The sequence below is a fragment of the Pseudopipra pipra genome, chromosome 4, assembly GCF_036250125.1.
Source record: "Pseudopipra pipra isolate bDixPip1 chromosome 4, bDixPip1.hap1, whole genome shotgun sequence".
Classification (NCBI taxonomy): domain Eukaryota; kingdom Metazoa; phylum Chordata; class Aves; order Passeriformes; family Pipridae; genus Pseudopipra; species Pseudopipra pipra.
This window is the reverse complement of record NC_087552.1, coordinates 53,525,142-53,813,499: the sequence shown is the minus strand read 5'-3', so window position 1 is coordinate 53,813,499 and position 288,358 is coordinate 53,525,142. Positions and strand designations below refer to the sequence as shown.

The 288,358-nt window shown below is 35.5% G+C and overlaps 2 protein-coding genes across 2 annotated transcripts; one reads left to right on the top strand and one right to left on the bottom strand.

The window, feature by feature from the left end:
• Window positions 1–108,356: 108,356 nt before the first annotated feature.
• Window positions 108,357–227,992, bottom strand: ARAP2 (ArfGAP with RhoGAP domain, ankyrin repeat and PH domain 2). Its single transcript, XM_064653048.1, has 34 exons — window positions 227,817–227,992; window positions 226,728–226,811; window positions 220,863–221,902; window positions 215,443–215,513; window positions 214,478–214,557; window positions 209,174–209,256; window positions 208,025–208,381; window positions 204,906–204,975; window positions 198,975–199,095; window positions 196,173–196,354; window positions 171,314–171,429; window positions 169,975–170,174; window positions 169,155–169,240; window positions 168,272–168,454; window positions 166,527–166,701; window positions 164,858–164,992; window positions 162,280–162,424; window positions 159,985–160,087; window positions 159,142–159,340; window positions 157,066–157,129; window positions 149,245–149,408; window positions 147,028–147,240; window positions 144,887–144,992; window positions 142,664–142,811; window positions 141,885–141,953; window positions 135,159–135,233; window positions 134,061–134,178; window positions 129,410–129,538; window positions 125,117–125,256; window positions 121,720–121,802; window positions 120,265–120,300; window positions 119,733–119,796; window positions 115,432–115,563; window positions 108,357–111,815 (listed from the first exon to the last, which is right to left on the bottom strand). The coding sequence occupies exons 3-34, from the start codon at window positions 221,726–221,728 to the stop codon at window positions 111,456–111,458; spliced, it is 5,073 nt and encodes a 1,690-aa protein (XP_064509118.1). The 5' UTR covers window positions 221,729–221,902; window positions 226,728–226,811; window positions 227,817–227,992; the 3' UTR covers window positions 108,357–111,455.
• Window positions 227,993–240,273: 12,281 nt separating this feature from the next.
• Window positions 240,274–259,165, top strand: DTHD1 (death domain containing 1). The gene is given in 11 exon segments (XM_064653911.1): window positions 240,274–240,554; window positions 244,505–244,540; window positions 244,542–245,354; window positions 245,843–246,170; window positions 246,855–247,034; window positions 247,855–248,099; window positions 248,610–248,774; window positions 249,359–249,648; window positions 250,920–251,164; window positions 257,802–257,859; window positions 258,439–259,165. Coding segments are annotated over 11 exon segments (2,931 nt in total). The 3' UTR covers window positions 258,729–259,165.
• Window positions 259,166–288,358: the final 29,193 nt, after the last annotated feature.

Here is a 288,358-nt window from a genome sequence, read left to right as displayed (position 1 = left end):
CCATGTGTCACCCTTTCACCCATTGTATCACTTGATGATGAGGGTGGGTGAAACTAAGGCTCTAATCACAACATGCTGTTGTTTTGGTTGGGTAAGGGCTAAAATACTTCTAGGTAGAAACCATCTCCTTTCAGACATCGAATTGTGGTGCAAAGTGTCTGGTTACTGATACTTTAATAATTTCCTCTCTTGGGTATTCTCATATGGCAGTTGGTATCTAGAAATACAGACTATACACACACACACACACATATATATATACATATATATATATAGGTTGCACAGTGTATTTCCTAATAACTGGTTAGAAACACTCCAGACTCTTTCAGTGCTGTCTGGATTCTATCAATGTTTCTCAATGCTTCATAGTCATATTTTTTTTAATAGGTTTACCCAAGTAGTTTAGTGCTAATACTTTTGAAGTATTTGGTCTTCAAACTCTGGCCTGTTATTAAAGACAGGAGTCATTACTAACCATAGAAAATATTTTATAAATTACATAATGTGCAAAAACCTCTAATGTTTTTGTACAGTGGTATGAAAATACTCTTAGCATTTTCCAGTAGTGTCAAGAATTTAGTTATATGTGATAGTATCTTTGTTCCTCTCACAGATACCTTTACTCAGCATATCTGGCAACTTCTGAAAGAATTCCGTACTACAAACATGTATTCATATCCTCAATGTTCACTTGATGTTTAATTCCACACTGAATTCAGTCAAGTTAACTGTAAATTTAGCTATGTGCTGGAATTAAATATGGCATCATATAATTTTATAAATTCGCTTAATGTGTAATTCTTATTTTTCATAACTTTCTGTCTTTGTGTTTCAAGAAAACAGGAAATAATTTTATACTTTGATATTTATTGACTGGTTTCCCTGTTTAAATGTGCACATATATAGCTGTTTGTGTCCATTAATTCTGTGAGTGCTGCACTAGAGGCACCTGACCAAGTAATAAACTTTTATTGTTTATGTGATAGACAAGGAACTACCATCTACACATCATGTACAGCCAGATGTCAAGCATATAGTTATATTTACAGCACAATAGTTATACTGAATGCACATATTAACAATCAGAAAAATAGTTCAAATTATTGTAATGTATGCACATTATTTCTGTGTCATAACTATCTCATTACCTTCTTTTTCAAAAATCTGGAATTATAAGTCATCATTAAGCTGTAAAATTCTTAGTTTCTTAAGTTATAATGAACTACATTAGACTAAATTTTTTAAGGGATGAAAAGTAGTTTCTCACTTCTAACATAAATAATAGTAGAAGGACTTTGTCTCCTATCTATTGAAGGCTTTCAATGAAATTAGATCTTAAACAGGTCTATCTCCATATGTTTTAGTGAAGTTTTTCAAAGAGAAGTTAACCTAACTGAATTCAATGTGGGATTAAACATCACGTGAAAATTAAAGATGTGACTACATGCTCTGTGGGATGAAATTCAAACAGGGAATGATTAAGGTCCCACCTGACTGAGCACTTTTTTCTTAAAAACAAGTAGGAAGAGAAAGTGTCAGTAACCCCATCCATGCAGAATTTTCTAACCAAATGTGAAATTTTCAGTTCTGACCTTACAGTAAGGTTACTTTTCATTTGACAAAAATACAACTTGCAGAAGCCCAAAGTCATTTTTTTTTCATGTTTAACATACGTGGCCTTTTCAAAAGACTCTACAGAAGTATCACTGTAATGCCCCAAGTGAATTTACCCAACACTTTTTATGAATCCTCAGGGCACAAGGTAGGTCCTAAAGCATGAAATATTATAATTAAATTAAAGTATTAAAAGTATGACATATTATAATTAAAATATATTGAAATCAGCCTAATCATTAAAAAGCTAAACTTATTTTTGTGGAAGACACGGATTATATGAGTTATGTCATCATTTTTCATACAGCAGATAGCTAAGTAAGAATTTTCAGCAATAGACAGCAGATATATTGCACATTGCTCCTGCTTTGCAGTAAGACGGAAGAACCTCAGAAACAAGATTCCTGAAATATAACACAGAGCTTTGTCATTATATCCATCAGAGGAAAATTAATTCCCCAGACGAGTCTGCCAAGATTCTTAACAAAAATATCCATACAATTTATGCTTCAATCATGGCCAAATTCTTTCAATTACAAGAGGACTGACTGGAACATCAGCAACGTCTCCAGTCGGCTTTTCCAGTTTCATTCCTTTTATGCCAGTAGATGACAGGTCGTTGTTGAAATTCATCTCTTTTATGAGGTTCATAACATACTCTTCAAATTACTGTGCATCTTCAGATTTTCTTCTTTTCTCGAAGGTCTTAAGAAAGGTTAATAACATCAACAATACAGTCTTGGTTAAAATACCTCTACTTAAATGAATAGCTTTCACTAAATTTTTTTTGGATCTGGCAAGGCCAGATTCTGTCAGCCCTACTTTTCTGCTTATTTTCCTGCATGAGCAGTGATTCCAATTATTTTTTAGAAATAACTCAAGAAATGAGATGCTCCTTCACTGTAAATAAGCCCGGAAAAATCTGACCTCCAAAAGTCTGAACGGCATATCTGTATGGTCAGAACATCTCAAGACCTACCCATTAAAAGAGTATATTCTGTCCTACCGCCCCAGTAAAACAGTCTGAAGAGAACAGTTCTGATTCAGTTCTTCAGTTAAATTTTTTATACTTTCCTACCAGGTTACCCTTTCTTTCATTTAGGCATTTTAAATAAATACTGATATATTTGGTAAATTATCTGGCGCTATCCTTGGACTGCTGCTGGTCCTTCAGCTTCAGCTTCAGTTAACAATTCCTTCTGCTAATATACTTTGAATCTAGTTTGGATTTTCCTACACTATAGCTGCAGTCACTACACATGTACTTCACACATTTTAAAGTTCTTTAAAACACGCATAGATATACACATGCTCACACTTTTAAATAAAACCTGTTGGTTTATAAAACCTTGCTTAATGCCTTTAAAGGTAGAATGAATACATTTTCTTAAATGGCAATAAAGTTTCTGAAAAGCAGAATCTGCATCAGTACTAGCTGGAAGCAAGCTAGTAATAAAATCTATTTAGAACTCTTAAAGCTGCTTCAAATGTTGCAAACTTTTAGCACTTGTGCTGGATTATTTCATGACTGGTGTTGGACTAGGGTGAGTGTTTTGGGAAAGCTTCAGTGAAAATTGTTTAACTATCTTTGACACGTGAGTCAAGGAAAAAGGCATCATTTGGCCAATGTAATAAAGTTGGCAACCTTTTCTTTGTACAACTGCAATGCCTCCAAGCTTTGGAGCAGAAACTTGACATTTGGCATGGTAGCTTCTATATTATCTATCTTTCTTCTTTCACCTTCATGCACTTGACCAAAATATGGCCAAATTATAAGAACTCAAGACATCTTAGAATATATGGTTATAAGTTTTTTCAATGATTTTTTTTCTACTGATGTGTCTACCAAATCATTTAGCATATCCAAGCTTCTTACAGATCATGACACTTACTAAAATGTCATTCACTAAACTGTGCCTCAACTTTCTTCAAAAAGAAATTAGGCATGCTCCAGTCCTAAGCTGAAAGTTCTAAGAATCTGATTTTGTTTAAGAGGAATGTTTAAATGTGCTGGGTTGGAAAAGGGCACAAGGACTGAGCCTGTGACACCCAATTAGCGTCTCTTCTTAAAGGTGCAAAGCAAACTTCATAGTGATACAAACAAGTCAGATAGACATGTAGAAGACAAAATTTTGTATGTGAATCAGCTAAGAGAGAATGTGAGAATGAGCAACAAGATCTGTTAAAGCAAGAAGATAGGATTAGGAAAAAGGGGGGACATGCTGAACAACAAAACTAAATCATGAGCTGCTGGGAGAAAGAGCATGAACTAAGGAAAGCACAAAGTCAAGACACAGATCAGCACAGGACGTATTCTAAGAATGGCTTGAAGAGCTGAAAGAAACTATGAATACACTATGAAGGCACTCATGATAACACTTAAATTTTCAACTAAGATGTAGAAAGTGATCTTGTATTAGTTCATAGAAGTCATAGTATCTTGACGTATGCCTTTAAAGCCACAAATTGCTATTTATCATTCTATTGTCTCTTTAATGATTTTTTTTCATATTTTGAGGAATGGTAGTAGCCCTTTACAACAGGTTATCAAATACATCAGAGGTTTCCAATCACACTAGCTTGGAATAAGTTAACACAGAATGGCTTCCCTCATAATTGGATCCTCTGCTTTCCAGATCATGGGGTTATCCTTTAGCTAATTGGAGAATTTCTTTGGTGCTTTGCACTTTCCTATATTTGTTACCCAGCAGATGTCCAGTTCATTGTAATCACCCTTGAGCAAATTATTTTGTTGTCCTGAGATCTTTAATACTTGCCCAGTATTTTTTTTCATTTGTTTTCCTATTGCTTTCTTCAGTCCTCAGGGTCTGCAGCAGATGCTTATTATAGTTTCTCTTTTGTCTTCACTATTGTTCTGCCGGCATGTGGAATATTTTGCTGACATTTCACACTTTTGAAACTTTTGAAGAATGGTGGATGAAAAACATTACGAAGAGAGATCTGGGAAAAAGTAGTCATTAGCATCTGCACAGTTAGTGGAGATTAGAAAAGATACACAAACTGCCCCGAAGAGAAACAAAGTGCTGTTTCCTTCAGCTCAGAATGCACCACTGACATATTTTCCTCCCTACCCATTTTCTCTTTATTTCTGAAAAATAGCCTATTCTTTGAAGTATATAGGAAATGTGATTTTTTTGCATCTATTCTTATCAACTACTTAACAATAGAGCATGCCCATAGTGACTATTATGCTCTGAGAATTGTGTCTGTAAAACTACATACCTGCTGATCAATAAATGAAAAGGTCTCACAAGTAATTCTCTTAAATATACCAAAATTCACCTAGAGTTTGAATACCTATAATGATAAGATCTTTCCTCCTGGGTCATCTTCAGTCTTTGGAAACCAGTTTGCTTTAATCTAGTCCCTAAAAAAATGTCGTATTATAACAATTTTATTGACAAACTTAATCAAGTAATGTGATGCTTAATTCTCCTAATGCTTAATGTAACACATTTCCTAAAAGACACCTCAGTCTGCAATAGATCTTATAACAAAAAAAGAACTAATCACAGCAGTATTCTCCTTTTCTCCCCATTTTTATGGGCATCCACCACTGAAAGCTTATACAGTCTTACTGCAGTTTTCTAGGGTTTGTATGATAAAGCACAGATTGACCTTAAGATGTAAGTTATAGAGAGTATGTATACAATATTCTTGAGTGGGTCTTCTAGCACAGTTCAAACGAAAACTCAAAAGGGATTTTCAAAATAATGTCATGATGTTGAGCAGAGATATTGAAATAAATACTTTTGCTCCTTTCTCAGTTCATATATCCCTTTCCTTAAAGATATGAAGACAATATTCTAAATCTTGCAATTAAGTGAGAATAGAGATTGACAACCTTTTAATTTGACTTTCAGCTTTTCATAATGCAAAATTTTTCTTGTATTACAAATGGAAAACTTGTGCATTTACTTCGTCAGTGTAGATATACAGCATTAAATGATACAAATTCAAAATGCAATCCTCATTTCAGAATTATACATATAGACTTCAGAATGTCTTAGACATTTTATAATAGTGAAGAAGAGTGCAATATATTCTTTACATATCCGGGTAGCTATGCTGGTTAGAAAATTTTTCTTAACCTCTCAGGACTGCTGTACTTCTTCAAAGAAGGAAAAGAAGCATACCTGATAAAATCATTTATTATTCTGCCTTATCTTCAGAGGGGACATAGGTTCAGTAGTGAAAACTTAATCCTTAGTACATCATCTTGATGTACCATTAAAAAACTGACAGTCTATTTATACAGTGACTCTCTCTTCAGTATTTTGTCTTATTTTTTTCTAATTTTTAAAGGAAAGTTAAATCATGCCTTCAAGAATGGTGCAACACAGCACAACAGAACAAGGTCCAGAGTTTGCCAAAAAAGTATGCAACTGAACTGGCAAGATTGCCCAGCAGTGTATGGTGTTATTACCTTGACAGTATAGCCAAGTTTGTGCAACCTTACTATCTCATACAGAGGAGTTCTAGCTGGTCCTGCACCCACAGCTTGTACAAACCGCAGAACATTTAGTGACATCTAGGCTCTTCAGTACACAGCTCAGCTATGAGAACATGGTTTTGGTTTCTGAATCACTAATGGGTGATTTATCTCATGTAACTTTAGCTATTTAAAAGTTAGACCTTTCACTTAGAGATACAGCAGCAGGGAGATTGGCATGTCACAAGGGAAATTAATTCCATTTATCAATCTTTTTCAAGATAGGTGATTATATACCTGTCTGATTCTCTTGACTTGCCAGTAGATGACAATTTACTCTAGTCATCTACCTTCTAAATGGCTGGTTAGGTTAAATGCATCATCCCACCATCATAATCCATCTGAAAACCTAAAATGTAGCATACAGACTGTAGTTAACAATAGTTAACCATGATGTTATCTACACTTATTTTTTTTCCTAAATTGGTCTTTTTTAATGATATCTCTTTTTGCTCTCCTAGGAAAAACTATGCAAAGAACATACTGTAAATACTGGGTTTGATGAACAAGCTTTTCCACTACAAAGACAAAAAAAAAAAAAAAAAAAAAAAAAAGAAAAAAAAAGTAGGAGCATATTTCACTCCTTGAAAAGGTTAGCAAACTATTTTGTAAAGTGGTTTCCTTGGGGCTCTCCAAAACAACTGGGCCAGTTCTATGCAGAAACAATGCACAGAAGATATAAGGGGACTGAAATCTTTTGAACCAGCAGCTGTGCTACCTGCGGCTCTCCATAACAAGCCGACCAATTCCATGTGGAAACAGAATGAGCACAAGATATAAAAAGATCAAAATTGTTTGAACCAGCAGCTGTGCTACCTGCAGCAGTTAATCTTTTCTGGCAATCTGTTAGAGACACAAATTCCTCAGGCTAAGAGGACTAAGAGGCTTTTGCTGACTGCTGTTCCTCAGAGAGAAGCCAAGTCCAATTCTCCCTTCATATTACTGGAACAGTTAAATAGTGGACTCCTATATATATTGGAAGAAAAAAGCTACTTTCTTTTGCTTTGTTGAAAAGGGCATTTTTGATCGGTTGCTTTGAATAAGAGCAATTGGCAGCTCATTTCTTAAACCAATTTTACTTTAACTAAATGCTAAAATCTTTTACTATGATGTCATGTCAAGCTAAAATCATGTAAGTTAAAATGTATTTAATAATAATAATGTCAGGCATGAGAAAAAAAGTAAGTTCACATTTGGACTCAATGTCTGTAGTGAAAGTGAAATACACTTTCGTACTGTTACATATAAATTAAACATGAAGTTTATCTGCCCTTTAAAATACTGATTTTTTTTCTCTTTAAAGTACTGCCTCTCTTTTACTCTCATTGGACAAGTAATTTAAATAAAACCATATAAATACCTACTCTCTTTTTTGCTAAGACTTGTATTGCTCAGTATATTCTCTCTCACATTTTAAGGAGTATCTTTTACATTATGGATAATGATCTAATACCTCGGAATAGTTTCCTTTTCTAGCTTTGCTTTTTCAAAGTTGCACTATATGATCAAATATTTTGTTAATTAGGAGAGAAATATTTTGTATTTGATTTACATTCCAGACATTATTTGTTCAGTCAAAGTACAAAGTAGTTGTTTGGCCACACTTCTTTCAACAACTTTTGAGAAATAGAATAGGGAGAAAGGGACCAGTTCCTTGCCATGTTAAAAGAAAGATAAACTAAATTTGTATACAAAATTATAGAAACACAAACACACACCCCCCCTCAATCCCAGGGCCTTGGTAGCAAACTTAACTTTAAGATCTATAGCCAGGCTTTCAATCTTCAGTCAGCCCCCAGCTGCACTGGGAAGCTCTGCTGCTGCTGCTTGCCTCCCAAGAAAAGGGGCATAAATGAGTCACAAAATAGCGTAAAACTCAGTAGCACACTTGTGTGCCAATGAAACATCCTATCTTTATGCCTGATTCTGAAAAACAGGAAGAATGTACAGATGTCTGCAGGCATCAGGGAGGCCATGTATACTGTATGTTCAACTGCCTGAGCAGGTTTCCTGTAGTGTGGGCAGGCAGGAAGGTTAAAAAAAAAAAAAAAAAAGATAATTTTTTTTGGTTTTGTATTAAAATATGTGAAATTTGTTCTAGTAAAGTAATGCTCAAGAAGACTGAAAAGGAAGAGCACACTCCATTCCAATTATGGCATATTAATTTGCTTTCAAGATCAAAAACAGTTTCTTAAGAAGAATGCCCTGAACTTACTACATAAGGATGCTGTCATCTAAACTTTGATGACATAATGGCTCCTTCTGTAGTTCCTAAATAACGATTTTGAGTAGTCTCAAAATCAAATGAAAGTCTAGCAATAACAATCTCTTTATTTCTAATTACCTCTGTATCCCATATTTCACTTTCTTTACATACTGATCTAAAAGGTTTTCCCAGTGCTACAAAACCAAATAGCTTTACTGACATAACATCAAAAAAACCCTCTTGTCCTAGGTTCCCTTTTCATAACTTTGTAAATGTACATCTTCCACAATTATTCAGTCTTCAAAGAGTACAGTTGTAGTAGATAGTATCTATAAACAAGAGCTGCCACAATATTAATTTAATATCTATATATAAAATAGTCCTTATTATATGCATATATCTGTCATTTTCTAAATACAGGTGAAGAAAATTCAGAAGTTATAAGCCGAAAGCCTGTCAGCTTTGTTCAAGGAAGAAACTTCTTTAACGAAGACAAAACTTTCAATCCTTTCAACCTGATGAAATCTGTGCTCATTTTGGTCTTAATAGGGTTCTAAATTATTCTAGCCTAAATTAAACTATTACACAGCCTGTATTTGCTGGAGCATGAGGTTCAGACATGCTCTATATACTGAAAAAAGCCAGAAGAAATACTAAAGGTTTTGTGCCATATGGAAGTGTACCAAAGGCTGTTTCAGGTCATTTTTCTCTCTTGTGTTGAAAATGAAGATCTATACTTGGTATTTAGAAGCTAAGTTCTAGATAGATAATAACTTTATTACTGAAGGACTTTTGGGATATTGTCACTGAGGTGGATTAAGGATAAAAATGGAAGAAAGTTATTAATAGGATTTGAAGAAAAAACATATTTTCAGAACACCATCTAATTCTCAAAAATTCAGATGAATCCTCACATCCTGTGAGAGATCTTCTTATGATTCATAGCATGACTATCTCAGATCGTGTATTTTCTTTCAGAAGATCGCATCTCCCATTTCTCATGATTAAGGAACTGTAGAATCTGTCATATGAGAAGAGGCTGAGAGTGTTGGGAATGTTTAATGTGGAAAAGAGAAAGCACAGAAAGATCTTACTAATGCCTAAACACATGATGGGAGGTAGCAAAGAAGATGGACCTAGACTTTTCTCAGTGGTAACTGCTAACAGAACAAGAGGAAATGGTTTCTGAACACAGAAGAACACTGTTTTTACTGTAAGCATGGTCAAATTTTCGAAGAGATTCTTTAGAGAGGTTGTAGAGTCTCAACCCCCATACATACTCAGAACCCAAGCAGACACAGACCTGAGCAGCCTGTTCTACATGATCTTTTTTTGAGCAGGGATGTTGGACTAAACGATCTTCAGAGTTGCCTTCCAGACTCACCCATCCTCTGAATCTATGACTACAACCAATTAGTAAAAACAAATCAGTGCTTAAGACATTCCATTAAAATTACACAAAAAAATTAATCTAAAGATCAAGAAAAAAATATTAACAAACTTTTGATCAGCAGAATTCTTTCTGCTTTAATGATTGGATATGTACCACCAGTTAGAAACTATTTGGGTTCCTGTAGAACGGAAATCACAAATTAAGCCATCTGAGACCAGATAATAAATCCGGAAAGAAAGTAAACAACATGTGGGATGAACTGAGACAATTATACTGAAATATTTTTTTTCCTCAGGGAAAGGAAATTACACAAGATTTACCTATGCAAACAAAAGGACAGTGAGAGAAATGAGAAAAATATAGAGATTTATTTTTGAGACATTAGTTTATCTACAGCTTATGGGTGTCAGGCTGCTATATCTTGTATTTAATAAAAATGCACAGCATTACAATGAAAAATATCTTAATGTTTGCAATTTTTCATGGAAGTCTGATTGAAATTATAATTCAAAATTAACAGATCTAATCAAGTCCCTCATTTCATAGGATCAAAACAATTCTGTCCTCAGACAGCAAAAGGACTGTACTCACTCTGACAGCTTTTTCCAGTCATACATTTTTTCTGTTCTCCAAAAGCTGAGAATGCTCAATATGTTCAGAACATGATATTTTGTTAATTTACAAAGATCTGATCTTTATGTTTTGGATCAGACATCAAACCAGCATCTAGATGAAACATTAGACATTTTCTTAAGAAATCATAAGTATTTGTTGTGTTTACTCACTGTCCTGGGAATGAAGAGTGGTCTGGTTTCGAGTCAATTTGTGTTTTACATCTTCAATAAATAAATGTTATAAATGTAGCTTGGCAAGCTTAGCATGCTAAAAGAAAAGTTACTTTCTTTACAACAAAGTAAGCACCAATACTCCAGAGGAAGACCAAACTGAGAGTGTTTACTGAGCACAGTGTTTTGGGGTTTTTTGGGTTTTTTTGGTTTTTTTCATAGAGTCACAGAATCACAGAATTGTTGAGGTAGGTACCTCCATAGGTCACCTTGCCCAACTCCCCTGCACAAGCAGAACCATGTAGAGCTGGTCATTCCAGGCCACATCCAGAGGGGTTTTGAGTATCTTCAAAAATCGAGACTCCATAACCTTCCTGGACAATCTGTTTCAGTGTTTGACTACCAGAGCAATATTTTTTTTTTTTAATTTGAATTTCCTGTAATTTACTGGAATTTCTTTACTACCTCCCATCAGGTGTTTGCATACATTGAAAAGATTCCCCTGAGCCTTTCTAATTTCTTTGAAGTAAGAAATAGAGTCATCTACTCTGAGAAGATAATTTCAGGACATTTATCTCAGGCTCACCAGACAATTTCACCTAGACAAGAATTAGGTATCTAAGCTGTAATGAGGCTTGAAATTTTAGGCAGACTTCTTTTTCAGGGTTTCCAGTGTTTAGTTCTATGCAGTTTTCTGCTCTGCTTGCTAGAAGAGCTAAATACCATTGCTCTTAATCCTCTACTAACTGTCCTCACACACTGCAAGGAATACAATTTCTGCCATGAGAATCTGAATTCTTGCTTTAGGGATGAGACATCGGGAAGTTAAATGCTACATTAGCCAACTAATAGATAATTAAATTTTGGCTGAGGCTACTAAAACCCTTAGAGTATAAAATATCTGAAGAAAAAAGTGAAGTGACAATTTCGTTGAAAAGATGAACAATTCATCAATAGGTGAATTTGTGGACAACAAACAAATACTTTTACAATATTGCATGTTGAAAAAAAAAGGCAATACAACCCCCCACACACACCACCAAAAAGTTAAATGACATGTTACCACCTAGAAATATTGACTAAGACAATCAATTCCATTTTTATTTGTGATAAATATGATTTAATTTTATTTAAAGCTCATATTCAATATTGTCAGAGAAAAAAAATGCATTTTATACAAGTTCTTTATCAATCAATATTCTTATATATTAGGCATTTATTTTATTAATCTGTTTGCAAAAGTCTTCCTATTTCAATAGGAAAAATATATTAAGTTCAAAAGAACAAGTTTTCTTCAGCAAGAGAACAAAGCCTTCATCTTAACAGACTTAGAGATATTTCACTAGAGATACACGCGTTTGCCTCAGCATTTTATTTGACAAAAGTATACTTCCTCATTTGCATTAGGTTCACTTAAAACTTTCAACACATATTTCCTTTATCTTTCACCTACTTTTATGTTTCCATTAGCTTTATATGTTCTTATTTGAGGTGGGGAGTGGAAAGCAAAACACAGTTATGGGATGAGACCCAACAATCAGCTAAGCTGGGTCTTCTGTTTTCAGATAATCTCTTTATCTCTCACATACAGCAGCTTCACTACTCTCTGCTGCAGATTTTACCTTGTGCTGAACAAGATACTTAAAGTTTTCAGACACAGTGGAACTTGCTGTGCAAGGAGCATCAGCTTTTTACAGAAAATTTTCAAGGTATAAAATGGACAACTACTTTGAGGCATAACTGAACCACTAGAATATTTAGGAAAAGCTATTCAAAATATTTGTTTCAAAAAAATGAACTCTAACTTTACCTTCTCCTTATTTCTTGCTTCTACCTGTGATTAAAGATCAGAAAGCAGAATTATGAACAATAGGCAAGCAATATGATTTTTACGATTTGTATAAAATAACAATGCACTAAAGTTATTATGATATTAGACTTAATTTTGTAAATATTTAAGGCTGAATTCTGGAACAATGATTCCTACATAATGTTTTTCAAAATCTGACATTATATCCAGTAATGGTTAGATGTATAATTCACATATTTATTGAAGATTATTTGTGATTGCTGTGATTAGGAATGGGCACAAAGCAAAAAAATCCATACAGAAGAATATATGTTTGGTTCTTCAAGAGCATTGACATCCCCAAAATTATAACCTGACTTGGAGAAAAAAAAATGCTAGGAAAGTCATAATAAACATTGGGATCTTTTTTATCCACAGGATCACTGGTTGCTGGAATAAAATATTAACTCAGATGAACAGTGCAGATCTTTCCAAAAGATTTATCTCAGCCAAAGTGTAAGTTATTGAGTTGAGTAGAGTGAAATGCAAGAAAAAAAGCAATGATATGATAAGTAAGGACATAAAAAGGGAACATTTATAGGCTATTTCTGTATTTCTGGCCTTTTAAATTATAAAGTTATTTTATCATACAGTTACGGAAGAGTATATTTAAAAAAAAAAAAAGCCCACACCAAATGGAAATATTTCCAAAGTCATTCAAAGCATTTGGAAATCTCTATTGATTTTGATAGTGGAACAGATAAAACCAGAAGTGTTAGGTACTCCATGGAAAAAATTTTTGGATGTTTAAAATATTAATGTAATCAAAACCTTACTTTAATGGTGTATGATTCAGTAAAGCCATTTATTACTAAGAATTAATAATTATGTGATTAGTTTGAATAAATCTATATGGCTTTTTCTTAATTATAAAAATCTAAAGGCCACCAGCACAATGGTAGATTTACTTGATATTCATATCTATGGCGATAAGCTATTTTCTATTCATGAGAGAAGACCCTAGTAAGGCTTCTCAGAAACAGTGTAGGCACTGACAATGTTTGAGTAGTATCCAAACACAATGATATAGATGTTTATGACAGCAAAAGTATCAATCATGAGAACTCAGTGAGAAGGCCTGTTAGTTCTTTGTGCTTATGAGGAGTAAAATTTAGATCTAGTTAGTCAAGTATAAAAACGATTTTTAAAAATAACACCAAAAAACCCCACTAAAAAAAGAAAGAAGTTATGACAAAATACTGTGTTCAAAGGGAGGAGTCATTATTACAATATGAAATACAATAATGTATTGATATATATTCCTGTCAATAATCTAAATCCACCAAAACAAACCATATTCTATGAATCTGTATGAATAATTGAACTCTTTCAGTACCTTAGTTTATTGCTACCTTGCTTTCCCATTCTTAATAGCAGATACTCTCTTGTACATGAGACATGATATAACTTTTGGAAAAATGTTGACACTTTAGTAAAAGAGAGGAATCAAACTGAAATTCACTGAAAATAGGACACCATGGTGAAGAAAAAGGCATAGAGCGATGGATAGTAAAAGCTTCAATTATCACTTTGAGTAATTTAATTTCTGAAAGGTACTGCTGTGTTTTAAGAATCCCTTAAAAACATTTTAAAAGGGATTTAAGAATTCCTCTATCATATACTTTAATACTCATTACTCCTTTAATTACTAATACTGAAGTACTACCATTACTATTGAACTAAAGCCTGGATTAGCATATCACACTTTATTATAATAAAATCATAATATACACTATTTCAAGAAATGGAGGCATTTTAATTCAGTCTCTTTAAAAATACTGAATTGGTTATGCTCATGCTGATTAAAAAAAATTGATGTATTTAATTTATACATCATTTCATTTAAAAAAACCCACACGCACACCCCAAACCCCACAGTTACTTCTGTCTTACTAAACATCTTTATTAATCGACAGTTCTACAAGATGAAGTTGGAAAATATGCTAGGCTCTTTCAAATTTTTAGATATATGCCTATCTTATTTATATTAGTGAAATCAGACATTTAAGTCATCTTCAGTTTTGGAATTCATAATGCCACAAAATCTATTTCTCAGGTTTTACATAATTTTTATCATAAGCAAATCTCCCACAGAGATGGGTGGTTTTCATTGTAGAAGCTCTCAAACTTGGCCTATGCTAGAAACCCAGTAAATGTGTATATGGCCTGAAGTTGTGGCCTGCAGTTGTTGAGTTAGACAAAGCAGAAATATTCATTAGGGTAAGGAGCTATTTTTACATCATAATTCAGAGTCATTTATCTTGAATGAAAGTATGCCCTACCATTATCTTATCAGTAAAACCATGCTTAGACTAATAACTTATAACTTTGCAGAGTTTTGGAATCGTATCCACGCCTGATGTTATGTGCTACAAAAAAGTATCGTCAGATATTTTCATAATAATAGTGCAAGTGATAAATAGATTTTCAGTGTTCTTTGTGTACTAATTGACATCAAAAAAAGCCATTAACCATGCTTTACTTGGCATTATCCAAGTTTGGACTGAAACACTGAAAATCTAATGCAATAAAAACTCTAGGCAATAATTTAAAGTACATATAAAACAGATTAAGCAAATAATAATAAAAAAAAACTTAACATGATTCCTGTAGATCTTAGATACAAGGCAGCACTCCTCTGCTTTGAGATATAGTTATCCATACACAGATTTTAAGAAAGAAAAGCATTTAGACCATAACTTTAGTAGCCTCTCTTCTAGGTGTAAAATGCGCATTCTTTCATTTGCTCCTGTTTTGCCTTTCTTTTGCTGACAGCATGTATAAATGGAACACATCTGCAGTGACAAAAGCCCATTAGCCAAAAGAAATAACAGATGGGAGAGATAGAATTATTATTAATAATTATATAAATGCCATCTAGCTTTTCTAAGCATTATTTGTTTTTTAAATGAAAGTTTTGAATTAATCTACAACTTATAAATATATTGAGTTTTACTCTGAGATGTCAATACATCCTCGATTTTTCAATTCACCATGCTAATATGTGGCTTTCTCTAGAATTCTAAAAAAAAAAAAAAGGGGAAGGGGAAGAGATCTGAGACTTCCAAAAAGAGTTCTCAGTTGTCTGGTTGATGCTAATATAACAATATTCCTTTTTACTTTTGGATTATTTTTTCTATGCCATTTAATGTCAACAAGAGGCTTCTAGGGGTGGAGTAAAACTATACTCATACTCATGTGAAAAAATACCCCAGTACGTACTTTTTTTTTCTACAAGGTGAGACACAAAGTAGTTGAGAGCATTATTAACCTCAGCAATAATAAGGCAAAGTAGAATAAACCAGAGGACAACTGTGCAAAAAATGTCCAAGGAAACAACAAAGGAAATGAAGGCATCTGTGCAAAGAAAAGAACATATATCCTATGAATGAAAGGTTTATTTTTGAAGGTAATTATTTAAAATAAGGCACATGGCAGAAGTTTAAAGCTGAGCATAAAGGAGCATAAAGTGTTATGATGTTGTCACTGCCCATTATGCGAATTGAAACAACATGTATACCATTCAATATATGTTAAAGAAAGGTCCATATGGTAAAACCATTTTGGTGTGAGCCACTGCTTTTCTCCCCAGATAAAAACATTAAAGTTTTTTCTTGTCATTTTGACCACCAGTAATTTTCCTTATGATTGAGGGTAATGTGCTCCATATGTTGTTTATTACAATTATCAGCCCAGAATAATCCGAAGGTGAGTAAAATAATTACCTTGATGTCTCTCCTATTACAGTCGATGTCTTATTGCTATTGACATAGTAACTGTTTAAAATTGAACTGCAATAGAAGCAGAGAACAATGGCCAAAGTTCGGAAAAACAGATGGCTTGTATGAATTTTGCCCATAAGAGACACAGCAACAGGAATCCATCATATGGCCAAATAAAGTGCCATTCAAATTACCCCTAGAACAGCAACATTGACGATTCCTTTTCTTTTTTTAACAATTTCCACATTTATCAAAATCACTAACAGCCACTTTGCCACAAACACATTAGTAAAAATAATGGCATCTAATCTGGTTCTTAGCACAATGATTTAGGCCTATTAACTTTCTTTACTGTGCAAACTATTATCCTTCCAAATAATTTCTCCCAACTGGCAATGACTGATTTGTAAGATATTATTTAAACTGGAATAATATATTCTTGTCATATTCTGAAATATTTATTAACAAACTTATAAAACATGCAGTAGCTCGGCATCAGTAGCTTTCTGTTTTGAAAGAAACTATGTTACTATGTAAACCTAGAGGAGAGAATTTAATAGCAGGATTTGTTCATAAAATGTACATTCCCATGTTCTAATACTAAATGAACATATCATCTCCAAATACCTATAAAAACTAAACAGATTCTTCAGATCTGACTCACCTGTTACAGAACAGTTTCTTAAAAATTCAATATGTAAATAGACATTTTACATGAAACTTTTTATAGATTTAGTGCTATGTACAAAAGAAGAAGGTGAGTGCAGCAACAAGCAGGTGATTTCAATTATTGAACCTTATAAGAAAAACAAGATGAAATGTATGATAGCTATCTTACTGTTAAGCTCATTTTTCAGGCTGGCAGTCATCCTGTTCTGTTAAGACAAATTTTATTGTCATTGTTCTAGATTATGCCTAACAAATATGATAACTGTTCTTGCTTCCTTGAATTGTCTGAGGCTCTGAAATCTCTTTTAGGTTCTCTTATATTACATACCTTGGTATTTGCCTACTTTTTTTTACTGCTGAAATATCTAAATAACCCAAATATTGCAAGGTCCATTTTTGCAGGTGCTGCACAAAGATAATAAAAGCAGCCTTCCAAATTTCTGACACAGGAAAAATACATTAGAAGTCCCGAATATGCGTGTTAGGACAAAGGAGATATGACAACAGACAAGGAGATAAACCAGAGTCAGAAACTAGTGTAGATTGTTTACCAAACATTTTTACATCAAAACATGTTGATTCATTAAACCTGGAACTGCTGTCAGAACAAGACAGTTATAGACCAGTACAGAAACTCAATAATTTTTATTTGGCAACAACTGAATTGAAATTATGGTAATGGAACACTTTGATAATATTTTGATGTACAAGACATATAAAGAAAAGAAAATATTTTTCCACCCAGTACTGTTCAGTACCAAAGACCACAGTGCATTGTGTGCTTGTGAATTATTGGGCTGAATTTTGTGCACATCCTAAGGAAGAGTTGTGTCTTGAAAAGCTACATGAAGCAGAAGAAGGTTGTCACAAAAGGATAAGACATTAAAGTTAAATAAGCCTGGGATAAGATCAAGGTCAGCATCATTTGCCAGAGTGGTTCTCAGAAATGTCCTTTCCATATGATCAGATGGAAAGGGTACAGGTCAAATGTGTATGCCTCTGAAAGTAAAAAGAAATAGTCATGGAATGGAATGTGTCAGTTGTCTATTTGTCACCATGTAAATACACAGGCAGCACAGTTCAATATGGAAGTTGATTCTAATACAGGTTTTTTTAACACAATATTTTGTACATTGTAGATGGTTTTACATGAGACATTAAGAAAAGACATACTGTCTGTTACTACCGCCATTGTATTGCAAAGTCACTGTGGTAATCTGAAAATTAAAAAAGTAGAGACCAACTCCTTCCTTTAGTATTCTTTAAAAATTTCATTAAGAGATCATATAACTAAAAGTTGTGCGATACTTTGAAATTCTTGCTGGGTTTTTAATGCTTTGTTATAAAGCATGTGACTTTATCATAAAAGTCATGACCTTGTTATAAGGTATGTGACTTAAATAATGGGATATAACCAATTCTATCTTAAAGGATCATATAAATTTCCAATGAAAAATATCCAGTGGAAAAATGAGATAAAAGATTAAAGCAAATTTTAGCATGTGAGGAGCGGCTAAGGGAGCTGGGGTTGTTTGGCCTGGGAGAAAATGAGGTTCAGGGGAGACTTAATCACTCTCTACAACTACCTGAAAGGAGGTTGTAGCCCGGTGGGAGTCAGCATCTTCTCCCAGGCAATTATCAACAGGAGAAGACATAGCCTCAAGCTGTGCCAGGGAAGGTTTAGGATGGACATCAGGAAGAATTTCTTCATGGAAGGGGGTGGATTTGACATTGGATTTGACTGTCCAATGCAGTCACCATCCCTGTAAGGGGTTCAAGAAATGACTGGATGTGGCACTTAGTGTCATGGTCTAATTGACAAGGTGGTGATCAGTCAAATGTTGGACTCAATGATCTCAGAGATCTTTTCCAACCTAAATGATTCTTTGATTCTTCTTGGTAGCTACAGATGGAAAAAATAGAGAGTATCTTCAAATAGAGAGTATCCAGAACAGCAAACAAAAAGTTACTTAAAAACAACAAAAAAACTCCAGAACAAAAACAAACAAACCCAAACCAAAATAAAAACCACACCAACAAACAAAAAACACAAAAAACCCCACCATCACCAAAAACCCAAACCCATCCAAAGTCAATCCTAAACAAGCTGCTAAAGTCAAATTGTTCCTTATTTAAAAGTAGCTTAATATCATCATCTGACTCCTTATTAACTGTAATATAGACATAATACCTATGAAGCCATAAAACTATACCAGTTCAAAAAGCAGAGAAATTGCCTTCATTTCATTCCATTTGCAAAGAACAGGTATATCTCCCAGCTGCTAGTCATGATTCATATTTAGGAAAGTCCTAGCAAGTTATCACTACTTCCCTGCACTATAAATGAAATCAAGGTTCATATTAAAGCTTATAGAAGGTGATATCAAGGAAGATACTGATTTAAAACATTTCAAGAACTTGGTAAAAATTAACTAAGAGGAGTTGGAATACTGATAGTGTCCAACTGGCAGAGTCTGACAGAGAGGACCATAACTGCTGCACTATCTGTTGTCTATACAATGTCTTTCCACAATTCAACACAGAATCTTTCTTATTCCTGTCTCCGACTATTATCCAAAGAAACTGAGTATCATGAAAAATTCTAGTACAATATTAGTGTCCCAAGAAAGCAATCTATCAGTAGTAGGTCTCTCAAAGAATTTCCAAAAAACCATTCTAGTCCAGAAACAATAAATTTTTTCAGAGTATCATACATGAAATGCAGTTATTCTTAGATCTTCAGAAGATGAGGAAAACAATCCACTTGGATACTAGAAGTTTTCCTTACAAATCAGTAGTTATGATGTTTAACTGGCATTAATTCAGGTTTGTACCTGGCCAATTCTAAGTGCTTTCAGCCACCAAAAAAACTCAACCCAAAGCCTGGCCTCAATGGACAGTCATAAAAATTTTTATAAACTTTTAATGTCTTCAACATTTAAGACTGAAAGAACATGAATCAGGGCACCTGAAGGCAAAAATTGTCAGATAATAGAATTTGGTTTATGCATTCATCAAGTTTCCTACTAAAACAATTAAGGATCTTTTTCCCTACTGTATGACTGTTCCAGAGTCTGACATCTCTGACTTGGGATAAAATACTTTCCCTGAATTATAAGAAAACTTATTTTAATATTCAATTTCAGTATTCACAACCATCTTATATCCATTTCTTCATGTGTCAGCATAGCACTTTGAGTCATCCATATTAATGAAAACTGAAATTATATTGATACATGAATATTCTCTTTTTATTATTTCTGGGCATTTTGTAGTAGATTTGATCTGTCTTTATTCTGAATGCTAAAAGCCTCCCAAAACCTTGAATCCTATGATCTGTCATACTACCAAACTAGCTTTCTCTTACTAAAACATTCTATTTTCCTGACTGTATGATCAAAAGCCTTGAGGTGTGTCTCGCACACCATCTTTCATTCAGAGGCTTTCTCTTTAAATGAAATGTAGGGTTCTTAGTTTCACCTGTAGTGTAATTTTTTCATAAATCGTATAACATAAATTTATACTGGGTTTCTTTTTGCAATCAGTCAATCAGTCATGAGGACAGTAGCAAATTCTGTTTTAGCAAAGTCTCTTTGAAGTTCAGATATATTTTATTTTTTTATAAAGGTACCTAATTAGTAGGATAAAGAAAAGAAATCCATAGAAGATTTTTTTGCTCAATGTCCTCATTGTAGAAAGTATCAAATACTGACATTTATCCATCTATGTTTTTAAATGCAGACAAAAGGACTTCTGAGGGAAATATAGCACATGAGAAAAATGAATGAAGCATTTTCAAAACTCTTTCTCCTCATTCATAATTTCTAAAATATTGGCAAGTTTGAATGTAAGGACTGTAAAAATAGATATGCAACATTATCCAACTGGATTATAAAACATGATCCAACATTCAGTTTGAACTGTTATGTTAGAACTTCTCTAACATAGAAGAGTACTGGAAACACACAAAACAGAACACTTGTAAATATATTTAAAGTAATGATATATGTATTGGAAACTCAAAGTTTAACTAAAAAGGCATTAAAGAAAATCTTCCATTGACTTCAGCATTTTTTTCTCAGCCCAATAAATTCTATGGAACAAGTGAGAATTGCTTAAGTTATTGACTTGTGACATAAATTTCAGAGTTCTTTAGGAAGAAAGAAATCATTCAGAAATCATCCTTGCTTTAGGATGGTTTGCTTTATGTCAACCCTATTCTTTAATAGAATAGAATAGACTCATGAATAAAATGAATATAAATTAATTTAAAACATGGAATACAATCCTACTTGCTTTATTAATGGCAACAATTATTTACATAATATCATTTGCATTATGAAATGTATATAATGAAATGAAATACCATTCATTACAAAGTGAAAAGGTACTAAAATTATTCCATTGTCCAATCTTTAGTTTGCAAATCTCACCATTACTAATTTAATTTTTAGGGCAATTCTTAGTCTCAAATACAAAATTAACTTAGTACTTACACACCTTATCAAAATAAAAGTGGAAAAGTAATGAGATTTTTTAAAAGCAGGAAATTATATTGATGAAGAATACTATACTCATGAACATTTAAATGCTCAGAAAAAGATTTTTTTTACTAAATGCATAATTTAGTAAATGCTTTCATAAGCATTATGAAAGAGATTACATCATGGAATGGTATGGGTTCCAAGGGACCTTAAAGATAGTCTAGTTCCAACCCACCTGCCATGGGCAGGAACTTCTTCCACTAGATTGGGTTGCTCAGACAGCTCATCTAGCCTGGCCTTGAATACTTTCAGGAATGGGGCATCTGAGCATTACCCAGCTTCTCTGGGCAACTTGTTCCAGTGCCTTACCACACTCATGGTAAAGAATTTCTTCCTAATATCTAGCCTAAATTTCCCCTCTTTCAGTTCAAACCCATTACTCCTTGTCTTATCACTATAGTTATCTTATGTGTCTTATCACTACACAAAGAGTCCCACTCCGGCATCCTTGTAGGCTCCCTTCAGATACTGGAAGGCTGCTATAAGTTGTCCATGCAACCTTCTCTTCTCCAGGCTGAACAGCCCCAACTTTCTCAGCCTGTCTTCACATGGGAGGTCCCCTCACCAACTTCATGGCCCTCCTCTGGACTTGCTCCAATAGTTCCATGTCCTTCTATGTTTGAGGGCACCAGAACTGTATGCAGTACTCCAGGTGGGATCTCACAAAAACAGAGTAAAGAGGGAGAATCACCTCCCTCATCCTGCAGGTCCCTCTGGATGGCATAAATTCTTATAATGCTTTCACAATATCAAAATCACTTCTTTTGACAATAGATCATATACAAAGTTAATTATTTCTTTTAAAATAAATCAATCATAGGATGGTTTGAGTTCCAACATCCCTTCCATAGGCAGGGACACCTTTTACTAGACCAGGTTTCTCAAAGCCCCATCCAGCTTGGCCTTGAACACTCTCAGTGATGGGGCATCCACAGTGTCTCCAGGCAGTAAGAATTTCTTCATAATATCCAATCTAAACCTAGACCATTTCAGTTGGAAACCATGCCTCCTTGTCCTATCACTACATGCCCTTGTAAAAAGTCCCTCTTCAGCCTTCTTGTAAGCCCACTTTAGGTATTGAAAAGCTACAGTAAGGTCACCCAGGAGTGTTCTCCAGGCTGAACAACCCCAGCTCTTTTTGCTTGTTCTCATAGAAGAGGTGTTCCATCCCTACAGTCATCTTCATGGACCTCCTCTAAACACCCTACTGAAAATCCTTATCAAAATCATAAGTTTGGTAACTCTTCATGAATGCTCCTGATTGATAAGGGTTTTTTTTTTTAATATTGTTTTACAACAGTAAAGTAATTTCATTTTTGAAAACTAACACTGTGAAAAGTTTAATTTCCTGAAAAATGCAAATATTATTCTTAAAACCAATCTCTTAGGATAGGAAACTTTACCAGGCTTGGCTAGGATGGAGCTACTTTTCTTCATGACAGACCTCATACGTTTTGTGTTATAGATTTTTAACCAAAACAGCACTGACAACACACATTTTAGCTGTTGTCAAACAAGGTTTGCACAAGACCAAGGTCTTCTCTGTTGTTCACTTTGGTGCCACAGGGAATAGACAGCAGGGGCACAAAATAGGTTGGCAGGGGATAAACCATACAGATGACTTAAACTAATCAAAGTGATATTCTACACCTTATCATGTCATGATCAGAGCGAAAACGGGAGAACAGGATTTTAGGAACATTAGCCACCTTTTGCTTGGGAACTGTCTGGACATCAATATGTCCATGGGAGGTGATGAGTGATCTCTCCCCTCCCCTCTCCTCCCCTCCTCTCCCCTCCCTTTGTCTCTTCTTTCGCTTATCCTTCACTTGTTAAAAACCCCAAAGTTATCTTGCTTTTGTTCTTTCTTACCTATTCACCCATCCCACTGGGAGGGAGAGGAGTGAGCTAGCACTGCAGGTTGTGTAGCTGCCCACTGGCAGGGGTTAACCCACAACAGAAACAAAAGTTATATGTTAAACCTATCTTAGAGGCAAAGGAAGAATATCTATTAAATCCAATATATTTTAAAATTAAGTCTATAGCATTCATGCCATAAGAAAGTGATTTTGAGGTTGTTCTCACTTTTTGTGATTATTCTCGTAGAAATACAGATGATAGAAGTTGTATATCCTTTTGGCTGTATTCTACAGCACTACTCCATTAGGAGTTAAATGCAATATAACAGTTTGTTACGAAATTTCACAGGAAAAACTTCTCTGACTGTATATTTCATTTTCTTTCCCTATGCACTCGCTGTCTTCTTTAGTTCACATCACTTCTTTTGACATTTAAAGCTTAAATGGTGAAAGTTAAAGAGCATGAGAACTAGAGAAACAGGTTTGAAACCTCAACCATTGCTTCCTGCTTTCAAAGATCCCCATAGGTACAATTCTTGAAACCCCAATGGAGAAAAGCACCCCCGCCTAGAATTTTTCTACTAACAGAAATTATCTGAAATGTTATTATTCTCTTCTTGAGGTTACAGAGGAAAGTCAAACTACTTCAAAGGAAGAAAAAAGAGAAAGATCTACACAGGCCATTTTTAGGGAAAATAAAGTATAAAGAGTTGTCATCTGTCTATTGAGGTGCTGTAAAAGAAAGATATATTTACAGACATGAGTGTTCAGAAGAATTATGTCTTTCTATATGTTTTATGTCTTTTGACAAAGTTTAATTTTAAAAAAGCATGAAAATAAAATTCCTATTAAAACATTTAAGGAAAATGTAAATCTAACAAAATTTTTTTTCTTTTTTTTTTTTTTAAGTGCAAGTAGATGAAAGTTGAGCTGAAACATTGAGTGAACCTGTGATGGATGGAGAGCTGGTGTGTAACTTCATGAGATGTTTGCTGTGAAAATAAAAAATGTGCAGATGTGTGCTCAGGGAAATGGTTTAGTGGTGGACTTGGCAGTGCTGGGTGAACAGATCGACTTGATGATCTTAAAGGTCTTTTCCAGCCTAAGTGATTCCACAATTCTATGATCTTAGAACCTCTATAATGGGCTAGACATACTGTGGTGAAGGCACATGTGCTGTTGTATGCACAAAAAACTAAAGAAAAAACCCTCAGTCTTGGTGATGTTAGGAAAAAATTGAAAGTAACATGAACTGGTGATGTGTAATAGAGAAAAAAAATGTAATTGCAGTGGTCAGAATGACAAAACTACCATAGTATGTCAGTTGACAATTTTACTTTAGAATAAAAGACTGGACTAGATGCCAACCTGAAGTTCCTTTCATTGCTGTTAAAAGACTGATCAAAGCCAGAAGTTGCCTTCCTGATACTGAATTTCAGTAGTGAGGGGGGCAATAAGGCCCTTAACAGCTTATGCATGTGAGGAGAGGGTGGATATTTTGGACACAGCAGAAGAAGATGGGATAGCAAGACTTTACAAGATTATTGCAAAAGTAAAGCATATTTTCATCCTAAGATATCTGGGGTTTACTCTATACTAGCTACTAAGGAATCCTGGTAAGAGGAATCATAGAATCATAGAATCAGCTGGGTTGGAAGGGACCTCTGAGATCATCAAGTCCAACCCATGATCCAACACTGCTGTGGTTACTAGACCATGGCACTAAGTGCCACATTCAGTCTCATCTTAAAAACCTCCAGGGATGGTGTATCCACCACTTCTCTGGGCAGCCCATTCCAATGTCTGATTACTCTTTCTGTAAAGAATTTCTTCCTAAATATTTGAACTCAGGTAAATACAGTGAGCAAGAGTGAGAGAACTACAATCATGCAAATGCCCACAGCCTAGCAGCTAGGCGAGATAACATAAGAGATTATAAAAAAAGCAGTAGTACGGGGATACAACTGAAAAAATGAAGATCAGACTATAAAATATAGCTGGAATTCTATTCCAGATGGTATAGAAAAGGAGCTCTGTGGCTGAGACAGGAGAATGACAGCTATGTAGAGAAGTGAATGATGGGAAGATCTGGAAACGTGAAGGACAACGTGGGACAAAGAGATAGAAAGGAGCTTGGATTTGATGGTCAAGAAAAGTAATGCTTCCTAAAACTGAAAGATAAATGAGAAAAAGGACAATTTACTAATATTGTATATGTTAATTTTAGAGGTTAGATTTTATATTGGTTGGAGGGCAGATTATGCTACCAGAAAGCTGTCAAGGAGACCCAGAGCTACACTTATAGCAGAACATAAACAGAACATGTTTGCCAATGTGGGGAAGAAAAAAAGAATCTTCTGAAGTGCTATACAGGAATAATCCACACATTTTTTTACCAGTGAAGATGTAAAAAAACCAGAGACTTGCAAATAAAGAGAACTTGAAAAAAAAAGATAATAAGAAAGAGGAGACCTAAACACAATAACTGGGATTGTAATAAAAAAATTGCATACAACCCTATCTTTGAACTATGGAATCACACTTGCTTTCTCTCTGGTTCAGTGAATCTAGTGGCACATTTTTATTTATCTGAATAAGAGTTGAAATTCCCAAGGTGATTTCAAATGCCTTTTATTACAGTGATGGCGTAGAATCAAATTTTGTACCTTAAAGTATCACTGCTTCAGGGTATGATTCTAAGTTCTATTTGTCCTCTAAAGGAAAGCAGTGAGACCCATGCCTCACCTAAACTAAGAAATGAAATTCCAGATTTGAATTTTAACTTGAAAAGGCACTTAAGTCAAAGCTGATGTCCTAGTGTAAGAAAGGAGTGCAATTTAAGACTTCCTGCACTCTTCTACTGAACTTGAAAACACAAACACTGTACTCACCATTAAGTATTCTCTACCAAGTGACAGCCACCCACACATGAGGCATGGCAGTGTCAGGTGTTGAGATGATGTCTCTGCAAATGTTATGCTGTGCCACAATGTTTGAATGAAAGGAAATTTTTGTATTGCTATTTGCTCTGAACGGGAGACAGAAAAAAGGCAGAGCAGCAAAAAGATAAGAAAAAATTAAAAGAAATATCAAAAGATCATGTACTTTCATTTAATTATAATTATGCCTGTCTCAATTTTCTAAAAGAATTTTATAAAAGAAAATTGAGAGGTAAAAGTACAGAGAAAAAAAAGAATATCAAAAGACTAGGAATGGGCTACACTCTAGGTAGCAGGATATAATTAAAAATTTTGATTCCATAGAATTCTGTAAAAGAAATATGGATATGCAGTTTAATGAAAGATTGTGAGCTAACCTGGAAACATGTGTCCGAACATTTTGTTTCTACATGTCAAAGGAAATTTAAATGAAAGGTACTTGCAATTAACATTGCCTAATGAAGGTGGGGATAAACCACTTTCACCTACAATAGATTTTGATGAATATTTTTAAATACATTTTTAAAAGAACTGAGCTTATCTTGCCTTACAAAATACACACACATACAAATACACACACATAAATCCATATGTATTTTGTGATAATATCCACATGTCTTTGATCAACTATCTTAAAATTATAATTTTGTTCAACTTCCCATCCTAAACACACATAATAGGTCTCATGTGTACACCTGATTATTTTCTGTCAGAGACCACAGAGACACAATACATATTTTCTATTATTTTGAAATGAAGCCAACCTAAAGATCACTTCTCCACTGCTTGGAGCCTGTTCAGGTCCAAGTCTTGGACCACTCTAGGGTCATCAGAAGGTTATATTCAATAACATCCATGAAAAGACCTATGGTTTTGGTTCTGCCTTTTATCTTACTCATTTTAGCATTCGTCTTTTGAATCAAATATTTATTATTTACAGTAATGGTGAGTCCAAACTGTTGAATTACACTTTTTATTTTAATGTGAAATAGATAAACCAGGTTGACTGAAATTCTGTGAAAATCATTTCTCCCTAACACAGGCCAGGTTTCAAGCTGAAGCACAATTTTATAGATTGGTAATGAACCTCTATTAAAGAGGTTTTTAACATGGAAATCTTGGCATACTTAAGGCTAGCAGAGCTGGTTGGACCTACTATATTATGGTTTTAAATTAAAATGATGTTACTAGAGATGAATCCACTGGACACACACTACCACATAGGCACATTTGGGGTATTAGTCAGAAATACAGGAGTTCTAAACTGATCATATTTATTGAGCATTGAATTATGAGAAATGGGAATACTGCTGTTTCCTTAAAGTCCAATAGCAATTTATACGGTAATTATTAAGCAATTAATGTCACTTAATATAAAGTGCTGCTGCAGGGATACAGCACAATAACCTTTTTTTCATTAATATTTCTCATTGTGTGCTTTAAAAGTAACTCCTGTGAGAAATTCTGGCTGCTAAATTAAGTAAATCATTTAAGATATTATAATATATGACATCCTAAAACTTTTGGGAAAGAATTATTCTATTAGAAGCCTTTAACACATGAAACAATTTCAAATTATTTCTTTCTGATTTGTTTTAGTATTTAGAATTTACAATAAATGAGTCATCTAGCGATTAACTGGAATTGTTTTTTCTATTCATTGAAATGCATACAGTGAGGTGGATTTTCAAGGATTTATAGATCAAGTTTGTAACCCTCTGAAAATACGCTTCAGCTTTGCCATAGTTCTACAGTTTACTCTTGATTTACAAATTTTAGACCTTCTTAAATTCCCAAACCAATTCCACAATTCCAGAAACCTAGGCCAGGCCTAAGGGTACAGTTCTCTGTGTATTCTTTAGGCTGATCAAATAAAACCGACTGCCTCTGGAGGTATTATTTGGTCAGTTTGTGACCAGATGAAACAATCTTCTTAAGGTAATTTTAAGAGTAAGAACACCATACTTGGAGCTACGGGTTTTAAAACTATAAAGCAGTCAATATATCTCTATCTTACCTCAAGGCTTACTTGCTGCTGATATTGATGTCGAAACAGCAGGCATCTCAGTCTGTTTCTCTTCAACAATTACACTCTTTTCACTTTCGATACTCTTCTTCTGAATGGTTCTTTAACTTCTTATGTTCAAGAACATTCTTCTACCTTTACTTACTGTTAAATCTTAAATGTTTGCTGAAGGGTTATTTATCCTAGACCATTTCTTTCTGTCAGTTTCCTATTAAACGTAAGGAATTTATTCACACGGTAAAACATCTCAGTCAATAGACTAACAGTATTTATAAATAACAGTTGCAAATCCATTACAGATTACTTGATAGACATTAAAACAAAATAAACATTAAAATAAATTAAAAGTGCAATGTGTCAATGCTGCATTAGTACTAAAAGTTTTGTGCAGTCAATTCTACCACTCAAACAATAAATGTGCAATCTTGAAATAAGAAAGACAAGGACACAGAACATCACTCAGACACTCTGGGATTCTGGATGTTTAGTCCTCTTTGTCCTGTTTTTTGCCTTTTTATTTGGAAACAATCTTACCCAAGCCACTACCTTTGTGGCTATAATAGACTTTCCCTTGATAAATATTTGAACTAACCACATTAGCTCTTTTTTGTTGCCAATATTTCTGGAATTATATTCCACAAGGTAAAAAGCTTCAATAGATGACACTGAATATAACCCACCAAACCAGTCTTCAATCATACTTTAATGCCAAGAATACTTTACTATCTTCCCTATTCACTCACAAGTTCAGGGCTATAGCTTTGAACTCGCTTTGGGAGAGCAGGGAACTAAAATTCAGTATAGGGAAAGTTATATATTGTAGGCTATTGTATCAGAAATGTTGAAAGACAATTCCAATTTTTTAAGAATAAAAGGCCTTTACAGAATTTTTGCCAGATAGAAATCAGGTACTTCTTGACCAAGATGGTTTCCAAATTACAAAAAAGAGAAAGGGACAGTAGCAGTAGTGTATAGTGCTCACTAAAGTACCTAGGTAGCTTAGAAATATAAAAAATTAAGATAGAGCTCATTCTCACTTTAGTTATTTAATCCAACAAAATGAATCGTGGTGGCACTGTCAGCATCAAAACCAGCTATAGAAGTTTCACATTTATGCTAAAGTCCACTATTTCCTTAGCTACTGGCACAACAAATATTACTGTAACTGTGAGAAATATTTTCTTCCCTTCAATTAGCTATGCTATTCCATGTCTGAAAACCAACTGGTCAACATCTTTCTTGTATTAGGGCACCCAAAACTGGTTACAGGCCTCTGGAAGTGATCTGACAGGTACAGTGGAAAGAGAACAATCAGTCTCCTGGACCTTCTGGAGGCGCTCAGGTTAGTACTGACCTGGTTGCTCTTGGTCTTTGTTGCCAGGGCACCCTGCAGGTCCAACCTTCCACCTTCCAGCACCTCACCAGGTCCTTCTCAACAGCACTGCTCGGTAGAGAGCCAAGCCCCAACCTGTAACATTGTAGGAGCCCCTTCCTTCCCAGGTGCAAGATTTGGTATTTATTCTTGCTGAATTTCAGGAGGTTCCTGTTGGCCCATTTGCCCAGCCTCCTATACCATTCTGAATGGCAGTTATCAAGTGGACCTTCCACTTTGATGTTACCCACAAACTTGATGAGGATGCACTCTGTAAGCTGCTCCAGTTCACCTTGCTTCAGTCTGAGTTGAGGTGCCTTATTCCTTTTCCTGACCAAGCCATAAGGATGATATAACAAACTTAAATATTTACAATGACTAAACATTTGTTTATTTGTTGCTTACATCACCTTTTGGAAGATGTTGCTTTGTTTTTTATCTTCTTAAAAAACAGCTGAAAAAAAAAAGCAAACTAAAATAAAATCCGAGAGTGACATTTCAATCAAGTACAAAAGCTCAGTTTCTTATTTTTCTTTTCCTAGTTTCTACTGGCAGCATCAATATTCCTACTATCACTTTAAATACCAAGAAAGCCATCTGCTCTCCAAATACACACAAGCAAATTGTCTGTTTTTTGAAAAAATATAAATGAAACAACAAAGATAATAATTGCTCTGTATGTTTACAGTAGTAATGAGCAGAATCCATCAGATTTTAGGACACCTCTCTTATACAAGACAGAAAAAAATATTATTATGGAGGGATTGTCCTTGTATTACATTCCTGTAAATGTAAAATGAGATCCTAGGAGACTTTATTCATCCATTAAATCCACATTTTTCAAAGTTTAAAGTGATCTTGAAAAGTCATGGCATCTTGTTCCTATTTAATAATACCAAATGCTTTTAAAATATACTAATATGCTGATATTTTAAAAAATATACTAAGGTGGACAATAATTTGAGGATCCTCTTAATAAAGTGTTTGCCAGGTCCTAGTTGTGGTTCTGAATATGGCTGACTGATCTATTGAGGGCATGGTAAATGCATAGATTTCCATCCACTATTTAACTTTATTCAATCTACAATAATTCCAATTCAGTTCCAATGGCAGTAGCTACTGTTCACATGACACACAAGCAACCCCATGACCTTGAAGTTTTAATCCACATTTGATTAACTGTTGTAACTCTACTTAATTTTAATGACACCATTTTTTGCCAGACATACACCATAATTTACATAAACCCAGTGTTGTTGCATGAAACATAGACAGTGTCTTTCTCTGACCTGATTCTTCTATCCTTAAAAGCTTTGTCAAAATCTTAACTTAAATGAGAGCGTAAGAGGACTCTCAGTCCTTGGTTATGAGTCGGAGTATGATTCCAGTTTAATACATTCCTCGAGATGTAGATCTACTATATCTATCCCAGTTGCTCTATTCCCTCAGACTAGCTACGTGAGTAACTAAGCAGATAGTGTATCTCCAGCAGCACAAGCAAACAGAGTGTATCTCTGCGTCACTGTTATAAAGTATTGCTATGGTCAGAGAGCTTAGAACTGTTAGTCACACAAAAAAAAGTGTGATAATTTTCAGTCTGCCTAATAAATTTTGACTCGGCAGCCTTTGCTTGTGAATCTTAGTGTTCCTGAAGTAGTCTTACCAGACTTAAAAAAAAAAAAAAAAAACCAAAAAACAAACAAAAAACCAAACCAAACAAAAACAAAAACAAACAAACAAAACCAAAACAACAAAACAAACAAAAAAAACAACAAAAACACACACAAAAAAACCCCAAACCAAAACCAAACCAAACCAAAACAACAAAAAAACACACACCCAAACAAAACAAAACAACACAACAAAAAACACATACACAAAACCAAACCAAAACAAAACAAAAACAAACAAACAAAAACCCAAACCAAAACAAAACAAAAAACCAAACCAAAACAAAAAAAACAATGTGGAGAAAACCTTAACCAACCAATCAAAACTTCTCGGAAAATTAGCAGAGGTTTATAAGACATAATTTCCACAGAGGGAACAATATCCATTAGAGAAAATGCATTCAGTGGAATTTCTATAATTTCCCAAAGAATTCTTAGTCTTTAGTCTTCCTTGAGTTCAGCTGTGCCCTTGATCTACTTTTAAAAGTGTTTGTGATTTTCCTGGAGTAGAGCTTGCTATGTCAATTTACTGGAACAAATGGTCCTTCTGTTTCCCTGTGAGAATTCTATACCTCAAAGCAATTTGTCCCCCAACTTATTTTGAACTCTTTCATATTTTTCTACCACATTGTCACTGATTGGTGTTTTAAGTTTCATGAATTTGCTTTTTCTTGTAGAAACTTAGTTCTTTAGAGTCCTTTTGTAGTTTTGCTCTCCTGCTGTGTATTTTTAAGTGTTTTCTTCTTCTAAAATAAGAAGAGTAGAAAAATTTTGGTCTTCAGTTGATAAGCTTTGCTCTATCATCACACAACTTCTATAATTTTTTTATCTTCTAACTGTGTATTGGTGGCATTCTGCCAAGTCAATATTTTACCTTATCACTTACATCATCCTGAAATGTATTTATTTCAGAATTCGAAACCATGCTGTTTCTACTATTTTACTTAAAGTGCTCATTAGATTTTTTATTAGAACATATTTTCAAAATTAATTTTTATACACCAAAAATTGAGATGATAGGTACATTAATTGATGGCGCATGAAGACAAATGACCATGCACTTAACAAACTCAAATATATTTCATTTGCATAGTCTGAATTTTGTAAAAGCTGTCAGTCATGGACAGCAATAAAAAAAATATAATTTCTCTCCTTAGTTAATTATCTTAAAAAAGCATTTCAAATCAATTGAACAATGGGAAATGCTTTCAGTTGCTCCCACTGCATCAGCTGTATATTTTTTCTGATTTTTTTGTTTCCCTTACTAAAAATGCAAGTTTCATGTCAGTTGTGAGCCACTCTCAAGTGGCATTCAACACCTTTATTTCCACAAGTGACCCACGTGCTTTCTTTAGCTAAGATCAGGAAGAAGTTGTAATTATGGCTTATGACATTGAAAGGTCAATTGTGATTAGTAAACAGGCAACCAATCAACTTTCAGACCCCAGTCAGAATACAAGAAACTGAGGGAAGTAGACAAGCAGTTGTGAGAAAGGGAACAGAAAAGGAGGGGATCCTGGGCAGTCTCACTCACCAATCAAAAGAAATTGAGGTTAGATTCTCATCCCAGGTGCACATCCCAGCTTGAAAACAGCATCCCCCATCCAACCATTTCCAGCCACTTTCAGATTCTGTAAACCTAGTTTAGACAGAAGAAGATTGAAGATGGACACTCCTCTGATCCCATCATCATGTAAGTTAAAAATTTTTAGAAGGAAAGAATCATGAAAGCCAAAGGCCAGAGTCACAAAGGAGCGAATAGTATTTCAGACTTGGAGGAAAACAGTGAATGACTTTCTAAAAATTACACCTTGTAAGTGCAATATACCACTCAGGTAAAGTCAGTGACAATACCACAGCCAAGAGAAATTTTTAATGGGATAAAGTGGCAGAAGAGGATGGATGAACTGTTAGCCTAAATGCAAATGGCACACAGCTTAATTTTCAGCAGCGTTTGTGAACAATCAGGAGTAATGCTACGTGTCGTAATATTACTACTAAATAATATAAAATAATACAAGGCCAGGGGTTGGGAGGTAAACAAGTAAAACACGGATCTGATTTCAGTCACTGAGTCTTTGTTTAAAGACAGTGCTTGTCTGGATTTGCTTAAGCTAGTGTTAGATGCTCTACTGAGGCTCTTAAGTTAGATATACAGCTGCCCCAAGCATTCTCTGTGGCTGCTGAGGAGATGCAAACGTGTTTAGAGGGCATTTAAAAACTCTTGAGATCTGACTTTGCTTTCAGAACACCCATTTCTCTGCAAAGGAAAAAGAAACAGCCTCGGGCAAGCGAGCTCCTAATTTCATCATCATGATTGTCTGCCTAAAATAGGGAGATATAAAATCAGTCAAGGACTGTATTTGTTAAATAACTGTTGATGTAACCTGGGGGAGAAAAAAAGCAATTTATAACTAGATGGTGTTATGCACAGTCTTCTATTCCTGAGTGGTCTTTTGAGGAGAAAGTAATGAAAATAATTGAGGAAGGAAACCAAAATGTTTTCTGTGTGATGAAGTAATTCTTACCAGCATGATGATGAACTGTGGTGAAAGAGTAAGCTAAATAGTTTATATCAATTTGAGGAAACAACAGGATGCCTACATTACTTGGTCTAAAATGGGAAAAACTGATTTTCAACTAATATGAAAAGACTCCAAATTTGCCAAGTATGTCAATAAAAAGAACTTTTTCTAAGCAGTTAAAAGGAAACATTTTTGTCTAGTTGAAAGACAAAAATTTTAAAAAAAAATGTGTTATATATATTTGTAAATATTAAAATTCTTAGAAAAACAGAGCAGATTTTTTGCATGTTTGTAACATCAGACTGCTTATTGAGATGTGTTCAGTAACCCCAATAAAAACAGAAGAATATAACTTTGTTTGATGCTGTGCAGAAAAAATTTTAAAACTTCTCAAAAGATAAATAACACTCCTCACATTTATTTAGTCATTAGATTTACCTTATGGAATTGGAGAACTGGTAAATTTTACTCCCTGTAATGGTTCCCCTCAGAACAATTTGCAAAAAACTCATAAGTTGGAAGGCATCCCTAGAGGTCATCAAGTCCAACCCCACACTGCTCAGGCAGGCTCCAGCTTCTGAGGACCATATACAGATGGCTTTTGAATAACTCTAAGGATGGAGACTCCAAAAATTCCCTGGGCAGCCTGTATCAGTGCTTGGTCACCCTGAGAGTTAAAAGGTGTTTTCTGATGTTCAGATGGAACCTTCAAAGTTTCAGTTTGTACCTGTTACCTATTGTTGCAGTTACAATCCCTTGAACATTAAACAAAAATCAGCAAGGTGAAGTCCAGAACACAATTATGTATATATTAATTATTATTTCCCAAAGTCTGCCTGGAGAGGAAATAGAGGCTATGATTAGCAGAAGTATTTCTCAGGAAAAGGCAAGTTATTAGTAGGATAGGGAAAAGTAAAATTAGATAAGGCTGTCAGTACCACAGTAGAACTGTTCCCATGCAATATTTTGACTTACAGAAATATATTTTAAAAGTAAAATTTAATTTATGGTACTACAATAAAAAGAACAGGACCAAGATTTTAAATCCTCACCCAAAGTGGACAGTATCACTTTGGAGTCTGCAACATAGTTTATTGCACATGTCAGAAATGCAGACCAAATGAAGCATATAAAACACATATGGAAGAGAGAACATTGTACCTTAGAGAACAGACCTTAGAGACAGAGAATTGTTCCTCTTGTCTGGGAAAAAAGCAATTGATTAAGCCTAGACTAGAATTTTCACATCCTTAAACTACCCTTCCTATAAAATAGTAAGATTTGCAGGTAATGAGAGCTGTCAAATCCATTTTCACCAGGCATGGTATAATAATTTGAGAGTGGAATATAATTTCTTGAACATTAATTGTAAGAGTTGTGTTTTAAACACAACACAGTGGCAGAACACCAGTAATGCCAGAGAACATTGTGCCAGAATGCAATGTCAGAGCAGATTTGAAAAGAAGCAGAGCGTAACTCTGATACATATTTGACATTACAACACCGTGAAAGAGCTCTGATAAGAATGCGTTGCCACCTTCTGAAAGTGTGTTCACTGTAAATTAAACAATTTAGAAATTATGAACAGAAATGTAGACCTCTGCTTCACTGATTGGAGCATGTGGAAATTACCACCAACTCTTGAAATGATGTAAATGTTTACAATGGAAAGCCACAGATCCAGACATGACACTAGAACCATAAAATGGTTTCGGTTGGAAGACATTTTTGAATGTCATCCAGTCCAATCCACCTGCCATGAACAGAAACATCTTTCACTAGACAAGGTTCCTGTAAGCTCTGTCCATCTTGACCTTGAAAACTGTCCATCTTGAACACTTCCAGGGATGTGTATCCACAGATTCTCTGAGCAATCTGCTCCTGTGTCTTACCATGCTCATCATAGTGAATATGTTCCTATATGCAATCTAAATTTACCCTCTTTTTATTTAAAACCATTACCTCTTGTCCTATCACTACAGGCCACAGGAAAAAGTCTTAATCTTTCCTGAAAGTCTCCTGTATATGGAAAGGCTGCTATAAGATCTCTCATCCATAATCACCTCCCCATCTTCCATATGTCTCAACATGTCTTTCAGAAGAATCTGTTCCATGATCTTACCATGCACTGAGATGAGGCTGCCTGGTCAGTAGATTCCAGGGTCCTCCTTTTTACACTTTTTTAAATTGGTGCAATGTTTCTTTTTTCAGTCCCTATTGACTTTACCTGACTGCCATTACTTTTCAGATATGATGGAGTTTATAGTATGTTTTATATTGTGGAGTTTATATTATGTTTATATTCTATTATTTTCAGTTTCAAATATTATGCTGTTTATAGAAGAGCACTTTGTTCTCATGCACAACAGCACCTAGTGTAAATAATTGAGAGGAACCATACAAGTTCTACATTGGAAGACAAAATAGAAACCTCTGAAAATTTGAAGGAATTCCACTGACAGATATATGCTTCATCTATTTCTTTGTAATATTAATTTGTAGTTTTACCTGGATGCTATATTCTGTGACAGTATAGTCATTTTCTATTCATAGAAGACTAAAGTCTTGTACTATCTGGGTGTAAAAGAAATTCAACAAAAAGTTGCTACAGTGAAGTATTAATTTGGAATGGATGATCTTTTTTGGTAGCTTCAGAAAGGCTCTAAAAGGTTATTTATTCCATATGATTGGGAGTCTTGAGTGATGGCTTCTGTTTTTTTGCTTCGTCAATGCTTGGGTGAACTTAAAAGTTTCAGGATGTTCAGTGAAACATTCAAAACTAGCTTTGATGTAGTTTTGTATCAGAAGCTTTGATGCTTGACTGTCAGCAGAAGATTCTTTCAAAGTTATTATCATAAAACTTCACTAGATAACCTTTTACAAAAAAAACCACCTTTAAAACTTTACATATATGTTTAAACTTCATAAATATAATAAACTTTCCTATATGTTTATGCATACATTCCAGTGAATGAAAGGTGTTTCCTGATATTAGGAAATACATAACAAATAACTATGAATACGAATATGAACATACACACACACACACATATATATATGAATGTGTGAATCAGAATTTGGGTCTATATGGCTAATCTTTCACACGCTGACTGCTTTGTAATATGAAAGTGTTCATCAGCATTAAAAAATGTGATACATTTTCTTGCATGTACAACTTAGATCTGAAAATTATCCATAAAATAAAATTTTTTGGTCAAAATCTTACTCTTCACTGGGAGAAAATGGTACATGCAACAGTCATTGTCATAGAGATTTTTAAGTAACATAATATTAACAAAACAAACTCTAATAATAATTTGGTTTAAATAATTTTGATGATTTTATTAACAAAAATACCATTCCAAATAATGCAATATCTCTATCATTGAGATTATTCCAGAATTCTCTTTAAAATAGTGATGACAGGACCAGGTAGCATTCCTGCAAAAATAAAAAGCATATTTGTAGAATATACAGAGTTGGAAATTGTAGTTGTACTCAAAATATAGACCAAGAAACTGAGTATGGATTTCCTGAATGAACTGTTACAGTATGGTAGTTTTCATTTCCTAGCCAACATCCTCTTAGCAATCAAATTCCATTATAGCTTATTGAGCTCCAGTTAATGTCTGTACATTTTTAAAGTGGATCTGGGATGGGCAGATTAAAGTATACATGCAGCAGATGTTTTGGGGCAGAATCCATTAAAAAAAAGTATGCATGTTTAAAACAGCTCTAATTACTGTAACAACATAGAGCATAGAATAAAGCATAGTATTGCAAAGGGAAATTATTCCTGGCAAAAACCATGGTATCAACCCTTGTTTAATTCTGGTCAAGGCCTTATGAAAAGAGTTGTTCTGATTAAATGAGCAGGAGAAAAAGAGGCAATGAAGAAATCATATTTTAGAATTAATATGGCATTTAGTCTGTGATTATCAAGTATAAAAAATGCATTTAATGAAGGCTAGTCTATCTACTAAAACAAAAATGTACATTTGGTGCAAATTGTGACTGCAAATGTAATAAAAGAAATCAAATTCTAACCACTGCAATTATTAAAAAAAATAATTTAAAAGGTAATTTAGTTTCTATTTAAAGTCACTAATTTTTGTAAATGCACACCTCAACTATCCCTTGTGCCATCAGAGTAACTCCAAATCCAGCCATCATATGTGTCTTTTTACTAAGTGCTTCTACAAAACTTAAATAAATAAATGCAATTTGATTTGTAAAATAGTATCTGCTCATTTTTAAATATCTCTGTTTTCTGACATTAGTAAATTAATCAGGTCATTTTACTTTGTGAGGGAGGATTGTTGAACTGTTCTTTATGATTAGCTAACATTTTTCAGTGCCTATGTCATTCATTATGCATAAATTGGTTTGTTAGCTCTTACTTCATCAGCTCTAAGATGAATCTTCATTACGCTGCATTTAGGTCTTTCAGGATCATCTTAGGATAATACTGCTCCTGACAGTGTCCTTTAATGGTTCTTCCCTTAATCCTGTATCTTCACAAGTGTTTTGTTTGTTTTCCAACAAGGGACTAAGTCTGTATACACATCTTCTGTCTTACCTATCTGAAAGTATTGAAAAGTCTCACTGCTGATGTTTTTCTGAAAGAATTATTATGTGTCTCTACTTACAAAGACTGTCTTCATAATACTTGTGCCCTCCCTGTCATCCCTTGCACATCTTTGTTCTTGCAGCCCATGACAACTTCCTCGGTCACATTGAAGGCACCTATTCACAACGCTGACCAACACTTTGTTACATTTTGTGTTTTTTCATCAAAAGTTAAAAACGCAGTTTTAAAATACAAACAAATACTGCCAAGCATTTGTAACTATGTCCCATTGATAAGACCAAAAGCTTGTGCTGAAGCCTGAGTTTTCAACATATTTCTCAGCATAGGCCTTCTAAAATGAGAGGCTTTTTATGCTAATTACTGGTTAATATTTATTTGCTCATCTGAGAATTTCTAATCCAGTAAACTTTGGTATAACTTCTGATTAACAAATTCATCCCTAGTTGTGGCTGACACATACATAGGTTTTATGCTTTGCCAGAATGGTGGTGAATTCTGACAATTTCTAAGAAAAATCTGGCTGATGATTCTTCACTTGAGTCAGAAAAACAAAAGCACATTAAAAAATCCACAATATATCTATTTCTTTTAGGTAGTTATATAGCTGGATCTGCTTTTTGCCTTTCAATGAGTATTTTAGGGAAAGAACAAATTATAATTGAGTTTGAAGAAAAATATGGTTGAGAAACACACTGCCACAAGTTGTCTTTGAGGGATATCACCTTATATCTTTAAACACTTTGAATATTTTTGTGTACGTGAGGCTTGTATGTTATTTCAGATACTGATTCTGTGTCATTATCTGACCTAGTAGATGATAGGAAGCAGATTGTGTATCCTGGATTAAAGACTGGAGTTTATCAGGGACTGACTTTTATATTGGTCTAGGACACACAAAGTAAAACCTACTATTATTTTGAGACGTCTTAAGCTATTAGAATATCCAAGTTATTTACATAGTGTCTAATGCAAAGCTTTTAATATTTTGTCTTTTTCTAATGTATTTATTGACATTTATGGATTATTTTTAGACATTATGAACATGTTTATAAAATTCTTAAGAGCACCTAAAACAATGTTACTATGGATACTATTTAAGTGTTAATTTTCATAGATTTTGCCTAAACACATTTCCCTAAAATTATGCACCAGTTTATAAATGAGCATTAACAGTAGTTTATTTTTCATATACTGTATAAAAATGGAATTTTACATTGGAGAGGTTCATTAATTTGCTAAATTGGACTATAGTAAGATTTATTCAAAGCATATGTGAGTTTCACAACCAATACTTTAAAAAAAAAATCTATGTGCATCAAAATACAACAGTTTTTCCTGTTGTCTATAGAGAAAATATTTCTTGCCAAAATTACAGCTTTTTATAAATGAAGAGTGTGGGATTCTGCCAAAAATGAAACAACTTTAGTTCCCCCAGCTTTCAATAGTAGAAGCAAACTGACCTGTCTAACTCGAAGTTGGAAGATATTGGAATTAGGACCATAAAACATAAGGATTTAACCTGACTGTTGTCCTTATCATGGTCTAGTCGTTGATAATGACAAAGAAGTTTCATTACAGGACAATTCCCAGCAACTTTTAATGAGCTAAAGACCAGTGTTTAATAATGCCTCTGAAGGAGATTGGGTAAGATCATGGAGACCTGTTCTTTTAAATACCTGCATCACGTCTTGCCAAGACTGCCATTTCTGTAACATTCAGAAGATGGTCCAAATGGAGTGGTGCAGGGAAAAGCAAACAAACTGAAATTCTAGAAGAAACAAGGAAGTAAAATATATTTGTGACTCAGAAGCAATATCAGAAGCCCTATTGCATGCTTGCACAATGTTTATTTTTAATCCATGTTATTACTTTCATTTAGCATTTTAAAGAAACAAGAAATCCAGAAGATTCAATATAGCCAAAACCAGAGAAAAGCTCTATTAGCTTAAAAGAAAGAACGACAGAGTTTTGTAATTTTTGTAATACAACAAATATTACTTCACAGGAAAACAGAGATGAGATTCTTTCAAGAAAATTTGGAATGTAGATGTGGTTAAATACAACTCACGTCTCCAGAGGAAACAGTTTCCAAAATAGACAAGGTGAGAGTCTTAAAGTTTCATGATGTTCCTGAGAACACTATTGTTGCTTTTGGCCAGATATATTTTTCTTATTCAAAATCATAAGTGTTTATAAAACAGCTGTAAAGTGCAGGTTCCTCAAATTAGAGAAACCAATCAGAATGCAGAAAAAGTTGATGTTGCCCTCTGCAGACACACAGGCTTAAAAGATTCACAAAATTTTTTTCTTTGTTTTTGGCGTTTTTTTGCCCTGCTGACAGCTCTGAAATAACAACACAAACAAGTAGCAGTATTAAAATTACGCTGGAAACATAAAACCCAGAAATATATTGCCTTGAATGCACTGAACTGAAAAGAACTTGTTGAAACCCATGAAAAACAATTCACGCTCAGATAACAAATGCAGACAAAATTTAATTTTCAGTGAAGACCAATGGTCAAAAATTACAAACAGTAGGGGAACTACAATTACACTCCAATGACATTTAGTCCTCATCAAGGATATTTCAGTACATGGACAAGGACGATGACCCAAAGCATGCACACAGTCACCTCTCACTCAAGGGTACAAAGAAGACAGTTTCAGTCCACCCAAATGGTCAAAGGATCGCTCACAGATATCCAGCAGGAAACAGTCACTCATCCAGGGAGGGAGAGGGCATTCAGTCTCAGGGAGTCCCTGTGTGTGCCATCCCAGACCCAAGCAGAGTCTTCCCAGACCCACTTCTCAGAGGAAGACCACACCAAGGCGAGAGGGGACAGGGGGTGCTCCTGCCACACCCAATTCCATGTCTATTCTGGTAACACTTAACTATATCCTTAACTCCAATTACATATTTAAGACCCACAGAGTACAACTGTAATTCTTTTGGAGTTAAGGATATTATCAAATGTTTTGCTGAACTGAGGCCTAAAGAAGCAGAAAACTTTATTTTTTGTATAAATTCATATAACTAAAGGGAGATGACACCAGCTGGGTGGAATTAATAACAGTAAATCCAACTCTATTTTTCCTTTGATGTCCTTGTGTCCATAGTTTATTGTTCTGGGCAGATGTGTCATTTCAGGAAGACAATTATACGTTTTAACCAACCCATCTTGCAGTATTACATTCCTGTCTGTTCCACTTTCTGTCCCCAATCACTCCTTCCAGGCAGTGATTCTTTCATGCTGCCAATAGTCCTGATTCGCTCAAGTCTACTACTGTCCCAGTAAATCAATGCCTCAGTCAATTTCTCAAGACTGTGTGGCAATGAGAAGTAGCTTTTAATTCTCATTCAACTAACTGTTCTTCTCCTAGTCATCCTTCCTATCTACCACTGAATGGAGAGACTCTGGAGCCAGTGTGTGTCAAGACTTAGTAGGACTGTGCTGAAAAGCACCATGTAGGAGTCAAAGGCTAGTTTTCAATTCAACAGCCATATTAAAAAGAGTGTAATGAAAGCAACATCCTGGAATCAATAAAGAAGAACTGAAGTAACAGAGATATATGAAACTAAGAGCTATTAGATAAGTCAAGAAGCATCCCAGGATTGGTAGAAAAAAGAAACCATCACAGAGAACATTAAAAGGACTTTTTCAGCCAGCTGAGGTTGAAGGACAGAGAAAATGGAGAAAGCATAATTAGAGAGAGTTTGATAGGAAAAGCAAATGAAGACAGGAATGAAAGAAGGAAACTACATTTCCAAATGGTGTTTGGCTTAGGTTTGTGGGTTTGGGATGGTTTTTTTTTGCTTTGAAGGACCACTGAAATCTTTTATATGCTTATAGGTGAATTTTAGATTATTTGTCTGTGACCTTTACCTTGATCTTCTCTGGAAGCATAAAATATATATATATATATAACCTAAAGTCCATCAGGCTGTGTATGTGAATCCTTTGTAGCAAGAAGCAGAGGAAAAGGTAACCTCTTTTGAATAGACACTGGCATACAAGCCTCGTTAAAGCATTTGAACTCATACCTCAACCAGAACCTCAGGAAGCCTCTTCTCTTGGATGAGAAGGTTCTCTGTTCTTTAGGGAAATTTAACTGCTCTCTCAGAAAAGATTAACATTTCCCAGGTCCAGTCAGTTGCTAGTCTGCAGAATGATTTAACTTCTATAGCGTGGGCAGCTGTTGGTCCGAAATATCTTTTCAAAATAAGGAAAGCAGTATGCTGGCATTGAGGAGGTGATTTTCTCATAGAAAACAGGTGGAAAGATATAGTAAAAGATTCTTAATCTAAACCTATAGAATTAAATTCTAATTTCTTACTTTTGCCACTTCTACATGTAAAAAAATTAGAAATAAACTTTTAAGCAAATTCAAGGTAATTGAGAGTATATTGTCAGCATGTATAATTTCTATTTGCTGTTCATACTGCATCTAAAGTCTAACAGATACACATTTCTGCAGAGTTCCTGCAAATTCATACATTCATTCATACATTGGCTAATATTTTTTAAATAAAAAATCATATGATTTGAAGGATGTCATAGATAGTTCAACCATGAAAATTACATACTTTAAACTATTTTAGAACCTCATGTTTTAAACTTTTAAAAACCAAGCTGTTAAGCAGAACTTGAGTCAGAGAACAAACAATATCAGTCAGATTTACTGTGGATGGTAATTAATAGTGGCTATGCTGCATTTTATACAGTAAATAAATTCTATGCCCTACACATCACTTAGGGACTTAATTTATTGTGTTCCAAAGTAAAAAAAAAAAAAAAAAAAAGACAGAAGCATAAAAACCTAGAATAACTTACATGGCATTTGTCTAAAGTATTGTAGAAATTACTTCTGGCTTTATATTTTCATTTAAACACATTAACTACATGCAATTTAAAATTTTAACTCTTGTATGAATGTTGCAGAACAAGCACAAATATTTATTAGAAACCTCAGATTTTTCTGTGGCACTATCGGAAAAATCTTGGCAATGAAACAATGCTTATAAGCAATTCATAGGTGCTACCTGCTGGATCCTACTAGTGCTTTTGAGGACAGTCATTGCAATGAATAAACATGGTAGAGCCCAGCTACTAGAAGAGTTAGCTGTTTCTTATCTTCAGACAGTGTATGTTGACACCCTCATGTGAGCATTAGAAAGGAGAAAAACTTGACAAGGAATTGTAAATTCTTGGTTTTCAGTACCACAGTTGCTGTGCTGAACTTAAAACTCTGACACGAGGAATATTGAAGACCTATAACTACTAATAATAGTGTCTAGTAGTGTCATGCCTTCTATGAGAGGAGGTCATTCAAGATTCTCAAGTTTTCATGTATTCCTTGTTGAAAGTCCAAATAGTGGGATCCAAAATAGTTGAAAAACTTATCTATGTTCTTTCAAAATCCAATAAATTTGTAAAGGGTTTTTTAGTTTATAAAATGTTTTCTAATATTTTTTTTCTTCTACCACCTAATAGGAATACTATAAACAACACCAATGTTCCACTTGCTAGATCAGCTTAATTCACCTGATGGTAAACAATTACATTCAGTTAAAATTCACATTCTTTTTAAGAATTTAGATTATATTAACATGGAATAAGGCATTTCAGATTAAATGACAATTTTAATCAATCTTGATGGCAGATTTCTCTTAGTGTCTTCCTGCTTGGAATCTGATCTATTGCTTTTTAATTCACAGACTTCTGAGAAGAAGCCAGTATATTTACATAGTAAATCCACTGCAGTCTTGAACCTGCCAATATTTCAAGTATCAAAGATAAATTAGGTATTGTAGTGATTAGAAGCCTACATTGGAGATAAACACTCTTTGCTAGAGATACAATTATAAAAGAAAGAGTTCACACTCCCTGTGGATTTCTAATCTTGTATTATGAGAGACCACCGATCAACATTTAGAAATATATAAAGTGGCTTCATATGGGAAAACAGCAGTAATGTATAACTTACTGAAAATATCTCCCAATGGAAAATCCATTCTGGTAGGTTTATTTGTTCATCTGCACTTCCCACTCTCTTACTCTTTTGTATTACAGAAGGAGAGATAAATGAAATGTTAGTAGCTATTGTTACCTAGAAGAACAAATGGCTTTTAAAGCTTAAGTTAATGATAGATCTTCCAGACTCAGAGCAGACATAGGATTCTTAGATTCAGAAAGTCATGTCATTTTTTTAGCCATTTGTAGTCAATACTTTACTTATCCCAGGATCAGGCCTGGCCTCTGTTGATTTCTGCCAATGAGGTACCCTCCCCTTACCTAACCTTTGCTTTATCTGAGAAACAATGCTAAAAATACTGCTTTGCAACCAAAAGGACCTTAATCTAACTTGTATTTCCTAAAGTGAGTCCAAGAAACAGCTTGACTGTAATAGCATGCTTCATCACTTTCTTCTTGTTATGGAGTGTGTGTGACATTTAGATCCCTTTGTTTTAGCAATATATTCTGAAGACTGTTAACTAGTCAAGCTAAATTAATTAATCCAAATACATAATATTTACTACACACAATCATGTTATGCCTATCAGAATCTTCCAAAACCACCCAACAATAACAAAAAAATTTGAAATACTTTCTTAATGGTGCACAAGATCCTCTAAGGGGAGTCCACAGCTCTAAATACCAAATTTGGATGACCAACTTCAACCTTTGGGTAACATTTAAAGCAGGCTCAATAGTAATAGGGAAGACTTGACCATTTGTATTCAATGCCATGAAAAAAATTCATCATCTCATTAGTATTGGATAAGCATTAAGGAACAACAATGAAACAATTTACTTTACCTGTGTTTACCTGACCTAACATTAAGGTTGTCAAAAAGGAGAAACTCCCCAAGATGGAGAGATCCTGAAAAAAATAAAGATGGCGAGATAGTGGGTAATATTTTCTCTGATAGTCAGGGAAATAATAGGATTTATAACCTTGACAAAAAATTTCAGATCAGAATCATGATCCATTTCTCACTGATTGATATCTAACTGAGCTGCAGCTTAACAGCACATACTCCTCAACTTCTTTCTTGAAGCTGTTCTGGTGCCTGAAACTGCATCTGTACATATATATGTAGAATCATTTCATTATTGACAGAACAAAACACTGCATCCTGAAATTAAACAATCTTCCAGCTGAATCCTGAGGAAAATAACCTAGTAAAGGTTCTCAAAGTACGCCTGCCAGTCTCTGATACCTTGAAAAGAAATTCTTAAAAAGTGAAAAAAAAGTTATTTTCTGTGAAAGCAGTATGACAGTATGGTGTATGTCCCTTCTTCCATAGCCCTATGCTTTGTAGAATCATGTGTGTTGTGAGAGACCCAAATCTAATTGCTTTCACAAGGAAGATCAAATCCCAAACTCCCCTCACATGCCTTATCAACAAATCAATAAGTTACTTCTGGAAAGGAAGGAAAGATAGTCTCAATCTCTTCTACTACACATAAAAGAATTCTGAATTAATTGATGAAGAAGAGATTGAGAAGAAGCATAACTGAATGTCTAGAGCAGTTTCTTGGAACTGCAAGGACATTAAAATGTACAAACTGATTCTAGAAATCCACTCCTATTTCCTACCAGGTAAGGTAGCCAAGTATTATCAATAAACTTAAAAGAGTGATTTACTGCCTAGGTTTTGGAATTTTGTTTGTTTGCTTGGCCAGGTCAAATCCTGACTCTACAGAATATCTGAACATTGGAGAAGATAGACCCAGCTCTATTCTCAGTATTTTCTATTGGTCACCATTAGACAACCTACTTTTTCTTCTACCTTATGAAGACTGCCTGGTTTGATCCTAACCTTAGTCGTTACCTCTCTCTTCAGGCATTCCATGGGAGACTCAAAGTATTTTATTTTTGAGATTTCATCTGAAATAGTATCATTGCAATTAGACCACTTTATGAATCTAGTCAAAAATATTCTACTGGTTTTGGTTTTGTCTTCCTTTCCTTTTTTCTAAGCCAATTTCAAAACAATGAGATAAAAGTAATCTGGATGCACAATGAGATATCACTAGGCTACATAGTCATCATCATGGCTGGGCTTCGCGAACGAAGATTTGGGAAAGCTCTACCCACGCTTGTTGCAAGCACGTTGGTGGCTAAAAAGGCCAATACGAGATAGGCATGTCCGGTTGCAAGGCTACATAGAAAGTTGTAAAAAAAAAGACTGTACTATCAGTGTATTGATTATATTTAGGTTTCTGTACATACTTGCAGCCTATAAGTAAAAAAAAACACAAACAAACAAGCAAACAAAACAAAAACAAAAACAAAACAAAACAAAAAAACCATAAGCCCTTTATTCTGTCCTTCCCAACCAGATTTAGCAGTGTTTTACTGTGCTCAATAGCCCATGTAGCCCTGAAGCATTCAGACTGACCCAGTTCAGACTATCACTAGTTATAGTGAGGAGCAATTCCTCTGCTGTACTTCAGCTGTAGACAGCAACCAAACAGTAAAAATATCTGAGAAAAACAGTTCCATTTTTGTATTCATGCCTTTAATATGTCACAGCTGACAGAACAGCAACACAATCAAATGGCGTCCAAATTCCTACTCTGCTTTAAGAAGGAGAAAATAATAATGAAAATCCACTTAGTAGCCTCCTAATCAGCAGCTTTACAATGTGATCATGTCAACAAAGGCATGAGAAAAGTCATGACATTCCTCCTTCCCTTTCCTCAAATCTACTTTCTTAATGCATCCTGTAGAGATAAAAGGTACTTATCAGAATTCTTCTTTAGCGTCAAAGAGACTGCTGATACCACAAGAAAAGCCTCTGCGCAGCAAGAGAAATATTCTTAGTTCACTGTTAGAAATCCAATATAACAGTGATTTTGGAAATAAACAATGCTTAATAAGCCTGTACTCTGTCTAGGTTAAGCTGCCCTATTACCATCCTATGTGCAACATACTCATCTTCTTTGAATGTATTACCTAAAGTAAACTGCCTGTCTCCTAACCATGTTTCTCTACATTTCCTAGTATGCATATTTCCTAAACTTCTCCTTCCTCTACTTTACCTCAGTTTTTTCAGGCTTTTGTCATTTTATAAGACCAGCTTCCATCCTATACTGTTTTTAATAACTTCTAAACCTAAAATCCATACAAGGCTCAAAGAATTCTTGCCTGAATTGGAGACCTGGCTACTGCTGACTGTAAGTTGTTTAGTTTCTCAGTGGATACTCTCTAGATGTATCAAGCAACTATAGTAAATATTTGCAGGCATGAAAGCTAAATATGCCTGCAAGTGTCTGTCAAACTATCCCCCTACCCTTCATGCACTTCTTCTAGTGCTCAATAAATGTCTTCCCTTATCACAGAAAAGAAATTCAATACCAATACATGACCTTGCCATAGGCAGAATACCCTTGACTGCTTTTGTGCTAAAAACAGCCCTGTAAGAGTAGGCTGCCACGTACTCACAGAAGCCTTCTTCCTAGCTAGCTGGGTCCCTGTTTATAGTTGTTATCCAGTGCAAGTTGAACTACCCCCAAAAATCACTGCTAGCAAAAGTGCATATAAGAACTTGATACGAGTCAAGCAACTTATTTTGGTCATGTTACAAATAGCTTGGAAGGGGAAAGGAAATAATTTTAAGGGCATATATTTCTTATAGCAAGCTAGCAAATTCTACAAGAAAATCAGGAAAAAGCAAAACCTGCAAATGTCACACCTTTCTTTTCAAGCTATAAAACAGATAAAACTTGTTACCAAAAAATTCTTTCAACCTGGTGAAGCCATATTTCATCTTGATCATTCTTGTGGGACATAAACAGCCAAACTCTGCACAAGTTTTTATCCTTTAATCCTGTTTATCCCAGGTAAGCAGTCTTTGTTGTGTTGCTTTCACCAATAATGGCAGCGCTAGTTCCTACCTAAGAGTCTCTAATAGAGTTGGAATTGCCAGAAATCTTAGTCTCAGAAAAAAAAATCCATGTTAGATTACGTAATTTCATGTGGTTATGTAGTGAAATCCTCGCTCTGGGACTGCTTTCACCTGTGAGGTCACATCACCAAGCCAGTACAAGCACTATAAAATAGAGACATTCTCACTGCAGTCTACTATCATAACTACATCCCACCACCTCTGCAGGCACCCTGACTGTGGTCTTCTTTCTTTGCACATACTGAAGATCTCTGCAACTGAACGAGACACCTAAATATAAGCTTCCAAAACTGCAGGTAGCTGACCATCTTGGTGAGTTGCTGTGCTCAGTTCTGTCAAGTTACTGTCCAAGACCAGTAAAACAAATATAAACAAAGCTATTAGTGACTCAAGTGGAACCTCACCTTGCTATTTATCAGAAAAAAAAATTGCTTAATGCATTGAAACTGCCACATTCTTCTAGTTGTACTTCTGGTTTTGCTGCCATGAACAGGTTTTTGATTGCTTCCCAATGAGTCAGACTCTCTTCAAACCTTTCCCCTCTACATGTATCACTCACTTCTCTATATATTACTCATGTACTCTATTAATTTTTGTGCACCCTATGCATAGTGGTTGCCAGATATGACTCAAGTGCATCAACTACTCTATGGATTTTTAAAGTAACAAGATCTTATATTCTGTCTCTCTATAGACTCTCATTTTTTACTGATTTCGTTTAGATGGAAGGGCAATTTATTTTGGCATCAAATTTAAATAGTAAAGTCACAGTTCAGAAGAGGTGCAAAATATAGCAAATGTTGCACTAACCCTCATGGCTAAATCTGCATGTAAATGAGGCATTTGCAGAAATTGAACTCAAATTCAAGGGAGTGCTATTTGTTCTAACTTCCATGTTTAGGAACTGGCAAAGGATATATGAGGTTGCTGCTTTTAAGTCAGACCACTAAAGACAGCCTAAGAGCTTCTTTCACCATTTCTGCGTTTGACCTGAGTCTCCTGTTTCATAAGATCACTGCCGAAATGTGAGCAATATGAAGAGAAACATTCGTTCACAGCAGGAAGATGAATTTAGGTTTCTCTAGTTAAACAAAACACTATGAAAAAGAGCAAGGACTGGAAACTCATTGCTGTGGGACCCATTCACTATCCACCAGTGATAATTGTTTTCAAATATTTACATGTGGGAGAAAAAAAGACAAATAAAAAAAATGCCCGGAAACAAATAAATTATTGGTAAGAAACTAAAATAGTCCTGCCTCTGAGGATTTAAATGAGAGGTGATAAGGACATCAGCTGTTCCTATTCCGAGTTTCCCAAATATGGTTATGTTTATTTATTTTAGCATTCTGAATGCCTTTCAAGCATATAACAGTGAGCTTCAATGAGTTGGAACCTACTGTTTCACCATGTTGTACTTCTTTTTTTCTTGTCTTCTACTGCAGGGCCAGTAATTTCTGGCTTTAACAAAATATACAGTGTCCACTCATTTTCTGTGACAAAGGCAACATTTCCATTACTTTGCTATTATGCCAAAAAGCCACTTGTGAAAAAGTACTGTATGTACAGGTGCAGCATTAGAGAAAAAAAAATAAACTCAAGCAGTGTGCAGATGAATTCTAAATCCTAATGAATGGAATTGGTTGTGTATGTCAAGACATCCATACAACCATTACTGTTATGCAAACTGGCAACTACAGGACAGAGAAAAGTCACTCCTGGTTTTGATTATGCATGTCTTTATATGGGTCCACATGCAAGAAAAAGATTGTTTTGCTTCAACATAAGGTTTTTTAAAGTCTAAAAAAAAAGTTTCCATTAAAAAAAAAAGTTAAAAAACAATTATCACATATTGCAGATGTGTTCTACGCAGTTCTCCACAGCCTGCAGCTTTCTTCTGCAAGCGATAAATGGAGACAGAGCAGAATATGAGGCACATGATATAAGTATGGTGCTATTTGCTTATACTTTGGGGTTTAGACAAGAACAATTTGGATTTGTTAACTTTCCCTTACTCCATGACTGGTCTCATATTATTTTTCTACCTCATCTCTTTCTTCCATCTCTATGGTAGGAAATTATGTTTTACCACTTTCTACAGGGATGCTTTGGTAAAAGAAGGAATATACTCCTTATAAAGCGTGACTGAGATGGGATTGCAGCAAACAAACACCAAGCACAACATGCACTGTTACAAAGGAGCAGCCTCAGGACCTACTGAGAGTTGGGATTTCTAGAAATTATCATCATTGTTTAAATACAGTATTTATTATCAGAATGTTTCAGGATCTAATCTTTAAGTGTAAAAACAGTATCATTAGGAGACTTTAAAAAAATTTCCCAAGCCAAGCTTAATTTTATGTTAAGAGAATGGGATTTATCTCACCTTGTATTAGGTATCTGTAGAAAGGATCCCATGCAGCCTCAGATTCCCTGGTTTGCTAGACTCAGTTATCAGTAGTCCAGCCTTACTGTTGGTATGAATCACATAGTATGTGATTCCAGCAGCCTCCATTCATGGTGTGGAGTCAGTTCTAGGGGAAGGAGACGGGGAAGGTGAGTTCCATGGGTAATCTGAAAGTTGCTCTCCTAAATTTCAGGGTCAGTTCTCTGTTACTTTTTTTCTTCATTCACCTCAGGATTTTTAACTCCATTATTTCATGATCACTATAGCCAATACTGATATTATTTACTTCTCTCTTATCATTTCTTCCTTATCCATGAACAGCAGATCAACCTGTGTGTCACCCCTTAGACTATGCAATACCTGTGTCGAGAACCTGACATTCCCCAGAAATCTTCTGGGTTCCTTATGTCTTGCTCTGTTGCCCTTCTATAAGACATCAGGATGAGCAGTTGTCCCCTTTGCACCCCGACTCCCACTCCCCATTCCCCAATAGCAAGCAATTTCTGAGTTGTTTAAAGAAGACTTCATCTGATTTTTCATCCCGATCAAGTGGCCTGAAACAAACTTTCAGTACAATGTCAACATTCACATCTTGACTCAAAAGAGAAGTATATTTTATTAGGGAAAAGGTACAGTACTAATAATTCCAAACTAATGAGCTCAGCTTTGGGAAAAGGTTTGCTGCGATTTATTAGATGATATACAAGGCTGCATAACAGAAAACCTGGACTCTGTGCCCCATTAGCAATTCACTTGCTGTTTGACCTTGAAAAGTTATTTTGTGTACCTGTCTTTAACTTCATAATAAGAAAAACAACCTTTCCTCTTTGCTTTCAATTTAAAACAGCACTCAGAAAATCTGACTTATTGTATTTGTATGAATATTATATTGAAACAGCAGCCTTGTCGAAAATTTAAAGGAGTTGTGTTCAGTGATCATTTTAAAAGCTTTATTTGTTCGAGTACATTTTTTCTTTCTAAGCTTAAGTGAGTACAAAATGTTGCAAATTTGTGTTCCTGAAGTCTGTCTAGTAAATATGCTTACCTCTTTTCAGACCATAAAACTCCTTTTGATTGCTAAATTAGCAGGATCCTAGAAGAGTACAAGAAAAATATTTTCTTTCAAAGACTTACTTGAAGACAATCAAATATATGTTTTATTTCTCTGTAGGTGGCAAATTTAACAAATGTCAGTTTATTAAAGGGTAGAATAATACGTATGGAAAGCAGATGTTTCCTTGCGCTATTTTCTCATTAAATTCTGCATTAGAAACCAAACACAGGCATTTTCTATGTATCATCTTGTATATTCATATAGCCATTCGCATCTGCATCGTGAGTCAAGGTAAACAACAAAGGCTATGTTAATGAAAGATGCTGCAATCTCAGTTCAACAATGTAGCAACAAGCAACAGCAAAACTATACTTAGTACTTGAAAAAGGTAACAAATAAAGATTAGCCAATTTATGAATTACAAGAAATTACAATGATTATTTAAATACAAAAGAAAATAATAAACTATTCTACATGCCCTAGTATTGAAAAACAGTATTTGAAATAGTTCTCGATAACCAAATGCCAGAAACTGTCACTTCATTTTACTTTATTGTTCCTGTGTACCTTGCACTGTTGTATATCCGCTAGGTTTTTCTGGTTTCTAATGAGTTTAAAGTGGATACCTGATCAAAAAGCAAATATTATAATCTCTGATTATCTTCATATATGGAACACATGAGAGAGATCTATAAAAGTTATATGTTTAAGTAGCATGTTATTTGCAGAAGATTGTGAACATATTTTGAATAATTCCTCTTTCACTTATTCAATAGTTACAATCACGGAGACATTAAATTACTCTCAAAGAAAGCCTCTCCTGAAACGCTGTCAGTTTTATAAAGTCTATGTAAAGTCTCCACAAAGTACATAAGGACAAAATTAAGTTTAAACACATAAATACATATAGGGTCTGAAAGGTTGCACCTATAAGTGCTGAGGGAGCTGGCTGATGGCATTGTGGAGTCACCCTTGATTGTATTTGAACAGTTATGGTGACTAGAAGAGGATCTGGAAGAGGACAAATCTCACTCCTATCTTCAAGAAGGGCAAGGAGGAAGAAATGGAGAACTACAGACTGGCAAGCCTCACCTCAGTAGCCAGAAAGGTGATGGACATAATCCTTCTGAGCAGCATTTCCAAACACATGAAGGACAAAGTGAGCAGCAGGAGTCCTCATAGAATTATGAAGGGGAAATCATGCTTGACCAAGCCATCAACCTTCCACAATGCAGTGACTAACTTCGTGAATGAGAGGAGAGTAGTGGATGTTATTTACTTTGACTTAAGCAAGGCTTTTAACACTGTGTCACATAACATTCTCTTAGACAAGGTGATGAAGGTTACATGAGTAACATGGAGTGATTGAAATCTGGCTAAATGGCTGAGCCTATTGGGTTTTAACCAATGGAAGAAGACTACTAGCAGTGTACCCCAGGGGTTGTTATTGGGGCCAGTAATGTTCAACTTCATTAATGACCTGGACCATGGGACACTATATACCCTCAGTGAGTTTGCAGGTGGTATGAAAGGGGGAGTAATGAGATGATTGTGGTGGGTAAACCTTGGCTAGTGGTCAAACACACCCCTCCCCCTTCACTGTCCGCTTTCCCCAGCCCCAGCCCCCACAGCAGAGAGAGAAAACAGAAAAAAGACAAACAAGAATCATGATTCAAGATAAAGACAGAGATTACTTCCCACCTGGAATATCGCGTTCAGGTCTGGGGTCCTCAGCACAAGAAAGACATGGACCTGTTGGAACAAGTCCAGAGGAGGGTAAAAAAGATGATTAGAGATGAGGCACCTCTCCTACAAAGACAGGCTGGGAGAGCTGGGGTTGTTCAACATGGAGAAGAGAAGGCTCTGGGATGACCCCATTGCGGCCTTCCAGTTCTTGAAGTGGTCTAATAAAAAAGAAGGGAGAGGGACTCTTTACATGGACATAGGAGAAGGGGGAATGGTTTTAGACTGAAAGAGAAAAAATTTACATTAGATGTTAGAAGGAAATTCTTTACTCAAATGATAGTGAGGAACGAGAATGGTTGCCCAGAGAAGTTGTGGATGCCCCATCCCTAGAAGTGTTCAAGGCCAGGTTGGATGGGGCCTCAAGCAACTTAATCTAGTAGACAGAATCTCTGCCCATGGCAGGGAGGTTGAAACTAGATGATCCTTCCAACCCAAACCTTTCTATGATTTGTAGTGTAAAGATAACAACTAACACGTATCAGATCTTTTTGTGCTACTACATAAGGATGCTTTTGTGCTTTTTTGTGTATCTCCCATAAACACTTTGAAATTGTACTTCAGTATGAAAGCTCCTGTAAAATGGGTCAAAATAATTTCTATTTACTGACGTGTATTTCGAAGTAGGACCAAGTTGATCCAAAGTAAGGATCCATAAGGACAGACTCATTCTGGAGCTTCTCTTCACACACACAAAAAAAATCAATTGTATGAGGTCAGTTTATTCTATTTAATATAAATAAGACTAGTATGTAAATCCTTCCATTAGACTATTTGCATAGTATCAAGAGTTCTGAGCATAATAAGGCTGTCATCCCCTAAAATATAAAACTGTATTGGTTTGTTTTTTTAGACCTTCCTGGTAATCAGCTTGAAACTAGGAAGTGGCCATGTTCATGGACAGAATTAATATTCTCCTTCTTTTATAGACATGCTGTACACCTATTGAGCTACATTTATAAAACTAGTGTTTCAGGGATAGTATGTTTAACCTTCATCTCATTCATATAATAGGCATTGTCAAAGAAGCAATTTTCAAACTAATTACTTTATTAGTCTTTTCTGCTAGGTCTGCATTTATGGTCTTATATATTAAAAAAAGAAAAATTGTAATAACATGGCAGCACTGGTAAACTCTTCCCTAGATCTACAGTGATTTAATTCTACAGGGAGCATTGTATTCATCTGGATAAATTGCATAAAAATGTAATTTATCTTCCTAGGATATTGAGAAATCATATTTTCAGATTCCTTTCAGATTCAGATTCCAGTGTAATATTTTAGTTTCTTGATGATCTGAATTTCATTAATCATTTTCTTAAATTCTGTAGGAATTGTTGACTCGGTTTCTACTCAGCCACATCCTTTAAGTTTGTTTGTTCACGCTACAAGGACTTTGCCCTGTTCTGAAGCAATAATAGGTAAAATCAGGGGACACTCATTCAGCTGGTAAGTTGTCAGTCCATCATAACTTGAATATTGATTTTGGGGGGGTTGTGACATTCCCTAGATGTACGTGTCAAGTTTGTTGACAGAGAGCTCTACACTTAATTGAATGTGATGGCTGTATGAGAAGAGATGAAGTATGTCAGTGATGTATATGCTCTTCCTCCCCTCTCCTCCAGCCCCTTCCAATATACTCAATGGAGTGTTATGAAATTCCACACTGTTCTTACAAAGCTTTCCTTAACTGCATAAGTTGAAAAGCTGGGTCTGCTGCTACATAATTTCCTCACAGGCATGTCTTCACTGGATTTGAGACAACAAACAAGTCCTGCCCTTTTAAACACTCATTCAGTTCCCCTGAATGTTTACATGAAAGATGAAGGTGAATCTCAGGTGGCATAAAACTTATAAGAAATATATATTTTCCACAGTTTTCCTAAATCACAGATAATCATCTTACAATCCATTCCATACCTCGCCGATTTGAAGTGTGAGAAAAGAATGAGAAATCAGGGGATTTCCTGTCTTGAGGTATCATCATATTTGATCCTGTAGAGTAACTCAGGGGTCTTTCAACAGTACTTTTTTCTGTCAATTATCTTGACTCCTACTCATCTAAATGGACTGTTGTTCTTAACCATGAAACGCAGAAAGAAAAGAGTATCTCATAGAGATTCTGGGATATTCCTGCCTTGTGGCTAGTCTTCCTTGCCTCAAGTAACAAATAAATGCATATGTTTTTAAAACCTGGTTTTCAGGTTTCACTTCATCTTCCTGTTTATCCGAGTTGCCTCTCACCGGTTTCAGAGATTAGATTTTTTGCAAAAGGAACTCGATGTTATATTTTAAAAAGCATAAATGTACATTTATAGACATATGAAAGGGGAAAATAGTGATGCTATATAAGAGATTATATATACATGGATAATACATATCTGTCTGGAAACTCAGAGTAGGCTCAGCAGGCAGGTGTAAGGCATTGGTTAGGACAGCAATTAACATCCTTTCCCCAGCCAGGAAAATATATTCACGTTCCAACTAAGACGTGGCAGAATTGAGGACAAAGGGAACTGACTGACTAACAGAAAGCAATGAAGGTAAGAAAAAGACACATATTCCCACTAGACAAAGGAAGACAGTGATTGTGGTCTGCTCAAACAGAACAGGTATCAGCACAAGCCATAAGCAGTGAACAGCTCAATGAGTGGGGTTAGGAAATGGAAGGGAATAAGAGAATACCTCTAAACTAACAATGAAATTGTACAAGGTAATGGAGGCACCCGCCTAGCAGAATGAATTTGCATTTTAAGAGTTCGTACAGTTGTAACAGCAAATCAATATATCCATCAGAGTATTTTTATTTTGTTGATAAATTCAAATGGGGAAGGAATCTTCCCCAAAATAGGAAGAAGTCACAATGTGTCTGGTGCTAGCCAAAATATAGTACAAAAACCCCCACAATAGCTCTTTAATTCTCTAATATATATCTGATTTCTGAAACTATGTTTCAACAACTTCAAATGTAAATATCATCCTCTTGCTCAAAATCTTTATTAGAATTTAGATTTTTTCGGCAAAGGAAGTTTGAGTCAGACATTTTATACTAATGTTAATGTGCTTATCTGTCTCTACACAAAAATATCAGAATCCACACATACATGAGAATTTTTAACTGAGCATTAATAAATGTGAATTGAACTTTCTGTGGGAAAAAATATTTAGCATAGTGAATAGGAAAAAAAGCTTCGAGAATTCTTTGTCTGATGAGAGTTTGAAAAATAAAAACTTACCTTATTATATCTTTGCTGGGATTACAACTGACAGGCAATAACACTGGCTTCAAATTTCTGTGATGGAGGCTGCACCAACTTTTCTTCAGGAAAATAAACTGTTTAAGGAAAAAGATAGTGATTGTATTAGGAATCCAAATAGGCTTTCTAAAGAAAAGATTTTGCTTTAAAGAAAGTTTGACATTTAAAAATTGAAGTCCTTTACAAAGTCACATATTTTCTGATGTGTTTAAGTACTTTTTGTGCTCAGTAAATGTCATAATGTCATTAACTCTCTTTGCAGTTATGCATTTTTTTTCCATTTATCAAGGGGAATTGCACTGTTGTACAACCAGTGGAGTGTTTTGCTGAACACTGGAAATCTGGAGTGGATTGGCCTGTAAAAATTCAAAACTAATTGGTTGGAATTTTGGATTCAGGGAATGTTTACAACTCAAGTAATACAGTAAAAATAAATTTTCAGGTTAGACAAATCTATTTTTCTTTTTACGTAGTCAGTCATTTTAAAAAACATACCTCAACTTTTTAAATAATTTTAATGTGAACTTTTTTGTCATCCTAGTATTTTTATCACATGACTAAACCAAGCAGGTTGCTAAGCAACCTTCTGCAGCCAGAGGAAAGCACAGCCAATTTGAACAGAAGATTTATGTTGGTGATTGTAATACTAAGAAAATAGTAAGAAAATACTAAGAAAAAAATTAACAGAATATCTAAAATCCTCCATTGCTTTTTAAACCCTTTTAGCCAAACATCAGTAATTTACTGTTCCTAAATCAAGAGTCATTTGAGAAACTGCTGCAGCCACACAGCTTTTTCACATAAACTTCCTGGGAAAATAAATGGGTAAATAACAATTTGATATCGCACTACTGCAGCATTGAAGTATTGCTGTTAATGGTTGTTATGGTATTTACAGAAGTTTTTGAACAAAACAATCCTCCTCGGTTAAATAAGGAAGTAGGTACATACCTACTTGCTCCTTCTTGCAATGATAACTGAAAAAAACAAGAATGTGCCAGGGATCAGCCAGCGCTGATCTGGAGACAATCAGCACCATGCACACAGTCCTGCTGCAGTACCCATGGCCTCAGCCCTGCGGATATCCTCAGAGCTGCCTGGATAAGGAGGGAGCATCTGCAGGCACCACAGCTCTGACCAGCTCCCAGAGAACAAGGTAACCTGGCACAAGTCCCCTTCTGCTGACAAACAGCCTCCCTGAACACACATAATTTCTTTGCTGCAGCACTAGCATCCAAGCAATGGGATCTGTGACAGGACAAGGTTAGCTTAAATTCTCATTTAAAGAGCTGTCCAGATCCATTTTTGAGTGCAAATTTACCCGTCATAAACACTGTTAATGCACCACCACAATGACCATGTATGTCATCCATGGGTTGGAGCACGCTGGAGTGGGATCCCTCATTCATGGAGGCTGAATGCGTTAAACAAGTACATGTGAGAGTATACCATCCACCGTCCGACCAGGAGGCAGGCTTTACCCAGGGACTGGCCTGTGCTTTGAATTAGGGCAGCCTACAAGAAGTATATATGGATCCTTTCATACTGCAGCATGCACTAGCAGGCCACAGTGAGGACAACCAGTCTAGATCCTGTGCAGACTTGGGTGGTGGGTTTTGTAGCACTCTAATAATGCCGTAATAGTTAGATATTAATAATAAGCCCTAGGTGGGTAGTTAACTGGATTGCAATTTTACAACAATAGTGCGAAAAACAATAGAACACAAAAAGTTGGCATTCAGTGAGTGGCAGAGACAGAAAAACCAAGCTTATGAAACAGTGGCCTGAAAATTGAAATTTTAAACAAAACACATTTCTGCTCTTGTTTTCTGATTCCCGCAGTCTACAGAAGATCAAAAATATGTATGCTTTCATTGTATATGTACAAGTTTGCAACGTGATTTTATCCTCTAGAATTACATAACTAATAAACCAAAAATCTTGGTAATGACTCAAAAATATAATTACATCTTGTAAACATATTAGCTCCATAGTTAATCTTTGAGATCCATTATTTATACATTCCTATGATAATTTCATAGAATCATATCATAGAATAGTTGCATTGTAAGGACTTTAAATATCATCTAGTTCCAATCCCCCTGACATGGGCAGGGACACCTTTCCCTAGACCAGGTTTCTCAGAGCCCTATCCAGCCTGGCCTTGAACACCTCCAGGCATAGGGCATCCACAACTTTTCCGGGCAACTTGTTCCAGTGCCTCATCACACTCACATTAAAGAATGTCTTCCTAATCTAAACCTACCTTCTTTCAGTTTCAAGCCATTTCCCCTTGCCCTGTAAAAAGACCCTCTCAATATTTCTGACTTGCTGTCCATTGAAATATGCTTTTATTTTCCATAAATATTTTCCATAATTTCAATTTTTAAAGTTACTAAATTGCTGCAGATTTCTCATATAAAACAGATGTTCATGCAATTCATGCCTGCTTTAAAAACAAAGCCCAGATTCTCAGAAAGAGAGGTTAGCTTCATGTTTACTGGGGCAGTTCATTTCCAGCTATAACTTCTGAAGGAACTTTAGCGTGTTGTGGAAGACTCTGTAAAAATGTGATGAGGACAAGAGAACCCTTACCCTGCTTCTGATTTGTACAGCACCTTACTTCATAGGCCAGATTCTCCCATGAAGTATCTCTGCTTTGTGAAAGTGAAAGAAAAATCTACTTTCAATTTCAAGTAGATGAATGTTTCAAAAAAGTTAATTAATTTGACCTGAGAACACCATTCTTTAGCAGAGGAATGCTCCTGGAAACTGCCAGACAAAGAGACTGTGTAACCTTCTCAAGGTTGTTTCCAGAGTCAGTGACAAGGACAAGAACCGCTACCTCTACATCTCCTGTTACCCTGTCTCCAAGAACTGTCACCTCTCCTATATACCTCAGTGTTTCAGCCAGAACATGTTCTGTCACAGCTCTACCTGAGGTAACCTAGGAACCAGCAGTTATTTATATAAAGAAGTATTATTCCCCTTCTACATGTTGGAGAAATTATTGAGGTGAACTAATTTGCCCAAGTTCACAAAGGAGCTCAGTGACAGAAGAGGAAAAACAACTTTTCTCTCCCCTTCTGGGTCCAAATCCAATACCCCACTCTCACAGCCAGAAAGCATAACTTGTTATAATGGTATCAGCCCTGTTCAAGGAAAAATCACCTTGAGGCATACACAGAACCTTGTTTATAATCATCAGGGACTAGGAGGTAGATCACTAAACCAGCTCTGTACACAGAAGCCTGAAAGAAAGAGCACAGACATACTTCATATCTATTCTCAAGGCCATTTGGTTCTTCAGAGGTTTAATTTTGCAGACTGCTAAGAGGACGTCTTGTAAGCTGGGGTCACTTCAACTCAGCTCCCAGTAGTGTGGTAAATCAGATCCTGTCTATGTACCACAGTATAAGCTCTCTTTTGGAAGAAAAATGTACACTTAAGAATCTATCATGATGAAGAAAACACTGCAAAGAGAAACGCACACCGTGATGCCTGAGAGAGCTGACAGTTCAGCTGGCAACAAAAGTGGATCTGGGAGTGAAGTACACAAGTCCTGCCTTCACCTCCCTGAGTGATAATTCTAAAACCTATTTTGCCACCAGTGAGTTATTTCTCTGCTGAGCAGAGAATGAAATAAAAAAGGATGATAACACTATAATAATCCGCAACTCTTTTCTTCCCATAAGAGGCAGAGAGTGAACTTTAAGCAGAGTTTTTAATAATGTTTCCGTTTGGCTGGGTGAAATCCTGAATTCACTGAAATCATAAGTATTTGTGCTGTGAATTCAGTGGGGCTAAGATTTCATCCATGATTGTCGATGTTTAATCTGGACAATGAGCACTAGTATGCTGCTTTTCCTTAAAATATAGCATTTTATTGCAGTGGCTAAGGAGAAATTAGCCCTTTAGAAAACATAGCTAAAATAAACTACAAAGTTCAAATAGATAAAAGCTTTCTGACATTTGGATTTGCGCATGTTAGATTAGATTGCAAACTACAGGGATCTGAAGCTAAAAATGCCAGTGACAGTATGTTGTAGCTAGGCTTTTGATACTTAAGTATCTGTAAGTGGTAATGAAGTATTAGAGTTTCTTGCTTAACAGAGTTTTACATCTACAGGTCAGTGTCAGGATGTTTAATTCCCTGCAGATCTGAAGGGAAGCTGATCTTTGCTGATCATCAAGTGAATTGAATAAGCATCAGGATTTCTGGAATGCAAAGCAGATGCTACAATTAGAAAAAGCAGCAGCATCAACAAATAATCATAAGTAATGTTCACAAACCTTTTAGGGAAGTTCTGTTATACAAAGAATAACTGGTATTAGAAACAGACCCCTTATCTCTAGAAAACACATTTGTTAGGCTTATAAACAAGATATAAATTATGTATACCCTTGCTGCTGTGACAAAATACAACAAATACATTAAAAAAACATTTCATTAAATTTTAAATAAATTGCAGTTTTAACTCATGAGGAGATTGTTTATTTCAAGAGGATTTTTTTATAACTTTGTTTTATCCTTATATGGCAAAAGTTTCTGCCAACTCCTAAAAAAAAAATACCATTAATGCTGTGAAAAAGAAAAAATAATGACTCATAAAGCTACCAGGAAAAATATTTTTTTTCAGTGCACAAGATTAATGGTCCTATCCCCTAACACCATTCCATGGTGTTAGAACAGTGAATTACAATGGCAGTCACTAAAAATTTTTCCTATAATTTTGGAAAGATAAAAAGTACTTCTCAATAGGCCTCAAAGACATTTCAGTCTTCATGATTTTACCAAATGGTTGAGAGTCTTTTTTCCCCAGAGCACTTGAGCTTTTCTGATTGCTACTGTAGATCTGCTAGCATAAACAAGTTTCTTTCTATATCATTTCAGGCTTATATTACAATGATATTCAGGTAGCATAAATGTTTATGATTATTTTTTTCTTTTAGCTGATCTTTCAGTGCTTTTCCTTTTCTTCTCATGTTTATTATTTCTTTTCATCCTCCATATTCTGTACCACTCCCTCCATATCTGATGAAATTCTCCTCTCTGCTTGTATCTCCTATATAGCCTGTGTTTTTAGGTAAACAAAGACTTAAGAGGAACATTACAAAAAATTGGCAGTGGCAGAATTTGCTCTCTAGTGACATATTTTTTTGCAAAGAAAACCCAGATAGTGTAGCTACCTAGCTACAATATTGCTGCTCATATATCCCACCTACAAAATCTCTTTAATTTAGGAGGAAATAAGGCGGTGAGTGGATTTTGAATGTTGCATCAGTTAACGCATCATTCTACTGATCAATTAGGTGCATTTGGGGAAGGCTGAAGTTTCTGGGGTAGCAGATGAGTGGATTGCAGCAAACTGAAGCCCTTTGAATCTTTTGTTCTGACAGATACTCAAAAAAATTCTATAGTAGCTGAAGCAAAGTAAGGTAACTAGTTTTGTTAGAAGTACAGCTGATTCAAACCATGCTTTCAAATATACAGGAGCTTTATCCATTTAATCTTATTCACTCCAAAACAGAACCTTTTAAAGCAAGAAAAAAATATAGGTCCATTCAATTGAATCAAACACTTCCTCTACATCAAAGTATAATAGAAGTTTAACACTTGTTGTTTTAGTGGTCATGTGTACAATTGAAGAAGGCTAAATACAGTGTTTGAAGCTGCTCCTTTGTCATAAAGCTGGATCGATCAGGTGGAATGAAATTCCCTTCAAAAGGCATTTTCAAAGCCACTAAGCATTGGCCTAACACTTCTTTAACTGAAGCTAATAAACACTGCAGGCAGAACAAAGGTGTATGGTCTCTCGGAGGGTTTAGGCTGATAGGCTGAAAAGAAGCCCATGGGAGAATGAAGCACTTAGATTGCAGAAAAAAAGGAGTTTAATCTCAAGAGTAATATTGAAATAAGGTTCCAGCGATTAAATTATAAATACTTATTTCACAGAAGCATATCTAAGCACTGTTTATATAGGTCAGAAGGAAAATGTCACTGGTCAGTGAGTGTTCCTATGTGTTCCTATCTGAATAACACAAGATGTTCCCACAGTGATTGCAGAAATCTCTGCTGAGTACTACAGGGTAGGGAGACTGAGATGCATTTTCTAGGATGAGACCATTACCATGTTTCAGAAATTGGGAAAAAAAAGTGGTTCATTTTTATTTCCCCAATTAAACTTAAATTTTGGGTTGAGGTAATTTGATACTTTATGCATTTGCTTGGTTTTGTTAAGAAAGACAGACTGCAATATGTCAATAGTTAAGTCCTGGATAGTTCAGTTCAACAGATATTTTACGCTAATATTCTGAATAGCTACTTTGAGAGTTTCACTGTCTAAGATAAGTGAAGGTTTTCTGACACTTTTCTTGAAAGTAGAATTATATTTTAGACAAAGAAATTATTAATTAGATGATTTTGAAGAAAGGGTGATTTCAGCACAACCTATCTTGTGGAATAATAATTCCAACTTTTAGTTTGACCAGTGGTCTAAGAACCCTCATGTGCTGAGCATTCATTCATTTTGCCTGGAGTCAAAGAAAAATCTTTATATAAGACTGACAATCTGGAATTCATACCAGTGTTCACTCTCTAATAAACTGTAATCCTGTGGAAGACTGAATGTACCTCTTAATATGAAGCTTACATAAAAAATGTACTTTTTCTCCTGGCCCAAAAAAAAAATCTTATAGAGCAATTCTAATTTTACAGAGCTCTTGAATTTCTACCTGTGACAGCATTCAGAATGACCTCCCATCCCTCCTACATCCTCCAGGCATTAACAACTCTAACTAGCAAATCTATTTTGAAATGACATTGTGCAGTTCTTCTACACTAAAATGCAATGCACTGGTTTTCACTGAAGCATTCTTGACTTAAGAGTCACAACATGGAACAATGAATATTGCTTAAATTATTTATTTAGGACAAAAACATAGGGAAAAAATAGACATTATACCAACAGAACAGAAAGAAGCAGTCAGCCAAGTACACAACCAAATCCATGAAACAAGCCTAATATGCCTGAAGTGGATGGATGGATCTCCTGCAAGATCTCATGTAATTTTCCTTGATTTAGAAACTTATAAATTTATTTTAGCATTGATGAGAGAGAGGGAGAGCTCTTTGAAAACCACCTTTTTGCCCATCCAACATCTTCAAGGATCAAACAGTCTTAAAACTTTTATTGACATATCAACATTTATAGTTAACAAAGATTTTAACATCATTGGGGGGAAAAAAACCGAACAAACAACAAAAACCCCAAAAACATTGCAAGCTTATAGGTTCTTATCTGCAACCACCATTATCTCTGTACCATGGAAATTTAGTGGCATAGGTTTTAAACCATCTCAGTTTACAAACTTGGATCAATATATTGGTAATGTATTCATTATGTTTAAAAATGTGGAATTTGCAAAATTCTAAGGTGACAACACAGTTAAATAGCAACTTCATGTAATTCACAGGGTCAAATAAAAGATTCCTACAAATTTTAAGTTGCTATATATCAATTTTTTTACTAATACTGCCACGTTTTAAAAAGGCTTGCAGAAAAATTCTCAAGTTGGCTTATTACTAATAGCAAAGCAGATAAGAGCAGAATGTTTACTTTTATTTGGAGTGGATTTGAAAGAGAATATCAAGAGAGCAGGAGTCCTTCAATTGTCCACCTCTTTGTTCCATGTGCATCTCTACTTTTCAATCAGAAAATCCATATCTGTTCATAATAAACAGTAAAAGCACAAAGAATAGAGTTTTTTCAAAGTTATTTTCAATCCAGAGAAAGAGAATATTGAAAATTTTATTACCTAGTTATTAATTTGACAATTGTTACGGTTTTAACTTGCAGAAACATAGTAATTTTTATTCTGTAATGGTGAGGAAAAAAAATGTTTCCAGCCTGTGTTTCCATGTGTTATTTTTTTCACATTCTATAAAATCTCCTTTCCTTCACATCGGGGGATGTATAGATCTTATTTTTCATTAACAGATAGCTTCTGGGACTACAGATTGAAACTGTAGCATTTACTTATCCCAAAGCCTTCCCCTTTCCCCAGTATTGATCTAGGTGCAGTGGCAAAAATACTAAAATCTCACATCATTTTAAATCTAATTTCTTCCACCACCCAAATAATCTGTAGGTATTCAGACAGATCATATTTCCAGTTACCAGTTTCAAGGGTTTTAAAGCTTATATCTTTTTTTTGTCTGCTTAATATATTTTCCTGTATTTTAGACCTTATCCTGCAATGCAAGTAGAGAGTGAACTAGTAGACAAATAGAAGAGTATTATTTATTATTTAAAAAGAAGATAACCAAATAATATATTTAAACAGGATAGTCTGTTGGAAATTTTGGTAAATTTTTTGCATTAATATTTGATTTTTTCTATTTCCAATATTTTTCCTATTTCCTTATCAATTTAATATCTCCCCGAGGTCAAAACAGTTCGGCTTGGAAGGGAAATTTAAGGGAACTTTAAAGATCATCTAGTTCCAATCCACCTGCCATGGGCAGGGACACCTTCCCCTAAACCAGGCTGCTCAAAGCCCCATCCAACCTGGACTTGAACATGTCCAGGGATGAGGCATCCACTACTCTTCTGGGTAAACTGTTCCAGTGCTTCAAGACAATCACAGCAAAGAATTTCCTCCTAAAATCTAATCTAAACCTACCCTCTTTCAGTTTCAAACTGTTGCCCTTAATCCTACCTGACAAAAATCCCTCTGTTTTTTTCCAGTAGGCCCCCTTTAGGTACCGTAAGGCTGCTATAAAATCTCCCCAGAGCCTTCCCTTCTTGAGGCTGAACAACCGCAACTCTCTCAGGTTGTTCTCATGGAAGATGTGCTCCTGCCCTCTGATCATCTTCATGACCGTTCTCTGGACCTGCTAGAACAGGTCCATGTGCTTCTTATGCTGGGTGCCCCAGATACAGTATTCCATGTGGAATTACACAAGAGTTGAGTAGAGCAGAAGAATCACCTCACTTGAACTGCTGGCCACACGTCTGATGCAGTCCAGAATGGGACTGGCTTTCTGGGCTGTGAGTACCTATTGCGAGTGCACATTGACACTCAACTAGTCTGCACTGGGACCAGTATTATTTAACATCTTTGTCAGGGACATGGACAGTGGGATTGAGTGCACCATCTGGTTTGTGGAGATGAGATGCAATCCAAAGGGACTTTGACAGGCAAGAGAGGTGAGCCCATGCAAACGTCATGAGTGCAGACCTCTGAGGGAGATACTCATCACTGGTCTCCTCCTGGACACTGAGCCTCTGACCACAACTCTTTGAGTGTGACCATGCAGCCAATTCTTTATCCATCGAGTGGTCCATCCATCAAATCCTTGTCTTTCCAATTTAGAGACAAGGATGTCATGCAGGACAGTGACAAATGCTGGGACAGTGTCAAATGCACTGCACAAGTTCTATTATCCACCAATGTTGTAACCCCATTGTAGAAGGCCACCAAATTTGTCAGGCACCTTTGCCCTTACTGAAGCCATGTCGGCTGTCACCAGTCACCTCTCACTTTTCAATGTGCCTTAGCATAGTTTCCAGGAGGATCTACTCTATGATCTTGCCACGAAGAGAGGTGAGAGTACCAGCCTGTACTTCTCTGAATGTTCCTTTATTCCCTTTTTAAAAATGCAGGTTATGTTTTCCTTTTTCTGGTCACTGAGAATTTCACCAGTCTGTCATGACTTTTCAAGTATGATGGATAGTGGCTTAGCAACTTCATCTGTCATAAAAAAAATGACAGGTTGTCGTTTGGAGTTCATGGCCTGGATGAATCAATCCACTCCTTTGGTTTCTGTCCTGTCCTGTCACTATACAGGAATTGCCATTGCAGCCCTTATTAACTTTTTCTGGCAGATGCCAAGACAAGTTATTTAGAACAGAACATAAAATCTATGATACACAATCTAAAATACAATCATAACATTCAAGAAGATTTTTCTCCGATCTCATATTTTAAGATAGAAGAATATTATTTTACACTTAAATCTCATGCATCTTCTGTGTTTTTAATAGTCAGTGACAATGTTTCTGTTATCCTCACAGTTATAAATGTATATGAATTGCCACAAGCTAAGAGCGAGCCATTGATACTCAGTAATTTGTTCATCAAAAGAATTTGATATTAAAGTTCAGAATTATTTTTTTAAATGACTTTAAAAAAGTAAGTTTACCTCTCTCTGGTGATTTTTCCCGGTCTATAGTGGGTTAAATCTACTTTTTGTCTTCTCTCTAGTAATATTGAATAACTGAGTACAAACTATGAATTATTATAGCCTGCAGGAAAATAATTGTATATGTCATACATTTTACTTTGTTGATATTGTATAACATATAACCAAAAGATAAAATTACATCTTAATTGTTCTGTGTTATTCATTATTCCACAAAGCTTCTTCTTATCTGAAAAGACACACCTGTGTGCATATTACCATCAGCATGGAAGTATCTTATTAATTTTGCAGCTGGAGACACTGAAACATACAAGATGAGAACTGTTCCAGTTCTCTCACAAAGATGCAGCAGAGAACTTGGAATTCCAGAAATAACAAATTCACTCTATAATAAACTTTTCTTTTTTAAAAAATATTCTTTCCCAAGTCTGTTTGGTCTCCCCTTTTTCAAAACAAAATGACAAACCAAATTTAAAAACTGAGGTAGTAATGAGAAAAACTGAGATATTATATGGTTTTTACGATCTGTAACTTCAGAAATATCTCTCATATTCCTTCAGGTCTCACCAGCAGCACTAACTTCTGTTAAATCTTAAATAAGTCAGACATCATCACCTCTTTTCCTGGAAATGTGAACTCTTTTTTTTTTTTTTTTTGAGCATTATATTATCATAAATACAATGTCTCTTTGACTTATCATCAGTAACAAAATAATGTAGCTTTATTATTTCTTTCTAATATTTCCCAAGAATCTCCTTATATAAAAGATAGTTTCAGTAAAAGTTATCAGTTCATATTTACCTTTTTTTTAGCCCATTGGTACTGATTTCTAATCCCTGTATTATTTCAGGCTTTTTCTGTAATTAAAATTCATTCACACCTTCCCAGACTAGCTGTAGAATTTTTTCTTTTTCATATTCTTACCTCTTTGAACTTTCTCACCAATAAATTAGTCTTCTTTTGAAACACTGTTAAACAAATATGCTGCTTGAAAAATACTTTTTTATTTACCGCTTCTGCTGTTTACTGTTAACCCTAACATTATACAGTGCATTTTCAAAGAGTGCATATATTATTTGTCCAAACACAGCAAACTATGCTGTGTACATAAAAATAAGTACATTTCGGTTTGACACTTCACAAATACCTCTACATTTTTCAAGACATTCCAAAGACACAAAAAAGATCAATGAAAGGAAAACAAAACATTGAAGGCAAGTTTTGAATTGAAAGAACACTTGGACTACACCATAGTTATACCTTAGAAATTCTACTTGAAAATACTCTACCCACTAACATTACTGAAACAGAAAAACCTTCAGCAAAAGCACAAGGAAAAGGTGATGTTTGCATGGACATGGTTCTTTGTTGGAATATTTCTCTGAAAATTCACTCACATAATCGTGGACCACATAGAAATGGTCAGTCATAGCTTCATAACAGCCCATATTCTCTTGTAAATTTCTGTTATTGTTAAATTCTGTTATTCATTTTAAGAAAGTTGCTTTGTATTTGTAGAGATTATACAGTGCTCCAGTCCTCTGGCGCTTCAAAAATTAATTAAAAAGAAAGACAGAGATAGAAAGATAATGAATGAAAGAAAAAGACCAAAGCAAAGAAATACTTTTGTTTTTAAAATCACATTTTGAATTGTATTGCCTTCCATGTCTTTGAAAATGACACAATGTAAAGCAATAATCTGGCATGCAGATCAAGAATAGCAAAAGGAGAAGGGAAAAGAATTCTGTTAGACTGGGAAAAAGTGATTTGTATCATTATTTCTTCTTAGCAATATGTATGCTGCAAAAGAAATGTAAGAGTTCATAAACCAGCCCCAATGCCTTGTCCAGTTTACTGCACATTGTAGTGCTGAAAGGAACAGGAAATATATAAACAAATTGCTTGTTCAAACAGTCGATGTATACAGGTTTCTGAGATATGTCCTTTAGCATTCCTAAAGTATTTAACAATTATTTCATAAAAATCAGTCCTCTCTTCCCATATGGTTTTAGTGCCTTTTTGATCTGATCCAGCTAGCAGATAACTAGGTGCAAGAGAGAATATAATTTTCTTTAATTGTTCCTAAATGTCAAATTTGTTGACTATTTATAGCATTGGTTTATTGACCTTCTGAACATTCATCTTTTTTCTTCTTGACATGAATTCTGAACTCATCTGGAAAAGATTGTATTACACATTGATAAGGATTTTAAATGGAAAGCCCTAAATAAACTGAATGCCACTTAATATTGAGTTGCTTGCTGTGTGTTTCTTTATGAACTGATGAAATTTGAATTTTATAACAGAACCCTGAAAAATCAACCTTCCAATTTGCAGGAATATAAAAATCATTAACTTTTTGAGTTATCCTGAGGACACAAACAGAAAACTTTGACTTGGAGAAAAATATCATACTCAAACAAGAAAAATTTCCCAGAGGTCTGAGTAAGGAGAAAATGTCAAAGTCATTGACAAATGTCAAAATAGGAAGTATATCTGACATCTTTCACTAAAGTAACTTCACAGTATTCATTCTGCTATTTCTTTTGTTTTCAGTCTTACAAGGGAACAACTATAAATAATGGCTCATTCTGTTAAAAAAACCAGGCAAAAAGCAAGAGTATGTTCTTCCATTTTCACATGGACTTTAGAGAAGCAATATTATTTCATATATGGGCACCTTCACTGTTCGCCGTTCCCTCGATGTTTCTGTACACCACACTCCAAAGAGCAGGAAAAAAAGAAAAAAAAGCCTAGTAAAATTAGGGCATGTTTTTACAATACCACAGAACACTGTTATCATAGAAATCTCTTTCCTTTTCAGCTTTGACTCTACCAGATTTTAAATTCAGCAGATCACCATCCATGCAACCTTTACACAAAGCACCAAGCAACCCCATTTTTAAATTCAGCTCCAGTTTTACATTCTTGTACATGTCTTTGGTGAGCCTAACTAACAAGAAAGGTGGGGGATAGAGTCCTCTATCTATAGAGAAATAAGAAAAAAAAAAAAAAAGAAAGAAAGAAGAAAGTATTTTTCCTTAATCAGACACTCTTCTTCTCTGTAGGGATGTTCACACAGTTAAGAGAGCACCTGCTGTTCATGGGACGAGAAACATTTATTCTGCCAAAGTCAGTATTTTGCATAATACCGCGTGGATCAACAGTGACACCCAGCGGCCAATGCGTTTGCCACAGCGATTCGATTACTAAAAGCTGCATTTCCCTGCTCCTCAGTCTAATGTGCTTTCTGCATGGAAGTAATAACACTTAAGCAAGTCTGGCTTGGTAGAATTAAGCCAAATATTGTCTTGTGAGGTTTTTTTATTTTGCTAACATCTCTGAAAGCCTCTAAGTTTAAGCAGTACTTACATGTAACACATTATACTAACGTTAATTAACAATACATTGATTTTATAATATTAATAATGCAGTAAAATACCCTTACCTAAAAGCAAGCACGTTATTTCTGTAAGGAATTACCTATATGGTTGCACTCAAATTTCTTCTTTTTAAGCCCTGACCTTGCCAGGGAATCAACACAAAGGACTGCAAATTCTTCCAGGCTCAACCGGTGTTTTAAGATTTGTAGGCAGGATTAACTGAAACAGAAGGAAAATAAAAAGGATCTATATTTAAATTTTGTGCTTTTCTTTCAAAGCGCTGAAGTATCATTAAGTAAAGGGCGTCCCCATATGGTATGTGAGGGAAGGAATAATATATAAATTATGCTACCTGTTCTTCAGGCTAATCATTACCAGGATTTTTTTCCTGGTTGATGTTGTGGATAGGAATATTACTCACTATATGACAACACAGTCTATTTATTTCATTGAACACAGCTGATCACTTCTTTGCTACAGGACTAGTGAGATATATATATGTGTACAAATCACTTTATAAGTATATGTATATACAAGTCTTACTCTCCCTGGATTGTTCATTATCCAAATAATATAAACACTATTCTGCTCAGACTGATGAACAGTATTTGTAGAATTACTGCTTTCATATGCAATTAGGTAGTGTAGCACTGATGGTAAAGCATAAAAATTGTAACTGAAAATCTGTAGTGTTGAAAATCAGGACCCAAACTTAGAACTTAAAGTGAAAAAAACATGTAAGACTATTACTGGAGGGTAAAAACTGCAGAGCAGGTGGCCTAGTCTTCAGATAAATTATGTTTTCTAAAAGATACAGGTGTGTTTGAAAACTAAAAGAAAAAAAAACCAAACACAACAACCCCACCTTGTTTTCTTCTAACTGCAGTTTTGTTAATAAACTGATGCTAAGAAGAGCTTTCTGATAGGTTTTCTAACATTTTCCTGCAAATACTGTTGGCCAGTATTTTAAATTCAGCCACTTAATATTTTTTTTTTTTTTTTTAAGACAACAGTATAGTATCCTTACCTAAATGAAGTATTATCTACTCAAAGACAACAGTTTTGAAATATCAAAAAAAAATGCTCTCTGCCTCTAGCTCTCTACTACAGTCAGTTTTGGAGGTACCACTACTTTCTATGAAACAGATTCTACTATTCTGGCTGAGAATCAGAAAAAGTAGAGTTGCCTGTGTAGTTTGTATTCCTTCTTTTCAGAAATAAGAACATAAATACAGCAACGCAACCTAAAAAAACATCCAGATTCTTCCAACCAAAATGTAATTGCAAGAGCTCAAACTCTATTACTGATCAACAGATGATATGAACAGAATTCTATGGCATGGATATAAGATCAAATTCCACATGGTTTGTTAATAAAAACTTCTAATAGTCTACAAATCTCTATTTTATATATATATTCCAAAATAGTTTCTACTAAAAGGCTGGTTGTTTTCATACTGAAAACTTGAAAAAACAAAAGGTTTTATGATGTTACCATTACCAAGGAGACATTCTCCTCCAAGCATTCTCTCCACTGCCCTTCTACCTGCCAAGGATAGTCTGATTAACACTTCCCTCTGGGAAGCATTTCTGCTAGACCAACACTCTGCTTTATCAGCTCCTTTGTAGCTTAGTGAAACAGCATCCATAACCTTTTGAAACCTCCTTGACCTTATATTAGAGTTTTCCATGGCTGAGAAATGTGATTGCTTCTTCCAAAAGAATATTTGACAGCTATAGTCGGTCACCCCAGAAACACTGTTGTCCCAGTTATTACTGGTGAATAAAAATCTAGCAGAAGCTGGAATTTGATATAAACAAAGCATTCACCCACGGCAAATTGCCTCTGCAGACCAGAAAGGAGAAGTTTACATTTCAGCTCATAGCCACTTACACTACAAAAATGACGCTTTATACAAATATAACTGGAGAACAACTAATGGGTTCATTATTAGCTCTTAAAAGAAAGAAAGATGTAAAAGCAATAAAACAACCTAAATGGGTTAGTTCAGGATGAGTGGACCTTATATCTTGCATGTCATGTTTTCAGCAAATGAAGGCCATCAGTAAATGTTTGGAGACGAGGAGAAAATATTTTATTTTCTTTGGAAAAGAGGTTTTATAACAAGAACATGGTCATTTTCATATACATTGTTATTTGTGCTATATCTATTACAGGCAAGATTTTCATAAACTGACATACTTATTGCAATTAATACTGTTCCATACCAGTTACAGGGTAGGAACATTCCGGACCAAGGAATTGCACTTCACAGTCTCATTTTACAATAACTATCCCTTAATGCAATCTTTAGGGAGCATACACAGATATCTTGGATTTGTCATCCCCCACTTGACAAGTCTCATTATCTACAAGTCGTGACATTGTACCACTGATATTTAATATTTTTTGATACAACAGAACAAATTTTATACCACAATTTATCTCAGAATGACATGCTGTAAGTAAAAACATGCTGTTTTTTCAATTAAAGACTATTTTGCTTTCAGTAACTCAATACAACTAATTTACATGATTTATAGTGAAGTCTTAGTTTCTGGGCATAAATACACAACCAACTAAAATCTGTATTATAATATTCCAACAAAATCTACTCTTTATAGCCATTTACTTGTGCCACTGGGAAGAAAAGGGATGTGCTTTTTTCTCCAGATAATTTTCTTCTTTCTCAGACACCACAGAAGATATTTACTTTGAGAAGGGAGGATCTGTGAGAGGGGAATGGGAAATGTCTTGTCTTATTTCATAACTCTGCAGTGGTCTCTCCTCCATTGTCATGCATAGAGAAAATTTTAGAAAATGCTATTGTAGTGATCATTGTCTTCATACACCTTTTGAAGAGCTTCTAAATACTGTTTGCAGTTCTTTTATCTCATCCTACTCTGTTACATGGATCTCAGCCTCAGGTCCTCTATTACAGGCACATAATGTAAGTTTCAACTTATATTCAAAGGTTCTTTGTCCACGACCATTGCACACGATAAGATTAGGAATCTACAGTTCTCACCAAGAAGTAACAGATCCTGCTGACTGTTTGCCAGATAACTGAGTCCTTTATAAAACATTATTTGATGTCTCTTCCTTTCAGGTGGTACCCCTTAGAAGCAGACACATTGCTATTATCTGATGGGGCGCACCTTTCACTGTGGCCATTTCTCCCTTTGCCTGTCAGCCATTTAGTGGACCCTGCTGTTTTGGTACTTGCTTCACTATGAATAAGTGTTGTACATTAAACTATCCTTCTGCAACAAGGGAAGCAAGCATCAAAAAGGTGGCTACAGAGAACACTTCGCAAGTTCCACAATAACAAGTACTTCCTCTCCTGGTGGAGATCTCTTGGTGATTCATAATCTTTCTGCAGCCCAGTTAATCCACGTCCTATAAATTAGTCTATTTAAAAAAAAAAAGTGGCTTTATGGCTGGAAAAAAAGACTTAAATATTGTTATGACATGCACGTTTTTAAGGAACTAGTCAAATCTTGGAATGTGCTGTAATCATCACTAAATGATGGGGGAAAGAGAAAAGCAAGCACACACAGAATAATGAATTGTTTCTCAAACATAGTAGTCCTCTGCCCTGATCCCAAGACACAAACTCAGGAGACTAAATGACCACCTGGCAAATCAATTATAGTGCAGAGAAAGAACTCCAGTAGTTTACAATTGCATTCTTTTAGTCTTATCCCAGAAAAACAGTAGGCTCAATACTTTTTTCAGCTTTCATTAAATTTCAGAATAAATTGGAAGAGGGAAATATGATATTCTTCATGGAACAATAACTTATTCAAGCATTCCAACATTTTGTTTCTACATAGGGCAAACTTTCTGTGATGCCTTCTGCTCTGATTTTTTTATTTATATTTTTAATTCCGTTTTCTGTAGGCTGCTTCGCATTGTCACATTGTGATTCAGCTGAGCTCAAGTTCACAGTGTTGAATAAGCCTTCCAAGCAAGCTGAAGAATTTTTATGTCTTAGATCCAGTTGAAAAGGTTGCTGCATTAAAACCATTGATGTGTGTGAACTAAACCTTCCTCAGTGTTAACGTTGGAATAAAATATTCAAGACCATAAAAGCTAGTCTCAAAAACACTGGAACCTGCTTTAGCATTAAAAGTAGTATCAATACATACCATAAGATGAATGATGCTTGTCTAGTTTTATTATTACTATATATAAGTATACACATATATTTAATAAAAATTCTTTACCAAAATATTGTATCTGACAGTCTATATAAGCAACATAAAGGTAAAATCTTTATATCACACTAGATGAATATTTTACCTGGTACATTGGTATAAAAAAATAATGCGTTTAGAAAAATTAGAGTATATATGAAATATCTAGAGTATATCACAGCTGCTACACAATGTCATACTTTTGTTTACTTACTCTTCAGTAGAAAGAATAACTTTGCTTTGCCAGTAGCAAAGTTTTTGCTCTAGTTAAAGGCCAGTATTCAGAAGGAAGACAACAAAATAGAAATACTTGAGCTCCTATAATATCACCTCCAGAAAAGTTATTTTGTATGCTCTGTATTTTCACTTACACATTCTACTTTAGTTTCTTTTCTGAAAGAAATCATTCCACCCAAACTAATGCTAAATAAAGTAAATGCCCTGGAACTCCAAAACCAAAGCAGAGAGAATTTTTGTACATAGCCTTCTTCATTTTTTGAGTCTAACGAAGTCAAAAAAAGCATCTTCTGTTTTCATTTACAAGGATGAAATCTGACCTAGACTACACTCTCAGAAACAGAACAGCTGTTGATTTCAGTGGGGACAGAATTTTATCCGTCCCTGAGTATTCCAGGTTGCAAGGAGCTTTTTTCTGCATTTACAAGAATTATCAATGAGCATTGTGTTTCAGACTTTCAAAGCAAGTCATAACTTACAGACAACTCCCTTGAAGCCACAGGAAATTTCAGAAGATAAAATCAAGAAGCCTGAGAGAGATGAACATTTTTAGAAACAGCACAGTCCTTGTTGGGCTGTTACCACAAAGGTTGGAGAGCACTGAGTTAAGGAAGTTCAATATGTTACTGATAGCACCTGCTCTTTCCACATAAGTATGCAGTTTAATCAGCCCAGGTTTATATTTAAATCTTCAGTTACATCATGTTCGTTCAGTCAGTGGTATAATTTGTAGCAGTTGAAATAACACCGCACTTAAAAAAGAGAAAAAAAAAGAGATAGAAGTATTTGCATGATTAGTTTTCCTGCTCTAAGCCTTAGGATTCTGCCCTCTGGAATCTTAACAGAAGTCTTAGATTCTTTTTCTGACACGATGAATTTAAGATGCAAAACGAATTTTAATTTTCATTCTCAGGTATTCTGAAACCTATTCAGCACTGGTCACAGAGAGGTGGAAAGATGTACATTTAAGTGTATGCTTCCCAATTCCCATCTGAGCTTTGTCACCTTCATCCTTCTTCTCCTACATATCAGAGATCTTCATCTGCTTTTTGATGTCAATCAAGAGAGTCATGACTCCAAGGATCATTTTAGAAGACAAATAGAATGCCCAGGTAGGCAATGAATGTTCCAGCTTATTCTCTTTCCTTCAGACAGCCAAGGGGAAAACTTTGAGAGAGACAGCTGGCTTTTCTTTTCCAAATATTTCCTTTAAAAGGTTTCGATTGCTGGGCCTGCTGATGCTGCAGGTTTTTTTACAGCACAACAGCCACTGAAAGGAACAGAAAATTGTCAATATTGTGTTTTTCCACCAAGGTGTAAACAGCTGAGTCAAACGGAAATTCTATTATTTGCAGATAAAGTGAAAACTCTGACTTGACCGGGATGCACCTTTAATATGCTTGGGTTTTTTATTTTCCAATATATTTTGAGTTAAATAATAATTTCAGGGAAAAGGTAATATGCACCATAAAGTAGAGCTTAAAAACAAAACAAAAACACCAAACTAACCAACCAACCAAACAAACAACAAAAAAAGAAACCGTTATCAACTGTGACTGAGTAAAGCTAAAGATCAGGCCAGAGAGCTTAATACCAGTGCAGTGGTCACAGAAGCTTGCTGTTTAAAAATTAATTTCTAGTTTCAAGCTGTTAGTGGCAGTGCCAAGAGCATACAAAGTACATTTGTTCATCACCAGAGCTAGTTTCAGATAGAAAATTCAAGAGGAAGACAATGAGGTCTGTCCAGTTTCCAAAATAGATCTGGGAAATATTTAAAATCTCCAAGTAGTGAAAAATAGATTTCCACAAAAGAATAGCTAAAAGGCAAATTAGAGAAATGCCTTGTCACATTTTATATGCCTAGAAACTGGTCTATTTCACAAACGATGGCCTCCTATTAATTTGATAAAAAGCTAATCAGATGCAATTTAGTTTTATATAAAATAGATGTTTAGGGAGCATATTCTGCTCCCTGTGTTCCCACTTGAAAGAAAAGATGTTTATTAGGCCACTGACTTCTTAAAACAGAAACAAATATTACACCACTTTTCATGCTGTAAATGGAAATAGAAACAGATTTGCAAATTCAGTCACTGAGCTGTAAATGTATTCCTGCAGCTACTCACAAGTGTAGCAGAAAGACTTTATTGTACCCATCAAAGATGTCACTATGTGCTGATATCAAAGTTTGTACTTTCATCTATGAACCGAAAACTCCTGAACAAGTCTGAGCACTCCTGACCAGCAGTCCTAATTTTTTAACAGAGGTACTGAGAATGTGCTTTATCTATCCAAGCACTATTACCTGCTCTACTTCCAACACCTCAGTGAATGAAGGCAGTGACCTAAAGAGATAAGATTTCACAGTGCAGGAGCAGTAAAAGCAAGCAAGCACCAGCATCTGAAAGCCAAGAACTGTTCTAAATACCATATTTTGATGGTTAATAGCATTCTTTCAGTATCAGAAGTGGATGAAAATAATTTTGTCTTTTGAAAAACAGGAAATTATTCATAGTAAACAAATTCTCTACTTTGATCTGTTCAGTAAACAAAGACTTATTTCTGTAAAAATGCTTATTATTTAGACTGACTTGACAGAGAGACAAAAAATCCTAAAACATTTTGTGGATTCAGTTGCTTGCAACTCTCTATTCAGGTCATGTCAATGGTCATCTAATACTTAGAGTTTGTTTCTCTTTCTTGATTGGTTGGTTGAAGTGTTTTAAAATGGAAAAATGTATTAATATGTTTTATTACAGAAATACTTATTTGCATGCAAATACATGTCTCTATACATAGAGTCTCCAAAAATCTTCTGGAACAATAATACGTTCACATGAATATTTGTAAATAGCAAATAAAAAGAGGGAAGGAATATGTTCAAACATGACAGCTGCTCAGGATTTACATTTATTCTTTCCAGCATTTAGACAGAAAAAATTCAGTGGATCTGATTTTCCACTGCATGTACTTCACTTAGCCATTTACACTTGTGCAAAGCATGAACAGTGTAGGAGTTACTCACTAGCAGACCTGCCTCATCCATTCTCAGTCTAGTTGCACTTTTTGTACACCCACTTTTCCAAGTAAATGTTGAGGGAGAGCCATGCACCAAATGACTGGCTGCAGTGAGTAATGTTTCACATGACTTTACAGCATAGTTAGAAATACCACTTAAGAGCTTCATCTTAAAGCAGCAGCAAAAGATCAATTAAATTTATAATGGTATTGATAATGAGCTTTCAGCCTAGCAGCTGGCAATATTACAAGATCCTATAGCTGGCAGCTGAAGTTAGACAAACACAGCCTTTTAATCAGGTTCACATTTTTAACTGTGAGGGGAAGTAATTAGAACAGGTTACACAGGTTCCTGTTGGCAATTTAAAAATCAAGACTGAGTATTTTCTTTCATTTCAGGTGGAAAGTTGAGGATGACCTATGGCCTATACTCTGAAAGGGAGAAACTAAATGATCACAGTGTGAATACATCTGATCACTTATTCAGAAAGTCCTTCAAACTCCTACTGGTTTTGCCATCCACTAACTACCACAGCTATTGAGGTTGTAGTGCTGCTAGAGTTGTGACAGTCTAAAATTCAAGAGAAAGCGAGACATAAAAGGAGATGAGATTTTTCTGAAAAGGTTAAATGAAAAGGGGAAATGGAAAGAAGGAGACAAGATTAGGGTCACATAAACGATTATACAGGTTGAAACAGAAGTAACAAATGCTGAGATTGAAGTTAGCAATAGTTATTCTGAGTTTAATTTATTGTGTTATGCATTTATACAGTTTGAAAGCAAAAAGGAGGTCAATACCTGTAGGACAGACAAAATTTTGCCACAGATCAGAAGAACAGAAAAAAAAAATTAGGCCCGAGGTTATATTTCCACTACTATGCATGACTATTAGATGAGCACTCTGCAAAACACAAAATCTGTTCCTGATGGGTCCTGTACACAATAATGCCACAAATAAATAAAATAGCATGTTTCTCTTCATTAGTTAGAAAACAGTATCTCTATCTCAATTTTAGCTGTACAACTTTAACAGAAAGGACAAAGTGGGACAAAGAAATGTCAATTTTATTCTATACTGATGGCATCAAGGTTTAGTACACATACTGAGGAGAGCACAGATACTTATTAAAGATGCTGACAGTGGCATAAAAAGTAATTACAGTATTGTGCCTCCCTTTATAACAAATAACTCTACTTCCCTACCTTAGAGGTGACTCAAAGCCTTAAATTAGAATTCTCAGGGTGTCTCACATAGGCAAACACTGCAGGATTTGAACAAGTGGATATGCTTACTGCTCATATTGCTTACTGCTAACTATAATTATAGTATTTATCAATTTAAACCTTAATGACAAACACAGTAGCTCCACTGCTCTTGTACTAGAGATGTTACTTTCAGTTTTTTCCATAAGCACTATAATAAAAATGGGAGAACATTCGGAGTGTATAAGAGAGTATTTTTTTTTCTTTTCCCTCCCTCCTTTTTTCCCTTCTCAACTCAGATATTGGGGTGCTTGGAGAGACTTCCATGCAACACATGGAAACACTGATGCAAACCCTTAAATATTTGTTAAATCTTTCATATTAAAAAAAAAAAAAGTAAATGAAAAGGAATGGTTTGCAGCAATTTTTCCTGTCTCAAGGTGTTAAAGGGGTTTCTGGAAACTGGTGACTATGACTACGTTCTGTGGTAAAAGGGAAGAACCTACAATCAAGAAGAGCTCTGGAGTCAGTATGGATTTCACGAAGAACAACGCTGTCTCACTAAGCTCTTAGCAGTTTTTTAGCATGTAAATAGATGCATGGATAAAGAGGATTCAGTGTACATAAGGTATTTGGATCTTTCAGAAGCACTTGAGAAGATTCCACACTAAAAGGCTTCGCAGGAACAAAGCTGACATCCACACAGACTTTCAGTGCAGGAAACATTTTTTTATGATTTGAAAACTGGCTGAAAGAAAACAAAGGGTTAAGAGTTAATAATTTCTGTCTAGGATAGAGAAGAACTGGAAGAGAAGTCCCACGGGGATAACTTTGGGTACTGCCTTTGTTCTCTAAATTGCATAATTTTTTTCACTCTGAAATGGCCAGCCTTCAGAGGTCATTGGTCTACCTTAATAGGTTGGTGTCCTGTACAGCTATCCTCTTATAGCTTATTATCTCTTTCCAATACTTTGATTTTATTCATATACTGAAGGAAAAAAAACACCTGAGATAAAAATTAAAAAAGAATTTTATTAAGTGTTACAAAAAATTAAAGTCCAGATCTGATCAGCAACAGCCCCCTGTCTAAGCACAGGCATATGCAAGAGGGCATCCTATGGTTGGGATAGCTCAGCCTACCTCCATTAGCATATCTCTAAGCAGTTTACAGCATTCTTTATAATATCTGTTATTTTAAGTTGTCTAGTCTTTTGCTTTATTCCTAATATCGCATCTATGAGAGAGGAATACCCATTTTCTGTTTGCTTTATTTGGGTCTGGTTTTTAAGCATCATCTCTTATCACCAGCAGCAGTTTAGTAAGGTCTATTACATTTTGACAGTCTGAAACATCTAGCTGTGAAGATAAGGTGCCACTGTAGTGAAAATAGCCATTTCTAGCAAAAGAACAGCAATATATTCGAATGGTGAAAGGGGAAACATAGTACAATCCATTTTCCCTCCTCTCTTTTGTTACTGTGATTCTTATCTCCTTTCTAATTATTTCATCTCTTCTTTATCTTTTCATATTTTCACACTTCTGTAGATTCCATTGAGCAAAGTAGCTTAAAAGCATGTGCATTAACTCTGAGAACAGCCCCACACAGCACTAATGTCAACAAGGGGTGATTGGATGTGCTGTGGTACTACCTGAGGTAGTCCTCATAGAGGCAGCCTCAGTACTGGGAGATGCAGATTCTGTATGTTTTAGTTAACTAGATACCTTACCGAAAGGATCACTTGACCAGACAAATTTCCAATTTTTTTGAGAGTACTCCAAGTTCACACATTTAAGAGTATTCATAATTCTCAGATATCTGTAGGTCACAAATTTCCTTTATCTCCTATTCTGCAGCATTACTTAGTTATTTTTGGTGGACAGAGAGGTTTCTTTACTCCTCTTTTTTTTTCTTTTTTTTTCTTTTTAATTGCCAAATGAACACATAATGGTATTAGCATGAAGCAGAATTTCAAAAAGTACTGTGAACACTTCCATTCCTGCTTCTTGACAGTTTCTCTGACGTTTGTTTTCACCTTTCCTTGCTCCATGTTTGCCCAGGTATCACGGGCGGCTGTGGTCAGACACCTACAGCAGAGGGGACATACATTGAGATGCCCTCCCTGCACTGCTGTGCAATGAGGGCCCCTCAGAAGACCTTTCGCTATCAAGATCAGTGAATCCAGGACTGTAGTCACAGCCTGAAGCCTACAATGGATCTGAAGCACTTCCTTACTGTGAAGGTTGTCTGCTCAGTGGTGTTATCATCCTTACATGAAATGAATCCAGGAGCTTGTTAGTGCTTTCATGGTTATCCCAGGAATTCATCATCTGGTATATTTTCCAGTTGGAATGAGCCTTTTCAATTAAAAGAAAATCTAAATTCCTGGAGATCTGAGATATACATTCTATAGCACTAAACAGGAGCATCTTCTATTCCTAAAAGCTCCAAGAAATAGAAAAGTTATACACAGGGCATGAAAAATAAATAGAAACCCAGAATATTTTTGAATGTTTGTTATATATCATTTGTATAGACAATAGCATTTGAAAGCAAAAAAATCAAGTATATGATTTATAAAGATAATTTTCCTGCAATTCTTTAGGAGTTTTATAATTCCTTGACTTTATTTTGCAGTTCAATGGATTACTTTGGTTTGTCATGACTATCAATGCATAAAAACTTTCTATTAAACTTTTGCTAAATTATTTTAATTAAAATGGGTGTATTTACAGTTGTTATATCATATTAATATTCCAGTAGGCATAAAATTTTCACTAAATAATATTGAATAATTAAGAAGGAATACATTATTGATCAGACAGGCACAGTTTTATACAATATAAAATGCTACTGTGCTATGTTTGTTTCTAATATCTGTTATTAAAACCTCAAGTTGATATTGGTAAATTACTTTCTACTATATAGATTAAGAAATTTTAAATTCATAACTACTCTTTTAGAGGTATAGAGGACATTAACTACAGTTGTAAACATGAAAATGAATATCAGAGTCTAGTTTATTTCCCCCCCAAAGTAGGGGTATAAAATACCTGAAGATAGTAAAAGCTAAATTTTCTACTTACTTTACTAATTACTAAGTTTGCTACTTACTGTACAATCTCACAAATCCCGTTGGGCCCAAAGCGATACCTTATCAGGTAACTTATTATGTATAAATGCTATTCATTGTTATGTGCCTTGTTATATACTTCAGAAAAAGCCTGAAATAGGTATTATGGGGGACTCTGAGAGTGATTATGAAAAGGAGATCATATTCTGAAATGAGAGTACACTGAGACTTTTCTCGTCTTCTGAAAACATTCTGTTGATGTAGAATTTCAGTTTGAATTTCCTGTGCAGTCTCGTGGCTTTTCTTCATAAATGTTTAAAGAATAGTCTTTGAAAATGCTCTCATGCAGAAATTTTTCAGCCCTACTTTTCTTGTTTGACCAGTTTCTTGAAAATAAATCTTACAGAACGTCAAGTAAATCAAATACAAAGGTGATGTGTGGTCTAAGTATCAACCTTGTTTCCTCAGGAACTTAAGTTCTTGTGATATCATTCTTTCTTTCCTTTTCCTCTCCTCTTCACACACTTTTTATCTTGTTTTCCAGGTCTGACTCTGTTTGACAGAGGAGTCTCAAAGGCATTATCCAAACTTGAAGTCCTACATAGCTGATCACAGCCCAGCTGCCCGATCACTGGCCACACTGGATCCAGCTGCACACCATCCTCTTCCCTGAGGGTGAACGAAAGCTCCTGACCTCTGCACTTGTAAAGAGCAGAGACTGGCAATTCAGTGAGACAGGCCAAAGAACAAGAGCAGGATAATTATTATCCTGCAGGATATCATATTATCCAGAGCATCCAGAGCAGGATATTATATTATCCAGAGATAATACCAGAGGGAATCAAAGAGGAAGATTAAATACATTGTGGATCTGGAGAGAGCCGGCTGTATAATGATGGGAGCGTGAGAAGTACTAAACACACAAATTACTAAGAAGCTGGGGTTTGTTAGCTAGGGTTTGAACTGTTGAATTCATGGAATTGTTATTTTCAACTGTGTTATTGTTGACATTGGTTATTATTGACTCATGGAATTTTTATTTAATGTCTACTAAGTTATTTGTCCAAGAGTTCTACTTTTGAATCATAGTTTTTATGTTAGCATTCACACCTGATCATTGGAAAAAAGGCTCAGATGTGAATGGCTGTGTAGATGTACATCCAGCACAAAAAATACTGGCTACAAGAAACTGTGACATTTACACCTAAATAAAAACATCAATATTACTTCTATCCTTCCATAGGACCAGGGGATATTTTAAGGAACCATCTTAGTCATAGCCCCCAATTAAGCATTATAAAACCTAGAAAAATAATAATGTACATTTAAAAAGAACCTTTTCCTGAGGCACATTATCTGCTCCACTTCCTCAGGCTTACTGAAGGACACAAGAGCAGGGAATGCCAATTACATCTGGCAGTATTTATATTACTACTGACAGACTCATAGTTTATTACCAAATTATCATATGCCATAGGCCATGCTCTGAATGGGATCCTCTCCTAAATTGCCCTTTCCAAGCACAACTAGCACAAAAAAAATATTCAGTTACTAATGCAAATCTATTAAGATTGAATGTGTAGAAAAAAAAGGAAGGATGATAGTTGAGATGAGCTGAATCAATTAATCAAGGAGAGGCATCTAAAGAACACTCAAGCAATGCAAAATATTCTCAAAGGCTAAAGAGAAGTCCTCAGCTCATAAAGCTTGCAGAATTCCTTTATGTTTCTATACTTTTCCTTTACACTGTTTGCAGTGTTCACCAACCTTGTATTCACAGCTTATTCTACACTGAACAATTTGTATTTATTCACTTTAGAACTTAGGCCCTGACTTACATGGACACCCTTCTAAAATGCAACCACAACTAGTGTATTTGCAAACTATTCAGATAAATTATGTATATTAAGCAGAGTAGAAAAGTTTGGAAGAATTTTTTTTCATTTGACAGACAAACAAGAGCTGTATGCTTCTGTATCTAAGAACTAATGGCCCAAATCACTAGCTCTCATAGATAAAAATGTGGGTGTGCCTTCTCTTTCTCCTGCATCACTTAAAAAACTTGACCAAACAAGTATCTATTAAGAAGGGGTTACTTAGTAGTAAGCTCAAGTCCACCAAGTAAAGGCACAGAGATTTATCATGAACAAGGCTATATGTAGAGGTATAGGGAATGTGAGGATTACTGGGAGTGGATGCGCATTTGTTTGTTTTTTTAAAGAACACTTCCCATAAATGCACAAATAGCATACAAGATGGGCATTTGTATAGTTTTGAGTTATTTTTAAAAATTCAGGTAGAATTCCTAACTGTCATAATCTTTGAATGGTCAAGTGGGCAGAGAATTAGATGCACGAAATAAATTAGATGCAAAAAACTAGTCAGTACAGGATATTACCAGCAGTCCAGCTCTAGGAGAATTCTAGGGTTAAAACCCTGAGATGCATAAGGGCAATCTGCAGTGCACAGGAATAATTAGACTGCATTTATTCTCGTCTTCCAAAGAGCACTTCAACACAGCAGTATGCAGATCATGCAAGCTACCAATGCTGTAAAGCTCCTGCTTCTAGGAGACTTTTTGTGCAGAAGTAGAGAAGCAAGTGACATAAACATACTCAGGTCTCTTGACAAAGAAATATAATGAAGCTACAAGGCAGTGGCTGCAGCTGGGTTTAGGAGATGGGGAATGACTCTTGCTGTAGCAATATTCAGCGAAACCTTGGACACTATAAATGGAATCTGAAGTGACCTATACACTGATAAAAAGTACTTCTTACTAGCCAAATTGGAAATGTGAGAAATATCTGTTCATCAGAAATCCTAATGCTGTGTGTAGCTTCAGCACCACATAAAAGTATCACAAAGGTATCTCAATTCAGGTTCGGAAGAGCGGTGATATGAATAATTTTATTTACCACACATTTTTGCCTGAAAAGAGGATAATCTGAATTGCTCTTCACCCTTCACGGAGTCAAACCTTATACCTAAAAGTAAACAACATGATTAGCAATAACAAAAGTGCAGAGGTAGTTATAACTCAATACAGAAACACTATATGAGAGTATATCTTTTAAAAGGAAAGTTGACTTCCTGGGTTTTGAATCATACAAGTACTTACATACTTACTCTCTTTGCACTAAAAAAAACCCAACAATTTTCATTAAGAAAGATAGCAGATATTTTAAGGTAACTAGGTTTCTTTGCTTTGTTAGTGCTAGAATTCCATTTAAAATTCTAATACTTTAGTAAAGTATTTGATTGGGCAGATACAGAGAAAATGTTTTTTCTACTACCTAAAATGCACAGAATAATTTTTTTTTATCTGTACCTCACACAATACTTTTTGTCTTTTTTTTTCAAGTTAGTTTGACCAGTCACAGAATTCTGTTTGGAGACATGTACTTTGTTTACAACATCAAACTTGTTTTAGCAGGAATTACATATCAGAGCTAGGATTTATATTACAGTATTTTAGCATCTATATTGATAGAGAATGCCTGTAGGGAAAAGGAATGACATTTATGAATACAGTTTTTTGTTTGGGTTGGGTTTTTTTTATTAATTTCTCTTTGTTGCCTCACTTGGAGAAGCCAGCAGACATTGGTTGTCTTGCATTTAAGAAAACATGAGTCAAATTTCTCAAGATGACACCAATCATGAAAAATGTATAAAGAATCATGCAAAAACTTTGACTATGATGAAAATAAATCTGATATAATAATAAATTATTAAACTTGATTTAAAATATCAATTAAATCTATAGAAATTAACAGTCATGTCTATTTTCCTATTTATAAATAAAACACAGATAACCTTTTCAAAAGCACAACAGTAGGTGCAAATATAGTACCAATCAAAATAAATTCATTCACTCCTACTGAAAGAAATGGTGCTGTTAGTTAAATACACTTGAGAATATAATTTTTGTCATAGCAACAATATAATTTTACTTTAATCCCTATAGGTATTTTAAAGCTTACAGAAAGTCCAGGGCTATATTGCTATACAAGTGGTAATATTCTTGATAGATTGGGTTACATAGTGTAAAATTGACTGCAGAGAAAATCCTGAAGATTTTTGCAGCAAGTGAATCCTAGTGCAAGGGTGTGGGGGAACCATGAAAGTGTTTCTAATATGGCACTTGCAGGTGCTGAAATGTTATTACTAAGCTACCAACTGCTTTGAGGAGTTAGATGTAAAAATTTCATTTCTGGTATCAGAGGATCCACTACTGAAACAAGGTAAGAAAGAATTTGTATGTGAATGGCTTCAGTTTCTGCAGATATCTTTTGCACATCATGAAACCTGAAAGGGTCCTCATTAAGATTCATTTGTAGATAAATGAACATGCTTTGCATGAAATCCAAACAGAAATTCAAGTGAAAAACCTGCTTTTAAAGAGCCTGGAAGCAATTTCACAGACATTGCAATGCAGCAGCTTCCAAATAATTTATTTAAATCTCTTACTGTAGTTCCCATTTTTTTTCCTAATTATGAATTGAAAGCACTAGTTTTCAGCATGTCACAGTAATACTGTGCTGAACCTTTAAACTATTCAGTAAGAAACTATCATGAAACAATAGAATACTGAATAAAATTCCAATTCAGTGGGAACAGAATAACCTCAGGTGTCAGAGAAAGACTTCATCACCTCTTCTTTCTCAAGAGGCTGCGTGCACTCAGCCAGGCTGGCAGCAAGGTATTTTAGCATCCAGCTAAGGTTTGAACAGGGAACAAACTATCAGTCTGCAAGTGCAGAAGAAACAACGCTGGTGAGGAGTACGGCAGCCTTCCCACTGCTCCCTGGCATTATATGGTTTTGAGCAACAGGTGAAAAAATTAAGGTCCCACCCCAGAATAATAAACATGTTTTAACATTAAATATTCAAGCAGTCCCAATGAAAACAGGGAATTACACAAGAATAAATTATAGGGATAAAATTATCTGTATGTTTACCTCTCTGACAGGCTCATGAAAGAACTGGGGATTTGTCATTTCAGTGCGTAAGGTCAGTGGGACACACTCATTCCTCTCCAGGAAGGATGTTTTTTCTACTTAATCTGTCCTTTTGTCACTCTTTTTCTCTCCTCCTTTCTCTCTTTTCTCTATCTCTTTCTCTCTTTCAAACTCACATTTACTGTTACATAAAAATCTGTACTATTGACTTTGGCATATGGTCTCATTTGTATTAATTCAGGCAGAGGCATCTCTCAAATAATTTTAAAGAACCTGAACTTAACAATGGCACCAGAATGGAGCTGAAAAGAAAACTTAGTGCCTCTCCAATGCAGGATCAACCTCAGCTATTTCACTCCTGATCGACCATATTAAATATGTACTCAGAGACTCCATAAACCCCTTAGGCAACATGTTGTGCCTCATGTGCATCTGTTAAATTTCCTGACATTTGAATTGAATAATAGGTACTTCAATTTAGCCCCATTTTTCTTGTTCAGTCAAAAATGAAAAGAAGAAGGTTTTTTTTTTAATTACATTGTGGTAGCTGTGTTGGCATTTTGAGATAGTTAATGTCCTGCCCAGTACTCGCTTGAAGATAAACAGTGCCTGTATTTTTAAATCTTTCTAACCAAAGTGGGAAACGACTAGCCAAAAAAACATCCTATAGAAAAGGATGGGGAATTGCACAGGATTATAAACTTAATATCTCAGCATCACATTGTGACAATGTAATGGCCTGTAGAAGGATGCTGAGATGCTGAGATGTACTGTCCTTTTACTACTCACATCACTCATTCGAAAGAATAATATTTAATTGTTTTACCCTTGCCTTCCTGGTCAATGCAATTTGCGTTTTCATCTCCTAAGGCAAATGTCAATGCTCAAAACAATTTTCTTGCTTTCAAAAAGCGCAAGATTAAAAACAAACATTTCCTTCAGATTAGGACCACGTGCTTAAACATAATCTTAAGAATGACTAAAAAAGCAATTTAACTTTCAGTTCTTCCATGAGGGGTTTTACCATGCCAACATAACTTAAACTTTTGCTGTACAGAGGTGGCTTTGGGACCATAAGGGCTTGGATTTTCTTTTTGGTTTGGGGGTTTTTTTTGGTTTTTTTTTGTTTTGGTGGTGGTGGTGGTTTTTGGTTGGTGGGTTTTTTTTAGGGTTGTGTGTGTATATATATGTGTGTGTGTGTATATATGTATGCATATGTATACATATGTATATAAATGTGTATGTATGTGTGTATATGCATATATACTACATAGAATAAGCCACTGAAAATGCACAATTGTATTAATGAGCTTTAAGTTTGATTCAATTTTCTCATTATCAACATTCAATACTGCTGGCCAACTTTTTTGCCATGCACTTCATGTGGACAGTGAAGAGGCTTCAGTAAAGTCTTACAAAGACACTTTCTTTGTTCTTAGGGATTTCCTTATGATATAGCTGAAGGAAAAACTGAAAAAGAGCTTTCTGTGGCCTTTGCTCATTCATGTAAATTATAATATCATATTGCACTATGACACATGCTGCATTCATTCTTATCCTACTGATTAGTCCTTTTTCTATTTGCCATTTATTTCAGCTGCAGAAAATGCAGTACAGTTCTTGATGGCACAGATTAAACTGAAAGAATTTCTTTTACACTTCCCCTTACTCTTCCTGGACAAAGAAGTCAAAATCAGGTCCCTGGTTAGGCTGATGTATATACTTCAGGCAGCTTCAGGGGAACCAGCATTTCATCCCAAAGGATCACATTCAGACTTCAGTTGCCTTTCATCTCTGAAAACTAGCAGGTACAGACAAAATAAAGCATAGTTTTTATTTAACTGTTTCTTGATAGGAATGCAGATACCACCTATATTTTCTCAGTATGGTGTTCTTTCTAGATGGTTGATACAACATCGGTTACTACACATGTACAAAGTGGCACAGTGTTACACTTCAAAGAAAAACAAAAAATATTTCTAGTTTGCATCAAATCACTGTTCTTAACCTTTCCTCCCTCACAAAGACACCAATGCACTTGCATGTCAGTATAGGTATTGTAGGAATAGAAGAGTTGAATACAGATTTGTTCAGGGAGGATAAAGAGTGTTTGCTCAAGGAAATTTTTGCTGCTAGGAAAACTAGGCCTGGGAAAAGATCAGTGGGAAAATTCCATTTATTACACCGAGGGATGTTTATTCTCTGGCTGTTTTGAGAAGTAGGTTTCCTGTATAGAGATAACACTTTCTCGCAGACATGCTGTGAGGACCCTGCTGGGAAGGAAAAGAGTCCATAAAAGGACTGAGGAGAACACAGGCTTGAAGTTACACACATGCGAAAGATGTTGTTATAAAAGCACAGGAAAACAGGCCTAGGTGTTCTCTCTCACCCGCTGATGGTTTCATTCAGTGATGCTTTGTAATGTATTCAGGGTTTCTGACTTCATAATAAACTTTGACTTAATACCTTAGCCATGGTTTAGTCCTCTGGGTTACCTGTGTGCATATCAATTCTTACAGGTATAACTTCCTTTAAAGTTGCAGTTTGAAGGACCAATTCCCACTGCGCACTGACAAGAGGGAGACTCAGTGTTGGGAAAGGGCAAGACAGGACTCAAAAGCCATGATTCTGGAAACCTAAGAAAGTAATTCTAATAAGGCTTATAATTTAACTCACCGGACATCACAAAGAAACTAAAACAGCCAGCAAAGAACAAGATATACAAATTATGGAGCTATGTGTGAAATACTGCCTTTCTCGATGCTGATGATTTAGGGCTCAGGGGAGACCTTGAATTCACAGCTTAAAACTCCCTCATGGAGCAAGAAACCCCCACTGATCTTCACACAGAAGCAAAAAGATCTCAGATTTTGCTTTTAAGACAATGGCAGTAGAGACTGAAGATGTATACTCAAAAGGAGTCAGAAATGAAGGAAAAAAAGAGAGAGGATGAAGTTTTAATGAAAATTACATGAATAGGCATGGAAATACTTAATGAGAGACAAAAATGGTGGCAAGAAAGAATAAAAAAGTAAAAGGGAAATAAGAAGTTCAGAATGAAAACATTGTTAGTGAAAAATAAACTTTTAAGGAAAAGTAACAGGGTCATAATTCTCTCAATGCCTCAGGAGCCCTCTAGAGGCACTTTCAGCATGCAGTGCTTGTGCAGTCAGTGCCTCAACACACACACAACCAAGGTTGTGATGCTTGCATATTTTACCAAGTATGATAATTTGGACAGCCAGCTGTGCAATTATTGCATATTGCTGAACAACCAACTGCATTGCAGTAAGAAATAAAAATGCTGCTATTTGACAAAAACATTCTCTAGATAAAAGTATGACCATGTCAGAGAACTGGAAACAGGAATCAGTTGTATTTCTATTGCTGACAATAACTGACCTTGGTGGGTTTGGGTTTTTTGCTTGGTTGATTTCTTTGAACAACAATGAAAAGTATCACTTCTTGAATCTCTGATTTTTTTTTTTTTAAGGTATCATGCCATTTTTAGTCTGTCTTAATGTCTGATAAGTGTGTGGGTTTTCCCAGGTAGAGTTTGACAGTAAGTAAGGCCAGCAGATGAAAATTTCTGCTTCTCATGTAATTGTTCTGTCACATCTGACCATCTTCGGAAAGCATAAGGAGATATTTTACAATTATCAGTATACTTGAAAACTGCTAAGTTTATTTCCATAAAGCTTTGTTATAATTTTGTTTCAGAGATACCTTTATGTTTTTGAGATACATTTTTCCTCCTTTCACTTCAGATCCTGTGTTTTATAATTCACTTTTTGGTTGTTATGTTAAAATTTCTAGTGTCATCTGAGTGTTCAGGAAATGATCCATCATTCAGGTGCCACTGAGCTTGTGTGCTGGTTAATTTTGCAAAAGCATGATACTACATAAAATCCAGACTATAAAGCAGTCAGTGTATGTTACATGAAACACAATGATTAAGAAAACAAGTCAATCACTAGGCAACTGTTTACTGTACTTTGTAAAAAGCTCAAATTAAATCCTTCTAGATCATTCTAAAAACCTGAAAACTTGAAGAATCTTACACTGATTGCAACATCAACCCTTCCGCTGCTAGATGTGCCAAAACATATCAGAAAAAAAAAGAAAAAAAGTGAAGGTATTGCACTCTACAGCACAGTAGAGTTCCTGTGCTCCAGCAACGTACTAAGGTCATACATCTTACAAAACCTGCTGCCTCCTGTGGATTTAGTTAATAACAGAAGGAACTTTCTTTGGGTTTACCTGCCAGATATATGATACATACTTCAGTGAGAGGAATTTTTTTTACCCCATTCTACAATGGTGGCTTCAAAAGGAATTGTTATTAGTAATTTATCCATCTTGTAGAGGAGAGTCAGAAGTAGTAAAATGTAAATATCTTTATAACTAAATATAATTTAGAACTAAATACAATCATTTTCATTTGTCATCACAGTGACAAAGCTTTTTTGTCAGCTGAATAGATGTACTAAACACTTGTCACTTGCGTATGTTAAAAGAGCAACAACTAAAAAGAGATAATTTCCCCTAACTAATACATGTTAAAGCAGAAGGATTCTCTTTTTGTTCAGTAATTTCCTTGTGTGTTTTGTTTGTTTTACACCAGTTATTAACTTCATGCACTACTCCTATATGGAAGAAGAATAACTAATGTATTAGTACACCTTTGCAAATTCCAGGGACCCAAAGCTCCATTCTATCCTTCTAGCAAAATGCAGAGAGCCTATGATCCCAGAATGAAAGAATACTTGCTAAAATATTCCTATTAAAATGAAAATGCTGAGGTTCCACCAAACCATAAGTTAGAACTTCATTCCCTTTAATTTTTCTGGAATAGACATACTTTGCAACAGAAGAACAATTTTCTTGGTAGACCATGCTTCTTTCATTTTCCTACTGATTAAACAGTCTTTCTTTAGAGGCTGTTATTGTTGCTGCATTTTTTAGAAATGTGGAATAAAAAACTTTCTTCAAAAATGAAAAGAAAGTTTTCCATTTGATTATTAGAAAAATAAAAATGCATAGATTTTCACTGTTATCATAAGGAAATTAAATATGTTTTCTTCTGTTGAAAAATAACATAAATGAGAAAAATAATCTCACATTATATAAAACCAATAAAGATATTCAAGAACCATCTCTGAGTTCCCAGCTAGAAATTATTCTATTCTCCTACCTTAAATCACTTGTAGGCTATTCTAATTCTGGGAGATGTACCACAGAGTACTGAATTCCAACTTGGTTTTGTTCCTATTGAAATACAGTAAGAATGAAAATTAAATCATCCAAACCAAGATGCCTAAAATATGTGAAGATATTTCAGTCTTGGAAATAATAACAATACTTGTGCTTGAGCAAAGGAATAATATTGTACATTTTGCAAACACTTTTCAGAGTTCTGGTAGAAAGAAAGGGAGCTTATCTGCCCAGAGCTGTTAAAAACAAATTGCAACTTAGGTTAAGAGGTCCTTCAAGAAGGAGTGCCTAACAAGCCATTTCCTAGTGAAGCATTCACTAAGTCAAGAAGAAGTGGGCATTAAAATAACTGATGCTATCAAATGTCCTCTCTGAGGGTCAAAAGTCAATCTTGTATCCTGCTACCTTCAAGAAAAAATCAAGCACTAATAACACATTTCCAGAACCTTATGCAGGCTGTCTTGCTTACCTGTTGCAGTCTGATGATCCCTGCCCTCTTCTGGAAAAGTAAGAAATAAAGGTGACTGTGTATTCATCAAGATCTATCTGAAACAACAAAGCAAATACTAAAAATGTTGATTAATAATTAGCATTTGGGTCTCCAAATGAAACTGTAGCCTCTTCATTCCCAGCCTGGGTAATCAGATCTTCTATTTGCTAATAGCCAGAAAACAAAAAAACCCCAAAGTCAAACAAACAAAATCCCCCACAAACAAAACAAAACAAAACAAACAAACAAACAAACAAAAAACAACCAAAGAAATTAAAACCACACAAAAATACAATAAAAGAAAAGGGTAAAAAGAAAGAGATGGTAATCTTACTTAGCACCTACAAAAAAGAGATGAAAAGACATTGAACAAGAAATTAAGGCAAATTTCTTAAAAAATACTGTTATGATTATTTTTTATTTCCACAAATGAAATACAATTTCTATAATTTCTATAATGATTTCTGTCAGATCCAGTAAAACAAAAACAAAGCTGTGCAAGCTGTACTTGCAATTTGACCACAAACTTCTGTTTCCACACTGATCTGCACACAGACGTAAATCCCTGTACATGCATATTTGAAAGAATAGAGGAAGGCTGAAATCACCTAAAGAAAGCTGTGCTGTCTCATTTGTTTTTTGCAGCATGAGGACTAACCTTTTTTCTGTGTAATGTCAGAAGATAACTGCTTGCCATGCAGGAAAGATTCCCCTCCTCTTCTTGCTCTCCTTCAAGAAAAAACTCCTTATGAAGCACTGGAAATTGCCTATAGCTAAAGGCAGGTCATGATGCATGGTTCTGTTGGGGGGTGCAGAACCTCTGGGTCATTAATGAAAATTCTTGATCATTTAAAATTTTCGTTTGGAAAACTTTTTCCTATGTATGAGAAAAAAAAGAGTTTAAAATCTCTCTTGGCCAAACATTGTACGTTATATCTCCCATAGTCAGCTCAGAATGTGATCAACTGGTAACCTCATTTAATTTTCTTTCTCTTCTCCATTCCCATTAAATTGCTACTTTAGGTTAAGCAGCAGTAGTCTTGTTTTACAATTTAATGTGGCCAGTGTCAGACCTTGTAGTGGGTTGACCATGGCTGGATGTCAGGTGCCCACCAAAGCTATTCTATCACTCCCCTCTGCAACTGGACAGGGGAGAAAAAATACAGCGAAGGTTCGCGGGTTGAGATAAGGACAGGGAGAGATCACTCACCATTTACCATCACGGGCAAAAGACTCAACTTGTGGATACTGAAGCACCTCCTCCCCCTCCTTCTCCACTGACCTCGGTGTCTGCAGAGCTGTTCCTCTCACATATTCTTACTTCGCTCTTCTCTGGCTGCAATTACCTTTGCACAATAAATTTTCTCCTTCTTAAATATGTTATCACAGAGGTGTTACTATCATTCCTTGGCTTGGCCTTGGCCATTGGTCCATCCTGGAGCCAGCTGGCATTGGCTCTGCCAGACATGGGGGAAGCTTCTGGCAGTTTCTCACAGAAGCCACTCCTGTAGCCCCCCAACTACCAAAACCTCACCACACAAACCCAATACAGACCTGTAGTGTGAGTGTCAGAAAAGGAGAAAGTATTGCATTTTAGATTTGGGGGTTTTGTTTATTTGGTTGGGTTTTTTTGCAAGAGTAATTTTAGGCAGCTGGACACAATGATGCAGGAGGCCCCTTCCAACTCTACTGTCCCATGTCAGAGGTATTTAAAAATCCATAGGAATTTACTGTCTTAGTACCAGTAAAGTGACAGCATTTGCCTTGACTAGCTCTTCTCCTATTAGAGAGCAAATTTAGCATTACTGTAATGCTGAATTCACCTTTCAATATACATTGTTGCTGATTGTTCCACCACTATCATCACCCCCACCTCCATGCCACATACTTCTCTACATTCTAGAACACTGACATTTCTGGGTAAAGCCACAAAGAACCTAATGACAAAAATAAATTCCACTCCTAAGTAGAAAGATTACCCATAGATAAAATAACAAAATTAAAGATTGACTGTCACAGGCAAACAAATGCCCACTCTCAGTGTTACATGGTCACTTTGAATAGACAGGAAAAGATAAATTCTATTTCTAATCAAATAAGTCAACACTATATTGAAATATCTAATGCTTACATGTTCTTTTTACCACCTGTTCAAAGTAAAAGCATACAATTTGGATACAGTTCTAAACATATTTTCACTGGGCTTAAGTGAAGGAAAAGAAAAGGAACAAAATTAAATGTAACAGGCAGACTATCCATAAAGTACACTAAGCTCATCAATTCTTCACAAAAAATTATTGGGAAATGGCCAAGTTATTTAACTTTGCAGAACAGCTGCATAGCATTCACAATACTTAGTACCACTAATGCTATGAACGTCCCACATAAGCTCAGAATATTTTTATTTGGGTTAAAAGAATGTCAAGCTCAGAATACATTTATTTGTGTTAAAAGAATGTCATTTGCAAAAGCAGTTCAAAAAGGAAAGCTATCAAAACACCTTTGAGAAGCCTCAAACCCAGCTCTAATGAATATACCTTGATTTCACTTTGGTTACAACAACCCCATGCAGCACTACAGGCTGGGGACAGAGTGGTTGGAGAGCAGCCAGGCAGAAAGGGATCTGGGAGTTTGGATTGACGGGAAGCTGAACATGAGCCAGCAGTGTGCCCAGGTGGCCAAGAAGGCCAATGGCATCCTGGCCTGGATCAGGAACAGTGTGGCCAGCAGGACCAGGGAAGGTATTTTTTGCCTGTACTCAGTGCTGGTGAGGCCACACCTGGAGTACTGTGTCCAGTTCTGGGCCGCTCAGCTCAGGAAGGATACTGAGGTCCTGGAGCAGGTCCAGAGAAGAGCAACAAGGCTGGTGAAGGGATTCGAACACAAGTCCTATGAGGAGAGGCTGAGGGAACTGGGGCTGTTCAGCCTGGAGAAGAGGAGGCTCAGGGGAGACCTCATCACTCTCTACAACTCCCTAAAAGGAGGTTGTAGCCAGGTGGGTGTTGGTCTCTTTTCCCAGGCAGCTATCAGTAAGACAAAAGGGCATGGTCTTAAGCTCTGCCAGGGGAGGTTTAGGGTGGATATTAGGAAGAAATTCTTTACAGAGAGGGTAATCAAGCATTGGAATGGGCTGGCCAGGGAAGTAGTGGATTCTCTGTCCCTGGAGGTTTTTAAGATGAGACTGGATGTGGCACTTAGTGCCATGGTCTAGTAACCATGGCGGTGTTGGAACAAGGGTTGGATTTGATGATCTCAGAGGTCCTTACCAATCTGGCTGATTCTATGATTCTATGATTTCAGTTTTAATCTAATCCTTAATATGAGAAATATACCTTCTACCTAGAAGTTTATTTTCAATGCAACTTCAGGAACGCAGTTTAATGCTTGGGGTATACTCCAGTGTTAATATCATCATCTCTGCTGTCTCAGATTCACAAGAACAACTCAATCCACACAGGGAAAACTATACTCCCAATATCAGTTTTCTACCACATTTTTTTGTGGTTCTCCCTTCCCCCCTTTCATTCTGCTGTTATCAAACAAGGTTCCAAATAAACCTCAACAACATAATAAATTAAGCTTAGGCTTTCAGCAGAGGCATAAGCGAAAATACCTACCACCTCAGTGCAAGGAGTAAGGAACTATTTTTTTGCAGGGTGCTAATAGTTCTTGTATATAGCAAAAGTCTTGGCTCCAGATGGTTTCTGGGAAGCAGAAATGGAGTTACTCTGCCTACAATTCTGTCTCTTTGATCAAGACTAGCAGAGGAAGTGGGCAAAACTGTGTAAAATCAACCATGTAGAGGAACAGGGAAGAAATATTACAGCAGATAATCTTGATTTGTCTTGAGCAAACTTAGAATGCAGAGTAAAGCATAAGATCATGGTAATCAGTGATAAAGAAGGGTGTTTATCTGTTTATCTGAGCCCGGGAAACTTGCCTGATCTCACGCTTATGACTGCAAATTTGTGATATTTTTTAATCTTGTCACTAGAATCTATGTTTTCCAGTAAAAACACAAGAGAGTATCCATATTTTTCTTCAAAGCAACTCAATTCTGTCTCTTTTTAAAACAAATGGATGTTTGCATACTTCCTAAAGGCATCTATTTTGTCCTAACATCTTCATCTGAGGCTATTCCTTTTGGCAGAGTTATCATATTGTTAAGAACTTTCTTTTAATTTTAATAATTTCAAAACTTACTGTGTTTTATTTATATTGAGAGACCTACTTTTCATTACATGAAGCTTATCTTTCCTCTGTACTGACAAACTTGCAACACCAGAGCAAAGGAAATAAAGCAGAGGCTGCCATAGGAACTGGCTATCATTTGCATGGGAATCTTTCTCTAAAACCTGAAATTGTCAGTCTGCTGGGAAGACATGACCGATTTCATGACTATGAAATATACATCTTCATACATCAAGTTAACAGAAATTCTCTTGTTGTTCCCTTAGTTTCTTTCACTTCTTTTATAACCTAGTAACCCAAGACTTCTCAATTTCTTCTTTCATGCTTCTAAAATATCTCTACTTTTCCCCTAGCTCTGGTAGTCAAGCTTTTTTTTTTTCCTCAGTAGTAGTTAAGCAAGCACTAGATTCATGGAAAAGTTGTCAACTTGATTTTGTAGCTACTACTCTTTTCCATTTTATGTTGATACATAGTAACATTTTTGTCTTTTTGAGCAAGAGTGTATATAGAATAGAAGCTTATTATTCTTATTACAACATCAAAGATGGCTTGCTGCAATACATATGAATCATTCAAGCAATTCCTTTCAGTATGAGTCATTTTACATTTTTCCAAACCTGTGCATCTGAACTTACATTCAGGCTTTTCCATCTTTGGGATTCTGTCATCTGCAGAATTCATTCCCCTTCCCTTTCATTGGCTCTGCCACTAAATCCACTAAATTCAGAACTAAACATATATATTTAGATTCAAAGACTTTTTTTTTTTCATGTCTGCTGGTCCTAAAGAGTTCTAAGGTGATTATTTTTATAAAAAAAGACAAGGCAATTCATATGTGGATTATTGTTTTACTGCACAGCACTAGACGCTGTTTTATTCAACACACACTGCATTCACACAGACTGTACACTGCATGGAAAAACTAGACTTCAATCTGAAATAACAACATAATTTCTCTAAATATCCTCAAGTAGCAGGAGGTTGCTGTATGCAAACTGCTTTCTGCATCCAGGAAATAGATCTGGTTTTCTGCTCAGTAAACCTTTTCCTACAAAATGTCTTTTAATTGTTAGCAAACTTAAAAAAAATAAATAAAATAGAAAACTACATGGTACTGCAAGCTGTCCTGAAACAAAAGAAGTGAACATGATGTTGGATTCTTCTGCTAGTCTCAAGGAAGAGTATTCAGCAGAGCCAGCTAACATAACTAAAATGTACATTTATAGAACAACAACTACAAAAAGACATCCATGCCCATGACAGGAGGTGATTCAACTATCTGGCTGGCAGTAAAGGTTGTTTACCAGGTTCGGGATTCCTAATTGGGTGCCTACCTTGCTAAGTAGCAGCTGGTCTTTAATTAGTTGAAAAATTATTATCACTAAAAGTTGCCATAAAAAGGAAGAGAGTAATATAATTAAAGTGTTAGAATCCATATGGTGGGATATGTATCTTCACTTGTCGATAGCTTTTTTTCCTCTTTTCCACTCAGCATTAATAAGAAAAAACTGTTCAATTGCCAAAAAGTTCTCCTTCTTTAATTTGTATTGAAAGCAATATTAAATTGGAAATGTGCTGAAAGACTGTACATTGTGTAATATTTCTTTTTGACTGTGAAGTTATCCAAGATGCTATTTTCTACAGGGATGAATTACGATTGATGAGTCACCCTTGCCAGCACACCTAATCATGGTAGGACATCATTATCTCACCTTCATTCATTATTTATAAAGTAAAACTAGATGAAAACCTCTTTGTATATAAGACTTAGCAAAACACGAATTTTATGCCTGTGATGTATTAAATATGACCATAGCCTGAATGCACATCATAATCTGAAACTGGAAATGTGCACTATAATTATCTGAATATATTTTATACGTGACTATTTCTAGTGGTTAACAGACCTTCTCTGCACTTCAGGAATATTTGTCCAATGAATGTGGAATGATGAGATTACATATGAAGCAATACTGTGTTAATATAAAGGATAAGTCTAGGTATATTTTTTCTAAATGATTTCAAATATCTGTACTATCAATATTAATACTATAGTGTATTACACTGCTTTATACTTACTGTGCTTATTCATTTTGTCAAGGGAGGAAGAGAGTAGGATAATATTACTTAGTTTTATGACAGGTGAATCCCCTCCAGTTCAAAACCTGAGAGAATCATCTCAACCATTAACAACCCATTTTGTGTCAGAGAAATTCGGTAATTGGTAAAGGTATTTACTTATAACAGTGGTGCAGCATTAAAGAAAAAAAAACAGAGAGAGAAAATATTAATTCTGTTTAGTGCCCAGATTAGCTACGGAAAATGGATAAACCCTACATTGCTCATACTAGCAGTGACTGACCTCCACTTATCTTCATTTGTTCTTGTTTATATTACATCAGAGAAATTTAGGAAATAAAACTATCTTCTGCTCTACAGGAGTAGACTGCCCATACTCCAAGTCTAAAAAATCTTTCTTAGCTGAAGGTAAAACCAGAAGATTCAGCATAAAAGAAAGGAACTGTTTGAAAGTCTAAATTTTCAAGTGACTTAATTATCCTGAACTCTACCTCTGCAGCACAAAATTGAGAAAATAAATTTTAGAATAGCCTTTCACCATAAAATCAATTGATTCTTGTCAGTAACCACATACAATGGAAAGAGCCTTTCATAACTTTTCATAAGCCTTCTTTTAAGGTTATCAATTTGCAGATGAAGAAGAAAATATACATCAGATAAGCAGCACATAGCAACCTGCATCAGCTTCAGTCCTTCAATGTAACGCCTTCCAAAGGCTAAGTCATTACTTTTTCCCTGCTGAAGTGGTGTTTTCTGTCTAGATTGTTCCACATTCAGACCTCACTTTTATTAGGTCACTGTAAGGCACCACAACAGATGAATGGATCTTACGGCAACTATTATACATTAAAAAAATTATATCAACATTCCAGGCTAAAATACATGATCACCAGGTCTGCAAATTACATTGGTGGGATGAAGAAAAAAAGCGTTATCTAGGAATTCCATTTCATTTTTCTGTTGACCTGATTTTAACAGGATGCTAGTGTAATTTTTTGTACTTTAAGATACAAAGGGTTTTTTGATGAACATGTTTAATATTTGTATATAACAAAGATGTGATTTTAACTACAAAATCTAAATATTATTATTTGAATTTGCGTGGAAAAATGTATCAAAATAAGGCATCTTAGATGCCAGACTACTGCATGGACCTAGATGCAACCTTTATGTAATTTCCTGTGGCAGGTACTAAATGAAGAGACAAAAAAAAAACTGGTACAGAATTCTGATGAGCAAGCCCTTTCTAACTTCAATGAGAAAAAATGAAAACTCTATTTGATTTCTATGAAACAGACTCTATATTACAAGCAGCAGCTGGAAAAGATCTTATTAAAAACATAACTGTTAAAAGATGACACTCTTATGGTATCTATCTTCTCTGAGGGTTGAGCCTCCCTGACCTCTCTCACTGAAATTCTTTAAACTCACTAAAGCTTACAAGGAGCACAGGATTAAATACAAAACAATAGCAGCAAAGTAAAAAGGTAAGAAAATATTTTTTTCTTCAATCACAGTTATCAAATACAGTAATATTAAGCCAGCATTCTGCACTGCAGAGTAAACACTAGTAGAAAAGATAAAACCAAGAAATTTTTTATTCTCGAATGTACAAGAAATATCTGGTTAGTGACCTGATATTTCATTTTCTGGAAACTCAGCCCATACTTAAAACAGAAAAGACTGTTTCCTCATGGCAGAGTCCATCAATATAATTTCAACAAGCTAGAAAACTTTTTTTTTAAATCTTATATCCTGTACTTCACAATTTCATTAGATACTACAAGTTTTGCCTTGATAAGTAGCTATGAAGATCATCTGCAAGATATTCAGGTATTAAAAACATAATCAGTTTAAAGAGGTATATTTGTAAAACAGTCTAATACATAACAGTTGAAAATTCTGGAATCTACTATTCACTAGACTGTTTTGGTATGGGAAAACAAACAAAAAGAATCTACTTGATCTTTTTGCTCTGTAGAATTTTTTCACCGTTTCTGCACTATATGCTTTAATGAGGTGAGCTGCCTGGTAGATTTCTCCCTCACAGCTCCAAGTTAATGCAAAGTTCTGAAATCTAGAGACCACAAGAGGCAAACATAAACAACCTATAATAGCTTGCTTACATTATTCAGTGTGTGGTATACAAGCACAAAATATTTACAAGGTTCATTTTACATTCACATTAATTATGGAAAATTAGAGACACCAAGAGAGCTCCATTAAGTGTCAATTAGACAAAAAGAACAAGAATGCTGGCAGTGCTAGTAATAAGAAACCTAGAGTTTACTTCCAAAGGGAAGGCAGTTCATTAATATTTTGCTTCTCAACAGTTCAATTATAACATGCCTAATGTACTTAACATTAACACTTGGGGGCCCGAATCAAACTGTAGATCAGAGTAAAATGACCTTATTCTTTTCATGAATGCACAAATGCAACTTCCTGGGGAACTTTTATTGCTGTCAAACCAGTCAATCACCTTATTCTGAAAGGCTGATCACTTTATGCTGAAAGCTTTTTTAACAGACACACCTCTTTCACCAGTAAATGTTTAGGCTAACACCCAATAAATCGATGAGATATTTTTCTTTTCCACTAGCGTCTGGGGCTCCAGCTCTGAAAATAAAGTGTACATAAATATCAGGGAACAGAAGAACAAGCATTTGGTCTTAAAAAGGAACATAAGAAGTGGCAACATGACTCTTTTTTCAACAGTGTAAGATGTACAGCATGCTGAATGCATTAGGTGTCTTACATGGCCTGCATAGTAAAGCTTTCTCATGGTTCAGTTAATTGTCAATTAACTTAATGGATTGCAAAAGAAATTAACAATGACTTCTAAATATAAATCTAGTTTGTTTCCAGAATTCTACGGCAAAGAGTTCTGATTCTGGGAAAGAAGACATTTTCTGGTGTACACTGTAGTTCAGATGTTGTTATTAAAAGAAGATAGTGATGTGGATTCTAACCTCTTAATAAACTAAAGTTATCATCTGAAAATGGAATATATAAATAGGAATGTTCATGAGAACATTTTTCTCAGCGTAAACCCTATGTAATTTTGCTTTCATTCAGAATTTTTCTTCCTGTTGGCCCACTAGATATTTTATCTTGATAATAAAAATATTATAGGAGAAAGTAAGTAATTTTTGCATATAAACCGGCCTTCTGTTTAAGATCTGATCATCAATACAGCTGCATAGGTAGTATCCTTTTACTGTGCAATTTCTTTTCACAGTTCATTAATTGCAAGGAGATAACCTGAATGATAAAAAAAAAAAGATAGGGTCCTGTATGTCCACGAGGGTAGGATACACTTCTATGTGTTTTTGATGATATATCAGGGAATAGGAAGGTGAATATCATTAGCTAGGAAGATGACAACATTTATACAAATGGGCAGCATACAGCATACCATACTTTTGGAGGCAACAGACCCGTTTTTAATTTTTATTACTTATTTTTCAGCTCTAAACAGCTGACAACAGGCAAGGCTAAAGAAGATTCTCATCATAGTTAAGTAATAAAAGGGGAGCATCAGTGCAACAGAAAACAATTTGACCACACTTTATTTAATAAAGAACAAAAATTAATTAAGAACAAAAATATACCTTTAAAGGTGGCAAGAAAGAAGGTGTCGGTAAGGGTAAAATAAGAGATATACAACAATGATAGTTCATATCTATCCAGTGCTTTGCTTAGTGCAATCAGGAAAAAAATGAGTGCTGTACCTATCTATTAAAATGGCTGCTTAAAAAGCCTAAACAAAAACCTCAAAGTAAAACTTGAATGAAATAACATTAATTTATTTGTAAATTATCTTTGAATTGTTTTTTTTTATTTGTAATGAAACCTTTACTATGAAAACTAAAGTGATATAAGAGCATTATCAAAAAAGCTTACCAGTGGGTGATAAATGTGGCATACTGACTACATGCTCTAACACTTTTTGTTTTGTTACCCACCTTCAAACATACCAGGTTATGTCTACCAGAGATACAGTACTTGGCTGCATGACTTGCTTGATTAGCTAAAACAAATCACATGAAACCTCCAGTAACCTGTGATGAGGGAGGTTCTATTTAATGTAAACATCCAAAAAGAGTATTCACCTTAACACTGTTATACTTAACTAAAATCTGACAAAAAACATCCATTTAAAGCATGGCTGCTCAATTCAGAATATATCAAGGAAAGGAATTAGATTAGTTCCACAAAAATGTTATTTGGCTATAGATTTCATTAGTCTTCACCAAAAAGTCCAGAGTGACAATAAACTCTAAAAAAGATGACTAACTAATGAGATACACTTGATATCTCTCAGGAGTGCAAGTCTCAGGTACAGGTCAGAGCTCAAAGGCTGAAAATCACTGTGCTCTTTACAGAACTACAGTGTCCACAAGCTGGAAGAGAATTACAGAAACTCCTAAGTTATCCTTCCTTGAACTACATTTGAGGCCTTTCTATAACAACTGAAATTAAAAAAAAATGGTGAAACCATGGAGACAGCATTCCTCTTTGAAGTCCTCAGCAAGATACAGGTGCAATTTTTTGCCAACGACTTCTGACCTGGAGTCAAATAATTTGAAACATTTGCTTGATCACTGTAACCCACTTGATGGAAAAAGAACTATTCTAAGTCAAATAGCATTCACCTACTGCAAAATTGATTTGAATTTCTGTATAGGTATCCTCCTTCTGTTTTGCTAAATGCCTCTCAAAAATAATTCAATAAAGGAAACTTTTGCAAACCTATTAAGGAGAAGGGTTATTTTTTGTAGGTTGTTTGGGGTTTTTGCTGTCATAGAATTTTCAAGATGAATTTCTGGCTGTGCATTTGGAATTCTAAATGGTATTTTCTAGAAATCCAGGTAGTCTGGAGAAAGAGGAGAGGGCTGCAAGAGACTCAACTAGGGATAAATTATCTAATTGCAGAAATGTCAGATTCTCTGCATCTAATATAACAAATCAAGGTTGTATTATTCAAGTAAGCAACATATTCATTGCTGTTGAATCTCAACCACAATATTTTGCCTAATGCTGTCAGACTGTTTTTACAAATTCCAATAGTAAATTTTAAATAACCTAAATGTGCATCTTTTATTAATTCAGATGAAAAACTTGAATTTTTTTTCATAACCAACATTAAAAAAGATGAATAATCATCACAGGATATGCAGAGGATATGCATCCATCCCAAAACTAGTATTCAGAGTGAACTAAACAAGTTAATGCTGTTATGATGTAGATATTTTTAGGAAAGCAAGCCTTTATAAAAAGTCTTTAAAAAAATTTACATTTACTACCTTCTCTCTATCAAGATTTATGTTTGGAAAGTAAGCTTTCCAAATGAAACTCAATTACTAATATTGAAAATTCACAGAAAGTTCAAGCTAGTGAGAACTTTTCTTTAAAAGCTGGAAGGAAAAAACAGTAAAGCTGATTTTGATATTTAATGAGCTAAAAAAAAAAAGAAACTTTCTTAAATTAATGGTCACATTTATTGAAGATGCTTCATATTTGTTTTTCTGTACACTAATTCTTAGAACAAATCCTATATTTACCTGGCTAAGCTGTGCTATATAAGATCAAAAAGTGACAGAAAGGGAACTAAACCAACAATCTCCAGGTTATGGATGAAGTTCACTGTTATTTTACTTAACCAAGATTCCAAGACATGGTCTTTTACATGAAGGTTCTGTAATCTCTTGTGAAACCTGGTTTCCCCAGGAAGGAAAACCTGTAAGGATTCTCATTTGAAAAATATTCTACCTGTAACAGCCTGGGAAGACCTTAAGATTGTTATATGCAGTTTACGATATTTATCATCCACTGAGCTTTAACAGTTCCAATATGTGAGATAGGCGAGTAAACAGCTGAGAAAAAAAGACACCCTGAAAACGTAAGTGCTGAACACCAATCAAAAGTGTAAACCACTAAGACACAATAAATTAAAGGCTAATGGCTACAGTCTATTTGAAGAAATTGTAATTCAATCATGGTGTAATTTAAATAGACATATAAAGGAAAAGTAGTCAAATGTAAACACATTATTATATTTTCAATTAATCATACTGGAAATGTAGATGGGAAGAAAATGATATTATAAAACTCATACATAGAACAAACCTCAATTTATTCAGACCTATTAGTTCTTAAGCAGTCTGCAGTAGTGGACAAACCAATGCTAATTAAATTTTAAAAGAAAAGGCTTTACTGTTTATGTAACCAAAGGTATAATTTGCAAGAAATTGCTTCTTTAGTACCAGGCACAACACATATCATAGGATCATAAAGGCGCTGACCTGAAATGATAAAAAAAGGCAAAGAGAGTGTTTTTGTTTTAGTTTGCTTTCTGATTTGCTGAGGACTACAAATGTAAGTACATAGAAGATCTTCAAAAGCATTTATAGAAATGGGTTACAGAACTTTGGAACATTTAGTGGTCAACATCTAAACCTCTATTCCTTTTGGTCACTTCAGCGAAATCCCTTTCTTTATGGTAACGCTGAGATCTCTGTTAGGATTTAAGAGAAAGGTTAAGGCAAACTTGACATAATGGGTTTGACCATAATGCACATACCATCTGCAAACCAAGGTAAAGTCAATACTCAGAGATGTCGTGGGATCTAAACAGGAAGCATGGCTAAAGTTTGAGACATAAATTAGAAATGCTGGAAAGCAGTGCCACGGAAAGGGACCTGGGGGTCCTGCTCAAAAGCAAGGTGAATATGAGTCAGCAGTACCCTGGCAGCCAGAAGGGCCAACCGTGTCCTAGGAGGCATCAGGCAAAACATCACCAGCTGGCTGAGGGAGGTGATTGTCCTGCTCTGCTCTGCACTGGGGCAGCCTCACCTTGAATACTGTGTGTAGTTTTGGGCATCACAATATAAGAACGATATGAAGGTACTAGAGAGCGTCCAAAGAATGTCAACAAAGATGGTGAAGAGCCTTGAGGAGAAGTCGTATGAGGAGTGGCTGAGGTCATGGCCTGGAGAAGAGGAGACTGAGGAGAGACCTCATTTCAGTCACAACTTCCTTGTGATGGGAACAGGAGAGGCAGGCACTGACCTCTTCTCCATGCTGACCAGTGACAGGACCCCAGGGAATGGCCTGAAGTTGTGTCAGGGAAGGTTTACATTGGATGTTAGAAAAAGGTTCTTCACCCAGAGGGCAGTTGGGCGCTGGAACAGGCTCCCCAGGGAAGTGGTCACAGCCTGTCAGAGTTAAAGAAGCATTTGGACAATACTTTCGGACACACAGTGTGACTTGGGGATGATCCTGTGCAGGGCTAAGGGTTGGACTCAATGATCCAACCCTTCCAACTCAGCATATTCTGTGATTCTCTGAAATGCAGAGCAAAAACACATCAAGGCAATCAGCAGAATGGGAGTGTGTATGGAAGATAAGACTCTGAAACATCCTAATCTTTAGGTTAAGACATAGAACAGGGTCTAGAGCAAAAAGCAGGAAGGGCTCAAATAAGGTAAGGTAGGCTAAGTAAATACTGAAGCACCCCAAAAATCTGAACTGCAGTGAAAGAGTAGAGATACATAGGAAGATACAATTACCTTCTGCAGCTGTGGCATTAACATCCACATCCTCCTTCTTCAGTATCACAGATTGTCATTAATTTCTAGTAAAGATGATTGGCAAATCATAACAAGAATATTCTTAAAGAAATTTCAGCAGAGGCAATAACTAGCCAGCTAAGCAACAACAATCATAAGAACTAAAACAGCAGGACTGTTTTTTCCCCTTAACTGAGCTGCAGATTTGCAGTGGAGTTGCAAGTAAAGCAGTACAATCTCCAAAACTAGTGTGAACCATTGAAAAAACTTTGCAAGGGTTCCTACCTTTTTTACAGAGAACAATCTAGTCTCAAAAAAACAATTAGTTTAACAAATACTACTTTTTTGGCAGCACAGAGAATCTCTCTAGCAGTTCAGAAGCAGGAATACAGTATCCAAGAATTTTGAATCTTCTCAGTCAATCCTGCCACAGTAGGCTCAATGTTGTAAGTTTTGCAAACAATTTAACTTGGAATACATTCCATCCATCCATCAAGGTAGTCTGTTTCTACCCCACAGGTACAGAGTCCAGGTTTCCCACTGTAACTTAGTGAACCCACAGATTTGTCTTAAGTAGCCTAAATCAAAAGTATTTTTTAGAACATGCTATGCTCACAACAGGGACTTGAGTTCACTAGGGTTTTTTTCAATTTTTATTCAGTTTCTCTTTGGAGTAAAGCAGAACTCAGATGCAAGTAAAGTCTGATAACTAATTCTCCCCCACTAGACAGAGTACAGTGGAAAACAGCATTTAAAAATCAGAAAGGTGATATGACAAGGTAGGCTCTTAACAGTGGGAGATGCAGCCCTTACCTCCTAACTCCTGCAGGCACCACCACCATCCCCAGATGTAAATTTTTTCCCAGACTTCACAATCTGGAACTTGAGCTGAGCAGCTTGTGGTAACCTGGCAGCACTCACAGGAACACAAACTGTGCCAGAACTGTAGCAGGGGAGAGAAGAATCATAGTAGTGAGACAAAATTCCTGTAACTTTTACTCTCTGATAAACCTGTATTTCCAGAGCATTCTAAAACTACCCCAACACCTGACAGCAGAAAGCACCCCAGGGGTGCCTTTGGCAGACAGAGCTGAAGGCATCCTAACAACTTGCCTTGGGCAGAACAGCCAAGAGCTCTTCACAAGGAAGCAACAAAAATCAGTGATATGGCCAAGCCTTCCCCATTAACTGAAGAAATCTTTGGGGATATCCTTTCCCCACTGGACAGATTCTTGGATAACATTTGCAAAACCTTTTAATGCAAAAGGTGCATCTCAAGCCGAGTCACATAGTAAAGGTAAGGTCTGCACAAACACACTGTAGATCTTGGCTGGTGAAATCAACCCCCCACCAAAGCAGTCTGCTGAGGCACAAAACCTATTAGTCAAACTGCTCTTTTGAACTGCCAGCCCAAAACAGTACCTCAGAAAAAGATCTCTTTCAAAGAAAAATTCTAAAATAGCAGACCATATCCAGCTCAACCAAAGGAAAAAAGAAAACAAAAAATCCAGTCATGTTTTTTGGGGGAGTTTTTGTTTGCTTCCCTCCCCCATCCTAATAAGTGTGAAAATATTCACACAGACAGAAAACAGGCATTATGTTACAACAATATACATAATGCTTACATGTCAACTTCAAACCTATCACGCTTGCAGAAGTCTAACAAGGTAATGATGAACCTCAGATTTACTAAGATTTTAGTCTAAGTTTTCCCACTGTTATAAGCCCATACATAAAATATCTGGGTCTCATTTAACTCCATTTTGGAGAACGGAAAGTAGGAACTTACCGGGTTACTCAATGGCTTTCACATGGGAAGACAAACAGAAGTGCTTTTTTTACCATTTTTATTGATTTTTTTCTGAAAAAATCCATCACTTAGAGCAATAGGATTTATTCAAATAATTACAATTCTCTGAAAATTACACTTCCGTTACCAGTTCACAACATGGCACAGGAACAATAAAAGATCAGCAGCCATTAAGATATTGCAACAGACCACATTTATTCTGCAGGTCTTAAATTAGTCTGAAATTTGTAGTGCAACAATAATGCATCAGACGATTGGTCCAAAACTTTGATACCTATTTTAAATAATTCATGGAAATTTAATTTATACTTCCCCAAGTAAGTTTTCCTTAGGTTAACACTGTCACCATTCAGTGTGCCTTGTGGATGTGCACAAAAATATATGCACACATATATAGTGTATTTGTGTATATATATGTGCAAACCCAAATTTAAACATACTTTATGGAAGTTCTTTTCTTCTTGATTTTTAGGGCCCATTAACAGCAGTTATACTGATATTTTATCTGTGATATGCTTTTGAAATAGAACAAGTGTTTCTGAAGTCCTTAGATCCAATAAAAAATACACAATATTTTCTTCATGGACATATTCACTTCAATGCACAAAACCCTTCTACTGCTCCATTTATTCCATTAGTGTAGCGGCTTAAATGATGCATGAGGCTTTCAGCAGTGAGGTGAATGTCATTTTTAAGGATCCAATAAAAAGATAGAAAATACAGCAACCATAACTCAATACTGAAAAATATTTACAAGTAAAAGTACAACCGCAAACAGTACATTCAGGTCCAGCCTCAGACAGAAAGTAAAGTATTTTCTCCTGACGGCATTAGGTCCCAATTAAAATCAGCATTTAAGAATGTGTTTATTAACTTTAAGCACCAGATTTAATCAATACAATTTACATTCAGGCTGATATGCTTTCTTGAGCCAGGGCCTCAGTGATTAGATGAGGCTCAATTACAAATTAAAGGTAGCAAAACAGTCAATAGTGCACTGGGAAAATTAAAATCTACAAACTTGTTTCAGATTTAACAACTGGTCAAATAAGGTAAGTGCAAGGTCTGAAAGACTTGCTTTGTCAGTGCTATATTCCAGAATAATAAATAAAACTATAAAATATTTGAGTTTGATTTCGTTTTCTCTGTGCTTCCTAGCAGAGTTGCCAGATACATTATTTGAGTCACTTGTCTAATTTCTTCAATCAAACAAATTATTTTTCCAATTAAGCTGCTCAATGCAATCAAAAATAGAAGTAAATGATGTGAGAAATGTTACGGCACCTGTGACTACCAAAAATAGAAGAGGGAATAAGTGAGCATACTGCTTCTGTGCGGGAAGAAATTCAGCAGCAGCATAAAACATCCTCAAAACTATCCACTAATAAAAATCAAATGTCATTGATGCTGATAAATTGAATTTTTTTCCTCTGAAATTTTAAGTAATTAAGAAATTATTTAAAACAATTTCCAATAAACAAGAAATTGTTTTAGATCCTCTCCTCTACCTTAAGAGATCTGGCCAATTCCAATCAAACACCAAACGCATCAGTAAGTTCATAAAAGACTGGTGGAAATCTGTGGCAGCATGGCTAGTCAGACTACAAAAGGGACAGAAACAAAATCAAGCAGATGCTGTTATTAATGCCTCCCCTGAAACAAATGTGCCATGTGAGCTCATTAGCGCTCTGATCTGTGGGTCCTGCTGCTTAACCAGACAGCATCTGCAACACCTGGACACAGCCTCAGCACAGCAGAGCCTTTTGCCCATCCAGCTGCTATGGGACAAAGCAAAAATGGATATGCCATGAGATACGAAGTAGGCAATCCCAAAAGGTAAGTGAAGATAAGATTCACAAAACAACTGAAGAAAACAAAATCAGTTCATTGCTTGAATAGCTTTGTTTTGAAGAGACCTGCTGATTTTTAAATGTAAGGAACTCTGGGCTTAAAAACCAAAGTAGCTGCAGTGTGCTACAATCACATATATTCAGAAACTGCTACCTACACAGACAGAACACAGCAAATGAGGCTGTTATCTTAACCCTGGGACCTGTCCTCACACTCAGAAGAGCTGTGCTACAGTTGTACCACAAGCATTTCCCAGTCCCGGCAAACAGTATACTGTTCACCTTTGTCCTCATGGTAAAAAGAGGGGTTAATCTCCTCCCTCATTTAGTATTTGTCACTTCTTAATTGAGTGTGTCAGTACCATTCTAATAAATTTGTTTGTGTGGAGACTAATTTCTGTAACGGAAATTAATTTCTCCTGTGAATACTAAATATTCAGGAGATGCCAGCAACTCTCAGCATCAAGCAAGCAGTACCCAAACAGCAATAGAAAAGTCTGCCTTTGTCACTCTGAGCTAACCAAGGCCTTTTTATAAAATTACTTCAACCCACTGAGCAGCAAGAGATGATGTTACAATTCCATTTCATGTACCTATTAAAATTAGATGTTTCATTGAAGACTTCTTTTTGTAATCTCAATATGCTCTCTCATTGCTTAAATGTTATAATCAGATGTACACCACAGAGACACAGTTTTGAGATACAAGAATTAATACATTTTCTCATCTACTACATTCCTCTCCCACTTTTGATTCTTTCACATGCCACTCTTTCAGAGGACAAATCTATTTTATTCTTGAATACAAAAAAAACCACTGAAAACCTAATTTCAAAGAAAATGTTACTAATTTTATAGTGTTAGACAATTAAAAATATTGCAGACCAGTAGTATCAATTTCAGCGTGTATCTTGTCTTCCTTCCAGAAGTATCTCTCCAGTACTTACAAGGTGTACAGAGCATAAACAGAGCAAAATCTTTTGACAGTGCTTAGAATAATTATATCAAACAAAATCTGAAACAAAAAAAAAAAAAAATAGACAAAATCCTAGAATCCTGGTGTCCTTGCACTGCACAGGAAAACTTCCAGATTTCAGGAGTTTTACATAATCAGTTCTCTCAGCTCAATCTTAAATTATAACATGTGGCATACACATATACAAAATCAACAGCTGCATATAAACAAATTATATTTTCTCTGCACTGTACAAACTACGCATATCAAAACAAACTACTTTTGCACAGAAAATACACACAAATGCATACATATATACACACATACATATATGTATATGTATTAAACTTCAGACTCAGGAAATCAGCTGGAGGTTTCATTATGAAGTGCTCTGTTCTTCTGCAGCACTGTACTTAGTTCCTGAATCACCTTTGATGGCAATTTGTTATCTAATTCCAAAGTAGTTGTGTTTGTTTTGTTTTTATTTTTCTTCAGTGCTTTATGTGGTCTTTGGTGTAAGTCAGTCATAACTGAACCTACATCCTCAGAAATCAAGCTTCGATGTGTTTTTGCATGACTCCGCACTTTCTCCTCCTTTCTTTCCAAACATTGGGCCACCATAGATGCTTTTTCTTTCAAGTTTGTTCTTTCTTCCAGAAATTCATTTTCACAATGTTCACCAAATCTTGATTTTCCAGTTTTTAGTTCTATATTCTTAGCAAACTAGCAAAGAGAAATAAGATCATTCACATTCACGTAATATTCAAAAATATTTAGATTGCAATTTTTGCTCATTGGCTTCACATAAGTTTTAAAGAAAAAATCAAATTTACTCAAGAGCTGAAATAGCAGTCAGTTTCAAATTACCACAATATGTGCTCTTATCATTTAGTTAGCTCTTTTAGACAGCAATTTCTCAGTTAGTGATAATTCTGAAAATCACACAAATCTTTCAATTAAATGCACCATGACAATGAAGACATTTATTTTCTTATAATCACAATTTGATTTTTCATTCTACCACAGTAGACTAAATTTTAATATTTTACAGAAATCCATATACTCTTAAAAACTCAGAATAATTAGATCAAATGAATACAACTGTGCATGTTGCAATTTTGATAATTTAATGACTGTACTGACTTTAATGAATGTATGCCAGATAATTTTAAATAATAACAAACATTTTCAGTAGCTGTTAAGTACTAACTGATAAACTGTAAAGACTGTCTGCTTTTTTGAATTCCATATTGGTGGGCTGTTTTCAAGTTCTTAAGCTGTAGAAAATTAAAGGTAAATCAGATGCTGCATCTAAATTTGCATTATTGTACTCTGGCTGCTCACTTGGTGTGGCAGTAAGCAGAATATTCCTTTTGCAGAAAAGCCTAATAGTTCTCAAAGAAAATTATGTCTTGGAATTCCTCTTTCATATGTGGCATCTTTGTTGACTACTAGAAGAGACTCAAAGCTGAGGGAGACTTTGGTTCTTTTACTCTTTCCTGAGTGAAACTTGTTCAGTGTGGCTGAATTTTTTACGCAGCTATTCATCCACAGCACATGAGCAAATTATTTCACCGAATTTTGATATCTCATATATGTTACAACAAACACAACAAAAACATTCAAACACTAGAGAGGAGCCAGTTTATATATGTAGAATCATCAAATGGGTTGGAATGGACCTTAAAGATCACCTAGTTCCGACCCCCCTGATGTGGACAGAAACACCTCTCACTAGACCAGGTTGCTCAGAGCCCCATACAATCTGGCCTTGGACACTTCCAGGGATGGGGCATCCACAACTTCTCTGGGCAGTCTATTCCAGTGTCTCACTACCTTCATAGTACAGAATTTCTTTCTAACACCTAATCTAAACCTCCCCTCTTTCAGTTTAAAGTCATTCCCCCTTTTACTATCACTGCATGCTCTTGTAAAGAGTACCTCTCCAGCTTTCTTGTAGGTCTTTCTTGTATGACCTATTATAATTCAGTATGGTATTTGATTGTGGCTTGAAAGAAAGAGAAGGTTTTTCTTCCTTCCTCAGTCTTCTTGCATTTTGAAATAAAATCAAATATGCACTGCAATTTATTTCTATTTCAATTAAATGATTCTATACAAAAAAAAATTCAAATTTTAAATGTACTATCCATATATGCAACAACTGGTGCAAAAACAATGGAAATTGTTTGACTCTATTAGTTATTACAAAGATTTTTAGTTATAGAGTGTTTCAAACTTTTGGTATTAGGTCTTGTTAATACACAATAAAACTAATTCCAATAATGCAGGAAGATCAGACACTCAAAATAGACTTTTTAGCACAAAATATTGATATTACACTCATTCTTTTCTGGATATCTTTGAGCTTTTGGTATTTTGGGTTTTGTTTGTTTATTTTTCTTCCCTCCCTCCACCCCCAACTTATCAACCTATCAGAAAGATATCACAAAGATAACACTTATTTCTCTGTTTGGAAAACTTAGTTTCTTTTCCTATCTGTATAAATTGATCACATTTCTACTACACTGATCTGTAAACAGAACTCCATTTTCTATAAAGCAGCATCTTTCAGAAACTGCTTGCTCCTGTTATTACTCTCTAATGCTTTAAAATGGAGACATTTTTGCTTGTTGGAGAAGCAATCAAATTCATGGAAAGACTGATAGAGTGGTCTCCAAATGGATATCTTTTATTTTATTGACTGCTGTACAGTGTTTCTCCATAGTAAACCATATCATATATATAATTTCTACCACAATTTTACTATTCATTCCAGTGCTGGTTTTCCATGAAAATAAAGTGTTAATTTTTATTTTTCCTTTATGTATTTTTGTGTTAACCTTCCTAAATTATACAAATACCTTTTACATTAAAATTCTCTAGATCTAGTCATGGCATAAATTATGAAGACTGTCATTTTCAACTTTTATGTTTAAATGCAGACTTCCTTGAAATTGCAGTCTACAAAACATTAGAGTCCTTCCTAATGAAGCAAATTATCCACAAAACAATAATAAAAAATAATTACAGTACTGTAAGGTATTAAGGATTTTTAATCATGAAGCTCATAATCCAATAAAACTTTTATCCTAGAATATCTGAATTTGTAGCTATCTCAAAGATTAGAGGTCTCAACTGTACCTGAATAAAGAACAGCTAAGAGATATATCTAAGGGTTATAAAGTTTTTTGACTGATTTACTTTCAGCAAAGAAGTTTGAAAATGCAATCATCAGAAGCAAGTTATTAAAGAATTTAAAAAATAGTTTCTGAGAGAAGGTTAAAAAGAAAGGACAAATTAAACAAAATAGGAAAGCTATACTTGCATTCACACTGTATTATACTCCTGTGATAAGGCAGAGCAGAAATGCCAGAAAAAAGTATATCACAAGAAAGATGGAGTTGTCTTTTACATAAAGCACTTCTCCTGTCTTTGCTTTTGGCTTGCTATGGAACCAAGTCAACTTAAACACTCTGCACCTGAACTGCTGTCTCTGTTAGTGATGATAACAGATACTATATTAATTACCCTCCCTCAAAATCTTCTAATACATGGGAGAAATAACACTGCAACAGTCAAAGGACCAAACTGTTGTTTCAACAGTCATTCACTGCTGCAGTCAGGTTAGTTACCACTATTACTCCCAAGCAGAATAATACTCCACTTCTTCATCTCAGCTGAAAGTAAGGCAAGTAAGTCCTCCTCACAGACATCAGTATCTATGTGGATACCAGAAAGTAACCTCAAGCTAATATGATAAGGTCCAAATGCATCACTACTGCAGGTAATGTAGTGACACAGCTCAGTTTCTGCAAAGAGTTGTAACTAAAGCCTCTTATTCTTTGAAACTAATAATAGTACAATATAAATGTATCACAGTCAGTTCCATCTGAACTTTTCCACTGTATTCACAGAGCTAACTGTACTAAAACAGTACAGTTAGATAGAAGAAAAGATATGACAGAAAAGGTATGAATGACAGTTTTCAATAACCTTATTAAAATAAAACTGTAATGCACTATAATAAAGTGCAATATATATTTCCAGATAAAAGTCTTATTTCTAATGAATAATTTTTGCTAATAAAAAACCCAAGCAAAAATAATTTTAATCAAAACTGTTAATTTACTGAACAGCCAAAGAGGTGACACAAGTTTAGATTACAATAGCTTGTTCACATTAAATTGTCCTAAATGTTCCTTTAATGACAAAACATTGACAGAGATAAAAGCACTTCCATTTTATATTTATCCAGCTCTAGTTAGTTTATTATTACTGGATTATTTACAATTACAGTATTGTAGTTAGATGTTATATACCAAGTTTAAACCCCACTTACTTCTGTATTCTCCCTGATTTTACAAGTGTTCTTCTCCTGATGAATAGGAATCAGTGGTAAGCCTCTGATCTTTGGACTTTTAGTTATGGACTGTTTTCTTGCTTTTCCAGCAGGTGGCCATATATCTGCATGCTGAAGAACAAAATGATTCCTTATTTTTGATGTTGGAATTTCATAAATACACAACATTCTTTGGTATGCAAAACTCTCTTGGAAAAAGCTATCTACTGCACAACACCATGCCCTCCTCTTGTAGAAGAAAGAGGAAAACATTATGCTGCTTAAAATTATTTTAATATTTTGTAAGTGCTGCACAATGCTGACTGAAAAGAAGCAAAATGTGTCTACACAATTCTCATGTGTCAAACATCTTCCCTCCCTAATATTATTCCAATATCTTCTAAAAAGAGAAAATATCAAATGCAACATGCATATTGACTTGATTCACAATTTCAAAATCCACAAAAGCATACCTTTGGGAGTCCCAACAAAAGTTTCTGAAATAAGATAAAATTACCCGATTTGCAAACAAGTGTTTCAAAATGTGCAAGACCAAGTGCCAGGTCCTACACTTTGGCCGCGATAACCCCATCGCTCTCTACAACTACCTGAAAGGCAACTAGTGATAGGATGAGAGGACACAGTTTTAAGCTGCACCAGGGGAGGTTTATGTTGGACATTTGGGGAATTTCTTCACAGAAGGGGTGATTAGACATTGGAATGGACTGCTCTGGGAGGTAGTGGAGTCACTGTCCCTGGAGGCGTTTAAGGAAAGACTGGACATGACACTAGTTGACATGGTGGTGTTCAGTCATAGGCTGGACTTGATGATCTCAGGGGTCTTTTCCAACCTAATTGATTCTGTGAAAATTTATATTAACAATTTAGAAGAAAATAATTGCTTAACCTATAATAACAAGCATTATCCAAAATGAAATGGCTTGATATTCTGAATGCTCCAAACCCACAATCTACAAATATACAGATCTGCCTTCAATAGCAGTCTTTGCTTGAGCTCTACTGAAACAGGTCAGTTTTGGGAACATATGAGGTTTCCTTCTGAGTGAAAAAACAAGACTGTGAAGAGAAAGGAAATAAAAAAACATAAATCACTAACTGAGTTTTTCAAGTTTGAGCACATGTACTTGAAGCTCACAGTCCTCTGATGATGTTAATAGTAACCAGAAAAAGAGGTCTGAGGACAAGGTAGTATAAGAGTATCTTACTGAAAAATCTTCAACATGACATACTGTGAATCAAAGAGAATGTACAAGGGTATAGCTAAATTAGCACAACTCCAAAAGAAACTGGCAAGCCAGAACTGCAAATCCATGAAGTAAGTCTCTTCAAGACTGTATTTAAAAACAGAGTTGTGGAGCTATGATCATATTTGCAGGTGGTCTGCAAGTAAAAATAGCATTACCAGTAAAAAGCCATCAGAATTAGTGACTAATGATTTATGATGGCAGTCCAGAAATTGGAAGCCCCAATTCCCAATTCAGAAAAAGTATTTTATAGATTCACATCTTTATAGAGTAAAAAACTCTCACACATGGTGCTGACCAGGGTGATGTCAAAGCCTGTTCCTCCGCAGTGAGCATTAAGAATATTTTCTTCCAATGAAGCGAGAAGGTATTATCTGAAAGAGCAGCTCTTGCCAGCCAAAATCAGTTTACTTTGGATCAAGACACAAGACATAAATGCCATCCAGAAAGTGACTGAGAAACTTTAATTAGACTCTGAAGAAAATTGCCTCCCTTAATTCCCAGCAATCTTAAGGAAACTATCCCTGTCAATTAAGCAGCCTGATTTCCGTTTTGTGCCTGTAACATTTCTTAAAATAGATCTCTGGGAAAGTACATCAGAAATACTAGCAGCATATGAGGCCACATAAAAAATTTATTTATTCATAGTTTTGACCCATCTGTTCAACAGCACCTCATGGTAGTATAATGTGCCTCTAGTTGATCAAAGGCAATAGAACTGGAAGAATACCACTGTCTATCCTTGTACCAATAAATTACTTCCAACTGTATGCTATGTATGCTCTTAAGCGATTTTGTACAGAACTATTACAGAATTCATGAATCAAGTTTCAACCATGCTTTTCAGGATGATTTTGCATGGAACTGAAAGAAATATTGCTCCTCCTTCAAACATTCACAGTATTTACCAGCTTGGAGTAGAATCTTTGGGTTACCTTGATCATCTGTATCAAAAGTACCCTCGTCACTAGATTACAGTGGGGTACCTACACTTTGCTATTTATATCCTCTGCATTTTTTATACTATAGGAATAATCATTATCAGAAAACAGGAAAAAAAAGAACAGTACTACTATCTTACTGATAATAATTACCAACAAAGTCTTACTCTGCTCAAGCACTGAGGAGCACAGTTACATTGGTTTATGTCCCTCCTAATTGCAAGAGATCATTAAATGGCAATGTCTTAACACCTCAAAATCTACTTTACAGGATTTTTCAATTTTTAATCTATGTTATTCCACTGATGAAGAAAAGATGTTGCCTGCAGTCTCTCTAACATGCATGTCCTCAAATAGTGATAGCACATATGGTAAAAAACAAGCTGTTTTCTCTAAAGATGGCCTCAACTTGAAAATTCTAACTAGGAATAACCTCAGATGACATCTACAGTTTTCTGATTTAGAAATGGGATAATGTAATAATAATTGTCTGCTGCTGTCTGATACAAAATTTTTTAGAGATCTTATAGCAAGCTTTACCAGTATGAGCCACTGCATTCTCAAGATTTTCTCTGTAACTTAAAGCAGTAGATTGCAATAAGAACAAAACAAAAAAGCTGCGTCATTAGCACACCATTTCTCATGTAGTTTATAGACTGACATTACTGATGTCCAGAATGCTGATAAAAAAATCAACAAACTCCACAAAAAGACCAAACCAAACCAAAAACCCCTTCCAATGTTGTTCATTAGTATGCTAATTCATTGCACTGTTCATTCATTGGAATAGTTAAAAAAAAAAGCATGAATTCATAGCAAATTTTCTTTTAATGTACATGAAATTATTAATTTATTATTTGTTAGAAAAAATTATCCTGAACATTGAGCAGCAATTGTCAGTTTTTTATCTATATTGTCAAAGGAAGATTTTTACATACCACAGTACCTGAGCAGAATCCTAACAAACTGCCCTTCTTGTTATTTTACATCAAAGGGACTTCAACAGTTACCAAGCTTGCATGAGTTATTTCTAAGTATCCTATATCAATAACCTCTGAGCCTATTTGTTGTGACACTGCTCATGTTATGCCCATGAGATGTATGCCAGAACTGATGGCTGTTTCCATGGAAACTACAATAGTTACCTCAGTTATGGGAGCTGAATAAGACAAGAATTTGGAAGTCTTACTTTCAAGGCATGCATTGTACTTCTAGCACTACTATCTACGAAGGTCAGATTCTGTTTTAGAAACCCTCTAAGAAGTACGTATTTCGACGTCTTGCGCCCAGCCCACTTTATGCAACATGTAAAGCTCACAGGTTATTATAAATCTAGCAGTGTTTATTCACAGTGATATTCTGCAAAGCTCCTTGAACATCATGGGAAAGACAAGAAAAATCTGACAGAGATACAACATCCTGCTAAAATCTTAAACTATGTTCCAGTCTCCTATCGGGTTGAATTCTTCCCATCTCTCTTACTTCCACTTATCTTATGTATATGTTAAACTCCATTTCCAAGAATGGGTTATATGGCACTCAAACATACACCCTCCTTACAATCTAGTAGCGAGCAAAATAGTACTTCATGATAATGCCTACGCAACACAATGAATTGTCAGTGTTAACTAAGCTAACCTGGACATCAGAGAAATACAGCTACGTTGGCACAGCTCTTCAACAGGGCTACTTCACACCACTATGTTTTTAAACAAAACACTCCTCTTCCATGACTTTAGCAACCTCCAAACTAGTGAGCAGAGAAATAGCACTCAGGTGCTGTGGCACACAAACACACCCCTTAAGACAGTGGCCAGAATTTCACCCACAAGAAGTTTCCACAAAGGAAATTAATTTTCCTGCTTTAACCAGCTTCCATACAACACAGTGGGGTGGGGTAGTGATGCCAGAATCCAATATTCTTCTCGCTCTCGAGGCACTCACAGTCTTCATAGACTAAGACCTACTTTAGGCAGCTTTATTACATTAAGTATTCCAGAAACACTGGCACTGAACCTTATATAACACACACACATATTGTTTAATGGGATTTTCATAGCAGCAGTATGTTACATTTCTTTGATCAGATTAGTACCTGTGCAATAAAAATGCTGATCATCCACTCCATCTGCACATCTTGTCCATCACAACATATATACCTAGAACACAATAAATAATTAACAAGGAAAACAATGAAAATTCCTGTTGCAAATAAACATTAAATAGGCTTCTAAACTACTTCAAACAGTTCTTACCTTCATTCATGATGTCTATTACTTAGCACTCCCAGAAAAAAATAGGGATATATAAATAATTCCAATTATCACTTTACCCTAATTTGCCTGTGATTCATTTCAGGCATGTACATAAGATTAAAATCTATCATTCTAACTTTATGACTATTGCTTGGTTTCTTGTCACAGAAGGAAGCCAGACACTTAATCCCAAAAGATGAACAAAACACATGAATTAAGAGAGTTTCTTTACTTAAAAAAATCATAACAAAAAGTCAACATGCAAGCAAAATAATGTCCATTAATTTTCAAACACTCTTACTTTGCAATTGAATGTTTCAACAAATATTAGACAGTGAAGTTAAACCAATCATGTGTTTCATGTTTACCTACCACTGCTGCTTTTCAGAAAATACTGCAAGCCCCCAGCTGAAAGAAAGAAAATTTTCAAAAATCAGTTCCATAAACAGAGACATTCTTCAAACTGCAGAGATTAATTACCTTTATATAGTGCTTTTAAGCTGAAAAAAATAAAATTAAATTGAAAAGTTTAAATGTGTAGCACAAATCTAGAATGAATTGTGGGTTTGAGGATGGATTTTTCTCATTTTCTCACAGTTGATTCAGAGGTAATGAACATTTTGTTCTGGACAAAGGGTTATAGTCAAGCCCTGCAGATGGTGGCTAACTACTTGCCTCTTTTTGGCTGTGGCTGTACTTTGTGAAAGGTGCTGGAAGTAAAACTGCCCAGCAGAGAGTCCACCATAGTATGGAAATCACAGAGGGAAGAGAGGTATGCTTGCACCATAAACCAAAGGAATCACATGAGTCTATGGAGATTTAATAATTGCTAGGAAAACAAAAAGGGACTGGGTACACAATGAAGCCTCTGAGGTGAAACAAACACAGACAATTCTGGAGATCCAGAAGAGACTTGGCAAGTTCTGCTTTTTAAAGTAGAATAAAAATAAAACTGAAGGAAAAAAACCACCTGCAAAGACTCATTTACATAATCTTTTTACTCCTATTTTGGATTAATCTCCTACTCGTTCTGTGTTTAACTTAAAAAAAACACAAACAAAAAAACCCAAACCCAACCAAAAAAAAAAACAAAAAACCACAAAAAAACCCACCAACTTTTTCTTTAAAATGCCTAATCTTTGAAATGTATAGATGTTTTTGGGGTGTTTTGAATTGCCAACTTTAAAGGAAAAGTTCAAGCAGATCTGTTTAAAGGCTACAGCCAACCTAGACTCCCCCTGGGATAAGATCCTATGCGCATTATCTCAGTGTCTCAAAGCTTTGACTGAACAAGAACTGGAAACACCTGAGAAAAACAGGTGTCATTTTTCACTGCTCTTTTCCAGAGACATAATCACTGTAAAGGGCACTGTAGTGTTCAGCTAGAAGAAACATCAAAATAACAAAGACCCTGAAAAAGGAAAATACTCTACTGAACAACAGGAACTGCCACTAAAGGCCATGACTAGCTGGCTTTCTCTTCTCTCTTTTTCCTTGGTGCAAGGAAGGTGTGTCCATCAATGAAATTCAGGACACATATCACAAAACTAAGTGAGCTAGGAGCTAACATATCCACAAGAGATAATAAATGCACTTTAGATTAAGAAAAGGGAATCAATAAAGTAATTTCCTAGCACAGAAGAGTTAACATGTAACATGAAAACAGAGAGGAACAGAACAAATAATATGATAGAGAATAATTTAATTCAGCATACTGCTATTGGCTTTTTGACTTTTCCTTGTTCCACAATGTTTTGTGCTCCCCTTTCTTGATGATACAAGTACCTTGCTACACAGTTTTTGACATATTTTCTTTTCTGTTCTTACTTTGTTGGTGGCTTCATTTTCTTTTTTACTCCAAGATACAGCTTCAGGGAATTGACAGGCAACACTTTTTCAGGTTTGCTAGCCTGCAAGTAAAATAAGATCCTAATTATTTTATCAGGAACGTGCAAAAGAAAATGCCGCATGACTGACTTCACGGTTAGGCTTCTTTCACGGACTGCACCCCTCTTTTCTAGCAGATCATTACATTTTTTTGTCTCTTTCTTTTCCACTAAAAAAGTGTACCAATCACCATTACTGGAAGCAGACTGATTAGGAACTTAAGGTTCACATGAAATCACAAAACTGTAACACAGTTAGAATAATGAAGATGTGGTGCTATTTAAAAAAAATGGAGTGATGTAATATATGAACACAAGCTCTTTGAGAGAGACAGGGAAAATGAGAGGTGAGGTTGCCCTCTGTTAAAGGAGCTCTTCTATGGGATGGATAATACTACAGTGAGACTTTGCTTTAGATCATAGAATCATAGAATGGTTTGGGTTTGAAGGGACTTTAAAGATCATCTAGTTCCAATTCCTCTGCCATGAACAGGAACACTTTTCACTAGACCAGGTTGCTCAGAGCTTCATCCAATCTGGCATGGAACACTTACAGAGATGGGGCATCCACAACTTCTCTGGGCAACCTGTTCCAGTGCCTCACCAGTCTCACGGTAAAGAACTTCTTCCTAATATCCAGTCTAAACCTACCCTCTTTCAGTTTGAAGCCATTCCCCCTTGTCCTGTCACTACATGTTCTTGTAAAATGTCTTCTCTGTCTTTCTTGTGGGCTCCCTTCAAGTACTGGAAGGTCACAATTAGGTCACTCCTAAGCCATCTCTTTTCCAGGATGAAGAAACCCACTTCTTTCAGCCTTTCCTCATAGGAGAGGTGCTCCATCCCTCTAATTAACTTGGTGACCCTCCTTTGGACTCGCTCCAACAGGCCTTCCTGTGCTGGGGACCCCAGAGCTGGATGCAGCACTCCAGGTGGGGTTCCACCAGAGCGGAGTAGAGTCATAATCATCTCGCTCACCCTGCTGGCCACACTTCTTTTGACGCAGCCCAGGATACAACTGACTTTCTGAGCTGCAAGTGCAGCTGGGTCATGTCCAGCCTCTCATCCACCAGCACCCTCAAGTCCTTCTCAGTAGGGCTGCTCTCGATCTGTTCATCCCCCAGCCTGTGTTGAGACCGGGGGTTGCCCTGACCCAGGTGCAGCACCTCACACTTGATCTTCATTCTCAGAGTTTTTCAAGACTTAACTGAATCAACCCCAGGTTCTGACCTCAGTTACTACCCCTGCTGTGTACAGGAGGCTGGATTAGAGATCTCCCAAGGTTCATTCTTTCCTTGTTCCTTCTTGAACAAACTACATTTAGCCAACATTCAACAGACATACACTCACACTGAGTATGAGAACTAAACGTGCCTGGAAGATGAAGTGCTGAAAGCAAACAATAAAGTTCTCATGTACACTATTCTACTACAGAGCACAACTAGTATCTAACACAACACAACAGCATCCCTTTAGTACTTTAACGTTAAGTGTTTTAGCTTTCAATTTAGGAAAAAAACCCATCAAGCAACTTAATAAATCTTATAATCCCAGTACATAAAGCTACTCCATAGTGTTTACTGTCCGTGGATTCTCATTTCTACCTCTGCAGCTTTCAAAATCTGACACTCCAGTGTGGGGGAAAAGAGACAAATCTGAGATGGCATAAACACTTAAGAAAACAAAACAAACAAAAAAACTACACAACAGTTTTACAGCTGGTATTGTTGTGTAACTTCCCGCTCAAAAGAAGGGTACTGCCAGGATGAAAAGCATCCCTGCAAAATATACTATTTAGTTAAACAGCTATATACTTCTCACAAAAATGTACCTCAAGGAAGCCATTTGTCTGTCTGTCAGCTTATCTCTTAACACAGAACATTAGAGGTGTAAATTATTTCAGTCACTTCATAGACTACAGTAACTTAATATACAGTGTTCATGGAAACTTTTCACTTTTTTGATAATTGCTCTTGAACAAGGGAAACACTTAACAGAATGTATCTCCACCTGCATATACAAACCTAAATTGCTGTTAATGAGGATTTATAAATTAATTAGTACATGCAGCTTTCCTACTATTAATTTCTAAATATGACTAAAATTAAACCAAGACTATTAGTGGTAGATGAACATTTCTCAAAAGAAAATAAAACAAGTTGATATACACTACATCTGAATACATTTGATTAGAATGGTATTTCCATCTGCTTTTTTAAAAAAACAAAGGTGAAGCCATTTATAAGTAACGCTGTTCAAAACTCCACCTGAGCTGGGAAATTCAATGTTTTATAAATCAGAATGGCTTAAAAAAGGAGATTATAAAGTAGTACAATAATCCTATCATAAAATCTTTCCAGGATACTAATTATAGGTATATTAATTTATTCTCACATATGTGCCAGTTTGAATTTTACCATTAAATTATGAGACAAATTTTTTGACATTCTGGGGACATTCTAATAAAGATTATATCCAAAGCATTACAATAAGACAGAGTACATCAGCTTACCTTAGCAAGGGATATGTCTTAAAAAAAGTACTTTATGAAGGTCAGCAAGTATACATCTATATTTGCTGGATGGGAAGAACCAGCAGTCAGCAAAAATAAAAGCAATTGAAACTTTTAAGAGATTTTTTTTTTAAACCAGAAATTATCAAAACCAAAATGAAAACATAGTTCACGATGAATATTATTTACTTTATACTTTAATACCACAACAAAAATCACAGTTTTAAGAAAACTCCCATGAAATATTTAAAACTGAACCCATCATGCTATTAAGTATGATTAAGTTTGCTTCTGCAGAATTCTGAGGTATATCTAATCATCAATACTAGTTTTTAGATGACTGAGAATAAATCTGAAAGTTGTTGGGAAGCAGGGAAAGATTTTGTTAGTGTATTCAGAGTTTTTCTTTCCTATAATTTCTTCTGTCATGAGACTTATAGGTATAAGAACCCTGTTGCTTGTAATTTTTAAAGGCTCTGTGTGAAATACCAAGAAAAAAAATGGCACACAGCTCACTTAAGTTCCATATTACTTCTACTACTGCTTCTACAGTAGGTTTTCAAAAAACTTAGTGACAGCAGAACCTATAGGCATTCCTAAACATTGTTTTATTTTTAATTTTTAAAATTTATAGCAACGCATAACCACAAAAGCAAATGACAAACTCACACAAACTCCTTTTACTAATGCACTTGTGAAACAGCAAGACAAAAATCTTATACTTCAACCCCAGACTCTAGAAGTTGCCATTTAATGAGTAATGTTGATCATACAAATAAGAAAGCTAAGTGAGTACTTCAGAATTTGGTGGAGAGTTTGTCTGTTGTACCTTCATATCCTTATAAAGAAGCAAATTTCCTTCCCGTAACACAAAATAACGGTCTTGAAACTTGTTTCCAGACAGCAGTTTTGGTGGTTCTTCTTTGTACTTCAAATTGCCTGCTTTCACACTACCTTTCTCATTTTTCTCTACCAAGAAAAAAAAAAAAGGAATTTTGTTAGAAGATGTTACAACAGTGGAAGCTGTACCAATTGCATGTTAGTGTTTGCAACTATCTGTATTTTATTATTTATGGTTTTTGCTCTTCTTTTAAAGAACCTGTTGACAGTTATTCCACGCATGTTTATTGAGGAAGCTTCACAAGATTTTAACAGTGAAAAACATTAATGCATTAGATGCACAGTTGTGCATGCACAAAAAGTACACGAGTGATATTCAGTCTCAAACATCCAAACATCCAATTATGCAAAGACACTTCGAAGTGTATCTAAGAAACCTAGTTAGATTGTATTTCAAAACTCAGAGTCAGATTCTACTGTCATATGCACAGTGCAGAGAGACTTTGGGACTACTTGGAAAAGTTTTTCTCAATCTCATCTTTCATACTGCCTGAAAACCAGTTGTTTAAAAAGTGGGAATTAAATTATTCCTCCTAATTGTTTGCAAAAAGAAGATAACTAAAATTTGTGACTCTGATTTTACTTCTGCTTTATATCTTAGTAAAATCTGGAGTCATTAAAAACATTTAAATAGATAACAGAAATTAAAAAGATAATAAACTTCTACGATTTTGTCAAATAAAATCAACTACATTCTCATTAGCATGCGTGCCGTTAAAGGAAAAATCCCAACAGAAAATTTCCAAGTATTTTTGTTAGAATTTAAGATCAAATCTAAAGCCAGAATTGATATATTTCAACAATTAAAATCAGAAGTTACTTAGATTTCCTTATTTATTAAGTGAAAATATACATGCACAGCTAAAAGAAAGCACTAATGTATTCCCTCTTTGCCAATAAGAATATTTATTTTATTTTCAGAACAGAATATGAATCCTCTTCCACACAATCACAAGGTTTTTTCTTTTATTTTTTTTTTAAACCATACCAAATGAGAGGAGCAGGATACTTCCACGTCTGTACCAAATCGGAAGATTTTAAATTTCTGCACACAGCTCTCAACATGACAAAACCTCATTCTAAACTTCACAGCACTCCCACCATAGCCAATCTATCAAATGCTTGATACTTACAAAGATCTTACAAAATAAATCTGAAATAATCAGAATATGTCCTGATTGGAATGTATTTTTCAGATACAAACTTTACAAAACATGATAAACTTGCTAGAACTTTGAAACTACTAGGAACTAGATGCACGTCATCCATGCAGGATTGATCCACCTATGGTTTAGAAGCTTGCATTTCAAAGAATATCTCTGAATAATAGTCCCTGTTCTCAGAAATCAATACTTCCCACTCAAATTATACAACTCTTTACTGGTAAAATTTCAAGAACTTATATACACACACTTTATAGTGAATCTATTGTCTCATATTTTTCTAACAAATAAAACTTTAATGTTAGAAATTTTCAGGTAAGGAGAAGAAAAAGGGCCTTGAAACAGAATGAAGCTGTACTGAGTATCTCTTATACCAAAACATAATACATATCTTGCCCTGCTGAAGAGCACTTGAAAGAGTGCTCCTGCAACAAGCATGAAAATCTATGGAATAAATTGTCAAGAAAGAGTACCTAAAGATCTGGAAGAAAGTGGAAAACTCACCACAAATTTACTGAAACATATCAATACAAATAAACTAACACCTTTTTCATGGAAAAGGGAAATTGATTTCTAGACAAGAGAAAATATACATCTAGACCCCAATACAATGTTTGATATTGCACAACAGGAGAAATTAGTTTAAAATGGACAAGATGAGAATAAGCATAACATTTATGGAAAAGGAGAATGTACTATGTATAAGGAACGTGGGAAAAGTTGCACTGGCAGGGAAGACAGTGATAAGTTGCCAAGATGAAATGAGGCTAATAGAGTTGTTCCTTTAGGCTCACTACTGAACCAACATTATTTCGAACACCACTCAAGTCTCTGGAAGAAAAAGGAGAAAAGTGCTGATGACACAAAGCTCTGAGGTAACATTAATAAAAAAAAAAAAGTCAGGAGTATCATAATTTAGTCTTTAAGATTATAACATAAATCAGGTAACCAAGGGAAATTCATGAAATTAATTATAAACATAACATGATCACAGTCCTATTAATTTTACTTCAAATGAAGAGGACATTCATCCATCCAGTTGTCCATTTGTATGCACTTAATCCACTGTTAAAAAACATACTTCAGGTAGTAGTGGTTGAACATCTGGCCTGAGCTCTATTACTCAGTGAAGAGGAATTATCCACACAGAGTGTAAAAGACAGAAAAGACTAAGGTCTCCCCTTCAAGCCAGCAGTTATTTCCCGTACATTTTTGAGATGGAGAGCCACAGCATAACCAAGTGCCTCCTACTCTAAAAACTGGGAACATTCCTTCCCCAGTGATCTCATTCTGTGTATTTTCTCACTCTGACACTATCCAGTGTTGCAAGAATAAGATTTATCTAAAAAGCCCTTATCTTTTTGTCCTGAAATAGCTGCTTTCTTGTTTTAACAGTGTGTACGTACAAAAAAATTGGAAATAGAAACAATTAATGCATTGATTCCTGAAAATAAAAAACGTGGATGAATGGGGCACAATTTCTCTGAATCTGTGCCTACACTTCATATATATACACTGTTTTGCTCAAGTTAGTGAAGTCGCTCCTAAGTATTGCTAATTTTTCAGAGTAACTTCACAAGCTAAAAGTGTACTCGAAAACTCAATAGAGAACTGAGTTTATTTTTAACATTATTATAACACAATCCAGTTAGAAAAAAGTAATGTTTCAGAAATTAAGCACCTTCGCCATGTAAAAGTTCCTTAAAATGGCAATTCCACTCTCAAGAAAAGATTTTGTAACACACGAGATTATTCTGCCATGTGGAGTTTGCAGACATTGATGTTGTAAGTCTGCAATATGGCAGAGACTTGCCTTTTCAAACCACTAAGAAAACCAGAATAACTTATTTAATAAGGTTTTAATTATTTTAAAGCAAATGGAAAAATCAATAAATATAAGTCAAAAGACAGTGTGTCTAGACTAAGATCAAACTGAATTGAACTACTACTGTGATGGGTTGCGATAACAAATGGAAGTAAAATTTAGGAGGCAGGAAGGAGTGCAAAGGGTAGATCTTCCCTTTAACTAGTACTACATTTTGTAAATTGACAGTGCTCTAATCCTTATGTGTTTCTCAGAGCAGTGATTCACACAGTCCTTATGATCCCTTTTCTGATTATACCTCAACACTTAGTGTGGTGATGGGAGTTCATATATCAAGCTTTTAATGAACCAGGCCATTTCTCTCCATTCAGGATCTGCTATTACACATTTAGAGACAGTGAAAGTTGAACATAAAAATCATAATTAGCACACTTGTTCAGGTTCATTCATATTTGTAAAATATGCTGTTACAGGAACAAAGCATGATGAGAGAAGGCTATTACTTTCAGAAGAATAAGCATAATAGCATAACAAGATACACAGATTGAAAGATTAATACATCTGTGTGCAAGAAAGAGAGGAAAAGATTACATATTTGAATAAGCCATTAGATAAAATAAGATGGGCATTAAACCAGGCATCATATGTCACCATCACACATTTTACAGTGACAGCATACATACAGGATTTCAGCTGCTTGAAAAAAGGATAGTGATTTTTGGACATCTAAACTTCCACTTCCCTCAAAGTAGATACTAGATACTTAACAGGAAACTTAAATTCAGGTATTATTTGGGGGAAAAAAAAAAAGACTGGGGAAGCTTGTAAATCATATTTTTCCACTATATATTTGACCTATATTTCCCCTCAAGTGTCAGATCCTTTTTAAAGGCCACGTACTCTCCAAGTCATTCAGTTGCTTGAGTACGTAATTCAAATGAGTATGTCACCTGGGACAGGGCAACCCTGGATGTACGTAGAGACTGGGGAATGAGATGCTGGAAAGTAGGGCCACAGAAAAGGGACCTGGGGGTCCTGGACAAGTTGAATATGAGTCAGCCATGCCCTGGCAGCCAGGAGGGGCAACCGTGTCCTGGGGGGCATCAGGCAAAGCATCACCAGCTGGTTGAGGAAGGTGATTGTCCCGCTCTGCTCTGCACTGGTGTGGCCTCACCTTGAATACTGTGTGCAGTTTTGGGCACCACAATATAAGAATATACACGAAGTTACGTACCACTGAAGCGGTTCATCATGTCTGCTGTTAGAAATCTTTTTATGATCAGATATGCAGAGCCAGGCTCCGGTAGTGAACTCCAGTGAAGAACTTGTTCTAGTACATTCTCTGTATAATGCAGAGGACGTTCTGAAAAATGCCAGAAAAACAAAACACAAAAATCCAAAATTAAAATAAAAGACAAAACCTATCAAGATTGGAGGCCCTTACAAGTTACATATGCCTGGTACATAACACTGCCTCATTGACTTTGAGTTATAAAAGAACAGTGCTTTCAAAATAAGACAAGTAAGAACTTAATTGACTTTCTGAAGTAATATCTTTGCTGGCAGGATCTGCACTGGTAATGAATATAAAATTAAACAAACAGTAGCAAATATATAATCCAAATATCCAAATATTCAGTGACCCTTGTATTTAGTTATATTTTTTAATGTAAATACACTAAAGCACTGCTTTCAAACTAAATACAAAAGTTAGGAACTATCACAGGGCATAGCTAAATATGTTCAAACAGAACTGAGCCCTGCAGCAATACCGTGCCTCATTGGCCTAGGCTCAACACAAAAATGAAACATCATAGCTACCCATTCTATAAAATCAAAGAACCAAAGAACTTGGAGCAATCACAGAGAAACAAAACCCTCAACTGGTATGGATTATACTGTCGGTTAATTATCAAAGCAGACTGAAACAGACTCCTGGTTTCATTACATTCCTTTTACTAGAAGGGAGAAGCATGTAGTCTTACTGGGTCTTCTCCCTCTTGCCGTAGTCAGGGAATTTCCAAACTTGCACCTTTATATTTCAACCTCTTACAAAAAGTACAAGATTAATATAGCAATAGGCATGACTAGACCATATGTGTGCACTTCAAAACTTCAGATGTTCAGACATATATTTGTTGATAGGTACCATCCATCCTAAAAGAGAAACTCTGAGATCCTAGCACAGAACAGAAAAACTTCAGTGGTAAGAAAATCCAGCCAGTACTCCATACATATCCCAGTTCATATACCACATGAAAGTAGAGAAGATCTTGCAGTAGTCACTAAATGTTCATTACCAGATCCAGCAGAAATCTGAGTGTGACAGGTATTGCAACACAACCTGAGGCAACACTTCATGTAGATGGGGAAAGATTGCACTTTACCCCTCTAATTAATCCTTCCTATACATAATCACATTCCTGAAGGCTTTCACCTGCTCAGCATCAAGCATCTACTGTAATTTAAGAAAACAAAAAAGCCTTAACAATGGCTTTGTGGGCTACAACTTAGAGCAGTGGGTTCAAATGTCATTTTATTTCCAAAGAGAGATTTGCATACCAATTTGTGTTGGTCAGGCCTTGAGAAGATCTGGGTACAGCTCCTGAAAAGTCAGACCTGTGTGACGCTCATGTTAGGTCACGCAGTCTAGCCCAGTGTCCCTTGAGTACTGAAAAGTATACTGCCATAATCTCATTTTTCATTTCTGCTACGGTAGATGAATATGAAATGTAAACAGCTGCTTTGGGACTGTCCAGCACTACACTCTAGCAGAATATATTTTCCTGAACACCTGAATACTAGTGCTTCAGAAAGCAACAGCCACAAATAACACACTTAAGTGACAGAAAAAACTACTGCTATTTTGGGATGCAAAAAAACCTACCCTACCTGCAGACTTGTGATACCACCTATATAAAGATTTTATTATTCTGACATGACACCAAAGCAGCCTAAAAAAAATACCATTCTGTAGACAGCAGCTCAAACCCTATTTTATAACACCAATTTTTCTAGCCCTTTTGCTTTAAATGATCAAACTTCTAAAATTTTCTTTGGATTTTTGGGAAACAGTGAATGCTGATGTGATAAAGCGAAAACAACTTGATGCCTTTGTACAAGAGAGAAAACCCACTCTAAGGAGAACTTTGCAAATCAAATGCAGGAGACTGGCAAATCATTACATCTTCCTAGAACACCAGCTCTCCCACAGTAAACACCTACTGTTTTATTTATAGTTATATTTAAGACCATCTGTCATCATAGATTACACGGCACATAAATCATCATGCTGAAAACCATCACCTATTTTACTGGTAACACACCTCATTTACAAACTATTCATCAATCACCTATTACTAAAAAAAATATGCACCCTATTTTGTAAAAGCATATGGTATTGAATATTCTGCATTAGGCTAGATAAAATCATCAATTATTGCAGCTTTTCTATATGCAAATAAATTAGTTAATTTTTAATATTGCAGTTTTAGTATTTTGAACAGCAAGCAGTCAACACATACATCCAATTACCCTTTCTTTCACTTAGGCCATCATATGCTGGTAAATATCTGGAACTAGTCATTTTCACCTTAAACAACATTAACTATCAGTAGAAAATTACTTTCTAGAAAATATAATTCCAATTTTCTTGCCTTCTCAGGTTTTGTTTTCAGGACAGTGTATCTTAAAAAGTAAATAAGTCTTATGAAATTTCAGGATTGAGTGCAACAAATGGAATACTACCACACACTGGGCAGGTACTAGACCATGCAGGAACAAAAGTAGACAAATATTTTTTATCAGAAAGGTACTGTGATTGTTTGTATATGTTTGAAACAAATATGTAACCTTTGTTTGTCATTGCATATCAGAATTTCAACTCTCTTGTAAATGCCTCAGGTTACATAATATTCAGTAGTGTTTGTTAAATGACACTAGCAGAATCAACTCGCAGCAGCAAAGACTCAAACAGTCTTTTAGTTCTTTAGCGTCACATTTGGACCAAAGACTGCATAGAACTATTTTTCTCTGTGTTCCAGCCCTTTGAAAACCCACTAGATTCAGCCATAGCACCACAGGAGTATTGATGAGTGTCTCTTACTACAGGCATTATTTTTATTTTAAAACAATAATTTGCTTGTTCTGATGCATTGATTCTTCCAGAAAGGGATCCATGAAGAAGACATTTCTTCAACACTGTCTCTGTGACTGACAGATGATGAATTAGGACTTACTTTAGTTTTCTTTTTGCTCGGTTGTTTTGGGTTTAAAACACTCGTGTGCCATTTCTAATTTGTGTTTGAAACTTGTTTCAATAGGAAACACTCTAATCCCTGGCCTGTATTTATTGTCCTATGTAGTGCCTTAGTGTCTCACTCTGAGTTTCATTTTGCCATTCGTCCATAGTCATTAGCTCAGACAACATTTCTATCCCACACTAAAATATTAGTTGTTGCACTGAAATACCTCAAGAAGCTGTTGCAGGGTCTATCTTTTTACTTACTTTTATGTTCTCTTGGCCATATCTAGTTTAGTTTTCATTTGCCTGTGTTATATAACAAGTTTAAGAAAATAAAATTCCCTCTTCAATTTTTTCCAATGCTAAGAGAAAAGAAATAGGATTTCTAGTGTACTTGTAGGAATTATCAGGACTCTTCTAAGGATAACAGATGCTAGCATTCTTAGTCAGTTGTCACCCACATTCATGAATCTGGAAATGAACTCAACATTACAACCCCATACAGCATCACCAACAGACTGCAAGATGTGAAGGGCTCAGGATCACTTATTTTAAGTTAAAAAAGAGAATACACTTCCATTCTAGTTATTGATACTGCCAAGGTCAAGACTGATTATATAAGTAATTATACACTTACATAGTATAAAAGAGATTATTGTAAGCACATCTGAAAATCAAGTACAACAAAACTATTCAAACAATATTGGAACATTTAGTAAACTTACTTTTTTCCAATTCCTTATACTTTTTTTTCCTTAACTTGAAAATAGGTATCTTCACTACAGAAATAAACTAGTCCACAGTCTCCTTCTGTACCATAACAGTAAGAACAGCAACTTACTATGAAATGCAAATAAACGTTGCATATTTCTGTCCCCATGTATTCCAAAAATCAGATTACATTAGTGAGTATTCATCAAAATACAATGTTTTAGTTAAAAAAATTCCTATTACTCTACATTATTTTAAATATCTCTAATAATAAAATGCCCCAGTATGTTATACATGCTCCAGCATGTATAAAGCACTCCCAATGTTAAAATCTCTTTACACTTCATTAATATTGTGACCATGTGACATTTGCTTTTGTTGGGAGCAGAATCATATTTCAAATAATTTTTTCAAGAATCTGTTAGATACATCCTAATGCCACTTGCCATAAACACAGGATTACACACTTTATGCCTCCTTTTTCATCTACATACATAAAATAATTGACTAAATAATGTAAAAAAGATTCTTTCTCCTAAGTATTACATGTATGTTCTCATTTCATTTTTTGAAAAGCATTATTCCTTATAAAATCAAGTGCTGACATTCTAATGAAAATAAGTTTCTTCTTTAAGACTTATTAGTAAGACCTACTTTTCTATAGCTGATGATTAATGAACTGCAAAGCACTGTAATATAAAGAACATCTTTTCAACCCCCAATTTATAAGCAATTTACAACAATTCATCACATTACTTCTGGCAAAGTGTAGAAAGAAATCATGCAGACACCACAGCCACCAGATGTAAAACACTGGCATGAAGGCTAATATTTTTTTACCATAAAGTCTTTAACTAAGCTTTTGATGATGTTAAGTATTGAAAAATTAAAACTTGCTGATTAAACTTGCATAAATTTTAATGTCACCAACCAAGTTCTCCATTTTCAAGTACTTCAAAAGCAGCCCAGATATCATCTTTGTTGGGAATAATGTTTTTGATTCCTAAAACATCATTAGTTAATTCCTCTGCTTCCATCAAAGGTGATACCTGTAATACAAAATGACTCAGTTTATATCTCAATTACTGATTTCTGATTCATTCTTTCAAAGTGTTCCTCCCTGCAACTGCCTTAAAAAAAAAAAAAAAAAAAAAGAGCAGTAGTAGATATATATGTTGGAAATCCATAAATCATTCATCAGATTCCAACACGCTTTCCTTATTTTGTTCCATGAGACTGAAGTTGGTAACTTGAAATTCCCTTTCTCGACCATTGAAAAATTTGGAAAAAAACAAAGCCTTAGTATGTTTTCTTGGGTGTGGGAAGGTAAATATTACAGCAGCATCATTTTTTTTTTATCTTAGCAATGCATATTCCCATTTTTAATTCAATTTAAAAGCATGTGCATATGTGTATCTATGTATACCACATACCCCACATATATAAAAGCACAAGTGTTTGAGAGTTATATGCTGAACAGAACCAAAAGGAAACAAAGTCAGAGAGGTGTAACAAAAAAATCATAGAGCACTATTACGTGGAGATGAGAGTATTTAAAATACACTATCCAATAGAGGCTGAAAAATCTCAATTATTGTTAGTAACAAGCTTTGGTTTCTTAACACTCAAGGCATGCAGAAATGTAAAGCCACAGGCAAAAAGAAAAATCAGGAGGAACATCGTTTAAATGGCCTATCCTATTAAATAAAACCAACATTCATTGAGTACTTGTTAATGTTCTTGTGTGTTGCACCCATAGAGTTGCAACAATTTATACCACAGTATACTAAGTAAAATAAAAGGATGTCTACCCTTTAAAACTGTATCATAATATTTTCCTTAAAAATGCAAAAATGCATAACAATCAGTCTTTACATAATTTAAGCAACATAGCAAGGTCTAAAATAGTGATAAACATAAATGCACACTTTCTTGTGCAATTATAAAAAAAAGATGTATTAAAATAAATTGATACACTTCATGAGAAAGTGCCTCCCAAAAAATCACTGTATCATTTTCATACACTAACCCTGATGATAATACTACAGTCTGGTTCCTTCCTTTCCACGTAAACTTCAATAAGCAAATCTCCAGCCTGGGAAACCTAAAACAAAATAATTAAAAAGAAAATTAGACTGTCTTAAAAGCTTTAGAAATATTCTTTTAAATAGGGAAAGTACAATTATTATCTAGTAGATGTGCTAGAACCTAACGAAGTCAAACTCTTTCCACCCACTTATCTACAACAGTAGTACAAATGTTGACTATAATGGGAAATCCTGCACTATATTCGCTTTTATTTGAATAGCGTAAGGAAAAAAATACCTCTTCACAGGTTCAGGAGGAAAATCCTAACCCTGACTAAATCCAACAGAACTACATCAAACAAAATGAGCACACTTTACAAATATTCAAGTAAGAACAGGAAAACTAAGGGAGACATGAAGTAAGTGGAAATTTTAGATTTATATTTAAGACTTCAAAGTCTAAGACATAAGTGTACCTTAGTATCTTAAATTGACAGAACCATAACTCTTATTTAGAGGTTACTCAAGCTCACTTCAGAACCAAAACAGATGATTACAATTTAAAACCATGAAAAAAGGACTGTAACCCTAAATTGACTTAGTTATGAATGAGAGGAAAAATTACAAATAACAGAATATTTCAGCCATATACCCATGTGTACATATTCAGAAAATCTAAATTCATTACTACAAATACTACATTTATGATGCGTAATCACAATGAAAACTTGTCATTTCATAATTAAAGAAGGAATCAAAACAAATGTTCTTGATATAAACCTCTGTCAGATTTGTTGGAGAGATATCTAAACTATATGTACAATGCTAATGTGGAACAACAAGATAAAGCAAAATGTACGACATAATTGTACCCTTTAATTAATAAGCCAATATAAAGAATTAAAAATCAAATTAACACTAAGAATAACAATTTGTGTTTTTATTTAGAGAAAAGTATTGATAGTGATGCTACATATCTATATATTACTACAAAGAGAGGAAGAGGTTAAAAAAAGTATAGAGAAACATACATCTATATAACAAGTCAAGCCTTGTGATACATTTTGACTAATTTACAGAAGCTAAAGCTACATTTTTATAGAAAAATAAATGGCAGTGTTGAATTTTAAATGAGATTAACATTCTGAAAAACAGTAGCTTCTAAGTTAGTTTAGCCTCTGAGAATAGAAAACTAATGGAAACATTTGTGATGAAAAACATTACAAAGCTACTTTGAAGAAAGCTGCTTAATTATAGTGGCACAGACCCAGAAAAGCTCATTTAGTTGTAAAATTTGCTTTTCAGATGATATTACAGAAAAAGGTTGGAAATAAGAATGAAGCTGACACATGATTTCCACTGGGCTCATGTACACAACCGTATGGAGGGAAAATGTGATGTAAATTGCAGCAACAGCTGGCATAAGTATATGGTGGACAGAGAATAAAGAGCGGCTAATGAAGTGCCACCTGGAACAGAACTTCAGTGACATTTCAGACATGTGAACTTCCAGTCCTTCAGCAGAAATTCCATACAGTTTTTCTTCTCTGAACACTCTGCATCACCAGAGATAATACTACTGTGGCAACCTGTATATTCCAACGTAATAAATACACACATCACTGATTTTTCCACAAAAATGCACACATTTTGAATGCAGTAATGTCAGATTATCAATTGTTAAATGTAAAGAATCTTACAATTCTTAATTGTAGCTGCTTGAGGCCTAAGTTGCCAAATACCCATTATGCTTACATGATTACAATGATGCTGTTATGTCACTCGGTTGCATCATGTCATCAGTTTTATCAGTAATTGGAAACCTGCAGAAAACTGCTGCAGTAAACTGATGAGACTGGTTGAGCAAGAACATGTGCTGAGCCACCCTATCTCAAGCCACCTGGCTTGAGTACAACTTAACAACGGCACGGTGTCTGAGGTGAAGCAGAGGCCTCACAGCCCAATGCCTCAGTGAAGCACAGATGAGCACCCACACCTCTGTATGGAGATGTTAGCCTCACTCCCCTTTAACCATGCATGGATAAACTTGGTCCTTTAAGGAGGAGATGATGTGTGGTTTTAACATGCTGCAGGCAAAGGTCAGATGGCCATTACTGCTGCCTCAGTTGTGTGGAGGACAAAGTGATGGTGAAGTGTCATGGTTCTCTTCTCCCTTTGATTCAAGCACGGGTCTTAGCCTGACCAAAGGTAACCAAAACTTTCATTATGTCTTAATTCAGAGGGAAAAAATGTTCATAGTCACAATCAAATTGCCACAAATGACAGTCAGGCTCTTGAGGACTCCATTCCTTAGTTGTTATTTCAAGGGTAGCAGGTTGACATAACAGAAAGAACGCAGTCCTAATCCTTAAAAGCAGTTCAAACTTCAATTTATTAACCAATAAAAGGTAGAAATTTTGTTCCAGTGTCCATCACTTGTTTAGAAAGCTAACAAGAAAAATGCCATTATCTCTGGGGCAAGTGCTCCCAAACAACTTACAGTCTTCTCAGGTTATATTTGCTATCTAGTGGCTCTTTTCCTAGGGGATGCCATACAGCAGAGATACCAATGATTCGATAAGGTCCAAAAATATTTTCTAACTCAAACTCAGCATTTTATGATTTCTTCAAATACAGTATTAATTAAGAATAATTAATTAAATCCAGCAACTCGATTACTATTTTTCTCATAATAGGTTGTGAAAACATGTACTGAATATTATGAATTCTAAGTATTTTCCAAGTAGAAATCTGGAATCACTCCAGATACACAATTTTAAAATACCCCAGTGCGAGGGGGAGGCATTGTATGTAATGGAAGGGTTAGAATGTACAGACCTCACCACTGGCAACAGCACAAGTTGAGAGCCTCTGGGTAAGAATCAAGGTACAAACAAATAATGCAGATATCCCACAAAGGAGTCTACTACAGACTGGCCAGGATGATGCCACCAACAAATTTTTCTATGAGGAACTAAAGGACACTTCCAAGTCAACTGCCCTTATCCTTATGGGGAAATTCAACTTGCCAGAAATTAACTGGGAGGATCACATATCTGGTACAACATGGATCAGAAGATTCCTAAAAAACCCAGATGACAACTTTATGGAACAGGTCCACTAAGTGTCCTAAGGTCTGTAAGAGAGCAAACTTGGAAAGATGCCCTCCTTGATCCTTGATCCAACAGAGTGGATCTAATGAGTGACATGGAGATTGGAGACTGTCTTGGCCACAGTAATCATGAAGTGATTGAGTTTAAAATCTCTGCTGACAGAAGGAAAAGGGCCAGCAAAATTTCAACTGTGGACATGAGGAGAGAAGACTTCAGGCTGGTCAGGGAACTAGTAAGTAATGTCCCATGGGGAAATGTTTTCGTAGGTGCAAAAAAACATGCTGGTCACTTTTTAAACATCACGTTCTAAGGCCACAGGAACAGGCAATTTCTAAATGTCAAAAGTTGAGCAGATGAGGCAGAAGGCCAGCTTGGCTGACCAGGGATCTTCTCTCGGAAATAAGACAAAGAGGAAGGTGTACATCCAATGGAAGCAAGGTGAAGTGATGTGGGAAGAATTCAGAGATGCTGCTTGCCACTGCAGGGAAAAAAATTGTGTGGCCAAAGTTGAAGCTGCCCAGAAATGTGGGGGACAATAAAAAAAGTTTTTTCAAATATAATAATGGAAAAAAAGGCAGCGTAGAAATAAAATCAGGATGAGGATGGTCACCTCACAAGCAGGGACAGAGACAATGCAGAGGTATTTAACACATTCTTTGCCTCTGTCTTCAACACAGATGATGGACCAAGGGGGTCTCAGTGCCCTGAGCTGGAGGACCATGACTGTGAGAATGATCAACTTCCAGTCAAATCTGAAATTGTGTGGTATCTGCTGCTCCAGCTGGATCCCCAAAAATCTATGGGGCCTGATGGGATTCACTGAAGAATTCTCAAAGAGCTGGCTGATGTCATCACAAAACCTCTCTTGATGATTTTTAAGTGGTCTTGGGAATCCAGAGAGGATTCCCAAGCTGACTGGAAGCTGGCAAACATTGTCCTGATTTTCAAGAAGTGCAAGAAGGAGGACCCTGGAAACTACAGGCCTGTTAGTCTCACTTCAGCGCCTGGTAAAATCATGGTAAAGATTATTCTGGGAAGTGCTGAAAAACACCTGAAAGACAATGCAGTCATCAGTCACAACCAGCACAGCTTCCCACAGACAAAGTCCTACTTGTTGAACATGAATTCCTTCTATGACAGGGTAACCCACCCAGTTGATTCAGGAAAGCCAGTAGATGCGATCATTTTGGACTTCAACAAAGCTTTTGATACTGTCTCTCACAGTATCCTTCTGGACAACATGTTCAACATACAGCTGAATAACCATGTTACACAAAGGGTGAGTAACTGGCTCACAGGTCTGGCACAAAGAGTCATAGTGAATGAAGTGACATCAGGCTGGATCCAGTCACTAGTGGGGTTCTGCAGGGCTCCATCCTCGGCCTAGTTCTCTTTAACATATTCATTAACAATCTGGACGCAGGACTTGATGGAATACTAAGTTTGCCAACAACACTAAATTGGGAAGAGCTGTTGACGCCCTCAAGGGCAGAGAGGCACTGCAGAGAGACCTCAACTTATCAGAGATGCACAATCACCAACAATATAAGGCTCAATAAGGAAAAGTGCTGGATTCTGCACCTGGGATGGGGCACTCCTGGTTGTTTGTATAGACTAGGGAACAAGAGACTGGAGAGCAGTACTGTGAAAAGGGACCTGGGAATCCTGGTTGATGGCAAGTCCAATATGAGTCAGCAGTGCCTTGGCAGCCAGGAGGGCCAATTGTATCCTGGGGGGCATCAGGCATCACCAGCCAGTCGAGAGAGGGGATTGTCCTGCTCTGCTGTGCTCTGGTGAGGCCTCACCTTGAATATTGTGTGCAGTTTTGGGCACCACAATATAAAAAAGACATTCAGGTATTAGAGAGTGTTCAAAGGAGGGCCAGAAGGATGGTGAAGGAACTGAAAAGAAGACTGAAGGGAAGCAGCTGAGGTCACTTGGTTTGTTCAGCCTAAAAAAGAGGAGACTGAGGGGAGACCTCATCGCAGTCTACAACTTCCTCATGAAGGGAAGTGGAGGGGCAGGTATCAATCTCTTCACTCACATGACCAATGACAGGACTTGAGGAAACGGCATGAAGCTGAGTCAGGGCAGGTTTAGGTTGGATATCAGGAAAATGTTTTTCACCCAGAGGGGGGGGGAGTGGTGGAAGAGCCTCCCCCAGAAAGTGGTCACAGCACCAAGCCTGAAAGAGTTCAAGAAGTGTTTGGACAAGGCTCTCAGGCACATGGTGTGACTCTTGGGGTCTCCTGTGCAAGGCCAGGAGCTGCAATCCATGATCTGGATGGGTCCCTTCGAACTCAGTATATTCTATAATTCTATGATTCTATCATATAAAATCTGGGGGATTTTTTAGCTATCTTTTTATGTGGCTATTTATTGGCAGATACTTCCATTCTGCAAGACAGACATTAGAAATAAATTTCAAATCATTTCTCAGTAACTTGGTCACTCCCCACCAGACAAAGCAGGAAACGGACATTCTAATACACACATTGACAGAAAGTCATTATGGTAAGAGGGCTTCATGCCACTACAACCCAGACAATAAGGGAATACGAGATAAAAGAATGATTCCAGATAGCAATTCACAGAACATGCAATTTCAACATGTATTTCCAAGACCCTGTCTTCTTAATTATGGCTTACGAGGTACCATGAAACTATTGCTGGAAGCAGGAAGTTAGCCAACAGAGAAAGCATAACAGATTTTCTCTGCTAGCTTTCTATCCTTTTCTACAACCCTATAAACTCCAAAATCACTGAAAGCTTCTCCCCCACTACTTCAGATTTCTGTAAAAGCTTTTAAGCTCCCTACATCTCATTTTACCTCTCTTAGTTCATCCACCTTGGTGTTACAAAGCTTAGTGTTTTTTGCTATAATTAGGATTGGACAGAAATACCATTCAGACAGTGAAACATGGTATCACTTTGCTGTTTCTTACAACTTCAATTTCAATAATTTTGAAATTATTCAAAAGTTGTTACAAGTAGAACTGGAACTTAAGATGACAATAAGTGGCATAAGATATCCTATTTTCTTATATTGTATCCTAAAGTTCACTGTTTGACTGTCAGCATGTGTCTGAAGCTTCCCCAAACAATATTTGTGCCTTGGGGTTCTAGAAACGGTCGCAAAACAGGATGCGACTGAAGACTCAGATGCTTTAAACTCAGTGATGGTGTAACTCTAATAAAGAGAGACCATATATACCCAAAGCTCATGAAATAATAAAAGCTAATACACATTTTAAGGTATTTAATATGCATGTTTAAAATTAAAAAAAATAGAGAGGACATCACTCTTCCACTTGCAAATGTTGACTATTTCTTTCTAATACAATTTACGAAGTATAGTAAAAGCATGTAAGTTAACCTGTAAGCTTGGGCCAGAACATAATTCCACAAGATGCTTTACACAGAACTGTTTTACTTTATCAGCTTATGCCTCCTCTTTCATTTCAGTTTATGTCCCTCACCTCTGTAGTTAACAACACTGATCACAACACAAACTTACAAATTTACTTTTAGAAATCTAGGTATAAAAAAACCCTGTAAACAACAAAATGGTCTTTGTTGAAATTATTCTCACACCAATTGATATTTGCCACTTACCTGAGTGTCTTTCCACTTGGTAATAAAGCTGTTCTCTATATCCATTTGTTTGACCTGGTCTTCATTTATCTGTTTAAAATGAACAGTTCTTGATCAATAAATAATAAATATTGTAACAATTACCAATACTGTCAATCATGTTCTTATAGAAGCAGCTATGCAAAATATTCTATCAGTCAGAAACAGCTCTTCATTGATGACACTCATTATTATAAACTTGATTAAATAAATTTTAAAACAGAGAGGAATCCATGAAAAACTGCCAAACAATGTTAGAGTGGCACAGTAAACTCTAAACCAAAATGCCTAATAGGAAATGCTGTGAGTAGTATCTTTTCTATCCCGTTGAACTTAAGACTCTTTCTAGAACAAAGGAAAAAAACACATTGCAATCACAGCTCAGAGACTAAGAACACAAAATCCTTCCATGCTTCAGTTCTCATCAGGCTCATAAAATTTTATTAAAAGTATTATTTTAAATAGTCATAATCATAAAATTATCTTAAATTTAATACGCTGTTGATGGCAAGAAGAATGTTCACCATTTTGGAAAACAGTAGCTCACAGCATCCCATAAATAGTTTTTCCTACACAGATTAAGCTAGCTGGGAAATAAAATTTAAAGCAGGCCAAGAACAACATCCACTGAATTAAGAGTTCAAAAACCCTGCAAATCCTCAGATCATTTAACTAATAGCAAGATCATTTTAAAGAAGTTTCTATATTTTAGCATCTCTAACAACTGAGCAATTAGGATACTTTTACATAAAGATACCTACATGAAAAAGTCGCACGTAATTTTTAATTAGATCTTCAATTACATTGACTTCTTCACTAGTTTGGCCTTTAGTTTGAAATAAGCATGAGGAAAACACCATGGCTAAATTGTGAGGGTTCATATGATTAATTTCAGAACACTTCTGCACCCTGTTGAAAGAAAAATAAACATAGTTAGAAGGTTTCATTGTTCCTTAATTGTCTGAGGCAGCTTACAGAATACGGAGTTCATTTCAAAAAGAATAACTCCCTTAAATGAAATGAAAAAGTACTATTACTTATTTATTTTATATTTCTTTATCTTCTTTATCTTTCATTACAGAAATGAAAACTTTCTAACTGCATTTCAAGTGATACAAAAATTATTTAGAGTTAAAAAGAATAAAACCAGAATAGAATAGTTGAGTTGGAAGGGACCTACAACGATCATCTAATCCAACTGCTTGATCACTTAAGGGCTGACCAAAAGTTAAGCATGTTGCTAAGGCCACTGTCCAAATGCCTCTTAAACACTGAGAGAGTTCGGGCATCAACCATCCCTCTAAGAAGCCTGTTACAGTGTTTGGCCACTCCCTCAGTAAAGAAATGTCTCCCAGGGACAAGTTTGAACCTCTCTGGATGTAGCTTTGAACCATTTCCATGCACATTATTACTGGATATGAGGGAGAAGAGACCAGTACTTCCCTCTCCACTTCACCTTCTCAGGAAGAAGTACAGGGCAATGAGGTCACCCCTCAACCTCCTTTTTTCTGAACTAGACAAGCCCAAAGTCCTGACACAATTCCCACAGGCCATTCCTTCCAGCCCTTTCACCAGCTTTGTTGCCTTCCCTTGGATACATTCAAAGAACTGAACATCCTTGAATTGCAGACCACAGAACTGCACACAGTACTCAGGTGAGGCCACACCAATGCTAAATACAGTTTCACTGTAATAGGCAAAGAAGTAGATCCTACAAACGCATCATCTAAGATCAAACAAAATGTGGAAAGAAATTAGATCCTTAGTTCCTATACTTATGGTAAAGTGTTCATATCAGTTCTGTTGTTTATATAACGTCTCCTCCTTTAGAGGCAAACACTTTAAAGCACAGCAGAATTTGGGCTGTTATATGTGGGAAACCGAACAGGTGTTCAGCCTGGAAAGCCAGAGGCAGCTGCCCAGCAAGAGGCCTCAGAGATAACGATGGGTGACTGTGACAAAGAGGACCAAAGAATAAAATCTCTCTTTTAGTGATGCAGTTAGACTGTTTTTATTAATAATCAACATCGAAGAAAAACTGAAACTGTGTCAGAATAGGTTTCAGGCATCGGCAGTTATCCACATGAATTCAAACTACTTGCAGAACAGATGCAATAGCATACTAATATCTCCAAACTGGATATGCTTAGAAATACCCTTAAACACAATACATACTATAATCTTTTTCCTAATAATGGTGCCAATTAATTTCATAGTAATATAAATAGTTTTTAAATGACATCTGCTATGTACCTAGCTATGTAACTTATTTTTTAACACAATATTCTGTGAAGAGAATTTTCTACACATTCTCTACCCACTACAATTAACCAGAAATATAATTTGACTTGTTCAATAGATGATATAATACACTACAGACCAGTAATATTAACCATGACACCATAGAACCATCAAATCACATACATTTTTATATATTTTCTGCCCCTTATTTGATCTTGGAAGAAGACATGACCTTTGGTGCTTAAACAAGTTTGTATTTTGGATATTCTCTACCACTACCTACCTTGTAAAATGAAGCACTGATGAAAACCAGAAAGGGTAGGCAATTCTCAAAGTTATTATGTACAAAAAGATTGTAGAGAAGAACATTTTCACTGAAAAAAATCTTTTAATTTCAAGAACGATTTGCAACAATCCTCTGGAAGACTAGCTGACTGGAGTGAAATGAGATTGTATTAAGAAGCTACATCAAAAATTACCCTACTTGGACACATACACTGGCAGCCCTCTCTCCCTGGAAGGCTGTTCTAATCCATTGATTTTTATAGATACCTACTGCCAAAATTACAACCAAAGAAAAAACACATTATCAATTAAAGGGATTCAAATGTAATTAATTGTCGCAACCAGGCAAGCTTTTGTGATTACTGGTTAATGAAACAAGCCACATTCCATATATGGTAGAGTTATACTAAGAACACATTACAAGAATTTCTCTACTACAATGCATCGTTTGCAATGACCTGTAAAGATGTTCAATTAAAGCAGCCAAAGTTGCTCTGTTGACTGGTGGAAGCGAATGAATAAAAGCTCCATACTTCCTCACACGTTCCTTTTCATTCTGTGTATCTGCCAGAAAACAATAATCATTGAGCATTAATAACAATGCACACCAAAACCCAACAGCAGTTCTCATTAACTATAACAACATCATCCAGTCCTTTAAAATTATTATTTACCCAACCAACCTCTACTTCATAAAGGCAGCACTGACAACCTACTGTAAAAAAACTCTATTATTGTACACCAGTTCAGGGAAACAGCAACAAAGAGTGACAGTTCTATATTCAAGCACCATTTGCTACAGTTTAAGACTAAATCCCAGAATAGCAATTGCTTTTCCTCTCAAAGCATATTTAATCTGTAGCTTGTGCATCTGAGTGGAGCTGTGTATGCACAAGGGCAAACATACTTCTAAGAGCTCCCAGAAATGAGAAAGGAAAAGACCTTTTCATATTTTAAATTTTTACTGGAAAAGTGTCTCAAGGCCCTAAGTAGTTTGAAGACCAAGTATACAAGACTGATAAGAGGAGAGCAAAGGGGAAGGGCTGGTGAACAAGTTATACAAAGTTACACATAGCTGAACAATGGCATGGCCAATGACAGGAATTCCAGCCTTGGGAATGACAGTATCTGAGACACAGCCACAGCTCTCAAGTCTGTCTGCCTGTACTGCGTAGAGCATACTCCTCCTCGGGACACAAGCAAAGTTAATCTCTTCCATTGCATCTCTTCCATTAAAATAAAAAATAAATTAACAACAAAACATTTTAAAAGTCTTCTACTCTATCTTCCTAAGTCTTTTAGTCTTCCCACAAGTACTTTCAGTATCACTTAACTATAACAGCACAGGATTCTCTGCTGTAAAGCTGAAGCAGAATTTTAGCCCCATGTGCATTATCAGGAAGTGGAATCACTACAACACCATTAAAAAAAAGTTATCTTAAATCTAAACTACCACAGATTTTTCTGATTTCTGATGAGAAGAATCTTGTGGTAAGTGAATAAATTCTTAATAGTCTTTCCTCTAGTTTGCTCAAATTGAGGTTAAAGGTCAAAATGTGTAATACTTATAATACTTGAATTTCCTGAACTTCTAGTGGTTCATAATAAAGCAATCTCCATATGTTTGAACTTAAACAAAATCAGATAGGAATATGCCTTTTTTTAAAGACAAAACTCACCACACAGTAAATATATGTTTCCTGTGCATTCATGTAGAAATTAATGTTCTATCTTAGCTTTTCCTATGCATCTCTTATTGCTATGCATCAACTGCGATTTTATAGCACAGCCTCACAGCGAAACCATTTATTTCTTGCACTTTGTAAATACTACAATACAAAAACAAATAGAACTGCAGCTATTTTGAAAGAACATTATAAAAATTATCACAATTTATGTAACGAATAACTGATTAATCTATTAGTAATCTCATAGTTCTGCTTCTAACCACACAGAGACACACGTCATGTTTTAAATAAATCATAATCTCCAGTAACAGGAAGCCAGTTATATTTTCTTTCAAATTAAGTTTAACATTTCTAAGGAAAAAAACCCAAATAACATGTTACCAAGTTTACATTGTTAATATACGTAAATTTGTCTGAATGTTCATAAAAAATATAGGAAAAATTTAGGCAGCAAGACTGTCATTTAACTCTCAAGCAGATGATAGCATTTTGCCATTTTTAACTACATATGGTCAAAAGACAGAGTACATGCTTTTCTCCTACTCTAACATGTCTCTATTTCTTGAATTCTACCTTAAATGCTTCTATAACATGTAAATCATCACTTTTTACTTTGTCTGATTCAACTCTGACATAGGATAATATTGGTCTACTGTTTACAACATACTGTCAGGTAAACATTGCTATTTGTTATTATTATTTTGTTTCTCTTAAAGGCAATAAAATTTTCTCTGATTGACACAAGTCTGTTGCAGCCATGCTTTAAATATTTTTTTCCTCACTACAATTATAGGGCCAATTATCAAATAGCATAGTTGACACAGGGCAAGTAACTAACAATCCCCCTGAAATCTGATACTGAAATTGTACATACAACCTTTTTTTGTATTGAGTGTTGTTGAATACATTACCTAATGCAGAGATCCAGAATGGGTAAAGTTCTTTAGTGAGAAGTGCATCATCTATTTGAGAAAGAAAACTTTTCAATACATCAGTCACATCTTCAAGCTGATGTTTTCCTGCTCTTAGCTTAACACTCCTTGCATCTTTTTTGAAGCTTTCCAGCAGTTCAGCCACATTGGAAGAGTCACCACTCTTAAGGTAGATCTGCTTACTACCTAAACCTAAGGTATAGAAATACAGGGTAGAAAAATAAGTGAATATAAAATCAAGTATTCTTTTAAAAATTCCAAACATCATTATATGAAAAGCATATGTGGGTGCCAAACACACTGTACTTCCTACCAAAATCACTCTGACCTTTTGCACATACTTACTTCATCAGTAAAAACACTACCAAGTCTGCTTACACCCAACTAGATCTCTGCAAAAATACACATTATAATATTAAGCAAGCCTGACATCACAATTTCAGGAGTACTTTAGAGGAAATTCAAATCCCCAAATATCCTCAGAACTTCCTAAAACAGTACTTTCAAAAGGCACAGTAAAGAAAAGAAGTTTTGATAATTGGTATTGTATTACAAATAAAACACAGCTGCTTTCATGAGCAAAACTCCCATCATTTTATTACCCTATTGATGAACTCAGCTTAGGACTCAAAGTATCATTGCATTCATCCAACCCAGAACATTTTATTCCTTAAAGCCTCAAGCTTAGTATAAAGTATTCCTTTTTTCTGATTTTTCTCACATTCTGGAAGACATCAGACAGCCACTATACTTGTATTTAACAACTTAAACCACGGAAGTCAACTTCAAAGAAAATTTATAGTCTAAAAGAAAGTCAAGGCTACCTTCAATCATTGCATATGAGAGTAGTCAAAACTTTTGAATTTTAAACCTCATGTAAGTTTTTCACAGATGTGCAGTCCTATTTCTCTTCGTAGAGGTGGTTCCACATTCACATTTCTTGAAAGAGACTGGTACTTTACATAAAACCCTGCTTTTCTTATGTACCTGCCAAATTAAGTAATCTGTCAAAACCTATGAAATCATGTCTTACGTTCTTAGAATTCACCTTTCTTGTAATGCCCACATGCACTTTCATTCGATATTGCCTTTGTGTTGTTACTGTCAGGAACAGCTATGGAACCTGATTGCATCTGTCTTCTGTGGACTACAACTAAAGAGAAAACCTCTACAATGGTGACAAAAAAAAAGATGTATATATGCAAGTAATGCATACAAATAATTCCTTCAACTTTCAAATGAGCAGTTTAACAACCAGTAATGCTGATCCTGAAAAAAACTATTTTTAATAAAGATCTGACTTATTTAAGACATTAGGAAATTGAATTTTAATTTAGAATACAGAAGTTGCTCTAAGTGGCAGACATAATTACCCTGCTTTAAAAACATGTCAGTGCTTGAAATGGTGTAAACTATACTTGGAATAATTCCTATTACTAATGATTACAAAATAATTTAACAAAAACATTTTTCTTAGTTTTAGGCAATAGTTGTAACCCCTATACAACTATTTACCATAATGCAGCGTTGCCATATTCAGAGGCTATTTAGTTAAACTTCAACCACTCAAATATAAATTAGGGGCTCTCACACTGACAGAGGTATTTATCCCAAAGACAGATTGGTACAGGGTTGATATGTATTTAGCATTTCTGAAGAAAACTGACAAATTTGCAGTAGTAAAAGGACACAAACATCATCTGTGTATGACCTAATGCTATGGAAAATAATGCTGGCAAAATTCACTTAAACAAATGGTTACTGACTATACATTCTTAGGCTGAAGAAACACTGAAAACTCAGCAGCCTAAGACTGAACCAACTCCATGGTTAATACCAGTTTCCCAGAAGATGTGCTGACCAGTTCAGACCATGCTTTTCCTGGTTCACAGAGCTTATTTTCAGGGCTGAGATGTCTGCATTGGACCTCAAGGCTGAGTTACATAAGGCAAAGAAGGTAATATTTAAAATAGGAAGGTGTTTATAAAGGGAACCCACCAAGTTGTATTTCCCCAAATTGCATGTTCTCAGATGTGTGGCAGTGTACTTCACCATCACATCAAAGAGCAGCAAGGCTAACGAGGGGCATGACTTTACTTTAAGTAATAAATTAACTCATTCAATGAGATCTGATACTAGGGGGGGCTTAGGTAATATACAAATGATCTTAGGTTGAATAAAATCCACTATACTTACCATACTGTGTAACAAATGCTATACAGCTGTTCACTATAATAGGAACATCGTTTTTGCTGAGCTGCTGATCTTGTAATGCATTACCATCTGTACCTGCTGCTTTTTCAATTGCAGTATACCAGACCATGAAATCCAGCTTTGTATGGCCATGGATGTATAGCGTTCTGAAAAGTATAAAAATATTTTGAATTTGGGAAAGAAATAAAAAAAAAATTATGTTATTGTACTACAGCAATAAAACAGATGTCCAGTGGAAAAAAAAAAGAAACACTTGGAGTAAGACATCAAGGCACCTTCCACCACATAAAGCTGTGATGGTGGTCTATTGTTACAGCTTTTTTTTTTTCCCAGCTACATTCATACTAGCACTGCCACGATAAAGAAGATCCACAAACACTGTCACAAGCCTTTGAAAGAATCTGCCAACATTTTAATTACTCTTCTTCAGTCTTGCTCCTACACTCTGCATTCATATGTCCAAGCCACAGCTAAACAGGAAACAGATTTAGAGACAACTTTCAATATCATAAAAGCTTTCCTTCTTTTCTATTCACACCCCTACACACCACACATACCCACCATTCCTCTTGTACTGTAGGGTAGTTGAGACATACTGAATTTCCCTTCTACACAAGTATCAAAACAATCACGCTCAGGATATCACAGAGCTAAGGAACATGTATGAAAAAGGTAAGAGTTGAGGCAGAATAAGTTAGTGCAACACTTTACCTTCCTATCTCAAAGTATAACCCTTTTCTGACTTTATTATTTAAACATGCTATAGTAAACTCTGTTCCACTCTGACAGAAAGAGAAAATACTAAAATGGAAAAGTTTAAGAGTGTATGTTCATCTATATGCATGTATGTAATAAACAACTTCTTAAAGTGTTAAAATGGCAAGCAAACTTTTCTACATACATGCTCTTAGTCTTCCATGAAAGAAATGTCAGGGATCAGTTTTCTCTAATGACAATTTATTTGCTAATGACAAAGAGTTAAAATGTTCTACCAAACTTCTATGAAAACACTTCCATCAAAAAAATAGAAAATATAGAAGAAAAATAGAAGAAAATAGAAGAAAAAATAGAAACAAACATTCATTTTGATTATTTCGTTTAGAAAAGAAAAAACCCAAGTATTTTATATAAAGAGGGAATACCTGATTTCTTTTTTTTTTTTTTTTAATTAGCATCTTTCAATTTTGTTTTTATAAATGTTTCCATTCAAGCATTCCTATCTTGGTAGGAAGTGAGGATGCAGTGAATGTATTACATGCACAGACCCAGGATTCACCATATAGGCTGAGCCATTAGCCATTCAACAGCATAGTAGATGACACTAAAATATTTCACCTTACTGAAGTTCCTTTTTAAGAAGTCTTTACTTCATGACTGCCAAAGTCATGTCAACCATATTAACTACATGCCTGGGTAGTAGAAACAAGTCTCTCTCTTCCACTAAGAAAAAAACCCAATAAATTGCATAAAGCTGCCATATTTTTGCACAAAAACGAGTGTGCTTAATTCAATATTTTCAACCTTTTTCTTAAGACCTGTCAGAACAGGTAGTTCTCAATCAATGACTTCCAAAGAACACATCACCCTAAAGTTCTCTAGTACTGCTGCCATACATTTAAGGAAAGTAAAAAGTTTGAACTGAGCAGAAAAAAGTTTGACAGTGTATGAGACTCTACTCCTTTAGTATTATTATTTTCAGATCAGAAGAGGTTAGGACTATAATTTATAAATGATTTATGGTGCTTCCCAACACAAGAGATGCACACATATACGCATATTACAGTGTTTTTATTTTCCCTGCAGAACACCAGAATTCATATTATGGTATTATGCAAAAGGGTAAACGGAAGTCTCAACAGATTATTTTTTGTTATTTAAAGCATTATGATATATACAGGAAGCAATATAGTCTAAAGTGAAAATATTATTACTGCTAAACAAGAAAAGGGCAACTCTGCTGCATATCAATCAATTGGTACCATAGGAGGAGAGAGAAAATACAATATTGAACTTCAAAAGTCATATAAACTTATCAGGATTTTTCACAGAGATACTAAAGTCTAAATCATGTGCCTGTCAATCAACTGTTGTGATATATGAATTACCTAAACTATGAGGAAAAAACTACCTTGTATTTTATGGATCTTTCCATCTTCCTCTCAATGTATCACATTAGAAAAAACATATCAGAACTACCAAGATGATGTTCTCTAAATTTTCTAAAATTCTAAAATTGCAGAAGCTGTTGAGTTAAATTCAAATTACAAAGGAGGAGGTTATAAAAAAGAAAATGTGGTATTTGTTTAAGTAGCAGTCCCATAGGACTAACACAGTCAGGAAAGAAAAGTTGCCAGTAAGAAACAGAAACGTGAAAAATCTTGCTGCTATCAACCTGGATGTTGATAGAAGGCAACTAATTATTTTTCAAATAATTAACTTTGCCCAGTCAAAAAATCTCCAGCGTGGTCACATAAAAAAGTAAGATAAATCTGAGATGCAATTTCACTACAATACCATAGAAGTGAAGATGGGAGAAAAGGAAATGAAACCAGTGCCAGACACAGTTCAGAACTCAATCAATTTCCTGTGGAAGTGGCTTAGAAAGCTCATCTCAAACCTCAATAATTTCTGGCTGAGAAAGAGCACATGTAGGATAAATTTAAATCATAAAAACATACAACAATTTACAAATAAGAAGTTTAAATAATTCCTTCTAACTTTAATCCTTTCAGACAAACTTAATAACGTTAAATTTATTTTTTTCCTAATTCGAAATGATTTGTTGATCTCCATGAACCTTGAAGGAATGAAAAGGATGATGAAGGAATGAAGAGGAAATAATTACCAGCAGCTGAGCAGAACTTTCCTCAAAGCACAGTAGAAGTCTCCTATAGAACTTCAATAGAAGCAATAGAGACACCTTTGCAGATCTGGCTTCTTTTTCATGTCAATTCACCATCTCTTTCACACAGTTTTCAGACAGCAGTAACAACAAATACAAGCATTTCTCACTGAACTAATTGTCATTATCAAAATATAAAGTTATATTAAATCCAAGGTTTAAGACTAAGCATTAACACTGGCTGAAATGTAGTGATATCCCATGAGGCACAAAACTGAGGAATTTAATAGGCTTATAGAAATAATCATGTTTGAAAGAATTTGTATTGCAACATTTATGAAGATGTATCATGCAGACTACCAAATATTTTGCACAGATTCTGAACTGAAATGCATTCCTTCAACATAAATTCAGTGCCTTCTATAGTATGTTTACATATATGCTACTTTTCCGGTTCAAAAAATTGATAAAGAGTACACACTTCATAACAAATATTTAGCAATAGTGATTACATGGTGAATAATGGCAGTTTTTGCTATGTTTGTGAAGCACATAAAATCCATACCCAAGAAATTAATAATTTAAGTACTCGATCAAACAAGAAGGCTGCCAAAGGTAGATTTCTGCCTTAGTGAACTGAGAGAATTGAATTGGCACAAATTACTGCAGCAGTCCACAATCACCTAGTCTCAACATTAAGGAAGCTACTGTTACCTGTTCAACTTTATTGCTGACTACCAGCACATCCTTCTGCACCAGCAGTCAGACAAACAACATACGTGACCACACTTCATCCACAACAGTGCAAAGCTTATGTTTAGCCCATCTTGCAAAGTTCACTAGCTTTAGCTATGTCTGTATCCTTTGCTGCACAACTCTGCAACGGGAAAGCAGTGGTAGCAAGTGATTTTGGGTAAGGTTTGTGGGGAGGAAGAGTGAAAAATCAACATTAGCACAATTTAGTGCCCTCTGGCAATTTTCAAGTGATTCTGATAATTTACCTATCTGAAAACACAGGTACAAAGAAGATACACATCACTATGAAATTATATTAGAAAATCAAACTGCAGCTAAAGCATGGAAAATCCACTAATAATTACTGTTACATGTAAAGAAGGTCAGCAACATTTTTTGAAGGATATTGAGTTTATATCCAGCACATCATACTGGAAGCACTGGAAGCACAAGTCTTTCCATCCAAGTCTTATGTTTAGATTAATCCTGGATTTTAGAATTTTGTGCCCATAGCTGCATTTTATGAGAAAAATTACTGCTATCATCAAAGGGTTAAGAAAGCATTGTAATTCATGAACCATCACCATAAAGAAATTGTGCCAGTATATAGGGAAGGTTTATTATTCATAATAAGAAAGAGTTAACTACAAGAGAAGCATAACGGGGGAAGAAAAGCACCATCTGGATTACAGTATGGTCTGAAAACATTCACTGACACCTAAGAGAGAACTTAAATTATTACAGAAAAAACTAGGAAATAATTGAAACTGAATTGTCTGCACAACTGTGTTTCCTTAAAGTGTAGCATTAGATTTTACATTAAATTCTATATATATAAAATATATTTTAAAACTACTGTGTACAGCTGTTTTCAGATAGCTTTCCTCTCTTCAGTGTACAAATCTCTCTGTTGTCCTCTGTCAAAGTACACAGGAGTAGCTGTTTCACCGACCTAGTATGCAAATTTTGTTGGGATGGCAACAGGAGACCAATCACTTCAGGCATTTTAAAAATATGGAGGAGAGATCAAGGAAAAAAAAATCCAAACTGAATATGTAGCACATGAGAGGACAGCTCTATGTGACTAAGGGAAGCATCACACACAGAAGTCTGGAAAATGGTTTGCCACTTCTAGCAAAACGTCAAGCCGCATTTCAACTATGAAAGTGGAACGCAAGAAGAGACAAATGATCATCTGATTATGGCATAAAACAGTGTTGCAAGAAGCCAAGATTTCCAGTTGAGTTTGAGACAGTTCTAACAGCCCAGACAATATGCTCCAGTAGAGACCAGAGTGCAATAAAATACCAATAAGTGCCATAAAAGAGTGTGTGTTCCTTTATAATTTACTTTAGCAAAGATACCCAAATATAAACATTAACTGATCTGAAAAAAAATAATGTAGAGTTAGAAGTGGTCTAGAACTATCATGAAAATTTAGCAAGTACATTGATCTTCAAAAAAGACAACAATCTTAAAAAGTGAAGCAGTGTTGTGGTTTTGGAAATATCTTAGCATGGCTGAGCCTCTCATGATATGTTACTACTTGGCAATGTATATTATGATTACCACTTCTTATTTCTGGGCTGGTAGTCTTCATTAGCTGAACATGTCAGATAGAGAATAAATGGACAGCAGGGTCCCAAGTAGAAAACAGGGCAAAGGAAGAGGGGGGAAAAAAGAAGGGGTAGGAGTGGATCATATTCATGTCTAAGACACTTCAGAAAAATCTCACATGCCTTTTGGTAGTATTCTTTCTGAATTCTTGTATTTCATAAAAGCAGGAAAGCATTATGTACATTACAGGCCAAAATCAATTGTAAATTCTTCTTCTGAATAAAGAAGGATCAGATTAATGTTAAATGTATGTACCCCAAATTTATTAAGTATTTTTTTAATAATCAAGATTTCATAGGTTTATTAGATTATACTTATTTCAGAAGACTTGAAGTTTTTACAGTTCTGAAAATGTTTACTTGCATATGAAATCACTCTTAAGTGTGAAGTCCACTTTTAACAACTTAAGCCATTCTTTTGCCTACAGTATTTAACAAAAAAGATATATGATACATGTAAATGTATGACTTTCCCTAATTAATCAACCCAATGACTGAGATTTGAAAAAGAGGCATAAGTATTTGTAAGAAATGGAAAGACAGTAAGAAAATTCTCAAGGAATTTTCATAATTTATTCTAATGAAATTTAACAAGATATAAGATATTGACCACGTTTATGTCTTTATGTAAAGGAAGATGGGTTTGTTTTGGTTTTGGTTTGCTTTTTTCTTTGGTTTAAGGTGTTTGCTTTTTTTTTCCCTAAACTTTTCTTAATTTTGGAAAAATCATACTTGTTTTATATAATTCTTGCAATACTATTTTTTTCTATTTTATAATTTATCCTGCATTTAAGCGACTAACAAATTAACAAGGAAGCCATCAGCTATACAGAGTCTCTTCCAAGTGATCAATCTATGCCAAAGCTAACATTAGAGAAGCACTGATATAAAATGACAGACAAAACAGAAAAACTAGAAACTGCAATGTTTCATTTAGTTGATGCTGATGATGTCACAGAGGTATTAATTACTTTATCTAGAGTTTAAAGGGGCACAAGGAGGATTGCTGGCTTTATTTGAATTTACAGTAATTGAGTCTAAAGACAAAGGTGATTTTAAACTTAATCATTTTCCACACACACACATTAAATTGCTTATCACTTTAAGATGCAATCTCACACAACTGCATTGAAAATCTGGATACTTTTAGAGTAATATCCTAAGCAAGAATCACTATGCCAAAGCTTACATACCCATATGGCTTTTAATGGTTAAGATAAAGTGTACACTATGCATTTAAATTATTTATAGCAGACTTCAGTGAAGAAAAATTAAACATATTTATGTCCACCATTAATCCGCCAGTGCCCCTGGTGAAATTATTTTCAAATAGTTCAGAATTTCCACTAAATTATTAAAGCGGTTCAGGGAAAACCTACCCTTACATGACAGATATATTATAAAGAAATAAACGCTGATTTGGAGGTAAGAGTTTTGCTCAGCACTAACACCTAAGAAATTAGATGCAAGGTTTAGATCCATCTATTGGACTACATCTTGAATAGGAAACCTCTGATTCACTGGTTGGTGTATGTAGGTTACTTAATGTTGCATCTTTCAATATACTTCTTTGGAAAAAGAAACCCAAACCACAAAACAAAACAAAAAACCCAAACAAAGAAAAAACAAACCAAACAAACAAAACACCAAACAAACAAGCAAAAAATCCCCAAGAAAAAGTGTTTCTTTCTAGCCTTCATAGCCTTACTGAATTCTGAAACTTATACAGTATCCTGGGAAGAGTTAAAATGTAGAACTCACAAGCTACAATGCATTTCTCCAACAAGTTACTCCAACCCTGATTAGATATCAAAGGTATCTGTAGGGATTTTTTGTGTGCCGGACAAAGAGAAAAAAAAAAGTTCATTTATTAACCTATTATTGGCTGTTCAAGAGACTGTGTAAACACTCTACTACTTCTTATACAGACACCCAATAATCCATTATCGAAATAAAAAAGCCCCAATCTATTACAAACTAAGAATTATTTTCCATAATTTTTACTTTCATCTTTGAATTTTTGCCTATATATGAGGCAGAAATAACCTACCTCGTTTCAAGTTTCAACTTCTCATATCACTATAAATACGACACAGTCATCTCCACAGAATATTACCTACTTGGAAGCAAATATGGATCATGTTTGTTTCATATGTTTTTTCCTAGCTAGGATGGTGTTAACTGAGATCAGACATTACAATAAGATTAACCCGGGGACTCATTCATATCCGCTCAAACCTGACCTACATAGATTAAGGCACAGAATTCTGAGACATAAGAGTGATTAATGTAGTTAATGCTCCAAAAAGGTACTCTGTTTTTACACAGTAAAAGAAGTTAGGTCCTTTTGAAGAAACCATTATTGGCAGACTAATCTGGGAATAATTTTCTCAGTGGGAAAACTGCTTTTAATTAAGTAGTGCTTGTTAGAATTTCCTGACATAGACATAAAACGTAATTAATACACAAAGATTTTCCCTCATTTAAAAAGTCTGCAAATTTACTCTCCTCCTAACAACCCCAAGCGAAAAAACTCCAAGACTTAAACACAAGAATTCTAAAATATCAATATAAAACCAGATCAAACCTTTACTCAGATAGGAACCTTACCTTCCTTTTTCAACGAGCAGCAGGACATCTATTTTCTCTCCATTTTGCATCACACTACTGGTTGCTGAAAACAAAACACACACATTCGCATGAGTTACACAGACACATACAGACAAACACATACATGCACATACATATAGGTGTGATTTTTCAATATGATCTTTACTGGCAGAAGGAGAATGGAATTATTAAACTTTACAAATAAAGAACACTCCTGATAATAGAAACAAAACTCCACAAAGTAGCACAGTACATTTAGAAGAATAATTAATACAAAACTATGAAGACAGTTTAAACATGTACTTTTTAATGTGAAAACATGCTACAGTGTTTTATTATACTAAACTTGTAAATACAAGTTTTAGAAGACATAATGATCCAGAAGTAAGCTGAAATTTGGAATATATTAATTTACTTGCACCCTAATCACTGCACGCATTTACAATAACATAACACAAGTTCTATGTTTTTCTGTGAAGATCACCGCCACCCATTTTTATGTCGCCTTATGCTATTACTGCTAAAAAAAGCACCCTGTAAAACACTCACCTTATACATAATACAAAAAATTCATCTGGATAGTTTCCTGTAACAGTGCTTATAAAACTATACTGTGCTCTATACTAAAAATGGTAAATTAAATGTAACCTGCTTACTAATTCAAAATTCTGAAAAGTGAATTTCTCAGAGTTTATGTCTTATATATAATCCACATCTTATTTCAACTAATTCCCAGAGATAGTAAAGTTCTGAATATCAATGAAGTTCAATAAACACATTGCATGTTATATGCTGGTTTTGTATCACACATACTCCTGGAACACCTACATTTACTGAGTCGAATATCAAGAAGCTAAGTGACTATACTTCCACAAATGTTCCATTATCTTTCAAGTTTCAGTTAAACAAATCAGTACTAATAGCAGAGTAGATTTATTTTGAGGAAAGCAGAAATCAAAGAAAAGATAGGAGTAGAGACATTTCCAAGAAATACAGCTAATATTAAAAAATGCAAGCAAAAATAATTCTTAACTGAAAGTTAAATTTGTTTTATTTTTATACATGGGATAGGCACAGATTTTGGATGCTAACCTGATTGTGGTAAAAGCAATTACAGTTGCCTCATCAAAATAAGTATCACAAACAGTTTTCCTACTGCCTAATCTTTTAATTCTGAATCAAGATCAAAAAGTATTCACAAGTTAAAAAGCCAGCTAGAGGCATAAAAAGATTACTGATTAAAAACCACCTTCACAGTGTTATTGATGGCAAATATAAGGTGGTAGTATATAAACAGTAGAAAGCCCAATGGCATTTAGGCAAGTTCCTACAAAACAGTCCAAAATCTGACAGCACTTATAAAGAGGACCATAAATAAAGAGCTAAATTATCTTCTCTATGTTACTTTCGTATAAAACCTCAAATTATAGTTACTTTCCTAGATAACCAATTGACTTGCTCAATATGAAAACAAGTAGGGCAGATACGCTTCGAGGATTCAGAGCATAATTACAATGATATAAAATTGGTCTTAGAAGACAATTTGAACAAATATTCTTATCTTTCCACACCATGATATTGACCAAAAAATATTTATTAATAGAAAAAAGAAAAGTCTATTAGTCTGTGAAAGTTTTCTGAGAGAATTATCCTTTTCCAGTATATTTGAGTATGTTAAAACTAGACCTGTCAATCATATCAAGAATATTCTGCAAGCAGTATTTCTGCCCTGTCAAAAATATGAGACAATAATCCCAAAAGTTTATATATTGTTATTCAATTCTGTATTCTTGTAAGAAAGATACTGCTGCAACTGAAATAAAAATTGCCTTCATTCATTATAAAGCTGTGAAAAATTTCTCTAGTGTGTGCCACAAAGTAGGAAAAAAAAACACCAAGAGAGAACTTTACCAAATCCATATTTAGATAAGAGTGGGAAAAACATCTGGCTCATGTGAAGGAATAGTTCCTGAGCTTCCCAAAGTCTATTATTTTGAAATGTAATAGAATATCCTTAACAGTGAATTAATCCCGTAGAACATTTCCTGAATGCTACACCTTAAACATAATTCTTACTTAGTTCTTGCAACCTTCTTAGATATATGGAATCTTCTTCAGCATTCGCCATTTCAAGACAAAAATAAAGGCTTGACTTCTCTATGGCAAACCAGCCTTTTCTCCACTGATCCAGGTTATGGCGATCTTTGTAGTACAGTTGGCCAATCAGGTCAAAGTCTCTCTCTAACAAGGATTCAGCCACAGGGGGAACAAAATGCTACCAAAGAAAATGGGGTGAGTCAGATGAAGAAAAAAAACCCTCTGCCCCTAAAAAACAAAATTAGGGCATTGCAAATCTATAGGATTCTAGGGTGAAGGTCACAGTAAAAAAAATAAGACTTCCAGATATATCATTCATAAACCCATATCTACAATAAATCTAAAATACAAAATCAAGCTTAACATTTTTTGCCTTCATACTCTCCAATTCAAATATTTTTGCTTTTTAAACGACAATTGATTTAACTAGTAATGTGACTATTAACATTTGTTAATATTTGTTAATAAAATATGGTATTGCTTTATGAAATCGGTTGCAGCAAATAAAAGAAGCGCAACCATAAACAACTTTGCTGAAATAAATTCATATAGAATATGTCTTTATAGTAGAGCACCTTTAATATATTCTTAAGGTCGGCATTAAAATGCTGCTTCAATTCCTTTTTCATTTTATTTTATTATCTTGTTTCAAACATTAAATCACAGAAATTATTTCTTCCTGCTGCACAAGAAACACTCACACACAGGATAGATCAGCAGTCATCAAGAATAGCTTCTGAGAGGATTTTAAGCTAACAATGACACTTTATTCTTTGTGCAAATGCTCCTGGCCTAACTGGAAAAGATAATTATCAGTATTACCTTAGCTATTGCCCAAGTCCATTTTCTTTGTGAATATGCAGTTTCAGCTCCAAATTGAAAAACACGTTCTGACATTAAGTAGATTTCAAAGGTAAAGATGTCCCTAAAGCAAGCAAGAGAAAAAAGGCAGCTGTATTTAGCCTTCATAACAGTAGACACACAAGAGTTTTATTTTAGTATTTTTTCATTATTTCATACATATGGAATGGAATCCCCCTGCATTTTTCTTCCAATCTTACAAGTACAGCCCAGCTAATAATAGAGTACTTTATAACAGAACAGGATCAAAGTACTTTTCAAGTCAATAATGCATGTTTAGAGGCGATGGCATAATAGTTTTTTCAGTAATTCCAGAATTAATAAAAATGTTTACATATAGTCATTGAAAATGCACAGGGAATTTTTCACTTTTGCAAGTTCATGCGATCTGAGCAAGTATATTTTTGTGATGAAATCAAAATATTTTCTTTAAAATAAGCAGACCAACTCACTGAATAGGAAGTTCAAACAAGTTGAAATGTAGGTTCAGAGGGACTTTTAGACATTATTGGCTCTAATCTGTTCAAAAAGGGATTATCACTAGCTATAGATTAGAACAGCAATGAGAAGCTTTGAAAACCATCAATGATGGAGAGTACTAGTTTTCTCAGCAACCAGTTCCTGTCCTCCACCACTCCTCTAATGAGGAGACTTTTCCTGTCATACAGCCCAGATCTGCTAGGGTGAAATGTGTGGTCACTGCCACTACTTGTATCACCTGCCATCACCGAGATGAGTATGACTAAGCTTTGAAGTTGCTGTAGTTCAAGAAGTTCTTAAAAGCTTTTTTAAAGTAGATTCTTGGGTTTTTTCTTTTAAAAATTATACCATTATTTAAACGGATGGACTCTGTTTTTCTATTTTTAATTCTCAAATAAGGATAGCAAAAGAAGAAAAAGCAAACCAATTCAAATTAGTGAGGAATTTGGAAAGTAAATATCATGTTGAACTTACGGTCAGTCTTTAACTTACAAATTATGGTTCACCAATTTATAGCATGATTTTGTTTGTGCCCTCTGTCTAGATTCCAAATAGATGGAGTATGCTTTTACCTTTCAATACTGGAGACTGAGATTTGTCTAAATGTGGAGAACTGAACATAAGTAATTTGTGTCACTTTCAGTAACCACTTTGAAAATTATATAAACACTTAATTCTGACTAATAGAACAGGCATTTTTGAGGACCACTTGTTCAACTACATGAAACATCAAATCTTAGGAAATTTCTCATAAAACTACCCAATCACAGGTAAAGCACAACGGGAGTTGTGAAGAGTGAAGCATTCAGCCAACATGTTTTTAATTTAGGCATTATCCTAAAACAGAGCCACTTGGAGACAGCAATAGGTTAGATTTGAGGACAGAAGTGATTTTTTTTTTTTCTGGTGAAAGTCCTTTATTCCCATCATTATTTATCCTTTCCAGAAGCTTACTGAATAGACTATGTTTTCTTTGCAGATAATTTTGTTTTTTAACTAAAAGCATTACAGTATTATACTGAAGAAAGATATTTTTATTTTACATACACACATAGACATTAAAAAATGTAAAGCAAGTGTTATGGAGTTTGTTAGACAAATCCAAAGTAAAATTTAAACAAAAATGTTGCCCTAAAGAAACTAAGTATCACTGGAATGCAACTCAGATTTAGGTCAATCTCCATGTGATGTTTTTAATTTACAAATGGGATATGAGAGAGTTATAAAAGAAAAGCAAACCAGAAAAAAAAAAGTTGTTATCTTCAAACTAACACAATGTTCATCAGTTACACTGCTGTCCTCAGCTGCAGGACAAAGAATGGGTTTCAAAGACAAATATCTCTGTGGCCAAATCCAAAAGTATTGTGGAGAACTGTAATCTGCTGCATTAATATATGGAAGAAACAAAGCAAGAGCTTTGGTTTGAGGCAGAGGTCTATACCAGAAAGAAAAATGAGTATTAATTGTTCGATTTATCATCATGTAACCTTTTAAGCACTAAGAATATTCATTACAGATTTAATAAGAAACAGATGTATCTAATTCAAGCTGCCCTTTTAAATTACCCTAACATTTTCATTCTATCACTATAAAAAAAAAATTAAAAATCCCCAAATATCACATAGTGCTTATTTCTTAAGTCAAATAAAACAATTCAGCTTTTTTTTCTAAATTGCGTATTCAACATTCAAGAAAAAATCAACAGCTCTGAAAACTCAGAATAAAATCTTTGAAATACCTGAGTTTGTTTATTGAAATATGACTTTGGGATCTTACCCTCTATTTGAAAAGAAGTCTGTCTTTTGTACTACAAGACAGATAACTTCATTGATGTCAATCATACCATTAGGAGTGGTAGTTTTATCATTTTCATAGTAGCTCAGAAAGCCACTTTCCAAAGTGCACCATCTTTTGTTGCAATCTGTAATTAAAGAATTCATAGAAAAGTCAGGTTTTTTCAAAGCAAGTTTTTTCAAAAAAATCAATAAATACAAGGTGGAGGAAAGTCTTCAGAGTAACTTCAATTTGGCATATTTAATTTTGACCAAGTGTTTACTCACTCTTATGACCTAAAATATGAATACAGCACACAACATAGCATATTAATGTCTACTTGCTACTGGAAATACTCATGTGCTCATTCTAGCTTATATCTAGTTCTCAGAACATAATCTGAGGTGCATCTGTTACCACTGCTGCGGAGAAGCAGGTTGTAAGAGAAAATACTGTTTATTTTCTACAGTCTTAAAATTCCTATATGGCTGGCAAAGTGTGAGAGTTTGGTAAAACAGATCTGGAAAAAAAATCCCACAAAAAAACAAAAAACCAGTTGTAGTTAGCAAATACATACTATGTTATCTGATATTTCATCCAATTCCTTTTTCTGTTGTTTGCTATAGGATTTATACAAGTTTTATAAATAACTTGTTACTGTTTTATTAGTATTTATTTGCATCCTATTATTTGCTATCTAGTACTATCTAGATTCTGTCTAAATACACATTTTAAGTACTAAAATAAACATAAGAGAAATGGTTTGAAAATGTATACGTTTAGAGGAGTTGAGCACTGAACTTTAAGGTTTTGATTGTTCAGGGTTTTTTGTCCCCCAGCTTTCCCTCTTCCACCCTCCAACACCTATTTTATAAAATAGCTCATTGCTTCAATATTCATTAAACTGCTACAACTCTCAAGGATGATTTTGGAATATCAAGGTTTTAAAAGGGCTCCATAAAACCTTTTACACTAGAAACAGAAGAAGCAAAAATCAAACCCAAGCCACTAAACCACTAACCTTTACTTTTTGATCCACTACATCAGAACAGCACCAACATTTGAGCTCACTTCCTCCTGATATCAACAGCTGTTAATTAACAACTTTCTTCAAAAGTTATGTACCCCTGCTGAAACAACTGATGCTGCTAATAATGAGAAGTACACACTGCGTTGGTTTACTCTCTCCTGCACTGAGACACACATAATGAAAAACTAGACTGTATTTCCAGGTGTTACACCTGGTTGGTATAACACCTGAGTTCAATTCACAGCATTGAATGATTTCTTGAGTGTCCTTTTACCATTAGGGCCCACAAAGGGATAACAGTTCTTTGCAACAACAAACACAGCGCTTAAATTTTCAGCCCTTGGTGCTTAGGGCAAGGCTGACAAGCGCCTCAGAGACTCCTAAAACTGAAGAAGAACTTAACTCTAACGGTTAGACAGCTTCACAGGATTCTGGCTTGGAGTCCTATCCATCAAGAGCATTAAAAAAAAAAATCAAAAAAAATCAAAAGGCCCAAATTTAGACAAGTACTGTAATCCCCAGTGATAGAATGGTGCTCCCTCTGGCCTGGTGAGGACTCAAGTAGTTCCCAAATAAGCTCAGTGCAGTTTCAGAGCAATCCTCAACAGAGTCCTGTCCAGCAGCAGTCCTCAGACACAACAGGCATCTTTGTTAAAACTGCAAAGTTGTTCGGAAAATATCTGTGATCAGGCATAAGTTCTGTTGACTATCCAATGCTTTCAAGAATTCGGAGCCACATTAACATACAGATCCTTCAAACGCATATTTAAACAGAAGTTCTATGCTTTAAGATGTTTTAATCTCCACTAAGGATCCTAAAGGCATACACCATGAGAATAAGGACATAATCATACAAAAAAAGGTCTATACCAGTGCAGGATGCCATGTAAGGATTTTAGGAGCAATAAATTCAATGACAAATCAGCACAGATTTTAAAATCCACATAACTCATTTGTTTAGATGGAAGAAAAATATAGGAACACAAATGGGGAGAAAAAGGCAAAGAAATTATTTGATAACACCTCTCTCTCAGAAAAGAAAATAACTACATGTGATATACACGTTTTCACCCCACAAAGCTCAATTTGTCATAGAGTTCATGGACGTGCTCCTTTCCACTTGGAATACTCTGTAAATCTGTGAACTTGAGAAATATCCTAAGTGTTAGCCATTCAAATTCTTACTAAAACGTCAGTGATACTTCCAAATGATTTCTGTAACCGAATCATTTTAGATGAAAAGTAATTTTTGGTAGTTATCTAAATATAATTAAAGTGAGAAGTGTTTCTAGTTTTTTTTTATTTATCAGTTACTGTGTTGACTGAACAATTTTTCAGAAGTTCAGTCTTCTTGCTCTGTAGACTACTGAATAAAGACATCAAGACAATCAGTATTTTATCTGAAAGAGGTCTACTAAATCAAAAGAGGGTACGTCATATCAAAGACATCTTATCTTTCAAAGAGTAATGCAAGAAGTTAAAAAGAATAAAATTCACCCAAATCATACATATTCATATGTTATTCAAAAACATAAATTAAAAGTGAAATACCTTCTTTTAGTTTTTTCTCTGTAAGAAGCTTAGCAGCATTAGAAGAAACTTTGTATAAGAATTCACAAAGAAAGGTAGAATGTGAAGAATCTTCAGAGAAGCCACTTTCAAAACAAGTATCATAGTTTGGGAAATCTATTAAAAGACAAAGGAGTAAATAACATGCATCTTCGGTTATGTCAGTTATAACCATTTCTACACAGGTCTGTCTAACTGTATCCATAAATACATAATTGCTCTGCAGTATCTTTCCTACAGCACTGATAAAAGCTACTGGATTTATTTTTATAATTAGAAAAAGATTCTTACATATTCATAAAGTAACATTGGTCCACATCTGTTACAACACTGCCATTGTCTACCACTGCTTCCCATGGTAATAGGATTTTCTGATGTAGTGATCTTTCATTTTCATCCCTTACATAACACATTTCAATAGAAGGGAATTGCTTCTCTTGAGGGCTTATATAGAGTTTACCAGCAAGTCTGGCAGCAGACAGATAAAGATTCTGAGAATCGTCATCAACCTGCATTGACCTCCCTTTCTCTGAAAATAAGAACAAAAACTAGCACATGGTGGTGCTGCTTTGGCTGGAAGGTCAAAAGTAGAAAAGACAGAGCCAAGACAAGCAAACTTCTCTCCCTACAGCCTTAGGACTACTTGAAATCATAGCTAGCAAAAAAAAAACCAAAACCATAGTTACATGATTGCACTTTGACTGAGATCAACATCCTATGACCCCATGCATGGCACTGGCCTGAAAAGTGCTCAGGCAGAATTTAAGGCACTGTGTTTGCTCTAGAAAGACTTCATTCATTCCTGTGTTTCCCACTAAAACTTCTATTGTTTAGCCTATAAAGTGTTACTTTGCAGAGTGACACTAGACAACAGAAAGTGATCCAGGCCTACATCCACACAGCTATTTGTTTTTCCAGTGTAAATCTGCATGTGAACTTTCAGCCCCCAACTGTTTCAGATACTGTCCAGCCCTTTTAACAGGTAAGTTCAGTCACATCTACACTCAACAGTTTGTTTATTTATTTATTTATTTATTTATTGTTAAGAACACCTTTCTGTTTTCAAGAGCCTCTTAACAGTCATGCAACCAGAACTGTTGATTTTCATGGCCAAAGTTTATCATGTGCTCCAAGTTGCAACAGAAGCTATGATGTGGGAAAAAAAAGTTTTCTGGGATAGATTATATTTCAGGCTCAAGAGGCGAGTTTTATTTTGGGAGGAAAGCTTGTTAAAAAACAGGTCTGTATGCAGTAGGGGTAGATATCAATTTAAATAATTTTTAAGAAAAAAAAAAGTTCCAGATGAACACTTTAGATATTTGTTAACTCTATATATCCATTTTTCCTGGTAAAAGACAGATAATATTAGCAGAGAAGATGATGTTTTTCTTCTGGCTATAAATAAGAGTTTGAGACCTATGAGTTATCATTTTGGGGTTTTTTTTGAGTCCTAAACAAGACATTTGAGCAAAATAGCAAATTTGTACACAACTGAAATTGCACTACTGAAATCCAGTTAACTAACACCATTACAACTGCCCCTCTGGCACAACACTATTGTTTAAAGCAATGCCAATTTCTCTACTAAAATATTTCCTTCCCTTTTGCTCAACATAAAATTAGAAGATCAAAAGAAAGAAATGCATCCCACCTGAGAACTTATTATGGTACAGGAATTCCATCTGCAGTCTTTGTCCAGCTTTCTTGGCTAATAAATATGGAGTACTGTAAACAGGGTCTCCAGTGGCACACATAGCATCAGCCCCACTAAAGAGTAACATCAGAGTTTCTAGCACGTCTTGCTTGACTACAGCAGCACACAGGGCCTCATGGAGAAGGAAAACAAGAAGTCTGTTTAAATTAGAAAGTTACTGGCAACAAGCATATGTAAGATACAAATCCTTTCACCTCCAATATGGTTCCCCTGAACTTTCAAAGACTGTAAACATTGAAATGTATGAGAAATCATGAAGCATGGTCTGAATCTAGAAAAAAGCAGCAATAACAAGAAAATACAAAAACATCATCAACCCAAACCCTGCAAGACGTTGCTGTCACAAATTTCACTTGGGAAGGATAACATGAATTAATACAACTGGAGGGGAAGCTTGCTGTTTATTTACACCAAACTACTAAAGAAAAAATCTTACTATTTCAGACCTCAAAGCTTAAACCAAAGGGACAAGATTAGATCCTTAAACTCTATTACCAAGAATTAGATTAAAATTCCTAGGTAGTTTTTAAAAACTATGGTCACAGTCATAAGGCAACTATTCCTTAGTATTTTAATACTTGTTCACCTTCCTTGAAATTTAAAGATCTCCTCACATCCTTTTAGTTTTGTATACAAAAACATAGAAAAACGTGACCAACTTTTATTTATTTTTCCAGAAGGTTGGTCCAAAACCTTAAAACCAGAAATAGCTATATAATTACAGCAACTTATTCCATTACAATTTCTATGATTTCATATTTATTTAAATTATTTTGTGCAGAAAACATAAATTCAAGCTATAGAGTGAGGTGGTTCTACGCTTTGGCTAAAGGTGTTTCATTGATAACTACACTTATATGCCCTCATTTTAACTACTTCTGTGAATAACTGACATAAAAGTTGTAAAATGTACAAAAAATAACACTTACTTTTTCAACACTGAAACAAATGAGACCTCTGTGGTTCAAACCACAACTTTGAAATGTTACTGCCTCCTGACAATGTCTGCATACTCTTTGAGACAATTTGACTCATGTAATTGAATCCATTAACATTGTAATTAATGCATTCATGACTCAAACTAACCATTATTAGAATTCACTCAAATGTACATCCGAATTTACATAGACATAATTTTCCATTTTATAACTGTAAAGAACTTCTGTTATTTATGTAAAAGGAAAAACTGAGAACACACATTTTTAATAATTAATTTTAGCTTTTTTCATTTCCAACAAGCTACAAGCTAATAAGTAAGAGTGCATGAGCTACTTTCACCACTGATAACAACGAATCATCTAATGTATCTGCATGTTAGATGTCAGATATACAAAATATAAAAAAGACTTAATAAGGAATCTAAGGAAACAAAGTGTTAAATTGCATCCCTAGACTGTGCACTTGAAGAAATATAAAGATCCATATTCATTGATGGCTCAGGAAGACAGAGACACTATATAAGTACCATAACATTCTGTAAACAAACTAACGGAAAAAACAAGAAACTAAGTAGTCATGAAATTATGCCTGTAAAGGCTCTAAAACAACTCTTATTCAACTGTGTCAGAATGTCACTCAGGAATCTGAATTTATTTCTCATCAGTTTAACAAGATGACCAAACTGCACACAGATACAATACAATAAAAAAGTGCACTATGAGCTTAACCATGGTTCATATTACCTTATTCAACTGTTCCTTGGTTTTGTAGAGAAAAGGTGCTTTCCTGAATTTTCCCTCTTTGTATTTTTGTGTAATGAATGCTACCCTTTTTTCTGCAGGGGCATCCATATGCAGCTCTTCATCAGGAGGAAGATTTCCTGCCCAAAAACTGTTTGCCCTCTTATTTCCAATGACAATAAAGAGCTGGATGAGATGCAACAAAAAAAAAATGAGCAAAATAGTATGAAGGATATGAAGCTGGCCTCCAAATAGTTTCCAGCTACTAAAAGTTGAAAAAGAAAGTCATTAAAGAAAAGAAAATTCCCTGCAGGAGACAGAAGCCTCAGTCACTGCCTGCAGTCATCTACAAATTAAGTCTGTAGTCATAAATTATCATTAATATCAGCTAAAATTTACAAGGCTAATCAATTATAACACTTCAGTACATATCAGAAAATACCAGCTAAAGTTCAGAGAAGAGTATCATGTGTTTTTTTCAAAAAACACTGATGGCTCAACCCTCTTAATCAGCACCACTTCTTACCACCACCACTTTTTAATACTCCAAGCAGCTAAATTGGTAGTGAGAAGTTTCCTTTCTTTTCCTCTTTCCAATACTCCCCACCATGACCGCTGTCCAAAAGCATTTTATTTCTTTTTTTCCCAAAGAAAGATAGATACTTGGAGAAATACTAAGAGAAATTGTTATCAAAACAAATGAATATTTGTTATATACATAAAGGTACATTATGCTCAGAAACATAGACTTCACTATAACAGCACCATGTTATTTAGCAGTTATATGTTCAGTTTTCTTCCAAGTAAAGCAGTAAATTACTCCTTTACATACAGTAGGTTTCAAGATGTTAGAATTCTAACAAAGAGTTAGACTATTACAACACACCTCAATAAGTTCATTGCTCCAAATACTGGCATCCATTTTCAGACTCCGAACCTTTGAATCTCTTGGTCCTAAAGATCTGTGTTGTCCTGAAAATCCAAGAGTAGTTTTACTTAACTAAGGCACTTAAATTGGGTTTCTCTTCTGCTGAGATAACAAAAAAAATTCGAAGATAGATTTATTCTAATTGTTATTTTTAAAAAAAGGTTGGGCTTGACATTTGAATATAAAATAAAAGCACCAAAAATACATCCTTTTAAAAAAAAAAAAAGAAAAAGAAAAATTGAATTTCATTTTATAGTAATGTATAAACAAAGAAGGCTGGCTCATGTAGAATACTTCTGGAAGGGTTTGTTTTGAAAGAAAGCCTAGAGTTATAAACTATTTCCTTGAATCTACTGCTTAAACACATATTTAAATATAACATGATAGAACTAGACTTTTAGTAGAGTCTGAAAAAGCTATTCCAATTGACAGTAAAATATGCCCAGATGTAACAAAATTAATATGGAAAATTTAAACACTGAAAATTGTTATTCTTTGGCATCTAGCCTTGCAAAAACCAGACATTTCCCATGAAGTGCTAGTGTGTCTTAATTCCACCTAATTGTGAAGGGTTATTCATCTGAGAGAACTCAATCACCACAGACCTGTCATTTATGCATGGAAGTGCTTTAGCATAAGAATGACCCTGGTATTAAAAAAAAAAAGGTTATGTTCAGTTTTTGTTTCTCAAAACTTCCACAAGGATAACCCTTCAAAAATGAAAAAAGCCAATTCAAAGACATACACAGATATGCAAATATGGCATTTATTACTCTACCTGCGCACTTCTTACATATGACAACACAGAGATTGATGGATGCCCAGTCAGGACTGGGAGCTTTACAGTCAGCACAGCTCCTGTTGGATTCATTGAACCAAATCTTCTCAGCTACTTCATAATCAGATAGAGTTTCTGCTATCGATTGCTGGAGTGCTTCAATCCAGTCTTGTTTCTCTCTTTCCGACTCTGCTGTAAAGCTGAAACAATTGACTTTCCTGTGTTATTGATCTTTATTTTAAAGCCAAATTAAACATAGTCTGTAGTCTCTCATTTATTACATTTACACCCAAAATCACAGTCAAAAAATCTTTATGAAGATATAAAAATTAAGATGGAATGTATTATTTTGTATTTTAATCAGTGAAACTCCCTGTTTTCATATGCAGTTTTCAACAAAACCACTAGCAGTAAAAGCTACATAGCTTTTGTAACAGTCTCATAACATTCCTGAGTTATTTCAATCTTTTTATGTTACCATGTACCTAATTTAAAGACTGAACTTTAGGAAACGCATAGAATGACCTAAGAAACCATGGAGACTTACTGACAAGTAAAAATGGACTTACTTTTCATTTAAATTTATCCTTCTTAAAAATTAAATAATAAACATCAACATGGTGATGTCTTAGGAAAAGTCACAGAACCAGCTATCTGCCAACTAGCCACAGATTCAAAATGCAGATCAAGACTAATTTACGTGCTAGTTGACTGAGAATGAAAGGAAAGTATTTGCTAATATTTAGAAAGCCCAGGAGAACAAAGTGATTTCTTTTTGTCCTTCATTACTGAGATTTCATTTAAGAAACACTACAACGCTAAACAAAAGGCTTTTATTAGCATATACTTCCATTTTCTTAAAAATCGTTACAAGTCACAGCATCAGCTTAAGTAAAACTTTCAACTGCTTTCAACCAGGATTTCTACAAAATGTGCCAGGATGGCACATGAAAGATTCTTTTCAAATAAAATGCTTAATACTAAATGTATGCTGCATTATTTCACTATTGCAGCTTATTACTCTTTAGGATGCATTCAAGTTGTTAAAATAGAAGAATTTCTCTTTTTCTTTTGACCTTGCACAGAATGAACAAAGAAGGCTATATAAAAATATGAATCCGTGAGCATAATATGCCTAGTCAGGGAGCTAACAGTTGAAGCACACAGGTAAACAAAAGACAGAAGATCCTTCCCTTTTTTTAAAAAAAATTCTGAGCATTCTTAATAAAAACATTGCCTCTTCATCCAAACTAGCTAAGGCACCGCAGTATGAAGCAAGTATTTCTTTAGTGCATTAGTTAATTGCATTTTTTTGTAATGTAAATATTAAACTTCTCACCTAAAGCTTTTATAAGGAGTAATTATTTCAAAAGATTGCTTTGCAGCCCGATCCACTTGTTTTACATTTGCCACATTCATAGGGATCAAAGTGATACCAAATCCAGTCTTAAAATCCTAGGGAAAAGATAATAAAATTCAGGGGTTTATCATTCAAGAATCAAATATGTATAGAACAGTTATTTTGGGATGGTCTAAAAAACCAAAGTCAGTAACAGACATTTTCGCCACAACACACAAGCTACTTCTAAATCATTAATGCATAAATAAACCTACACTAAATTTTGCCCAAACACTACATTTCTAAGTGCTAGATTGACCTTACTTGATTGCTGGTAGGAGATAAAATGCACACTCTAACTATTAATAAGAGAAAAAATATAAAAAGGTTAAACAACAGATTGCATTAAAAAGTGGATGTAAAATTACAGAAGTAATTAGCTTAAATCATGCTTCAATGTCTAAATAATGTTTATATATCTAAATCCTTCCCATTGAGAGCAGTTTTTCTTGCTTTTAGATGGAGTGTTTCAATAAAATAAAACATTATATATAAAATTCTTTCTTAAACCTTTGATTGCTCATGCTTCTTATCTATTGACTGAACTAAATATGTCTTTGAAAAGAAGTCCTATACTGCAGCTAAAATAGACAAAGGGTTAGCTGTGACTCAATTATTAAAAAGTATTTTTGCCTCAAACCAAGAGAAATTGTTGAGTTTTTTTCTTCTGCAAGGAACAACGTACTTAAAATAAAAATAACTTTTGCATTAACACAGTTGGGAAATAAAATGTTCAGTGAGCTCTTGTGAAGGCCTCTCAAACGTATGCACTTTGGAAAATGTGTTACATATGTTATTTCTGATCTATTTGGAACACCATCAGTATTTCCTTCTTAAACTGATTTAGATGTTCATCTAATGGCAGTCACTTCCATAAGGTTAATTTCTGGAAATATTAACATACTTCTTGGAAACAGCAACTGCAACAGAAAAAAAATCAAACTTCATCAACCAAGCAAAAAGCCAAATTCACATATCTTACCACTTGCAAACTGCTCACTAAGTTATCTCTCACATAACAAGTAGCTAGGTATGAACTGATAAAAATTGAAACACTGAAGGGTAAAAGCTTGAGTTGTCTGCCTGTACGGAGGGGATTGTTTTTCTAGTTAATACATATTTAAATCTGCATCACTGACAAGCTTCTCTTTGTAAGATTTTCAAATTTTTGAGCATTAAAGCTCACATGGAGAAAATACTTCACAAAACTCTTTTAATTTTATTCCGTTATTTCAGATATGAGCAAATAAAAATATCATTTTATCCATGATTGTTAAGGCTAAATCTGACATAAGATGGAAGTATCAATTATATCACATGAGGCATTGAAGAGAATAATACCCAAAAAAGCACAGTAGTGCCCATTCAAGGATGAGATTTTTAAAATTAAACATGTAAACTAATTAAACATATTGTGGGATAAATCAGCTAATGTTTCCGTGACAGACTCCTCATTAAGAATTTTTGGATTTTTTTACATTCTATTACCTTTGACAGTAACAGCGGGGAACCCAGATGCAGATTTCAGCACAATCCTTTATAAAAAGTAATAACTTTTAAATAAGTAACCTGGCTTAGCCACTACTCATATAATGTATTTTCTAAACATTTCTAATTTTCTTCTACACTCATATCCTGTAACATAGACATTTTTATTCTCCCTCTTCATCTTCAGCCCTCTCTCTATTTCCCTATAAATCACAGGTTTTCATACTGACACACCTGCCTTAGAAGAGAGCAGAGTTCTGTGAAGCCTACACAGTCCCTAATTCATCCTCAAAAATCAGTTCTATGGGAAAGGAGTGGGCAGAATAATCTCCTTTTGAGTATGAACTTGACAGCATCCTCTGTAGCAGTGAAGTATTCTTAGAGGCAGATATCACCAGTGAGAAAAACAGAAGCATGAAAAAATAAAAAAAAAAAAGACTGAGGATAGAAAAATACAATTTTTTTTAATTTCTTTCAGCAAAATTAAAAAAAGAAACCAAACCAAAACAATCCAAAACCTTTAACTTTCTAGGATTAAATGGTTTATGCTTCTGAGATGTAAATTGGATGCATGTTTCATTCATTGGTTTCAATTATTTTAAATAATTGGCCTTAAGAAATCCTGGCTTTTAAAGGACGGGTAACAAGATTATACTTGTACCTGAACAGTGCAATGCATTCTTTGTTTATTAAATAACAGCTGAATGACTGCCAGAAGCCAGTTTAATATACTTTTAGGTCCAGATTACAGTTCACTGAAGGTAAATGATTAACAGAGATGACCAAAACTAATAGCTATCATATGGAGCCAGATCAAAAGTTTCCCTACTACAGTAGCTTCCCTTTGGGAACTTGCTACTGGCAACTGTCATAAAAACAACGTAAATAAGAAAAGGTACATTCTCATCTTCTCAAATAAGCTTCCAGCAATCTAAGGACGTTCAGCTTGGAAAGTCCCTGAATAAACAGTTGCAGTAAAGCCAGACATACTTACTAGCCACTGACAGACACATCCTCAAGGAATTAAAAAAAACTCCAAAACATATTTTGAGGTCTCTGCAGCATCCTACTTTATAGAGTTCCCAGATACTAACTGTGAAAAAAAGGAGTTCCTTTTGTGCATGTATGCGGGGGCTTTTTTGCCTGACAACTGAGAATTTCACTACATAAAAACCATTAACTAAACTTCATTCACCTACCTATTCCATACTGTTCCTTCTTGAAAATTTCTATCGTATATTCATTTCAGTCTCTTTTTTATGCCTTCAAACAACTAGTCGCACCTGTTTCCTTGAAGCAAAAAAGGAGCAGGCTGTATGGAAGCCACCTACCGCATGAAGATAGCACACACACACCAAACTTTGTTGTACCAAACTTAACAAAGCAGAACTGAGAAAGCACTCTAGAAACAAGTGCATAGCTGCAGCACCAACCCTCCAAAATCTGCACACGTGCCCAGTATGAACAATCCCACTGAAGAGAGAATAACGCATTATATGTTTTACATTCAGCAAGGCCATAAGAACTTAGTGTACTGAATTTCAGTGTGAAGAATGTCAGAAACGTTAACATACTGGAATCTACTTTTTGGAACAGAAGATGGTGGCAAATTAAATGAATTCATAGATACATTAGAGTGATTTTCATAATGGTCCAGACAAGCTCTTTATGGTAAGTGCACAACACTTGGCATAAACCAGGCTTTGTGAGTGACAGGTACACAGGAATCTAATTTTCAGTGCTCAGAACTTATACGCTTTCAGGAGTGTAGTCTTCTTCTCTCCTTCAGAAACAGAAGTGGGAATTGGTACAGGGAAGAAAGAAGTGCTCCACTTTGAAATATAAATTCATTCACTTTGAGTGCACAAAAGGACAATAGGGCCATTCAAGCACTATACAAAACATACTGACAGCAAGACCAAGCAGTATCTTTTCAGAATAAGAGTTGTCTTGCTTCTACAGACTGAAAGCTCATAGTTTCAGATACATTGAACTCCTAAGACTTTCTGACAAGCGAAGAAAAGTTTGATTAAAAAATGCACAGAGAAAGCCAAGAATTGGGTTAGATTTTTAAAAAAAAAATTATTTAATTATAGATATGACTTAAATGTCTGTATTTATACTATCTTCATAAGTTTGAAGAAAGGTTGAAAAATGGGTTGACAATAAGAGCTTTAGAAAACCCCAAACAAATTCCTTATAGATATAATAATAGATCAAAAGTATTCACTAAATAGCACAGTTGATTGAAGGCTAAAAATACCAACGCAAGATGAGTACTGGCTTTCTGATTAGCTGCTAATAATAGCAGCTAATAGAAAAAGACATAACCTATGAAAACCTGCCATCTGTATATAAACCATAAAGTTATTTAACTGGTTTTTTAAGACATACCTTTAATGTGTATCTACAAAATGTCTCTCAGTGTACAAAACTGCCTTCCCTGTGACAGGCTTTACTAATCTTTCTTCAAGTCTATTTTGGACGAAATTCAAGGAGCTTCAAAATTAGTCTCACACCTTTTCTAACATACCACTACTGCTTTACAGACACAGAAATGAACACCATAAGAACACTTATGTATGAATGAAATCATGCAGCGTATATCTAAACAAGGCTAATTTTCAGAGTTGCTGGACACCTAATTTTCAGCATGTTGTCTTAAAAAGACAGAATTGGGCATCTTTCTCTATGTAATTTGTAAACAAATTTGTAAATCAGAGGCTGAATCTTGTGACTCTCAGTTAGTGAACAGACTTTCTCTGCAAAAATGCTCTTCCACAAAAACTCTTCTTCTGCTACCTGAATAGTAGAATATTTTTCTTACTTTCTTTCTTTTTTTATTTTTCCCCTTCACTTAGTTTTACGGTAGTAACACCTGGGCTGGCATTCTTGGTGGTCTAGTCAAACCAAAATAATCTGAACAGAGGAGTTCTAAAGATGCTGCTTTTGTGCCTCAACTTTTACTTTTTTGGCAGTTATTATCATGTTTTTGGATGCACTCTCTTTCATGGATCTAAAATTACCTCCACAATATATAAAGTTGATTAAAAAAAACCCCTTGCATCAGGAAAACATCTCAGAAAAATGCAACCAAAAAATCCAACCTCAATTATAACTTTGCACATACCCCTCATATAAAGGTTAACTATTATTCTCATATTAAAAATATCACTTCATATTTTTATCTTTATTTTTTTTTTGGTGGAGGACAAAGGGAATAACAGCAGCAGCAGAGAAAAAGGAAAACTGCTACCACGATTTCAAGAAACTATGTTTCTACATACACACACATATACATACATATATAAATATACATTTGTAGCTTATTTTGAAGAAAAATACACAAGTACAGGACTCCGAATTACAAAAATAATGCTGGTGTATGCAGGGAACACAGTGCTTTTGGAAATTACTACATCGATTGAGTATTCTTACTACACATTAGTTTCCTTCCTGTCAATTATGAGACCATGGTCCCTTAGTTTTTTTTGTCTTTAGCTGTCAGATCTTGAGCTCATGCAATATTTAAGAGTGTGTATGCATGCACACACATAGATATATATATAATAAAGCTCAAATAATTTTAAGACATAAGAGATAATAAACTAATATTATACTACATATAAACAAATATATATACACATACGTATCTATATGTGTTTATAAATGCACACGTACTTTTTCTTTTTAACAGCTATCTTTCTTACCACCCTACCATCAATTTAAAAAAAGACCATTCATATTTCTGATACTCCTCTTGTCCTACTAGCCAAACACAGAAAGTTCTTGACTTTTAATGACAATATCTCTAATCAGAGTTCCAAATAGGACCTTACATGGTTCCTTGAATGTACTGTTTAATTTGCAATAGCTCTTTTAAGTTTTCCCTGGGGAAGCTACCACAATGTTTATGACAATTAGACTATTTTTGCAAGATCTGAGAATTCTGTTAACAATTTAACATGATTTAGACTTTTCCTTCATTCTAACTCCATGGCATTTGATTCTCTTCAAACAAACAAATTATTCCAGAGAGATTAAAAGTCAGTAACTAGAATCCTTCAGATGAAGCATTCATAGTTTGTTTCCTCTCTTCATTAATTGGAGGTATATACTTCAGCCTTTCTAGCTACTAAGAAATGCTAATTTCTACAAAGAAATGTCGGGAAAATTGGCTTCCATGTTAATGAAAAATTAAGATATTTTTATGTATTAAGGAGTTTGAGAAACAGTGACTAGTAATGCAGAAATTGCTTTGATGGTGTTAATTCTTCTTCACAAGTTTATATTGGTTTCCTCTCCTTTTATATATATACTGGGCTTAGCATCACCATGTACTTTTCAAATCTTTAGACACTTACATCCTTCATCATGGCCTAAAACATTTTAATATAGATTTCAGGTGATAGTCACATATCGTGGACAGGAATAGAAACTTCCACAAGTAAAGACATATGTACTCTCTCACAGTCTTCCTAATGAGGTCTCAAAATGAAACAGCAATGAAGCATATAGTATATAATTGTAGGCACAAAAAATGATGTTAAAAGAACATGAAGTTTGCCAACTCAAGTCCTGATGAGCAAGCAGATGCCAGAATTCCAGCTGTCTGTGCATGTTCACTGTGTAGCTTTGTGCTCATCTGTTATGTGAGCTAGTCACGTCATCAGTTTTAGGTTCTTAACGAAGCAAAATTCTTTCCTCCCATAATAGAGCCATTTGAAAATGATTCAAGCTATTATTGCAAAAAAAAATTGTAATGACAACCTGGCACTCAAAATTTTGAAGGTTAAAAAGAAGGAAGACAGCAGAAGGCAAGAAGGGCCACTTAAAGCAGCTCTAGTCAGTATGAGGTAGTAGGCTTGTCTGCAGTGGAGTGGATTGGATATGCTACTGGAGTACATCCCTTTCTGTATCACTCCACATCATTACATTACAAAGGAGTCTGATACATGTACTTTGACATGGCTCTGTGATGAAAGCCAACACGTAAGAGGTGGGAATAACTAAGAGATTAGTTTCAAAAATGCATTTCTGATAAACACTCTAAGGTAGTTACAACCTTAGATGTTACTTCTCATGTAAGTTACAGATCTCTCTATTCACTTGTTACAGAAGTAATTCAGAATCCTCACTTTAGCAGCTATGTGTGTGTATTTTGCAGTATCAATACAGTTTTACATTACTTGATTATGCACCATCAGGCTCATGCCTTGCTTGTTGTATGGGATTGAAACTAGGACACGTGAAGATGAAAGCTGCAAAATACAAAAAAAAAAAAAAAAGAAAAAAGAAGAGGAGGATCACAGAATTAAAGTGACTGGACACTATCCTGGAGAATTAGGTCTTATCTTTGCCTTTTTCAGTTTCTACTCAGTGTAAATCAAAAGCCTTAGCACACAGTCATTTCACTATACGTTTTTCATTTCCTAGTACCTGACTTTATGCTCTAGGTTTTGATTTGCAGAACTGCTGAGCAACTGGAAATTCAGCTGAGACCTATGAAAGCAGTATTTTGAGCAGGTATAGTCTGACAGAAAACTATTCTCTCCCAACTGCCCATAAAAAACAGAAAACAGAGAATGCAAAATATACGGATATTTGAATCTTTCATTCTGTTTCTCAAAACTGTGTGGTCATATGGAGGATACAATCATGTTCCTTTACCTAACAGGAACTAATGAAAAATAAGTTAATCACTGTTTCTCAAATTGCCACACACAGCAATTACTGATTATTTCCTCAAAGAACATTCCTTTACTGGTGAAAGATTCTTTCAAATGTAAGGTACTTTTCAACAGCGTTCAATAAAAAAGGTATGGGTTAGTTCATGAAAAAAATTAAAATTACCAAGCAGTTAGTAAATAAATACCCTAAAATTAGCACTCAGAGCAATTCTTGTTCATACAAGGACATTTTTAAACATAGTTATTACTATTACAATTTTATGTAGCCATCTGGACTCTTCTTTGGAAGTGCTTTACGAGTGGAAATCTTAGAAGATTTACCAAGACTGTTCTCCGGAGACCAGAAGGATCAGTGAATTTTAAAAGTACCATGTATAGCTATGGTTTTCTGAATTCATATCTTTATAATTTTCTTGCTGAAGCTTTACATACACACCAAAGATCTTGTTAAGTATTCATAGTCCAGACAAACTGCTAAAAAAGTGTCCAAACTCCTACAGGATAGACAGGTTGTGAACATTTCTGTGATACCTTAAAATCTACAAGAGTAGACATGCGAATTGACAAACCTTTTCACAGACCTTTTAATACAGCTGTCACTCAACAACAGATAAAACTGATATGATATCTCCATTGGCAAAATTCCTCTAATGAACCAAGAAAACCTCCAAATAAAAGAGTTTCTGCTTTCCTCCAAAATTTGCCCATGGAGATAAACAAATATAACATTGACAATAAAAAGTATCATTGACCAAGCACTGTGCTTTTACTTACTGACTACAAACTGTAAGGTGCTAAAACAAGTCCTCACAGTACATATAAGGACTTCTCATTTAATTTACAATCTCCTACTTTAATAAATTAAAAAAATATATACCTATGGTATTCTGAATATATTCCAAACATACCCCATTTTATCATAACCGGGTCCCTATGGGATTTCCCTGCTGGTGTTGATAAACTGAACAGTTCACATCTCTGATGCTATCAAACTTAACTGCCCTTCTCAAATGACGCATATTGCAACAAAATACACAGACACGCCCCCCCACACACACACATACACACACTCTTATTAGAAATAAATTAATAAATTACATGACATATCATCATCACCATCATGGCTGGGCTTTGCGGACAAAGATTTGGGGAGGGCTCTACCCACGTTTGTTGCAAGCGCGTTGGTGGCTAAAAAGGCCAATATGAGATAGGCACATCTGATGGCAAAAGGCACAGTAGAAAGACTCCTTAGGTGGTATATTCTGCAAGGCACGATTCTTTCTGCATTGTCTTTTCTCCTCCAGAGTGATCCTGCGTGCTTTCTCAAAAGCATCAGCAGCGTTATAGATGGTGTGTCTCCAGACCTCCTGATTGGAGGTCAGAGTAGACCAGCTGTGTTGATCAATATGGCCAAGGCTGAGATGTTGTTTCAGGGAGTCCTTGTATCTTCTCTTCAGGGTTCCTCTCATGCGGCAGCTGGTGGCAAGTTCACCATAAAGCAAGATCTTGGGGAGGCGGTGGTCCTTCATCCTTGAGACGTGTCCTGCCCAGCGCAGCTGTGTTCTCAGCAACATGGCCTCAATACTTGTGACTTGACATAGAGAGAGCTCTAGATTGTGCTAACTACTTTTTCCAGCTCAGAGATTTCAGATACCTACTGCTTCGAAAGTCATGAAAAGTTGCACTTTAACAAGCATCATTATGATCTTCAATTTAAGAGGAAAAAAATATTCTAAGAAGAGTGCAGACCCACACAAAAGCTTTTTGCCAGGCAGTATAAATTCTCATCTGCTTAAGAAATATTCACCCAGCAGAAAAGAAACATCAAACCCTATAAAATTTCAGAATTGCTAAAATTTGGAATTCAGAAACTTTTGGACTATCTGAACCAAAAAAAAATTTTTTTCTTATGAAATTCATAAATATTTAGTAGAAAATCTAAATTTTGAGAGTTTGCGTGCACACTCCATAACTTTGAAGAATGTGTCCTAGACTCTGTGGAGGTACAGACCTTTTCTAGAAGCCAGTGTAAAGCAGCAACTTCCCTCTAACACCCAGAATCAGAAACGTAAGGAGACCAAACTATAATTTGTGAATTATTCTCACTTCTGCAACACTTATTCCAAAACAGTGAAGGGATAGTAGCACCAACAAGTTCACCACACATTCTTCTGTGCCTTCACCAAGAGTGGGCTGATGCCATGACAACAACAATGCTGCACCAGAGATTTTTATAAGCACAAATCTTTCCTAACACATTCAGTCATTTCAACATTTTCTCTCCCAGGAAGACATCCTCTTTACATTTACTTCAACCAAAAACAGAGTGGGGTGGGCTTGGGATTTTGTTTGCTTGTTTTGAGGGGTTGCTTTGTTTGTTTTTGTTTATAAAGAAAATATTTTCTTCTGCTGGCTTTAGATTTACTCATACTAATTATTCTTTATGTGACAAAAAAGATGAAAATTCTCTGAATGCAGAGAAACTATTTTGAATTTCTGTAAAGCAAAATCAGTAATGGACACACATACAGCTACTGCTTGTCAGATATTCCCATTCGTATTTGCCTAGGCTTTATGTAATGAAGGTAGTGATTTCACATGAAGAAAATACTGTTAGTATAAAAATAAATATATAAAAGAGTTTCAAAATCAATGCAGTTTACAAACAAGCAATCTATTTTTCATTATTTAATAATGAAACAACTATAGTATTAAATGTTTATAGGTATTACTGAATTCCTAGTAAATCCATCATAAATAAGTTTTATTATGAGTTCATATAAAACCCATTGCCATTTGTTTTTAGTGATTTATTTTTTTAGTTTTGATTTCATAATGATCAAAGCTAAGATGGGCAACCATCACAGCTAAAAAAGGCTCCAGCTCTAAAATATCTGCACTATATTCATGTTTCATGACTGCACGTAGAATTAATATACCCCTCCAAACAAACAAAATGCCTTTGTCAAAAATAACACAATCTAATTTTTTATGAATATCATTTCCCATCAAAAGTATAAGCTAGAAGAAGCTAATGAAAAAATCAAGTAAATTCAAGCTTGCAATGAAGTTGTACAAACATGGAGAAACCATACTCTAAAAAAATATACTATGACACTTAAAAGTTAAGAAGCAAACCAAAATCCTTAAAAAAAGTCCTCTGCATACTTCTTTCAAAGAACCTTTATACTTTGTGTTACTAACTGGAGAGCTAGTTAGTAGAAAGAACACCAAATATTACATCTAGAACAAGTTATCTCCATTTACAATTTATACATTTATCTTCTGTTTGTTTTACTGACTTTCCTGTTGTCACACACTGAACAATAGAGGAAGATCCTTCAAGATCCACAATAAGCTACAGATACATTCTTTTCACTTCTCAGGTGGTTGGGCACTGGAACAGGCTCCCCAGGGAAGTGGTCACAACATCAAGCCTTCCAGGGTTCAAGAAGTGTTTGGACAATACTCTCGGGCACATGGTGTGACTCTTGAGGATGGTCCTGTGCAGAGTTAAGAGTTGAACTTGATGATCCTTGTGGGTCCCTTCTAACTCTGTATATTCTGTGATATTCTGTGATTGTGACCTAGACACCAGCAAACTGAACCCACTTTGTATCATGGGGAAGCAAAGCTATGAAAACGCTGTTCTGGCTCATAACTGAAAGTATGCAGGTGCATCTCATCACACATAAGTTTCATCAAAATTGCGAAGACTCGATCAAGACAACACATAAAAGGGAATCTCACAAACAGTAAAAATAGAACTAGAATTACAATATCACTCCAATTTAGGATACTCACAAACCCAGCAGCAGCATTTTGTACCAGTTGTGGGTGGGGAGGCTTGTAACATGCTACAACAATTTTTGGGAACAAAAAATCTACCAAAAACCCCTTCTATACTAGTAAGAATGGGCTGTAACAATCTGCAAACATACTGAAAATAGAAGAAAGTATATTTTCTCAGCATGAAAACATCATTTAAGAAACTAGGACAAAGAAGAATTTGGGTCTGAAACAAAATACTGGACTAAAGTGAAAAACTGGTAATTCTGACATGAATGGCAAAGTTCCAACTGTCATTCACAGAGATGAAAATTCACTCTAGGTGTGTTTTCCTTAAACAGCCCTGCATATACTGAAAATGCATCTTTAATTTTTCCATTTAGAAGGACAAACAGCTACAATACAATCTGCACTGGCTTCTTAAGGTTAATTTTAAAATACATGCAGTGTAGGAGAATGAAACTTAGGTCTGAGGATAAAAGATCTGCACAATTAGAAGACCTGAACAGCCAACATCACCTAATCATACAGAACTGTGATGAAATAACATCCTCTGGTTTTGTACCTACAGTGTACTCTATTAACCTTTACTTTTTCTCCTCCCTATAAAATTCCAGTACAGATCAACTTGCACATATTAAAAGATGTTTCTGATATTTCAGACGTTGTCAGTGAGAGAAGGATGAAGAAACAGAGTCTGAAATGCAACCCCTTCACTTCTACATTATCATTTATTTCCAATAACGTCAATAAAGACAAACAAGTTTCAGATCCACACTGCTAATTGTAATATTTACCCTAAGCAAGTACCTAAGGATCATCCAACTGCATACTGTTGTTAAATAAAACCAAAAAAGTTATAGATCATCCTTTTTTAGCTATAGAAGTGAGAAATTTATAAATACCTAATGCACAAGAATGATCACAGAGCACAGAGAAAAACAGCTGATGTATTTATTCCGGGTGAAATAAACCTTTCTAGGTAAGTTGCATAAAAATGGCAGGGACCTCTGCTGTGTGGTTGGTTTGTTTTATACAGGTTAAGACAAAAGATTACAGAATCTGCCTCGCTTCTTTTTGTGAAAAAAAGAAGTACAAGGTGAAACAAACCAACCTGAAAGTCAGAATCCATCTCCCACATGGGCATCGGTGATGACCAGTCAGTACTGTCTCCTTTTCTTCTCTTATGGCTACTCAGGACTAATGAATTTTGCCTTGATCAGTTTCTCAACTTTTGTTATGACCCCCATCTCCTGGCTCATCAGTTTTCTTGCAGCCCAGTAAATTGGCAGCTGCTCAGTTCCTTCAGGGGAGAGAAGCAAGAGTCAATTGTAATAATAGGCTGCAATTACTCCTGTGTTGCAGGAACTGAGCTGCTGTTGCTGACTGCTGTCATTTTATCTGTCTTTGAACTTCCTTCTGACCCCGTGGCAAGGAATTACAGCCCTCAGCTGGAAAAAGCATCACACATAAAACGCCCTGCAGAGCCTCTCAAACAAGTGCCAGAAAGGCTGATGGTGAAACAGGAAGTATACAAAGCCATATTTATTATACCAATGCAGCCACACTGCTTCAAACCTTTTTTAAACCTCACTCATGTTTCTCTAACACAGTTCTGCATACTGTCTAACACAGTTCTGCATACTGGACTTGAACCACAGACAAGTATAAATGTGGACAAATGCAGTACAGTGGATACAGACTCCTCTCTGCCTAGATGCAGAGCATAGAAACCTCCAATATTTGGAAATATTGGCTGGTACAAAACAGATAATTTTAACCATAATTGAAATGAAATAATTTCAAACAGAGAGCAGCAGGGATTTTTGTACTATATTTTTAATAGACTAACTCACTTTAAACAAATAAATGGACACATAATCAATGTAATATAATAATTAAAAAATATATATCAGAATCCACAAAAGGATTAGCAAAGTCAATAATTAAAGTGTTTATCTCCATGAGTAAAATACACTCATCATTAGCCATTGCATTATTTGAATTAGCATTTTTTTCAGAGCAATTTGATTGGAAATGCTACAGAAGTGCAATAAAAAGGTCTACCAAGAGGAAAAAGAAACCCAATAAAAACAATCCCAACCATATAAAAGTTGTTTGAAATGCTCAAAATATACTAATGTACATCACTAGGCATGACTTACAATACAAACAAGATTATTTCCACCTTTTATTTTCTGAATCATTGCTTTCTATATATTTTCCTGATTATATTTTCCTTCTCAACCACTGTCCAGGTCTTTTTATATGGTTCTCTGGCTGTCTACTGCCAGGTGTTTTGACAATCTTCCATCTTAAGAGAAGGTAACAAAGCTTGATTTTTTCCTACTATTCAGTGCATGTAATATTTTTCACATATTTCTTTAAAAGTGTTGGATATCAAACAAACATCCTGCTGGGTCTCTGAGGGGGCCAGACCCACCTGCTGAGATGGAAATAACTTTTGAGTGAAGTTTGCTGGAAATATCTCTAAGATACTGAATTTTAAAGAATGAGTTATAAAACATACCATCTCTAGCAAGACATTATTTTGCATGTAAAATATTTAATAGGGAGAATTTAATTTAATAACCATGACATTGAAGTGTTTCATGAAGCAAGAATTCAGTGTGAGTTGATTGAGTTCAAATTTGTTAGCCTAGCAATTTATTAACCAGGGACAGAAATTATTGCTAAGAAAGCACACCGGGGTATTCCCCACATTCTTATTATGCTGTGAATCATAAATTTATTTTCTTTTGCTGTAAGGATGATGCATTTATTTAGAATAAAATTTTTAGACATTGGATAGATATAGTAGATAAAGATAGTGGAGTAAAGAAAATAATGTTTTGTTATTTTCTGCTCCAAGCAACAAAAAGAAACCAGCACAAATGAAGAAAAATAAAATCTTTATGGTCTTTATGGTCCAAAAGATTAAAACATCACTTAAGCTACAATGATAATAAAGTTCTCAATATTTTAAGGATCTTCTCTACAATTCTTATTTTAAACCATCCACTTTGCATAACTGATGAAAATTCCAATGGCCTAATTATTTTAGTAGTCCAAATAGCAAATCCAACCTGCTCTCTCTCCATTGCCATCAAAGATACTGTTCACATTTCCAGCACACATTGCGTAGAAAAGAACAGTTTTGGAGCAGGTATCCACTGTTGGATTAAGTGTTTGTACAAAAAGAGGTGGGAGGTGAAAAAGCACGAGGGGGAAAAAAACAGTGAGATACTACAGGGTATCTTCAACAAATTCCAATGGTCCTCTGATGAACTCCAATAGAAATTGAAGTAAGAGCACCCAATCTTGAAAATCACCACTGAGTAACAATAGAAATCCATGAATGCCCAAACTGCTTTTTTTATGAACACTGTGTATTTCCTGCTTGATCAGCTACTGCAAGCTAAATGCATTATGATCAATCACCTGCTTTTAAGTGTTTGGACTTCTAGACATTACAGTGTCAGTTACAAGGCACATTAATGAATTGTAGGCATACTCTTTGGTCTCCCGCTGCTGCACGTTAATCCAATTTATTTAGCATTGCAACCAAGAAAAAAATTTTAATCATCATAATGTGACTGTTAGTGCTCAACTGATCATACTTGTCATAGATTAGGCAAATCCTAGTCTTCAGTAATATTGCTTTTCCACTTCAGACTGGACAAAAGAATAGCCTCACCTGTCTGCTAGCTTTCACAAAAGGATATCGATACAACCTAGCTCTTTGGTACAATGTACAAAAAATAAATGTATCCTTTTCTGACATTACTTGTCTGAGCTCAATCACACCATTATATACTGAATTCAGAAACCATATTTACATAATTGAGTTTCAATGGATTTCAAACATGGCAAATTGGTAACAGAAGATATATGCTAAACGATTAAAAATTGCAATAGCATTTCACGGTATTTTTAACTAATTAGGAAATGGAATTCACAAATACTATCATGGAAACCTGCTGACAATAGATGAGAAGGCAGAGGTACTCAACAAATTTTTGCCTCATTCTTCAATGGCAACCTCTCTTCCCACACCTCTCAAGTGGATGGACAGCAGGATGGGGACTGAGGGAGTTGAGTGCTTTCCACTGTAAGAGAAAATCAAGTTTGCGACCACCTGAGAAACCTGAATGTAGGTCTATGGGACCTAATGAGATGCATCCCAGAGTCCTGAGGGAATTGGCTGATGTAGCTGCCAAGCCACTCTCCATGATATTTGAAAAGTCATGGCAGTCAGGTGAAGTCCCAGGTGACTGGAAAAAGGGAAACACTGTACCCATCTTTAAAAGGGTAGAAAGGAGTACCCTGGTACTAAGAAAACTTCCCATTCTGACCATTCATGAGACTCCCTGGCAATCACACTCCCAACACCAGCGACTTTATCCGCTGGGACCAACATGTCTTCACAGCGGGCAGCTCCACTGAGTGACAGGCACCCCATTTGACTCCCCACACATCCCACTCACACAGTCAGACCAGGTTTTCTTACCAGTTCAACCCCAGGTTTCCCATAGCAGAGTCTCACGTCTCATTCCATAAAGCACTTTATTCATGGTGCAGTAGCACAGAAACAGCTTTAGCTAGTGCCTCCCAGGAGGACATCCAACAAAGGAACCCCTGGGCTTTTATGCCCTCAAAGTCTACATGCATGCAAGCCTCACAAGTCTCCTCACAAGTCTCGAACTTCCTCCTGAGTCCCTGGTTCCTGCTGTGTCTCTCAGTGTCCATTCACCACACGTGCCCTTTCTTATGCAAAGTGTTGGCAGTTCATAGCCTGTTCTCTTGGGCTCCCAACCAGAGCTCAATCTGCATCTGCATCTCAATCTGCATCAGGCACTGCAGACTTGTAAACCTGCACTAGATGTATTCATCACCACTGGAAACTACTGACCTGTCAGCCCCACCCCTGTGCCTGGGAAGATCTTGAGAAGGATCCTCCTAGCAGATATGCTAAGGTGCATGGAGGACAGATTCAGACAGATAGCGTGCCTTCACCAAGGGAAAGTCCTGCCTAAGCAACCTAGTGGTCTTCTATGATGGAGTGACTACAGCAGTGGACAAGGGTCGTTTGTCTGAACTTCTGTAAAGCCCTTGACATGGTCTCCCACAACATCCTTCTCTCTGAATTGCAGAGAGACTGATTTGATGAGTGGATAAGGAATTGGTTGGATGGTTACATCCAGAGGGTAGTGATCAACATCTCATAGACCCAGTGGATATCACTGACAAGTGGTGTCCCTCAGGGGTCTGTACTGGGACAAGTGCTACTTAATATCTTCCTTAATGACACAGGGATTGAGTCCACCCTCAGCAAATTTGCAGATGACAACAAGCTGACTGGTGCAGTTAACACAACTGGTGGACAGGCTGCTATCCAGACCTGGACAAGCTCGAGCAGAATCTTGTGAGGATTAACAAGGCAAAGTGCAAGGTGCTACACCTGGGTCGGGGCAACCCCTGGTATCAATACAGGCTGGAGGATGATCAGATTGAGAGCAGCCCTTGCCAAGAGGGACTTGGGGGTGCTGGTGGATGAGAGGCTGGACATGAGCTGGCAATATACTCTTGCGGCTCAGAAAGCCAATTGTATCCTGGGCTGCATCAAGAGCAGAGTGGCCAGCAGGCTGAGGGAGGTGATTCTACCCCTCTACTCTGCTCTGGTGAGACCCCACCTGGAGTGCTGCATCCAGCTTTGGGGTCCCCAGCACGGGAAAGACATTGACCTGTTGAACTGAGTTCAGAGGAGGGTTGCCAAGACGATTAGAGGGATGGAACACCTCTCCTATGAGGAAAGGCTGAGGAAATGGGGATTGTTCAGCCTGGAAAAGAGATGGCTTATGGGTGACCCAATTACTGCCTTCCAGTACCTGAAGGGAGCCCACAAGAAAGATAGAGAGGGACTTTTTAAACAGGCATGTAGTGACAGGTCAAGGAGTAATGGTTTCAAACTGAAAGAGAGTAGGTTTAGATTAGACATTAGGAAGAAATTCTTTACTATGAGGCTGGTGTGGCACTGGAACAGGTTGCCCCGAGAACTCATGGATGCCCCATCTCTATAAGTGTTCAAGACTAGGTTGGAAGGGGCTTTGCACAACTTGGTCTAGTGGGTGGCATCCCTGCCCCTGGCAGGGGGATTGGAACTTCCAAGCCATTCTATGATGACTCTATGATGATCATAACATATGTTTGTACCTATCTAAGTTTGTGGAACAAGCATTTCAGTGAGGATATGCTACACTGCCTCAGAAATGCTCTGCTTTTCGCTGTTGTAATGGTTGTGTAACTTTACACAAGTATTTTACCTATGCTAATACAGTTTAATACCTGAAGAAAAGGATGCAGGCTGAGGGGAAAAAAGTTATCAGTGTTGCCACTGCTATGTTTAAACTTATTTCTGAATCAAACATGACAAATGCATAGAAATAACAGTATTTTACATTTCCCTCAATTTAAAAGAGAAAAAGCAAACCAAAGCTACTGACTAGTTTTTTAGCTTGTTCCCTGTGAGAACTGACTTATATGTTTACAATTAAACACTAATAAACTTGGTACAAAATAATGTTTTAGCTGCCTTAATTCTACAGTACACTGAGTTATTAAGAGAGATCTAAGTATTCTTGAAAAATACTGTGTTTTTCTGTTTCATTGTCACCTCAAACCTTCCTGTTGCACACACAGAAAAACCTTCATCATTTAACTGTGTATATATATATATATATATATATATACACAGAACATATACTGATTATGCAACCTCTCAGGTTAATGGAATGCAGAAATAACTTGTTCATGTGATATCAACTACATAAATAATTGAGACTTTGCCTACCATTATAAATGGAAGTTCCCATAATGATGTTCTGCTTCCTATATTATTTTATCCAATACATTATTTTACCATGAGATTTGAAGCCAAGTTAGTAGTTCTTAAAAACAAGTAACATATAAAGTGATGGACAATGGTCTCAGGTAATTCCAGTACTCCTAGAGGAAAATGGATTTCCCCAATATTGCATGAATAGTATTATAACCTTATGACAAACAGACCTAAAATCGTCTTCAATTGCTTATGCATGTGCTGTGCCACCACTATATAAAATCTTCAGAATATTCAAATAAATCCTACTTTTCTTCGCTGTTAATTTTTAAGTGATCAAGGTAGCTGGCTATATATGTATAGTCATAATACATACATGACTATGATACAGAAAGCTTGACTTAGCATTACTGAAAAACTGACGACTTTGCCATTTTCTTTCCTCCTTCCCTACCGTTCAGTCCAAATTAGATTAATCATGAAGCTTTTTATCATTGTGGAAGTATTAGGCTTCCTACCATGTTTCATGCCTTCCTTAGGTGTGCTTACATCTCAATGAGATCTTAATAGCACAAAAACAAATGAACAGGAAAACATCCTCACAGAGTGAAAGTTTAACTGCATGTAGAAGAATTTAATATTAACTTTTAAATCTTTTTTGATAGAAGTCCTGTTTATGCCCTTCTCCATGTCCTTTAATAATATATTCAGCAACCTAGAGCAACATCACACAAAAATATTTTTGAATGTAAAATGCAGATCTTCCCTGTAAAGGCGGTCACTGACACATTTTTCTTCTCTGATTGAACCACTTTAACAATGTATTATTTTAAATGCATTTTTAAATCTTTTCTGGAGTAAGTGTGCAATTAGTTTAAAATTGAAGAAGCAATGGTCAGAACAACAACAAACCTCTCCCCCACTCGACAAGATTTCCATTTTGTATTACAACAAGCAAAAAAGGAAGATTTTAAGCTTTCTCAGACAATTCAAGTTATTTCCTGTTCAGTTGTTTCTGATGTCATGCACAGCAAATGATCATTGCCATGGTTTTGAGTGTGGAAAATTGGAATGAACTTCTTAAGGAACTGCTGGAAAATTAGGAATATGACCTTAATCTATCATCTCAGCTACAGTTTGATGTAAACAGCCATATAAAAGAGGCTGAAACATGTGATTCCACCAATGTATTAGTATATTTGATCTTAAAACACTTCTTCGTATTAGTCTTTCCCCTCTAATGTATTTGGTATATTTTTGGGTTGTTCTGGTTTTGTTTTTTAACATCTTGCTACAGATTTGTATTGTTCTGAAGCAAGAGCAAAGCCAAAATGAATCGAACAACAAAGGGCAAATGTTCTTTTGTTTTTCTATTAACTCCACTTATTTAAGACATTCCAGGACAAGCTTAGTCATATGTTTGTAAACATGCCTGATCACAGTCTGCACTAGCAATCAAGTACAGTACAGATTCTTCAGAGGGTTTTCCAGTTATTACAAATAACAGTTTATTACCCCAAAATCTCCAAAAGCACAAATGTTCTTGGGGCAGGGGGGATGAGGATGGGAGACAAGGATGGGGAACAGAGGGAACATAGCGACAAGAATTACACTTTTTCTTCTCTCATTCTCAATAATTCCCTCTTCCACCGCCACGTCCCAGTACATACTAGGCACTTCTCTCTTCTCTCACCATCTATCAACCATCTGAAAGGTCTTCTCTTTCCCCCTCCTGCTTTCTTTTGTTGCCTTTAATACTGTACCTTTTTCCATAGCTTCCTTTTCAAAATTGTCAGTTGCTTAGCTCAGGATTCCTCATTAGATCTCAAAACCTTTAAGTAACTATTTTGGTTTCTTCTCAACTTGCATTCAACTCCTCACCCCAATTTGCTTTCATACTTCTGTTGCCACCACCTTGGATTCATTTCATATTCACAAATATAATCACAATAATACACCAAAGAATCTACATACACTAAAAAGACTTTCTCATGTTGCTTTAACATGACAACCAATTATTACTACATATCTTCAGGACTTCATTTAACTATTCTTCTTTGGTTACCATGCATTGTTAGACACCTTTGACTGTACTTAACAGATACTTTAGTTTTTTGGGGGGTTTTAAAGTGTTTCTCTTTCACATTCATCACGTTAATGATTATTAATTAGGATTCCCTTTTCTCCAGGGAAAAATAGAAAATTTCCTAATGAACAATCCCCTTTTTAGAGTATCATTATAAATTCCCATTCCTATATACCAAAAAGCCACAAGTCTTCCAAGGCTGCCTGAGTCCCAACCACATCATCTCTCACAATGAATTTCACAGTATCAGAATGGTTTGGATTGAAAGGGACCTTTAAAGATCATCTAATCCAGCCCCCTTAAAATACATACCCAATATCAGCATCTTTCAACTAGGTCAGATTGCTCAAAAACACCTCCCTTTAAGCCTGTGTTTCTTAACAGGGATAAGAGCACATCTCTGCTCTTATGCACACAGAGATATGTGTGCACATCCCTTCTGCTTCCCTCCACCAACATCCACATCACTTCCTTTCTTTCAGGATGCCAATCTCAAGCATCATCTTTGGCTTGTCCTTTTAGCTATCCTCATATCAGTTCTCTACATTATCCTACCCTTTGCCATCTTCTACCTGTTTAATATCCTTTCCTGTAATACATCTTTTGATGTTTTCCAGTTTTGCTTTAAATGCACCATTAGCATTAGAGAGGAAATCAAAAATTACTAGGCACTCTTACTGGTTCATTCAACTCAAAAAAACATTTCCATCTGCCACACAGCAAATCATTTCAACCTTTGACAAAACAGAAAACCCTTTGAAATCAATAGGAACATTGAGTCAAAATGAAAACAAGAGGTCTCCAATAAATAATGGATACCATTGTTTGTAAATATCAGAGAGAACACTCATCACTATTCAAGTTTTAACTTGGAGTCATGCATGGAGAAAACACTTCACAAGTAATTATGGCACACAGCCAGCCATACATACAGTCTTTATATTCAACAAAGTTTCCTCAGATACCCCAGGTAAATACATCTATTTCAGAACCACTCAAAGCAGTAAAAAAGAAGATCCTGATTTCTCTTTTCAAAGCCAAATTCTGGCACGGATGCTTAGCCCCCCCCCAACTTTACATATCAGTGAACCTTAAATATAACCTAACAAAGGGGGTACATTTGAGCAGACCAGACAAGCACCTGTCAGCCCTTCTGATGGTAACAGAGGGGAGGTTATTACTGGCACTACCACAGCAGATTGACATTTCAAGCCAGTGCTTGAGCTGTCACGAAGGATCAGATGACATGTTTTTATACAAGCACGAATGACTTTGAAACAGAAATGGGGATTTCAGCAAGCTGTAAGTTGAACAAATTGATTCTGTACAATTTATTTTTCACTTTTGCTTCAGACAGGAAGTTTAAGAAATTTACACTACATGAGGAGTCAAAGAAATTGATAGTTTCATACTAGCACTATATCACTGCCAGAAGTTCAAGCTAAACCAATCACTTTTTAACTAGAAATGGGCCTGAGACATGATGTTCTGATCTCAGTCTGAACTTCACAAAGTTCATGGTGGTTATGTCAGGATTTGGCATTTGGCTTAGGATCTTCTCCACTTTTAACAGTGCAGAAAATTTTTTTAAAGTAACAGTGGGCTCTTCTCTATCAAGTTTAATAGAAATCAATGAATCAGCTTGATCCAACCTCATTTCAGCATTGTAAGAAGTCTAAATAGGTGTCTTATAGCACTGCAGTTATAATAAACTCCTCTAAGGCTCTGCGGGAATCATTCTAGTATGGATGTGAATTCCAATATGAACAGGATTTGAGGACATCCCTGGACAGATTTGCCTAGTAATTACTGGTTGAAGTGCAAACTTGAGACAGGGAAATATTTTTAGATCAACAGCGCCCTCTAATGGACCAGTGCTGTATTACTGGGGTTTTCTTCAGTACTGCAGTAAAAATAATTCGGTTTTCCACTTGAAATTAAAACACAAGAGGTACCAAAAGAACTGCAGCCTATGAAAGCCTAAAGAAGGAAACTATTTCTCATCTTTCCAAAACATCCAGAAATTGCATAAAGAAAGGACATTGTTCAGACTGAGAATCTAAAAAGAAACCTCTTAGACCATTTGTTATTTTTTGTTTTAAGTAAATAAGCTTTGGGAAGAAGCTGCTTTTGCACCATTTTTTGCAATATTCGCACACACAGGAGGAGTTGACAGGCTGGCAGCATGTCTAACCATTCTGTTTCAGGGCTTGATTTTGGTTTGCCTTCTGCTGCACTGCAGTCAGTCATTTCTGCAGAGCATCCAGATAGTAGAAGGGAATAAATATCTAGTAAAAAGGTTGTATAAGTGTGCGCTTTCATGATCAGCTAAAGCAATTCTGAACTCCATGATGCTGAAAGAGCAGAGCAGACACAACCTACTATACAGCTGCAAAAGTAATAGAACCAACACAAATGCACACTCACACAAAAAAACAATTTCAGAAAAAATCTGTAAATACAGAAACTGATGAGGGGGCAGAGGAAGCAGTTTTAGGATTATCTGAGTTATAATCTGCACTCTGAAAATGTAGAAAAGAGCAATCAAGAACCCTTCAACAGGGACTGGCTCTGCAACAGTTTTGTATCAACATACACACTCAGAAAAACTGACTCAGCCCAGTGGGCAGAGCTGGGAGTGCCCTTTATCAACAGAAAGGATGAATGCCTCTGCTCGAGGCAAGGAAGATGCTCCCAACAGTTATATTCAGGTAAAGTAAGAAAGAAGAAAGCAAAAATTTGGTACCATAACTCTCAAGAGGGACTTAACTAGTTTCAAATGACCTACTACCCTGGAAAAGAAATGCCTCCACAAGTCTGTATACCTTTGTTCCTTAATCAAGAAGCTCAGAACATCCCTGAGGACCACTCTAAAATATTCAAGGGCATAAGATTCAACAAGCATCAATTTTGAAGGGAAAAGCAGGTCGTTAACAACGAACATCCACAAAAAGAGGATTTTCACTGATGAGAATTCTTTCTATAGATTCTCACTGATGAAATTACTTGGAAACCCCATGACGGAAAAGTAACATTGAGCACTGCAGCACAGTGTGGATCATCCCACAAGCAACAACTGTAAGGTAGGTTGGCCGACTTCATTCTTTCTACTTGGTTGATGCAAGGGAACCTCAGTGAAGTACAGGGTCTCAGAATGGAGGGGTGGTGTTTGCATTTTGGTTTTGTTCCTCCTTAAAGATGTACAGCTGTAAACTTTACTTAAATAAATGAACTAACTGAGAGGTCACCTGTTCATTACGATAATCAAGACTGAGGATTTCAGTATAGATAAAGAGACCAATTTCTCTCCATGATGCTTATTCGGCAAAACATATGCTGTTGGCTTAAATTCAAACGGCACATAGCAAATACACTTTTGGTAACACATTACATATCTAAGTCATTTGTGGAATTTTGTTATAGCTCCAGAACAGCATAAATCCATGAACTGTATCACATTTGTGGTGGGTTGATCCTGTCTGGATGTCAGGTGCCCACCAAAGCTGTTATATCACTCCACTCCTCAACCGGACAGGGGAGAGAAAATATAACAGATCATTGAGAGACAAGATAAGGACAGAGAGAGATCACTCACCAGTTACTGTCATGGGCAAAACAGACTCAACTTGGGCAAATCAGCTTCATTTATTACTCATCAAACCAGAGCAGACAATGAGAAATAAAAGCAAATCTTAAGCACCTTTACTCCCACCTCTCCTTTCTTCCTTTTGATTTACTCTTCCCCACTCAGTGGCTTAGGTGGATAGGGAATGGGGGTTGTGGTACTTTGTCTCTGCTGGTCTTCCCTCCTCATGTTTGCCATGCAAACACAATACAACACTTTTGATTAGTTGGCTGTTGACTGACCTCAAAGAATTTACCTAAAAGGTAAAACTTCCTTGGAGTACAGCAAGTACAAAGAAAAACAGGTCTTTCTCAGTCTCAAATCTCCTCTCTGGGGATGAATAATATTGAACATTATGTGGTCCCTCAAACCCACTCAAATAATTTCACACGTAAGAGGGTAACAGGAGAGGAAGTGAGATCAACTCCAAAATGAAAAGTCTTACTAAGAGACCATTCATATTTGTACACAAATTTGAAAGAAACTGAGAACAAGACAAACATGTAAAAATACCTGCCCCAAATGTCATTCCAGGTTTCAGCTACTTGTGAGTAACCAATTTCCTCACACAGAAACAACACCTTCCAATTAGTGTCCTGAAATAGACTTCTTCCACTAGTTCACACAATCATTGATTGAACCCAGCTATCCCCATTTATTCCCTACCTATGCCATCCTAGAGAGTTCCACAGATAAGTACATGTTATCATATAGTCACACCCAAAGCAAAACCAAAAGCCCTAGATTTTGGGAGCTGAAATGATAGGCCTACTTTGTTTAAAATATTTGTTGAAAATATTACAGTGCACAACAGAAACTGGCCAATCTACATTCTCAACAACACAAAGAACATTTTGAACATTTAGTTGAAGTATCAGTTACATACCATAATGTGCTTCTGTTTAACACACTTTACAGAGCAGTAAATAAAGACTGAAAACAGTGCACTGAAAACAGTGCACAAAATAGGCCTTCTGATTGAGTGCTTATGGCCGACATTTTAAGAGCGAATTGATCCCAGCCCTGACACTAACATGCTGTGACACTCAGAGCTTTTCACTTCACCTCACTATATATTCGCTTTTTTCTATTGTACAACAGACATAATGATACTTTGCCTGCTTTGTGAAGCCTTCTGAGAATTGCAGCAATAAAGTACTACACAAAAAGAGATATGCATTTATATTGAAATGCACCTATTCACAAGGAGCCATCAATTTCCAACTCACTAGTTAAACCATCTTTATAAGCTTTCATTCACAAAAAGCATATGAAAAATTTACCTGCTCATTTTTGCAGATCCATACAGTACTCCCCTGAAGTACAATAAAGATTTTGGCTTTGTATCCCTTCAGCTCAAGGTATCCGCTTTTCTCAGGGGCGACAGAAGTTCGAGACTGAGAGTTATTATCAGACAGCAATTTCAAGGCATTGAGCATCGTATTAACCCAGTCATTTCTTTCTTCTAAACAGGAAAAAAGTTAGTCAAAGGCAGTTACTTAAGCAGCAGGTCCATTCTTCTCCACACATTAGTTTCCCCATTCTTCCTAGCATGCTATGCTGGTTGATGGCATAGCTATACCATGTAAGAGATTCACCTTGAAGAGGAGGTGTAAATAAAAATAATGAGAATATCTATCAGTGGTGATGTTAGCAAAGACACCCATTCAGTTAACTCCCAACAATCAACACACAAATCAAAATAAATTGATGATGGAGATTCCTAAAATCATGACTACTAATTCTAAGATGCTGAATTCCAGGCAGCTTAAAGACTGAGGTTGTAGACAGGTGGCATGTTCACCTTCTGAAAGCCAGATCAATGGGAAAGAACTACTGCAGTTATGCAAGCAGAAACCAGGGAGTCTAAATTTCATCTGTCATTAAAGAGGCAAGCCATCACCACTGCTATTCCATGTTTGGCCACGCTTCTAAGCAAAAACACTTGGCAATTTACAATCTATTCCATTAAGGTGTGGTGGTTAAGCTTGATATTGTCAAGGGTACTGAGTAATCAAGAAAACGAATGTTTGAGCATCTTTGCATGCATTATTAATTTAACATCTTACAAATACATGAACACAAGGAGGTGAAGTAATAAAGTTCCACTCAGTCTCATTCACTATGTTCAGATATTTCACCAGACTAAGATCGATATACTTTAATGCTGAGTAGTCTGAATGAATTAGACTCCCCTTATGCAATTGGAATATCATGAATATTTCAACTGTTTGCTCTGAAAGATTCAGGTCATAAAATATATTGGGGGAGGGGCAGGGAGGAATGGAAAGTTGTATCCACAGTATATATAAAGTTGGCAAAATTAGTGTTGAACATTGCAAAGTACAACATTAAAACAACAATGTGCTTACTTCATAACTGTAATGTCTGCAACATGAAAGAAAAAATGCACAAATTTAAGCATCATAAAACACTTTGAAGAAGAGGAAGACTAGCCTGAGAGACTAGCCCAGGGAATGCAATCCAAGTGTTCCTGTTAGAGGTTTTGTATTAATATATATATGCTCTCTTGAAACACTCCAGTGATCTTTTCAAAGTATTTTAGAATAGCTGAGGGCATCAAATTACCCCAGAAGTGTTTTTCACTCCAATTAACCAAATCTCACTGCATCTGAGCAGATTATGTTCTAACTCATTGCTAACCCCCGATTAGTTAATTTTTTCCCCCCAAATGCCCCTAAACTTTCCAAACCATTATGTATAATGTTTTCCCTATAGATAATTAAATCCATCCAAAAATATGTTTTTCTGATATATCAAAATACATATAAAAGTCTCCATTTCAAAATCTTTGAAAGAAGGTAAGTACCCTTTGAATAGTCCCAGAACAATTCTCAACCACAAATCCACAGAAGTAACAGCATGAAGAAACAGGTTTGTGCACATAACAGAAATCAAGCAGGGTTATATACGTACTTTACTATGAATATATCATCCAGTTCTGGAGTAAGGACCAAATTCCTTGCCCAACAAACATTTCTAATCTTAAGTGAACAGCTTTACAGACAGGCTACTATGTCCAAAGACGGTTCTATACTACATGAAAATGGAATTTCATGTATAACAAGTGGTTGCTCTGAATATATTTTATAAGTCAGGATAAGTTGTAAATATTTTTATAGTAGTCAAAGGCAATGGTCCATAAAGCAAATTGCAGCCTTACAAAATGTATTGCATCAAGATGGTTATGTTCCCATTTATAAAGAATGTTTAAAATAGATTTGGAAGAGAAATGCAAAAATAATAAAGAACTACATACTTTTAAACTCTGCTAAAAGCATAGAAATGCCTGAAATTATTTGAGCCAAACTTGATAAGAAGGATTTGCTCACTGATGCTGCACTCCTGTTACAGCCTGCAGCAAATGTTTACAACCAAGCTATAACCCATAAAAATGGGATTTGATAATGGAAATGCTGAGAGACTCTTAGGTATAATGGCTCTGGCATGTACTGCTGTAAATACACACTGCATATCTCTTTTTTCTAGGTATTCATTTTTATTTGATTGTTTCTGTAAATAAATCATACATGCACTGATATTGATTCCACATATTACAGCAGTAGGTTGATAGAGCATTCAATTAGAAGGGATACTAACTTTCTTACTACAATTTGAATTTTTATTCTCTATCAACACATGACTGAAAATACTGTATAAGGTAGAAAACCTCTGATTTCCTTTGATCACAGCATCACATTCCAGCCACCAACTTCATTGTCTCTTTTTAAATTTTATATCAAGTGGTGACTTGGAGGAGATGGCTCAGAGCACACTGGTTGTAAGAGCTGCTAGTGAGACCTGAGGAAAGTCCAAATAAATTAATCTTTGGGAAAGATGGGGGAGGAGGCAGAAGAGTTGGGAAAATAAAAAGCCATTCCCCAATAATTTCAGTTATACTTACAAAGGTTACAGTTATCTTCAGTTTCACTTTATGAGCTCAAACCAGCTGGATTCCAGAAATATTTCTGGTAATATAACTAGACCTATCTCACAAACATAATTTATCAGCAGTGATTGCATGGTTTTTTGGCAATTGCTAGAATTACACATCTTCTACTTACCTTCTTTATCCACACGGAAAACAAAAGTCCTATGGGATGTGACAACTTCAAATTTATTCTCCCCATGAACTCTTACTGTTGCTATAGCAGAGAGTAGTATTATTCCCTTTGAGAACACTTCCTGTAATAAAAAGGAAATAGAAATATTTATTAACTCTCATGGAATGTTAAATTTCTCTCAGGCAATACTACTTGTCATAGTGTTTAGGAAGTTCACATATACAGTGTGTGCTCCTAAAAGGTCTCTACACATAATAAAGTTGCATTAATAAGCAAACCACTACCTTAAGCATCACCAACTTCATTGTTCTGGACCTATCCACATCTACTACCTTCTAAAATAGAATAAAATCCTATGGTGAAATAGAATGTGTATATTTGAGATATAACTTCATAAATTGTCTCATGGCATTAATATTGCAAAACATCAAACATTCCAAAATTTGCATTTTTATGCCAAAGTAAATTACACTTACTATCTCACAGAAAAATAATTTAAAAACATATAATCATTACACTTGTAGGATAGAATCAGACATAGGAAAAAACCTGTGCTTTCTCCAGGCATTCTAAACATTTCTTCTGTTTCCCCCCACACTGCCCCTTCAATGGCTAGCCAATAAGAAAAGTAAATTCACTGATTTATCCCTAAATTTGAACACAAAGGGGGTATCACTCTGGAAAAATACATTTTCCTGTCAGTACTAACAAGAATGCTCTAGCTTAGATCAGGTATGTACTTTTCTGCTATACGTGTGTGCTGGTTTTGGCTGAGATACAGTTAATTTCCTTCATAGTAGTTAGTATAGGGCTATGTTTGGTGATGGAAATAGTACTCATAACACAGAGAGGTTGTACCTATTGCTGAGCAGTGCGGACACAGTGTCAAGGCCTTTTGTACTCCTCACTCCACCCCACCAGTGAGGAGACTGAGGTGCACAAGAAGCTGGGAGGCAACACAGCCGGGACAGCTGACTCGAGGGATATCCCCTACAATATGGCATCATTCTCAGTATATAAAGCTCGGGGAAGAAGGAGGAAGGGGGAAATGTTCAGAGTGACGGAGTTTGTCTTCCCGAGTCAGCATTTAGTGGGATGGAGCCCTGCTCTCCTGGAGATGGCTGAACATCTATCTGCCCATGGGATGTGGTCAATGAATTCCCTGGTTTGCTCTGCTTCCACATACAGATTTTTCTTTGCCCCTTAAAGTTTCTTTATCTCAATCCATGAGCTCTCATGTTTATTCTTCCAGTTCTCTCTCCTATCCCAGTGGGGGAAGAGTGAGTGAGTGGCTGGTGAGTGGTTGTGTGGGGCTCAGTTGCCAGCTGGGGTTAAAGCAAAATAATTTGGGATCAGTGCAAATTTTCCCCACAATTGCAAATTTCCAACTAGGAATCAGGACAACTGACCTGGACAAAAAAGCAAGTACCTTCTTCAAGTAGCTCATCTTTTAACCTAACTAACCTAAGTATTTGGGGGGGAGGGAGAGGGAGGAGAGGAAAGGTCAAGCAGATGGGCACTTTGGAAATACATCTGCATGACTTCTGGATTCCAGAGTTAATGCTACTCCTGTCCTCACTATGCTTTGATCAATAGGTTTTCTGACCAAGACAATTCAGATATACTGCTAAAATTTATGTTCCAGATGCAGTAACAGTCCAAGAGTCAGCTCCCCATAAAGTATTTGTACTGCAATAACTTTCCTCCCAAAGTATAAATTATAAAGACTTCATACAAGGACTTAAGGAACTACTGTGAATGCTAAGCATCAAGGATACACTGGATCATTTTTTTGTTTACTGAGTTTAATATACTAATGATTTTCACCAAATAAATACTCTTACATTGTTCCGCTTTGAGGTACTAATACATGTCAGTAAATGTTTAGCAAATAAATAAATAGATATGCTGAAATACAGCAGACAAAAGCATGTTACTATAGTTACACTCAAGAAATAGAATGATTATAATATTGCACATCTGTTTTTATTACGGCTATATTTTTCAAAAGAGTGATTTTTAACATATTTGTAATAAAGTTAGATATTATGTTAACTACTGATCCTTCTAATGGCAAAACAAACTTATTACATGTACTATTTCTGTAGGTATTCAGATATAAATATATTATGGTGTTTGCAGGCATCTACTGGCTGTATTTGGTACTACTGTAAGGGAATAACTCAGACTGCTGGAAGTCACAACTATTTTATTTCATTTGCTCAAAAAAAAAGTCAGTTCCCTTTTAAGCTGAGCACAGTTTTGCTTTGCTGTTTAAACAATCATCCATCATCCTTTTTAAAGCTTTGTTCTCCAAAGCATACATATTTTCAAATACAGTTTAAACTATAATAATTTATCAATCTTTCTTCTGCAGCAGCATTTCTTTCATGTGCAAAAATAATGGCTGTTAAAAAGCCCTTGTTGATCGAGATACAGCATCTCTCTTTGAAATACTTCAGACTAGAAATTAGGTGAATTATTTAAGAATATAGAAAACAAAACCAAACAAATGCAGCCAAGAACCTCACAGATATTTATTCTATTACTGAGTGGTATTCACTAGTTTTAGAGCTGCTAAAAAGTTATATGACAGAACAACTTTCTGGAGGAAAAGCGGAATGTTTTGGTGGGTTTTTTTAATACTAGCTGCTTCAATGGAAACTTTTATTTTCAAATACAGCCCAACAGTCACTCCTTGACAATTGTGATTCAGAGTTGGGCTAAAAGATCCTGGAAAATACCATTTTGCAGTGCTTTGGCTTTACTTCCTCAACAGATTAAGCATGACCTATTTGAAGAAAGACAAATTCATTTTGCAGTGATTGTTGTTCTTTGTTATGCTCATATGTACCATAACACAACAAAATACTGAAGTTCTCCATATGAAAAGGCAAGACTTTTCTCTAAATCACTAATAGATTTCCCGAAATCACCTAAGCTGGTTTAAAATAAAAACTCTCAACATAACTAGCAGTTTTTGCCTTATTATAAAGTAACATCAGAGCACCAGGGTTCTGCCAAAAGTTGGAAGAAATTTGAAACAAAACCTGTGTACATTGGATAGCTGAAAAAAAATTCTCCAATTCTACCTTCCTCCTTCCTGTTTACTCTCACTTCAGTTAACTACAGTCTATTAAGACAAAGCCACATAAGATGTTGTTCTGACTACATTAACTTTCTCAGAACAAGGAACGTAGAAGAAATGAGAGCATCACAGATTCAAATCAAAACCTTCCCTAGATGAGATGCTGTTTGTTCAAAACTAAAGACCCTTTTCATATATGCAGATACAAAGTAAAGGAGAGATCTCTATCAATTAGAAGCTGATGCCCAACTAGAACAAAGCTAGAGATATATTTTATAAAATTAAGGTTGAAATCATTCAGGGAAGCACTCATATGGGCATTTTCAGGAGTACTACTCTACATCTTCCCTCTCTATCCTTCACTAATTTCACTCTTCATTAGCCATGTAGCACACTTCTTCAGAACCTCACTCCTCTTCTGTTCCTAATGTGAATGACAAATAGAGCTATGTAATATTGCTAGTGTTTCTGGGTAAAATAAACACTTTCATTCCACTGAGTCTACTCTTATCTGCTTGTAATAATCAGAAAAATATCAGTATGGATTGGTTTCCATTTGAGAACTACTTTTAATTGATATGTGAAACCAAAATTACAGCAATTGCTTTATAACATGCTTGTCTGTGTAGGAACATGCTTGGACAAACACAAATTAGAATAGACAGAACTCGCCATTAAGATCTAAAGTTAAAACAACCATTTCCCCATTTATATATATATATATTTATATATATATATATTTAGCTATTTAGCTAGGAGGGGAGACATGCAGTGACTTGCAACGAGCTGTATAACTACCCTCATCTTTTACGAGAATTATCTCCTGAGCTCTGTGCAGCTCCTGATGGGTCTGCAAATAGTTGCTTATGATGATCTCAAGGTAACAACACACAGGCAACAGCAGGAACATGCTGGTATCCATCTCGCAGGAAACATGAATGCACTTGGTATGGGAGTAGTGATTCAGCAAAGACCACTGCACCAAAAACTCACATTCCCCAATGACACCACTACTCACTCAACACAATCCCACTGTGCACTAAGAAATACTGGTAGCCAACTATATTTTCCTCCTATTTGCAAGATAGTCTGAGTTTCACCAAATTCTCAATTCCCAGAATTTTCTTCAGGCCTTGGAGTTCTCAGACATACAGTTCTTTGCATATGTGACTCACCAAATTAATAAGTCAGACGCCCAGACTTAGTCAAACTGTGTACACATACAGATCAACCAGCATCTCTTTCAATCCCCAGAGGGAAGTTTAGATTCAGATTTGAGGAAAAGTGAGGCAAAGAGGCTTCAAGACAAGTGTTCGCAAGCTCCTGAGGGCCTAACCTACCACAGAGACCTTTCAAATAGAGGATGCAGAGTTGGCAGCTTCATGGGACACACTAAATGTTCCCTTGAGCAGAAGGGAAGACTTCTGGAATCTCTTATGACAGATGAATGTGTAACAAGTACTACTCTGGAGTAATTGCCCTCCAAATAACATTTTCAGTAACTTTCAAAAAAAAAATCCCCAGTGCAGATACAAGATTTAAAACTGTATATTATCATTTCTTTCCCTAATTATGCTGCAGACAGCGTTAAGCAAATCCCATTGTTGTATTTTTTCAAGTCTTTCTTAATGACTAACTCTGCTTTTCTGCTTCTCTGAAGCCTTGGGATCAACACCACAAAGAGGTAACATTTTTTGTCACTGCTATCCAAATGTTATTCTATTGTTCCCTTCACCTGCAAAATCATGTCTTCGACTGTAAGTGAAGCAAGGTAAGCAAGTGAAAACAGATTGTTTCAAGTTCCCAATCAGAAGGCATAAAGATCACTGTAAATGATTTTTTGAGCTTGTTCTTCATTTCCCAGCCCTTCACAAACAAACAGTCTTATCCTACTTCAGTTCTTACACCCCTACCCCATCATAAAGCATCTATAGGTCTCTTATTGATTACCACCAACCAGCATACTGTTTGGGAACTTTTACCTGAAACTGTATTTTCTTCCTAATTTAATATGCATCTTCAACAGGAACTGCTTTCCAGCATTTAAAATAACACACATGCACATAACCTCAACTTCCCCAAACATGCTATTGTACAATCATCTATCACTTTTGAGTTTTAGAAGGTATTCATTACTTCCAAGAGGAGAAATTAATTAATCACAGAGCAAAAGAAAGAAGAATTTTGTAGTGTGCTAGATTATTACATGGAATTACAAGAGAATTACAAGGAATATACTCTTTGTTGAAAACCATGATTTACAAATCCATTTTTGCATCACATACAAGAAGTGAACTACTTTAATTGAAGCAACTCATGAGTCTGCGAATATTTTGGTAAGATTCAATCCTCAGGTACAGAAGCAAAAGCATCCATAAACATCACAGTACTATGCTGATTTCGAACAGATCCATTCAAACCTAACCTTGTTCAATGACATGACATACAGGAAAGAGACATTTTTAATCAAGGAATCAACAAGTGTATGGGTTGCAAAGAGACTTTCCAACTGCCATCAAAATAACACTTGTTGTCTTAAATGTGTTTAGCATGATCTGTTTTGCAGAATGCAGCAGTGTCACACTCTCACTAAAGTAAAAAAAGCTGATATCTACCTGAAAAGGTGAGAAATACAAACCCTTCTAGGAAACAAAAGGATGAACAATACATGATGATTTCAAGGACACTTTGAAGTATTTAATAATATCTCACCCTATTACTTTACAATTGAAAATTAATTTAAGATGAATATTCATTTGTAATTATTTCATAATTTCTTAATAGTAACACGTGTATTACATGGATGCATTTTGTTCTAAACATCACCAAAATACATCACTTACCTTTTCATTATTGTAATAAGAAATGCTGTCTCCATCAAATTTAACCCAGCGCTTCTGAAACACACGTTTGCTGGGAATAAAAAAATTAACACAATTAGTATTATAAACACAAGCTAACACCGTCTTTTAAGAATGTCTCAAGCACAAATTATAGAAAGGTTTACTTGAGTTTTGCTTGAAGCTAACAAGGATGAGAACTGACTTCTTATTGGAAGTCAACTATTCTGAACAGAGCAAAACTATAAGTGCTACAAGCTCTGCTCACATACTTTCCAAAAATGAAAGCTGAGAACCTAAAATGACCATCTCATTGTCATGCTTACGAGAAGGAAATCTCTGTTTATAGGCTACAGTATCTCCAGTCATAAACATCAACACACCTCCTCAACACTCTCTTTCCTGGCCAATGAATAAATAGCAGTCACACCAAATGTCTCAACAAGTACATCATGAAATTTCATTTCAACGTGTGTTATCAACTGGATATCAACTGATATCTCAGTATCCAGTTAACTCATGCTCTATAAGGACTTTCTCAGAAAATGTATTTTTACATGAACCCAAAGTAGTCCATTATGCTCATTAAAAACACTGGCAGTCTGTTAGTTACCATCTATAAAAGTTTCAATTCTAAAATCTATTAAACAAGTTAATTAAGCAGCAACAAGACCCCTCATGTCTTTTCCCAACATTATTTCCTTTCCTGCTAAATGAGTGCTCTGCTTTAGGATTAGTAGACTGTGATAGTTTATCAAAACTTTAATCAAATAGCAGCTCTGGCTTAATTAACTTGTATTATATGACTACAATAAATCATCATTTTTCATAACCTGGAAAGGCCAATGTAAAATGGCCTTTCCATTAAAATGTCAATAAATTTCAAGATGATGCAGTGAAGAGTGAACCTAAGTACCACATACAATGTGAGTAAACTGAATGGTTTTACAATTTTTAGTGGGTTAACTAAAATAGAGAGGCTGTATTTTAATTGCATGATTTGTAGCAATTTAAGGAAACAGTCTATATTCTTTTTCCTGAGGAAACACAAACCGCCATATGTAAACTGGAGCTCTATAAAAAGAATGGGAGGTGTAGAACAGAAAGATTCAGTTGGTGGGAACTGAAATAAAATATGATGATGCTTCAATAGCTTGAAAAAATTTTTATTGTAAGAAAGAGAAACAAAAATGTATCATTCATTGAACTGCATCTGAGATAAAGACCTTGAAATGTAGCCAAAGAATATCACTGGATCAAGGCTACTGACCCTACAACTGTTCTACTCAGTAGCAACCAGTACTAATTTTGGGGTTAATGCACTGTTTTTCAAATAATATATTCTCACACAACAGTTTATTAAAGCCTTCAAAGTTTGTTCACAACTCTATTCCTTCAAACAGTGCAAGACAAGGCAACTGGAATCAAGAACTATACTTTTATCACTCAAAAAGCTAACTGCCAAAAGTGTTGCTAAAAAAAAAAAAAGAAATTCCTGTAAGTGAAACAAAACAAAAGGTACAACTAACTGCAGCTCTCCAAGAAGTCAGCACATTAACAATTCCGAAAAACAAAAAAAAAATTAAAAATGCATATTATATGGGGGGAAAAGTCTTGACTCTTTGTATAATTATTCTTTGATTCTTTAGCAAAAGTAAACAATGAAAATCCATAAATGTTAATGAAACTTTTAAAGCAATTTAAAAAAGAAAGAAAATAGGTTTGAGCACATTGAAATCCCATGACGGTAAAACAGGTTTATTAAACCAGGTTTATTCCTTCTTATTATTCACCTTCAACAATGTATCCATGCAAAACCAAAATTAAAAAAACCTTGTCAAATTAGAATCCTCAGAAAAGAACAAGAAAAAAAATGGAAATTGCTATACAGCAGAGCTGCTTCAAGTGGATTCAGACCATATTGTATTCTAAAACAATGTAATTCAATAAATTTCTCACTAAACTGAAAAAAATAATAGCTCTGCTACTTGCTAAGCAGTGACAATTATTATAGCCACAAACAATGAAAGGAAAGGCCAAGCAGTTTAATACCATTCAGTGTAGCTAAAGTCACAGTTCTTAGAACAAAGAATGCACATGTACTAAGGCTTGAATAGAAGTACAGTAGACGTATTACAGCCCTAACAAGTACAACAGCTTTAATTTCTAGATGCTGAGTAGTAGTGAAGATCAGAAACAGACTAAAATAGTAAAATTGCGCCACTTTCAACAGAAAAAGGAATTCAGAAGTCATAAGAACAAATGGGGAGAACTGAAAAGTACAATTTAAAATGACTAGTCTATTCAAATTACTACTGAGGAAATTAGAAGAATTTCATCAGAGTTTGCAAGTATTTATAAAGGGAAGATTTGATAATGCAGCATTCTTTAGCCAAAATCAATTTAATAATAGCTGGAAATTAAAATTGGTTAAAATAAAACAATGAAAAAACTCATAACAGAAATTAAACATAAGATTTGTTGTTGCTGTTGTCTAACCTCCACATGTGGCAAAGAGTATTCACTTTCTATTGTGTTCCCCTCTCCTCTTCATTATTTGAATCTTAAAACAAGACTTGGGCTCAGATTCCTCCCATCTAACTTTAGGCACATCGGTAAACTAAACTAGGAGTCAATTCACCCCAGACACATTTCTAAACTCAAAGCTCACACAATACACACAATTCTGAAAGCAACAGGATCTTCAGTCACACTAATTATTAAGTTATAATCCACGGCCTAATTAGTAAAGCAGTATTCCAGAATCGGAGTTAGTTTTCACTTACTCTGTAGCCCAGAGAAAACCCAGCAACTCAGCAAAAATGTAATGATTAGAAATAATAGTACAAATTCATTCTGTATTTTTCCACTAGAGTTCATGAGTAGTGACCAACATTTGTAATAAAATATTTTTCTTGAGTGCACTCATAAATAAACTTCAGGATAGACATCACTAATAAAAACTTTTGAATTCAGCAGAGTCCAGTGCTCTTTCAACAAAAACAATTCCTCTTCTCCTCCCACCACAAATATTAAGCAGTGACCAAATACAAACTTAACATCTCTCACGCAAACACACTGTACATTGTCACAATTGTACAGTAATCACTGAAAATACTTACCCTTGAGGGGATAATTTATCCAGCCATCCTGCTTTAACCTTCTTTACTGACGGTCCAAAAAAACAAGCATATGGTGTTATTGATTCATTTCCAGTCAAAGTCTGCTCTCCACTAAATTGAGAAAAATTCATTTGTTTATTGACCAAGTGATCAGAATCTCTACTTTGTATCTTACTATAAGAAGCTGAGTGTGCTTTGGTTTTGTTTTTCCTTTTCTTTAAAGGCAAAGAATGTTGTTCCACAACAGAATATACAGATTCACTTTCAGATTCTTCTGGTCCCAATGATTGGTTTTCCTGAGACAAGGGTTCATTTTTTGCAAATTCCTTTGTCTTCTCTTCCGGATTATTAAAGTAACTGGAAAGGAAAAGCACATTTTAATCCTAAAATGTATTACTACAATGCACAAATATATAAAATTAATAATTAGAACAAACATTGGTAAGACATATTATAATTATGTATAAACTTGTATAATCACTGTGATAATCACAGAAATGCTAAATACAACCTGTCTTATAACTATGACCATACTGAATCCTACTTTCTCCATTCAACAGGAATGGTAGCAATATAACACTCCTTTAGAAGCCTGAACAGAAATTTAAAATTAATTCTCCTTCCTGAGAAAACTAGCTTTGCTCACTCGAATACTTTGGAGGACTTGCAGTATCACCACTCTCTTCCAGTTCCCAGTTCAACAAAAGCCTGGTGCAGACTAGAAATTAAGGAGCACATTAGCTCCCATTTCTTCAAACCAGTGGCCACTGCCTCATGACAGGAGAGGAGAATGGGTTTTAGTTTTGTGTTTGTCTTTTTTTTTTTCAGTGAGGAGATAGATTATGAGAGTACTCAGACATGGTTAGCTGGGAGACATACAAAAATGGAACTTGTGCCTTTCTTGTTTCAACTGGGGAAAACAAGGACACTTTCCAAATTCATAAAGTATTCTGAAACCTGGTTTAGACAGTCTCAGAACAGCCACAGAGCCTAACTTTGCCTCCTCCAGGATGCGGTTAAAGGCTCAAATAGGAGAAAAAAAATATACAGTCATGGTTGTGCCTTCAGAATTAGAGATCTACTTGTGACATCAGTAAATAACTCTTTCCTCTTTACACTTTGAGTTTCTCTGTAACACTTATTTAATACCATAGATTCTTGGAAGGATATTCTTCATTCATTCCTAGATCCAGTTTATTTTCACAAGCCAGGAAATCATTTCCACCAAGTTCCTAGAAAAGAAATATATTGTTACCAACTTTTGTACGGAAGTAGTGATGCTTAAATTACTGTAGATATAAATCACACACAAACAACAGCCTAACTAGCAAAGCTGCTCTTTCCCATATTTTTAAATATGCATTTGAAAGCTTATTTTTTAAAAAGTATTCTAAGGAATTTTATTTTCAACATTTTCATTTTAAATAATAATACTCATATAAAACATTTGAGCATAATCCAAAATACCTGATACAAACAAATCAGATAAAGAAATCCAGCGTGTAGAAGCATCAGTGCCCTGATTTTTCTCAAGGTACCACTGATGTCCAGGTTTCAGTGGATACAGATTTTTTTCCTAGTAGCTGGTACTGTGTTTTGGATTTAGTATGAGAACAATGTTGATAACACAGATGTTTTAGTTGTTGGCAGGTAGTGCTTACTCTAAGTCCAGGACCTTTCAGTGTCGCTCTGCTAGCAAGGAGGTGCACAAGAAGCTGGAAGGAGCATGGCCAGGACAGCTGAGCCAAACTGGCCAAAGGGATATTCCTTGCCACACTCAGTATATAAACTAGGCAGGGTGGGGAGAGTGAGGTTGTTGGCCGGGAGTTGCCGATCGCTGCTCGGGAATGGACTGGGCACCAGTCAGCAGGTGGTGAACAATTGTATCATGCATTCCTTGTGGGTTTTGGTTTTCATTTCTCTTTCTCTCTCCTTTTCATTATACTTATTAACACCATTAGTAGTAGTATACTTTACTTTTCTTCAGTTATTAAACCACTCTTATTTTCAATGGGGTGGGAGAGAGCAAGCCGCTGTGTTCTAGTTGCCAGCTGGGGTTAAACCATGAAAACTGAATATTTTTTAAGATCAAGAGACACTTGTTACATGCAAGTTAAGCACCATTTATGATTTGCCACTGCTAGCCTATCTTTCATATCAATACTTCTCGGAATTAAACATACAGCCTTCATAATATACTAAGGATAAAATAATGGCAAATTCAAAATCATAAAGTAACACCAAACTCAGCAATATATTGCTGAATATATCTTGCATTTTTTTTCTAAGATCTTCCTAAAAGGGTCATTTATTAACTTTTGTTTAGAAATCTTTATCACAAATTGCTTGCAGTTTACAAAATGTTAACACCACTCATTTCACATTTCCTAAACTTGATCTGACAATCACATTATGAAGTTTCTCAGTATTCATCTTTCTTCCTTTAAAAAAACCTAAAATTAACATCTTTGTGCTTTCTGATGGAAGCATTTTGATTTACTCATTTGATCTTTGATGTGTATGTAACGAAGCTGAACGATGTCAGAAAAAAAGCGGATAAGCTTTCACAGCATTGTCATTTGTTTTTTGAGCAGCAGCACCTAATCTTGTACTTGAGGACTGTACCTTGGCAACATGGAAAGGCAAGAATAAAAAAAGCAAATAGTCCAAATCAGAGGAAGTGTACACTGTAGCAAAAATGTAGAAATCACAGGCTGATGCTAAGATAAACCTAGCTGAACTGTCTGCCTTCCTCTGCCAGACAGATCCATTATACTAATAAAAATCCACCAAAACCCAGACACCCACACATCACAGTACTACGTTGCAGCATCAAGGGCTAGACAAACAAACCAGTAAACAAAAAAAAAAAAAAAAAAAAAAAAAAAAAAAAAAAAAACACAAATCTAAAGAACACAAAGCCAAAAAGCATCCACACACCTTGCAAACAAATTAAATAGAAAACCGAAAAGCAACCTGTCCATTGCTTATCAATTACTTGAATTGTCTAGAATCTCACCAAAAGAGGGGATAGGGAAGTGCCCCACTTCTACACAACAGTCAAGAGGCTAGTATCACAATCCATGAATGAAACATCTTCAGAGTAAAATGGTCAGTATCCTTTATCTTTGTTTCCTTATTAGTATGCATTCCCAAACCACACCCACTGAAGCTACGTGGTAGTACCTCTTCCTCCCTGTCATGAACCATTACAACAGTTTGATGGACTGCTTGTGCTCCCTCCCCAGTCTTCAGCACCTGGACAAGTGAATTCAGGGAGCCAGATAACTTCCAAGCAATAACCAAGAAATGCATTTCTATTGCAAGTAGATTTTAAAATGCAGAAGTCCACAAATGAAAACAGGTTGTGGGTAAAGGGAGTTCTATATGCCCACAGACAAACCCAAGGATTTCCAATGTGCTATTTGCAGAAAAAACCCTTCAAGATGTTCAGACTCAAGATGAGACAAAATCCCCATCTCCCACCTCCTACAGATCTCTGAGGTGTTACACAAAGGTAGTTACCAGCAGCATTTTCTCCTGCAGACACCTTTGTAGAGAGAAGTATTTCTTAAAAGATAGGTACATACATTACACAGAAACTGTCTCTAAATATGTACTGTTCTTATGCATAGGAAGCACTCACCCTTAAGAAAGAAATCTGCCTTCTGGATCCCAGACAGATGGAACTGCCTACTCAAAGGTCTGTATAAAAACCCTCTACTTTTAATCAGGAAGTAATTCAGATACATTTAGCTTTTTCTAACAGGGAGTCTTGCTGTTCAAATCAGGAACCCTGAATGCTAGAAGATAGACTGCATGAAGGGTATCAAGCTTGAGCCTACATTAAATGAAGACTCAATGCCATTCAGGACAGAGCCATCTTCCTTAAGAGATACTACCTTAGTGTTCCATTAAAGCTGATGTCACAGAGTTCTCAGGTTGATTCTCGAATCATGGTTTGGCAGTACAATTTTATAACAGGTCCATAAAGATAAATGTCTCCTTTTAAAATATCAAGGCTTCTTATGTTAAAGTAGTAAGATTTGCAATCTGGCCAGCCTTCCACAGCATCACAACGCTTAGGAACTCACACAATTTACTGAACTCAATATGCATGTTTAATTTAATCTGTCTACAGCAAGAAATAAAGCCAATATTTCACTTTAGAGGCCTGAATTCATTAGAATTCAGTTTTCCTCCAAAGGAATTCTAACATACTTGACTCTTTTAGTTGGACACAAAAATAAAACAGCCTTAAAACATTTGGATTTTTGTGTTAGTTTTAAATAAAAAGAAAAATCCCAGTTCCTTCTTCAGGTTGCCCTTCAGAGATTTCTCCTTCTACTTGTCTTTCTTCCCGAACCAAATCAAAGGCATATTTTCTTTATAACCTTCAGTCCTCTGTTGTCTCATGCTCACTTACTTCCAATCTGTAGTGACTCATTACCTGTTTCTACAGGCATTCCCTTCATAAAAGCCTACAGAAGCCTTTTCTTTATACCAATGAAACAGGAAGAATGGTAATGGCCAACTTACAAGCCCTTAAAACAAATTTCAGTCAGTAAGTATAACAACTTGCTACCTTTTCTTCTACATAAACAAATTACATGCTCATGTGACTTAGCATGAAGCAGCAGTTACAAGCTCTAAAATGTCCAATATTTTACAGTGTTATCTAAATATTCTGATTTGTTCCTTGATACCTGTTGAAAAAAATATGAAAGTGAAATGTATGTCAGGATGTTTCTTTTACGGTTCTCCTTTATGACCTTTGTTTGCAATAAAGTTCTAACGGAGCTAAATTTAGCTATGAAATTTCCAACAGGCCTGTGATAAACATCAAACTTAAGAAACTGTTCACATACACGAAAGTGATATTGAAACCCAAATCTTCAGATCATACTGCAGTAATTGTGATACTAGAACCAGCAGAAATAGTGATTAATTTCAGGCAGTTAATCCAGTTTAACAGCATGGTATTTTTGTACTTGCTGCCTTTATAAGATAAAAAAGAGTGCTGACAATCTTTCTGGGTATCCTTTTTCATAACCAACCATTTCAATTAAATGTACAGAATAATGCTAAGAAGTAACAAGAGAGCTAGGAAACTTTTTCTAGAAAATCAGCTTATGCCATTGAACTAATTACAAAGAAGTTAAATTTTGAATTTTTAAAGACATCGGCACAGACACCAATAACTGGCACAGACAAGACATTGCACGCAAGGAAAGAAAATGAACACTAAAAAATCACTTCTGTGTACGACAAAAACAAGAGGGAAAAAAAGGCATGAATTTATGTGTACCTCCTTAAGAAGTCAACAACAAAAAACAGGACAGTATATTTCCAAAAGTACCTACCAAAACCAGAGTTCACTTTTATGCTTATAAAACCACTCCCACTAGAAGATGAAATTTATTTTTATTGACCAATTCCTAAAAAGTTAAAATTGGAGAAAAAAAGCCCTAGGCATCCATTTGAATAGCTTTTATTTTAGTCAGTAGTTTACAATATTTTAAAAAGTAAAACATTAGAGTGAAGACTAGGACAGAAGAATTTTCTGTTTTCTTTAACTCTATGGTTTGAGATTGGCTGGAAGAAGTATAAGCAATCGCAGAATCAACAATTTCTGGTCTGCATCCTGCTGAGATAGAAGCAGGAGCTGGAAATTCATGGCATTTGGCAGACACATCACAAAGCTAATTTACCTCCCAGATCTCCACATGATTCTGAGGTCTGTCCATATGCCATCTGTGGCACTCACATCATCAACTACTGACCCCAACAAAAGTATTCACTTCAGAGAATTCTAAAACAAAAGTGACTTTCTGGGTACACAGCAAGTTTAGAAGATGCACGAAAAATATCAGAAGTCCTGAGAAATTTCATATACAGGAATTGAAAAACAGTACAGCCAAAAGTGACCATTAGATCAGCTAAGCTATTGTGCAAGCTGCTTTCACAGGATACACACAAGTTTGTGTAGAGATGCCCAGTCTTGATCTGCAATTACCAGATGGAGAGAAGTCGCTTTTACCCTTACTAATAAATTCTAATGATTATTCACTCCTTGACCTCAATTACAGAAAAAAAAGTATTTCAATATACCACTGTACTTGCTTAAATATGGCAGCTCTGGACATAGGGTGGGGGAGGAAAGTCTGTTATCTACCCTATGTTGGTTTAAAAAGAAAATAAAAAAACCTCAACCAACACACACACCACAGCTTCCTATTACTATTGAACAGTACAATCTGTATCTCAGGATTACGAAAAGCCATTAGACCTCAACTGTTTACATTATAAACCCTTGCAGGTACCTAAAAAGACAGAAGTAGTACTGGAAACTAAAAAAGCCAAAAAATAAAAAAGAATTAAGGGCAATATAGGATATCTAACATGAAGATTAAAATGAAGGTAGAGCATTTATATTCAGGCTTCTTAACTTACTTTAGTATCTTTAGGGTTGTCACAAATAAAGGTTTCCCCATATGGAGAGATGATGGCTGGCTTTTCTTCTATGCAAGTTTCTTAAAGCAAAAAAATAAATGAATACAGTCATATAGTGCAATAGTCTACTAAAGTAATAATAAAATCAACAAGGGACATATTTTTCAGCTTGTGATTTCTCTGTTCTTCTCAGAAAAAATTCTGAAGAACAAGAAACAATTTCTCATTTCTAACTAAACTTCAGACACATTTTCACCACAGACACTACCACTATTACTATGTAATTTGAATATAACTTGCATACAGACATTTTCTTCTTTTCTACCCTGCATCAAGTTAAAATAAAAAACCTTTAGTTTTCTAAGGACCAATAGCTCCAAAGTGTAATTTATTCTGACTTAAAAAACCGCACACCAAAAATAAAGTTTTTGTGCACAATCTTCATTTTGTCATCAAGTATTTGCTTGAAATCAATATACATAACCTCAAACAAGATGTATCTCTCAAATATGAAAGAAGTTTGCAACTGACTGTGGAAGACTCATAAACTCTTCAGTAAAGTATTTATTACAATTAATTTCCTGGAGGTATGAGCATTAACAAAAAAAAAACCAGCACTATTCACAAATAGGCTACTAATATCTTTCAAGAAAAAGCTAACTCTGCTTAAAAAATCTGGATTTAATCTTAGAAACTCAAACCACCAATCTAAAAAGTATAACAAAATAAAGAAGGTTTAAAGTCAGGATTTTCTAATTTTTATTTTATTTGTTCACAATTAAAAACTAAGCAAAAATGCAGAAGTGGTTAAATGCCCTGCTATCACATAAATCACTTCTCCCATACCTTTGAGAAGCCCAATATTTCTTAAAATATGCAAGTCAATACTCATTTTAAACAGCTTCTGGTCCAAGGTTACTTTTTCCTTAATATTCAAGGTGTAAATATTACAGTCCAGTACTCACCGTTTTGTGGAAGTTGCCTCCCAGTGCAAGAAATATTTACAAGGTCCATATTTCTTCTTCTCTGAAGGGAACTTAAACAAAACAGAGCACAAAATGAAAACATTAAGTGAAATGTCCCAGAAATTAACCACTTCACGCAGTTAAATGATTAAAATTATGTACAAATATAGAAGTAATAGATTTTAAGACTTGGGAAAATTTAATTTAAAAGTCACACAACAATTTGTTTTCCTCCCTTTACAACACTGAATGCTTCTTTGATCCTAGTACACATCCTGAGTTTGGGGTTTTGTTTTGTTCTGAATTTTCTTATGATACATTTAGATTGCTGGGAAGAATGAAGATCCTACACTTTTCCCCCAATCCTTTACCTACGCTTCTCCTTCCCATTGATTACCAACAACTGTATTTATAGAAGGACGTGCTCTGAAAATCTAATTTAACATTAAACTCAGTGTGACCCTCGGCATGGGAATCCAGACAAAACATGCTCTCAACCACTGGAAAAAAATTGCTGAAAAGTTTTGATTTCCTAAGGTGAATTATTTTCCCACAAAGTTTTAAAACCAAGATGTAAATGACATTGAATTGCAACTGCCTATGATTACTCCTGCACATTTTGTAAATGGGTAAGAATGTATCCCCATACACGACAGAAAAGTTATTTTATTATTGGTGTTGTGCTGGCCCCCAAGTACTTCAGTAGTTTCATGTATAGTGGCATTTAATAATTAAGGTTTCAGGTTAAGACAGCAGCTTTATAATCAGAACACAGGAACAAATATGTGTGAATTAGAACATTTCTATCCCCCCTTTACTACTCTAGCAGTCTGTATTAGAGTTCTTTTCAGTCAAGTTCTGAATCCCCCCATTAACATAATTAGTAATTTTCCATCTTAATTTCATTTTCTCTGCTTAAAATGGTAAAAGTTCTCACATATTCTTACAGAATATTATGTGGTTGATAAATGCCATACAAGAACCTTACAAATTTTGTCTATCAGTTTGTAGGTCCTCCATCATTCAAAATAAAAGGTAAGTGTTTTACTAAAAATACCCATTTCTTAACTGTTGTTTCCCCACTTAAACTATTGAGAAATTTTATTATTTTAATATTAGCTACATTTAAAACTTTAAAACTACAGTCCCTTGAAGTCCAAGTAGAATTACTCCCTACTAAAAGATGATGTTTCTTTGTGACAGAAGCAGACATTCATGAACCTAATTTTTAGTCCATGCCTAAATCTGCCTCAAAGAATTCATTAGATTGGATTCAAGACAGAAGCCACACCTTACTTGACATTTCAATTGTTATCCAGGTTATATAAATTAAGTTCCTTAGTGATATTTTGTAAAATCCTGGTTTTAGAAAACACAGAATGACTTTGGCCAGCTACAGTGTATCATTGCCTAGTTCCTATATAGTTGTTTTGTCTCCTGAGTTATAACTACAAAAAAATAAAAAATACACAGCAAATACTTTAGAAGTCTGCGTTTCTTCATACATTTTACTAAAATTGATGAGGTTACATATTTTGAAGCTCCACTAGCAAACTAATCTCCTGAGTTTGTACTAACCTAATCTTAAAGAACTCGGTATGCTTACAAAAAAACTAACCTAACTTATTTCAACACAGATCATTTGTTAGGTTGTTTTTTCTAAAGGGTATTAGCAGCATTAAACTAAATTAAGAGTTACAGATAAACAGCTTTGACTTGTAGAGCTTTTAAAATTATGGTTTTCTGCCTTATGTAAAACAGTGAGTCATTTTCTTAGTTTCAGGGTGGATGGATAAATTCAACAGGAAATGAAAAATAACAAAATCACCTTTAAAAAGAAACCCAAAAGCACCATTTTTTAAAAATCGATATACTTCTCAGGATTAGTGTATTCTTTCTTGATCATGTACCTACATGTATGTATGCATGGCAAAAAACCTGTTAATAAGCTAACTATAGTCTTTTTTTTTTCCAGCAATCAAAAATAAAACCTGTCATTTCTGGAAAGCAAATTTCTAACTTATGTTAAGTAAAAACTATCTCAAGGTATAGAAGAAATGAAACTAGTTTACTTCGAATAACTGCTTGAAAGATTATGCATAACAAAAAACCTACAGTGCAAGCTATAAAATGATAATAATCTATCAATGCTCAATAGAATAACTAGCTAGTTATTGTACAAATGGAATACCTAGATTAAAAGACAGAAAAATACTGAAGACTTCATAAGCAAAAAAAATTTAAAAAAATACTTTATATGAATACCAATCTCTGACTTTCCTCAACCATTTAAAAAATTTAATACCTCTTCTCTTAAATTTTCTCAATTCAAAAACTGAATACCTCAATCAAAGAAGACTGATGATATTCTTTATTTTGCTCTTTAATGGAAGATCAGTGTGAGCAGTCTAAGAGTGCCAATCACAAAGTGTGCCAATTTTTCAATGATATAATAATAATTTCAATTATTATTCAATTATCACTTTGTTACAACTGTGGAGACTAATGCTCACAATTTTCATATATTAAGAGGTACAGGATGCGGCTCAGGCTACACACACTTCTCTACCACCCCTTCTTACGCACAAACAGGATGAAAGGGTGTGATGAGGCAGTGACTGGTCCTGCTAAAGGCCGAGAGGCTGGAAAGGTAAAACGTCACACTGAGCTGGTTTATTCAATATACTGTTGTCATCTGGCAAATAAAGTCAGGGAAAGAGGTCAGTGCAAGCAGTCAGTGCTTCAAAGTCTTTACTGGCATTCATCTGCTTAGTGTTTTAAATGAAAGCAGTTTTTCTTTTCAAACTCATTCAAGACATGTTTTCTATCCATCTCAAGACCTAACCTCCCATAATGCAAACACATCAAAATTGCTCTAGCATGCTGTGTTAAAGTTTTGGGGTTCATAGACTGCTTGCAGAAGTAAATTAATGGTGATGCTTGACCATGGGAATAGAGAAGGAGCAGCTTCTCTCTTCTAAAAATTTTTTTTTTATGACAGAACACAGTAGAGATACACAGCAGCACCAGCTTGGCCACTTCATTAGCAATCTTGACCACTTGTATGTTAAGAAATGGAGTCTAAAGAATATCAGTACCAAGCAAGAAGTCTCAATCACAGGATCTGCCAACTGTAGAAAATGAATGATGCCTCCTCAGGCTAACCACCATTATCTATTTTACTTATTTATATTTTCCCCTAAACGCAGCATGTTATCCAGAATTACTTTTGTTCTACTTGTTCTTATTTATCTTAAAAAAGAATCAGAGCAATCCCAATACTAAACAACAAAGTTGGGAGATAGGAAAAAAATCTAAAAGAATATAGAGTTCATCAGTCAGAAATTTTATCTTTGTAGCATTCTATATAAAAACGAGGTCTACCATGTTATAAATCTGCTTCAGCCTAATAACTAAAAATAACTCAATAACTAAAAATTAATAACTAATTTCCATGAACAACCAGAAGGAAATGCTTTCTCTGCCTCTATGGAATAGCCTTCATTCAATGTAATAAGGACAAAATCAGCATCTGTCAATAAGGTCAGCTGAGAATCTTTGTCTACGAAATTCTGAAAAACAGGCACGATCTTTAATCCTGAGGTTAAAGATGCTTGCAAGCTGCTATTTTAAAGTTCTGTATTAGTTCTCTGCCTCTGAAAAAAGGTTGCCAGCAAGGTTATCAAGAATGTTTCTGCGAAGTTTAAATTCTGCTGTGAAGTTCTTGTTTAGCCTTGATCTTCCTCAGACAGACTGGTCCTTCAGCATTCCCATATTCCTTTTCTTTATTGGAGCATAAAGACAAAAAAAATAAGCTGGACCTCACAAATCAAAATGGTGGGTAATGAATTTAGTGACCCAGTCACATCAATCACTAATAGACTGGGATTTGGAGAATTTACTTCAATAGTGGGAAGATTACAAATTCTCTCTACTGGATGATTGTTTCTCAAAAGATATTAAGAATACTCATTTAGTAGCCAGTTATTATTATTGCCTTTAAGGTTGAGAATCCCCTTTTGTCTCAGTACAAATAGCTTCATTAAATGAAATAGGGATAATCACTCTACAAAAGTTAACATAAATCTACTCCTCACCAAAAGATACGTATACTTAAGTTTCAGTAAGACACTGATTAAACATTTTTTAAGAATCTTTGCCTCTCCACTTGCTTAAAGAATTGTATTTCAACATTTAATTTTGACTTTTTTAGTAACCTAAAAAAACTTATAAATGCTGGGAAACCCCTACATTTAGAGCATGTATAAACTCGGTGTTTCTAACTGCTGAGATATGCAGATGAAAAAGCCAAGATAAATACAAAACATTCTCAGACATGCCCCTTCCAGGCATAGCTAGTGGTTAAAAAAATATACATTAACTAAAAAAAATGCAATCTAATGATTTGGATATGACTACACCAACAAATCTTTGCATACGCCTTTCACCGGAAGTCTTTTTTTGCATATTTTTCTTCTGTTTAATGATGATTATTAAACATGATGAGTAACAGCTTTTGTTAATAGACCCAAAAATATTAAAAATTAATCTGTGGGGAGATATTCTGTGCTTACAGACTGTAATATTGTGAGTGACTGCATACTCAGTGCCTATTAACATTCAGACAATATTACTTTATTAAGATATGTCTAAAATTAAGTTCTAACATCAGATATTTTCCTCTACTTTCCACCGTATTTTTGCTACAAAAACTAATGCTTATTCAAGATAATAAGTACTGCTCAGTAATTTGTGGATTCGAGTTATGAACTCAACCATTTTGAAGGAAGAATAATACACAGTCATATCACTTGAATATTTCAAAAGAAACTCAAACTTCAAAGATTCCATAAACTCTGAAAATCTTCCACATCCATCCTCTTTTTTCTACTTTTTCCATTGCTTTTCCCCCCTGCTGGAATGCTTCAGAAATACTTTTACAGTACAAATATCATTTTGTTGTTAGGAGAACAGCAGCAAAGGTCAACACTTAATATAAGAAAATGGTTGCATTCATTCTCCAAAGTTAACAATTAAATGACAATCAGTTTAGAAATTATCCTAAGAGCCATCCTGAAGAAAGTGCTTATGTTTTATACAGTTGTTTTTAACAATAGTTATATATAAAGCAATAAAGATCCCTTTCTTTGATAACACGTAAACATGGAGATATTTGAGGAGTTTATAAGGACATACTGTTCTAAAATTCCCCTTTACGCTCTCATTTTTGCTTTTAATTGCCTTGAAGCTTAATCATCCTTCAATTAATTTGGCAACATTCATACCAGATCCAGTGTATTTACAGCACATTTTAAAAAAATCCACCAAAAAAAAAAAAAAAAAAAAAAAACCTGTAAGAAATCCCAGACTGTAATTTCTACAAGGATTGCGATTCCTCATTAGTAATAAACAGTAATTACCTTGATGAAGCTTGAACTTTACTTGATTCAGGAATTTCTGGTACAGGTCGATGCCTTAAGATAAAAGACCGGCTTGCTCTTGGAAATACTTTCATGCAGTTTAGTGTACAGGAATCATATAAGTCATTGTCTATCATTTCTCCTTTAAACTTATAGAATGGAGAATCTGGCTTACTGTCAGATAAATCACTCTCATCTGCAAATCTCAGATGCTGGTTTTCCTTGTGTTTTGTCTCACATGAATGAGCAAATGAAGGAGGATCACGAAATACCAAACAGCCAGTCAAGTCCTCATCAGCTTGGTATGCAGCAGTTTCTTTCCGTGATGCATCTGGCTGAGAATTCATTTTAATACTTCCAGTTTGACTGACAGCTTTAAGTATGCTGTCTGAATTCTGGTATAACTGAGAAAAATCCAGATTTGGAAAGCTATCATCATTTGCCTCCATTAAATTTTGCTCCGCAAGGTCAGACTTTTCCTTTTTAATATAAGCTTTATTAACAAGTCGTTCTGACAGTGTTGCAGGTATCAAGCCAGTCCCGTCTACACCTGTATTGCTTACTGGAGGCTCCTGATCCGAGGACGAATATTGCTTCTCTTCTAAACCTTTCAAGTCTTTGAATTTTAGATTTTCACAGAAAAGAGAATTTCCTTGAATTTTTGAAAGACTGCTGTCTAATTGCTTAAGAATCCTTCTGCGATGCCCTGTAGGCAACACTCCCATTTGCTGAAGCACGCTGTTATTTATTCCCACGCAATCTGTCACAATGTTATAGCCATATTCTTTAAAGTTAGGAATATACTGTCCAAGGTTAATATTGACCAAAAATTCTTCAATATCAGTGTCATTGCTTGTGGATGACATGACTTCATATCGAATATTGCCCTACACAGTCATGTGCAAATAGTGTCAGGATGTGCGCATGTTCACCAGCAAGAAAGCTCTCTTAAATTTGATGACAGCCAGCCAGCAGAGAATATCAGTTTCTTCAAGACACCTCTTCAAGTTTCTTCAGTTCAAACTTTTTTTTTTAAAACACTGCAAATATATGGAAAATGCAATTAAAAAAAATTCTCACCTGAACTTCACAATTATCTTGAATAAAATTCTGAAAGCCCCCCGTCTTTTTTACAGTAATATTTTAAAATTATTTGTATACAAAAATTCCAACAAAAGAGCATACAATTTCCATCCTTTTGTCTTAGCCTATATAAAGAGAATAGCAAAATCAGTCTTAATGCAGCACAAGTAATACAGACTTAAAACATACATTCCTTAAAACCTACACAGTTAAACATTAAAATGAACAGTTAAGAGATGAACTGCTTATCTACACACACACTCTTATTACACAGTATTTGGACATCAGGGAGAGAAAAAGTTATCTAAGACCAGAACTGGAACCTAAAGCTTTCTTGTTTCCATGCTAGCACCAATTAACTACAAAATAGGGCTTCTACACCCTTATCTTCTGAACCTTAGACTCCTTTTAACAAAGAAACAGACTTTCACTGGAACAAAGGAAAAATGACTGGCTAGAGCATTCTATGTGAACTGTGCATTGAAGCCCTCTTCAACTGAGAATCCAACTGAACAAGTACTATAATCAATAAAATGGTTTACAACAGTAGATCAGGTCCTTCAAACAGTCATGCCAGAAAACTGGAAACAGGTAACTACAAGCTTCTCAACTCTGTCAAGGAAGCAGTTTTCCCTTGGCACAAAGAGTAGAAGAGGCATGACTCTATAAGAAAGTTCTGGCCTCCACACAAGAGACATTTGTTATCTCAAATGCCCATGACAGTTTTTCCTTAGTATTTTTCAACTCAGGTCTTATACTTTCCAGATTTCATCTATTTGAGTTATTTTTTCTTTCAGGGCCATATCTCAATTCACAATTCACAAAATCCAGACGCTACTGTTCTGAAGGTGTTTGAGACAGCCTGAAATCATATCTCTTCAAAGAAGGTTTAATATCAGCAGCAGTCAACAGGTTTTTTCACCTCTCTGTATAAAGAGTATTTTGGCTTTAGGGAAATCTGCTGACTGCAGCAGCTGTCCTGGCATGCAGGTACTAGCCTTAAGCAGCCTGGAAAAGAAAGAAGTGCTTCAGTAGAACAGTGTTAAGACTTAAGTAGCAATTAGAAGGAGAAAAACTCTTACGCCCAGAATTTATCCATGGTAGTAGGCATTGATAGCTCATTCTTCAAAGTATTTCCTGACAAAAAGCACACTACTAATGACCTAGAATTGAAGCTTAGAAAGTTGCCTAATTTTTTACTGTATCAATTCCTCAAAAAATTCCTCAATAAAGGATAAAAACTCTTCCTGTGATATTCCTCCAATGTCTTTTGAATATATAAGCTGTTATTCAGAAATGCAGTCGTAAATAAATCTTTACACCCCTCCTTATTCCCTAAAGCCACATACAAGTAAATATAAATTTAAAATAATGTACTGAATGAAGCACAACAGTTATCACTGCTATTGGTGATTGTACTTTACTATGATTATTAAATAAATTGTTAAATAACTACCTCAATCAACTATCTCAACTACCTCAGTCTTTTCCTGCAAAATTTCATAAATATCTTTATTACTCCCACACTTTTTCAAAAAGTGGTAATCGAAACCAAGGAAAAGACTAAACTCTTCATACTTACACCATATACATATGTATGTGACAGAATAATAAGAAGGAGATGAACAAACCTACATTTTTCTCAAATCAACATTGCACACTTACTATAAGTGTTCCATTATTTAAAAGAAGTCATTGGATTCTTACTGGTCTCTTTAACTTCATTTGTGTGGAAATATTTTTATCAGCTTTTATCACTAACTACAAGTCTGAGAAGTGACTTATTATCTTGAATATTAAATTGGTACAATTAAATCTGTTTAGAGAGAGAGCTCTATAGATCAATCAGATATCAACTGCTCAAGAGAGATTAAGTTTATTATGGAGTTAACCCTCACTAAAAGATTCCAAAGTCATTTAAATTCAAAAAGCCTTGTATTGAGCTAAACTGATTAACAACCCATTTTCAGATTTACCTTTGTCCTTTCCCAACCTACATGCTTATCTAAACTCTCATCATTCCTTTAAAAATTTCAGACATCAGCATTTCCTCAAATTTTTCATATAAGCCTCTAGCCATAAAGGACATAATTCAACAGTATGGCCTCCACCCATCTCTAAACCCTGGAAAATACAAATGTAAATACCTAGTGTCTTAAGAAGTTGAATATATATTCTGAAATTCTGAGTACAGAATGAAACAATAATTAGTACAGAAATTACTAAGTGGGTAAAAAGTATGAGATAGGCACTTTTAGGGCCAGAAAATAGTCTTTCATGTCATCATCATGGCTAGGCTTCGCGAACGAAGATTTGGGAAGGCTCTATCCGCATTTGTTACAGGCACGCTGGTGGCTTATGAGGCCAGTACGAGACAGACATATCCGATTGCAAAAGGCACAGCAGAAAGACTCCTTAGATGGTATATTCTGCATGTACCCACTAATTAAAACAAAGAAACAAACAAACAAACAAAAACAACCCATATATATCCAAATATATAAAACCCCTACAGTGTCAGCATATCAGTCTAAGAGTTTCAAAGTTGCAGTTGCAGCTGGTTATCTCAGCCATTTCCACCTTCCTTGGCAGTTCTGGGTTTCAATGTAGCATTTGGCTATTTTTTCCCTAAGGTGTTAGTGTTTATTTTCAGACAGCATAATTCCTTCAATCCCTCCACCTTTTGCAGTAACAAAAAATACATTAAGGAAAGTAGCTTTAGCTATATGTTTAAAAATAAATATATATTTATATTTATACCCACACACTCTCTTCAGTATTTAATGCAGTTTTTACTACATGCAATAGTTTTGCCTACACCTCATTTGGGAACACCTCCACTGTTGCTGCTTCAGGACCTCAAATAGCCATGTATTATCAGCTATCTGGATTCTAACCCATCTCTGTATAAAGCACCTAACAATGCAAAAGATTACGCAGCACAGGACAAACTTTGTTTCCGAATCTGCAAGAATGATTACTTTTTACAGTGTATTTTATGAGCAAAACATGTAACAGTCTGAGGAAGGAAGGAACTGCCTCCTGAGAAGACATTTTGACCACAAAAGTCTAACACTGCTAGAAGATGAAGCCCAAGCCACTTTCTGTTTCTGTAGTAGTCTATGGCAGAAGTTGCCAATGCATCTATTATACAGACACACTATAGATCTGGCCTGGCTATACAGGTGGTTAAATACCAGTAAAGTTCACAGTTACATATTATTTTGTGGGTCTGAGCAAAGGGTATACGGACAACTGATTTGGTTTGACAACTCACACAGAGATTAAAGTAACAAACAGCTAAACAAATCTATACATCCTAGTGAATATATTGCAGGCTAGTAGATGAATCCTGAACTGTTTCTTACAGTGTTTTATTCTTACTAAAGGCTTGAACTAGAGAAGTAAGCAGAACTCAAGGACCACCGTATTTATTCAATACACTAATCAATTTTGATGTGATTAATATAAATTTTAAAAATAATTTAATCTCCTCCTTAGTTTTAACTGCAAAATAATAATAAATCCTAAAGAATGTTTGTAAAGCATTAGATATGGAGTGCATATATATGACATATGCACATTTATATGAATACATGCATTCTCTTTCACATCCATATTTGTACCATTATGAGTTTAAGTCAAGATCGTCAGCACATATGGTTGCATATATCTTATAAAACAAAACTTCTCTTAAGAGCAAGGCAAAATAGATTTTTCCTATGTAGAAACATACAGTAAAAAACAAAACCAAAAAGAAAACAAAAAATTAACACAAAAACCCACAAACAAACAAAAAACAAAAAGACCAACCAACCAAGGGGAATTTGGTCTTGCTTAAATGAAATTGATTCTTACTGTAGTATCATATTCTCCTATACAGGGTAACCAAGACAAAAGTCACCATTCCCAACATGGTTACTAAAAATGGGAAAATACTACAGTGGTTATACAGAAATCAAACTTCTTGGAAGACATTTGGCCATTCAATTTTATCAAAATAAGGATAAACATCTAAATTGCTATGTGGAAAAAAAACAATACAAGGGAAACCATCCAAGGTTTTTTTGTAAGAAAATAAGTTTTGGCAGAGGATGAATTGCAATATGTGTTGCACATCTCAAGCCTTCTATGGGATCATCCAGCTTTCTTTCATAGAAGATGATGTTTCTCACACTTCTTTACAAACTGATTTTCAACTTCTTCCTTTTCCCATCTTACAGAAGAGACTTAGACAAGAGCATCAAGAAAACTCAGAGTGGCCTAACAGTTCTTTCATTTTACTAAAACTGACAGCTAAACAGCATCAAAGAAAAAAGGGTAACTATAACTATCAGGACTCTTCCCTCACATGGAGGATAAGTACCTGCATCTAGCATTCTGAAAAGCTATGTCAGCTGATTTTACAATTCTTCCATTCTATGATTTTCAAGTTGAAAAGTCTTCAAGACAACACTGACTGGAAGATAGACAAATCTTTGTTGAAGCAAGCAAGCAATCCAAATTTTAATAATGAAATGTGTGTACAGTAGCTTATAGCTGAATACAGAAATACTCCAGTGAAACTTTTTTTCCTTTTTTAATATCAATACAGAGAAAACCTGAAGAAACTGTCAAACCTTTAAAAGTACATGGCAAGATAATCACACTTTAAGCAATCAGTTCAGCAAACATAAGCAAGTTCAGGCTTGCTCCTAGCTTCTGCTAAACCACATACTAAGTTCTAAGAAGCTGGCAAAAAAAAACAACCAAAGCAAAATAAAATTGTACAACAGGACTTACCACGGAGCAGAATGAAATCTGCAAGTAGTGAATTTCATCTTCCAGTTGTAATTGACTCCATAAAAACTGACAAGATTAACAGGCCTAGAAAACATTGTAGATAAAGTATCTTTCCCAAAACTTACATAATACAATCAGCATATTGACTGCATGCTAAAAAAAAAAAAGGCCAAACAAAACAAACAAAAAAAACCCAAAAACAAAAAACAAACAAACAAAAAATCCCAACCAAACAAAAACACGTCTCTCATATTACCTTTCTAAAGTGATTACTTAATGAATTAGCATGAGTCAAGTCAGAGCAACATACTGATGGAAACGATTACAATAGAACCATTCCCTTTATCAATACAAGGAAGTTACTAAGTTATTTACAAAATAACTTTAATCACATCCTCTGTCAAAATGCTTCTTTGGCTTTTTTTAATTTTAGAACACTTCTCTTCTAGAGAAAGTTAAGCCACCTTTACTACCTCGGAGTCAAACCTCATACTGCAAGAAATTCCAGTGGAACAACTTGCAGAGTCGCTGGAGTAAAGAACTGCATGGTATGAATAAGCAAGCTAAAGGTGGAATTGGAACTGAGGCAAGTTGCTGTGGCAACACTAGGGTGCTGTAGCCTTCACTATGTATTTTCGATCCAGGACATCCTACTAATTCTTTGACTTTCTTAAAATTTCGGGTAAAATTTCCAGAAACATAATGGCAGCTAACCAGAGGACTGGTCAGGTCTGACTTCACAAAAACAACTCACAGAGTAAACAAATACACAGTAATGAAGCACTGTTCTTCAGCAGGGCATTTACATACAAACCGTTAAAACAACTTGAGCCAGAAAGAAAACAGAGAGCAACATACGCCTTGTCTCCGACCTGCCTACCAGCTGCTTCTTATCCGATCCCAACTTCGGTATCTGTGGCTCATGTGAGACGTGCCCCGTACCAAGCCACTGCTTCGCCCTTGCGCTCGCCAGGAACTTCGCAGTGACTCTCCTGCCGCGGGACCGGCACCTCCAGCACCGCGCACAGCAGGGCCCGGGCAGACCCTGCCCAACACCCGCACACCCCGCGCCCCGCGGGACCGGCTCACCTTTGGCAAAGACCAGCGGCGACGGCGAGAGGAGGAAGCGCAGGGCTTCAGATTGCTTTGGCTTTCTGTTCTCCCTCCGGCACCCCGGTCCTTCTCTATCTTTGCTAGTTTTCTCTTTTCTTCCTTCCTTCCTGCCTGCCTAGCTCCACACCCCACCCCACCCCCACGCCGATCCCCGTCAGGCCGCGCCCGCGGCGCGGAGCTCCCTCCCTGCCCTCCTCCTTCCCTCCCTCCCGCAGGAGGCGGCCGCACCTGGGCGCGCCGGGAGCGCTGCCGCCCCTCCGCGCCCGGGCTGCCGGGCTGGGGCTCAGGGCGTTCTGGCCGGGCAGCATATTTCTTGAGGAGGAGTCAGGAGGGAGCCCGCTGGCAGCCGCAGGCTCCGGAGCACTTTCTGCCTCAGCGCATCGCTTCAGAGGCGGCCGTGTCCTGTGCGCCCCAGCCCGGGCTGGGCAGGCGGCGTGTCTCCCTTCCTGCCAGGCCTCCCGGCAAAGGGCATCCCAGTGTCACCTCTGTCACCACACGGAGCCGCGCTCAGGGCAGGCGCCCCAGCTGCGAGGAAGTAGGACAGCCTGCCAGTAGAGGCACAGCTGTGAACACTTGCAGCAAAAAAGAAAAAGTTACTGAGCTTTCAGTAACTCATGTAACTTCCCCAATTCTTGGAACTGGCCCATGTCTGTAAATTACTGTCACTCAGCTGAAACTAGCTTTTTGTTACACAAAATGATACTGAAAGTATTTATGTGTACTCCACCGGTGGATATACACATCCTCCTCTTAAAGTATCAGTTCTGATTTTTTCTAATTAAAGCCAAGGAGGTTCCAGAAGGTTCACACTGTTGCAGCTGAAGTCCTAAGTCTGCCACTCACTCTACTGAAGGAGAAAAGAAGCAAAGAGATACTGAGACAAAGAAGCCAATTATTAAAGCGTTAACTGAGGAGCAAATAAATCTGGGTCCTCTTTCCTTCTTCAAAGACTGCTTCCTACACATTAAGTACAGACTAACTAAATAGCCTTACTAGTAATAAGGCTGTTAAAAACTGTTGATGCTATGGTAATAAAAAGATTTCAGGATCACAATTTTGTATGCAAACAGTTTTTTCAGTCTCTCACTTCGAGTAAAAACAATTAGAAGTTTGCAGTCCAGCGTTATAGCACCAATTCCAGTGCTGCCCAAGCACTTCTGAAAACCCAGCTGCAAGTTCTAATTATTAGATACATAAATACTCGTGTACCAAAAAATTGCAGTTAATTTTACCCCTAAACTTGTATTATGCAGGAAGAAAGTGCCACTCTGGTGTAAGCTTTTGGGTTTGCCTTTTTTTGATAATCTAAAGAACTTTATTTAGTTCTTGCTTGTCTTTTTATTACTGCTTTCTCAGTCTGTCTCAGTGTTATTCCTAGTTATTTGCAAAGGGACCCATATGTTTCCAAACCAAGTGAGTGCTCAGATGTGATTCAGGTAAGTATACTAACACCCTTTTTGGTCATAGCCTTTCTGGATTGTAACCTACTGACTCACGGAGTCATCTGATCACAGATTTGCCTAACATTTCCAGCTAAGCCCAGCTTCCTTTCAGAACAGTAAGAATGCCAATGAATACTGGCTTAGAAAAGGAATTTTAACCACAGTAACTTAAACTATTTGAAAGATTCAGGTCCTGTAAACAAAAAAAGACCTGCCCCCTTTGCAAGGCTTACCTCACCATGCAAAAACACAGTTAATTATCAGTTTGTGGTAGGCTGAATTTCTTTCTCCTGCAAGTCTTAAAGTATGATCATTGATTAATACCCTTGAGCTCTTCTCTCTTCTCTGTCAAGAAATTCACAAGTCCTTTCTTTCTCTTCCAGGAGACCCACATGATTTTCCTATGTCAGCAGGCCATTGGCAGAGACTATAAATAATAGTCCTCTCGGCATTTTGTTTAAAAAAGGGTGTCAGAGTCTCACAAGGAACACACTAAAAGATATTGCCTTCAGCACTTTTATACTTGTGCTGTAATAGTGTCTTCCCTTATTGTGTCTCAATCATAATTTTACTTGTCTACTTCCCTTGACCACAATACAAGATCACAAGAACTGAGATATTTTTTTCTTTTTTTTGAGAGGGGCAAAGACTCAGAGAAATAAGCATTAAAAACCTACTCAGTTATGTTTACTTATTTCTGTTTGTACTATGTCCAGAAAAATGACAATATACACAAGTTCATTTTAAGCCAAGTTTTGCTAATAAGGGTTTTTGTGTATGTCTAAATGGCATTATAAGTACCATGCAAACACATATGTTGTTTTCTTCTTTCTTAGAAATAAAGTAGTATAATGTAATATATGGTGTTTTCCTCTTTGTTAAAAATAAAGTAGCATAATTTATCTTTGTTAAAAATAAAGTAGCATAATTTATCTGCTTCTAAGAAAGCTCTTAAGTCGCTGATTTATCTACAGCATATAGTTCTCTGTTAGAGCATGGAGTGGCAGCTTTCTAACACTATGATAAAAAAAAATCTTACAAAAATCTAACAGGAAATTGTACCTTACTAATTTTGATGTAGTTCAGATATGGCATAAGGCAGAGTACTATTCTATGACTTGCTGATAAGACTGAGTTTTGGAAAATCTGTTGAAAAGCCTGAAAAATGCAGAGATTTAGTTATCTGATAATTTCTTCTTCACTTGAGTTTCTGTGCTGCTGTCATCCAATAAGTGTTATGTAGGCAATTTTTTTTTAGTTGCTCAAGAAAAAATTTCAGTCTAGAAACTAATTATAAGAAGAAGTTGCATGACTCTTGCTGTATTCTCTGAAAGACAGTAGGGGCTTTGGTATCTTAAAATATATTTGACAATACAAGGTCATTCATAGTAAACATGCTAATATTACCTTCTAACTCAGAATTATCATTACAAACACCTTTAAAATAATATTGTTTTCCAGTAATTGATATTGGCCTGATTTTTTTTTTAGCATCAGTCCATGAGAATAACCATGTAAGCCTGTGTCTAAGTGAAGATAGAATAATACAATCTAAACTGTACAGGAACTGATCCTTAAAATATGAATCTATCCCAGATTTCCACACTCTGTGTGGTTTGTTGTAAGTCAGAGTAGATGATTGCCACATTTCTTATTGTTTATTAAGATGTAAAGTAACTGATTCAAACTAGTCAGCCATTTTCCAATTTTCAAATATTGTAATTTTTGAGTGTGTATATCTTTAAAACTGTGGATCAGTGCTACTTGCTGAATATTTATTCTATTTAAGAACTCCAAATCTAGCTGTACAAACAGCAAATTGATAAGATAAACTAGGAGAAACAACTGCTACTCCTTCCTTTATGGATGGCCTTCAGGCAGCTCTGATATTTACATGAAGTTTGTCAGCTCTCTAAAAATACATAGAAGAACTGAGTTTATTTGTGACTTTTGATGAGATTATTTCTCTTTCTCCTGTAAAAGAAAAAAGCACACATTCTCGTTTAACACAGTCCATGATATATAGCAACATCTAAGTTCTAAACATGGTCTTTGGCAATCTGTTCAGTCTCATTTGCTCCTTTTAAAGCAGAAATAATAAAATTCATCCACCAGTCTCCTCAAGGTGTTGAGAAGGTTAAATATATTTAGATTTTGGAGTTTATGAAGCATTATAGGAAATTAAATGTTAGCTACATCTCAAACAACCAGCAGGTGAACATCTAGTCCTTTTACAACTTGAACCTCACTATTATTGTTATAGTATAGCATTGATATTTCATTAAAAACATATCAGGATAACTAACTTTGGAAATTAAATCATGCATTACAATTTTCATAAGCTGAGTTCTAGCCTGAGATAACATATTTCATTCAGGATAAGACAAAATGCTACAAAGCTTCAGAAAAAGGATAGGAATGCAGTTAAGAATGAGCACAAGAGTTAAAATATCAATGTTCCCTTTTTGCATTTGCTATCAACTGTTTATGTGTCCTTGGGATTCCTCTCAGCCAGTTACTCAGGCCATTCTAACTCAGTTACTTTTGTATGTCACAATGGATACCAACCTACATTTTTACTCAGACATGTAAGCCAGTTTGACCCGTACCCCATATTTTAATGTAATTTATAGTCAGTCTGATTTCCAGGAAGCTTCCTAAGATAGTTCCCTGTACCATATGATGGATTTGTATTTTTAGACTATCACTTTGTAAGCTATTAATGTTATTCTGTACAAGTATGATAGCACAATGATTTTGGCTTTTGCCATCTTATTTTCTTTAATGGCTGTAAGTTCAACCTTAGTGCAGTCTGTTTTGTTAAAACTACTGATGAGCTCATGAAATAGTCCCTTTAAGATATTTTTATATTGATATTTGACTGTTGAAACAAATGGCATAAAAGTAATGCCACAGGGTGATGTACTGTTTCCTAATTACTTTTACAATACACTGATTTTTTTCTTTCCCTTACCAATTCTTGTGACAGTTAAGTTGGAACAAATTTTTGGCTTACATATTATACATGGTACTCAACTGCACATGCAAAATCATCTCAAGTCAAGAAGTTATTCAGATTAACTGACATACTCTTTACGATCATAAAACCACTTGTAAACCAATAGTAAAGTTTGCTTTTAATTAGCACCCCTCATGCAGTGGTAATGGGTGAATCAAAAACTTTGAACATGACCTCACTTTCAACAAGACTCTACAAAAATTGCAATTCAAAATACATCCTCTGGGACAAGAAGAAGGCTTCAAGAAATTAAAAAGGCTCTATCTACTGCCTTTTGCCAAAGCACACAATACAGTACTTCCCTGGACTACCTGCTCCATGTCTTGTCTCAAACCTGAACCCAAAACTGTGGATACAGCCCTATGAGGTTGTGATTCCCCACTTTCATATATATTGATACATGTTTTACTCTACAGACATGCTGAGAATTTTGTCTGCAATACTGCTTTATTTGAATTCACTGCTTATACGGAAGCAAAAGCATGTCCTATGTACAAGATTCACCTAAGTTTACAAGCCTAGAAATGAAAAATTATTCTAGCAAGGCAGGCAAGTTAAGCTCTTGCTTCAAAAGAAAGTCATTTAACCAAGAAAAAAAAAAAAAGGAAAATGTAGAAATTCCTGTCATCAATGTCTCATTGTGGTTGCTGACTAGGATTTCTCCAAGAAATCTGTCACTAGAAAGTCTAATGTTTGTAATACTTTCTTTTCACAGTACCTGTGTTCAGTGTGGCACCTTATCCTAGCACTTCTGTGTCTCATTTATATTTAAAGGTTTTCAAGTTGCTTTTGAATACAAATGTACCTTCAAAGCCTGTGACACATTCTTTTCTGTTTCTTTGCTATTGCTCTCATTTACAGGATCTAGTTATCTTGGCATAACTTCCTGTCATCTTTGAGAAGTGTAATGGAGCATTCTTTAACTTATTTCAAAATAAATCCCTCTGAGGAACTTACCTGCACATCCAAGTGCTAGATTTTTCCCATATTCTTCTTTTGCAATTTATTGAATTGTAATGAATCGCACATCATTAAGGTTTTATCTGCACAGCATTGGCTTGCTCAAACTCAGCGGAAACCACATATGACACTTTTGAAGACGCTATTAGTTCTAAAGGTCACAGTTTCAGCTACCTCCTTCTCTCTTTTATTTTATTTGTTGCCTAAGCAAATTTAGCATAGAAAGTAATGAAACGTAATAGACATTGCAGAACTAGTTTTAGACAAAAAAATTTCCAAAGTACAGTCATGATTGAAATTGTATATACTTTCACACTTTTATTTAGGTTTGATGAAAAATATTATCATAAAATCATAGAATAGCCTGAGTTGGAAGGGACTTTAAAGATGATCTAGTCCCAACTCCCTGCTATAAGCAGAGACACTAGACCAGATTGCTCAGAGCTCCATCCAGGCTGATCTTAAACACTTCCAGAAATAGGGCATCCACAACTTCTCTGGACAACCTATTCCTTCTCTTCTGTTTTCTCTTTTCCCCATTGCTTTCTGCCCAAATCATGATAGCTGGCTCATTTCCCAGAATTCCAATGCTCTTAATGGGGCTAAACTGGAGTCTTACTGTATATACAAACAATACTTCAATAGAAAACTCATAATGAAAATACCCCATCTGTCCATGACTAATTTTTTGTTAAATTATTAGGTTAAGCTAGAAGATGAGAGGTATCAAATCTTTGAATTTTTACTACATACATCCCATTTCACAAATAGTTTCCTTAGTTTTCTGCCTCTTTTCCAAATAACAAATTGAGCAACAGCCTCAAATGTAAAATGGTAAATGTTAAAAGTAGACAAGCCACCTGGGGAGTTCCAGTAACCTTAATTATTTTAGATAAACAAAGGATGACATATTCTGCCTACAATTTTGAATTAGATTACCATTTAAGAAATCTTATTCAAATGCTCAGCTTGTGTTACAAACTGCTGAAACTGATGATAGCACAACATTCTATATCTGAAAGTTATTTTTCTTGCTATCTTTTTCATCTTCTTCTATACAGAAAATGTCATGCTTCCTTCAAACATTGCTTTGTAACAAGGTGAGCAATAAAGATTTAACTCCAGTATTGAGGACAGCAGTATAAATGGACTGGGACTTTGTCATTAAGAAAAGAAATACCATCAACTGAAAACAACACTTTCATGTCATGTTTCTACAGCCTTTCCCTTTCTCAAGTTTAATTAAAATTGCAATTAAATGTCACTTCAATATTAGATAGAAAAGACTACAGGTTTTCTTGTATAATTAAACACAACATTAAAACAACATCAATAATATTTAATAACTACAAAATATTATTGCTGATCACATCAAAAAGACATTTTGCTTTCAAGAAATAGTTTTTTCTGAAGGTTATAATTAGGTTACCACTTATGCATTTTACAGTTCAAGCTGGATTTTAGGCAGAGTAGATTTTCAAGTAGATTTTCAAGATTTTTTCCTGTAGAAGAATGTAAATAGGGCAATAAAGTGTATGGATTTGAGAGTATATATTGATATTTTTATCTTCCTCTTTATTTTTGCTATATTTTGTGGGTCTGTGCTCAAGTAGTAAAAGACAGATTAGATGGGCTTGAAGTGTCTCTTGCCATTCCAAATAGGAGGACATTGCCCACCAAAGATAAAAACTCAAAGCCCCAGTCTGCAGTCTCTTTGATTGGTATGTTCAAACTGCTTAGAAAAAGTTATCAATTAAACTAAAAGTGAACACATAAAGAATATAACCTGTCTTTTTTTTTTCTTTTTCTTTTTTCACAGATTACGAAGATAACCAAAGGCTGTGGCTATGCAGTTTGACACAGAGCAGGCTCAGAAACGTGAAAACCACAGTTAGCACCCTGAACCCGTGTTCTGTGTGTTAGCTCTACCCCAGAACAGCTGATTATAGCTTGTTTTCTCAACAATGGTTGCCCAAAACCTCCACAGAAGCTAGGTTAAATCTAATTGCAAATTTAGGCAAATACCACCATGCTGCATTGAAGTGAATACAGGTATAAAGGTGGCCCCACACAGAGGTTTAGCATAGGCTCAGACTTGCTTGCCTCCTAAAGTCTGGAGCTTTGCCTTTCCTAACATGAGGCTCATGAACATTTGATTCATAGTTGAGACGGCCTAAAGTCAAGTACTGTGACTGCACCCAGAGAGAAATACTTTTTCTAACCATGTTATTTCATAATTATGTATTTTAAGGTGATTACGACTTTCTTCAAAAAATCCAACACTGATCACTGCGTAGAGTTCTAAATAAACCAATGACATGAACATATAAATTCTATGGCACAGCATGTCTATGGCACTCTTAGCTTTTCTTATATTATTGTTGGTTTTTTACTTGGGCTTTAGAATACCAGGGACTGGAAGAAAAACCATTACACATATTTTTAAATATGAATAGATCAGTAAATGCACCAAAATGCCTTCACTGTCACATACTGAACTTTGCATTATACGCAGAGTATGTAGACAGAACTTTCTGGGTCTGCATCACACACCCTAATCTCCTTTTGTAGGAGAACAAAGTCCACTTCCTTTGTTATCAGCTATGCAACAGTGCTAAGGTATTCTGAAAACAACATGCATATCTGCTAAATGGTAACTTAATTTAAATGTATAATTTGTTCCCTATTTTTTCTAAATTTAATATTTTGTTCCTCCTACATCCAAGGCTTCTATTGAATATGGATGAAAAAGCTATTTTTTTTAACGGACTCTTCAAATACTTAGAGAATATTATTAAATGTGAAAGAGAATACAGTTAAATGTGAAAGTAACTCAGGAATAGGAATAGTTTTAAAACAAAATCAAGCACAGAACCAATTTTCCAATTTGTTTTTTTTCCTAACATAACTTTGCTGAAGAGTAGAATCACTCTTCAGAAAGTCAAAATTTAATTGAGAACTAAACTCTGAGGATGAGTACCAAGCTCTTTTATTAGTTCTTTCACACAAAATAAATAAATAAATAACAAGACTTGGAAAAAAAACAGTCTAGTAACAATTCCATATTTATCACAACTGTTCTTGCACTTTTATTTCTTACATATTTTCTCAATTATATTAATTTTCTTCCTTGTGCAATATATTACCTACCTGGGCATAGGACCCTCTTTTGTCAATTGGGTTGCAGGACACCCCTTTCTCTTTTCTTGTGAGTCTGTTATTGTAATACTAATTAGCTGGTGTCCATATGTAATGGAAAACACAGCAACTTGTGTCTTTGTCCTACCACTATAGGCCTTTCTCAGTCTCTTTCTCAATTAAAGGATGTATTTTAGCCAGGGATTTTCAGTGAGGCTGGGTATCCACAGTGGCCAGATTTTATATAATATCTGCAGAGATTTTATATAGTAAAAGCTGAAAGAGCAAACTGTAGTTTCAGTGTTAAACTTGACTCTTCTGGAGAATGAAGTAATACTGTATTTATAAAGTCTTCTTATTCATGAAGTCTCACCCTCTCCTTGTAGCTGGTGTACTCCACAGTAAACCACCTCAGATAACTAATCCAGATTGAATTAACTTCACAAAAGTACAAGCTTAAAGTGACTGCAAAACTCCAACTTTAACTGTATGATATAAATTCTATGCTATTTAAATAACCTTTGCACTAAATTCTTTATCATATTTCATTGAAAGGACTTCCTCCTTCCCGTATGTGACATTATGATGCTATTTTCTTCAGTATACTCCGTACTATATATTAATAGAGACGGTCTTATTTTCAGAGGATGTACACTGTAATACTTCTGTATTACTCATGTTGCCTACTTTCTTTACCCTTCATGTCTTCTGGTTATATTTTACTCATTTCAGCAACATTTTCCTTTACAATCTGCATTGTTCACAAAGCTTAAAAAAATGGCCTAGCTAATCATCTGCACTTACCAGGTGAGGCTGGTACCATGAAGCCCCTGGGTGTCTGCAGAGCCCTGAAAGCTACTACTGCAACTGGATCTCTTTGGTCATGAGTTTGTCAAGTAAAAAATACCTCATTGTTTTCAAAGACTTTATAGGTACCTTGTCTAATACCCATCAGTATGGTACATAAACACAAGCCTTAGATTATAAGACTATTCACTGAATATCATCAAAGATTAAGAAATTCCACTTACATAATTTATCACCATTATTTGAGTAAGGAGAAACAGTGAATTGATAATAAAATATTAGAAATAACAGGTTTTCATAGTCTGTATTTGCTCTATGAATCATTGAATTTAAAGACCTTCAAATGCTGATCATCAGACAGCCTAAATATATATTCTCTTTATGACTGCTGAAGAAGAAAACAGCTGGAAGAGTCAACCGTAATTTAAGTGGCCATTACTGCCTCATTTCATGTCATGAGATCTGATATAGATCATGTGTTTAAAAATGAAATGTCTCCCAATAGCAGCACTCGTGTAGTATGTATTTCAGGGAGAGTGTATCTCACCCAATTGCCTCTATAATAAAACCTTACAGAGACCACTCTATAACTGCAGACCCTTATACCATGCATACCATGTAATACTTCACACTTTTACAAAAGCTTTATTATTTTTGCTTGGTTTGCTCATGTTTACAGAGAAGAACAATATTTTTTTTAACTCTAAGGCTTGACATTTTTTCAACTACCCATTAAAAATTCTGAGTCATTTCTCTTCTATTGAATATGTTTTAGACAAATGTATTTTCTAAAAAAGGTAATATCTTTGTTTGAATATGCATAGACAATTTATAGAAATAACAGGTATTGACTTAAGCAGGAGTTAGATACATAATTTTTTTACAGAAAACCCAAACCGAAACAGTTTGCTTATGGCAAAGAACATAAATGTAGATAGTTGTTGTCATATCTTATAACTCTGTAATTATAATAGAGTGTTATAGTAGCTTCTTTTCAGCTCTACAGCATTCAATGAGTAGGATATTCTGTTAACTGGTTCATTTATTATTATCTATTTTACTCACAAAAATTGCTTTTTAAAAATCAGATCTTCTTTTACCTTTATTGAGTCTAATGTCTTTTTTCATAACTCACATCTGCACATTGCTAATTGATTTAGTTGGAAGTAGTCTAAGGAAATACATATATTGGAAAAGATCTAGAGCTGATGAATACAATTATATTATAGTTAGGGAAACATTATAATTCCACACTGAGAGGTCAGTCAATGCAATGCTATACAGTAAATACACATTAATGCATATTTTTCCTCCTTTTTTTTTTTTTCACTTACACATCACAAAACTTTTGGGTGAAAAGATGACATTTTTCACTTCATAAACATGACAGTATACATTCATTTCGGACTTCCCTTTTTACTAGGAATAATCTGGGAAAAGTTTAGATTCTGAACCATCAGAAATGGTAAGTAAGGTAATGATTCACATACCTTTTTTTGTTAGCTGTGCAGTACTTTCAGTGTGATCAAGCAAACTATAATAAGTCAAAAGTAACTTTCCTTTTGAATGTAATAATTATAGCTGGTTCCTGCTCATCCTTTTGATTAAAGACACTTTACATCTTTCATTGTTATTTTAACATTTATACAAGGCTTTACATCTTCAAAGCACTCTGCTGACACTACCTTGTTAGTTCTTGTAATGCTTAGATGCAATTTTCAGTGTGCTTTTATATCACAATCCTATTTTAATTGCCATTTAAATTTACATTATTTATTCCATAAAAAGAAATGTTTATTATGAAAGACACCATGCCAATGATTTCTGCAGTACATATCTTAAATTACAAAATACTTTGATGTGATACTTCAGATTGAGCCAAGTACTGAACTCTGCTAATGAGGGTTGCAGATGACCATCACACAACACAATGTGAATTAGCATCAGTAAGAGAATGCCAGTGGTGTTCCTCCACTTGCTTTCATTGCTGTCCCAGTGAGACATCTTCTCCCAAATTTGCTGTGTGAAATGGAAATCATTGCAAATGTTGTCCTTGAGGTACCAGTGCTCCAATTTCACTTACTCAAGTCAGTGACCAGCATGGGAGCCCTGTCAGGTACTGGCCCTGCTCCTTCCCAGGTTGCCTCCAGGAGCACATGGTTGTGAGCCCCTCCAAAAGCAATGCTGCCTGCTTTCATGGGGGTATTCATGGGAGTGGGGTATTTGACGTACTCTTACTCATAGTTTATTGCTTTTTCCTCATGAACTCCGTATAGTAAGTTCTTGATACTGCAGCTAAGTTTAGTGAGCTCAAGTTTTTCTCCTAAACTTGCTTTTCAACTTCTTAAGTGTCAAAAAAAGGTCAGTCACTAGTTATTTGAACTTCTAGCTGATACTCCTTTTCTTTTTATGTTTCTTCCCTGTTACATAAGCACACCTCAGAACTCACTGGAAGTTTCTTTAAGCATCTATGGGTAATAAATATATTTGCTAATCACAAAATTAGATTTGTAGATTCTTGTGTTGCTGAAAGCTACGTATAATTCAAATATATAACCCTCATGGCACCTTGGGCCTGCCCCACCTATTTGTTGTCTGTAAACAGCTAATAAGACACAGTTGTCAGAAAATTATGTCAAATGATCTATGGCATTTAGTGTCAGATTGCAGTGTAAACACTTCCTCATTGTTGGTCACTGTGTAATAATGAAATCACAATTAATCTTGATTTCGTAGGTACTGAATATTTGTAGCTACTGAAGTAAGAAATTGCTCAGATATCCTGAAATTTTAAGTCACTGCTACATAACTGAGTTGCATAACCTCTCTTAAAGGTGCATGGTGTAAATTGATGTCTCCTGGCAAACCTTGCCCATAGTTACAGGGCAGCCACTCCTTTCTGTCACCTAGTAACTTTTTAGTAGTCAACATCAACTCAGAGTTTCTGAGTTAGTACTTTTAGAAATTCTCTTTAGGCTAGAAACTCTAAACAGTGTCATAGCCTGAACCAAGCACAACAACCTATGAGAGCAGAAAAAAAATTGTAGTAGTATATTCTGAGCATAAAATGGATTTGGCCGAAAGCAAGATTATACCTGCAGGCAAATCAGGCCAAGTCCTGGAAAAAATCTGGCACCTGAACTTGCTGGCAAGAGATATGCTTCTGAAAAGTGATCTGGATAAAGACAGTATAGAGGAGTATGTGCTTAGACTGATTTCTTTAACAGAAGAGCTGAGCGGATCTCTCAGGCAGCAGCTGGAGAACATTATGGAAAGTATTCAAGACACCTGTCACTTGCTGAGTGCCCTCCACAACAAACACAAGGAATTGACTGGAAGTCCAGGCAAGTATGGAAGGACTTAGCTGTAAACAGTAGGGACTGGGCACGTTGGGTGCTAAGTTCTGCTGTGTGATGGTGCCAGGGGACCTTACTTTTCATTTTTTAGTATTTCAGTACTTGATCATTCATTACACCAAATTAATTCATATTTCCACAATTGTATCACACTTTTTTTGAGTCTATTCCATGAGATTCAATATGAGATTCATAATTCTCATTATGTGACCAAAAATGTATAAAAATAAAAAAAACTAAACAGAATTTTTCAAAGTTTTATGTATACTATACTTTGGTGGGTTTATCTTGCCCAGACACCAGATGCCCAACCAGCAACTTACTATCCTCTGCTCAATAAGAAAAGGGAAGAAAATAAGATGGAAAAACTCCTGGGTTGATATAAAGGCAGGGAAATCCCTTAAAACTTATCATTGTGGGCAAAAGGGACTCAACTTTGGGAAAAAATCAATGTATTGTATTGTCAATTGAATTGGATAGTGAGAAGCAAAGGCAAAAAATCTGAACACCACCTTTTCCCCATCCCTTCTTTTTTCCAGGTTCACCTTCACTCCTTTATTTCCAACTCCTTTACCTCCTCCCCTTCCTGAGGAGTGCAGGGGGCAAAAGTCAGTCTGTAGCAGTTCCCCTCTGCCATTCCTTCTTTCTGACTCTTTTTCATGCTCCACTATGGGTCCTTCCCATGGTCTGCAGTTTCTGTCAGGAAAAGCTGGGCTCTACAGAGGCTGCAGTTCCTTCAGAGAGTTTCTACTTGCCCTGACAGAGAGTCATCCCCAGACTGCAGAGCGGATAGTTGGTAAAAACTTGGTGCTAATAACACCAAGGTCATGGGTTCAGTCTCCTGTATGGGCCATTCACTTGGACTCAATGATCTCTGTGGGTCTCTTCTAACTCAGAATATTCTGTGATTCTGTAAAGCTGCTCCAGTCTGGTCTCCCACGGGCTGCAAGGGAATCTCTGTGCCGTGCCTGCAGCACCTCCTGTTCCTTCTCCTCTGACCTTGTTGTTTGCAGGGCTAGTTCTCAGCACTTTTTCCTCACTCCTCAGTTTTCTCTGGTGTTCTTGCCCTTTCCTGAATATCTTTTCACAGGGGCTTTGCTGCCAGGCTCAGTTCAGTTCTACAATAGGTGAACATCAACATATTAGCAAACATTTATCAAAGCCGAAGTGAAAACTTTTAATAATGTTCTAACAGCATTAAACCTCAAAAGAGGAGTGTCCAACAGGTCAAGGGAGGTGATTTGCCCCCCTACTTCACCCTTGTGAGACCTTACCTGGAGTACTGAGTAAAGGTCTGGAATCCTCAACACAAGAATGACAGACCTGCTGGAGCAGGTCCAGAGGAGGGCCATGAAGATGATCAGATGGATGGAGCACCTCTCCTATGAAGACTGGCTGAAAGAGTTGGGGTTGTTCAGGCTAGAGAAGGGAAGGCTCGGAGGAGACTGTATTGCAGCCTTCCAGTTCTTCAAAGGGGCTTATAAAAAAGAGGGAGACTGATTTTTTTTACATGGATGGATAGTGATAAGGCAAGAGGGAATGGTTTTAAACTAAAAGAGGAGAGATTTAGATTAGATGTTAGGAAAAAATTCTTTACTCAGAGGGTAGTGAGACACAGGAAGAGGTTGCTCAGAGAAGCTGTGGATGCCCCGTTCCTGAAGATGGTAAAGGCCAGGCTGGGTGAGGCTTTGAGCAACCTGGTCTATTACAAGTTTTCCCTGCCCATAACAGGAAGGAAGGCTGGAAAGAACATTAAAGATCATCTTTTTCCAACTCAAACCATTCTGTGATTCTATGATGGTTCTATGATGCAAAGACAGAGAAAGAAAGAGATTCTAGACAGAAATCTTTACCTATGCTTGTGTTTATGAGTCCTCGATCTATAGGTTTATAAATTAAAACATTTTTGTTTAAAAAGTCTCCTTCTAGGCTCCAGGCAAGCTAACTTTGTCCTGTTGACCTCATGGTTTATGTGATTTTTTAATTTTTTTTATCAGGTTTCCAAGAATCCTTCTCCTTCCAAAGAGCTACTATTCCTCATCTGACAAATACCCTTTAAAACAGTCAGCAAAAAGGTTTGGATACAGTTGCCTATAAACTGCATCTGTATTCTAAAGCTGTGTTATCAAACATCAGAAAAAGCACAGAAAGCAAAGTGTTAGAAAAGTGATGGGGGAGGGGGATAACACAAAAGAAGACTTATTTCGAGGTTAGCCTTGTAACAGAATGCAAAAAGTGTCTCTCCATGTGACACAGTTGGATAGTGTACAGTTACAAGGCCATATCTTTGCTTGGCAGTATTCGAAAAGTCCCATTCACAGCACGGGAAAATGCCATTGTTTTGAATTACCCTGTTATCTTCAAATTTGATTTTAGGGAAGTTTAAAGAGCTATATAATTTGTTTGATGGTGGGGTTTTTTGTTTGTTTGCTTGGTTTAGGGAACGCAAAATTCTGGGAAGAAATGTCAATTTTGGCAGTTTTTTCTAAGCTTGAACTTTGCCTTATAGTGAAACTGGGAAGGGTCCTTTACAACCTCTTCTGCAAACAAAGCTGTGTTATTTCCAATCCTTTTGTTTTATTTCTCAGCCCTGTTAAACTATTTAGAATTTCTTCATTATTGTAAAATTGCCTCTGGAAAAACATTAGAATAATAGTTTTCTTTAAATTACCAGGGCAAAAAATATTTTAAAAAAGTATACTTGCTTCCATTTTTTCTTTTTTTTTTTTTTTCCTCAATATAGTAAAGATCCAATAACAAGTCCTTTGAGAACTGAGGAAAGGAATAATTTTTAAACCGAGTTAAATGAGAAAAAACCTATTCTGAACTGTACACTTCGTAGGTTTAAACTAATCAAATGCAAACAGAGATGAAAGTGAGAGGCCTATCACATAACTTCACTCATTGATGTGTGATGACATTTGTTCTAAAATTATTTTCCAAGTTAAGAACCTTGAGGTATTGATTTACCTCATATGATGTTGTTGAAAAAAGTGAATGTAAGTTGATGACTTCCTGTAAGACTTGTATCAGCCCTTTCTGTTTTCCTTTGTGTGTCTCTGTCCATTGTAAGTGAAGAACACGCCACACTGTGTTTCATTTTGTAGTATTTTCTTATTTGTATTGACTTTCACTGCATTTAACCTGCAAAACAGGGTTTTCCAGGATCTCATGCAGCAAACAGAAATAAGCAAGAAATTTTCCAAGGGGTTTGAAGTATGCCTAGTTCCAGTTATAGAGGCTGACAGCATAAGGTGAGGGAAGAGCTCTAAGTAATACATATGAAATCCTTGGAGAGAATATCTGGAGTGATTTCTAAGAAAAGGTATAAGATAAGAAAAATGAGGGTTCGTAAAATAAATAATCTTACACAAATGGCACATAATGATTGTGCGTTTTTTGTGCATTCTTCCTCACCAAGTGGTCTTAGTTACATGCAAGGGCAACCTCTACCATTCCTGAATGCTGCTGAACTCCAGTATTATGTATGGGCTGGTGGGTTTGTGTTATCTATTCTTCATAGCAAAAATTCGAAGCTGCTAAGCATGTTTAAAATTAGGCTTTGTTAGAGACTCGTGTATTGAAACCTTGCAGGATTCAAATTCTGGAAATATATATAATTAACATTTAATTTTAAAGCCTTTCCCAAGTTGATTTGAATATTATTTGCAAATTCCATGCTTTGGTTTTGATTGATTGTCATTAAGAATTTAGCTAGTGTCTGACCATTAGAAAGGTGTTCATTAGAGTTGCTACAGTAACACCTTGACAAATACACAGTTGTTCTTAGAAAAGTACAAAAATGTATTTGTGTGTATTCAGTTCTTCAGAAATTAATTAAAAACATTAAATGGAAATACAGTGTTCTTCATGTATTGAATGGCACTATGGAATTATGCTAAATTCATTAGGTATGTATATGAGTTTTCACATTTTTTCTAGCTTTCATAGCATAATTTAATTGGTTACTTATTTTTTCCTCAGAGCACAATAGAATTATAGATTGTCTGAAGAAAGTGAAGGATTATTTGATAAATACAGTCTCACACCTTCAAGAGGCAGAAAATAAACTTTATACTGCTAGCTGTAGACAAGATGATGATTCTCAGAACCAAACTGGCCAAAATGCTTCTAGAGAAACAGATGTGCGTTGTTCAGAAGGAGAAGCACCAGACTCTGTACAAGCATCTTCCAGTCCCAGTCAGCAATTCCAAAAAACTCCTTCCCTGAACAACACAGAAAGTCAGAATGTTAATCAAACTCAGATAAGTGAAACTAAAACTGTTGAAAAAGATGCTACATCATTAACTGAAAACACATCTGACCAAGAGGAGGATGCTAGCAAAGAACCTCCAATGAAAAAGGAAGATGGTGAACACAGACTACTGATGAACTCTGTTACAGAGAAAAAAGAGTGCAATGGAAAGGATAAACTTCACAGAGGTAGCTCTGTTACTGAAAAGCCTCCAGAACCGGCTTTTCAAGATGCTCTTATGAACAGTGGGGAAGGGATTTTGTCTGGGACATTGAAAGACATTTGTGACAGAACCATCACAAATCTTTTTGAACAGGAAAAAAAGGAAGTAGCTGGAGAATCTTCGAAAGGGCTAGAAAGGGAAGAGCACAGACTGACAGAGAAAATGGAAGATGGTAAAATGAAAACAAATAACGAGATTTGTAGAAATTACCTAAGTACCTTCACATCTTCAGCACAAATATATGATCTTACTGCTGGGAATCCTTCTGTGAGTGATTCAGAAGTACAAAAATCTAGGCACTGGATGAACAAAGAGTAAGCACATGTTCTTCTTTTTTTAGGAAAAGATGTACATAATTATTGCTTATTAACGTATAAACATATGTGGGTGCAGAAGCTCAATATACATGTACTGAACAGCTGCTGGTCATGCAGTTTACAATTTAAGCATGCCTAATGAAGATCTTTCCCTTTGGTCTAAAGTAAGGTTTCCATTTGTATAATTTTTTTTATACCAGAGAGGGACTGAGTCACGGCCAATAAAGTCAATAACTCCCAAATTACTGGAAATCAGTAGAAAATGACCCAAATTTGTCAATTTCATAGTAATTTATAAGCTGTTCTGAAACAGACAAAAGATGAACATTTTCATGATTTTCCTATCTATTCATAAACATATTTTCCTGAACGATCTATTTATGCTTCAATGTACCACATCATTACACTGAAGTATTTAATTAAAAATGCAAGACACTACCCCACCCAAAATACAAAGAATAATATTTTATATCTTTTTTCGCCAGATTTCTAGTCGGGGAGAGTAGTAAGAATATACACGAAGTAGCTTGTTTTATTAAAGCTCCTGCATCTGTTCTGGAGAATCTGAAGTGTAAGATACTGAATGACACTAGTTCATTGGTGGTGGATGATTCTGAGGAGCTGGTCAGCAACGTCATAAGCATCAACTGTTATGATTATGAAAAAATTCTTTTCCCCATCAACATTGCAATCCCTTTCACTTCACGCTTCAGAGGAAATTATCGGGAGATTATGGTGAAGGTGACTGATGTGAACTTTCAATCAACCTACTTAACTCCTATTTCTTTGGAAGGATACCGAGGAAACCATGAGGTTGGTAACCTCTCATCAAAGCACCATAAAAACATCATTTGAGGTTCTCAGTCAAGTCTCTCTGGAGTTATATAAGTAAAGTTGTCATTATTAAATCATATTGTCTACTACTCAGGGTAAAATAGAACTTTTCTTCCTACTTTCTCATGAACTATTCTGTTATTTAAACCTAGTATTTAACAAGGTCCTTTTCTTCAATTGTAATGTTAAGACAAGTGCTTGATGCCACAATATTAATGATTGAGTAATGGTACATGATGTTGTAAATAAGTGTAATGAGTTGAATTATTTGATAAAAGTAAAACTTAAAAGGGAATTATTATGAATTTTGACCACAGTAAACTAGCACAGTTCCATGTGTACAAGTTCAAACTCCATATCATAAAAACACAGGATGGTTCTTTCATTTTTTTAAAATGCAGAAGTGTTGCATTGGACCAGAGTCATCACCCAGCTTAGAAGCTTATTTCATTTTGCCCTGGTCATACACTGGAGTATTAATGACATCACATAATGACTAGAGATCAACAGAAAACTGGGCATGCGGGCAGCAGTAATATGCAATTTATTTTCATTTTACACATTGCTCTGGAAAGAATGTTGCCTTCTCAATATTCTTTTCCACTATGGAACACAGCTTCATTTCTCTCCAGTGTGATCTAACCCCACATTCTCTTTATTCAGGAAAGCTTTGCAGAAGTGAAAATTTATCATCTGGGTGTTTTATCTGTATTGTCATGTTTAAAGAAAGAAACATTTACTGTTCCAAAGGTAGGACTCTCACAAAAGCTGAGCATGGATTCTAGAATCTCTTTCTGTTACAATCCAGAAGCATTCAGTTCTCCAGCACCCATAGAGTTAAAGGTAAGCTTGAAATATGCAATACTTGTTCCATAAGTGTGTTATCTGATCGGTTCTGTAGCAAGTCTGCCAATGTTAAAGTGCAATCTGTTCCAATATCAGAAGTCTACAAAAAGTGTTTACAACTCTACATCCTGTATAAGCAGATTTCCTGTCAGTTTTGTAAAAACCACATAATAACGTCAGTAGTCAAGGATATCTCTAGCTAAAAATATCTATCTACCTTTGTTTCATGTATTTCAGAAAATACAGTAGTTTTCAATAAATATGTAAGTAGCAACTCAAAACTTCAACAGTTTATCCCATTGTTCAAGTTGATTGAACAAGTTTTCTCACCCGACCTCCCTCCTTTGTGCCAGGAAGTGCAACAGAAGGTTTTACTATGTTTTACTCTTCGGATGAGAATAATCTCAAATTTTGCATCAGTTATAACGTGTTTTTCCCTTCCCACATTAAAACATTAATTTGGAGGTACAGAGAAACTAAAATTGCAAAAAAAAAGATATTAGAAAAATCTCAGAAAATTTTCAAAATCTGAGGAAGCTCATGAGTTTCAAATATTGAACCAAAACAGGAACAAAACAATCAAAATATTTGAGTCAGTAAAGGTTCCAGTTTTTGATGACTTTCAAGCATTTTGATATGCTTTGTATAAAGTGCTAATACTTTGGTAAGGTTGTTGCTGGGTCATGGAAAGGAGTCTGAAGCTTCTGTGATAGTCTGTTCCAATTTCAAAAGATAAACTAATTTGTAAAAAAACCAGGCATGTAAGAGAAGAGATTTTTATTTACAAGTTAATTATATAATTGCTTTCTCTATTTAGATTCAGCCAATTGAACCATCATTGGTTTCAGCATTGAAAGCAAGACATGATATGTACCACTCAGTGATATCTACTAGTGCTCTGGTTCGTGTCCAGCATCCTTCAGCCCAACCTTTTAACAGTTCAGTCACTATTACTCTACCCTGTCCTCCAAACCCAGAAAAAAAAAGACAAGGATGTGAGACAGAACATGAAAGAGCCATTAGTGCTACAGTAAAGAGGGTTGCTGCAGCATACCATCCTTGGTAAGAACAACCTCACTACAAATTCAGCATTTTTAAAACATCAAAATTAATTAATTTTAGCAGTTGCTGATTAATAATTTCTCATATTAAAAATGTGTTTGTTCCTTAATACAGCTTGCTATACTTAGAGACATTGTGAGTAACACTAGAGCAAATTATCACAATTCTCATGCTATAGTTTCACCATAGAAATTCATATAGGATTTGATGTATACTCTTTAAACATTCTGAGCACTGCATTTCTAGCAGGAGTCAGAATTAAAAATGTGTGGGGTTTTTCAGTAAGAAATATTCAAGCATTTTCTTCAGAATTGAAAAAAAAATCTCTTAACAACTATGTTACTTACATACTCTGCAGTATAGTTCCAGATACAGATTTTAAGCAAGGCGGATAAACCAGACATAGTCATCAAGGAAAGCAGAAGGGAAAACAGCTACAAACACAACCTTACTCTTTCTACAGGATCTATTTTTCATTTTGTTTTTTCCTATAATTCCTTGGCTTTCCAGGGCTTTGAGCGCTTCTGTGAGAAAAGATGGGGAGAATTTCAGTGATACTTTGAAATTATTAGGTCACAGAAACAAAGAAGAGGGGTGGAAGGTGTTTGATGATGTCGTTATCCAGAATGTAAGGAATGGGCTTGTATCATTTGAACTAAATGAGCATTTAGAAAGGTAATGTATGAATAATTTAATAAAATTTTATTTACTGAAATATTTACTTCCATGTATACAAATCAATGGAAATTATTAGAGCCAAGAAATCATCCACTATTAACTATTAACTTGTCAGTATCTCTTTCTTCCACTTGAAAGCATAAAATAATTTAGATATTTTACTCATTATTAAAAAAATATATATTTAAACACTTTTTCATTTATGAAATGTACACAGTGTAGTATATACAAAACCTGAAACAGGAAATGAAGGTATCAGTCTTAATTGGAAAATGTGACTTAGCCCTCCAATTACAAAATCATACTTTTTTTTGAATTCTTGTTAGGAAACACTAGCTTTCATCTAAAATTCATATATATTTGAAATTGTCGATACACAGTCAGCATACTCTACAGAAGCAGGCAAATGTCCACCTTCTCATGTGTTGGAAACAAGTATGAAAAGGAGGTAAAAAAGGCCCATTGGAGACTGCCCCAAATTATTTTGCAAAATAAATGATTAGCAGTTGATAAAATGATTTAAGATAGAGCTATTTAATTTAATTTTCTTCCCTTTGTTTATTTATTTTTTCTTAATACAGCTTTGTGGTCATCCGCCTTTCATTCATTTTGGAAAACCTGTATCTACTCCTCTTTGCTCAGGCTCTGGAAGAAGCTCTTTGTAGCACGATGGCTAACGTGATATTGTATCAGAAAAGAGAAAACCCATATAAAATAGTAGTTTTGCTGTCTGCATCCAAGGAATTGACCAATGAACTTCAAAATCTCCATGAGGAGGGCTATTTTGGTCCCCCAGAACCTACACAACAGTTCCCATTAAGAGAGGGAGAGCAGATTCATTTTAGATTTACGGGAAATATTTTTGCTTCAGGTAAGATAATCAATTCATTCATCTGGATGAACATTACCAATTACCCCAGCTGTTAAAAAATGCTGTATGGGAACACTGATAGACTGTGATTAGTCGCAGCACATTTAGTTATTTCAGTGTTTTATTTCTCATCAATGATAGAAACACGGAACTTAATGGAAAACTGCTCCAACTGAAAAAAAATGTGCTAGCTGAACAAGATCCTGAACAATTTGCTCTAGGTGACCCTGCTTTGAGCAGAAGAGTTGGACTAGACGATCTTTAGAGATCCCGTAAACATCTGTCATTCTGTGAAAGCTGGCCCCTCAGAAAGAGATGTCATTTTATGTTTTATTTCAAAAGGGCAGCTTTCTGTCAATAGCTTTCTAATATAAGGAACATAGAAATTAAACAGATTGCAAACAAAAGGAAAAGTCTGCTAATTTATCTGTGTAACATTCACTTAAAGGGAGCAAGAAATCCAGGGCAAAATGTTGCCTGTTGTGAGTTGCACTATGAATTGAGGTGATGAGAGAGAGTTATGTCATTTCCGTTAACAGCCTAGAAAATTCCATGCAGTGGCTGCTACCATTCAGGGATTTGCTTAGAGGAAAAAGAGAAAAGAAGCCTCAGAAAAGTTTTCACCCAAAATTGCATATATACGCTTCTGTCAGTTTTAGAATGAACATATGTATTTGACCCTATGGACATTTTCTCCATGAACTCTCCCATTGAAAACTCCATTTATCCTAAAGAAAGGACTATTCTTCAAAAAGAGAAATCTCCAGCCCCCCAGGAATGCCTGGTCATATATGCAAAGGATAGTGTATATAAATGTATCAATTAAAATGGAATTACAAATCCTAAAAATGCACCTAAATCTCTGGCTCCATTCATTTCGTTGTTAGAGATAGACAGATAATAATATTAATAATAATCAGAAAGCCTATACCTATACCAATTCCATTCACAATGCTGTTTTACTTTTATTCTTCTCTGTGTTATGTACTTATCTTCTTTTGCTTATCAACTTGTAGCACAGACTTCACCACTTATTCCTTATGCCCCTTCCTTATTCAGGGGCTAAGAGAAGTAACTATGAAGATATTTCTACTACTGAAGCAGGCTGGCAGGACTGTTTGAACCTCAGATGTTCAATAAAATAATAATGATAAAGAACAACCAAAGAATGTGATTACCTTTATTCGACTCACCCTAATGAATTATTTTAGATGCCGCACATCTGAATACAGTGCAAAAATATTTAATTTTTTTTTTCATATGTACTGCAGAGAATGGAAAAGATTTTGGAAAAGTCTACAGACTGATTTTTCATTCACAAAGAAAAGCCAGGCTGGAGCTCCAAATTAAAGAAGTGGATGAATTTGGTAACCACAGTTCACCTCATTACAAAGGAACTGCAGTGTTTTATAAAATTACCAGAGAGATGATAACCAAGAAATGGGAACAATCCTTACCATTTTGTGAATATCAACACCAGTCTCCACTGTGTAAATTACCACTAACATTACCAAAGGTGGGTTTCTCACTTGATAATATTAGAGATCTTTCTCTTTTTCTCTTATCATATATTTATTAGGCAAAAGGATCTTGGTATGATTTTTGATTTACAGATACACACAGGAGTCACTGAGGGAGCCGTTCTGATCCATCTTCAATGTACAAGCATTCTCAGAATTTCTCTTAGCACTAGGGAGGGACCCTTACCCAGGTATAAACATGGAAAAATATGTAGCAGAAGTTTTTCACCCATCTGCTCTCTCCCCAGTTAGTATAGCACTCAGAAATTATTACTTAAGTTTCAGTTACACAATTTTTGTTTCATCATCTTGGGAGCACAGACTTGCAAATTGTAAGATCATTAAATGGTTCATGTAACCTATCTCCCACCTATCACCTGATTATGCTATTATGCCTGATTAGCCTTGGCAATACAGCCATGCAGGCAATTATCTTCATTTCTGGTGAACGCTATTGCTACATAAATTAATCTTTAATATTCCTGCAATGAAATCTCATTGTAATCCTTTCAAAGAGCCTAGGCACCAGCACCGTATATTGTACAAAATGATGCCGCCAGACTGCTATAAAATTTGCATACATTTTAATATCAAAATATGTACAATAACACTTGGTCTGAATCTCTGGTGACAAGGAGTAGCATTCTCTCTCTTTTTCAGTTTAATTGACTTCACTCTTCCTTAAGCTATCACCTATTAATACATCTATTTCATAAGCATACCTCTTTTCTCTCTCATCATCGTTCTTCCAAGTAAAATTTGAAGACTTAACTGCAGAAGATTATAAGAGGAGATCTCTTTTAGTGACAAACTCCATATAAAATGTATGTTTTCCTTTCAAGCACTTTGTTTTTCTGCCAGGCTAGCAGTGTTTACAGAGAGGGAAATACAAACTCTTGAAGTCTAGTGGGATGATTAAAAAAATCATAATTAAAAAAAATAACTGTAGCATACCCTAGACAGCAGTTAGTTTTCTTCCATCTGCCTGACTAGCCTCCATCCTGTTGTTCCACTTTATTTAATCTTATGCATAATAAGATTTAAAGATTGAATTGCATTTGTATTAAACCACAAAGATAAATATCAAGTATCTTAGATTTGAGTTGGCATATACAGTCCACTGTATAGTGTTTGTATTAGTGTTTGTATTTGGGCTGTTGTTGTATTTGGACTTTTCAAAACAAATATTTCTGACTAGACCTTTTCCCTACTAAATTTAAGGTTGTGCTTCCTCTTTCCCAGTGCGGCTGAGATCTTGAAGTCTGGTCAGCCTGTATAAGCGTGTGAGAATATTTAAATATGTGGGTACACCGTAGCACCCAGGCAACCTACTCATTTAAATGGAAATAAGGGAGGAGCTGTATAAAATGATCATTGCTGGAAAATTAGAAATAAAGAAAAACCTCAGGAATGGTGATAGCCTTTGGCAATATTATTTTTGTATCTTACTTTTGAGAAGTGTCTCTACTTTCATCTGAATCACTTTGAGCACAGAGGACGTAAGTTTGATGCCAGAAAGTCTGCTTAGAGGGTCAGGGTTATTATATTACTTCAGAAAATCAGTGCTAAAGCATCTTGCAAATAATTTTTCTTTTTCTTCTTGTAAATATATTTTATGAAGCACATTTCAGACTCAAGAATCTTCACTAAGTGTAAATATTATATCCAGAATGTAATCAAAATGCTTAAAAGTGTTTGCACACTGATAACTCTTTTGTTATTTTCTGTCTTACACAGAATGAAATACTCATATGTAGAATAAAGAACAGCATCAAAAACGTCTTCCCTTATATTGCAAGTCATCTTTGTACACAAAATATTATATTTTGTTATAGTTGGTAACCTTCCTACTTTTTATTCTATTTTCCATCCATCCAGTGCAGTAATATAAAACTGGTAATGCCTAAAGTCAGGTTTTTAATAGTGAAGATATATTCTTTAATAATTTAGCTACGTCAGTTATATCTTTCTTTAAGAATTAAAAAACCTCAGTGAAGCTGATTATCTGACTTTAGTGAATAATTAGTAAATTAAATACAACATGCCTTACTATTGGTATATTAACATACAAGGCAAATGGGAACTCCATCCCCACCACTATCTAGTGGCGTACAACATTCACTAGCAAAGTTACAATGTTGTTCACTCTTTTGCTCCTCATACGTTCTTCCAGCCAAGTAAATCTTGAATTCCATACTGACCAAACTCACATAAATTTTAAGGACAAAAAATATTCCCAGCTAAAAGATAGAAAAAAAAAAGACTCAAAAAAGTCGTTGGTTTTTTCAAGGAAAGATGATTACTAGTAAAGTCCCATACAGATCAATACTGAGATATTCATCAGAAAATTTTGAATAATTAAGTGAAAAGTCTGAAGATGTACAAAATGTTCAGAGTACTAAAATTGTCTGTGAAGAGTCACGCAATAAAGTGATACTGAGCCACTTGAAAATAAATTAGATAATTAGATGTCAATAATTGTTTTGTTGCAGTAGAAGTACATATCTAGCTTTATATTGAGATTCTAAATTACCTATTACCACTCAAAAAAAAAAAAAAATCTCCTAATTTTTTTTCTGAAAATTTCTGAGAATTTCCAGAGCATTCAGTAGCAAATAAAAAGGCAAGCAGAATGTTCTGAATTATTAAGCAACAAAACTGAAAACAAGATTTTGCCATATATCTGTGTGACATCATGAGGCATTCACATCATGACTGCACTGTGCAATTCTGGTCAGAGAATGCAGAAAGAAGATTTGGAACAAGAGGAAAGAAAGTAGGTGATCAGAAACATGGACTGGTTCTAGGTAGACAGACAACATTTCAGGAAGCTTCAATAAAAGTTGAAATATGAATATGAATATGAATATTATGGAGCAACTGAAAAAGGATGAATATATCCTTTTTCGCAGGAGATAAGAACAATTATATTTGTAAGACACAGGGGTAACCAGCAATAGGAAAGAACATACTTTTTAGATTCAGAAATAATCAAATGATGAACTCATTTTCACAGGATATTTGCAGCAGTTAAATACATGTTTCATCCAGAAAAGGAAACGACTGGAAGAGGGACAGAATCATATATTAAACATAACAGTCCAATTAAATGCCAAAGCCATGAAAAAGAAATACTAATTACTTACCATATCTTATGATGTGCTTTAAAATTATTAACAGTGATAAAAACACTGACTGTAAATATTAACATAAGGACTTTAATTCTGTTTTTACTACATGTTATCCAATCAGCATATTTGAATCAGATATTTCTTCACATTTAGGTAGGCTTTCTAATGAATAAAATAAATTAAAGGAAATGGTAAAAACTGCACGTGAAAAAACAGTTAGGAAGAAATTTAATGCACTAAATATACAAACTACCCCAGCCATCTCTCAAATGCAACTGCTATTTACCATTTCATTAAAGTACAGCTCGTGTGTTAGTGTTCATACAATAGGAACCAAAACTGGCACTGCCCATAGTTAGACACTTGCTGATGCTATTAATATATGCTGCCAAAACATCTAGAACTACCTCACCACATTTGTGTGTGTAGACCTAGACTCAAGCAACTGTCCTTCGATTTTACTAGTTTCTAGTTTCTATCACTTATATATTACTACAGCAGCAGTAGCAATTAAGGTGCCACAAATCTTGCAAGCATATGAAAACATAACAGTCAGTGTTCATATCTGTATTTTACAGTATTTCTCATACGCAGCTGCTTACAGAATTCCAGTTTACGCAGTAAGGCTCTTGTGCCTTAACTGTGAACCAGTTTACTCTAAGTTGTAGGATTATTGGTGTTTTTTTCACTTTCTCCCGGTATCCTGGGGGACCCTTTCATGGTTTGGGAATAAAATCCCCACAATGGTAGTAAATGCAGGGAAGAAAGAGCAAAGACTATTTATGTTTCTACTACTTTGTTGAGTTGTTTATTTTAGTCATGTTAACAGATTTGCTTCAATATACGTGAGCTCACAAATATTCAGTGTTTTCCGCAACAATGCAAATTTTCTCAACAAAATGAAATTAATTTTTTTCCAGATGATAAAATTAGAACCATCAAGAATGCCTGATTTTGTTTTTGACAAAGACAGATGGAATCTTTTTAAGGCACCCATTCTGACTACTACATTTTCACTCATTTCTGTAAAATTTCCACCTAAATTTCTCTTGAATTGTGGAGAGAAGGTAGTAACTATATAGAGCATAAGCCACTTTTTATATGTTTGTGCCGATATTGTACACTTACAAATATATTTCTGTCAGTGATCAAAGCAGTGTCTTTTTTAGTTTATGCAACCATTCACATCAGTTTTTAGTTTCAACATGCTACATTTGTACAGAAGTAATCTGGTCTTCACTAATGATTCCTATTTATAGTTCTTTCATTTCCTTAGCAACAGAAACACTTGTTGATCTAACCAGTTATTTTCAACACAAGTCAAATATATGTACTAGATTCTGATATCAAGTATGTGTGTGCTTATCTGTTTATTTCAAAATTTTGTATTTATGTGAAATGGAGCTGAAGAGTTTAAAATATTAATTTCTCCTGTTCTGTCTGTCCTGTTTGATATGCTACAGGAGTCTGGTCATGTCTGAGAGGTCCATTTGACAGAACACGTCGATGTTACTGGCTGAAATCAAAATGCTTTGCAAAAGTAGATTGCTGTAATACATACAGGCATTATGAAATTACTATTCTGCTGGAGTTTTATGTCTAATGACTGTCTAACAGCAGAATAGCATGTGATCCTCTGCTTCAGAAAGGCAGTTTCTTAGCTAATTGAAGGGCTTTCCAGACTAGAAAATTACTTTGACTGCTAGGAGTAGTTTACTTAAGCTGTCGACCAGAACAGCGGGACCACATGCTGGTGCAGCTGAACCAAGAGCGAATTTAGCGCTTCACCACAGATACTTAATCTTTAAAGGCAGTTTAATGTTTTAGATCTAGTGCACTGCATATTATTACACTATTTCTAGACAATACTAATTTTCAATTCTTATACTTTTTACTCCTATTTTAACATTAAGTAGCATAAAGTGGTTCAGATTAAAGTTAATGCATGGGTAATTGAGTTCATCTACAATAACTTGAAAATCCCACAGATCTTTGAGATGCTAAATTCTCATTAATGAATGAAAATAAGTTTAAATATAAAAGCATAATTAAACGAAGCCAGAGAAAGCTGAGTCTTGAAAGAAAAACAATGCCCCCTTCTGGAAGAGCTTTATATTCTCTTTATTCTGAGGGGGTTTCAGCCATGTTATTCTGTCTTCACAACCAGGACACGACCAGTGACAGAATTTCTGTAGAAGCATGCAAGAAGAGGCAGATTCAGAACATAGAAACATAGAATAGTTTGGGTTGGAAGGGGCATTTAAAGGTCATCTAGTCCTACCCCCAAGATCTCAAGAGAAGTACAGCACAGGATGGTTTTGCACTGCCATGCAGTACATAATGTGGGCATCCTGTGCACACTGAAATTGCCTCCCAAGATGACTGAGTACACGCCTGATGAAAAGTTGATTAATTCACAGGTGAATAGGTAGCACTTGTGATTATATTGACCTTTTGGATGTGCAGCTTAGTACATATGAGACACTCCAAATATTGAACAATATAAAAATCTGTATTATAAAAGTGATTAAGATAAGCTCAATAAGACTCTGGCTCAATATGCCCAGAAGGAAAAGGAGAATAATTTTTCCAGTCAGAGTTTCATGCTCTTCATTCACAAATGAAAACCAGAGGATCAGCAAATAAACCCTGGGCAAGTCTCACAGGGAAAGCTGTGCATGAACTTAATACAACTGAATGTGTGTGACAAAAGTAACATGGGCACTAAAAGAGGATCATTACAGCTTTAAACAAAAAAAAAATCTGAATTTCACTTTATACAAACTAATCTCTTTTTGTGCTAATTGCTTATATAAGTAATTTCTTGTTCTATATGTAGTAGGAAACACTAAAGCCCAAAAGAATTTCCTCTTTCTCAGTCACAGGAAAAAAAGGACAAAGTATTTTTTTCTTTCTCTCCACTGATTTGAGGAAGAAAGAAGAAGAACTTTGTACTTTCTAATGAAACTTGTCTTTTGAATTTTGATTATTTTTTGTGATGCATTGAACTAGTAAGATGAACTATGTAAGATGAATAACTATACCTGCAAACACAGCATGATTATTAGACCTAACAATAGCTATTGCATACCTAAAAATGGTTATTCTCCTTGAAAGGTAGGCAAAGTTAATGCAGTATTCAAAATAAGAATCTCTTGCATGTATGAAGGTGCCATACAGACTTTCTATACACCTCATTTCTATACACCAGTCATGGCATAACGCTATTGATCAAACTTTTGGAAAATTTGATCTTTTTAATAAGAGATCTTTTTAATAAGCATCCATTTGTTGGATGGAAACTTTATTAGTTTCATTATTTTAAATAGCTGTATATTGATTTATGCCTGCTGACGGTGTTAACTGGTTTTCAATAGAGACAAAAATCTTCTATTAAGAACCAATCTTAAATGTTCATTTACTGCAATCTACTCCTATACCCTATGCCTCATTCCTTACTCATTTAGTAATTTCTCTTTCCTTGACACATTTTCTTTAATAGCGTGAAAAATTGATCAACCATCCACGAAGCACAAAAACAATTTCTTCTGATTCATCAGGTAAGAAAGCATCATAATATATTTACATCAATATAAATAATAATTATACTTGCTATTTATTTTTTTTAAATCCAAAAATTTGTTTGGGCTGTAACTGACATTTAAAAATGCCGTATTCCGGAATATTTAATGTGTTAAAAGATAGTAAAAGCAAAAAAAATCTGTTTATCTTGAAATACAAAAGATCTTGTAAGATAATGTTGTGGTGGGATGCTTGAACAGCATACAATTTTCTGTATAAGGAGATTCAGATTGTATTATAGAGCTCCAATATGACTGATGTATCAGTTACAGGAAATATCAAAAACCTTGTATTTTATTGCTAACTTTCCCCATGCCGTTCCAAACCTTGTAGATCATTGCTGAATCTGCTCTTGACTAAACTCACTTCATATTGTAGTGCAGTTACAAAAAATTACATTGGAAATAAGAAGCTGTTTTCATTAAAGTAAAAAACAAACCATATTTATTTAGGGAGTTTATCCTCTGAGCCTCCAGCTTTAGAAAGCTTTTTAAAAGAAAGGAAAATATACATAGCAGAAGAAAAATGCTCTCACTTAACTAATTTTTGCTCTTTAGAGGACCTGTGGGACAACTTGCTGTTTTGGCTTGCAGAAGAGCTTGCAGAAGATAATACATCCTTGTTTGCTTTATGTTTACCTGTTCGACGGAGCATACTTCAGCTTGTTAGGCTGAAGTGCCCTGATAATTTAACACACCAGATCTATGAGCTGCTTTGCTGCTGGAAAAAGACCCTTCCAAGGTCAGCTGATAAACAGAAGCTCCTGTCTCGCTATTTGCGGAAGAGTGGCAGAAGTGATCTTTCAGAAGAACTTCGTTTAAAGTGGCAAAATAATGTGTTCACTTGACAGAATAACAGTCTGATTTCTCTTGTTTTTTGTCAAAAGGTGTGAATATTTCCATTATACCTCTGGATGAAAAAATGACAGGCATATCAGTCAGGGATAAGACTATTTATTTGTTACTTTGCAATCTCTTTACTAAAGCAAAGTATAATAAAAATGCTCTTGCTTGCTAAAAGTGAAAATTTCTTCTGTGGAAAAGTAAGATGTTGAAAATATGGGTACAAAGAATTATAGACTGATCTGCATAGGATTCTAAGGACTTTAATTGTTTGCACATGCAACAATCAACACAGAATCATATTTCCATGTACTTTAGACATTTGGAATTATTCATTACACCAAAATCATATGGATCATTCTATGAAATGTGAATTACTTTATATCCAGTATTAATAGCTATCAGATTTTTCAGATGAAAGCATAATAGATCATTATACTGCACAGAGGTAACTTCTTACTTTCAGATTGTTAGTAATTCATTCTGCGTTTATATTCTCCAGTAATGTTTTTTATCCTTGTGGATGTCATAGCAGACACATGTGAATATGTAATCTGTTTCCAAAATTTCTGAGATTTGTTGCCTCACTTTTAACTGTCGTTGTAATGGAGTGTTTTAGATTACCATCAAATTTGGAAAAAGGAGTATTTCTTCATATAAATTTTAAAGTGCTTTGCTTTGACATTTTGTTCATCATACTAAGTTCTTGTATTGAAGATACAGATGTAAAGCAGGTATGTTTGTGCCATTCCTCAGTCATATATTTCAATCTCTAAAAACTCATTTCTTTCCATAATGCCAAGTAGGAATGACCTAATTTCTAAAAGTCAGAGCAAGAGCAAGTTTGGGCTTTTAGTACCATGTTTCTGCTGAGATAATATTCTAATTTACGATCTTCTGTCATTGCTTCTATATTGCAATCCACCATGCAACACACATAGAATTTTTCTAAACATTAAACTTTGGCTTCTGTTAAAGGCTCAAAGTACCTGGCAAGAGTCACTGAATCACACAATTCTGAGAGCAAGCTGACTGCTAAGAAATTGCACATAAAAATATCAATTTGTGATTACACAGGCTGTCACATTTGTGTGATTTCCCTACTGCTTCAGCAGCGTGCAACAGATGCGGCTCTTTCTTCAAATCCACTTGTGCATGTTTTTTAGTAACTGTTATTCTTCTCGATTCAATGCATCACTTTTCTTCTTTCTCCTCTCTTTAATAATATAATATAAACTTTAAATATTAATCTAAATCAAAAAGTTTTTAATCCAAACTTTATTAGTGTTTAGACTATTTAGAATTCCTGTATGTCTTGCTGACAAATCTTACTTGTGATACATAGTTAGTCTGGCTATTTTATTTTTAGAGGTCATATATTTGCAATATTTCCAAATCACTACTATAGATGAGAAAATTGCACGGCAAAAGAAAAGATAAATACGAATAGTATTAATTAGTTTGATTCATCTAGTCAATAATGTTTCCTGTGCGATTATCAGTTTTCAGACGTAAGACAAATATATGAACAATTTAACCCCTTTACCGTGAACTAACCATACTAACAATCCTTTCCTTTTTTTTTTTATTCAATAAAGGGTTTTTTTTAAAGTATAAACTAACCTCTTATTAGAGGAAAGTATTATCAAACTTTTCTCAATGCCCAACACATTTGGCATCAGATCTTTTGTCATCAGTGCCTTCTCTTTAGGAATTAATATTTACTTGCAGGTTCAGCAGATATTGTCAGTGTGTATGTATATCATGATCATGATTCTATGTATGATGGTATGGCAAACAACACCAGAAATATTGCAAAAAATTGGATTTAATTCTTCCATCTAAAAGTATTTTGACTCAAATACCAACATTCTACCACAAGATGGCCTCTGCGTCTAACAAAACCATGTATTTCACATGCTGAAAACTACATGAATAAAACACTACTAAAAACTAAAAGCCACCTAGATACTCCACGCAGTATCAGACACTGGAAAAAGTTGCCCAGAGAAGTTGTGAATCCCTGGAGGTGTTCAAGGCCAGGCTGGACACTGCCAAGAGTAACTTTGTCTAGTGGAAGGTTGGAAACAGATGATCTTTAAGGTCCCTTTGGAAACACACATTCTATTATTTTATGATCAAGAACATCAGTGCAAGGCACCAAGAATTGTGGGCATTTCAGTAGCATCTATGCAAAGGGAACAACTGCATTCAGCCTCCTCTTCCTGGGAATTTGAGATTATTTTTCACATTAATTGAGCAGTAAAAATATATGAAATTTGCTCATGTTCAAATCTAATTTGCAAATATGAATCAAGTGACTAAGTAAACAATATATTTTATGAAAGACTGTAAAAATTATTAATAAGGTAGATTAAAAAATTAACAATTTTAAATATAACACTTCATGTTCTCCTCTGAGGAGGTAACCTTTAGGTCTGCTGGTTATTTTTCTCTTCTTGCAGTAATTCTCACATTCTGAAACTAGTAACTAGTCTTGTTGTGGACCAGCAAAGCTAAGTTGGGTGGTGATGTGCTTTTCCTCTATTCCTCTCCCTCCTCATCTCTCTCACCAGTTCTGCCTGGTGCTGGGCCTTTCCCAGCAATCTGTTCTAGGTAGCCTTCACAGCTTTCATTCCCACGTTTTGGATATTTCATCTGCTGAAAAAGCATGGGTAGCATTCAGCACACACTTTCCCAGCTTAGAAAAACATTTTGACAGAAAAGCATATTTAAAATGCACATTTTAACAAAAAATTATATAAGCACCACATGAAAATCAAATATTCTTATGCCTTCCTACATTGTTTCTTTTGCTTTACCAGATATCCACAGAAGCATCCTCCTTGTTTAGGTCTTTCTAACCCCAGGGACTCTTGACAGGAGGAGAGAATGAGGGGTGTGGGATGTGTATGTTTCCCTTCATGTTTAGTCTCAACCAACATTTTTATATCCAGATATGTTTTAGATTCCTTTCTTTTCAGTTAGAGAAGAGATTCTTCCCCTCTGAAGTCCAAACAAAATAGGTTTCAGATCAATGTGTGTGGCCTTCCATGCAACAGAACATCAGCAGCAATAAGACACAAAATTGTAGCTCTTTATGGCTAAAGTAAATTAAGATCCAGCTGTAGCAGAATCAAAAGAGACCTTGTCAAAAATGGAGTAGTATTGGGGTATCAAATGAGGTAGCTCTCTAACCTTATGAAAGGAAGAATTCCTAATCACTCTCCTCCTTTCCAAATAGCAAATGCCAGTCACATGCTGATATGGCTGAACTATTGATGTGGAAGTCCAATTTCTTAACTAGCATCAACACTGTCCTTTCTTTTTCAGGCAATCAGATATTGTCTCCTAAAAGACAGGGCTCCCTCAGTGAGATTTAGACTCACTGAATTGCAGTCAAAATCTGGGAAAGAATGAGACCTAAATGAGGCAAATCTGCTTCTGTTCTATGTGTTTTTATAGACTATAAAAAGTATGTAGGACTAAGAGCAAAATCTAAACTCTATTGCTTAGAATGTGTCTGTTTTCCACCCCTAAAGAGAAGATGAAGCTATGTGTTTCTGCTGAACACAAATGAAGGCGGCTGAACAGAAAAGGAGCTAAGATAGGAAGCTAGTTGCTCATAAAGAAATCACCTAGACAACTACAATTTGGCTAACTGAAGACAGAAGTTAATTATTTAAATACTGAACAGCTAATCAGAAAAAAAAAAAGAAACACATATATTCCTTTTGAGACATTGTTACAGGACGGATTGCCAACTGCATCTGAGACTGATGAAGTTCGAAGGCATAAAGCAGACTTCACATATTCAACGTTCAAAATACAAATTCTCTCTACTTAGTGAAGCAAGGTTCAATAGGCAGAATCAATTAATATAACAGATGTTTAATTAAAAAAATGAAGATGGCATTTAATCAATATCCCATCCAAGCCCCTTTCAGAAATGAGTTGTTTTATTCTTTCAATAGCCTTGGGTAAGTACTGTTTACATCTGTAGCAAAGTCATCTTGAACTATGAGAGTCTGAACTTTAAAGCTTCTCTCAAGTGAAGTGGGAAGGAGTTCACATACAGAGCTGTTTGGTGGGAGAGCCTCAGTAGAGGCTCCTTCCAGCTCTTCTCAACAGCTCATTTCAGTGAGCACGTCTTAAGTGCAGTTAAATAAACTCCTGAAAAGGCAGGGCATTCAGGAAACTGGCATAAAATAGCCCAAATGAAATCAATCCTTCCTTTCCATATAATCTCTACACTTTACCTGAAGACACAACAAAAAGTCCTTGGGCATCTCCAATACACTCAGAAAAGTAGTCAACCAAAGGAACACAATATTTGCAATTCCTCTGGTTCTAAGCAGCAAAGTGGCTTGAACATGTGTCTCAATACCAGATACCTGCCTTTTCTGAGGCTCCTTCAGAGACTCCTTTTTCATACTAGAATACTTTCTCTAATGACTGCTTACTTCTAATTATGCAATCATTATTGATACATGAGTAGAAACATGGTCCAAGCATGACGCTCTGAAAATATACTTAGAAGGTCTCCTAATAATTCTAGATAGCATAGATATTTGGAAAAGCACAGACACAGCTATTTCAGTTGATCTGAAGCTGAGTTAGATCATATTATACAGAATAAAAACAACTTTCACATATAATACTACTGATGAGAAAAAGACATTATTAGTTAGTAATCTAATGTAATATTGCAATAAATCATAGTAATTCTCACAAGAATAGAAAAGCAGTGTTCATGTTCCATCCTTTCCTCTTGAACAATGAAAATATCATAAATATAAGAAAAATGATTCTATAATGCAGTATGCAAGTGTAAGGTCTTGTTCTTATATCTAGTCTATGAGAAAGACAAGACTTCATCATTACTATTGTAACACTACTCTTAGTCTTTCAAAAAATTCATATGCTTTTGAACTCCCCATTACATATAAAAATTCATTATATCACAGTGAGTATATCCCCTTGACGGAATATTTTTTGAAAGCCATATATGGGGTCTTACATCTTACTGGCCTTTTTTGTCCTTTGAACACCTATCATATCATCAAGAACTTTTGTGCTATAGCTTCCCAAGTGGAAAAAACAGTGCCTCTTCAACTTGTTAATATCCTTTTAAATCCATACATAACCTTTATAATCATTGTACTCTATTTAGTACAATTGATCATTTTGATAGTATGACTTCCAGAAATGTTATCACCCATTTAAATTTTGGCTTTTTGTCAGATTATGGCCAGAACAGACTAATTACTTATCAGAAACTGAAAGAGCCTAATAGGACTGGAAGGATTCCAGCTGGGGTTATTATTACTACATGATAGTTTCACACTGCAAATGCCAATTCAGCCAGCAGATATCACAGAAGAGCTTCTACAAAGATATTATTTCTTGTATTTGCAAACTTGAAATCAATATGTAAAAAGTCATTTCACTAAGACAATGGTAAGTGAAGAGAGTCAATTTCTGTTCTTCATTTTTTTCTAATGACGTTTTGATGAAATCTCATTTCTCATAGAAAACAAGATGCTACAAATAATCAGATGTTTTCTTAGAACATCTGTCAAGCATTAAATTAAGCTGATACAATAACAGATTTTACGGTACTTATAAAACTAAATCTAAATGGTTTCAAGAATACTTTAGGTCATCTCTGTTTACACCCAGAGAAACTCCTAAAAGTCTAGATTTTTGTCAGTCCAGAGGTAAAACAGGGAAAGCCTTCTGCTATTTTTTTTTTAAACTACATAGACAATTTCCAAAATGTTCCAGAAATAAATGGTACCAAGAAGTGTGCACAGAGGAACAGCAAACTGCCAGCACCAGTCTAGAAGAGATTGTAGAGACCTCTGCAGCAAGGTGCATGGTTGTGCTCATGTACCTTCAAAAAGAATGAACTCAAAGTGCCAAATCTTTGCTGAGCCCTTCTGCAGAGGTGGAATAGGTAAAAGATCATGCAAGAAGAGGAAAGTTCTCTACAGGAAACTATGAAAAAAGTCTTGTCTAGCAAGAAAAAAAGAGAAAAAATTAAAATTATTTTCAATTAGATAAACACTCTACTGGTTGCTGAGCATAAACACAGATATAAATAGGGAATTAGAACTATTTCCCTAACCGTCAGAACCTTCCAGCAGGATTCAAAGGAGTACATACTGCAAGAATTTTAAATTGCAGTTTTTGAAGTTCATTAAATGTTTTAGAACAGCAGCCTTCAACAGTGGAGAACTGCAGTCACAAGGGGAGACATTCTTTGTCCATTTTTGTGTTCCTAGATTATAGAGATTGATATAAATTGGATGGGAATTATCAACATATCCTTTTTACCAGCTGTTCAATCCACCTCCACTTGCAAGCAGGCTCCTGCCACTCCTTGTCACATTGCACACAGTGTACATGGACATACACACATATGCACACATAAGCCTGACAGGCAATAGCCTCAGTTCATGTCTAAGAAAGGTATAAAATCAACCTGATTCATGGTTTCCTGGCTGACAATAAACTGCTGACAAGCTTTTGTCTCTTTTCTTCTTCAGTGACTGGTAACCATGGCTACCCAATGCAATAAAGTTCACTGATCCACAGTGCTGTAATTCAGGCTGTGTTTACTGCAACTGATTTTATTATGGAACCCCCAGAATATAAAACTAGTAGTTCAGGGTGAAGTGAAAATTAGCTACTAGTTAAAATTTTGCTTGTATTTTAGTAAAAAATACATGCCTTGTTGAACAGCATAATTTATGACAGTGAATAATTTATGACAGTCAGTCTGTCCCATTGAAATGTTCATATTAATTTTAATGAGCTTGTCAAAGCTCTCCTAGCCATTTTACATTGAATAGATTTAGCTGGGGTAATATTTTAACCCATTGCTCCTTTTAACCAACATAAAAAAACCTGTTTTGTACAAAATACCTTCTTTATTTTTAATTTATTAAAATTAATAAATTTTATTAGTAACATTATTATCCAACATTATGATTCTCTATACTACAGATTATATTTCCATATCAATTTAAACTTTACCTCTGCAGGAAAAAATTAATGAAAATCTGGAAAAAAAGATAAACTTTTAGTTAATTGGCTTGGGGCAGAAGGCATTTCAAGTACAAGAGTTTGGATGCAGTATTTGCGTTTACATTAGTGGTTTTTTACATAGTTTTAATTTACAATATAATAAGTTTTCACTTTATTCTGAACAGACTAGGACACATCTGATGTACGTGTTTTTGTTGTTTCTCACTGTGTAGCTGCTTATGCTTCCATCCAATAATTCTCTACCTTTAACTGCTAAAATTAGTTTGAACTATTGATAACTAATAGTGTAGAAACTGATGTAGTATAGAAACCATCATTCCAATTTCACCTTTTTCCTTGAATATCTTCTTCCCTGAATTCCTGATGGGCCTCTTGGAACCTTAGCATTTACCTGACAAGTTTTTTTATCTCTACTTACCCAAGTCATGACCAGGACCAAACTGTGGTATAAAAAGATATAAAAACTCTGTGTAAGAACTAAGCATAGCAGGTCTGTGTAGAAATGTAAGGAGCAGAAAAATATAATGTTATTACTGCTACATCTAAAGGGACAGGAACATACATCCTTTGACTGATCCAGTTTGGATTAGGTGACATAATTCTTTTCCATGAGAATCGATCAATTTCTGTCAACTAATTCTGAACTGCAGAAACATTTTAGCAATTTATTTGTATATTCATCATTGTGGTCAGGAGTGAAAACAATCTTCTTCAGAAGCGCATGAAACTTATTTGATATTTCTATATGGCTTGGCTGAGGTGAATTTCCATGAAAAGCACCATGAAAAAAAGGAGAAGGAGCAAATTTCTAATGACTCTTATTTTACCTGTAAGAAATTAAAATCTGAAACCAAGTTTTGTAGATGGTATCTACCTCTAACTTATTCTTCCACTGCTAGTTTTTCAGATTTTCTTTTTAAACTCAACACATAAATTTTTGATGTTAGTCCATGATGATGACAAACAAATACATCAGGGATGTGAGGACCCATTCAGTAAACAGATATTGTGCTACTTAAAAATAGATGAATAATCAAGAATTCTATTCAAAAATTATGTTATATACAATATTAGTCTGAACATTTTAAAGATTAAAAGAAATCTAGAAGATTAAATTAAGTACAAGGAACTAGTACACTTTTAGATTAATTAATATTAGAAAGTGCTTACTTGATTGACTAATGTTATTTCAGTTTTAACAGGTTTGGTAACAGCTTGGTACAGGCTCAAATGTTAGAAGTAGGAAAAAAATTCAGATATTTCTTACATTAGTGGTCCAGTGTTGCGGTCAGTAGTGGAATGTGTTCAATGTGGAGATTCTTAAGAGGAAGAAAAGACTTTCTATCACCCATGGTCAGAAAAATTAATCTAGAAATACCTCTAGTGGAGGGAGGATGGGATGTGATTATAGCACCATACCCCTGAAATTCCCAGTAACCACAAGGATGATTGTTGTTAGAGTACAAACCATAAGTACTTGAGTTTTAATTTTTTTAAAATTTATGTAATGGTAGGAATAGTTCTCATAACTTGCTCCCACCTGTGTTAAAATTTAGCTACTGTGAAATGTGAAACAGGATAGACTCCTTTAGTGACACCAAATAAAATGCTGATTCCTTGACAGATAGGTTATTTCAGTCTTCTAGAGGCCTGAGTCAGGGAGAATAGAGGTTACATGTAACAGATAAAAGTGCCTTGAGAATTTGCTTTAATTAGATGCTTCAAATATGCATGTTATTATAATGATTGCAAAATTATTTAAAAAATTAGAATGATAGCATGGAATGGAATGGCAAGTATTTATTTTCCCTCTTTGCCATGATACTACTACAATGTAACAAGGAATTTAAAAACGCTTTGTCTCCACAGGCCTCTAAGTCCACCCCTGGGCTACAAGAGGGTTTCTTATTATAAAATGAGATACAAGAAGAAAAAACATAGATGTACAATAAGTTGCCATAAAAGTCTGTATGATGTGAAAGAAGGTGACTTTATCTCCTATGAGAATTTTAAACTTTGAAATATGAAAAAAATTTGATTAAAGCATGCAGTTCTCCTCTTTTCTCTATTTGTGTATCTCTAAGACAAAAAGGTTCAAGGAAAATCTATCAAATGAGCTTGTAAACCAAAGTGGAGGCTTATTTTGGCAATTTTTACACTTGTAATATTTTTTGTAGTATTCTGAAGTACAATTCTGACTTATTTTTATGCTCCTAATTGATGCTGTTGGGGCTTTAAAATCTGTTGCAGACTTCCTTCTTTTACTATATATTACAAAATCATGATGGGATTGCAGCCAACTTTATCTTTTGCAATTTCTTCATTTGCAGTGTAACCACCAGTGTTTGATGAATGTCAAATACTAAAAAATCTCTTTAATTCTCACTAGATAGTTAGAATTACAGAAACTCTGAAACTGTAAAAAAAAAAGAGCAGTTTTGTGAGTTGCCTAAAAAACAGCAAAACAAACCCCATTATTATCTGAGAAAATTGAGATCTAGAGAATCGGGAATTTGATTTTCCAGTGCATTCAAGACGTTTTGTACTTGGAGAGCAAGTGCTCATTTCTGATCATTCTTTCTCCATACTAGCCTCATGTTCACAGGAGAGTGACAATGCTCTGGAAAGTGATCTTGTTCTGTAGCAATAACTGTGAGCCTGGGCAAACTCCTTATGCCTGGACAAGGTGTAATCATATTTGTTTGCAATCCTGGGATGTTGCTTAGAAACTTGAAAAATTTAGTGTCTGCAAGAAGAAAACCACCATTCTTATTTCTTTTATGTACTCACAGCACTATATATATTAAAAAGGGGGCATTTTAGGGCAGATATTTTTTGTTGAGGGGAAAATGGGAAATAATGGAAAAGAACACCACTGAACTATAATTGCCACAAAAAGACTGCCACAGACAACAGTGAAGCTCCACAGGCCTAAGATGTCCACATAAATATGAATATCATCCAGATGATGGATAATATTAGCGCTATATTATGGTGAAATGAAAAAGCCTAGAACATTATCAAACCATGTTTAAGAGCATAAGCTGTACCACTAACAGTTTTGCTTTAGGAAAATATGTCATCACAGCATGCCATAGCAATTCTTTCTTGGAGCAAGAGATTATAGCCCCTGTCAAATCAGAGGGACAATGATCCTATGTTGCATGTCTGACATTTCTGCGTTTGAAAAAAAGCCAACTTAATGATTCTATAGGTTTAAACACTCTAAAAACAAAGATCATGTACACTATATTTTCTGCATCCTTTTACCCAGCCAAACAAATATTACCATTCAATTAAACATTTCTGTCAGGGAAGTAGGATACTACTCATGGAATAAACTGATGTAGTGTGTTGGGAAGAGCATCTCCAGCAGGTCGAGGGAGGTGATCTTGCGCCTTACTCAGCCCTAGTGAGGCCATACCTGGAGTGCTGTGTCCATTTCTGGGCTCCCCAGTACAAGAGAGACATGGAGCTCCTGGAGCTGGTCCAGTGGAGGGCTACAAAGGTGATAGCGGACTGGAGTATCTATCTTATGGAGAAAGACTGAGGGAGTTGGGCCTGTTCAGCCTTGAGAAGAGATGACTGAGAAGGGACCTCATCAACATCTATGAGTATCTGAAGGGAGGGTGCCAAGATGAAGCCAGGCTCTACTCTGTGGTGCCAAAAAATAGGACAAGAGACAACAGGAAGAAGTTGATGTACAGGAAGTTCCATCTGAATATGAGGAAGAACTTTACTCTGTAGGTGACCGTGTACTGAACAGATTGTCCAGAGAGGTTGTGGAGTCTCCCTCACTGGAGATTTAGGAGAATCGTCTGAATGCAATTCTGTGCTCTAGGATGACCCTGCTTGCACAATGTCAGGGCCTTTCCTACTTCATATACTACCATGCCAGCAAGTAGGCTGGGGTACATGGGAAGCTGCGCATCAGATGACACAGCTGGAACAACTGATCTCAAGTCAAGGGGATCACAGAATCACAGAATATGCTGAGTTGGAAGGGACCCACAATGATTATTGAGTCCAACTCCTGGCTTTGCACAGGATCATCCCCAAGAGTCACACCACATTCCTGAGAGTATTGTCCAAACACTTCTTGAACTCTGGCAGGCTTGGTGCTGTGACCACTTCCCTGGAGAGCTGGAAGTGCTCTACTACCACCTGAGTGAAGAAACTTTTTCTAATATCCAACCTAAGCTTCTCCTAACACAACTTCAGGCCATTCCATTGGGTCCTGTCACTGGTCACCACAGAGAAGAGATCAGTGTCTGCCACTCTTCTTCCCCTCACAAGGAAGTTGTGACTGCAATGAGGTCTCCCCTCAGTCTCCTCTTCACCAGGCTGAACAGACCAAGTGATCTCAGCTGCTCCTCATACAGCTTCCCCTCAAGGCCCTTCACCATCTTCATTGACCTCCTTTGGGCAGTTTCCAATAACTCAATATCTTTCTTGTATTGTAGCTCCCAAAATTGCACACAATATTCAAGGTGAGGCCGCACCAGTGCAGAGCAGAGCAGGACAATCCCCTCCCTCAACCAGCTGCTGATGCTTTGTCTGATGCCCTCCAGGACACTGTTGGCCCTCCCGGCTGCCAAGTCACTGCTGACTCATTTACAACTTGCCATCAATCAGGACCCCCAGGTCCCTTTTCACAGCACTGCTCTCCAGCCTCTTCTTCCCTAGTCTGTACACACCAGGATCACCCTGTCCCAGGTGCAGAATCCAGCACTTTCCCTTGTTGAACTCTGTCTCGTTGGTGATTGCCCAGCTCTCTCATTTGTCGAGGTCTCTCTGCAGGGCCTCCCTGCCTTTGAGGGAGCCAACAGCTCCTCCCACTTTTGTATCATCTGCAAACTTGCTTACTATCTCTTCCAGTCCTGCATCCAAGTCATTTATGAGGATGTTGAAGAGCACTGGGTCTAAGATGGAGCCCTGTGGAACTCCACTACTGACAGGTGGCCAGTTTGATGTCACCTCATTCACTATCACCCTCTCTGCTCAACTCATGAGCCAATTGCTCACCCACTGCATGATGTGTTTATCCAGCTGTGTGCTGGACAGTTTGTCCAGAAGGATCCTGTGAGAGACAGTATCAAAACCTTTACTGGAATCTATAAAGATTATATCAACTGGTTTGCCTGGATCAGCTAGGTGGGTTACCTTGTCATGAAAGGAAATCTGGTTTGACAAGCAGGACTTTCCTCTCATGAAGTCATGGTGGCTGTGACCAGACTGTGTTGTCTATCAGGTGTTTTTCAATACATCTCAGAAAAATATTCTCCATAACTTTACCAGGCCCTGAAGTGAGACTGACAGGCCTGTAGTTTCCAGGCTCCTCCTTCTTTGCTCCTCTTGAAAATTAGGATATTCCATACCATATGGTGGCATGCTCAGCATATAGAGTTGGGGGAAGAAGAAGGGAGGATGTGACATTTGGAGTGATGGTGTTTGTCTTCCCAAGTCACCGTTACACATGACAGAGCCCTGCTTTCCCGGCGATGGCTGAACACCTGCCTACCCACGGGAAGCAGCAAATGAATTCCTTGGTTTGCTTTGCTACATGCACAGCTTTTGCTTTCCTTATTAAACTGTTTTTAATTCAGCCCATGAGTTTTCTCACTTTTACCATCACAATTCTCTCCCTCATCTCATCAGGGGGGAGAGAGTGAGTAACTGTGTGGGGCTTAGTTACCAGCTGGGCTTAAACCATAAGGAATATATAAAATCAATATCATTTAGGGGAAGAGATATATTAGATCCAGTCTTCTAATCAGAGCCTCTGAACTTTGTAAAAAAATCTCATTTATCCTATAGATGCTGATTTTCCACTGTGTTCAAAGGCCTCTTATGATTAAAAATGTTATGACTCCATTAACTAAAATTAATGAAGGAATGCAATAAACAAAGAAAAATTGATCATATTATATTATTAAAGTAAAATCATAGTGAAACAAAATCAGAATAAATTCACTTGAACATCAGTTTTTCAGATATCTGAGGAAGTAGGCTATTGCAAACTATTTTACTAATTAGAAATAAAACAGTACAATTGTTGGACCAAATAAATCTCTATAAGTACACAGAGGATAAAAATGTCCAGTCGGCTTTGATATTTAATTTATGAATTTGTTATTTACACAGGAGTGCCTTTGATATTTTGAATGTCAGAAATAGCTGTCTGCTTACAAAAAGATACAGAAAAATATTCCCCTCTTCTGTAGGTAGGAAAACATAAGTGCTTCTTGGTTTTAAACGTATAGGTGTACACTGGACTATAGTTCATGGACAAAACATATCAGGGAACTGATATTTTTCAGACAATTAAATAAAATTTTCAAAGTATGTTCTAACTACTGAATGCATGAAGTTATTAAACTATGTATGGGCTCTAATAGTGAAAGTTTAAAAAACCTTAAATTCTTAAAGAAAAAAGATAGAAGGAGAAGATAGGTAACTAAGATTCCTTCCATCCCTTCTTCTCTTCTCACCCCCCCCTTCTTTAAGTCCAGTTGATTTTTCTGGGAGGTGCCTCTGAAAAACATCAATGAAGTGTCAGTTTGAGTTGTAGTTTTTGTGGGATTTTTGTGAGCCTTTTTTGTTCCTTATGTAACATGTGCTTGCATAAAAGATACATAAATTCTAGTAATTGACGCTCTCAGACTGTAGTTTCCAACACAAATATGTAACCAACCTCTGGAATAAAGAATAAGGCCTGGAATGTCTTCCTTTGTTAGGGAAAAATGTTTGATGTACTGAAATCTTGCAAAAAGATTTTTGAATATGAAAACCCTCAGGTGTCTATAGAAGGTACAACTTAGACTAAAGTATTTCTGAACCTTCCGGTCAAAACTTTCACCAAATAAAACATGAGACAAGTTATTATTCAGTTCATCACTCTGTTCACACTAATATATAATTTTAGTAAATAGGATAAATAAGTATTTAAGCATGTATGTGGAATATTTAGAGGGAAAAACCCACCTTGCATTATCATGGGGAAAAGAATCTAAGTGTCATCAGTGAAAGGTCTCATGTTGCCAGTATTAAGGGATTGTTTTAATTGTATAAATTCTGATATGGGAATCAAGAAATAAGCAACTAAAGGAGGATAATATAATTACTGCTAATCAACATGGGTACATGGAAAATTGATCCTGTCAAATTAAGTTGATACCATTTTATAAATTCAGTGAATACAAATTATCAAGGCACATAGTAATGGGATTAACAGCTGAGTAACAAATCTCAATATGCAATGTAAATCAGGAATATCACCAATGGTTATTTTTTTTCATCACACATCTCTGGGACTGATTTTAGATTTATTCGTACTTTTACAGGGCTGATCACTATAGCTCTGGGACAGAGAGAGAGGCGGTGCAGCCAGTCAGAGGCTGGGGCAGGGGTTCCAGGGGGTGTGGTGTGGACAGGCTACCAGACCAGCCTTTTGACTGCCAGCTCTGCCACATGGCTCACAACACCGCCTTGCAGCTGCAGGCCATGTGTGTTCCGTGGCAGGCCTGACCACGTGGATTCTGACCTGGCCTCTCCCACAACACACACAGGTTGGTTGATTCGACCCAATAATTACATAATCTAGAGAGACTCGATGTTGCACAATGCCCCATCCCTGGAAGTGTTCAAGGCCAGGGTGGATGGGGCTTGGAGTAAACTAGTCTAGTGGAAGGTGTCCCTGCCTATGGCAGGGGGGTTGGAGCTAGATGGTCTTTAAGGTGCCTTTCAACCCAAACCATTCTGTAACTCTCTAGGCAGGACTCAGATGAAGAAACACAATTCAATCTCCTTTCCTTTGCAGTCAGCCTGAACATCTGAACATTTCCCCAGACATCTTGATGCATAGTACACAAGGGCAGTTTACAGAAGCATACCTGGACCCTAGTCCCAATAATAATAACAGATGGCAGTACAATAGTGACTGTCAAGAAAAAGAGGTAACACACAAGGGTGGCAGGGCACTTCCATGGGGCTGAGAGGCTGGAAATATGCATTTGTAATGCTCCCTTTTCCCAAGGGAGAAGCTGCTATAGTACTAAGCTCAGATCAAAGCCCTCCTTCTGAGAAAGTTACACTTATAAGGAATATAGATAAAAGAAAGACTAAACAAATTAGTCAAATCAGTAGAAGACATTAAATGTATTATAGAAAAAAAACCCCTCAAACCCTCAAGATCTGTCTGTTTATCTTAAAAGAAGGAGATGAGTTGAGCAGCTAGAAGAGTGCTTATACAGCTCTTCAGTTTAATTCTCCACTGATGAATATAGAGAAATTCAGAGAAAAAAAGCAAAACACGTCTTTGCAAGTGAGAATTGTTAACCACTGGAACAACTACTGGTAGGACACTGCAGCTGAATATTTTTGTGGGTTCTGAATGTTACATATACACAGAAAATTCTGGTTTAGCTGCATGTTAATTATTGTACCTGAAGGAATATGTTCTGGAATCCTAATTTCAACATGACATAGGAAGTCATGAAGTCACAGTCTCTTCTGGCTAGAAGACTTTTTGAGTCAAATGAGTCTTTTTGTCAGCCAAAGAAAAACCTTGTTCTATATGCACTTTTTAGTCATATTTTTTCGTATTCTGAATCAGAAAATATCTTCTATCCCAGCTCATTTATGTGAAGTGATCACATTCTGAATTGTCAGAACCTACTTTAACCTTTAGGCATGAGCATAATATTTTTGTTCAAAAAATTATTTTCTTGACTGTCACTGTAACACAATCCAAATGTATTGTGTTAGACTACATAAAGTGTGTTTTCTTCAGCATATAATCTGGACTCAACATGATTACAGAGTTTCCAAGCTCTCGAGAATTGTCAGCTGTGAAAACATTTTTTTGGGTCTTATTTTTTTGTGTACACTGTAGAGCTATTTGTCACAGAAATAACCTACAACTCAGAGAAACTTTGTAGAGTATTTCCAGGTTAGAAAGTAAGGCTGGATCCTAGGAGGCAAATGTCTCACTATTAAATAAAAATGGAGTTTTAAAAGAAATTTTTCAATATTTCATTTTCAGTTCTATATAGTCAACTTGCATTGGCTTTCAAAGGGAGCAAAAATTCCTGAAGGAAATAGGACTTGAAGGGACTTTCTGAAAATGTGACATGCATTCTGTTGCCCACAAGCACTCCTACATCACTGAAACATCTCAGTAGAAAAGAGATAATTTGCACTTCTACACCCATATCTGTATTTTGGAAGAATGGGAGATGGAAACATATGGTGGAATCTCACTTTTTGAAGGAGGGAATGTTCATTTCATATTGTAGAAGTTTTAAATTCTTTTAAAATTCTTTTATTGAGAAAATACTGTTTTCTTTTTTAAAAGCAAAAAATAGTTTCATAGATAATTTTCTCTGCATGACTGAATTTTACTTTCCCATTCTGTTTCACCACAGCTTAGTCCCTAGAATGAAGGAGACCTAGCAGTTTATTTTTCTCTGGAACACCACTTCCCATCCATTCCTCCTCCTGTGGGAGATGTACTTCAGGATGTCCACAAACCATAACCACAAATACAATCTGGATCTGTTTTTAAGAGGAAGTGGGCAAATACAATCTTCTATACGAACACTTTGGCTTTTTTTAAACCATTAGGATTATTATCTGTGAATTAGGAGGTACAGTCACAGCACAAGGCAATATGTGGAATGGAAGACAATAATACTGAAAGATGGATGTACTACCATAGGGTTTGTGGAATTTTCCAGACATGAATACTACAGAAACAACTTTACCAGGAGCACAGGAATGCACTAGGAAGTAAACTTATCACCAGGCTGAGGTTGAGCCATGAGCTCATAGAACTGAGGTTGTACAGCTTCTACAACTTTGGGATAGGTCCAGCAATATATCTCAATGATAATTTTCCTGCAGTGTGTTAATCTGTTAATATTATTGTAATTGATGTAGTTTAAATACCTAAAAGAACTGGAGTAAAACACTTATTTTTCAAATTTGCTTGGAAAGCACAGGTTGCTTAGTTTGAAATACCATAACATAATTTCAGAACTGTGAAGAAAAATAAGAAATACAGAGTTTTATGATCATGGCATTTTGGGCGTTAAAGGCTTTTCTGGAAAATGACAAGCACCCTTCTCACCCGGCACATTCCCCCAGACTTGCACACATGCACACACAAGGAGTAGTACTGACAGTGCAGGACTGTGCCAGCCGGGGCCCGTTCCCCGGCCCCAGGGAGACAGCAGGACTGGGGTGGGCAGCCAGCAGCCCTCCTCATAGAGGATGCTCGTGGTGACAGAGCAAGACCAAGGTCCAAGGAGGATATCAAACCACAGGGTCAGGATCTGGATCAGCAGGGCACAGGCACAGCATGGCTGCAGCACAGCTCAAGCAGGGATCAACCATGATAGCCTGCAGCAGTCCCAGCTCAGGCTTCCTCAGAGTTGCTTGCAGCACACCACAAGGATGCGCTTCTCACTCTTTCTGTCAAGGCCTTCAGCTGTGCTTCTTCTAAATTGGCCCTGAGCCCAGGCAGCTAAATCCCCAAGAAGGTCAGGTGAAAATCTGGGCCCTGACACCAATCTCCTGAAGTGACTCGTGACTCGTGACTCATGACTCAGTACAATGTTTTCTTAGGCTTTACAAAGGGGTGAGCAGCTTTACTGCCATGTTGCAGTCTTTACCTTAGGCAGCTTCCTGGATTAAGGATTGCATGGGAATTGTAGCACACAGCCATAACCTGTCTCCTGTAAACAATTCTCATTAATTATCTTAATTCCTACCTTTTTTATCTTATTTTTTTGGGCAATAGTATTTTTCTTATGCTGTGAGACTGACAACAACACTCAGATACTGGAAGTTTAGGACCACACACAGGAGGCTGAATTCACTTATCAGCTGTCGATTGCTTGTCATCAAAATCCTGGTTTATAAAGTGTTTCCATTAGCATGTGGGATCTGATTATGGGATGTAACATGGAATAGTTACAGTTGAGACCGATACCACCGTTTATTGTTAAGATTCCCTTAGGTCTCTTCGTTATAAGAACTTACCTTCTTAGTTGTCAAGCTTTAAATATCAGTGTGAGCTGATATTCTGCATATTTCTGCCACTGACAAGTCCTATCTAAAGGTATTTTATGCTGTTATTTGAGACAGTTTTTGCTATTGCAAAAATAAATGTAATTTTGAAGAATAAAATTTAGAGAATAAAGGAAATTCTGATGACCTTTACTTTTCTTTGAAGTCTGGAATAACTATGCTTTGGAGGAGTGAACTGAAATGTTTGGCATTCTGTCATGGACATAGAAAGTAAATTTCTGTTCCAACAAAAATGGTAATGGAGTATGAAATTCCATGTGGTATAAAATATGTGAGAAATGAAATCACAAGGGGAAACACTTGGTTAACTGGCAGCTGGAACCCGTGTTTAAAGCTGCTGGGAGCCCAGGAGCAGCTTCAAGCCACTCAGATGAGCTCGGCATCCTTCACTGAGAGGAAGATACTTCCTGCCAGCTGTTGCTTAGTGGTTCTTAGTAGATATAGTAATGTTTAAAGAACACAATTATTAACACCAACACAGTGAGACAAGCTATCAAAGTTTTTTGCAAGAACGAGTAGACTGGAGCCTAGACTGAAGTTTTTCTGTCAATGAAGTAAATTTTTTACTTGCAGTATTAGGTATAGAGAATCCCCTATGAGGTGGAAGTTTGCTAGAAAAGAACTCCAAACCCATTGGTTAAGAATGTTTTACTGGCAGTTTTGTAATCTGTTTGCATCTGAAAGGGGATCTTACATGATACTAGGCATTCTGTTTAGACTACTAGAGCACCCACAGTTCAATTGCAGAATTGCTCAAAAGCCAGAAATTCACCTGAAAACAAAGATATTTCCATTTCAGATTTACAGAATACGTCTATTCTGAAAAAAAATTACATACTAGACACATCCTGTTAAATACTCTTTTGCCAAGTAGTTTTGACACTAATACCTTTGTGTCTTTGATCCATAGTCGTAAAATACCTTTGTCCTTTACTGATGTATGTTATCATTCAAGAAATGTACATTCTGTAATGATTCATAGAAAAGAAAGCTAACAATAGCTGTGTTAGAGGCAGATGTTGAATAATGCATGGTAAATAAAGCATGGGATCATAAACTGCAGAGTGAATAAGCTGAACTATAGAATAGCTGCTTGTTAAGAGATAACTAAACTGAACTATGGACAAGTATGCTGGAAAAATTGCCAGCATTATTTTAAAACAATACTGTAATGCACACTTTCAATGTTGGCTTGTGCTAAGGTCTTAGTGCTGGAACTTGACGATTTTGGTAAGGCTTTACTTAGCAACCTCCTCTTCTAACTGTTTAATGCAAATGCTATTTGAACAAGATGCAGCACACTTACAGCTTTATTCTAGCTGTTGTGGTTACTTTAATTAAATTGATATACTGGGGGGAAAGGAAATTAAGCAATCTTGTGATTCTTGATCACATGTGGGTTTTTTTGACAGACAGTTCAGCTGTTGACAGTTCTGTTGCTCAGGTTCAAATAGTCCAGCACTACTGAAGGCAGCAGGTCTCACTGTTGAGCCAGATTAATGGCAAACATAGTATGCTCAAGTAAAATCATTAGGAAATTAGAAGGAACTAAAAGATTAAGATATAGATAAGGCACTAGCAAGCACCAGAAAAATTCCTTCTCTCTTTGGCCTGATGTTACCAGTGACCAATGCACACATCATGGGCAACAAATAGGAGGAGTTGGAAACTACAGTGCTGTTAAAATGTTATGACCTTGATGAATCCCATGACTGGAGTGTGATTATCCATGGCTATGGACTGTTCAGAAGAGACAAGAGAGGAAGGAGAAGCGGAGAGATTGCCCTCTGCCTCCAGAGGTGGATTGAGAGTGAAGAGTCTGAAGAACAGCCATGAGCAGGTCAAAAGTCTGATTAGATATCAGGGCAACGAAGAGAATCTAATGGCTGATGTCTACACCTGGCTGTCTGATCAAGGCATCGAACCTGTCGATGAAGCCTTCTTCCTCCAGCTACAGGAGGCATCATGCTATCAGGGTCTTGTCCTGCTGGGGTACTTCAACCACCCTGACATCTGCTGGGAAAGTAGCACAGTGAGCTGTAGGCGGTCCAGGAGACTCCTGGAATGCACGGAGGATAACTTCTTGAGCCAGGTAATAGACGGCAATGATACTGCACTTGTTGGTCACCAATGCAAGTGAGCAAATCAGGGGCATCAAGATTGGAGGCAGTCTGGGCTGCAGTTATCATGCACTGATGGAATTTGCAGTACTGAGGGATATGGGTCAGGTAAGGATAAAGTCAGAACCCTGAACTTTAGGAAAGCAAACTTCCATCTCTGCAAGGAGAAAGCCAATAGATTCTCCAGACTTTAATGCATTTCCCAATCTGCAAAGATTCTCATGGATATACTTTAACTGCATTAAAGATACTTCATCTATTCTCTAAGCATCCTGCAGTAAATGTCATCAGGCCTAGACTATTTAAAACTGCCTAAATTAGATTTTTCCTGGCATTGCTAAATACTTCACCTGGTTGAAATATCTAAGCTTTCTTTTTTTGCAGCTGCATTTTAGCAGTAGTCACTCCATGATTCAATAGTGCAGAGATGCTTTCAGCTGCTGTGCTTAGCTGTGAGGTTTTGATGGCAAAGCTGCTCCTCACTGATCTGCTAGCATACCACCTTGTACTTTGAAACTTTATAATTATTTCCTCAATTGTATTATTTTTGTCTTCTCCGGTTCTTCTCAACAGTGTTGTTTTATTAGTGGTACTTGTCATTAGTCTGCTTCTCATTTTTCTGTTCTATTCTGGAGCCATGTTAAGTAAGATCTTTATTCAAAATGGATATAGGTGACTGCTCTTGCAATGGTGATAGAACAGTGCAAGAGGTTCCTGCATTGTCAGGAATCTACATGGTTTGATTTGTGTGTGTGTGTATGTATGTGTATATGTGTTAGTCTCTTCTATTATCCACAACACAAACAGTCTATTCTGTTTCTTGCATGCCAGCTGCACAGTTAACCAGGCTTGATGTGAGACAGTCACTGAATCAGTCAGATGTTAAAAGTCAGTACAAAATATGCCTTAAGAGCTGCCTCATGACAGTGCTAGGCCATTATTTACTTACTGACCTTCAAAGAGGTCAAGATTTGATGCTGCTTTGCTCCTCTGCTCCCATGGCAGCAGCTAGTAAGGATTCTTCTAAATTATGCCATTTACTCATTTCTTTGTTGTATTGGATCAGGAAGTCTTTCTGAAATGGACTGGGAGTTCGTGTAAACAAAGGCCAGTAGTAGGTGTGCAGATTATTCCTTTCTTGGATTTGCTGGCTCTCCTTTAAATACGTGGTTCCTTTGACAAGTAGATTTGAGGCACTAAGTCTGTTCACTGAAGAAAGAAAAACAGCCTTGAAACCTACTCCCTATCCTGGATTTTACAGCTGCACGACATTGATGCTCCACTACTCCCAGCTGTTAGGAAGTTGATGACTTATGTGATTTTGTCCTACACAATACATGTCAATTCTGATACTCCCTGGGTAGCAAGAATAAGACTCTGACACTGGGTGTGAACAGCTTATCTGTATTTTAATACAAAATAGAGAATTCTTTTTTATTTTATTTTACTATCTTAGCAAGATATAATTCTCTTGAGTCTTGGCAATTCTCATATTACCCTTACATATGACTTCTGAGAGTTAGCAATTTTTCTCTAATCACATGATTTTTCTCTTCCATCTAAGTTATCAGCTTGTTTGGCACTTCACAGACAGTAATTCAGGTTAAACCACAATTATACAAGTTTTCTCCACACCCATTTTGCTTGAAACGCTGACTACTCATAGTTCTATTGATTTTTATAGTCTTGTACAGGTCTGTAAAAGCTCTGTATCAACTAGTTCTTTAAGTAGTTGATTCTACTAGTTCCCTCGATGAATGATTGTCTTTCAAAATTGAGAACCTTATGGAATGGGTATATAAATAACTATAAATTATGCACTGAAATCCAGCATGTCAGCTGCTCCACAGTAAACATCCATGCAATTCCTTGTACCTACCTCACTGAAAGAATGGTAAACTGATCTGACTTTACATAAGTACAGTTTGCAAGTTTTCACTTCATTCCATCATAATTTGTACGTCAGAGATTTAAATACCTTCTTTCATTTAATGGTCCAGTGTAAATAAATTGTATCAACTCATAATAATATGCATACCATTCTGTGATGTTGCCTGCTCATTGGATTAAGAGATATTTAATGTTGAATTTTGCTAGAGCAGTCATCAGTATCTACATCTGTTATAGCATTACTAATTCTATCTATGCAATGCTGCACCATAAAAAATCTCAATAATATTTCTCAAATATTCAAATAAATAGTTTCAATAGTTTCATGTGGACCCATAGAATCATTTTTATAATCAAATGTGGCACTGGAATACCACAAAATTCCCCATGTTTAAGTAAAATTCTTATCAATCCTTTCCTAAAACTATATTAACCTTCAAAGATCTTTATGCCATTCTGTCTTGTTTCTTCAGTATGTTGTTACAGTGTTCCGTAAACATCACCTTTATTTTTCATCTTTTGTCCCAGTAGAACAAAGGCTTTTAAAGTAAGTACCATGATTATCATTCTGTCACATTTTAGTTACCCCTTTAATAAAAGTCCTTCATGTCATTGAGTATTTCAAATTCTTTGATATTTCTTCCTGGATGAACCATTTAACTGGGATGAAATTCATTTAACTACTGCTTTCACCAATATTAATACCTTTTTAGCTGGTGTCTGGCCAACTACTCAAGGAAATTCACCACCCATTTTTTAAACTTTTTTTACTAACTTTTATCTCACATTAGCTCTGCAATGACTGTGCATACACAAAAAGGAAGGTCAAAGGTGCAGAAGTATATTCCCTGGGTGTATTGCAGACATAGTTACATCATCTGAGCTCTGTATTGCCTTTGAGGGGCATGTTTGTGCACATGGAATCTATACAAAGAAGATGTATTTAATCTGATTCTCCCTCTTTGAATATTACCTTATATTCTAAATTGGCCTTGAGTTTTTTCTCTGCAATCTCTTTAGGTTATAGTAGGCTACATTCTCCCCTCACTTGGCAGCAGCTCACGTACCTAGGAGACAGAAACAAAGAAGCATGTTCCAACTACCTTCTCATCAGGCTTCTGTGCTTCCTGTATCCACCTAAATCAGGAACAAGTGGAACATTCAGCTGAATCTGAGGAGCATCGTTTAAACCAGTTAGTACTCTAAAGACGTGAAATTATTACAAAAGCACCAGAACAAGGTAAAAAAAAAACAAAACAAAACAAAACAAAACAGTTTGAAACTTTGAATCTAAAATAACAATAACCTGACACACAATGGGTATCTTTCAGAGTGAAATATTACTGACCAAATCTGGGATTCAATTATAATGTTATTCTATTTGTATTACAGGAAAGGCAGTTTAAAATACCCTTTCGGTGGCCAATGAATACTGGAGCAATATTCTTCATTACCACAAGGTGTCACCTTTATGACTCTTGGATGAACAACAAAGTAAGTTTAAAAGTAAAATGTTAGATGGCATCATTCCCTACCTTTTTCCTGAACTTTCTATGCTAGTTTCTCTAGTTAATTTATTAAATCTGGTGTGAAAATTGAATTAGCTACATATTAGATCTGAGCAGACATCTCATAAAGAATAATCTATTTACTTTAGCAGCTTTTCTGCTTTTGAAATTTTAGGAGCAAACTACAACTTCCTTCAATTTGCTAGTTATTTAAATTTATACAATATTTGTCATATAATTATAATTACTCCAAGCTTAAGTATTGGACACTGGGTATTAGTGAGATAATACTGCTAATATTTCTGCCCTTTTGCTAAACACTTCCACATTAATAGAAACATAGCTCAGAATATTTTCAGACATGGCTGTGGCCATTGTTCTTTTTTATAAAAATTTCAGCATTAATCTTTTCTCAGTTCACCTGCTATACAAATTCACAGACTCATATTCTCAGGCTCACCATGAGCTGGTGTGGGGAGCCTCAACAGCCTCACCCTTGTAAGATTACTGAATTTAGCAAGCCCTGACAATTACAACACCAGAAAAACTTGTGGGAACTGAAGTCCTAAGCCATTGTGGGTCAGTAGAAACACTCCTGTGAGCTTCAATAAACCATACCTGAAGTAATAAATCATTTTAATTTACTTGAGATCATAGAATAGCCCAAGTAATTTCTTAAGCAAACCTATTTAAATAGATACATGATTTAAAGCTTGAAATTTCAGTCTAAACCAGAGAGACAAGCTTGAGTATATGACTATTGCTGTTGTTAGAAAACTGTTAGAGGAAATGTGAAATATGCAGAACTATTTTAAGGGAAGATCTTGGTCTTAAGTGGTCCTGTTACTACAACTTTAGTGGAAAAAAAAAAATTTAATTGTAAGGTTTTTCTTGTGATTTCTCACTCAAAAAACGTAAGCAATAAATGTTCTGAAGAATTTAAATTATCCTGGTTTTAATATAAGCATAACTTCTTAATTTTCTCACTGCATACTTTGAGAAATTATCAGCTACAGTGATACATTTAACAAATCATGTATAGGTATAACATTTCTCATCAATTTTAATAAGCTAGTGTGATTTTATAATTGCCTTGTAATCACTGATGTGGTAAATATCACTACTGCAGTGCATTTCTACCTGGTAAATGAAATTCAATTACTTATGAAAACATTTACTGTGACATCCTCTTTTCTAAACCTGAAAGGCCTGTCCTTTCACATATACAGAAGTAAAACCTGTTCATTACAATAAAACATTTAATTTTTAAAAAACCCATTATCATTTGTCTTAAGAGGTTCCACTTCATAAAAATTTGTTCCCAAATTTGACTGAAGTCTCTGAGAGAAAAAGCAGACTAAATGATACCTATTACACAACATTTATGCCTTAATGTCGCATATTTTTAAGTAAAACAAATCAAGGAGCAACTCTCAAAAAAAAAGAGGCAACAAGAACCATGAAAGAGGAAACTAGTCAAGTTTTTCTTGCTAATCACATATGTTCAATGAATTGTAGCATATTTTTAAACAGCTACTTTAAGATACTCAGTTATAAGCTCTTCTTAATTATTCGTGTACCTTGTCTAACACTCCAGAGTGAACGAGATCCTTAAATGCACTGACAAAGACTTTGGGGAAATGAAATGAAACTGACAGTTTTTTCTTAAGTGATCATCTAAATTTAACCACAAAGGTCATTTAGCAATTTGCATATTTGCATAGTGATACATAGCCTCAGACAACAGACAGATAATTCATACATGAATAGCTGGTTTCAAAATCTGGCTGACAAAGTAACTATTTCTAAAAGATGAAGCTATGACTTCTAGAAAATAAAATTCTCTTACTCTAATATTGGTATTTCTCTTCTGTGTAACAGACAAGTTAGAGATTCAGTGCATTTTTTTTTTAAATCATGATGGTTTGTGTGGAGGTGGTGCTGGTGAGAAACCGATCTTTTAATATTCCCCCAAAACAGACATTCTGTATTTCTGCAGGCTTCAACATACAATGTTAATATTTTATACATTACCAATCAATGCAAAATGAGCAAATTGATGGATTAAAGTGATGTGTGTTGAGGTTCCTCACTTATATGAGGAACTTAATATATGTATGTTATGTATTTCACAGGGTTATTTAGAAATAGATGCAGTCTGGTTGTTGGACCAAATATCTGTACCTCACTTGTGGTTTTGAAATATCAAAAGCCGCTGGCTGTGATTATGTGACTGCAGGCCACTGGGGGTGTAGACTCCCTGTCCTTTCTCCATCTCACACATTATTGTCCACATCTGTGCATCTCCCACGACTCATAGGAGCACTCACATGTGAAGACTTTCAAACAGTGATTTCAGTGCCAACTGCTGATATATTTTAATCATAGGTCAACACATCACACTGGTGTCCCTTCGAGTCTTAAAAGCTCCATTACCCTTCTCTCCCTGTCCTCAGCTGAACGTGGGACTCTGATGTAAACCAGAGATTAAGACATTTTATGGATTAACTAAGGGAAGGTGTAAATTAAAGTTTTCTATTCAGGAAAATTTCATTGAATTAATAGAAAATATTATTTTTTTCACATCCTATGTTGACTGAAAATGTAGAAATGTTTTGTTTGTTTTGTCATTACATTGTGAATGATTAATGTCAATTCAGACTACAAGTAATGGCAGTAGCAACTCATGAAATCCCTTTTCTAGTTAGATAAAACATTTCTGTCACCATACAAAGTACTTGTTGCATCAGAGGAGAGGGTTTTTTAATCCTAAGATTTTTGTTGGAGAGCTAACAAACAGAACAGTCAGAGAAACAACTCTGTGACTGAGATTAATTCAGGAATCTTACGTATTTTCCAATCTTCTATGATAGGCATCTACATTCAGCTTTTTTATATACATGTATCAGTATATTCTCAAATCTCACTATAATCAATTGGACTTCAGTGTGCAATTGCAAATGCTACTTGATAAGGGCTACCAGGTTCACTGGCCACTTGAAATATATAGAAGTCTCTGTACTGGTATCAATTACACTTTGTCAACATCTGCTCTTACTAGCAACACTTTTGCTTGTATTTCACAGAGATACTATGATCGTAAACCTGCTGCTGTTTGTGAGGAATTCATATAGAATGGTGATAAGCACATGAGAAGATCCTCTGGAAAAATGGTTCCAATATAAAGAGAAAAAACTATGGTCATGTGACAGGAGTTATACCTAATCTACCATGAGATAGCAGTAAATAAAAATGGATTTTTGAATGCTATGCTCCCATCAGTCTACATGTGGGCAGGAAAACAAACATGATGGTGAAATAGAACAACAGATTGTGTCTGTATGTACTCAATTCTAGTGTGTGCTTTCTGTTGCCAACACGTTACTGAATGTAATGAGCACCTTTGCTCTGAAAACATGTCAGTGTTTGCATTTATTTTGTTTTACCCCATGGATATTTCTTTCTTCAAAAAAAGTTTTTTGTCTCCATTGGAGCAGAGAAGGAAGAGGGATGGGAGAAGATGTAGAAGGACTGAGTTAAATGACTGTGGTCACAGCATAACTGTAAACATTTTTGTATTTTCTAAATTTCTAAATGGTTTCTGCTAATCTCAGTGCTCTTGTTAAAATAGATTTTTGTACCAATTTGGTCATCTGAGTGGAGGAGATTCCATTTCTTAGGCTGAGGATGGGATTCATCTCTCAGAATCAAACTGTCTGAAAGTTACACATCTAGTCTAAATTCAGCTTCTGGATACTGCAAAATCAATGGAAAGAGCCAGGCACACCCAGGAGATTTGCAAAAATTATGTTGGCCCTTGGAAGCTGGTTATTTGTTAATTGGCAGACCACTGAGTTCTGTCCACTACAGGAGGAGCTTTATCCAAATATCTAATATACCTATTTAAAAGATAAGTGAAATTAAATTGATTGGATAAAAGCTTATAATTTTCCTTCAATTACCCAATATTTGAAAAAATATTCTTGATTTTTCAGTGCAGTATATTATCAGTGTCAACTGTAAAGTATTAAAACAAAAATCTGTTCAGTGATAAGCAAAAATCTTTAGTATTTCACGTTAGCATACTCGAGTCCTCTTACATTTGAAGATGACAGATAATGTTTGATTCTAGAACTAAAAAGCCACTAGGCATTAAGGTACCAAGCACTGATGAAATTATCACAAATTGTCTTAGCTTATTAAAATTTGTGAAAGTGCTGTTTGCATCTTAGCTTTGATAAAGCTCATTGGAGAAATATAGGGCCTACTGATTAAAATTCAGGCATGAACATCAACTTTTCACAGAATAAAACTGTTTGGATCCTCAGTTGTAAGACCTATTTACACTATAGACCCATTTACTCATTTACAGTAATAGCCAGGAAAGGAAGAAATAATTGGATACTGCCTCGTAAACATTTGTATATTAAATTTTTAAAATGAGATTTTTATTATTGTGTTCTACCTTTGTGAATAGAATTGTGTGATTAATACTTTTTTTTAAAACGAAAGGAAAATAAATACAAACTCGCCAATCTCCTCTCTCAATGGGCAGCAGTGGAAACTGCTATTGTATAAAAAAAAAATCAAAAAATATTTTGGATTCATTTGTTTCCTTTTTGAAGGATGAACTCATGACAGCTATATTTAGTACTTACTTTTATTATTTAAGTCTGTTCTTTTTACTTTCTCAGGATAAGTTCTATCTATGCTATTACCAGCAAAGAACAAAAGGAGTCCATAGTGATTTGTTACCTTCTCAAGCAAATGTGTCCATCCATTAAACTTTTCTTCAGCTGTACTCCTGTTGAACAGTGAAGTTAGATGTAAGCCAAGATATATAGATATATAACTGACTGGCTGGTGGTTCAGATCTTCTATTACTTTGTCTAAATAGCAACCCAACACTGTCATCCACTGCTTTTCTTCCTCCCTTCATGCAGAGAATTAAGTCAGGCTTTGATGTGCTTCAGGGACGAAGGGCATAGCAAATTTTTTTTTTTACCTTGTAGTACCTGTAAATGAAAATATACTATTTAAAATCTATTCATTAATTTAGCTACATTTGTTCTTAAATAGTTCTTGAACCTGGAGTTGAGACTCAAATTATCCCCCATTAGTGCAGTCAAAACATGCCAGTATTTCTACCATATAGAGTAGTTACTCATATTCAGCTCTCTGCTGTGAGGATAAGGTTCTCTTACATTCAGGCACTCAGTCTGTACAGACGATATGCAGGAAGCATATAAAAGGAGGTATAACATTCAAATCTATATCAATGTGACTCAGCCACAATGGCTTTGGGTTAACTTTTCACTTCAAATATAAGCTTAGATCCTCATCCTCTCCCACAACTTGTTTCTTGCAGCAAGCATCAAATAGGTTTTACAAGAGTGTTGTGAATACAAAATGCTATCCACTAAACCATAATGATTGCTCATCTGTAGGATATAAACATTTCTACCTAAATGAAAAATTCAGCTTCAAGACCTCTCCTTCCTCTTCCAACAAATGATTTACACAAGATTTTACAAGCTAGTTTGTCGCTTTACTGGCACTGCAGAAATAATGTGCTTCTAAAAGTTGTTACACTGGCATGTAAACACTGCAAACAGGGAACAGCTGATGAAAAAATGCATAAATTAGAAAGAGCTTTTTTCACTACATCTTTTCTCAGTAATTCTTATTTTTGAACAGGTTCTAATAGGATAAACACTGTTCCAGACATTAGGATGTTAGCAGTTGCTTTCCTCTCAGGCTTATTGAGTTTCACAGCATGGAGGTAGATTCCTGGTTATGAGCAAACTGGGACATCTGAATTTGAGCAAGCAAAAGAGTTTTATATAACAAATCTCTTGATTCCATCAAATGCAGAAATAATTTTCATGTATAGTAAAAATAAAATGACAAAAGCTAAATGCTAATTTTACTCCATTAAATTTTGGAAAACAGACCTATATGCACTTAGTCTTA

Bases quoted from the DNA above. Each gene is read 5' to 3' on its own strand.
- ARAP2 (XM_064653048.1), bottom strand. From the start codon at position 221,728: ATGTCATCCACAAGCAATGACACTGATATTGAAGAATTTTTGGTCAAT. The intron at 196,355-198,974 runs GTAAGTAGAAGA...TTTCCTGTTTAG, and splicing joins TTTCCGTGTGGATAAAGAAG to AAGAAAGAAATGACTGGGTT. The intron at 149,409-157,065 runs GTAAGGTTCCTA...TATACTTTTCAG, and splicing joins CTGCTCGTTGAAAAAGGAAG to AACGCTATACATCCATGGCC.